The 275,499-nt window shown below is 35.5% G+C and overlaps 7 protein-coding genes and 1 long non-coding RNA gene across 61 annotated transcripts in view; 4 read left to right on the top strand and 4 right to left on the bottom strand.

Moving 5' to 3' along the window:
* The first annotated feature begins 29,956 nt into the window (after nt 1-29,956).
* Nucleotides 29,957-31,099, top strand: LOC125651190 (uncharacterized). Its single transcript, XM_048879772.1, has 2 exons — nt 29,957-30,525; nt 30,625-31,099. The coding sequence occupies exons 1-2, from the start codon at nt 29,957-29,959 to the stop codon at nt 31,097-31,099; spliced, it is 1,044 nt and encodes a 347-aa protein (XP_048735729.1).
* An 11,715-nt stretch (nt 31,100-42,814) lies between these two features.
* Nucleotides 42,815-43,957, top strand: LOC125651192 (uncharacterized). Its single transcript, XM_056166060.1, has 2 exons — nt 42,815-43,383; nt 43,483-43,957. Exons 1-2 carry the CDS (start codon nt 42,815-42,817, stop codon nt 43,955-43,957), a joined length of 1,044 nt encoding a protein of 347 aa, XP_056022035.1.
* Nucleotides 43,958-64,612: 20,655 nt separating this feature from the next.
* On the bottom strand, nt 64,613-82,201 carry LOC125651193 (uncharacterized). Its single transcript, XM_048879773.2, has 2 exons — nt 81,582-82,201; nt 64,613-65,559 (listed from the first exon to the last, which is right to left on the bottom strand). Exons 1-2 carry the CDS (start codon nt 82,199-82,201, stop codon nt 65,100-65,102), a joined length of 1,080 nt encoding a protein of 359 aa, XP_048735730.2. The 3' UTR covers nt 64,613-65,099.
* Nucleotides 82,202-90,393: 8,192 nt separating this feature from the next.
* LOC125651819 (zinc finger protein 208-like) lies at nt 90,394-105,419 on the bottom strand. 3 transcript variants are annotated; one of them, XM_056165946.1, is made up of 5 exons: nt 105,277-105,419; nt 103,696-103,878; nt 101,140-101,278; nt 100,259-100,394; nt 90,394-96,789 (listed from the first exon to the last, which is right to left on the bottom strand). In XM_056165946.1, exons 2-5 carry the CDS (start codon nt 103,857-103,859, stop codon nt 91,517-91,519), a joined length of 5,712 nt encoding a protein of 1,903 aa, XP_056021921.1. In that variant the 5' UTR covers nt 103,860-103,878; nt 105,277-105,419; the 3' UTR covers nt 90,394-91,516. The 3 variants fall into 3 exon arrangements, with proteins under 3 accessions (XP_056021921.1, XP_048736559.2, XP_048736558.2); XM_048880602.2 differs by lacking the exon at nt 105,277-105,419 and adding an exon at nt 103,322-103,435 and having other exon boundaries at nt 103,696-105,096; XM_048880601.2 differs by lacking the exon at nt 105,277-105,419 and having other exon boundaries at nt 103,696-105,097.
* LOC125652804 (uncharacterized) lies at nt 105,399-186,779 on the top strand. 50 transcript variants are annotated; one of them, XR_008803255.1, is made up of 12 exons: nt 105,433-105,590; nt 109,058-109,201; nt 114,910-115,023; nt 120,446-125,842; nt 126,135-126,292; nt 138,792-139,657; nt 144,072-144,174; nt 145,477-145,591; nt 152,105-152,263; nt 153,998-154,054; nt 169,865-170,004; nt 185,679-186,779. XR_008803255.1 is itself a non-coding variant. In XM_056165947.1 (4 exons), exons 1-4 carry the CDS (start codon nt 105,485-105,487, stop codon nt 139,374-139,376), a joined length of 426 nt encoding a protein of 141 aa, XP_056021922.1. In that variant the 5' UTR covers nt 105,436-105,484; the 3' UTR covers nt 139,377-140,977. The 50 variants fall into 50 exon arrangements, 2 of the variants coding, with proteins under 2 accessions (XP_056021923.1, XP_056021922.1); XR_008803257.1 differs by lacking the exon at nt 109,058-109,201 and having other exon boundaries at nt 105,399-105,550; XR_008803256.1 differs by lacking the exon at nt 109,058-109,201 and having other exon boundaries at nt 105,399-105,550; nt 114,910-115,044.
* Nucleotides 186,780-198,319: 11,540 nt separating this feature from the next.
* On the top strand, nt 198,320-209,375 carry LOC130054886 (uncharacterized). The gene is made up of 2 exons (XR_008803221.1): nt 198,320-198,376; nt 209,009-209,375. It is a non-coding gene; the product is annotated as an uncharacterized LOC130054886 (long non-coding RNA).
* A 3,081-nt stretch (nt 209,376-212,456) lies between these two features.
* LOC125650477 (mRNA decay activator protein ZFP36L1-like) lies at nt 212,457-217,773 on the bottom strand. Its single transcript, XM_048878826.2, has 2 exons — nt 214,632-217,773; nt 212,457-214,423 (listed from the first exon to the last, which is right to left on the bottom strand). The coding sequence occupies exons 1-2, from the start codon at nt 214,689-214,691 to the stop codon at nt 213,290-213,292; spliced, it is 1,194 nt and encodes a 397-aa protein (XP_048734783.2). The 5' UTR covers nt 214,692-217,773; the 3' UTR covers nt 212,457-213,289.
* A 30,079-nt stretch (nt 217,774-247,852) lies between these two features.
* The window catches only part of LOC125652451 (thyroid adenoma-associated protein homolog), a 42,030-nt gene continuing 14,383 nt past the window's right edge, over nt 247,853-275,499 (bottom strand). Inside the window, exons 21-41 of one of the 3 annotated variants that reach the window (XR_008803220.1) lie at nt 273,934-274,361; nt 273,493-273,635; nt 272,756-272,964; nt 272,371-272,480; nt 271,605-271,737; nt 270,235-270,354; nt 268,857-268,979; nt 268,305-268,402; nt 267,843-267,929; nt 267,609-267,740; nt 267,321-267,486; nt 267,082-267,182; nt 266,435-266,987; nt 261,535-261,615; nt 259,941-259,981; nt 259,339-259,405; nt 259,003-259,153; nt 258,727-258,840; nt 258,452-258,576; nt 249,303-255,391; nt 247,853-248,758 (exon numbers count right to left, since the gene is read on the bottom strand). Coding sequence is in view for 2 of the 3 variants with exons in the window: in XM_048881666.2 (XP_048737623.2) it covers nt 254,837-255,391; nt 258,452-258,576; nt 258,727-258,840; nt 259,003-259,153; nt 259,339-259,405; nt 259,941-259,981; nt 261,535-261,615; nt 266,435-266,987; nt 267,082-267,182; nt 267,321-267,486; nt 267,609-267,740; nt 267,843-267,929; nt 268,305-268,402; nt 268,857-268,979; nt 270,235-270,354; nt 271,605-271,737; nt 272,371-272,480; nt 272,756-272,964; nt 273,493-273,635; nt 273,934-274,361 (3,537 nt within the window). In the remaining variant the exon portion in view is untranslated. Of the gene's footprint in view, nt 255,392-258,451; nt 258,577-258,726; nt 258,841-259,002; nt 259,154-259,338; nt 259,406-259,940; nt 259,982-261,534; nt 261,616-266,434; nt 266,988-267,081; nt 267,183-267,320; nt 267,487-267,608; nt 267,741-267,842; nt 267,930-268,304; nt 268,403-268,856; nt 268,980-270,234; nt 270,355-271,604; nt 271,738-272,370; nt 272,481-272,755; nt 272,965-273,492; nt 273,636-273,933; nt 274,362-275,499 lie in introns of all 3 variants that reach the window. The other 2 variants (XM_048881666.2, XM_048881667.2) reach the window with 2 other exon arrangements.

Here is a 275,499-nt window from a genome sequence, read left to right as displayed (position 1 = left end):
TTCACGGGACGCACCAGACACACTGAAGTTCTGTAAGCCAACATGCTTCGATATGGATTTTCACCTCTTTTTGTGATTTTGTCAGAATTCTCTTTGTGATCTGTACAAAACGGTCTGCTAGTCCATTCAATTGTTGGTAATTTGGACTTGACTTTTGATGAACAAATCCCCATTCTTTTGAGAACTTCCTAAATTTCCTGATGTGTATTGCGGACCACAATCGCTATGTACGATTTTGGGAATTCCGTGTCTCGCAAAATATGATTTCATATGTGTAATCTAACATGCACATTTGATTTTGTCCAATTTGGTGATTTCAAAATATTTTGATCGATAGTCAACAATTATCAAGTAATTGCTTTCATCCCAATGGCCGCCGTAAAATGACTGAAATACTGCCCAAAACGGCGTAAAACCTCAATCAATTAATCATTCCAATGGAATATGTCTGTGCCCACTATTTCCCATGGTACATCTGGTATTCCTGATGATCTCATTGACTCTTTTGGATTAGAATTTCTATTTTCTTAACAAACACTACATAATGAATCCTTTTCTGTAATTTCAGCATTTATTCCCAGTCAAAATATAAATTCTCTTGGAAGCTGTTTTGTTCTTTCAAGGATACTTTTTCGCATTTTTAATGGTACACAGCTTCTCTCTCCTTTTAAGAATAATCATAGGGAGGGGGGTTACTACTGATAGTTCATTTCTGTGTAGCCAATATTGTTTTAGGTCTTTTTAGTAATTGTTTTTTGTCCTCACTATTGATACTGAACCTTTCGTGCAAGAAATTCAAAAGGCCATCAATCAGCTTTCCTGTGGTAAATCACCAGGTTCAGATGCTATCCCAGCCGAAATCTGCAAATGCGGTGGAGACTTACTGACACAGAAATTACTGTATTTGTTTGTGTCCTTCTGGAAAGAGCGTTTCCTACCACAGGAATACAAAGATGCTTCCATTGTGCACCTATACAAGAGACAGGGTAACATACAAGTCTGTGACAACCACAGAGGTATATATCCTCTTTGTGTGGCGGGTAAGATTCTTGAAAGAATCCTCCTGAACCGTCTGATACTGCACCTGGAGAATGGTTTGCTACCGGAGAGTCAATGTGGCTTCAGAGCTGGAAGAGGAACTGTAGGCATGGTATTTGCAGCCAGACAGCTTCAAGAAAAGTGCTTAGAGCAGAACAAGGACCTTTATACAACATTTGTGGACCTTACCAAGGCCTTTGACAATGTGAGTAGGGAAGATCTGTGGAAAATAATGGCAAAGTTTGGATTCTCAGAACTCTTCATCAGGATGGTTCGCCAGTTCCACGACGGTATGATGGCTCAGTGATGGAGAAGCATCCCAAGACTTCCCTGTAAGAAATGGAGCCAAGCAGGGCTGTGTTCTAGCCCTAACTTTGTTTAGCATGATGTTCTATGCAATGTTGATAGATGTCTTTACTACAGAAGATCCGGGTGTACGAATTAGATACCACACTGATGGCAAGCTCTTTAATCTGCGACGACTCAAGGCTGAAACCAAGGTCAAGGAAACTGTTATTCGTGACCTGCTGTTTGCTGACGACTGTGCCATAAATGCTATCACTGAGGCAGACATGCAACACAATGCAATTAAGTTCTCCAGGGCATGTAAAAACTTCTGGCTAACAATAAGCACCAAGAAGACCGAAATCCTGCATCAACCCGCAGCAGGAAAACCATATTTGGCTCCTGCCATCCAGGTCAACACAGAGAATATTGAGGCGGTGAGCAAGCTCACTTTCCTGGGAAGCACACTATCGCGCACAGTACACATCGATGACGAAGTGGACTGCAGAATTGCGAAAGCCATTACAGTATTTGGAAAGCTAAAAAGCAATGTTTGAAGTCGTCGAGGTATCAGTCTGGAAACAAAGCTATGTGTCTACAGGGCAGTTTTGATCACAACTCTACTGTATGCTTGTGAAACCTGGACAGTCTATGCCTGTCATGCCAAAAGACTGAATCACTTTCATGTGGCCTGTTTTCGTAGGCTAATGAATATCCGATGACAAGACAAAATACATGATACTGAGGTTCTTTCTCGTGCAAAATTGCCCTCGATATACGTCCTTCTTCAACGCTCTCAAGTTCGTTGGACTGGTCACGTTTTCAGACTGCCTGATGCAAGAATCCCTAAACAACTTCTGTTTGGAGAGTTATCTTACTGAACTAGGTCTGTAAGGGGGCAACACAAACGTTTCAAGGACTGCCTCAAAGCCAACTTGAAGACACTTGGCATTGGCACAGATTCCTGGGAAGATCTCACAAAAGACCGCACCGCTTGGTGAACAGCTATCTCTGCTGGGTTAAAAACGGCAGAAAACACACGTCTGGAGGAGTGTAAAAGAAAACGTGTTCTTCGGAAGATGAGGGTAGCAAGCACCTCCACAACAACCGACTTCAATTGCCCTAAATGCAGCAGATATATCCATGCAACAGTCGGCCTGACTAGTCACCTTCGGACACACCGACCACACCCGACTACATAGATGTCATGGCCATCCTCGACAACGACGGAGGAACATCATGTCTTTTTGGTAATTGTTTTTATTGTCCTCTGGCCACCCTTCATGAATGAACTTTAATATCAGTTTCATGCATTCATCTTCCTTTGTTTCATCTTTAATTTGTTGGATCTGGTTGTCAGATTCAGGCATGTTTTGTACTATCATGTTTACAAAACATTCAACGTCATCATCTGCCATCTGTGCATTATTGTTTTTAATGGTGCTTTTAACAGCATATTCGGCACTAAAACATCCTTTCCAGGCTTGTAAATAAGGCTGAAATTGTATTTCTGCAGCCGTTATAACATTCTTTGAAGTCTTGGCGGCGAGTCTCAGAATTTCAGGGTACCTGGAATCAAAAGGTATAAGTAGCTGACTTTCTTAAGCGTGATATCTGAAAATTGATGGCATAACAAGATACCTATAATATCACTCCATGTCATATGTGCAATGCTAAATTAGTCAAATATCAAATACAAACACAGAGTTCCTTAAGATATTTGCGAAACACTTGAAATTTCAGGTTACCTGCAATCAAAAGGTATAAGTAGCTGACTTCCTTAAGCGTGATATCTGAAAATTGATGGCATATCAAGATACCTAATATCACTTCTCTACACGTGGATAGTTCTAAATTAGTCACATATCTAATATACACATTGAGTTCCTTAAGATATTTGTAAAAACAAAAACAAAAAACAAAAACTAAACTTAAATGTTAAGTTACCTTGAATCAAAAGGTACATATAAGTAGCTGACTTCCTTAAGGGCGATATCTAAAAATTGATGGCATATCAAGATACCTAATATAACTCCTCTTCACGTCGATAGTTGTAAATTAGTCAGATATATAAAACACACACAGAGTTCCTTTAAGATAGTTACAAAAAAATTCAGGTTATCTGGAATCAGAAGGTAGAAGTAGCTGACTTCCTTAAGGGTTATATCTGAAAATCGATGGCACATCAAGATAGCTAATATCACTTCTCTTCACGTGGATAGTTGTAAATTAGTCACATATCTAATATACACACAGAGTTTCTTAAGATATTTAAAAAAAAACAAAAAAAAACCTGAAATTTTAAGGTTACCTGGAATCAAAAGGTATAAGTAGCTGACTTCCTTTAACGTGTTCTCTGAAAATTGATGGCATATCAAAATACCTAATAGCACTGCCCTTCATGTGGGTAATTATAAATCAATCAGATATCTAATACAAACAAAAAGTTTCTTCAGATATTTACAAAAAAAACCTTGAAATATCAGGATACCCGAAATCAAAATGTATAAGTAGCTGACTTCCTTAAGAGTGATATCTGAAAATTGATGACATATCAAGATACCTCATATCACCCCTTGTAATATGTGCAATGGTAAATTAGTCAGATATCTAATACAAACACAGAGTTCCTTAAGATATTTACGAAAAACTTTACATTTCAGGTTACCTGCAATCAAAAGGTATAAGTAGCTGACTTCCTTAAGCGTGATATCTGAAAATCGATAGCACATCACATCACTGTCACTTCTCTTCACGTGAATAGTTGTAAATTAGTTAGATATCTAATACAAAACAGAGTTCCTTAAGATATTTACGAAAATTTTGAAATTTCAAGTTACCTGAAATCAAAATGTATAAATAACTGACTTCCTTAAACGTGATATCTGAAAATCGATGACATAACAAGATACCTAATATCACTCCTTCTCATATGTGCAATGCTAAATTAGTCAGATATCTAACACAAACACAGAGTTCCTCAAGATATTTGCGGAAAAAACTTGAAATTTCAGGTTACTTGCAATCAAAAGGTATAAGAAGCTGACTTCCTTAAGCGTGATATCTGAAAATCGATGAAATATTTAGATACCTAATATCACTCCTGTTTACGTGTATAGTCAGATATCTAATACAAACACTGAGTTCTTTAAAATATTTTCAAATAATTTGAAATTTCAGGATACCTGGAATCAAAAGGTATAAGTAGCTGACTTCCTTAAGCGTGATATCTGAAAATTGATGGCTTATCAAGATACCTGATATCCCTCCTTGTCATATGAGCAATGATGAATTAAGTCAGATATCTAGTACCAACACAGCGTTTTTTAAGATATTTGCGAAAAACTTTACATTTCAGGTTACCTACAATCAAAAGGTATAAGTACACTGTACATTGTAGCTGACTTCCTTAAGGATGATATCTGAACATTGATGGTACATCAAAATACCTAATATCGCTCCTCTTCACGTGGATAGTTGTAAATTTGTCAGATATCGAACAAAAACACAGAGTTCCTTAAGATATCTACGAAAAACTTGAAATTCCAGGTTATCTGGAATCAAAAGATATAAGTAGCTGACTTCCTTAAGCGTGATATCTGAAAATCAACGACATATTAAAATAGCTAACATCACTCCTCTTCACATGGATAGTTATAAATTAGTCACATACCTAATACATGTACACACACAGAGTTCCTTAAGGTATTCATACAGATATTGAAATTTCAATGTACCGCTAATCAAAATGTATAAGTAGCTGATTTTCTAATGAGAGATATCTGAAATTTGGTGGCGTATCAAGACACCGTATATCACTTCTTGTCATATGCATAGTCGTCAATTCATCATATATCTAAAACAAAGTTCGTTACGGTATTCACACAAATGTTGAAACTTCAGGGTAACTCGAATCAAATTGTAAAAGTAGCTGATATCTCAAAATGGATGGTATGTCAAGTGAATGAAGGTCTGAATTCAATCCGTATCAATTTCAATGAAACACTCAGCTGGAGAATTTGCATTGCAGAGTTATGTAATTGGGGGAAATTGAGCATGAAATTTCATACGATTCCTCGTGATCTTTAGAAATAAAGCTTATAGATAATAATTTTCAAACTCAGTAACCTTTATCTGGTAGCAGACTATCAGTAATCATAACTATTATATTTTGTAGGAGCTGGCTACTGGCTACTAGTAACTAACTTTTCCTGGTTCAAATAGCTGGCTACTAGTAGTCAACTTTTCTCTTTTTAAGTAGCCAGTTACTAGTAGCTGGTTCCTAGTAGCTAACTGTACCGATCTAATTTAATTCTTAGTACATGCAGTGCTGTATATTGGGTAGTTTTATTGTTAGTACATGCAGTGCTGTATATTGGGTAGTTTTATTGTTAGTACATGCAGTGCTGTATATTGGGTAGTTTTATTGTTAGTACATGCAGTGCTGTATATTGGGTAGTTTTATTGTTAGTACATGCAGTGCTGTATATTGGGTAGTTTTATTGTTAGTACATGCAGTGCTGTATATTGGGTAGTTTTATTGTTAGTACATGCAGTGCTGTATATTGGGTAGTTTTATTGTTAGTACATGCAGTGCTGTATATTGGGTAGTTTTATTGTTAGTACATGCAGTGCTGTATATTGGGTAGTTTTATTGTTAGTACATGCAGTGCTGTATATTGGGTAGTTTTATTGTTAGTACATGCAGTGCTGTATATTGGGTAGTTTTATTGTTAGTACATGCAGTGCTGTATATTGGGTAGTTTTATTGTTAGTACATGCAGTGCTGTATATTGGGTAGTTTTATTGTTAGTACATGCAGTGCTGTATATTGGGTAGTTTTATTGTTAGTACACGTTGTACTGTATTTCTTGTAATTTCATTCTTAGTACATGCAGTACCGTATATCGGGTAATTCATTGTTAATAGTTGCTGTACTGAATACGTGTACAACTGTATATTAAGTAATTTCTTCGGAAATCAATTTCACATTTAGGACAACCAACTTTTAACAATAAAATTTTTAAAGAAGACATTTTTTATAGAGAAAACTTATATATATTTGCAGTACATGAAGAGTTTATCCTGGGCATCGTCAATGGTCCGAAACATTCTCTATTGTATCTAGTTTCTGTTACAAAAGCTTTGACTCAGATAAGAAATGTATACTTTTCCACTGAGTGACCTTGAGATTGTTTATTTGAGCATGGAGTAAGGTCATTACACCCTCAGGTTATAAACTTCTTGTGACATATGAGTACTGTCTTTAATTGTGTGCGTGTTAGAACTTTCAATTAACTTTAACCTGTTTTAAATGAACTTGAGTGAGGATCTTTTAAAGGGGCATGGACACGATTTGAGCTGAAAATTTTCAAATTTTATTTTTCCATTTTCAATGTCTAGAATGCTAAACTAAGATATTTCTAATAGTCAGCAACAATTTTAATGTCAGTTGTCGAGGTATATGGGAGATATAGAGCTCACAAGTCTTTGTTATATAAACAAGACTCATGCCATGTTTTTGTTTACATATGTTAAATATCCTAGTATATATTTCGTTTAAAGCAGATTTTTTTTTTCAATTTACAAGTTAATTCTGAATGCAATTAAACAGTTTCTAGTGTTTAGCACATGTCATTTTGCTTTAAACGTGCTATTTTCTATTAAACAATCTGCAAGTAAACAAAAACATGGCACGAGCCTTGTTTACATATTGAAGAATTGTGAGTGCTGTTTCTCACTTGTAACTCAACAACTGATATTAAAATTTTGGTCGATCATTAAAAATACTTTAGTAAAGCATTGTAAACAATAAAAATGGAAAAATAAAATTTTAAAATTTTCAGCTCAAATCGTGTCCATGTCCCTTTAAGTTTGAGTGTCCAAAGGTGACTGAAAGTATGAGGTATGTGATATAGGAAAAATAAAATGCTGAAATAAGCAGAGCAGTTTGATATATGCAGATACAGTAAACAAGACACTGTATACATGTAAATATATTATTAAAACATTGGATTCATACCTAAATGTACATGTATATATTTTCAAAGCTCTGTATTTTCAAAGCACTGTGTGTAAATGTATGCCAATATTACTTTATCTGCAGTTTGCATTTTTATTTATTTGGCATAAAGAAATGAAAAAACGTGAATACTCTTCTTTTGGTTGATGGATTTAATTGTAAATTGCATATAAACCTGATCTTTTTAGATGTTAACTTGGCCCAAGAGTCAGAAAATATACCAATATCAACCAAGTATATTAACTGTAGTAAAGGCCATCACTCTGTGATCTAATCTAGCAAAACATTTATGTTAGACTGTTTGGCTACCAAAAGATTTTAGGACAGTATTCAGAATTTGACTGAAGTCCAAAATGTTTCATAATCCTGGAAATTTTGTAAAGGAACTCATTTGGGACAACAGAGAAAAAACTATCAAACATGTGTGTTTACTTATCTAAATCAGACAGTGTTTTTATTTGAAAATTATTTGAGATAAATTAAAAATTTTGAGCAAAGGAGAAGTCCAACACTTTTCCGTATATCAGCTCATGGACTAAACATTGAAAGGGGACGTTACCAAATGATCCCTCGACACGAGATATTTTGTCTAAGATGCAACAACAATTCAGTGGATGACGAAAACATTTTTTATTCTTTATTTTTTGTAGTCATTTATCAGAAGAAAGGGTTATTTTATTCCAAATGATAGACAAATCATGTAAGAATTTTGTAAAGATGAACAGTGATCAAAAGCTTATCTGGCTAATTACCAATGAAGATGAAAATATCCTCATCCAAATTAGGAAGATGATTTTAAACAGTGTAATATAATACTACAAATGTTACATTTCATTGCATTATGCACATTTTCTTTCTTCTTTGTATTTTACACTTGTAAGCTGTCTTGGCTACTGGGAGTACAAGACCAACAGTCTGGTACAACAATTTATTACCAGACTGTTAACAGGCACTGTCCCTTGGTGCTCCCTGTAATCAGGTCAACATATCATGTTTTTGGGTTGTTGTTTTTCTCTCTCATATAATGCTATTATTCTCTTTTATATAAGTATTCTAACCTTCCTGCTTTAGACATAAAACATTCAGAACTGGATCCTGCATGTACATATGTATCATACTTGCATACTATATTCAGTAAGATGATTTTGAACAGCGGAATGTGATACTACAAGTGCATGTCTTTGCATTGTACACATTTCCTTTGTTTTACACTTGTAAGTTGTCTTGGTTACTGGGAGTACAAGACCAACAGTCTGGTACAATAAATTTATTACCAGAGTGTTAACAGGCACTGTCCCTTGGTGCCCCTGTAGTCAGGTCAACAATTCATACCTTCTTTAACACTTCGTACAATTGTTTTCATTTATATAATTATTCTATTCTAACCTCCCTGGATTAGCATAAAACATTCAGAACTGGATCCTGAAAGTACATGTGTTTTATACTTGCATACTGTACTTACTAAACTATAATTATACTGATTTGATTACAATTTTATATGTATTCACACAACATTATCATTATCCGTTGTCTCAGAAACTGATGTGTGAAGCAGGTGGGTTATGCTATTGTATACATCATTTTGTTAAGTTAAATCTTGTCTGCAATCAGTATTTCATATATAATTATATATATGTGCAATGCAGAAGTGTGAACTCTGTCAGCATTACAGCTTCTGAATGATTGTTATTTATTTTCAATGTTATAATTAATTGTTTGTTAACCTACAGTACATCCCCCCTCCCCCCCCCGAGGGCCCTTGATTGGTGAATAAACAATATAATATATCCGTTATAGAAGGGTATGGCATTGTACAGTACATCTGCATGTCTGTTGTTTATCAGTTTGTGGATCAGATAACAAAAGTAACGGTACATAATACAAATATCGCAAGCTTGTGTAGTGTGTTTAGTTTCATGAGTTTAGGAACTTTACAGAAGGTCGTATCAGCCATCATCAAGTTATGACATGCTTTGTTTTGCTTGGTAAGAATAAAAGGTCTTAGCTTCAAAACGGGCTGGAGGTAAATAATCAAACCAAGAACTATAAAATATTTCCGCAAAATTGACTAGTTCGACAGCCTGTAATTTTTCAAACGTCAAAGAAAATTGGGAATCAAAATCCTTGCAAAACACACATTGTCAAGTTGTTGACAAAGACCTTAGCTTGAAAAGTGTTCGAATATTTAGATCATGTATATACTCGCTGTGTAACATTTCCTCAAAACTGACTAAATTCAACAACCTGTAATTCTCTCAAACATAGACGAAAATAGAAATCCTTGCCCTATGCATATCTCCAATACCCATACAAACACTATAGAGTAAGAAGATCCTCACTTGAAAACTGTGTTTGTGCGTGTGTGTGTGTGTGGGGGGGGGGGGTTGACGGGCAATTTATGTACCTTCCACGCAATATTAGATTTCAAATAAGGGGCGAAACTCCTACAAGTGGTCGAAATGGATCAAAATTTCAATATGATTTATAATGACTTAAAGTAGCTACTTAGCAAGTGTCAGCTTGATATATATTAGATAAATGAAAATACAAACAAAACACCGGAAGGACGGGCTTGCATACATCGCTGTACCATAATGAGGCCCGTTTAAAGACGGTTATATATAAACGGCACTTGTATATAAAGGATCATCGAACTTGGTACATGTTCCCAATAATTAGTGAAAGTCTGTTGTGTTTCAAGATAAAACTTTGGGGCAGGGGTAATTCTATAGCCACAAACAAGATATAAACAGCACAAACTAAATTATGATAACATAATACACATTTAAACATCAAAGATGTATGTCTGTCAACACCTTGTGGATCAAATTTAAAAAATTCCTTAAAAGCTAGGATCATCAAACTTGGTACACATGTTTACAATAATATGAAGATGAAACCTACGGTTTTTAAGGTCAAGCCTATAAGTACAAAACAAGATAGCAACATTACTAATAAGGCTAGAACAATTAAACTTTGTCCACAGATTCATCCACAATAGGCGGGATGTATTCAATCGTATGGTGCAATGTTTCTGTCTCTCTTCATCCATCAGCACCTTGTGGAAATTATTAGAGTGCTAATAAGAGTAAGATATATCCTAATCAAATTTGGTATAGGATATGTTGTAATGGTCATACTTTCATTGGTCATCACGAAGGAAAATATTGGGCTGAAATCTAGCTTCAGTTTGATTTTTAACAATGTCTTCTTACAACTAACATTTCATTAAAACTCTTGGGTGTTAGCAAAAGTGTTGATAGAACACAGAGCCATTTTTGACCAATGAATGGATTTTCATCTTTTACTGCATTTCTGAATATATTGGACTGCAGCGTGAGCATTGCTCTTGTTCACTAGGGAAATATAACTTTCTAAAATGTAGTGCAGTTTGAATTTAATGTGAATTCCAGGCTGGATCTGCATGTCGTACTTGCAATCTACATTTTAGGATCAGCAGTATATCATATACAGTATGAGAAAACTGGACATACTCTCTTCATCAAAATGGAGATCTCTCCCAATTATGGAGCGCCAAAATTAATATAAACTTAAATAATTGAATTAATTGGAGATATCATTAATTTATTTGATGCACACAACAATTCTATTAAAGATCATTTCAAACAATTAATGATAGAGGGCGAAGCCCTCTCACGGCCCAAAGGGCCGTGAGAGCGGAGCTCTCCCTATAGGTAACACGTATATACATGTTTAAAAGGAAAATATAGGAAAATAATGAAAAATTAAACCATACCTATGGAACTTGAAAAGTTTGGTACCAATGGCGTCGGTTCGAATAATAGCGCGTGGACATGTATTTCTCCATTTTGAATCTCGTCTACCCTAGTTCACGACGTTCTGAGATGTTACACATAAATCCGTAAAAGCATGTAAATCTTATTTTCTTAATCATATATAATCACTCCACGATTAACGCCATGTTTTTTGTTGTGGTTCAAACGCTATGTTTGTAAATTTGCTAAATAACGACGCTGAATATGACGTCACAATGTACTGTTTACATCATTTGCGTTATATTTCCCGCGTTCAATATTTAGGCGGATCAAATGTCCAAAATTAGGATGCTTTGATACAGCTCCGTCCTCGTGCTAACTTCGGGTTGTTTTGTCCTGCTTTGGATAGAGATACTAATGCCAAAACTTTTTTGCTTCGCCCTCAAACACGGTCACGCCGTAAAACATAATTATTATTTTCAATTCTGAATTATTGCGCGCATTACTTGAATTGATGATAGCATTAATTAATCTGCTGAATTAATGAGCCCTATAATTGAACTGTTGCTTATTTCAAATGAATTGATTATATCAACAACTGAATTGATGCGCTCTACAATGCCTTGGAGGAGAGCATTCATCCTATTAATGCGTGCGTCAATTCAAATTATACCGAGCAAAGCTCGGACGGGCCGAAGGCTCGTCCGCGAAGCAAGGCTCTAAAGGTAACACGTATGTAAAAGAAAAAAGTCAAAATCAGCAAAAGAAAAAGAGATAATCTCTATATACGTTCACTGAAATTTTCGTGATCCATATGGGTGCCGCCATTTATTTTTTCATTACCTGCTTCAACAGTTATTCGTGTTTTATTTTGAATGCCAATAATAGAAGACTCTGACGTGCAATTCGTAATTTAAACACTCAGTTTGTTCAAAGTGAATAGTATAATTATCATTGTAACAGGTTTTAACAAATAAATACATATAAAACCGTAATACGACTAAATAGATGAACGAGTTCATGAGTTTCTTTGAATAAGAATATACGATAAAATTACGGTTACTTTTTTACAATTTTGAATTCATTGGTTAATTTTGTTTAGTTTTAACGGCCTTTTTCATTGCATACGGAATGTATTATTGTTGTTTATAATTGTTTGCTTTGAAAACGAGAAAAAAGTCAAGGCTAAATGTGACGTCACGATGCACTGTTTACGTCGCCTTGCGTTTTATTTCCCGCGTTCAATGAATAGGCGGATCCCGTAAAACCGTTGTCCCCATATAAACCCCTTTAATACTGAGATGTTACTGGGTGTTTAGCGCAAGGAAAATTGCATTCAAAATATATATTTTTAAATGATTCATAATCTACCATACTTAACGGAATTATGATTACCACTTGGGACACTCCAATGACCATTACATTCTTCGCTCGGTCCAACGGTCACACCGTATACATATTACTCGCTATGATTGAATTATTGCTCTCTTCCATTAAATTGTAGCGTGCGTCAATTCAATTAATGCGCGGAATAATTGAATTCTTGCTCTTTTCAATTAAAGTAATATCATTGATGTGTTCTACAATTCAATAGAAGAGAGCATTCATTAAATTAATGTGTGCGTCAATTCACTTTTCATTTGATGCTCGCAATAATCTTGAAATGCTGTCTGACGTGTTTCATACCGATTGTTAAGCCGTTCTTGGCACACTGATTTTGACTGCGGATAACTCCGTTTACCTGATCAGGATATAGGGCTCACGGCGGGTGTGACCGGTCAACAGGGGATATTTACTCCTCCTAGGCACCTGATCCCACCTCTGGTGTGTCCAGGGGTCCGTGTTTGCCCAACTATTTATTTTGCATTGCTTATAGGAGTTATGAGATTGATCACTGTTCGTTATCTTCACCTTGCATAGAGAGCAATTATATGAATAGAGATATCTTCAATTCCATGTCCACAATTGAATTCATGATCTTCAATTTTGAATAAAAGACTTATGGTTTGGGTAGAACATAATGATGCCATATCTGACGCACAATTCGGTTTTAGACCTTCTTTAGGAACTGTTGATGTCATTTTTGCATTGCAAACTATTGTAAATAATAAAGATATATCTGAAACTGAATTGAAGAGATCATCAAATCATTTCTATCGAGCTCCAATTAACTTTTGCGTGCAATAATTCTACCACATTGATCAACTCATTCATTGCTCTCAATTGATGAGAGCAATAATTGATTTGATGCAATAATTGAATTTATGATATCTTCAGATAATTAAAGATATCTTCAATTATTTGAGATTATGTTTTATTGGCACTCCATACCCCAATGAAGTTATTTTAAACGACCCATATTTCTTTCCATGTGTAGTCTTAATATAGATAGACGATCGACAAACTTGGTCCCTATGTACCCCATGCTTTGTGGGAAAAGGGGATAATGGGTTTTTTCCTCTGATTAGGTCACTCGCTCTCGTACTATCTCCTTTGTTACTTCGCATTATGAAGTATCGATATACGCATGCCCAAGATGGATGACTTGATTGATTTTTTTTTTTCCATTTCGGTTACACTAACACTGAAGTAAGATTATTAATGTCCATAAACAGTTTCGGAATAAAGTACAAAATTTCTTTGCCAGATTATTTCTTTCATATTTGCCTGATTTAATGCATTGGTCACATGTACATTATACACTTTTATATCTGAGAATGCATCGATTCTATACATGTTGTGACCTGTTAATTTTTTTAAAGTGAATTTTAAAAAAAAAGATATTCGCAGATGATCCTGTACTGTAGTAGTAAAGGGATCTACTATATTCCTATCGGCATCATCACACTCCTTTTTCCCGAGTTTACTAATGCCTACCGACCATATTCCGATTGCAAAGAAGCGAAGGGGCAAAGGCGAAGGGATAAAAGTGTAAAGGTGAGGAAGTGAAAATATAAAGGTGAGCCAGGCGCGTAGCTGCCTATACGCAAGTTCACAACTGCGTACACATCATGAGAGAGAGAGAGAAAAAAACAGACAGACAGACAGAGACAGAGAGACCTGTGCCTCAAAAATATATCATTTATATAATCAAATTCATAGTCCAGTTTGAATTTCAAATCATCAGCATCATGTCGAATATCACTTTAATGTACATCATATATGTACATGTAGTAGACACATTTAGGATATTCTTAGTTATCAAAAACATTTACCATATATACCCGTTGAAAACAACGAAAATAAGTGGACCACACAATTCGTAAAACAAACGTATTAAAGTCAGTCCAATTACACACAGTGCGTTGGTATTATAAACCACTTTAGAAAACAATTTTCAGCATTCTTTTTGTTTTGGAAATTGACAAGAAACACGGTTTCTCTGCAAAATAGGTTATTTCATTGGTAAAACCCAGGAGCTTCCGGGAACTTTACCCCTTGGGCCCCTACCAGGGCTTACTACTGGCCCCCTACCAGATGTCTTGCCGTACATTGCGTACTCTTCATTTTCGTTCTCACGGTTCTGAATACGCGCCGATGAGCGTAAGGGTGAAGGAGAGATGTTAAGTCTACTGCGCCGCCTTCTCGCTCCATTGCCCTCGCACTTTTGTTTCTTTACATCTTCGAATAGTTAGTGACTTGATCAAAACGTCTTCTTTTCACAACATCAGTTATGTGCAAGTTTAAAACATTAGTAAAGTATTTGATGTGAAAAAGATTCATCAGTGGTTTCTTAATTAAAACGAATTAAGTTGGGTAACACGTTTGATAAAAAAAAAATCAATACTAGATCTATTTCTTTCAAAGGCAATTGACTCTGCGAGCAAAACATCTTCTGTTTCACTTGATGGGCAGCATCAATTATCTCGCAATCAGTTACAGACCGCATCTTGTATCAAAGTTTATATGAAGATGGACTCTCAACCCCCCATAGATTTACATTCATTATTAATGCATAATGAATGTCAATAAAATGTGGCATCTAGATTTAAACCATTAAACCAATCTTGTTTGAGTTGGAAATACTCAAATAGACCGCAGGGAAAATATAGCTCTAACCTTAGCTACAAAAAATAACCCGTGCCGTGATGATTGACAGTCACCAAGTAAGTGTACTTTAAATTTGCCAGTCTGTTAAAAACCTTTCATTGTTGCAATATTCATCATGCATTCATACTTTATTTGATTGATTTAAATTGATGAAGAAAATGAGAAGTATGTCGATAAATGCTACTTTTAATTTAATTCTTAATATTTACATTCACTGAATCACTTCTCTTATATTTCTTTTGAAATTGACATTGCATTTATCATGCAATAAATACAGGTTTGTTGCAAACTAGTTCGATCCGGTTGTCAAGTACCACCTGTCTGCAAAATCTTTACGAATTATGGAATGTCATCAAGGTCAAAGGGTGCAGTGGCTGTTCCATTTAACGTAACAAAAGGGTCAACCATATGATATTTTAGATCTTAATTAATTCTAGTTTATATTTTTTAAATAATACATCAAAATATAAATATTTCATTGGGTGATGGAGGTAGCAATCACTGCAGAAAAAAATGATGATTTGAAATTTCTGCAATGCTAGCTAGCATCATCACCCGATGAAACAATAAAGAAAGCATTTTATTGTTTAAGTACATGCAGTATTGTATATCGAGTAATTTTTAAAATTGTTTGTACATGTTGTATTGTAGCTCGAGTAATTTCATTCTTAGGTAATTCCTTCCTCGGAAATTGATTTCTTATTCAGGCTTCCCCTCACCCCCCTCTCCCTTTCGAGTACTCCTCGATTGACAACCCACCCACCCCTCCCCGAAAAAAAACCCATGTTTGAGAAACTAGTAGACTTCTTATGGCTATAAAAATCATGTCATGACAATGGTGAATGCTACTGCATTCGCAAACTTTAAAAAATTAATATTAGCGGCAGTGTTTGAAACAACCGCTACCGTACGACCACCCGCCCGAGACGCATACATAACAAATTTCTTTGTATAGACGCCCGACCGGACGTGTTGAAATTTCCGGTAAATAAAAATTTAGACGAATCCGGTACCGAAGTTGTAACAACCCAAGGGGTTTTGATTGAGATCGAAGTTGTGGGAACTGAGTCCTTGTCACATAATCGTTTTTAATTGGAAGATGGATAGCAATAAAAGTATTTTTAAAAATGGCAGTTATTTTTTTAGGGCTAGTAGGTCTTTGGCAGAGCTGACTATTTTCACAAACAGTCAGCCCTGCATGTCTCACTAATTTTATAACGAGTTTCAAACACTGCTCTTAGCGATACACAAATATAAATCTGCCATTAAGCTTAATCTCTATCAACGTATTTCATAATATTTAGTCATTTTAACCCTTGTCAAGTATTTAAAAAGAATATCAATATAGTGTGGTGTTGTATAGTAGCCTTTCCCCCAAAGTAGCCCCCCCCCCGGGAAAAATGACTATATAGTACATGTAGCCCTTCCCCTAGGTGGAAAGGTCACTATATAGTAGATCTTCCCCCATAGCAGGGTTACCCCCTCACGTTTTTGGTTTTGATTTTAAAAAACAGATTATTGATATTGAATGGATCCAAGTAGCGAAAAGTGTATGTTGCGATAGTCTGAAGGTAGATACATGTATTTTCATAGAGACCAATTTTAGAGATATATGCTTTACGGTATTTCTGAGAGAGTATAAAACATACGAAATAAAAAAAAAAAAATTTATGAAATGAATTTTGAGGGAAACAAAGAGTAAGCTGATCACTTACAATATATCGAGATAAATTTTTAAGTTCAATATTCTGCAGTCTTAATTGTATCGATTTCTTGAATTGATAATAATAATAATAATGTGCGGCATTTATATAGCGCATTATATAATTTGTAATTACTCTAAGCGCTTTAACAATGTAAAATGTAAAACATGATAAGATTAATCAGAGCATAAAATATAACATCCAAATAAAATAAAACAATTTAAACATTACGAGTTCATGCGACAAACCAGCCTTTACTTTAAAAAAGAATATATTACAAAATGTGGTTATAAGATTTCCTAAAAAGATATGTTTTGAGGTTTGTCTTAAAACTTTTGACAGTGCCACACGAACGGATGTCTATCGGTAAACTGTTCCATAGTGTGGCAGCTGTTACATCAAACCTTCGATCTCCATAGGTCTTTGTACGAACGCGGGGTTTTTCTAGCAATCGTGAATTGCATGAACGCAGAGATCGTTTTGGTTCGTACACAGTGATGAGGTCGCTGATATAGGCCGGTGCCAATACGTTTAGTGCCTTGTATGTGTGTAGTAAAATCTTGTATTCAACACGGGAATCAACTGGAAGCCAGTGCAAGGACACAAACACCGGTTATATATGGTCATGCTTCCTGACCCGGGCAACAAGTCGAGCTGCTGAGTTTTGGATTGTCTGTAGCCTGCTCAGATCTATTTGGGGTAGCCCTTTAAATAATGCATTTCCATAGTCTAAGCGTGATAACACAAGAGAACATACAAGTGTCTTGCAGGCGTCATCATTGATGAAAGAACGAATCCGTGCAATATTTCATAGATGATAATAACAAGAACGAGAGATGGAACTAATATGATTTTTAAAAGAAAGTACACTGTCGAAGAAAACACCAAGGTTTCGAACACAGTCCGAGTTGGAAATAATGGTATTTCCAAAAGACAGTTGAAAAGATGGTGAAACGTTAGAATGTTTCGAAGTAAACACTATAAATTCAGTTTTTTCTTCGTTTAAGTTCAGCAGGTTGACGTTCATCCAAGATTTTATATCTGCTAAGCATTCCTGTAGCCGCGATGAGATAGCATTCCATGTATCTGTAGGTCTAAAAACTAAGTATGCCTGGGTATCGTCAGCATAGCAATGATACAATCATGATATGATGTCTGCGGCAGATTTCACCAATCGGTTTTGCAAACATTGCATAAAGTCTTGGTCCCAGAACTGACCCTTGGGGCACTCCATATGGAAGCAGAAAGTCCTTAGACTTTGCAGTGCCTACAACCACTTGCTGACTACGACCATTTAAGTAAGATTTGATCCATGTAAGTGCTGCACCAGTAATACCAAATGATACCTCCAGTCGCTTAATGAGAATTTGATGATCTATAACATCAAAAGCTGCTGAAAGATCTAGCACCACCAAGGCAACACAAGAACCTTTATCCAATGCTGTCACAATATCGTGGTGTACCCTTAGAAGAGCTGTTTCTGTTGAGTGACAAGGACGATATGCAGACTGGGCCACGTCATTTAGATTGTTTGAATCTATATGGTGCCCTATGCGAGCTGATACCACTCTTTCCAAAATTTTGGAAAGAAATGAGAGGTTTGAGACAGGTCTGTAGTTCCGTAACGAGTCTGGCTCCAATCCTGCTTTCTTTAATAACGGACGTACAATGGCTTCTTTGAAGGAAGATGGAAATATACATTCATTCAAAGATTTGTTTACTATTTCTGCAAAAACAGGTAGCACAGATTCTAAAATTGGTTTCAGAAGTGTTGTAGGGATTGGATCAATTTCACATGATTTTGATGAAGCCGATGAGATGATCATGCGAACTTCAGATTCTGTTACTAAACTGAAATTGCATAGCCGTTCTCCATCAAATTGAACATCAGCATAGAATGGATCCATTGTAATCATGCTGTTGTTATTGCACAAGTTTACCCTGATGGTTTGGATCTTATCCGAGAAAAAATCTCCAAATTTATTTGCGAGGGTTCCAGAACAATGATGTACAGGCAAAACTCTCTCAGACCCATTGCCCATTAGGCTGTTGGTAATGCGGTACAACTGCTTAGGGTCATTGCATGTTTCCTCAATCCGTGTTGAGTAATAGGATTTTTTGCACTGAAGAAGGTTGGCTGCACGTTTACATGTTTCTTGGTAAATCTGTCTGTGAACTTCGAGGTTTGATTTACGCATGAGTCTTTCAGCCTTCCTGCGATCTACTTTGGCTTCACGTAGTTCATTAGTGTACCAAGGACTCTTAGGTCGCAGCTTTATTTATTTCTTTTGTAAAGGTGCAGTCTTGTCCAAAACAGTGCGCATTTTCTTATCGTAGAACTGAACTAACTCATCGACAGGTTTGCTATTATCTAGTAATGCCAGTGAAACACTTACCTCTGTCTTAACAAGAGGCCCACAGGCTTTGACGGTCACCTGAGCTCATACATGGACCTGTCTGAAAGGCTCTTATTTGCACAATCCCCCAAAGCCTTTACAATTGAAATATTTGGTAGACTGCATTATAACCTCTTTACAAAAGCATTCATTGTTCAATATGCATGTATCAATACATTTTGGCAGATTAAATGACGGAATTTCAGACGCTCCTTCCAGAAAAGTCTTTCCCCAAAGTATTACTCGGGTAGGTAGCATCTTCATCACCTCATCTTTTTTATTCATTCAGTTTTCATCTAACATCAAAAGGTCTAAATATGATATTTTAAAAACATTAAATCTCTTTGACCATTTTACCCCTTCCCATCCTGAAATTTTGCAACCTTGTTTACAAAATAAATTATTTTGTTAAATAACTTGTGGTCTTTCTATATATGTGTTTATAAATCCATTTAGAGTAAAGAAAAATCTTGATTTTGTAAATAATACCGTAATAAAAGAACTATAAAAGCATTTTAGCCGGAAAGATTAGAGAGAAAATTAGTCAATCTCTTATATTCGCATTTAGAGGATTTCCAATTGCGTTCTACAAATGAGAATTAAAGAGTAGACTTTTTGACATCATAGACAGTTGCTTCTTCAACAAAAATGGAAAACGCAAATATTCATATATAGTGGTCAGTCATCCAAAAAATTACTTTGTTAAACACCACTCTGATTCCACGCACAAGTACTATGAAGTTGAAATAAAAAGTATGTTAGAGTTCCTCATTGACAATATCTTCGTGATCTTTGGTGATCAGGTCTTCCAACGACTGTTGGAATTCCCATGGGCACGAATTGCGCTCCTTCGTGAGTTTACCTGTTTTTATATTTATATGAAGCAGAATTTATTCAAAAACTTCGATGTGAGAAGAAAAAATCTCTTGCTTAAATATATCGACGACGTTTTATCTATTAACAATAATAACTTTCATTCAAATGTCGATTCGATATATCCCTGTGAGCTCGAAATAAAAGACACCACAGAGTCGTCCACTTCTGCTTCCTACTTAGATATTTTATTGAAAGTAGATATTAACGACAGACTAGCAACTCAACTTTATGACAAACAGGATGATTTCAGCTTCTCCATCGTCAACTTCCCATATTTATGTAGCAATATTCCATTATCACCTGCATATGGTGTTTATTTCTCTCAACTGATTTGATACACAAGAGCTTATTTTGCGTATGGTCAGTTTTTAAATCGAGGTAAGCTACTGACAAACAACTTGATGGTACAGGGGGTTTCAACAGTCTCGTTTAAAGCCAGCTTTCCGCAAGTACTATGGTCGTTATAACGATCTAGTTTAGGTTCTGGATAAGAAGTCGAAAATGTGGAAAGCTTACAGGTGGACAGACAGACGGACAACAGAAAAGCTCACTTCAGCTTACAGCTCAGGTGAACTAAAACAAGTTTTAGGAGTGCATGCTAAAAATCAAAACTTTTCCAGAATATTCTTCGTATGGGAATAAAATATGATGACGTTATCTGTCAGATTCAAAATAAAATCATCTACGGAGAAATTTTGTAAACGAGCATGTATACACCAAGGTACTGACAGTACAGTTGGAAGTTACACCTTCTTGCATTCAAAAGAGTTGTAGAATTTAAACTTTTCCCCACTATCTGTAAGAAATTTTCTATGTTAATAAAATGGAGAAACAATTTTGATTATCTGTTTAACTAAAAAAAATCTGAATTGCCGATATAGGTGCTGTTTACAAGTAAGAAATATTCTGATTGTGCATTCTAAATATATGATTGCTTTACTCATTATTACATATATACATTTAATAGCATTGGCCTGAATGAAATGATGTTTGTTGAATAATAATTATTTCCAAAAAACTTTATTAGCCCCCCCCCCCCCCGCCCCGGGAGGGGGTGGGCTAATAAATAACCATTTTTCCGGGAGGAAAAGCTATTTAGCCATTTTTCGGGGTAGAAAAGATACCATATAGTCATTTTTCCGGGGGAAAAGCTACTATATATAGTAATTTTTCCGGGGGAGGAGCTAAAATTTAGCCATTATTCCGGGAGGAATAGCTACTATATAGCCATTTTTCCTGGAGGAAAAACTACCATATTGTCATTTTTCCGGGGGAAAAGCTACTATATATAGTAATTTTTCCGGGGGAGGAGCTAAAATTTAGCCATTATTCCGGGAGGAATAGCTACTATATAGCCATTTTTCCTGGAGGAAAAACTACCATATTGTCATTTTTCCGGGAGGAAAATCTACTATATAGCCATTTTTCCGGGAGGAAAAACTACCATATTGTCATTTTTCCGGGAGGAAAATCTACTATATAGCCATTTTTCCGGGAGGAAAAGCTATTACATAGTCATTTTTCCGGGGGGAAAGCTACTATATAGTTATTTTTCCGGAAGGGGAAGTTAATATATAGCCATTTTTCCGGGGGGGGGGGGGGGGGGGGGCTACTATGTAGCCATTTTTCCGGAGGTAATGATGGCTAGAGGGAATGGCTACTATACAACAACGGTAACATTCGACTTTTGGAATACAAAGAGTTTAAAACTTTTGTAGGAATGTAATACACTATGTTCCATTCAATTTACAGAGACATGGTGTTGTTCGTTGCTGGATTAGCAAACTTAGAACAGATGAATGCATCTCTGTGCAAACACTATGGTACATTATAGTTTGCTTACGTAGTTCTTTGAGCTCATCATAGCCATACACTTGGGGTGGGTTTTTTTTTTTAATCTAAGTAGGGACACTAGTATCCACGCTTTGTTCCAAACTTGTAGTACATGTGTTGTCAATGATATTGTGTATTTCATTAACTGCTGTGTCAGCTTTTAGAATTTCTGCAGTGACGTGCAGGGTCTGTTGCTTTCACATTCTTCATGTCTCTCTTCGACCTTGATGTCGCTCCATATTTGGTAATGATTGATACTAAAAACCGGATCGTTTGGCAAGCCCTTTTACAATCTATTCGAAAAATAAGATATATCTTTAGATTAAAGAGATATCTCTTATCTTAGAGACAAATCTCTTTCACTTTGAGAGATATCTCTATCACTTAGAGAGATATCTTTTATATTTTAAGAGATATCTCTTTCATTTAGAGAGATATCTCTCACTTAGAGAGATATCTCTTTCACTTAAAGAGATATCTGTTTTACTCTGATAGATATTTCTTTTACTTTGAGAGATATTTCCTTCACTTTAAGAGATATTTCTCTAAGAATTTTTAAAGAAATGTCTCTCAAAGTATAAGATATATCTCTTTAATCGTTGAAAAAGAGATATCTCTCAAATATCTTTTTCATTAGTTTGTCCTTTTAATACCTAAGGAATTTTCCCTACACCGGAATCCCGCCAAAGCAAATCTTACCATGTGATTGGTTAAAAAATAGGGTTACATCATATTCATGGCGATGCAACAGGGAGAAGTCATTATGATCACCGGGGGGGGGGGGGGGGGGCGTTATGTTTAATTTGAAGAGATATCTCTTTAAGTTAAAGATATATCTCTTTTTGAAAATTTAAAGAAATTTATCTTTTTACATTGATTGAGATATCTCTTTTTGCTAGAGAGATATCTCTTTCTCTTTGAGAGATGTCTCTCTAGCTTTAAGAGATATCTCGCGAAGTGAAAGAAATATCTCCTTAGCGTAAAGAGATATTTCTTTTGTTTAAAGAGATATCTTTTTTAGTTAAAGAGATATCTCTTTTGTTTAAAAAGATATCTCTTTTGGTTAAAGAGATATTTTCCAAACGTAAAAAGATAATCTCTAAGTTACAGAGATATCTCTACAACCAATAACGATATCTCTCGTGTAAAGATATATCTCTCTTATTTAAAGAGATATCTTATTTTACAAATAAATTGAAAAAGGGCTTGCTGTAGGATCGAACTAGTTTGCAACAAACATGCATTCATTGTCGCAGATGAAAGCAATGTCAATTTCAAAAGAAGTATAATAGAACAGATTTATTAAGTGTAAATATAGTGTTGTGAACCGCAAGGATGATGGGATATTCTAACTGATATTAGAGAAAGATGGAAAGAATACTTTAATGATGCTCTCAACAGGCCTGAGCCAGATCAACCGCTGATCAATTCAAAGAATGCACAGAAATATTACACAGAGACACAGAACCACCAACAGGAGGTGAAATTAGAAGAAGAAAACCATTGGTGCATTGGCTGTTTCATTTAACGAAACGAATGGGTCAACCATATGATATTTCAGTTTTTAAATCTAGAAAAAGATAAATATAGACAATAAAATGTCTTCGATTCTTAATTGTTTCATCGGGAGAAGAAGATAGCAATCGTTGCATTTTTTTTTTTTTACACAACTCGCTTATGCGAGTTATGAATTTTTTTCTGCAATTCCAGCTACCTTCATCACCCGATAAAACAACAAAGAAAGTATTTTATGGTTTAAATATTCTTAGGTTTGTCTTTACACAATTTCTTAGTGACATCTTACATCTTTTTTCATATAGCCAGTTTATGCCCCCCCCCCCCGTTAACTCATCTGTCCCTACCCGTTTACCTCATTACAACTCCCCCCCCCCCCCCCCCCGCGTTAACTCATCTGTCCCTACCCGTTTACCTCATTACAACACACACACACACACACACCCGTTAACTCATCTGTCCCTACCCGTTTACCTCATTACAACACACACACCCCACCCCCACCCCGTTAACTCATATGTCCCTACCCGTTTACCTCATTACAACCACCACCACCCCCACCCCACCCCCACCCCCGTTAACTCATCTACCTCATTACAACACCCCCCCCCCCCCCCTCCGTTAACTCATCTGTCCCTACCCGTTTACCTCATTACAACATTTCGAGACCAATGATGTTATCCTGCATCATCCACAAAAAACAAGAATATGGCATGTCAAACGTTGCAATATTACACAAATCTTGTATATAATTCATAAATCAAGATTTACGCATGTAAACATCAAGATTATAGAATATAAATCAAGATTTACGCATTGAAATATCAAGATTATCAAATCTATACAAGATTTTTGCATATAGATAAAGATTTTTATAATATTGCAACATTTGACATGCCACACAAGAACTTTATTTCTATATAATCTTTTCCCTTATATTTCTTTTTAAATTGACATTGCTGTCATTTGTGATAATGAATATATATTTGTTGCAAACCAGATCGATCCAGTTTTTAGTACATTTATACCACCTGTCTGCGTATCCATGACCAAATATGGAGCGTCATCAAGGTCAAAGGGTGCATTGGCTGTTCCATTTAAAATGACGAATGGGTCAACATATGATTTAAGCACTTTATAAATCTAGTTTACATCTTTTTAAAAATTGCAATAAAATATCAATATATTAAACAATAAAATGTCTTTCTTTGTTGTTCCATCGGGTGATGAAGGTAGCAATCTTTGCAGGAAAAACATCATAACCCGCTAGCATAACCTGCTTATACGGGTCATGATTTCTTTCTGCAATGCTAGAAAGCATTTTATTGTTTAATCTACTACGGCCCAGAAATGTTTACCTATACACTAAGATTTAGGTCACCGTGACGTCATGGCAGTTTCCAAAACGGACAGGCGTACATGTTTTTTGCTGGCCAAAAAGCGAGATGGTAGGGTATATACCAGATCTATTTTGAAAAATACTTCAAGTATTTAGTTTGATGTTGATGGATTAAATATGAACTGCTTTGAATAGTCCAAGCATCGACATATTTGTTTATACATGTGTATCGCTCTCGGAATACAGACGATTGATTTATATTGAATGACAACTGTTCTTCAGTCATTTATAAGTTTGTTTTGCAACATAAACTGATTAACTTTTATGATTGTAAAATTATTGACTTTAATGTTGTATAAGCAAAACGCGAAGTGCAAGCGAGATGAGGATCAATTTTCTCACAATCAGTTATTACGTATGAAGGTAAATCGCAGAATAACAACTGCGACATTCCTTTAATCTTTGCAATAACCATGTTAAAATCAAAAGTAAGGGATCACTTGACAAGTTTTGCGTAAACAATTTCGAAAAAAGATAGGGGAAAGTGTCCAAAGTATAAGACACATTAAGATCAATTCTATGTAAAAATCAAAGAAATCAGATAGGGTCTGGCCACTCAATGTCACAGATTTCTTTGATTTTCACAGTATTAACTTTACTTGCACCATCTTACATAATTTTAACCTCACCACCAAATTTCTACCATCCGTTGCCATGGAAACCGACAGCAGTCTATGAGGGCTAATTGAGCGGCAAAATTCAGCCCGTTTTACCCATGTTTTGTCCTTGTGGTATATAAAAAATTAAAAAAGACAACTAATTTTCTCCATAAATCTCGATTCCCCATAAAATTCCCTCCTTATTTATGATATCTATATCCACCTATGGTAAAGAATGTGTCACTGACCGCTGTACCAATATTATTAGTTACACAGTTAGTTAGTGACCTGATACGGAAAAATACATGGTGTGAAAAGAAAACCCGTATCGGGCGAGGCGAAGCCGAGCCCTATACGGGTTTTCTTTTCACACCATGTATTTTTCCGTATCAGGTCACTAACTAACTGTGTAACGAATTTATCACGTCGAAGACCTCTAACTGTATATGTGGGGGTCTATATCATACAACTTAGTCAAATGTCTTTCCTTCTGACACGGCTGCAAGTCGAACCCGACGATAAATAAAATGACTCGCCCAATACGGATTTTACTCGCATGATACGGTTTTTTTCACGGCGTCATGAGACCAAGATCTGACCAATTAGATTTCAGCAATTTTGTCTGAGGCGTGATAAATTATAATCTGGCACTTTGCCAAAAAGTGATTTTTTGTTGGATTTCATTGATGAATTTAGATAATTTGGAAAATACATACAGCATAATCAACTGCCATCAAAGGATGTCCATATCAAAGACTCTTAATATATATAAAAAGATTAATGGTGAAACGCAGTGCAATAGATCTATTGTAGCACGAAAACTGTAGATTTGGGCATTTTGCCAAAACGTGATTTTAAAAACAATGAACAAAGTTTTGCAAAATGTGCCGAAAGTTTACTTTGTGTTTTTAAATGGGGAATAGGGGTAGAAATACTACATTTACATGTGTATTTTTTTTACTGACATGAATAGATACTTAAACATTTGTATCGATGGTTTTTGTTAGGCTAGCATATCTAATCCAATTTTGTTCAATTAGACCTATACTTTTAAAATTATAGAGTTATCCGTGATTGCCAAATTTCAGCCATTTCATTAATAATACATTTCATAAATCAGCCGTCTCAAGACTACAGCCTTACTGGACTCCATTAAAATTTCCTTCATGGAAAGATTTGCTATTACGTCATCATTGGAAAAGATGAATTAATCAATGTTATGTACAACGATAGAATCACACAAGCCTCGGAGAGCTAAACACATTGTAATGAGCAGAACTTTTCCTTCTTCAGATAACCTGTTTTTAAAGTTATTTAAAATATTTCGAAGACATTGTCTCCATATCGCATGAATAATGATTGAAGTATTTCAAGTGAAACAATCGACAAAGTGCACGAAGCGGTATAGGCTAATCTAAAAGTTTCTTAAAATAACGATCGAACTGGACGCTGGACGGGGTTAGGGCAGCAATAACATTGATGCATATCTAATTTCACATTACCTAATGAAAGAAACACTAACAAATCCCGAGGACTATCTTTGATACACTAGATCGATTCAGTGTATTGACAGTCCTGGTGACGTAATCGTATGCATAGCTGTAGTGTGCGTAAGTCATTTGGCATCTGTGTTCGCCCCTTTTCGCGTCATAAGAGTATGAATGTATTGATTTTAAGCTATTCAATGTATAACGAAAGGATAATGAAAATTTTTGAATTATATAAATCAACATACATGTTTATTATAATGAAAGTGAAGTTGATAAAATTTACATGACTGGAACAGGAATAGAAACCATAGACGGATCCAGGAATTTGTGAAAGGGGGGGGGGTCTAGTACTTGATCTTTTAGGTACTTTTCACAATCTCCACCCCCTCCCCATTTTACACCTTTTTGCATGTGTTCATAACATATTAGGGAGATATAAGACAGTTTTATACATGAACATTTTTGTTTATTTACTACTTGTTCCCCCAATATTCTAGTCATTGTTATCGCCATACTCAGATCTGATTTTAAAATAATAAAAATACTGATTTAAAAATTACTTCCAATAGGCAGGGGGAGGGGGGGGGGGCTTAGGTCCCCAGAAGCTCTGTGGTAAATGGTGCAAAATCCTGTATTTTGAGCATTTCTTAACGTTTCTTTTTTTACTTTTAAATTGTCTGCTTCTTATACAAAACTTTTATGTTACATATACTTTTTAAGAATTATTAACTGATTCTTGTATCTGACGAAAATATCGTAAATATATATCGGTATTTCGTCTTATTTATCCTAGAATTAAATGATATACTGGTTTTAATAAATCTGAATGATGCAATTAATTGTAAGTATCCACCTTTCATATCATTTTGACTCAGTCTCGTCAAAATTGATAATTTTTATTTTTGGTCCGCAAAAACGGGGGCCCACCCCTGGAACCCGACCTTTTTTCACGTTAAAAGATTTTTTTTAAAGTTATTTGCCCTTGGTAAAAATAAAAAAAAATCTAAATTTTCTAAAAATATGTGCGGGTAATGATTAATTTATTTCATATTTTCATAAAGAGAAAGTGTATGTAACTTTTTACCCAGAGATTTGTTATAAACCATGCTACTTTTGAAAATATTCTATGAAAACCTGCTCTTCCCATACACTTCAATGTAAAATTCTAGGTGAAATAAATCGAGCAGTAATCAAAATTCTGAAAATTACTATATGGTGGCATCTTCACAAGTCTAGGGTTATTGATTCGTTACCTCGCACGTGCGAAGTAACGAATCAATAACACTTGACTTGTGAAGATGGATTCTCATGTGCATCGAAATGACTGCAATTGGCCTAAACTTCCGTGTGATAGTACGGTATATTAGTTTCTTTCTCAAGTACATGGACCCGTGGGGATCCAGATTAGAATAGGTCCTCGGTACCCATTGTTTGTCGTAAGAGGCGACTAAATGAGGCGGCCCTTCGGATGAGACCGCAAAAACCGAGGCCCCGTGTCACAGCAGGTGTGGCACGATAAAGACCCCCTCCCTTCTCAAAGGTCGTAAGCGCCGAGCATAGGTCTAAATTTTGCGGCCCATCATTTGTGACGTCTCCATATCAGTGAAATATTCTCGAGAGGAAACAATCAAGTACATGGTAGCGTTTACTAAAACTATACTTCATCTAACAGGGGCGGATCCAGGAATAGCGGTTACGGGGGCGCCACTTTATGAGGCAGGGGGTCTGGGGGCCGCCCTGGTGGGGGCCAAGGGGTCGAAGCCCCCGGAAGCTTCTTGATTTTACAGATTTTATAGGGCTTGAAATATGTCTCCTATTTAAGTCATTTGTACTATTTTCTGTCATTTTTAATAAGGTGAAATTAGTAAAATGACGCAAATTTTAAGGGTTTTTGGAAAAAATTAAGTTCTCCCAATAAAGTAATTGAAGAAATCAAAAGATTTTGTCATTTATTTCTACGGGAGTGGAAGAAATAATTGCTTCTTTCATCATTTAGTACATTTTTCTAAACAAGATACCACGATTTACCTTAACTTTGAAAATTTTAGGGGGGGGGGGGGGCGCCCCCTTTAATCCGCCACTGTCTAAGATCATGTACTCTGAGAACTTTTAACACCTTTTCATTTATAATTTATCCCCATTGTTACGTGATATTGGTTGGCCGTCACAATATGAACGGGTATTTTGGTTTATTAAGATTTCTTCATATTTTGATGGATATGATTTCTGTACTAGAGTAGGTATTACTCTCTAAATGAAGGGTACTGCTCTCTTAATGGAGGGTATTATTGCCTTAATGGAGGGTATTAAGACTACTTTAAAATTTAAGACGTTTTCCTTAATAGATCGAAATCGATGCATCTTATCTATATCGATAACATCACTATTTTGTTAATCTGTCCATTGTTTCTGTAGTTAAATTATGGATTATGCCACATTTAAGTAAATTTGTAATAAATACAGAAAACATTGATCGACTATGCGAATATCTCTTAGCATCCTGAAAGCACCATAGTAATAATGTAGTTGCAAGACTTCATTGCTGTGCTTTTCTTGAATTACAGCGGAATTTTTCTCACAAATGAACAGAAGTCAATATGAACGAAATAATTGCGCATTAAAACACATCCCGTGCACATTTATCTTTGTTTGTGATGCGTAAATATTGAACTAAGAAAACACCAAGCGTTACAATGGCTCTTTACGAAACTTCCCCCGCAGTGACAGAGGAATAAAATGGCAATTTTCAAATTGCCCATAATGGAGAGAATTGCAGTCTCTCATGTCGAGATGTAAAGTAGCATGGTTTATAACAAGCCTTTGGGTGACTTTATCAAAGAATTGAAACAATACCAATTATCCAAGAGTGTTATGTTGATAAGGTTGGGGACTTACATGTATTTATTCACTGTCAATTGTCATTTATTTCCAGATGAATTCAGAATGATCAAGAAATTCGCCGTCATTCATCGACATACAGCTTCATGATTAGGTCTCCAATACCCGTATTCCAATGGAGCTCAATTCTACTGTGAATTTCACCTTAAACAGTTCTGTTGAAAACGTCACACATCAGACCAAGGGAAGGTTGAGGGATGGATATGATTTAGATGTTTATGGATTGGATACAGGGTGGTTTCTTTTTATCCACATACCTGCTCTATGCTGTATCTTTCTCAGTCTCATAAGTGCTTCCGCTGTGATCATCGCGTCTTTTCGAAACCAGACGCGTTCATTCTTTACATGGATGCGAAGCGAACGTTTTGTCGTTTATTTGTCTTCGTGCGACGCCCTTTTCAATGTGACACATAGTATGGACCATCTCCAAATGGCCATCACAAAAGAGCACGTGTATCCTGTACAGTTGTGCGAGTTCTATTCCTTTTTCATCGGAGAATTTGTGTCTGCACAGCTTCTAATGACCAATGTTGCAGCGATCAATGCGTTTGGACTTATTTATTTACAGAAACAGTTTAAACTTGGACGATACGACTGGAAGCTCCTTCTGTACACCTTTGGTGTTCCTTTTGTGATGTCAATGTGTGCCGTGAATTTGGGATATTATGGACCCTCGGGATCTTAGTAAGACTTCTTTAACTAATTCTGCTTGCATGTTTTGAAATATAGTTTCCTCGTAATTTAAATTGATTAATCCCTTCATCAAATTCATTAATTTTGCAGCTGCTACTTTGATGGTGTAAAAGGAGCCTTTGCCAACATTTTCTTTACAACTGTGCCGATGACAGTAATCCTAGTCATAAATGTGGTTCTCTACATTTTAACATGGTGGAAGATTTACACCGAATCCAAGCAAATTAAAACCATGCTTGGAAGCGAAGCCCAAACCCTTCGTGCGTCTCATAGTGCAGCTAAATTAATGAGTCTCTTTGTGACCGCTTTTTTCATCCAGTGGTGGGCGCTCGGGATCATCAGTGTGTGGCAGAATTTCGCTGTGGTGCCACAGGAATTCTTTACCGTTGTTGTCATGTTTACGAACCTCGGCGGGGTGTTGAATGGAGCTGTGTACATTATCATCAAGAAAAGAAGGAACCGGAACTACAGCAATAAAACTCTGAAAAGTTCCAGTCAAACATCCCAAGATTCCGGAGTAGGGAATAGTACCACTAACGTTTCAATTGTAGATACAAAAATGTAATTTCTTAATTTGAAATTATAAGGAAGATGTCTTTCGAAATTCAAGAAAATGTTTAGATGTGCTTTTGAGGCAAGAATTGGCTATTTTTAGGTCACCTGAGTTACTCAAATGACCTATTGCAATTTGTGTGCGTCCGTCACTGTTCGTTGTCCGTTGCGCGTCCTGTGTTAACAAATGAACATGTTTAACTTCTTGATAATTACCATGAAAGGTGAAAATAACGAACAAGTGAGCAATCTCATTCCGGTAACTCGTATAAGGAATACAAAATGCAGAGTTGGACAAACAAAGACCCCTGGATATACCAGAGGTGAGATCAGGTGCCTAGGAGGAGTAAACATCCCCTGTCGACCTGTCACACCCGCCGTGAACCCTATATCTTAATCAGGTAAACGAAGTAGTCCGTAGTCAAAATCAGTGTGCCAAGAACGGCCTAACAATCGGTATGAAACACGCCAGACGATATCTAACACAATGACAGGATGTTTTGGCAAACTAGATCATTATAACGACCATATAATTAGCGAAATGCTGAATTAAAACGAGTCTGTTAAAACCCCTGTAACATCAACTTGTTTTTCAGTAGCCTGCCTCGATTAAAAAATTGATTATACGCAATCAAACTCTTGCATATCGAGTCAGTTGAGAGATATAAACACCATATGCAGGTGATAATGAAAGATTGCTACATAAATATGGGATGTTGATGATGGAGAAGCTGAAATAATTCCGTTTGTCATAAAATTAAGTTGTTGGTTTGCCGTTAATATTTATTTTCAATAAAATATTTAAGTACGAAGCAGATGTGGAGGACTCTGTGGTGTCTTTTATTTCGAGTTCACAGGTAGCCTCTTTGAGACATGAGTCACATCAATATCGGTTGAGATTCGGCTTGGCTGAATATTTGGACTGACGCCTTCACCGAATCTCGGAGCAATCCTTCATAATTCACGTATCAAATATTTTGCTATGGAAGTCTTCATTTGAACAGAAAATTTAGTGACTATTTTCATTTTGGGATTTTAATAATGATACAGAGTTGGTTTCATAGTCAAATCACTTATTTGAAGCGAACAGCAGTGTCACCTAAGTGCACAGTAATTGTAAGAACCGGCGGAAACTGAAAGTAACTTTCCAAACATGAATTATGAATTACTGCTCCAATTCGGTGAAGACGTCAGTCCAAATATCCAGCCGAACCGAATCTCAGCCGAGATTAGGGTCACATTAATTGTATATTTCAGTACACCTGTACCCCTGGAGGTCTTAGTTGTGGTGCAAAATTACAAAAGGCCACCAATTTCAAACATCTTCTCCAAAACCGCACACCATGTATAGCAGGAAGGCCTGTACCAAACTGTAAATTTGATGATCTCCGGAAAATAGGTCTGGCTACATAGTGGGACCAAACTTGGTATCCATTCTTTTTTTGTGAAACATTTAAATAACATCTTCTTTGATGCTATTGATAATGAATTGAAAGTAAATAGATATTTAGAAGGAGCTGGTAGTCCTTTACTAATATTGTAAACTTCATGATCCTAAGGGTAGGGGTTTTGGAACCAGTATGGGGCCAAAATGGTCATAATGATTAATAGTTGTGTTAACATTTGAAGATTTCTAACTTCTTGATAGCCACCATCTCGATCATTTTCAAAGTTGGTATGAAGCATCTTTGGGACAAGGGTGTTATAAATTGTAAAATTTAGAACTTGTACATCCTGGGGCCTTTCAGGCAGGGCAAAATCTGCCACAATTGACCAATTTTGAAAAAAAAATCTTCCTCTCTACCATTTCATGATCACCATCGTCGGAAACTCACGGTCGGTCGCTCTATACGATTGTCTACCGTGGGTCACAAGGCCAGTGTTTTCGATGGAAGGTGTGTCTCGGCTTCTATATGCGATTGGTCGCTTTACCATTCCTTATTGCGATATTCAACCAATGAAAAAGCCCCTTATTTCCAGTCCTCGGTAGCATAGAAAAACATGCTTTCGAAGCCAAGATTTTTACTACGTTTAAGTTGGATAAGTTACAAAAATTTCAGCAAAATGCTTTATCTGCATTATTGAAGCGGGGATGTATTTGTGTCTATAAAGACAGGAGAGGAAAAAATCTGTGTTACCAAGCGTTTGTACGGGTCTACGTGTCCAGCACGAGTTCGTAGTTCCATCATAAGGGAGCAATGCGTGTTGTTGGGTTTTTTTTAACAGATTTGGTATTTCATCGGTTTCTATAGGTATGTTAAGCTTACTTACGTATTAAGTACTGCCGTGATTTGTTCTATTTTTGTTGTCGACACAATTTGAGCCAGTAATTGTGACCTTCGATCTTTACATACCTCTCTTGTGTAAACACAATTGATGTCTCACCTACGCTAATAACAAAATGACATGTGAACGGGATTGTAAGGCCATATCTTAGTTCAAATTTGCATCTAATTTTTAAATTGTATCATGCATGACTGATTTTATTCACGTGACATGAAGCAGTGATGATAATAAACATACCAGAGGCGGATCCAGGATTTCCGAAAGGGAGGGGGGCACATGTGAAAGTGAAGTATTAATTAAAATAATCAGCCATTTTGAGTGCCAAATCTGGAGTTTACATCTATATATCTTTGATAGTGGCACAACAAAACACACACACTTTCATGGACGCCGCCATTACAGCAGACACGTTGAGTACTGGGAATATTTACGGCGATTCCCATTGGTTCTCGATATGTTACGTAAGATCACGCATTTTAATGAGTTATGCGAAAATATCAGCCTTGTGACCCACTATAGGTAATCGTAGAGCGACCGACCGTGAGTTTCTGACGATGCCACCTCAAATCTGTAAGGAAAAACTTGATGCATAGTCGTGTAGAACAGGAATGTCTCTACCAACATTGTAAATTTCATGATCCCAAGGGTAGAGGTTCTGACTCCAGGGCGGGGCTAGACTTGATGTATATTGCTTTTTGTGTGAAACATTTAAATAACGTCTTCTTCAATGCTATTGATTACTATTAATACTATATTGAAAGTAAATAGATATTTAGATGGAGCAGGTAGTCCTTTACTATGATTGTTAGTTTTATTATCCCAGGGGTAAGGATTTGGTTTCAGGTTGGGCCAGAATTATTACAGTGATTATCGCCTTTATCATTTGAACCGCAGGGTTCAGACTCTAGGGAGAGTCACAAATTGTCGTACAGTGTTAATATAAGATGCAGTATACCTTGCAACGTCTTTCATCAGCATGATTTGGGGGCATTCTGTGTTTTAAGAACACATCTTGTTTTATACTGCTGCTGAATATTAGATTTTGGCTTAGATGTGCAGAACAGGAAAAATATTCTAGATTGCACAGCCTTTGTGTCTAGTGACACCGTTAACTAAGATTGACCGATAAGGCCTGCGGGCCTCTTGTTAGATATCGGTACGTAAAAGTTAGCTCTTGGTGGAAGTGAAAATCAAATTGAAAATGACAGCTTAATTTTCAGTTTCACGGGATAAAGGCTATGTAAAATAGAATCTATTTTCTTTTTAGAGTCTAGTTCATTTAAGATATACCATTTGGAGATATCTATTTGGAAAATATCATTATCGATCTTTAATATAGAAGGTTTTTATTGAAGTGTGTTTGAAATCGGACACAAAATGAATACAAAATACCGCAAAATACACAATACCGCAAAATACACAATACCGCAAAATACACAATACCGCAAAATACACGATACCGCAAAATACACGATACCGCAAAATACACAATACCGCAAAATACACGGTATTTCCGAATTTCTTTTGAATTTTTATACATTTCATTATGCACGGTGGCATTTTCACAAGTTTGATAGAAATTGTTTACTAACAAATATGGACATAAATCTTTTACACGAATATAAAGCCAACCAACGTATGAATGGGAAAGATTTCACACACTCATTACCATTTAGTGATTTCACTTAAACAAAAATGATGGTACGTGACCATGTGATGTTCGTCCTGAGTATAAAAGTCATAAAATTCGCAAAGTATACTTCTATTACGAATTAATCGGAGAGAAAATTGGTCGTTTGTTAATGTGTTTGTGTGCTCTTTGTATAATACTTTCATATGTATGACAATTCATTTCACCGTACATTACCATGCAAAGCAAGATAACTCTTGGTAATGTCCCAAAAATATATTTTATTTGCTTAGAAATCTGATGAATTAAAAGAAATATTCTAAAACAAAGAAATATCTTTCTACGTATATATTGTAAAAAGAATATCTCTTAGGATTAAAGAGATATTGCTTCTATAGAGAAATCTCCCTATCAAGGGGTATCCTCATTTTCCTTAGTTAAGGAGACACTCTATCTGATATCCATTTCTGAAATCATTTCGTCATAAATCACCAAAGTTTCATCAAACATAATTTTTTTTTGGCAAACTCAAACTTGTGGATAATTTCTCAAAATAATGAAATTAATGAAGTAAACAGTTACACATCCGATGCTGTACGATAAACAACACACTATTGTATATATGTAAATCTTCATTGTCACTGTTGTATTTGTCTATCCGATTTTCTTGATGTGACAATATAGAGTTTAGAGAAGACATTTTTATATGAAATTATTTATATTCATATTGTTTGAAGAGTTTATTCTGGGCGTCATCTATGGTCCCAAACATTTTTGAAGATCTTATATCATGTACATGTATTTTCAAATCATTGTATGTAATGTTTTCTTAAAGCATTATATTTCAATGTATTTTTAAAGCATAGTATGTAAATGTATTCTTAGAACATTGTATTTAAATTAATGTATTTTAAAGCATAACATGTAAATGTATTCTTAAAGCATTGTATTTCAATTTTATGTATTTTGCATGTCACTGTTTTCTTAAAGCATTGTATTTCAATGTATTTTTAAAGCATAGTATGTAAATGTATTCTAAAATTACTTGTTTTGCAGTTTGGAATTATATACTTTGACCCACAATATGAATGAATTGCTAGACTGTTTGACTACCTAACGAGTTTAGTACATTATACAGCTTTTGACTGAGATGTTTCATATTCCGGGGATCTGATAAACAGATCGCACGACAACAGAACCTCTGTGTATCTAATTTACTTATTTGGACATTATTTTTCATTGATGGAGGCATGAAGTTCTGAGATCCCATACAATTAGAAAACCTCCTCATATAGGACCATAGTCCGAAATATCTGACGTTTTCCTGGCTTTTTTATGATTTTGATATTTACCGTGTCAGGAAAACGTCAGAAACGGCGCCATTACGTAAGGCTGGAAATTTCGCAGCCTCCAACTGGAGGCGGCATTCTCGGACCGATTTTAAATACTTGCGAGCCGAATTCAATGTTAAATTCACAACTAATCAATAAAACGATGCTTCTTGTACGTAATAAATATCGATTTTATGGGTTCTTTCATCACATAAACAGTCTCTTGAAAGCATTTTAACAAACTGTCGAGCTTTGTTTTGAGTCACGTGACTCGTTCGCTCAAATGACAGCGAAAATTCGGTTGACTACAATTGTGTGCTTCTGTTATCGAATTTGAGAGTGATATTTTCTTTCAATCGATATTGATACGTACAAGAAGCATCGTTTTATTGATTAGTTGTGAGTTTAACGTCAAATATTTCGGACTAATAGGACCAGTATGTATTCTCTATTTGTAGCTTTTGTTGTTTAGGACATGTGCGACGTTTTTCAATACTATATTATTTTTTGTGACATTTCACGTATAATTCACTGTCTCATTTTTACAAAAAATCTTGGAGTATATTACGATGTTTGTTTTAGAGTTAGCATATTTTGATAGTTCCTGGTTGTCGTTGGGGTGATGAGTCCAAGTTTGTTACTTGTTTGAAAGGTTACTAGCTCTTGCCACGCTGTACTAGTATTGGCAAACTATTTAAGATATGTATTGAATATGAAGGTAGATAATTTTTCCTTCCTATCGGTAATCACGTAGCTAAATCAAGACCGAATTTCACGGTTCATTCAGATCTGCCAAAACATATTGTCCAACCTTCAAAATTGAAAGAACCCAGGGTTAACTAGGACAGAGGACTGTACAGGAACGTTTTGATTTGGAGTTTATGTTTTACATGCTGATGTAATATGTATATTTTTTATCCAAATATAATGGAACTTTTATAGTGGACAAGCATCAACCTACTTTTGCATTTTTTAAATAAAAGAAACCTGTCTTGATCTTTTGTTCTAACACGTTCTCGAACCTTTTATTATCAATTGGCAAAATTTTCTAATTTTGTTTCGATTTGACTGCAACATCATTTGAATACTAATTGATCATGTTCAACACAAATGAAAATAATACGATTTGATAATTTCGACAAATTACATATGGGTATTAAAGGAGTACTGGTCTACTGAATGTAAGGAGAAAATGATGATTTTCTAGTGCATATTTATTAAGGAGTCACGTTTATGGTGGTTGTGCGCAAGCGCGCGAGAAAAGTATTATTTGAAACATCGTGGGAGTATACGGTATACTATATAGTCGTACTGAATGGTGATTTCATGTTAAACTTAAAGCTCAAACTGGTTCTTTCTACCCTGTTTAATTACACCTGACTGTATGTATCGCTAAATATGCCCCGTCAACAGCCTGCAGACCGTACACGTTTTCATGTTGCCTTGCCTTTGTAGTTGTTTATACTTTCGAAATTCCGCGTGCAACGTCACGTGATCATAAATATTTCGAAATGGGGCGTTCACTATCCGACACGGAGAATACATAATTAAATAGGAAATTAGCTTGATTACTTTTTAATCCGATTGAGTTAAATTGCATAATTTGCAAAAAGTGTATAACTTATATAACTTGAAATGAAATACATGCTTTTTATTCCTTCGGTGATAGCCAAAGAATACGGCATATACGTGTTGTATAGCTTAAAATACGTCAGTTCTTGTGAGACTATGATGATTTTTAAAACCAGTTCTGTACCAATTCTCATATTTTAACTTCACAAATGAAGCACTGAATTGTCCCGCTATAAAAATAAAGTCTTGTGCATTTTAGTCTCCTTCTTCAGTATATAGGGTCTAGTCCTTATGTGGGTACACAGATAGACGGACGGACGACATATCCCTATATACCCGAAATTTGCGAGACATGCAAAGAGGATCATGTTTTCCATGTGCATATTTAAAACATTGGCAAAGTTTTTTATATAGATAGAACATCTGTGGATTCTTGATCAAAATAAAATTATGTAACACAGATTAAAGAATCAACAAAGGCAATTCACTCTACAAATAAAAATCTTCTGTTTGACTAAGTGAGCAGCAGCATTTATCTCGTACATCAGTTACAGTCTAAACCATAAAATGGTTTAGATCTTGTACCGCGACCTACCAACCTTTTATTTGGTGACGAATTCTCAACCCTCTATGGATTCAATTACTCTTTATCAATGCATAATGCATGTCAACAAAATGTATTATATAGACCAAAACTATTATGACTATCTTACTTGATCTGGAAGTACCTGCCCGCGGGGAAGAATAGCATAATCCTTCGAGAAGGTCAAAGCACTGTGCCAAAGTGATTGTACGTGTACTTTGAATTAGTAAGTTTAAGTACTACCTTTCACAGTTGCACTTTTTTCATCATGTATTCATATTTATTTATTTCAATAAATTTGATTTAATTCGATGAAGAAGATGAGAAGTATGTCGATAAATGCTAGTTTAAATTTAATTGTTTAATACATGCAATATCATATTTTGGGTTGTAACATTTCATTTTTTATTCATATTCATCTAATCGGATGAATTTATTTTATTACCATATTGTAATAGAAATAGATAAAGTATGTAAAAAGTATGCACATTTATTATCAAACTAGTTCAGCTGACTGTTGGGATTAACAAATGTACGCGAGTCCTCTGTTTTAAATAAAAACTAAGTGGGAGGAAGATTAAATTTAATTACTATTGTTCGGTGATCTTTTCTTTTCATTGTGATTTTTTTAATATAAATATTAACGTTTTGCAACTCTTTACTGGGGTGATTCTATACGTGCGTAATTCGACTTGAGAACCATGGCGAAATTTCTTTGATTTTCTTATTTGTGCGATACATTACTTCAAATGGAGACCACTACAGTGACCAACATTAAGAATCCTCCACTGGATACTTGATAATGATCGTAAAATGATGCAAATAAATAATCAATCGTTTGAAATCGTGATTATAAAATACGTGCCGATGAGGTCAACCGCCATTTTTTGATGACCATAATATTTACTACGGCCATCGGCTGTATACAGTGATCTTTGCAGGTAACATTTTAAACTAGCCGTCTCTAACAAGATTGCAGCCTTACTGGTCTGAAGTAAAATGCGCCATATTTGCAAATGTTTAATTGAGCAAGAAATCGTGTTCGAATGATACTACCAAAGGAAACCTCACGCAAGCCTTTGACCTATGAGAGCTTGATAAATTGCTCGAAGCATAAATTTTCTCAGATTTTCAGACATTCTCAGATTTTAATTCTTTTAACTTTCTAACAAGCAGAAATTAAAAAAAAAAAATCTTTTTCAAAAGATCGTTAACGTTGGGGGGGGGGGGGGGGGGGGGGAGAGAGAGAAATTGATACCATATATTTCTAAAACTTTTGACAAGCAAAAAAAAAACCCCAAAGATGTTGGGTTTTTTATTTTGCCGCCAAAACTTCCAATTTCCTAAAAGGGGAGCGTTCGTTCGGTTCTCCAATTCATCTGTTCAAACTGAAATTCTTACCATTCAGTACTACTGTCAAGGGGGGGGGGGATCAGGCAATTTATCTTATTTTGCATGTAAAAATAAATTGATAACGTAAAATGAACGTTGTGAAAACAAAGGGGTCTAGGCGCCACTCCCGTGGTTCTACGTGCTTTGTGCTTAAATACGAAGTAATACTTATCATTTCCATTAGTGGAACTCTTCAAATTAAAGGCGCGTAAAGTCGTGCTACCGGGACAACATACATAAACATTACTTAGGCATTCATAATATAAATTATGGTATCGGATACATATTATATATAACCGACTGCAAACCACAACACTGATTAAAATTCTAAAGTCAAATTTAGGAATTGATTATTCTTACAAGAAAACAGGCGAACTTATTAAACTATGTGAGGGTGTGCAGGTACTAAATTTGCCAAATCTGACCGATATAAAGCATCAATCGCAAGAAGAACTGTGAAGGGAAAATCCTATATGCACATCCAACACAGAAACTTTTCTTGTAATTAATGTGATTAATATGTTTTTAAAGTTATTCTGTCAGACTATGAAGACATTCTATTTTATCATACAATTAGGACAGGTTCATATGGCATGGACTTGGTAATCGTACACGAACACCCCCCCCCCCTCAATTTCCATATTTTAGAACAAGTTATATATATGCCAAACTGCATTTTTAAAGACGTTTATAACACTAATTAACACAACTAATGCGTTTCCAAACTGCATTTAAGCTATTTTGAAAATTACAAAATATTGATGGATTTAGGACAGAGAACATCATTGTTTGGAATTTTTAAAATAGGTGTTGTGGAGTTTAAAAACATATAACATTTTTAATACGATTGTGTTAGAATATTTGAAAAATGCAGTTTGACCAATGGTTATTTTATTTAAAAATACACTATGTATTTTAACTCTTTAAAAAAAGGGGGGGGGGGGTGGTATGACCGTTTCGTTTACGTCCCAGTAACCTCGCACTTGCTCGCGAGACTTGTGCATTTTCTTACCAATGACGCACAATAGTCATCAAAGCGCGATAACTCTAACGAGCTGGTAATGAGAAGTATTCCGAGGTATCATCTCTTTTGTGCAACGCATGAACATTTGTACCCACCACGTATTCTATATTTAGAGGTCGCGTCATCAAGCAAATGTGGGTAGCACGTGACCTGTGTGTACACAGTGCCCACCACGTGAATACGAAAACATATTTTGCACTCACCGTGCGCAAGAGTTCAAGAAAGGGAAGTAACTATTGGGCAACTCAGAAATTCAATATTCAACAAGTGGTTAGATAACCTAACTTTAGTTATTAAGCTTTTGTCCAATGGTGTTAAATAAGTTTGCCCGTGCGAAAGAGTTCAAGAAAAGGAAGTAACTATTGGGCAACTCAGAAATTCAAAATTCAACAAGTGGTTAGATAGCCTAACTTTAGTTACCAACCTTTTGTCCAATGGTATTAAATATGTTTGCAGGCAGACATTATCAATTAGGTGTCGGTATTTGAATAACCTTTTAAGACTAACAAATATTTTCCATCAGTAACTCAGTCTATAAAGTAATACACTACAGAAATACGTGTCAAAAACTGAGCATAGTGGATTCAGTAGAAATAACCATATCGTCGCCTGCATAAATAATTACAAATACATTTAACATCTGTAAATTAATACTAGGACAATTATATGATATGAAACGAGTCTCAAAATCATTCACATCTAATGAAAAAAGTATCGGTAATAATGTTTCTCCCTGCAATAGACCTGCTTCATCACAAAAATAATAAATCAGATAAACTTTGTATTTCACACAACATATTACGTTGTACAAGGAGGTAACTATTCTCAACATTTTACTTTGAATACCAAAAGCAAAAACCTTTTCTACCATCACTCAATTCTGCAAATATGTATCAAAATAGAATCAAATCAATAAACAACAGTGCAGCCTTTTCTTGTTAGCAAGACAAATATAGCGTCAATAGCTGATAGCCTTAACGAAAGCCAAATTGTGCATCGGACTTAATATTATGATTATGTTCCCATTCTAAAGGTCTATTTTATCTAGAGAAAACCGGTAGATAATTTACTAAAACAATTTACTATAGATATACCACGATAGTAATCATTGTTAAAAACTGGGGTTAAAAATTTGACCATGATTCGGTGTAAACCAGAGCTTAAGATATTATCTAAAAGTTTGTGCAACAATGGCAGATGTAAGTTACTACATTGAATGAATACTCCATTTATGATGCAATCTTTGCTACAGCTTTCATTGGTCTTTAATTTCTCAATTGCCCCGCGCATTTCTTCGGGACTGATACGTCGTTTCTGCAGTTAGTCTGGATTATGGTGTGCTTACTTTCGTTACAACTACAGAAAATATCAATCGAAGATGAAAATATTAACATCCTAAAAGCACCATAGTAATAATGTAGTTGCAAGAATTCGTTCCTGTGCTTTTCTTGAATTTCAGCGGAAATTTTCTCACAGGTGAATAGAAATCAATATGAACGAAATAATTGCGCATTAAAGCATATTCCATGCACATTTATCTTCGATTGTAATGTCTAAATATTGAGTTAAGAAAACGCCAATCGTTACAATGGCTCTTAACGAAACTTCCCCCGCAGTGACAGAGGAATAAAATGGCAATTTTCAAATTGCCCATAATGGAGAGAATTGCAGTCTCTCATGTCGAGATGTAAAGTAGCATGGTTTATAACAAGCCTTTGGATGACTTTATCAAAGAATTGAAACAATACCAATTATCCAAGAGTGTTATGTTGATAAGGATGGGGACTTACATGTATTTATTCACTGTCAATTGTCATTTATTTCCAGATGAATTCAGAACCACAATCAAAACATTGGTCGTCACTCGTTGACATACATCTTCATTAATAGTCTCCAGTGCCTGTACTTCAATGGATAACAAATCTACTGTGAATTTAACTTTAAACAGTTCTGTTGAAAATGTCACACATCAGACCAAGGGAAGGTTGAGGGATGGATATGATTTAGATGTTTATGGATTGGATACAGGGTGGTTTCTTTTTATCCACATACCTGCTCTATGCTGTATCTTTCTCAGTCTCATAAGTGCTTCCGCTGTGATCATCGCGTCTTTTCGAAACCAGACGCGTTCATTCTTTACATGGATGCGAAGCGAACGTTTTGTTGTTTACTTGTCTTCGTGCGACGCTCTTTTCAATGTGACACATAGTATGGACCATCTCCAAATGGTCATCACAAAAGAGCACGTGTATCCTGTACAGTTGTGCGAGTTTTATTCCTTTTTCATCGGAGAATTTGTGTCTGCACAGCTTCTAATGACCAATGTTGCAGCGATCAATGCGTTTGGACTTATTTATTTACAGAAACAGTTTAAACTTGGACGATACGACTGGAAGCTCCTTCTGTACACCTTCGGTGTTCCTTTTGTGATGTCAATGTGTGCCGTGAATTTGGGATATTATGGACCCTCGGGATCTTAGTAAGACTTCTTTAACTAATTCTACTTGCAAATTTTGAAATAAAGTTTCTCCGTAATTTAGATTAATTGGTCCCTTCATCTCATTTCTTCATTTTGCAGCTGCTACTTTGATGGTGTAAAAGGAGCACTAGCCAGCGTTTTCTTTATAACTGCGCCGATGACAGTCATCCTGGTCATAAATGTGGTTCTCTACATCTTAACATGGTGGAAGATTTACACCGAATCCAAGCAGATTAAAACCATGCTTGGAAGCGAAGCCCAAACCCTTCGTGCGTCTCATAGTGCAGCTAAATTAATGAGTCTCTTTGTGACCGCTTTTTTCATCCAGTGGTGGGCGCTCGGGATCATCAGTGTGTGGCAGAATTTCGCTGTGGTGCCACAGGAATTCTTTACCGTTGTTGTCATGTTTACGAACCTCGGCGGGGTGTTGAATGGAGCTGTGTACATTATCATCAAGAAAAGAAGGAACCGGAACTACAGCAATAAAACTCTGAAAAGTTCCAGTCAGACATCCCAAGATTCCGGAGTAGGGAATAGTAACACTAACGTTTCAATTGTAGATACCAGTATGTAGTTAACTTGAAATGAAAAAGACGTGTGTCATTCTAAATTCAGGAAGAAGTTTGTAACCACGTCTTTATAACACGTTTGGGTGTTCTTCTAAAGCAATAATTGACATTTTTGATATCAGTTAGTAGAATTAAGGAATGAATTTATTATTTAAAAATAATAAATTTTTAAAAGGATGAGATAGAGATAAGTCCTGTTGAGAGAAAATTGCAGAAATTTTGTTGAGTGGAACTGGAATTAAGCGCAAAGTTCGATATTGGTACTAACGGAAAGCTGGGACACGGGCATACATGTATATCAAGATGTGGGATGCCAGGTAAGGTTGTCTTGAGGATTGTCACGGCTTCCAGGTGGACAGGTGAGTGTTACGGAGGGTTTTTCGAGTTTTATCAGTGAATTCCTAAGGCGTCACAGCTGTTGTAACGTCGTACGAAAGCCTCGTTTCGGTGCCCGCTCATAAACGTATTTAGTCCGAAATATCTGACGTTTTCCTAGCTTTTTTTATGATTTTGAAGATTTACCGTGCCTGGCAGGATTATGGAAGAACATATTATGCCGGAGTTCGAAACCATAGTCGTTTTAAAGGGCTGCGATATTGCAGTATCTCTGAGGCAGTGTGCGGTGTATCTGGTATTTGGGTTCGTGACATGAAGGAAGTTGTCGCAGGGTGCAAACTGGACTATTGTCATCCCCGGTTGAATACATTTAACTCTCAGCCCGGAATTGCAGAAGCCACAGGCCTCTGAATTTCTATCAATAAGCCGTTATAAGATTGATCAGAGTGATATATATACCCCCCTGTGGCAGAAACAGATGTGTGTTATTATATTGGGGGGGGGGGGGGTCCTTAAATAGCCATGTTTGTTTCATTTTGCATAATTCATCATTATTTATATTTGATATTTGTTTGTTTTTGTTTAATAAATTTATAGAGATCGATAGAATTGTTAAGTTTTTCTTTTCAGGATTCCCTAATATATATATACATGTAAATACGAAGCATCCAGAGGAATCACCAACATTCCAATAGAAAGTAGTTCCGGCCATTTTTTTTTTTTCGTTGGATACAATAGTCCAATGATTTTTCAACCAATGAAAAAGCGTGTAACTTGTAAAATAAAATGATTTTCAAATTATTTGAAATCGGGGTTTAATTTCAAATAACAAATTCACAATACGAGACCCATGGACTTCCCTTACAAGTATTATATCCCTTCGCAATGTCAGCTTTTTCGAAATATATAATCAGTGACCTTGGCCTTTCACACGTAACCTTGAAAATCTCTTGACATTTTATATATTCGGAATCAAATTGTATGTGAGGTTTCATTCTTGCAGATAGATAGAATGTGGATTTGATTAAACAGAAGGCCAAGTAACGAACTAATGGGAAAGACTGCATGTTAATTGCCATCTCTCCAGAGTATTTATAGCAATGAAAAATGCGAAGTATCCTATTAATATGCATATGCTTCCACATTGTTTTTCCCTCCAGTAGACTTTCTGTTATGACCAGGGGGGAAAACACGCCCACTGATAAAGAACAAAACATTGAAAGTAGTGGTGTGAAATTTTTTTAGAGAATGTGAACAAGCGCGGGGCGTGTCAGAGGGTACTATAAAATCACCACAGCAAGTACCTCTGGAACAAATAGCGACATTCCCATACACATCTGCTTGAGAAAGGGTATGAGTATGGATCGATCTGCTTGAGATAGGGTATGAGTATGGATCGATCAATTCTTATATAGATATACTATCTGATGTTCCTCCAGATCATGACAGTCTTGGGGTAGGATTAACGCTCTTATAATGCAGTCGATGACAGGGGTTTTCAGGGTACTGATAGGGCCACTTTTCTCATATTTTACACAATCATTAAACAGTTGCTATGGTAGGGCATACATAACTACCAAATTTTGTATCTAATAAATAAATTATGGAATTTTTCTTACTTTCAAATAATTTATTATTAATAAGATGCGATTTTCAAATAAACATTTTGGTAAAATTCAATATTCTGCAATTGTTTCTAGTGTCATGCAGCTTTAATAAATATCACAGGTATAATGCGTAAAGAAATAAGAAAAGATAAACCAATTGGACAAAAAAATGGGATGAACAATTTAAAATGTGACACAAAGAGTGGAAAATAATTCGTAAGATAGTTTTCAAGATTACAAAAGATAGCAAATTACAATGGTTGCAATATGGAGTGAATCATAAAATTGTAACTACAAATACCTTTCTGAGAATGATTAAGAAATAAGACAACGATCTATGTACTTTTTGGTTGGAAGAGAAAGAATCATTAGAATATGTTATGCATGACAGTAAAAAAAAGTCAGTATTTTTTTTTTTTAAAGAAATGTGCACTATTTGTTCAGCGAGGCTTTTGCATTTGATATTATAACTATTAAGAAAACTTTTATCCTTGAATGTTCAGAAATTGAAATGGTAAACATTGTAAATTATCATTTGAAACATTCTTTATTCTTTACAAAATGCAAAGCAATGATAAATTTCATTGAATGAATATAAAATTATCTGGACTAAGGTATACAAAGTAGAAAAACAAATTGCTCAGAAAAAAAATTGTACAGATCAATTTGAAAAGAAATGGAAATTATTTGAAACAGTAAAAACTTGAGTATATAATGTGAAATGTTACAATAAAAATGTGCTGCAATATTTCTTCTTAGCATTCTGTTATTTTATAATAAAAATTTTGTTTAAAGAACTTAAAGTAGACAATGGGGTACATGACATGTCTAAAATATAGATCCATATCCAATCAATAGTTTGTTTACATGGTGTACCTTTTACAACAACCTTGGTATTACAATATGCATCTGATTGTTAATTAATATGCAGTATATCTATAAACTCAGACAGAGTACATTGTCCAACATTGTACTTTCTTTACATCTAACCTGTGTTTAGAATAAACGTCTGTCTGTGTGAATGTGGGAGAGAGAAGACATTATTTACCGGTAAACCCTCTATAAAATCGTCAGGTTGGGTTGTAAGGGTTCTGAAAAAAAAACTTAATAAATCGGTCTCACCAAAACAAGTTTCAGATGTCACATGTAGCTACTTAAAGTACACTTCAATTTCAAGTTTCCTTTAAAATCCCCAGAGAAGCCAGGTGTTTGTATCAGATATATGATTAATTCAGAGTTATTGCACATGACAAGGATCTCAATATGTCATCATGTTTCAGGTATCTGATTAAAGAAATCAACCCCTGTTACCATTTGAAAGAAATTACACTTCAATGTCAAGTTCCTTTTTTTTTTTTATTTAAGGAGCTTCGTGTTTGCATTAGATATATGATATCCCAATATCTGACACTAATCTTCAGATATCACTCGTAAGGAAATCAGTTACTGATGCATTTTGATAGAACGCTTATGAAAACATTATAAACTGCGTGCAGGATTAAAACAGGACTATACACATATCTAGCAGAGATTTAGATATCTCAATATGCCGTAAATTTTCAGAGAAGGAAATCAGCTATATTCATAAATCTTGATATAAACTACCCTTGAATTTCATGTTTTTCTTGAAGCTAAGTGTTTGTATTAAATGCATGTATATTAATAATCCCGGTTTATAATTAGAGAAGGTGTTATTTTGATGACTAACTATGTTATACATCTTCAGATATCACTCTTAAGTAAATGAGCCACTTACCCTATGTTTTTTTGAAAGAAAGTGACATAAAATTTTAAGGTTTGTTTGTTTGTTTGGAAATCCTTAAGGAGCTGCATTTTGTAACTGATATATAATAATTTTAAAAGGACTATTCACGTGACGAGGATTGATTTTGATATCTTAATATGTCATCAACTTTTCAGATATCGCGAACACCAGACAATATGTTAATTAAACCATTGACTCCTTGTGACGATTTTGAATCCTATTTCTGGAATTTTTATAATTCCTCGTCAAAGCTGCGCATTTCTCGATTTCATCATTTTTGTTCATATGCATTTAATAAAAATAAGCTGATTTGTGTATCATTTATTCATAAAAGCTTTCAGAATATAAATCATTAATTCATAACGGCTTTTAGAATATAAATTATCTATGTTTTTGATCAAAGAATTTAAATATCCTTTAGGATAATCTATTTGATTTAACATTTTACATTTGATCTCATTCATTTCATTCTAGACAAGGGTCGTTTTATACTTACAAGTGTGATGTCAGTTTGAATTTCTTCGAAGTTTTTCTAATTTGCATTCATTTGTGTAACTGGTGATTCCTGATTATAAAGTGCAATGAATATCACTGTTTTCATATCTGTTACCTATCTCTTGTGGTGCATTTATGCATTATAAATGTTGTAAATGCATACGGGCTAAATCAGTTCTTTTTGTTTTACATCAATGTGTATTGCCTCTGTGTGCATATCTGTGCGATGGCATGTATTCCATGCATATTTCATTTGCAATGAATTATTCTCCATCATGTCCATGCCCATTTTAGGTCACACGAGTTACCCAGATGACCTATTGCTATTGGTCTGCGTCCATCGTCTTGCATCGTCTGTCGTGCGTTAACAATTGAAAATTTTAACTTTCTTCCCTTCCAATTCTTTTTCATTCGAAAGATTTCAAAACTAAAATGCATATCTAGGAATGTACCAAAATTGTGAATTTCGCAACCCTAGGGGGGAAGTTCCAAGTCAAGTGCGGGGTCAGTATGGTCATACATGTATTTTACATGTATCCATTACATTTAATGAACTTCTTTTATAATTTTACGACATTAGATAAAAATAAAATGAATATTTAGAAGGAGCCGAAAAGGTGACGATAACGAACAGTAACCAGTCTCATATAATGAATACAAAATAAAGAGTTGGGCAAATACGGACCCCACGGTTTGGAAATCCCTCTACCTTGAATTGTAAAACTTATTGCCCTTCAGTCAGAACAATACTTTAAGGTAGGGCAAATATAATGATAATATGTAGTAAAATGTATTGAATCTTAGAAAAACATTTCTCTCTATGTCCCTATGTAATGGGAGATAACTTACATGCATTATCATAATGTACTCAAATGTGTGAAATTTTGGGGGCATTGGTTCTGACTTTAGGGAGGGTCCAAAATAGTATTATAGTGTCAATATAGCATATATCATACAAAGTCTTTCATCAGTATGGTAACTTTTGAGAGCTTTTGTGTTTTGAGAACGCATTTTATACTGCTGCTGAATATTAAAATTTAGCTTAGATATGCAGATCAGGAAAATTATCAAAGATTTCGTAGCCCTTGGTGCTATTGTACCTTTACCTAAAATGCAGGTGACCGACACTCCCTGTGGGCCTCTTGTTACTGTGAATTTTGAGGCTGCAGGATCTTTACAGCATTGATACATTGTATATGTGGTGAAGCACGCATCTGTCGGAGACGAGAGCTAGGTCAACGAAATTAACACGATATTGCACATTGTCTCCCGAAAGACCGGAAATCTTAAAGAGAGTTTGGAGTTACGGGCATGCGCGAAAACATATTGTAGAGCATTTATTACTCTTTGTCAGCTTTAAGGACGTTGGAGGGTAGACTACAAATAACAATGACTTCAGATGTGAGTTTATAGAATAATCAAATGATGATATTGCAAGTCTGAATAAAAACTTACCGACTCACACAGTCTGATAACGAACTTAACGACTCTCACACTCTGATAACGAACTTAACGACTCACACAGTCTGATAACGAACTTAACGACTCTCACACTCTGATAACGAACTTAACGACTCACACACTCTAATAACGAACTTAACGACTCTCACACTCTGATAACGAACTTAACGACTCTCACACTCTAATAACGAACTTAACGACTCTCACACTCTGATAACGAACTTAACGACTCACACACTCTGATAATGAACTTAACGACTCACACACCCCGATAACGAACTTACCGACACCGACTCACACACTCTGATAACGAACTTAACGACTCTCACACTCTGATAACGAACTTAACGACTCACACGGTCTGATAACGAACTTAACGACTCACACACCCCGATAACGAACTTAACGACTCACACACGACCATGATAACGAACTCAGAGACGCACAGAAACCTATTTTAAAGGTATATAAGTGTAAAACAAAACAACAACAAAAAAGGACGAACGCACTAAACGAATGTAATGCTTAAACTTCAAAGAAGCACAAACCCCACCCGATAAACGTATTCAGTAATATAAACTGAGCTATCGATATCACGCAAGCTATCATCTGTTCTGTATTTATTCTATTGAACTACAGAGGAATTGGTCTTCATTATGTTGTAGAAAATATTTACATTTCTATGTTAAAAGAGTCACGCAGATTTAAGATGACAATGATTAACTTGTCGACGATCGTGTTTGGATTAAATAATACCTTAAACAGTGGAATTCAGAATATTGACTCTACCTTTGTAACCATTCTATTAAACAACTGTGTTCACAATAATGATCTTTCTCTATGCAAATTGCATTGCGCTTATTTCACAAACTAAAGAGAATGTGCGAATCGTGTTAGGTAATCTTGATGCTTGGCGAAGAAAATGGCTACAGCCTACCAAGTAAAAATTTTCAAAAACCCCAAAATATTCACGTTTGAAAAAGCGGTCTCAAAAGAAGTATTTATAATTTCCATTTAGGGGGAAACAAAGCTTGATTACGAAGCTTTCTTCAAAATGTCTTGGTATCATCTTCGACGAAGAAAAATGTTGAACAAGCAAAATGAGGATCGTTCAGGAGGTAGAGGGCTTGGGTCCGTTATGTCTCGATTTCATACAATCTAATCAGTAAATTCCACACGTATGAAAAATTGATTGAAAACTGTTGCGTCCGTCCTCGACTACAGCATTAGATAATAATAAGACACGAAGCATCGTTACAGGGAAACGGTACAAAGATATCCTGTTGTTGTAAACATTTTACTCCATTATTAACCATTGAGAAAGGAGAGTGAATTCATGGCCGAATTTGTGTTGTGGCCCTAAAGTGAAGATACCGCGTCTTCGTTTGATGTACGTGGGAAGTTCAAACTACCGTATCATGAAGCGAGTGCTCGTTTGGGACTGTGATGTACGTGGGAAGTTCAAATTGCTCGTTTGGGACTGGACACTAAACAATCGCCCTCAAGTTGGAATTGGCAATTCAAGACTTTAATGGAACAATTCAAAATGTGGATACTTACATACAGGGGCGGATCCAGGAATTGCGGTTACGGGGGGCGCCACTTTATGAGGCAGGGAGTGTGGGGGTGAAGTCCTGGTGGGGCCCAGGGGACGAAGCTCCCGTAAGCTCCTGGATTTTACAGATTTTGTAGGGCTTGAAATATATCTCCAATTTAGTCTTTTGTACTCTTTTCTATCATTTTTATGAGGTGAAATTAATGAAATGACGCAAATTTTAAGGGTTTTTGGAAAAAATTAAGTTCTCCCAATAAAGTAATTCAAGAAATCAATAGATTTTGTCATTTATTTCTCCGGGAGTGGAAGAAATTATTGCTTCTTACATTGTTTTGTACATCTTTCTAAACAAGATACCACGATTTACGTTAAGTTTGAACAAAAAATTGGGGGGGGGGGGTGCCGGCTGCGCCCCCCCCCTTAAATACGCCACTGACATAGATATCACAACATGCAACTTGTAATTTGCAAGGATGAAAATTTTGAAATTTTGAAAATGCTTCGTGGAATAACCTTCATCGCTATAACGAACGCTTTGTATTCAATTCCCGTTACGTACTGGTAAAAATTAAAAAAAAAAAATGTTGCAGACAGTAGAATTACCGAAATCAGATTTACTTTCAACAACATTCAGATGCGGCGTTCTGTCTCTGTGTTTAGAAACTGGACGATACAAGGATGAAGTAGTGGGAGATAGAATATACCGTATATACTCGCACATAAATCGGAGGTTTTGTTTTTTGTTGTTGGTTTTTTTTTTTTTTTTTTTGGTTTTTTTTTTTTTTTTGAGGGGGGAGTAAAAATTCGACCCTGAAGTCTGTGTCTGACTTATATGCGCATATTAATGCCATGTTTTTTCCTACCGTACAACTCACGACATTTGACGGATTTTGAATGCATTTTAGTCAGTAGCAAATCAACAAAAGTGATAGCTTAAATATCAAGGTGAAAATAACGAACAGTGATCAATCTCGTAACTCTTAAAAGGAATATAAAATTACCGGTAACAATGAATAACAAAGAGAAAATAACGGTGATCAATCTCATAACTCCTATAGGGAATACAAACTTCCCGATGACAATAAATTGCAATTTTGAATACTTCCTGCTATGATGTTAATAATGAAAATAAATTCAACTCGTCTTCTATGTTCATAAAAGTCAATATGCGTATCATTTTACGAAGAATGAACCCGATTTGTATAATTATTGTTTATCGGTATTCTTTATTTTACGAATCAACTTCAATCTTTATGTCCAAATTGATTCACACAATTAAAATACCCTAATAATAATAAGTATAAATTCTTAAACTTGAAATGTCGCCTACTCAAAAGCGGTAAATCTAGTACTGTGTTGTAAATACAGAAACCGAAAACGGACACCGATACAGGTACGGTTAACAAACATTCAATTCAATTCAATTATTTATTGATTCACCAAGCATGTTGGCATACAATCATGTTACACAATATGAGATATATAATGACAATAAACTAATTACTAACAGTTCATTTACATGTATATGTAAATACAAATATATATCTGATATGTACCTGTGATATTAGACTATGTATGCAATTTAGTATTGCATATTATCTTATAGCTAATAAATAGTCTAATATAAAATCTTCGTAAAATCTAGAGAATGTTAGCGTTCAATATCCTGAGAATTTATTGAACGCTAACTTTGCATTGCGTAAATTGTATGCGCCCGAAACATTCCGAGTATGAGCGTTCAATATTGACGTTACCATAACGACGTAAACAAGCCAAAATGGCAGACGACGGTCCTCCGAATCTGACAGAGCCGTTATTTGATATTTACTTAGGCAAAATGTTTTACTGTACATAAATTATGATGTCCCCATTTACAAAATCAGTTTGCTTCATGCATTAATGACGGGTTAAATATTGAACAGTTAAGAAGTACATGCTGTTATTGCACACTGCCAATATTGATGAATTCTCGTCTGTTTTGGAGTAGTTTGAGTGAAAAGGGATATAATTTAACAACTAAATACTTTAGCTATATAATAAAAGGGTTATTGAACTTATATAGGTGAATATTGGCACTCGTTGGCTGTCAAAATGCACTCGCAAGCTCGTGCATTTTCACAGCCAACTCGTGCCAATATTCACCAATATAAGTTCAATAACCCTATATTACATAAATTAAATGTAGTTATAGCACTCTACTTTTGGTGCGCAATTCGAAACATTCATGTAAAAATTCACAAAACCTTCTAGCATGAACTACATTGACAGGGTTGCATAGTACTTTACAATGGTTTTTCTTTGATATATCATCGTCTGAATTGTAGATGTTCAAAGGGTAATATTTCTTTCTTATATCTTTATACATGAAGCAGTCATATAAAAAATGTAACTCATCTTCAACAGTAGTTTTACAAAACTGACAACAACGACATTTTTTTGGAATACATGGTTTTGAATATCTACCAGTTTCAATTTCTAAAGGGTGGGCAGATATTCTTAGTTTTGTTAATCTAGAGCGTACGACTTTCGCAATTGGAAATTTCAAATAGTCTTGTAATTCATAGTTCTTTCTAATTTTACTGTAAAATAGCAATTTTCCACGTTTAGAGAATTCAGTATTTTGCAATTGCATGTTAATATTATCAATATAGTAATTCTTCATGTAATTGTAAAATGTGCTTTTATCAATATCCAATGATGGAAGATTTAGCTTATTTCTTAACTTTATAGAGAAATAACACAATATGATCCAAAGAAAAATACCATTAAAATGGAAACAAATTACTTTTAAAAATTAATAAAAATTGTCATAATTAGGCATTCTTTGTGTTTCTAAATTATGGCAAAACTCTTAGCCACATAAATTATGTGTTTCCCCGATTCTACGATTTGGACGTAGTTCTACCGCAGGGCCCTCATAACAAATTAAATTTAATTTGATGAATTTCTACTCCATTTTACATATTGCCCGATTTGTTATGGTATTTTAGTCAAACGTACTAAATTATGTGTTCTGGTCTGTTTCAATATACGTTTATTTTTCGCAAAAAATAATTCTATTTAAGAGTAAAAATAAAATAAAAGATACGGTATTTAATTTTTTTTTTATAATAATAGAAAATATTCAAAATGTATGTGATTTTGTTGATATATGTTTAGCGCCGTCGAGCGGTAAACGGCGTAGAATTACTTATTAATTCTGTTAATCCAAAGTTGATAAAATCATTCCTCAATTACATAATTATGAATTAAGTCCTTCGAGGAAATACTACTTTCAGTTCAATAAAAACACGTAGTTAAAGTTTCAAGTTTATCTACAGAAATCTAATCATTACATCTATGTAACATCCATGGTCAAACAAACACGACAACAGTTAAGAAACTGACTCTCTCGATGGTCATCAAGTCCTTATATATATATATATATATATATATATATATATATATATATATATATATATATATATACAGTGGAGCCTCGGTAATCCGGACGCCATTAATCCGGACGCTTCACCTTCCGGACGATTTTTCTAGGGAACGGAATTTTTATACATTATTTTGTATCATTAATCCGGAAATTCGCGTTCCGGATCCGGACGGTCACTTTTTACTACAAAACGTTATAATGCATTGAAAATTGTACCGTTAATCCGGACGGTAATTTTGTGTAGGGAAGGTCCGTGTCGGACAATTTTAGCAAAGTGTAAATTATAAAGAAAACAAGCCAAACTGTCTAATTGAAGCGATTACCTGTACCCTGTCAACACCTCTCTCCAATTAGGTGGTGTGTCCGTTAGATAGCACGTGCCGATCGAGACATTGTATTGCCAATTTTCGCACATAAGATCTTTATTGCGTGTAGTGTTGAATTTTGTAAATAAATCTGTAGCATATTATTTTATAGTCTTGATCAATACCCTAATAGTATTAATAAATTAAACATCATGCCGTAATGATAATTTTTTTAACTGCTACACGTATCAGTTATACTGATTCGTAAATTCATATCGGCTTATTCAAATCTAAAGAGTGTAGATTATACTTCTAGATTCTGGATTTTATTCTGTTGATTGGCGTGAAATATACATGTATGTTCATGCACATGTATATATAGTATGATTTTTTAACGTTTAGAATATCGCTCATGTAGAATGCACCTGTGTACGATTGATTCTTCTTACGATGTTGTAGAGCTTTATTGCTTTCGAAATTTTAAACTCTGCGTAGAAGTGAGAAAATTACCATTTTAAGGAAAATGACAATTAAATTCTGTATGTACCTGTAATGTTAATTTCACCCGAGTTTTGTTCCGTTATTATCGCATCATGAAAATAATAGGTGCGCGTGAGTAGATCAAAGCAGTAGTAGGTCTTGATATTACGAGCTTAAATGATTTTGTTCTCCTGATATTGTCTTGGATAATTATAGAATAAGAAATATAAAGTCTGGCAGATTGAATTTTGGCTAAAGAATGTTGTCAACTGACATGATAATCACGAAATTCTTATATCAAGATTGGACGATGAAGATTGTTTTAACAGACCGCCGAACCCGTGAATCGTGACAGATGGAAATTACCGGCCTCTTTAAAAAGTAAAAGTGTGATGAAATGTGTGAAATGTAAATGATTGTTAGTTACTAATGATTTAATTACTTATAGTTACATAAAGTGCTTCATTATTTGTTTTAGTGCATACGGTACACAGTTTTGTATATTTTTTTAGGGTCATATGTATGTACAATGTAAGCACAGGCAAATACACTGAACACGTACATTAAATTTTAGTGCTTTGAAATACATGTAAATGTTAACATTATCATAATTTATTTACTAATGCAAATGGTTAAATCCAATGATAGAATGTGTTTAATTCACTATGCATCAATAAAGTAGGCACATATTGGCTACTTATGAAAAGCTAGAAAATATGCGATTCAATTATCCGGACGCTTCATTTATCCGGACGATTTTGCTGGGAACCAAAGCGTCCGGATTAACGAGGCTCCACTGTGTGTGTATATATATATATATATATATATATATATATATATATATATATATATATATAGGTAATGTGCATTGCTCGAAAGGAGCAATGCTATGTTAACAAACAAAGATTGCTCGGGACGAGCAATCCAATTGAACAAACATAGCGTAACAACATGGCTCATAAGGAGCAATCAGATATAACATATTTACATAATCTCACTACATAAGATTTTTAACAATATAACAAATTCTGAGCTTTAATATATGTAAATTTTCATCATTAGAAAATCAAGATAAATTGATTTCTTTTTGTAAAATTGGTCCTTCAAATTTCTTATTAGATATTGTTTTGCTGGGGGAAGAAAGAAAATTCAAACCCGATTTTAGAAAATATACTAAAAATATATGATTTTAGATACAAATATATAAATTTGTTTTAATTGTTAATAGATTTTGTCTTAAATAATAGAACACCCGCTTGGAATTTCGAAATGTCATTTTTTTTTTTATTGATTTGTCCCCATTAACACACACACCATCACCCCACCCACCCACCCCACCCCCACCCCCACCCCCGGGAAATTTTAATTCACACCAAGACTTTTTTTGTTCAAAATTTAAAGGCAATGCGGCTTGCCGTGCATTAGATGGTAATTAATCTAATTTGCTATGTAACGGTTTTCACTTTCATCCGAAGTGGAAAATTGGTTATAAATGACCACTTTTGAGTAGGCGACATTTCAAGTTTAAGAATTTATATATATTATTTTTTTTATTGTGTGGATCAATTTGGACGTAAAGATTGTTTCCGAAAAAAATGAAGTTGTTCTGTTCGTCGGTTTTGATATTATCTATAAATCATCGATCACAAACAAGGACCATCGTGAGTCGGCAGTACACTAATTAGGCCTACATATATATTTTGGAATCATTAAAACTATGATTAAGAAGAAATACTTCCAGTTAAACATAAAGATTTATTCAACATCGTTTTTTTTAAAAGTTTTTTTTAAAGTATCTTTATAAAATCTATGTATTGAATGAAAAGTGTCTGTTTTCGGTTTTTGTATTTACAACACAGTACTAGTACTGCTTTTGAGTAGGCGACATTTCAAGTTTAAGAATCTATACTTATTATTTTTGGGGTTTTTTTTTTCAATTGTGTGAATCGATTTGGACATAAAGATTGTTCCCGAGAAGTATGAAGTAATTCTGTTCGCCGGTTTTAATTTATCTAGAAAATCGCAATCCGGAACCATCGGGAGTCGGCAATACTAGATTTACCGCCCACCATGCAAAAATAGAAGACGCAACTGGAGGATCTTGAACGTCCAATGAAAAAAATCCAAACCATATCATCACCAGTAGCCAGTTTTAAAAGTCAGCTGATAGAGTGGGTAACAGACCAGAGGCAACGAGGTTACATAGTGACACATGGCACTCTCCGCCTTCAACCCCTACAGAGAATATGCCACAAGATCCTCGCACCAGCCGACTTCAAAGCATCTGCCGGGTGGTGTTCACGATTCATGAAACGACATGGTCTTATCGTCAGAGGACACATGAGATCATTTAAGAAATGTGGAATCAGCAACAGCTTGGATGGAGAAGACGACGCATTCTTCAATGAATTTTTACAGTCCTCCACAAATGACGCGAGAGAAAATGACAAGAGTGAAACCATTAATAGTGATAGTGATGCTAGTGATTATTGTGATGATACGATGGTATTCCTCTAGCTGAACTACAGAAATATTTCCATAAGAACGAAAACGGTGAATTATTCTTTGCTTCCATTAATCGACAATAAGAGTACTGAAGTTCTGTGTTAACTCTCTTCCATGTTTGTATTTTTGCTTTATAAATACGTAGCTAGCTTATGTCTGGAAAAAAAACAAAAACATTGAAATGTTATTTATTCATTGTATTAAAACATGAGGTTATCGTAAATAATGATCGAGACGAGATCGACGTTCACAAAATATATACAACAAAGAAACACAACTCTTGCTAGAAAGTGGATATTAAGATGGCGGACAATTTGATAACAAAAAAATCAGTCCCAACTTATATGAGGGGTAGTGTTGAATACTTATTTTAAAAAAAACACCGAAAAGGGGTTACCGACTTACGTGCGGGTCAACTTATATGCGAGTATATACGATAAGTGTGAAGCATTGTTAGTTGTATAATGATAAAAAAAATCACAATCAAATTTCTACGCCGTTAATTTTCAAATTTTTCGTGTTTTCATCTTTTACTCAGTTAAACTGATAAAGTTATTGTTAAAAATAAAATTATTGTTAGTTTCTAAATGAAATTGAAAGTATATAATAAAAAGGTTATAGACTTTGTATGGTAAATATGACGACCTCGTTTTTTGTCGCGAACGGACCTCGCAAGCTCGGTCCGTCTACGCGCCAAAAAACTCGGTCGTCATATTTTCCCATACAAAGTCTATAACCTATATTATTATTATACCTCAGTATGAGAATTCTATGCAACCCGTGATCTGATTGGTCTATACAGTCACGTGCCAGGGATGACAAAACTTCATATCTCCCTCTCAAACATCATATCTCCCCATCATATTTACCTCTTGGGCAACCTCGTTCATTTTCCATAAATTTAACGTCAAAGTAGACGAAGTGTATTATGACGTCACAATAAGTCCGAGTCATTCTACTTTCATAGTTCGTAAGGCACAAAATATGCGGGTCTCTGATATACAGTTTTAAAATCGCCTGATTTTGGTTGATACAAAAACAAGCAAGTAAATCAGCATTCAAGGAGAATGGATATACAAAAACTGGTTATATCACTGTATTTCGCTGTTTGTACCTTCTATATTTACGATGACGGCGGGGTGTTACTGTTAGGGCGATTTCAGCTACATACATGTACAATGTATAGATGAGTAAACTCCAATATCAAATACAATTTTGCGGTCTTGCTTTGTTTCGGTATAATAAACAATTTATTGCATGAATGTTCGAGATTTATGAAGATTTATTCACCCATGACGTTGCCCTCGGGGAATGTGATTTTTCTTGGGTGAATAAATCTTCATATCTCCCTCACTATCATGCAATAAATGTATATTATTTTATTGATATTTCATGAAAGGCGAAGATAACGAACAGTGATCAATCTCATAACTCCTATAAGCAATACAAAATAAATGGTTGGGCAAACACGGACCCCTGGATATACCAGAGATGAGTTCAGGTGCCTAGGAGGAGTAAGTATCCCCTGTCGACCGGTCACATCCGCCGTGAGTCCTATATCTTGATCTGGTAAACGGAGTTATCGGTAGTCAGAATCAGTGTGCCAAAAACGGCCAAACAATCGGCATGAAACACGTCAGGCAGCATTTCGCCCAATGATAGGTTGTATTGGTAAACTAGATCGTTATAACGACCATAGAATTTGCGAAATGCTGATTTTAAACGATACTATTGGAATCCCTGCACCATCAACTTGTTTGTCAGTAGCCTGCTTCGGTTTAAAAACTGACCATACGTAGAACAAGCTCTTGCGTCTTGAATCAGTTGAGAGATGTAAACACCATATGCAGGTGATAATGGAACATTGCTACATGTACATAAATATGGGATTGACGATGGAGAAGCTGAAATCATCCCGTTTGTCATGAAGTTGAGTTGTTACTTTGCCGTTAATCTCTACTTTCAATAAAGTATCTAAGTATGAAGAAGAAGTGGGTGACTCTGTGGTGCCTTTTATTTCGAGTTCACTGGGATATGTTGAATCGACAATCACATACGAATGAAAATTATTATTGTTAATCGTCGATATATCTAAATGTCGAATTGAAGGCCACAGCAAGAGATTTTTTCTTCTCACGTAGAAGTTTTTGAATAAATTCTGCTTCATGGGAATAAAAGAACAGGTCAGCTAACAAAGGAGCACAATTCGTGCCCATAGGCATTCCAACAGACTGTTAGAAGACCTGATCACCAAAGACCACGAAGATATTGTCAATGAGGAACTCTAGCATATTTTTATTTCAACTTCAGAATACTTGTGCGTGGAATCAGAGTGGCGTTTAACAAAGTAATTTTTTGGATGATTGATTGCTAGATATTTGCGTTTTCCATTTTTGTTGAAGAAGCAACTGTCTATGATGTCAAAGTCTAGTCTTTAATTTATCGTGAGGAATGGTCGAGTAAAGAGTTGGAGCCATACGTTTTGATGTTGTTGATTTCAGAAAAGTTTTGTGATTTCAAGTTTACTAAAAGTTCTTTAGAATTTTTTAGAATCCACATTTGATTTACACCACTTCTGGCATTTCATATAATATTGATATTCATTTTATTGATATTTTATATAACATTGACCGCCGCGGTGGCCGAGGGGTTAGAGCGTTCGCCCCGAATGCGGTAGGCCGGGGTTCGAATCCTGGCCGCGACAGACCCAAGTCGTTAAAACGGGTAGTGACAGTTCCATCGCCAAACGCTCGGCATCAGGTGTGAATGTCACGGGTCCTCTGAGATGACCTTAAAAACGGATGTCCCGTGTCACAGTAGGTGTGGCACGCTAAAGAACCCTCACTGCTCAATAGCCGTAAGCGCCGAGTATAGGCCTAAATTTGAAGCCCTTCACCGGTCTTGGTGACGTCTCCATATGAGTGAAAAATTCTCGAGCGAGACGTTAAGCAAGATACAATCAATCAATCATTATTTCATTAATATTTCATATAATATTGATCATTATTTTATAATATGATTACGGTGTGACCGTTGGGGCGAGCGCAGCATATCTGAATACATTTTCAAAAAATTTATATTGAAAACAAGGAAAACTGATCTGGTTCACTGTCAATACGTAGGATTACTGTCTTGCTCTTCTCGCCAATGTAGGAATCAGTTTAGCGGGAAATGCAACGAGCGTGTTGTGACGTAGCCTGGTAGTTGTGACGTGACTGTTTACATTTCTTTAGACAATATTTTAAAAAGAAAGGGGGAAGAATATGATTGTCATCCTTTCCTTTCAAATAAGAAAGGTTTGTAATACCGAGCGAAGCTCGGACGGGCCGAAGGCCCGTCCGCGAAGCAAGGCTCTAAAGGTAACACGTATGTAAAAGAAAAAAGTCAAAATCAGCAAAAGAAAAAGAGATAATCTCTATATACGTTCACTGAAATTTTCGTGATCCATATGGGCGCCGCCATTTATTTTTTCATTACCTGCTTCAACAGTTATTCGTGTTTTATTTTGAATGCCAATAATAGAAGACTCTAACGTGCAATTCGTAATTTAAACACTCAGTTTGTTCAAAGTGAATAATATAATTATCGTTGTAACAAGTTTTAGCAAATAAATACATATAAAACCGTAATACGACTAAATAGATGAACGAGTTCATGAGTTTCTTTGAATAAGAATAGACGATAAAATTACGGTTACTTTTTTACCATTTTGAATCTATTGATTAACTTTGTTTAGTTTTAACGGCCTTTTTCATTGCATACGGAATGTATTATTGTTGTTTATAATTGTTTACTTTGAAAAAGAGAAAAAAGTCGAGGCTAAATGTGACGTCACAATGCACAATTTACGTCGCCTTGCGTTTTATTTCCCACGTTCAATGAATAGGCGGATCATGTAAAACTGTTGTCCCCATATAAACTCCTTTAAGGTAGTGATTGCATGGCATCACGTGGTTTAATTCATGTATTATCTAAAAAGAGACTATTTTCGTTTCCGATTCCGGAATACGTCAAACGCTAAGCATCAGTAATAATGAGAGACAATGGAAACAAAGACTTGTCAGATATAACCAGACACAGGATAAAGTGAAAATATGTTTAGAAATATACAAGTAAAATAAAATACAAATGAAAAATCCCTTGTGTTTTGATTATTGAATTAGGCCTGTCTTATAAATAATAGTCATAGTTTACGTCTCCATGATTCATATAGCCCCCCCCCCCCTCCCCCCGGTTAATTTTCAGTCTTACAAAACGTAAATTTAATTCACAAACCACTAAGCCTATTAAATTATGATATATAATGCTATAAATTTCATAACATGAATATGGTGTTTGTGCACATAAATCTAAAATGCTGGGTGTAATATCCAAGGGAAACTGTTAGGCCAAGGAATCACGTACGGGTTATGTAAACACGTCATTTTGAGCAAAAAATATCGATAATATTAATCATATACATAGATTTAAAACACTTTATTTTGCTACAAATAATCCCATCCTCCACTTTGAGATCGTCAGCTAAGAGGCTCCGAGTCGGGGAATCGAGGAAATCTACTATGTAAATTAACGTGGATGTTAAAAGAAATCAAAAAGTGTGAATTTCGAAAACAGCACTTGCTGTTAATATGATTTTCTCAATTAGTTCAGTTATTTCTTATAATTTAAAAAATAATGAAAGTTTTGTTGTTTTTCATAATCGCCTGGTTTGAAAAAGAGAGAGAAAAAACACGTCGTAGGTAATACGACGTCACAATGCACAGCTTACACCGGCTGTGTTATATTTCCCGCGTTTTTAACATACGCTTACAAAGCATGAATATACAAGTAATTTCAAATAAAAAGTAATAAAAACATCTCCAAAGCAACAGTACTATCATTCTATGTAGAATAAATTCAATAATAAACATCAAAACATTTTCATAGTTTTAATATGAGTTGAAATAAATGCATGTAAGATGCATATCTATTGTAATTATCACCTGCAGCATTTATGTAAGGAGGGGGAGGGGGTAACTATAGTGATCATAGCGCCATAGTAAACCTGAAAACCAATATTGATACTTTCAGGAAAAATTCCTCCTAACATATGTTAAAACATATTTAAAAATTAAAAAAATTAATTGGTCATTTATTCCTCAGGGGCTGAAATTATGTCTGCTTTGGTGAATAATTGCCTTCTAAAAATTGCGAAATTGCTCATAAGCAGCCCTGCTTCTACTTCATATGAAAATAAATGGACATATTAATTAATACAAATTATATATCATTTAAGGCTTTAACTTCAATTTGATATAAAATGTGTATCCCTTACCCCTTATGTATCATTTTTAAACATCACCTCAAATACATGTACCATTTATTACGGAAAGTCAACAAGAGGGGTTACCATGACAACCGTAGCGTCACAATTTCCGTGATAACCATATATGATACTTTCATAATGAATTGCAGATACTGTCAACTACAAAATATGTAAAAATAAAAAAAATTCATAGATTCATTAATTTTCAATGACCCATGCAATCACTACCTTAATATTGAGATGTTACTAGGTGTTTAGCGCCAAGAAATTTCATTCAAAATATATATTTTTAAATGAATCATAATCTACCGTACTTAACGGAATTATGATTACCACTCGGGACACAGAGTTACGTACATGCTTAGCTCGGTCCAACGGTTACACCGTATACATATTACTTCAAAGATTTTTTTTTTATTATTATTTTACGAATCGAACCATCCACCATTTTGTACGAGGGACTTCTGGGATTGGCGTCAAAAAAAAATTCTTGTTAGAGGTTGAGATTTAGCTCGGATTATTTCCCGCGCTCTAGTCATTAAAGCTATTATACCGAGCGAAGCTCGGACGGGCCGAAGGCCCGTCCGCGAAGCAAGGCTCTAAAGGTAACACGTATGTAAAAGAAAAAAGTCAAAATCAGCAAAAGAAAAAGAGATAATCTCTATATACGTTCACTGAAATTTTCGTGATCCATATGGGTGCCGCCATTTATTTTTTCATTACCTGCTTCAACAGTTATTCGTGTTTTATTTTGAATGCCAATAATAGAAGACTCTGACGTGCAATTCGTAATTTAAACACTCAGTTTGTTCAAAGTGAATAGTACAATTATCATTGTAACAGGTTTTAGCAAATAAATACATATAAAACCGTAATACGACTAAATAGATGAACGAGTTCATGAGTTTCTTTGAATAAGAATATACGATAAAATTACGGTTACTTTTTTACCATTTTGAATTTATTGGTTAATTTTGTTTAGTTTTAACGGCCTTTTTCATTGCATACGGAATGTATTATTGTTGTTTATAATTGTTTGTTTTGAAAAAGAGAAAAAAGTCGAGGCAAAATGTGACGTCACAATGCACAGTTTACGTCGCCTTGCGTTTTATTTCCCGCGTTCAATGAATAGGCGGATCATGTAAAACTGCTGTCCCCATATAAACTCCTTTAATGAGATGTTACTGGATGTTTAGCGCAAGGAAATTTCATTCAAAATATATTTTTTAAATGAATCATAATCTAGCTACCGTACTTAACGGAATTATGATTACCACTCGGGAAACGGATTTACGTACATGCTTCGCTCGGTCCAACGGTCACACCGTATACATATTATGTAATCCTCCACGACATATTGCACATTTTGGATTCATTTCGTACAAAATAGGACAAAAACAAATGAGAAAGTCGTTCTCCTAAATTGTACTATTATACTCCATTTATTCGCAGTATTTTCATTTCTTTCTCGTGATAGATTTCTTAAGACTGTTAGGGACCGGGTGTAATGTTAATGTATTATCAAATCGCAAATTGAAAGCTCCCTGAAAGTGAACATTTTGCAGATATAGGCTGTTTACTTCCGAAAATTGATTTGAAAATCAATTCTTTTGAGCGCCTGGAAATTTGCAAGACTTGTCCAATTTGTTTTCCTCCTTTCCTTCAACAATCATTTTTATCAGGGCCATTAAGTTCTTTATGAGAATTCTTTCTCTAGATCTCAAGATGTTAAATTATTGGATTATTCGATTTTAAAGCGTAAGATCATGGACGTTCGTGTTCCAAATGTTTAATTAGTAATGTTTTTGATCGATTTTCCAATTTAACAATTAAGGCGCCTATGAAAAAAAAAATCAAAGTAAATCTATCAACATTTCTAAGTATCATCACGCACACATAAACCTTTTCAAACCCCTGAATTTTCAATTTTATCACATACAGAGTTAACGTTCTGGAATGGCTTGTCCACTGTTGCGGTTTTCTTTGTTCTTGTATTACGTCTCCGCCGTCTAATAATGATGTAAACAATACCATTCAGAATGCCTCCGATGTTTGAAAACGTGGTCACAAACTGAAACAGCGTCTGGGGCACTGTGGCCAGCATCTGCCAGATTCCGTACAGGGCCATTGCCCACCACTGCGCGAAGAAAGCCGTGACAAAAAGCGACATGGTTTTCGCTGCTTGTAAGGACGCTCGAATCGTCGCTGCTTCCTGTCCGAGCGTGTGCTGTAAGCGCTTGGATTCGCTGCTGATTCGCTTCCACGTCAGTACGTAGAAGACGATGTTCAGGAGGAGTACGGTCAGTAGAGGTACGGTAGTGAACAGGATGTTGGCCACTTCTCCCTTGATCCCATCAAAATAGCAGCTAGAATATAACAACATTCAATTACCAAAGCGACCATCTCCATTCATGTGGAAAATGTATCAAAATATGGTTATTTGTACTTATATGCCATAGATTTCAATTTGAGGAAGGGGGGGGGTTACAGTGCAAATTAAGGTATTTTGGTCCTGGGTATCCAAAACATGTTAGAACTAAATCATACTTGATTAATGAAACGTTATCTTTAAAGGCTCAGTATCATTTTCAAGGACATTATGATACAAAATGTTACACTGAGGGGGAGGGGGGGGGGGGGGGTAGGAGGATAATCCTCCACATTCAAGTTTGCTTCATTGCTTTTAAATGAAGGTTCGAAGAATAAGATGTTTTGAAGAAGAAAAGTGTAGGCGATCGTGCAGTTGTTATACGAATTAAATCATTACCTATTTTTGAATATTAGAGCGGTTTATCTGCCGATGAAAGGTTTCAGTTGGGTTGAGAGTCATTAGAAAATGTAAGCAATTCTGGGAAATCAACGATCGACCTATTGACAACTCTAGATAGTAATCAACGAGTGTAAATTATGGTTTACAAGCGAGAAATTATAATGAAAACAAAATCCTTCATTTGTATTCACAGATGCATTTGTAATCTACAGTTTACATCGTTAAATATAGTTTCACAGATGAAAAGTTTTCATCATTAATTGCAGTTTACATCGTTAATTATAGTTTGATTTGTTAATTCATGTTTTCATTGTTAATTATCGTTTACTTCGTTAATTACAATTTATTTCATGTATTACATTTTAAATCGTTAATCATAATTTACATTGTGAATTATAGTTTACATAATCAATTATAGTTTACATTATTAATTATCGTTTACATAATTAATTATAGTTTACATCATTAATTATAGTTTACATCATTGATTATAGTTTACATCATCAATTATAGTTTACATAATTAATTATAGTTTACATCGTTAATTATAGTTTACATCATTGATTATAGTTTACATCATCAATTATAGTTTACATAATTAATTATAGTTTACATTGTTAATTATAGTTTACATCATTGATTATAGTTTACATCATCAATTATAGTTTACATCATTAATTATAGTTTACATCATTGATTATAGTTTACATAATTAATCATAGTTTATATAATTAATTATAGTTTACATCATTAATTATTTTGAAATATGGGAGAAGGGTAATGAATGAATAGACATTGGCAAAATAATGTGGGACAAAAATAACAGTAAGATGCTTAACAAAATTTTATAAACTTTTCACCGTGAGGTGAGGAGACAGGGATATTATTAGTGTGTATGTTTAGAGCTTCTTTACAAGATCATAGAGAGTGAAATCAAGTTTGTCAGAGAAAACATGTAACCATCCGGGTTATAGGAGATGAGTGACCAAAGGCCAAATAGTAGTATACATTAAATAATAGTATACATTAAATAGTAGTATACATTAAATAGTAGTATACATTAGATAGTAGTATACATTAAATAATAGTATACATTAAATAGTAGTATACATTAAATAGTAGTATACATTAGATAGTAGTATACATTAAATAATAGTATACATTAGATAATAGTATACATTAAATAGTAGTATACATTAGATAGTAGTATACATTAAATAATAGTATACATTAAATAGTAGTATACATTAAATAGTAGTATACATTAGATAGTAGTATACATTAAATAATAGTATACATTAAATAGTAGTATACATTAAATAGTAGTATACATTAGATAGTAGTATACATTAAATAATAGTATACATTAAATAGTAGTATACATTAAATAGTAGTATACATTAAATAATAGTATACATTAGATAATAGTATACATTAAATAGTAGTATACATTAAATAGTAGTATACATTAAATAGTAGTATACATTAGATAGTAGTATACATTAAATAATAGTATACATTAGATAGTAGTATACATTAGATAGTAGTATACATTAAATAATAGTATACATTAGATAGTAGTATACATTAGATAGTAGTATACATTAAATAATAGTATACATTAGATAGTAGTATACATTAAATAGTAGTATACATTAGATAGTAGTATACATTAAATAATAGTATACATTAAATAGTAGTATACATTAGATAGTAGTATACATTAGATAGTAGTATACATTAGATAGTAGTATACATTAGATAGTAGTATACATTAAATAATAGTATACATTAAATAGTAGTATACATTAAATAATAGTATACATTAAATAGTAGTATACATTAAATAGTAGTATACATTAAATAATAGTATACATTAAATAGTAGTATACATTAAATAATAGTATACATTAAATAATAGTATACATTAAATAGTAGTATACATTAAATAGTAGTATACATTAAATAGTAGTATACATTAAATAATAGTATACATTAAATAGTAGTATACATTAAATAGTAGTATACATTAAATAGTAGTATACATTAAATAGTAGTATACATTAAATAATAGTATACATTAAATAGTAGTATACATTAAATAGTAGTATACATTAAATAATAGTATACATTAAATAGTAGTATACATTAAATAGTAGTATACATTAAATAGTAGTATACATTAAATAATAGTATACATTAAATAATAGTATACATTAAATAATAGTATACATTAAATAGTAGTATACATTAGATAGTGGTATACATTAAATAGTAGTATACATTAAATAGTAGTATACATTAGATAGTAGTATACATTAGATAGTAGTATACATTAAATACTAGTATACATTAAATACTAGTATACATTAAATAGTAGTATACATTAAATAGTAGTATACATTAAATAGTAGTATATATTAAATAGTAGTATACATTAAATAGTAGTATACATTAGATAGTAGTATACATTAAATAATAGTATACATTAAATAGTAGTATACATTAGATAGTAGTATACATTAAATAGTACTATACATTAAATAGTAGTATACATTAGATAGTAGTATACATTAAATAATAGTATACATTAGATAGTAGTATACATTAAATAGTAGTATACATTAGATAGTAGTATACATTAAATAATAGTATACATTAAATAGTAGTATACATTAGATAGTAGTATACATTAAATAGTACTATACATTAAATAGTAGTATACATTAGATAGTAGTATACATTAAATAATAGTATACATTAGATAGTAGTATACATTAAATAGTAGTATACATTAGATAGTAGTATACATTAAATAATAGTATACATTAGATAGTAGTATACATTAGATAGTAGTATACATTAAATAGTAGTATACATTAAATAGTAGTATACATTAAATAATAGTATACATTAAATAATAGTATACATTAAATAGTAGTATACATTAAATAATAGTATACATTAAATAGTAGTATACATCAAATAGTAGTATACATTAAATAATAGTATACATTAAATAGTAGTATACATTAAATACTAGTATACATTAAATAGTAGTATACATTAGATAGTAGTATACATTAAATAATAGTATACATTAGATAGTAGTATACATTAAATAGTAGTATACATCAAATAGTAGTATACATTAAATAATAGTATACATTAAATACTAGTATACATTAAATAGTAGTAGATATTAAATAGTAGTATACATTAAATAATAGTATACATTAAATAGTAGTATACATCAAATAATAGTATACATTAAATAATAGTATACATTAAATAGTAGTATACATTAAATAGTAGTATACATTAAATAGTAGTATACATTAGATAGTAGTATACATTAAATAATAGTATACATTAAATAGTAGTATACATTAAATAATAGTATACATTAAATAGTAGTATACATTAAATAGTAGTATATATTAAATAGTAGTATACATTAAATAGTAGTATACATTAGATAGTAGTATACATTAAATAATAGTATACATTAGATAGTAGTATACATTAAATAATAGTATACATTAAATAGTAGTATACATTAAATAGTAGTATACATTAAATAGTAGTATGCAAGGTGAAGATAACGAACAGTGATCAATCTCATAACTCCTACAAGCAATACAAAATAGATAGTTGGGCAAACACGGACCCCTGGACACACCAGAGGTGGGATCAGGTGCCTAGGAGGAGTAAGCATCCCCTGTTGACCGGTCACACCCACCGTGAGCCCTATATCCTGATCAGGTAAACGGAGTTATCCGCAGTCAAAATCAGTGTGCCAAGAACGGCTTAACAATCGGTATGAAACACGTCAGACAGCATTTGACCCAATGCGAGGTTGTATTGACGAACTAGATCGTTTTTACGACCATAGAATTAGCGAAATGCTGACTTCAATCGAGACTGTTGATATCCCTGTACCATCAACTTGTTTGTCAGTAGCTTACCTCGATTTAAAAACTGACTATACCCAGAACAAGCTCTTGCATATCGAATCAGTTGAGATATATAAACACCATATGCAGGTGATAATGGAATATTGCTACACAAATATGGGAAGTTGACGATTGAGAAGCTGAAATCATCCCGTTTGTCATACAGTTGAGTTGTCAGTTTGCCGTTAATGTCTACTTTCAATAAAATATCTAAGTATGAAGCAAAAGTGGACGACTCTGTGGTGTCCTTTATTTCGAGCTCACAGGGATATATCAAATCGACATATGAATGAAAGCTATCATTATTAATAGACAAAACGTCATCGATATATCTAAAAGTCGAATTAAAGGTCACAGCGAGAGATTTTTTCTTCTCACGTAGAAGTTTTTGAATAAATTCTGCTTCATATGAATATAAAAACAGGTCAGCTAAGAAAGGAGCACAATTCGTGCCCATGGGAATTCCAACAGACTGTTGGAAGACCTGATCACCAAAGACCACAAAGATATTGTCAATGAGAAACTTTAGCATATTTTTTATTTCAACTTCAGAGTACTTGTGCGTGGAATCGGAGTGGTGTTTAACAAAGTAAGTTTTTGAATGACTGATCACTAGATATGAATATTTCCGTTTTTGTTGAAGAAGCAACTGTCTATGATGTCAAAAAGTCTAGTCTTTAATTTATCGTGAGGAATGGTCGTGTATAGTGTTGAAAAGTCATAGGTTTTAATGCTATTGATTTGGGGAAAATTCTGTGATTTCAAGTTTACTAAAAGTTCTTTAGAATTTTTTAGAATCCACATTTGATTAACACCACTTCTGGCATATGTAGTTGCACAGTAAGTTTGAAGTTTCTCCTTCACAGCTGTTAACATTTTCGTGAGGAGCAAAGATAGGGGCTTGGTAGAGCACTTACTGGATCCAGCAATGTATCTTTGTTTGTAAGGGTTTTTATGTAGTTTAGGAATCCAGTATAGGTACAGTATAGGTACGGTAACTCATATTCATTCGACCCATTGACTGGAATATTAAATGTGTCTAAAACTGAAGCATGATTTTGAAGAATTCCATCTTTTGAAAGGGCAGTTGAAGTATAAGTATGATTACCAAAAGTGGAATTAATGCCAAGTTCGTTTAAAATACAGTTGTAATAATGAGCCTTACAAACAAAGACAATGTTGTTACTAGCTTTGTCAGCTGGAACCAAAACATATTAGTAGATGGGGGGTTCAACTGAGTGCAGTTTTAAGTGCGGGCCGATGGGCGGTTCAGCGGAGTGCAGTTTTGAGTGTAGTTTGGAGTGCGGGTTTTTATAGACGGGTCAAGCAGGTGGCCGGGAGGCCACCTGGCGCGGTCAAGCGGGGTTGGCGCGGTCAAGCTGGGGCAGGTGGGGAGAGCTGGCGATGTGCAGCAGGCGAGGTCGGGGGATAGCGTGTGAACGTTTTGTATTCCTTGTGTATTCCTTTATGTTAAATTTTCAAGTAAAAAGAATTAAAGAACAATGGTTGAAAGTTTACACATTTATTCAATGAACAAATTTACACGCACATAATTTACTGACCTCGTCTTACAGCTGCCAGAAAATAGATAGGCGTCAGGTTTCGTTTTCATTTCTCGGAAATGCGGCTATTTCTGAAAATCGCTATGACTTTGTTTTGTAAACAATGAGCTCAGCTATTCGGTAGTTCTATAAAACTGAATTCGGTTAACATGCAAAGAGTTTATGCATATGTTCACTATATTGTGTGGTTTGAGTCAGATCTTTCTGTAGGAGAGGTCATTACTGCCCGTGAAGGACTGCAAAATTTAGGCCTATGCTCGGCGCTTACGGCCTTTGAGGATCTTTATCGTGCCACACCTGCCGTGACACGGGACCTCGGTTTTTGCGATCTCATCCGAAAGACCGCCCCATTTAGTCGCATCTGACGACAAGCAAGGGAAAGTGAGGACTTATTCTAACCCGGATCCCATATAGTTTTACGCTATATATTTAAAAATAATTCATTTTACTCTAAAAGTACTTTGGACCTAAACTCTAGTATGGATATAGCAGAACAGTTTTATAGTATATAAAAACAACTATCTGTGCACTTCGCACCCTATGAGATCACAACGAAAAAGTACGTCACGACGTACATCTTACAATTCATGTCTATATGGTGTCGTTTGATAGGCGTTATCAAGTGATACTTAAGCCGTATACGTGAAAAATTTTCTTGTCAAATAATATATTATTTCAATTTCATATCAAATCACTCGAACATTTTTATATTTGCGAGGATGTCATAATTCACATTGTGACCTTGAAATCGCCCCTCTATTTTCTCCCGATCCCGATCATCACTACGTTATGTAAGAAAAATGATTGCGAGCAGAGTGTAAAGGAGTGACGATATACGGTGTATGGTGGTGTATAAAGTGTATATATATTTACATTCCTGTTACCAAAGGAAGAGTTAGGACACACTTCTGACACGTAAAGAAACCCCCCTTTCCGCATTTGATTATGTCTGGCATACTCTTGAAAATGAAAAAAGAGTATCCTGCATTAGATGCATTTTAAATTCCCCTTTATCGGAGCACTTGGTCTCTCTATAGATCTGGGGTTTTACTATATTACTATATACTTTTTTACATGTTAAAACTCTTTTTGGTTCGGCTGCCCCCCCCCCCCCCCCCCCCATCAATCCTTTCTGGCTGGCCCCCAGTTTTCCCCTTTCAAAAACGATGCCACGCGCCTGCTCGTGTCCCCTTATCACTTTCAAAAGTAGGGAGTGGGGAGAAGAGTATGTATGTGCCCCCTCCTTACACTTCTGGAACCCCAAACGAGATCCTCATCTTTATATCAAATGTTGTTTGATAACATCCTCCCCTTAATTCTAGTGCAAGAAATTTCTGTTCAAAAATTGTTATTTGCTATAAAGAAAGGTATACCATAAAATTGGTATAAAATTCGGATATACAGATTTGCGTTGAAGGCTCTGATTGGCGCATAATTGCATTATTGTCGTCCCATACAAAAATTGATTTCCTTATTGATTGTGTTATGCCCCGTTATACAGAAAATTTTCATTTAATAAACTTTTGCCCGTGGATGGGGGGTGGGAGACTTGAGGCCTACTTCAAACTTTTAAGACTGAGCAGGGTGTAGGGATTCCTACCATTTTTAGCTTGTTATTTCAGGGGTTGGGGTGATTATGTAGGTTACCGTCGCCATCTTCATGACGTTTATGTGGAAAATTTTGGAATTGAATCCCATTTTAGCATGTGCCCCAATCTAAGTTTTGTGCTCTCCTACCAACACTTTACGGTATTTGACTATGGCATTGGCGTTGCCTTATAGCTAATAACAAATTCGTCCGAAAAAATAGCTAATTCGTCCGAACGAATTACTAATTTGTCCGAACAAATAGCTAATTCGTCGGAACAAATTGCTAATTTGTCCGAACGAATGTCTATTTCGTCCGAACAAATCCATAATTCGTCCGAACGAATTACTAATTTGTCCGAACGAATTACTAATATGTCCGAACAAATAGCTAATTCGTCCGAACAAATTGCTAATTTGTCCGAACGATTTTCTATTTCGTCCGAACAAATCGGTAATTCGTCCGAACGAACTACTAATTCGTCCGAACGAATTATTAATATGTCCGAACAAATAGCTAATTCGTCCGAACGAATAATATATTTATATATGGCCTTTCTACGCCGCCGTAAGTTCACACTTGAATGATTTTGGTCAGAAATTGATTGTCTGATTTATAATCAGGCCGTGTCGATTTTGGCGGTTTCTGGTAAATTCCTTAAAATAATGCCTGACATGAATAAATTTTAACTCTATTAATTAACATTTTTGGTGATGGTCAACATGTCGGACTATCGGACCGTCGGAATATTGAACCGTCGGACTATCGAACCGTCGGACTACCGGCCCGTCGGACTATCGGACCGTCGGACTACCGGCCCGTCGGACTATCGGACCGTCGGAATACTGGGCTTGAACCGCTCGCCTACTGGACATCGCCAGCTCTGCCCACCTGCCCCAGCTTGACCGCGCCAACCCCGCTTGACCGCGCCAGGTGGCCTCCCGGCCACCTGGCCAACTGCTTGACCCGTCTATAAAAACCCGCACTCCAAACTACACTCAAAACTGCACTCCGCTGAACCGCCCATCGGCCCGCGCTTAAAACTGCACTCAGTTGAACCCCCCATCGAGCGGGGCTATACTACTCATATTCCTCATGTAACCTATCTAATTCTTTTATCACTTCTGGTTTACTAAACACAGAAGGATAGATGGTACGAAATTTTGTTTTCATGTGTCTAATGCGGGATTTTAATATCCCTCTTATGCTTTAAACCCATTCTGACAATGTATCAAGTTCTTCTTTTTCATATTTAGCCCATCGTCTGGCATAATCTTCGACAGAACTCATAATAGAGATGAAGTTCTGTCGCCAATTAAAAGACCGAGGTTCTCTGTATTTAGGACCTTTAAGAATAAGTGATTTGAGGTCCTCATTTTCAACATTAAATAGTAGTATACATTAGATAGTAGTATACATTAAATAGTAGTATACATTAGATAGTAGTATACATTAAATAGTAGTATACATTAGATAGTAGTATACATTAAATAGTAGTATACATTAGATAGTAGTATACATTAAATAGTAGTATACATTAGATAGTAGTATACATTAAATAATAGTATACATTAAATAGTAGTATACATTAAATAGTAGTATACATTAGATAGTAGTATACATTAAATAGTAGTATACATTAGATAGTAGTATACATTAAATAATAGTATACATTAGATAGTAGTATACATTATCTACAAGAAAGGGGGGGGGGGGTGAAGTTGGATGTCTGTTTTCCGTACTCGATTCTCCGTTTTAGCAACACCCCAAATAGATATCTAGCTATAGTGATCTCTAGACTTACTGCATAACAATAAGAATTTTTAATGATATCTATCTTACCGAATTGTATTCGTATAATATGGTACTGCATACTTTTTATATTATGGCCTCAGAGATAACATAAGCGGTTAAACGTCTTCCTGATTCCAACGTTCTCAGGCACCAACTTTCACAGGGACCTGAGATATCATTTTCTTATCACCATGATTACACAGTTCGGTTATATAATCTGTTTCATATTGGTAGGTTTTGTCTTGGCAGGAAGTAATACAGCACTAATAGTGATACAGCTTTGGTTTAATAGTCAACTAACTCATTTGAAGCGAACAGCAGTGTCACCTAAGTGCACATTGATTGCTAGAACCGGTGTTATATAGTATCCTTTTCCCCCTGCCACCACCCACCCCCCACCCGGGAAAATGGCTATATAGCAGTCCCCCCCCCGGAAAATGGCTATATAGTAGATCTTCCCCCACGGAAATGTGGCTATATAGTAGGATCCCCCTTTTATAGCCAGAAGATCCCCCCCTCCCCGGAAAACCTACTATATAGTAGATTTCTCCCTTCTTTTCATTCTGGTTACGTTTACGGCGGACCATTCCCATACAAATTCTTTCCATTCTGAAATTAATCCTTTTCTGGCTATTCATTTCTTTTATATCCTAAATGGAGAGTTAAATTCCGAATTCCCTTGATCGGGATTTTTGGAAATATTTATTATTCAACAAACATTTCATTCAGTCAAATGTTATGTAAAACAATCATATATTTAGAATGTAAAATCAAAATATTTCGTACTTGTAAAACAGTACCTATTTAGACAACTCGGAATAAATTGTCTCTCTCCATTTGACTAACACAAAAACTTTTCATACGGATAGTGCAGTAAAACTTAAATTCTACAACTCTGTTGATTGTCTACCCCTAATTCAAAATTGCCGCTACTAAGGTCTCACTAGACATGATTCTTAAAACCTCATTAGGAGAAAGTGATATTTTTCAATTGAATTAGAGGTTTTTGAGAGGGGCCCCACTGTTCTGGGGTCGTTGGTGGATTAATAGATGTGAACATGTTATCGATATAATCGTAACTATTCCAGGCGGTGCAACTCAGCTGTACTGTCAGTACTTTGATTTATACATATTCGTTTACAAAATTTCTCCAAAGATGAATTTATATTGAATCTGACAGATGGACAACGTCATCATACTTTATTCCCATATGATGAATATTCTGGAAAAGTTTTGATTTTTAACATGCACTCCTAAAACTTTTTAGCTCATCTGAGCTGAAAGCTTAACTATTATTCATTTTGCCATCTAAATTTATTACATACACATGTTCATACATGCATATTACATACTAGTATATCTGCTATCTTTAAAGATCCTAGATTGTTTTAAAAAATGAAAACGAAGATTCGGGGTAATATTTCGTCCATTTTGTATTAAAATCTTTTGCGCACCCCCCCCCCCCCCCAATGGAATTTTGAAATTTCAATTTTTTGCGAAATATTTGCACCCCAAAAAATATTGGACACCCCCCCCCCCCCCCCCGGGCAAATTGGGTCTATACCTAAAATATTTGGACCCCTTGATATATTGCCTGGATCCACCCCTGGCTTAGGTTGGTTTCGTTTCGTTCCTACTTAGGCCTAGGCTCGTTTCGATTTCGTTTCGTGGTTTTGCAAGGTGCCCTAATGATCCACATATATAAACAAAAAAAAAACAAAAAAACAAAAAAAATGACCAAAGTGTCAAAAGAAACCATTTGTTTCATCTAAAAATTCGAAGTAAACATGTTTTAGACAATAATAATAATGCATTGTACATTCATTATTTCAAAACATTGAAAATGAATCCTCATGAGAATATTAAAGGTACGTAAAATGGTATATACGATCTTTCTTTTTACATAATGCCTTTTGTTCCGCAGTTCAGACTTTGCGTTACCGGGGTTATCAAGAAACGTTTTATTTCTTTATTTTTGTTCTTACTTATAAGTTTTTCTTAATACATAAACAAATTCTTTGCTAAGAAACACTTCTACTTCACAAACGATGTGTTAAAATAGCGCATTTGAAACGCACAGCTACTTCAAACTTGCGTATCCATTCCGACGGCCTCGTGGAGGCCCCTAAACTTTGTCCATTCATGATCAAAAATTCTAATAATTTTATGCGCTTTTCATCAGATGTGTTCAAACATGCATATAACATTAGAAATACCAACAAATTAAATTAATATTGTACATGTACTCTCTAAATTGTACTCGGAAATACAGATATCCTACCCTTGAGCATATGTTTTCAATGAGAATGCAAATTACAATTGTGAACTAGCTAATTCTCTCTCTCTCTCTCTCTCTCTCTCTCTCTCTCTCTCTATCTATATATATATATAAAGGGGGTCGCTTATGCATGTGTACTATGGGATGAATTTAATTGTTGGTTTTTTATTATTATTTCGTATGTTTTATACTTTCTCAGTAATACCGTTAAGCATATCTCTAAAATTTGTTTCTATGAAAATGCATGTACAATGTATATGTACATGTATCAACATTCAAACTATCAGCAACATGCATTTTTCGATACTCAGATCTATGCACGACTGCCTTTCCATAGTCTGTTTTCTAAAATCAAAACCAAAAAACGTGAGGGCGGTAATCCTGCTATGGGGGAAGATCTACTATATAGTAGTCTTTCCCCCCAGAGGGAAAGTATGGAATCCGGATAGGGCCACGTAGTTCACTATTGCACCATCGCATCATCGAGGTTTGGGTCGAAGGCGCGATAATGCGATGACGATGGCGCGATGGTGCGATGACGATGACGCGATAACGCGATGACGATGGTAAGATGGCACGATAATGCGATAACGATGATGCGATAGTGCGATGGAGCGATACTACGATGACGCGATGGTACGATGGCGATGATGCGATAACGCGATACCGATGGCATAATGATATCGCGTTATCGCATCATCGCCATCGTACCATCACGTCATCGCAGTATCGCTCCATCGCACCATCGTTATCGCACTATCGTGCCATCTTACCATCGTCATCGCGCTATCGCGTCATCGCCATCGCATTATCTCGCCATCGCATTATCGCGCCATCGCACCAAACCTCGATGATGCGATGGTGCGATAGTGAACTACGTGGCCCTATCCGGATTCCATAGGAAAGGCTACTATATTGCCATTTTTCCGGGGGGGGGGGGGGGGGGGCTACTATACAACACCGGTCCAGGCATGAATTATGAAGGACTGCTCCGAGATTCGGTAAAGGTGTCAGTCCAAATATTCAGCCGAGCCGAACCTCAATCGAGATTAGATTCGCTGAAGCGATCATTTTCCTATATGATGATGTATTTATCGCTGGTCGACATGTGTTCTATCAAAAGAAAACGCATCCGATCTCATAGATTTTGAGGGCCATCTTGTTAAATCGGTCTGGAAAGTACGGAAGTTAGAATATCGCGACGGCTGGCTATTGGGAAAGTACCAAACTTTAAAACATTAAAATCGATATAAATATTCAAAATTTCCTCTGCATTCTTGAGTTAACAGATGCATGATCCGGTTAAAAATCGTGGTAACGTTAAATATATCTAGATAGAAATATAATATTTCGATTTTTGGGACTTCCCCTTTAGCCAGGCGTCGTATTTGAAAATTCTGTTCTTACAAGACCGATTTCACGAGATGGCCCTCAAATAGTTTAAATCGTGTGTCCTTTCCTTTGATGGAACGCGTGTCAACCGGCGATAGATTAATTAAAATCAGATCCTCTCTAACCGTTTCACTGGGGAAGAAGTCTGAGGTCGTGTAATTTCACCTTTCACACTTGACCAATCAAATGACGGCTTTCGCTAACATGAAAGTTTTGCTGTTATATCAGAACATACATAGTAGTCCCGTGGGGATCCGGGTTAGAATCATCTTCGCAAGCCAAGTGTTTTCGGACCGAAAACACTTGGCTTGCGAAGATGGGTTAGAATAGGTCCTCATTACCCATTGCTTGTAGTAAGAGGCGATTAAATGGAGCGGTCCTTCGGATGGGACCGCAAAATCGAGGTCCCGTATCACAGTAGGTGTGGCACAATAAAGATCTCTCCTATTCTCTTTAAAGAAGTCGAGAGGCATAACCTTCATTGACTTCTCTTCGCAAGCATTCTATTTTTTTTTTTTTTTTAGAGAAGTCGAGGGGCATAACCTTCATCGACTTCTCTTCACAAGCATTCATGTTTTGATTCTGGAAAACATGTAAATACCAGGGTCATTTACGTTAACTGGTCTTGGGAGACGCGATGTCACAATAGGGGACCAGACACGAATTGGCTGACGTAATCAGAGTTGTGATTTAAACGCGGGACAGGGGACATGTTGAAAATGGATTAAAAGCAAGTAAGTGTTGATTTCCTTGTGACAGTTTTGTGCATAACTGCATCTTCGCTAGCCAAGGGTTTACGATCCCCTCCGCTTCTCTACAAACCCTTGGCAGATTTAGTACTATTTCCGTAGCCTCAACTTTCAGCATATGATTGAACGCAGGGAAAGTCCACTGCTCAATCGGAGAACGTGTTACGTTAGATCACGTGCAAAACAAAGGAATTTAAATACCTACAACTGTCACTCGGTCGTATATCAAATACATATCCAAACCAATGATGCCACGTGCGCAGTTCAGATTCGTATCTGCGTAAAGAAGTGCATTTTATTTACTACAGTACCGTACTATAAGTTTGATATTAAACATCTCTTGTAATTCGTTGTTTTATGTTCTATCTACCCCAGATTTAAACAGTTGCGTCAGAACGATTTTCCTCAATTTGGAATCTACCTTACACACGTGGGGTTATTTTTAGACGTAGACTCAACGACTACATATATTTCATGGATTCACACATTTTATTTTCTAAGTAATATTCTCACTGATTTCTTTTTCAAGTATGCAATTAAGAGATAGTTAAATTCATTATTAATATTTTGAATGATTTGCATACCACATCGCGTTACTCTCTGAGCGCAGCCATTTCTAATCAACTTTTTTAACAGTAGCCGAAACACGCATTTTCATTGGATAATCATGATGTAATCCAAACAGGGTTGTTTTCTCCATCCGCTAGAGGGCGCCACTGAAAGCTAGGAAAATCGCACAAAATCTAACAAGGGTTTGTAGAGAAGCGGAGCGGATCGTAAACCCCAGTGGCTAGCGAAGATGGCATAACTGTTAAATGTTTGAAAATAACTTGTATATTGCGTAAATCCAGGCACATCCGAGTTGAAAGGTCGGTCGAAGCATAAACCGTCACCGACTCCGGCATTTACACGTTTTCCAGAATCAAAACATGAATGCTTGCGAAGAGAAGTCGATGAAGGATATGCCTCTCGACTTCTCTAAAGAGAATAAGACCCCTCCCTGCTCAATGGCCATAAGCGACAAAAATAGGCCTAAATTTTGTTGCCCTTCACTGGCATTGGTGACGTCTCCATATGAGTGAAATATTCTCGAGAGTGATGAACTTTATTGCAATTGAAGTATTCCATGCTTGTTTACTTAGTTGTCATTGTAATCCAAAAGTGACATATGCCCTACGCGCGATAAAAGTTAGAGTGGATCCGTATCTCGGAAGTGCACTATGTCGGCATCTTTATCAAAACGATTTCAAAGGTGGTTTTAAAGAGGATTAATTTTTCCCCCACAATCAGGAAGATAAGTCCCCGTGGTTCAAATCACATGTATAATCAAATATAATTCATTTAAAAACGTACCAAATCGGGGGGGGGGGGGGTGATTATTAATGATCCCGAAATCAAGGACGCCTGCTGTATCTAGTACTTGTAGCACCCTTCTTGTTCATTTCATTGTTTCACACAAACTTAAATCTTACATCACATAACTATTATTGCATATAATTTGAAAATATCTGATAAAAAGCTTATTGACTGAATATCAAGAAACATTCTCGCCCACTGTCGTTGCGCGGAAGCGGACCTTGCTTTTCCGCGCAACGCCGATATGTTAAGGCAGGTCATACTCCATTTATAAGTATATAAACTGCACTATTTTTAAAATCTGTCTTACACAGAAGGAGGGAGTTACTAACTTTTTAAAAACCATTTTGGGTGTGTACATGAGAATATTTTGTATCATAACAACATGACAAATATGCGCTTCAATATGACGTCATTACATAACTGTTATAGGTAGATCATGAAGTTTTAAGTAAAACTACCCCAGGATTTAAACATAGATCTAACTGGCGATAATGACGGTAAAATACTCATAGTTTATCAAAATTGCTGCTAGAATCCTACCGCGGTTATTAAACATCTAAACACAAAATCATCTATGTTTCACATTTTGCACTGATGTTCTAGTTTTCTTTTCCTGATATTCAGTCAATAATAATTAATCAGCCCGATGTCACTATCTAATGAACAACCGAATTTGGAAGCTATATATTTATTTAGATTTTGATAACACCACCATATGCCGGCATGAATTAGGACGCTAAATTATAGTTTTATAAACTTCTACTCTGATATGTAGTACATATATAAAAATGTCTACTTCTTAGATTCATTCTATATATGTTAATTTTGATATAGAATATATCAATTTGCCTATGTAAAATGTAAAACAAAAGCAACAAAAAAATAAGTTTTTATAAAAACATAGATTTATGAAAGAAATGTGACATTATAGTTGACTTACAATGTACCATTGGGTCCTAGTGTGTCAAAATATGCGGCTAGGGTTCCTCCAACACAGGGCAGACCGAACGTGTACAAAAGCAGACGCCAATCGTAAGTGCCGAAGTCCAGATCCTTCCTGAAATAGATCAGAACAAAGACGTTCAGAGCCACGATGTTAACCAAAAGGTTTTGTGCGGTGATGAACTCTGCCAACATGAACCCGTAAAATTCACATAATTCCTTTGGGTAGACATGGTTTCTAGTCAGGACAATGTGAGTGTGGTCCATGCTGTGTGCAATGTTGAAAAGTCCATCACAAAGAGCAAGATACACGACAAACCGTTCACTCTTTGTCCAGGAGAAGAATGTCTTGATGCTCTGGAGTCTGAAGGATGCTATTACTATGGCCGCGGCTGATAAGAAACTTAGGATGATGCATGTGATCGCAGGAATGTGTATAGAATAGAATTGTCCATTTTCAAGTCCATACACCGGTAAATCGTATCCACTTTTGGCAACAGAGGACGGTAAACTTGCAGACGATACCTCGGGTTTAGCTACATTTTCGGAAACGCCGACATGGGTAACAGAAACGCCGACATGGGTAACAGAAACGCCGGCATGGGTGATATTTTCCATGTCAAATCAAGGGATAGTCGTTGGAAAAATTACCAAGCAAGTTCACGTAAGGACAGCAAAACAAAACACCAAAATTGGCATTTTCTGTCATTACAAAGTAAACAAAATGATAGATTTTTGCTCCAGCGCTGAAGAAAGTATTTAAAAAGGTTTAAAACCAGTGAGTGCAGGTTTAATTGGGTGTTGCGTGAAAAAAACTCCGCGCCGGCTCTTTATTAGTCCTATAGATATGTCCCGCGAACGCTTCGAGTGTGAAATCGAGTCTCCTATTTCATAGACATCCTTGGCATCTAAGCAGTTGTGAGCTTTGACTGCAACCTTTGAAGCGAATGGTCTTCCGGTTTTATACCGTGTTTTATGGGATTCTATTAAAGCCCTGTCGTGCGTTACTCCAACATGTATTTTGAGTTGTAAGTACTCTCATCGTTAGGTCTTAATCTTGTCAACAATTCGTGAACAGTGCTACCTCGACTGTCAGTAAATGGTTACAGAACACGACTTACAGCCACAACTCCACTCACTCTGGGTAGGTTTAATTCACACGAGTGTAAATGTATCATTTTCATGCGCGCATCAGACAAGCCCAGAGTTTGGATTGCATTAATTTGAATTTTAGGGTTATATTTAAAGTTCCTAAGGTAGCCCCATCCTCATGTGATTTATCAATATGAATGGTTCAAAGTGGAAATTAATTTAATTTAGTTTGATTTAATCAATAACCAATGAAAATGTGTATGTTGTTTAAAGATGTCAGACATGTATATGTCAACATCAGAAATCGCACTTTTTCGTTAAACAGAATGATAAAAATAGATAAAGACTTATTAAAAAGACACATTTTTAATGTCAACAGTTTGAAAAAAAACTGCGAATTCATATGCAAGTGTAAATTAATTGTGGATATCAGAGAAATCGTTGTATGATAGACATACAGTAAAGGAAATAATAGCGTTTTAATTAGAAATAATTTATCAATTTTGGAAAATATGAACTTTTTCAGTATCAATAGTTTACGAAATCTTTTATTCTGTCCAGCAAAAAGATATAATTTTATCATGCGCAAAGTTTGATTAAATATAGATTTTGCAATAATTTGTGACATCACGTGAAGATGAATCAAATAACTGGTTTCCCCCGTTATTAATCACGATTATCTTAGATATTTATACTTTACTGCAAACCAGAGGTTAAATGAGAATATTATTATACCATTAAACTGCTTCATTGAGCTTGGGGGTGGGGTGATATTTATTTGTTTGGTTGCTTTTTCTAATTTGCTTAGTTTTTGCATTTTGTCATCATTCAAGGCCTTCCCTGTAAGAATTTCAACAACTCTAATTTGTGGGGGTTTTTTTGTTTTTTGGTTTTTTTTTGTTTTTTTGTTTTTTGTTTTTTTTTTTACATTTTCTTATGTCGCTTCCAGTGGCGGATTTAGAGGGGGCTGCCCCCCCCCCCCTAAAATTTTCAAATTTAAGGTAAATCGCGGGATCTTGTTTAGGAAAATGTACCGTACTAAACGATAAAAGAAGCAATAATTTCTTCCATTCCCGGAGAAATAAATGACAAAATCTTTTGATTCCTTGAATTACTAGTACTTTATAGGGAGAACTTAATTTTTTTCCAAACACCTTTAAAATTTGGGTTATTTTACTAATTTCACCTATTAAAATGATAGAAAATAGTACAAATGACTAAATAGGAGAAATATTTCAAGCCCCATAAAATCTGTAAAATCCAGGAGCTTCCGGGGGCTTCGCCTCCTGGACCCCCACGAGGACTTCGCCATTGACCCATTGCCTCATAAAGTGGCGCCCCCCGTAACCGCAATTCCTGGATCCGCCACTGGTTCCCACTGAATACCATCTTCCCAAGTCAAGGGTGGAGCGGAGCGGATCATGAACCCTTGACTTGTGTAGATGACATGTATAGTCTTTTGTTCCAAGTTTGAATAAGAATTCAATTCATGCTCAGGAGTTTAAATATATACAGGGACTAATTAGTACCATATCAAAACCTGGGGGGAATATACTACGTGTTCGTTTGTAAATTTATCAAATCAATCAACATAATTATGTCGATGATACTCTAATGAAATCAATCTGCATGCAGAGATATTCTGTACTTTTATAGTCATTTTTGTAAGTTTATTATCGGTATAAGAAATACGATTTGGCAACAAAGTAATCACGGCTGAGATTCGACTCCGCTTGAATATTTGGACTGACGCCTTCGGTGAAGCTGAGATTCGGCTCATCTCCATCTCTTGACTGTATACGTATCGAATATCTATGAATGTCTACTCACCCTCTACTATCTTATTTGTATATACATGTATTTGTAAATATTTTGTATTTATAACCGGTGAGTTGTATAGCTTAAGGAAATAAAGAATCTGAATCTGAGATAAACTTAAATGGCCAATTCATAATATCTGATTAAAATTTAACAAGTAATCGGGAGCACATTTTGTTTTCTTTTAAAATAATGTTGTCGAAATAATTTGATTACCACGCATTAGATGGTGTTATGTACACCCGATCAACGCGCCAGATGAAAGCTGGGGTCACTAAAGGTCATTTTTGATATCTGCATTTAGTACATGTATACGTTTAGGTTTACGATGCAAGGTACACATATCAGTAGTACCTATTTACTAATCTACAAATTATACAAACAAGCTCCAATTTGTTTACCCATCATAACCGGTGTCACATAGTGAGATAAAAAAAACACCAGGGTCTTCTGTGTGTGTGTGGAGAGAGAGAGAAAGAGAGAGCTCTGTTTACAGGTTTAATAGCAGATATTTGTATGCGTATAAAGCTCTGAGTAAATCAATTTATACACATTTATTATTTAACTCATGCTGTTAGGATTGATATACATGTATTGACAATATGTGACAGTCTTTAAAAACCAATGGTAAACATGACACTTTCGTGTTTATCATATACCCCAGCTGAGGACATAAGTAGTATTTTATCTATATTATCCTAACAAATGACTTTGTTTGATATCCCCTATCGAGAGCGAGATGCATACAACTGGTACAGTGATGACTTTACACGCTCCATGAAAAAACCCAAACATTTTAGTTCATTAATTCAGAACCATGCATTGAAATGTCCCAGAATTCTTTGGGCCAGCATTTATAGCACTACAGACAGAACAGTCTCTCTCTCTCTCTCTCTCTCTCAACAATTTAAGGAATTTGATGATCAGTTGCAATACTGACTGACATGTATATATCATATGCAGCTTTTAAGACTCTGCAGGTTCTTATGTATATCTTAACATTGTCATCTTTCATAGTGATGCAGTAAATGTTAACATGCTAATCTCTTTAATGCTGTATATGTCAGTCAATAAAATTCACGTAGATTTAATTAAGTAATTATGATGTAGTTAATCACAGAGTCAAAGGGGAGTATAATGTAATTGCAATTTAAGTGAAAATTTTCCCACAGTAATTGTAAGAAAATTAATCATATCTAGAAGCAGTTGGCCCCAGGTATGTTCTACAAGTATGGACTTTCCTAGTGGATAGGTGGGTAGCGACCGAGAACTAAAATGCCAGGTTCCCAAGTTCACTATTTGTTTGATCCTCTGCATTCCTATTTTTCATTAATATATTACCAGAGAGAGAGAGAGAGAGAGAGAGAGAGAGAGAGAGAGAGATGCATAACATACGTATGATGTTTCTGGATTATCTCCCCTGTAGAAGGAGCATGACCCTTCATTTGAACATATTTGAATCCTCTTCACCCAAGGATGATTTTTGCCAAGTTTAATTGAAATTGGCCGAGTGGTTCTTGAGAAGATTTTTAAAAGGTGCCACAAACTTTGTCACTTAATCGTAAATCCTTAATTAAAATATACTTCTCTTTTATTCGTCCTGTACTAGAACATGCTGATGTAGTATGGGACAACTGTACACTGAGAGAATCAAATTTATTGGAAGATGTACAGGTCTCAGCAGCACGCATCATTACTGGACTGAGAATTAACTCTTCTAGAACAGCACTCTATCATGAATTGGGTTGGGACACCGTAGTATGTCGTAGAAAAATCCATCAACTCATTTTATTTCATAAAATAGTACATGGCATTGCTCCCCAATATCTACAAGATCTATTGCTTTCAAATATACCACCTCAACATTCATATACCTTAAGAAACAATGATGATGATCTCACAAAAGTTAAGACCACATCATACATGAATAGTTGTCTACCCTCCGCAACCAGGTTATGGAATGATCTGCCAATACACATTAGAAACATTCCCTCACTTGCATCATTTAAGAATGCCTTAAATAAATTCTACTGCTTACAACCCAATAAACTTTTAATATCGGTAAACGTAAAGGTAACATTGTGCACTGTCAACTTAGAAACAATGCAAGTAATTTAAATGCAGATCTTAAATCACACTTTGTACGAGATAGTGCTACTTGTGGCCACCATACTGAAGATTCTTTTCATTTCTTCTTCAAATGTCCCGAGTTTGCTGACCATAGACACTGAATTTACTCTAATATGGTGAAAAATGTTTAAGCTTTAAATACAACGAAAAGATTTTTGAAATTGTTCAAAAGTATATCTTGGAAACTAATAGGTTCTTTTAAGTATCTCATATTTTATTTATTATACAATTTTCTATTTTTGGTATTTAGTTGGGTTTTTTTCCTTTTACCGGTACTGTCCCCCCCCCTTCTCTTTTTTCTTTTCTTTTATCTTTTGTTTGTTACATGTATATACCCTTACTTTTCTTTCTTTCTTTTTCAATTTGTATAAATATTTTTCAGTTGTCATTTTATTTGTGTGTTGTTTTTTTTTTTCTTTTCAATTTTTTCTTTTCATTTACTCATTCTATATGTGTGTATATGTGCATATGTATGTGTGTATATATCGAAACTTTTCTCAGTCTAGCTATTGCTATTTATATATATGTGCACATTCATGTGACTGTTCTCTGGTGTATCTGTTATTTATTTATGTTATTTATTTGTATATGTGTGTGCCTTGTATTTCCATTCACACTTGACCTTGTTGTAGGGAGAGGGCTTTAATAGGCTATGCCTGCTGCCCGATCCCATTCACTTTGTGAATAAAATATAGTTTAAATTTAAATTAAACAAACTTTGTGCTAATTCTTGATTACCTTTACTTCAAAAAGGGCGTGGCACTTCATTTGAACATACTTTCTTTACCCAAACATGCTTTTTACCAAGTTTGACTGAAATTAGCCCTGCATGTTTTTGGAGAAGAAGTCGAAAATGTTAAAAGTTTACGAACAGATCGACGGACTGACCCTGGACAAAAAGTTATCAAAATAGCTCACTTGAGCTTTCAGCTCATGTGAGGTAAAAACCGTAATAATTTGCATATTTTTTTAATCTAAAAAAATTAGAATATTTATATGAGTCAGTTTTTATTAGATATTCATTTCATGCATCAAATCAAAGTGAAGTTTGAATTTTAAAATCTCTAATTTGCATACAAAACACCTTTTTTATCATTCCGGGAAAAAAAATCACAAATAAATTTTATAAAATGATTGACAGCCTGTATCTTAATGGTGAAATCATGCTTCATACGAGGTGCTCAAACGAGCCATTAGATGAAATTTGTGTTATCGCAATTCACCTTTGAATTAGAACGCTTTGGCCGATATAGTATTGCGTTGTGTGACGACACAATTGAATCTGTTTGTAATAAAATTGCGAAATGCAACAGAAACTCTCATTGGTCCATATGTATAAGTCCGCCCAAATTCCCTTATACGGGAGTAGTCAGGACGGCCAGATGCTAGATGGAAAAAAACTTCAAAGGAAGAAAGAGAAAAAGTTGTATTCTTGTGTTGTTGTCTCATAAATTTAATATAAAAAAAAATTCCTAACATATTTTCCTACTATACTTGTGTCCAAACATACCTTCAAATATTTATTAAAGCCCCATACGACCCAAAAACTCGATCACAGCTTTTGATGATTTCGTTCGTAGACGTAGCCATGTTAGGTAGCCAGTCAATTCTAATCCCGGTTCATTTCCATATTGGCACAATAGCGTCTAGATGTGTACTAATTCCCCACAAATATTTTAGCTAAATTGTTTAAATAACATACCACCCCAGTCCTAAAAATGATAATTATTCAAAAAGCTAAACTCACGGCAGTGCGGCTTTCATTAGTCATGAGCGGCCGCGCCGGCCGATCTCCATCTAATGGGCTTATGTAGCATTTTCATTCATCTAGAGCTTATTTTACCTAATTACAAAAACTGGTACAAAAATGTTTTAATTTCTATTAATTATTCGTGTTGATAATAAATGAAGAGCGAATACATAACTTACAACCGAGTTTATGAATAGATACCAATAGCAGGAGTTCGAATTGACCGGCTACCTAACATGGCTACGTCAACAAACGAAATCATTTGAAGCTGCGAGTTTTCGGGTGGTGTGTGGCTTTAATGAACATTTGAAGGTATGTTTGGACGCAAGTATAGTAGGAAAATATGTTAAGATTTTTTTATATTGAGTTTATGAGACAGCAACACAAGAATACACCGATTTCAGGCCTCAACCGTCCGCAGCTTTTTGTGACCCGTAAATCGAAGGTTTTTATAAGAGGTGGATCTTTTCAGAGAGTTATGTACAGTTCGAATCCGCTCGAGAAAGTGGGCGGGCTGTAATCGGCCAATGAAAACTCTTGTTGTATTACATCAAACGTCTCATTCAATTGTGTCGTCACACAACGCAATACTATATCGAGTAAAGCGTTCTAATTCAAAGGTGAATTGCGATAATGATCCACCTTAAAGAAGTTACGGATTTTATGAGAAAGAGAGAGAGAGAGAGAAGGGGGGGGGAGAGAACCATTTCATGTTTAAATCCGTTTTCACACAATTTCAAGTTCAGGGGTTTTATATCCATTGTATATTTACAGATGACTGGATTACATTCACTTACATGTAGTTTTTAGACATTGCATTGATTGTAATGATAATGCATAACGGCGAACAGAATATGCACATCGTTGCATATTACCTGCACTCAATACACCTACATCAAATTAAAAAAAATTTGCTCCTCGACTTTATTAATCTGTAACTACGTAGTTCAATACGTGTATCACAATGGCTCGTCACGAAATTTTTGTTTTATTAAAATTTGACATCGTCTGATACGGCACGGTATGCAACAATTTGTTACATACCGTAGCACGACTGGCGAAGCTATGTAATAAAACTAAAAAAAAGATTAAAAGGAATCTACAAGACTTTGTTTGGGTTTTTTTTTCGAAATCGTCCCCAAAAAGGTGCAATATCCACAAGGTAAGTAACAATTTGTTACAAAGCGTAGCACGATTGACGACGTTATGCAACAACAACCAAAAAAAAAGTTTGGTTTTTTTGTTTGTTAAATATAGCGTCACCATTCATGCTACGGTATGTAACAAATTGTTACAAGTACATACCGTTTCGCTGCTACATAGCGTGCCGTATCGTCTATTCTATATTTACAGATTAGAGAGGGTCAATTCGTGACGAGCCCCTGTGGTCCAAATGTACTAAATATGCTATTTAACCCTATCCAGTTGAAATTGTGTCAAAAGAAAGGGTTTGGAAAGGACTATATTTTGTGGCAAAGTATTGTATACATTGTGTTTCATCCAATATATAATGTCCGTATTTATATCCTTAGGCATGCACATGTACTAGTACTTCAATTTTGTAATTTATGATGCAGATAGTCAATACTAATAAATTCACTGATTTTTTTTCCCCAACAAAACACCCATTTCAAAAAGAATAGAAGTTTGAGGAGGAGTAACACACCAGAGAAATTTAATATGGATGAAAAGTGGAGGATAAGTACAATAATAGTTTGAGATCTTTAAATTTACTTTATTTATTTAGCCAAAAAATGCACTTTTAGTAGAAAGAAATCTGTAATAAAATAAAAATAAATTGAAAGCCCTGCTGGACTCGAACCAGAACTCTACAGATCAGCAGTAGACACTTTAACCGACTGACCTACCCATCTATAGGCAATCAAATTTAAGACATTTAAATATTTTCATCCACATGCATGTTTTAAGACATTTAAATATTTTCATCCACATGCATGTTTTAAAAGGAAGTCAGCCATTATGATGATGTAGTACACCTCCTTAAAAAATTTAACCATAATTTCATATTGTCATTTATTAGAATTCAAATTTCATAAGATACAAAATCATGAATTAGTCCAATAATATCATTGTTTCAACCCTCATCAGTTCATCACACAAATGTTAGTAATTCAGTATACAAATGTACATTAAAAAATATTAGATGCAACAATCCATTTGGAAAGTAAATATATATATCCCATCATAATGACAGTTGGATTTCAAAATAGCAGTTTATTATCTCCTGTAGGAATTCTGGCCAATGCAATTAAATTCTGACTTGTGACATTTGCAATATGTACATGTAAAAAAAAAATATCTCAATTACCTTTAGAAACAAAACCCTATCCCCAACCTTCTAGAAATCATACATGTGTATGTATGTCTACTTGAAAACTGTCGAAACTAGAGTTTACATAGCTATTCAACAATTCTGAAATACCAGGTCCATACATGTAACAATGACAGTGCCTAATACAAACTACTCTACTATAGGAAATCACAGCAATGTCATGTAAAGGGATTGTAATCAAGTCCACTGCACTACAAGATTATCAGATTAGTAAATCCATATAAAGGTTAACAGCCCTTAGATGTTCTCTCTTTACATAAAAAATAACTCATCACACTGATGAGTCCTCTCACACACTCGGTATAATGTCTCTTAATAGATGTTCCCATTAACAGTCTAAATGTCTCCATTGCTTGATTGTATCAATTCAAGAAAAAACCCAGTAAAGCTTGATTTTGAAAAAATATGCATCTGTGATGTGAACTTGACAACTGAGAGTCATTGCTGATTGAGATAATATACCAAGTGTGCCAACATTTAAAATACAACTGCATGTGCATCTAAATTCCATGACAAAAAGTGATTTGAAGAAAGAAAATGGAGTGGAGTTTGTCATTTCTAGCTCTTGGTGGACATTAAATTTCATGATATTTTGATGTTCTTGAGACATAAATCCTATGTTTCACTTGCAGTAAGAGAAATATTTAGTCGTCCATGGAAGCAATGATGATGCTGCATGTCTGTGTAAAGTTTAATAAATACTCATCATACTCAGCAAGTTTATCCTCGAGCATCATTTGTACTTTAAAATAGCTTAATACTGATAGTATAATATGAGCCAGATATTCATTTATTTTCCCTCTGACACAATGATCTGATACCCATTATCTGTTTCTACTAGCATCCCTTCTGGTACCTCGAGGATGAGCTCCTCCTGTTCACTGCAGGAGAAAGACAACACCTCAGAGCCAATATTGATAGTGTGAACCTGTACAGACGAAGGTTCCTCCACCACCTCATACCGTGCACCAGAGTTGTCTGCGACTGTTTCCTCGGCCACTACCTCTAATTCGGTATTCTCATTCTCCACCAAGACATTGGCATCTTCTCCACCTGCTTGTAGAGGATGGTGAACTGGCTCACAAAACATGGCATGTCTGAGCATGCTTTGTCCATTTGCAAATTCCCTTTTGCATTTTTCACATCTGAAGCCAATCAGCGATTCATTTAAGTGTTTGAGCCTTTCATGGCGGTGAAGACTCATTTTGTGTTTGAATCTCCCAGGACAGAATGAACATTTGAAAGGTCTTATGGGGTCTTTGTAATCTTTGTGTTCTCTCATGTGGAGAAACCTCTGGTGGAAGGTGGAGAAAGTCTTCCCACAGACAACACACTTATAAGGCTTGTGTTCAGGATGATTGGAGCGAAAATGAAGTTTTAGGGAGCCGACATAGGAGTATTTCTTCCCACAGAACTGACAACTGTGGAGTCTGTCACCTTTATGAATTGCCTGGTGTTTCTGATACATTTCATGGCTGCTAAAGGTTCTGCTACAGATCTGACAGAACTTTTCTTGCTTTTGAGCGGATGCTAATAACTTTTTCTCTTTGTGAGCTTTTAAATGGCTATTCAATGCAGTTTGATTGGAGAGATTTCTTCCGCAAACATGACATATCCAATATTTCATGTGAATTCTCTTGTGGACAGCAAGTTCAATCTTATTGTCAAACTGTTTGCTACATAATGTGCATTTAATCTGACTTTTGTGCATAGAATCATGTCGCTTGAATGTGTACATGCAATTGAAGGTCCTCCCACATTTCTCACAAATAAATGTTTTATGTTCTCCTTTCAGATGTTCTCTCAAATTTCTTCGAAGATGAAAGTCTTTTTCACACACGAGACATTTCCATGGTCCATATTTTCTGTCGTAGTGAACAATTAGATGTCCAAGATAGGACTCTCCAGGAACAGATAAGTTACAAATGCCACAAATGACTGGCTTTTTGGGAAATTTTTCTGTGTGTATTTTCAAATGGGTTGACATTTTTGAATAGCTTCCAAACTTCTTGTTACAGTGTTTGCAGGAAAATTGGTTGCCATGTGTCTTAACATGTTTGGCAAGCTGAACATTGTCATCAAATTTCCCTTCACAAATGACACAAACATGTTTTTTTTCACAGAGCCTTGGACATTTAACACCATGGACATTCTGCAGATGATTCATAATGTCCTTTCTTGATTTGAAATAGGACACACATTGCATGCATTCTGTGAATCTGTTATTGTGACCAGTGATGAAATGGACCTCCTCACAATGCTTAAACAGATCCTTCCTATCTGTACACCTATGTCCACACACAAAACACAGTTTCCTCGAGTCTCTCTCATCAGTGCTTGGATCAAATTCATTAGTATTTTCATCCTCTCCAACATTTTCTTCGACTGCCTTTGAATGGTATATAGAATCAATATCTTGTTCATTTCTGCCATCAATTGGAATCTCTGCCCCATTTTCTGGTGCTATAAGAATTTCTCTTGATCGCATGAAGTTCAACACATCTGTGCCTTGAATTCCATACATCTTCTGAATATGATTCACCAAAGCACCAACAGATTTGAAGCTTTTCCTGCAATTCAGACATTCCCAAGCATTCTGATTTGGAACACAACAGGACAACAAGTGCTTGCGAAGGGCATGTTGATTGATGAATTCTCGGGGACAGTTTGGACAAGAAATATGAATAACCTCACTAACAGGAACACTCTTCTGAGATTTGGCAGGAATGGAAAATATGTAGTAAAAATCATTATATGCAAACTTCTGAAAACTCTCTGGGTTGCTCATATTTGTCAATAAGATTGCTAAGGCATCTTCCACATTCTCACACTCTCTCAGAATGTCTTTCTCATCTTCTTTCTCCATCTTAATTGCTTTTTTCTTATCCTCTTCTGAATCGGACCCATCCTCCTCTTTGATGTTGCTGACCTCCTCAGAAAATTTTACATCATTCAAAATATCTTTTGTTGTAACACTAAAAATCTTGATGAGTCCACTCAGCCTATCAAACTTTATAACACAAGTTTTCATCTTGTCTCCCTTTGGAAATAAAAACTTTGATATTTCATCATGAGGTACCATTGGGTGTTCCTTAGCAATGTGCTTGAAACCATCAATTCTGCTTCTGAATGTAACACAACAAAGCATACAAACAAAATTCATTTTGTCCTCATTTCCTAGTTTCAATACCTCCACATTTTGTGATCTACAAATCTTTTTGTGGACATTTTCTTTCTTTTCCTTGTGGTACTGGATAACATGATGCTGGCTGGACTGAAAATGAATGGCAGCCTTCATGCAAAGTGTGCAGAAGAAAACATGGCTGTTGCTCTCCCTGATTTTTCGTCGTTTAGGAGTTCTTTCCCCTGGTAATTCAGCATCTTGATCAAACACCACATCTTTGTTCTCAGTAATGTAATTCACAGCCTCTATATAGCTTATTTTGTGCTTCAAATACATGTGTCTCTGGGCCTCCTTCATTTTGTAGTATCTCAGGTTACAAAGCATGCAGATAAATCGTTTGTTTTCTATGTTGTTCTTTGGTCTGTAGGAAGTGGACTTATTGCATGTACTTTCATAGCTTGTTCCTATAATCTTTGCCCAATTTTCTTCGGAATATGGCCCTTCTCCATGTAAGGCCTTCACATCTATGTCATCTACATTAAATGAATCTTCTATTCTAGCCTCAGTGTTTTCCTCCATTATGTATGCACTCAAAAGTGACAGCGGTACATTTTGTTTTATGTTATCAGCGTCTTCAGGAGATATGCAATCCCAGTTCCTTGAATGAACTTTGCGAAAACTTAACACATGCTTTCCAAAATTTTCAGCATCAATTTTTGCATTGTGAAATTTCTGTAGATGAGTCATTAAATGTTTCTTTGAACAAAAGAGTTTTTGGCAAATCAAGCACACATATGGCTTGGAATCATCTCTCTCCTGGGCCACTAAAAAGCTTGAATCACAGTCATCAAGAAACTGTACAAAGTCTTTGGTTTTCTCCCACACAACATCATGTGTCAAATTAATGTGTCTAGAAGTATCAAAGCGGTGAAAAAATCTTTGTCCACATTTAATGCACATCCATTTTGTAATGTAGTTCTTATTCCTTTCAATAAAAAAGTCATGATCTTGGTCAGTAATGTAATGTATATCAGTCAGATGACGTTGAATATCAGGCTTCGTTTCAAACTGCTTGTGGCATTTTATACATTTCCATGGATGTTGTGTACCTTCCTCTTCTGATTTGTTACTTTTTTCCACTTTTGTGTCTAGTTTATCTTCAGACATTTCAGAAATATGCATAACCAGAAGTTTGCCTTCATCATAGGTGACGCCATGGATATTCCTGCAATGCCTAGCTCCATCAGATCGCCGATAATAACTCTTGTCACAGAGTTTGCAGAACCACTCTTTTTGGGCTTTCTCTTCTGTGTTTTGGACTTTCTCTTCTGTACTTTCAACATCAATCTCAACGTCTTCCTCTATATTCTTTTTCCATTTAATTTGTTTGCTATGCTGACTCTGAACTAAGATATTTCTTCCTTCCTCCCCGGACTCGGTCAGAGAGAGATTATGGTGTGTCCTCATATGATCCTCTGCCATGAATTTCTCTGTGAAGATCTTCTTGCAACTTTGACATCCCCAAATTGTTTTCTCTCCCTCAACTTCAGTATCAAAGACTTCCGTTTCACGAGCCTGCCCTTCAGCACTGGATTCGTCATCTCCATCATTCTCCGAGTTCTGTTTGTCTGACACAGACGCTATGATAAACTCCTCTTTGTCACACTTAATTTTATGTTGAAGCAGCAGATGACGGTAAGCATCTGACTTGTGGTTATACTCACTACCACATTTTGTGCAGTGCCATTTCTTAACTTTTTCAGAAGGAAATATGGCTTTTTTGGCAAGCGATAGAGTTTCCTTCTCCAGTTCAGGCATGTTTTCATCTGCATCAAGTTTTTTCAAGTATGTATACCGTTTTTGTTCTGACAAATAATGACGAACACGAAGATGTCTCAGAGCATCCTTCTTGTGACAAAATTCTCCTCCACATTTCATACACCCCCACTGTTTCAACTTTGTTTTCATAGAATTAGGATCATCGTTCATTACACAGTCTTCATCTAAATGCATGCCATGAGAAATATTTGGAGGTCCTGATGATTCATCATCACCACTTTCACTTTGGAGATTGTCTTCATCATCAGATAATGGAACATCCATGTAAGCTCTAGACTTGCTGATTCTCATTTCATGTACTTTAGACATGTGCTCCTCAATGGATTTCTGATCTTGAAATGATATTTGACAAATCTTACATCTCCATACCCTCTCAGCTTTCACTGTGGATTTCCTCTTCATGTTGGGGATAACAGGTGGCTGGTTTAGTCTATTTGTTTTATTTTCTTCAGGATCCGCATTTTTAATTGAAAAGAACTTTTGAGTACTTTTACTTCCAACATGATGGTAAGACTTTAAGTGGCGTACCACAGAGGACTTTAGTGCGTAAACTTTTCCACATTTCTTACACATGAACTGGCAGTTCTCTTTCCCTTTAACTATAGCTGCTGCGACTTCCTCAGAAGTTGCCTTTGCTGTGTATTGTGGAGATTCAGCCAAGGTTACATTATGTTCTTTCTTCAAATGGCATTTGACATTGCTTTTGTACATGTAAATTTTTCCACACTCCAAACATTTCCACTGCTTGCCATCATCTCCTCCTTCGCTTTCCTCTCTGTTCACATCCTCACCCATTCTGATTCTCTTTGAAGTTGATGATCCACTGGAATCATGAGCAAAATCCCGTTTTGCCACAATTTCTGCATCATCCCCCCTGAGGTTGTGTAATTTACGAATGTGGTGTAGCAATAGCTTCTTCATGCTGAATGAAGCATTACAAACACAGCAAATCCATACCAAAGTTTGCTCGCTCTCTATGCCATTAGATTCTTGCTCGCTCTCTACGTCATTAGATTCGTTGGGAAAATCTGTGTTTTCTCTGTCTTCCTCTTCTCTGGTGATTTGATCATCATCTTCAGCTGTGTCACTTTCATCTTTGTCTACAACATACATTTCAAAATTGTCTCAAAAGCTGATAGAGTGTATAGGTGAAATAAAGTGCTTCATGTTCTTAGCCTCCTTTACAATAAATGTTAGCATGATAACAGAGGCTTAATAAATCATTAAGAAAATTCAGAGATTTCGGCCATACAAGTTGTCAAAGTTTATGTCAATGGCCAATAAAAAACAGTTCACCAGGACTATATGATGGATGTTGTGCATGTTGGTAAAGGGAATAAAAAGTCTGTACTTCAATCTATACCTTCGTCATATCTGCAAGTAAGGTTTGCACCTGTGTAATATCTGTATGTAATGTCTGTACCTGTGTGATATCTGTCTATAATGTCTGTACCTGTGTGATATATGTCTATAATTCCAATGTTATTTATTACAATTGTTTTGATTGGACAAAAATAAAGCTGAACAAGAGTTTATACATCAATAAATCCGAAAACGCGATGTATTCATACATGCCTGAAAACAAATAACATAGTGCAGGGAAAGTATTAAAATTTTTGCAATTGTTAATAAAATGAATGAATTGGAATTATAAGAATCAAACATTCTTTTTGAAGAATTACTCCGGACATTTTACTCACAAACTTAACATAAAAGTGCTTTGCACTTTTATTCAGTTTGTGAGTAAAATGTTCGGAGTTTACACATTGATAAATTCTTCAAAAAGAATGTTTAATCCTATAATAATGTCTGTACCTGTGTGATATCTGTCTCTAATGTCTGTACCTGTGTGATATCTGTCTATAATGTCTGTACCTGTGTGATATCTGTCTATAATGTCTGTACCTGTGCAACATCTGTCTATAATGTCTGTACCTGTGTAATATCTGTCTATAATGTCTGTACCTGTGTGATATATCTATGTGTTCATGCTTGTGTGTATTGCCTATACCTGTGTGATTGCCTATATCTGTGTGATACCTGTGTGATTGCCTGTACCTGTGTGATACTTGTGTGATTGCCTATATCTGTTTGATACATGTGTGATTGCCTATACCTGTGTGATTGCCTATACTTGTGTGATACCTGTGTGATTTCCTATATCTGTGTGATACCTGTGTGTATTGCCTATATCTGTGTGATTGCCTATATCTGTGTGATACCTGTGTGATTGCCTATACCTGTGTGATGCCTATACCTGTGTGATACCTGTGTGATTGCCTATATCTGTATGATACCTGTGTGATTGTCTATATTTGTGTGATACTGTGTGATTGCCTATATCTGTGTGTATTGCCTATACCTGTGTGATGCCTATACCTGTGTGATGCCTATACCTGTGTGATACCTGTGTGATGCCTATACCTGTGTGATACCTGTGTGATTGTCTATATCTGTGTGATACCTGTGTGATTGCCTATACCTGTGTGATACCTGTGTGATTACCTATACCTGTGTGATTGCCTATACCTGTGTGATTGCCTATACCTGTGTGATACCTGTGTGATTGCCTATATCTGTGTGATACTGTGTGATTGCCTATATCTGTGTGATTGCCTATACCTGTGTGATACCTGTGTGATTGCCTATATCTGTGTGATTGCCTATACCTGTGTGATACCTGTGTGTATTGCCTATACCTGTGTGATTGCCTATACCTGTGTGATTGCCTATACCTGTGTGATACCTGTGTGATTTCCTATATCTGTGTGATACCTGTGTGATTGCCTATACCTGTGTGATTGCCTATATCTGTGTGATACCTGTGTGATTGCCTATACCTGTGTGATTGCCTATACCTGTGTGATTGCCTATACCTGTGTGATACCTATGTGATTGCCTATATCTGTGTGATACCTGTGTGTATTGTCTATACCTGTGTGATTGCCTATATCTGTGTGATACTGTGTGATTGCCTATATCTGTGTGATACCTGTGTGATTGCCTATACCTGTGTGATTGCCTATACCTGTGTGATTGCCTATGTCTGTGTGATACCTGTGTGATTGTCTATATCTGTGTGATACTGTGTGATTGCCTATATCTGTGTGATTGCCTATACCTGTGTGATACCTGTGTGATTGCCTATACCTGTGTGATACCTGTGTGATTGCCTATATCTGTGTGATTGCCTATACCTGTGTGATACCTGTGTGTATTGCCTATACCTGTGTGATTGCCTATACCTGTGTGATAGCCTATATCTTTGTGATACCTGTGTGATTGACTATATCTGTGTGATACTGTGTGATTGCCTATATCTGTGTGATTGCCTATACCTGTGTGATTGCCTATATCTGTGTGATTCCCTATACCTGTGTGATACCTGTGTGTATTGCCTATACCTGTGTGATTGCCTACACCTGTGTGATTGCCTATATCTGTGTGATACCTGTGTGATTGCCTATATCTGTGTGATACCTGTGTGATTTCCTATATCTGTGTGATACCTGTGTGATTGCCTATACCTGTGTGATTGCCTATATCTGTGTGATACCTGTGTGATTGCCTATACCTGTGTGATTGCCTATACCTGTGTGATACCTATGTGATTGCCTATATCTGTGTGATACCTGTGTGTATTGTCTATACCTGTGTGATTGCCTATATCTGTGTGATACCTGTGTGATTGCCTATATCTGTGTGATACTGTGTGATTGCCTATATCTGTGTGATACCTGTGTGATTGCCTATACCTGTGTGATTGCCTATGTCTGTGTGATACCTGCGTGATTGTCTATATCTGTGTGATACTGTGTGATTGCCTATATCTGTGTGATTGCCTATACCTGTGTGATACCTGTGTGATTGCCTATACCTGTGTGATTGCCTATATCTGTGTGATTGCCTATACCTGTGTGATACCTGTGTGTATTGCCTATACCTGTGTGATTGCCTATACCTGTGTGATTGCCTATACCTGTGTGATAGCCTATATCTTTGTGATACCTGTGTGATTGACTATATCTGTGTGAGACTATGTGATTGCCTATATCTGTGTGATTGCCTATATCTGTGTGATTGCCTATACCTGTGTGATTGCCTATATCTGTGTGATTCCCTATACCTGTGTGATACCTGTGTGTATTGCCTATACCTGTGTGATTGCCTACACCTGTGTGATTGCCTATATCTGTGTGATACCTGTGTGATTGCCTATATCTGTGTGATACCTGTGTGATTGCCTATACCTGTGTGATTGCCTATACCTGTGTGATACCTGTGTGATTGCCTATATCTGTGTGATACCTGTGTGATTGTCTATATTTGTGTGATACTGTGTGATTGCCTATATCTGTGTGATTGCCTATACCTGTGTGTATTGCTTATACCTGTGTGATTGCCTATACCTGTGTGATTGCCTATACCTGTGTGATTGCCTATACCTGTGTGATTGCCTATATCTGTGTGATACCTGTGTGATTGCCTATATCTGTGTGATACCTGTGTGATTGCCTATATCTGTGTGATTGCCTATACCTGTGTGATACCTTTGTGTATTGCCTATACCTGTACAGTATTGATGGAAGGAGCGGGTAGTGTAGTTATTTCTGTTAATGAACTTCTTCCCTTTCTTTGAGCCCTGCCACATCAAAGAACTTTCTCGTCTGTTGAAGCTTAGGAAAAACCATTCCTGCTCAATATCCTGTGTAAACAGAAAAATCAGTAAATAAGTTGTTGCTGAGTAATTATTTAACAGAGATGATTCTCATCTAATCCTGTACAATTGTTTGAGTTTAGTCAGCATGACACCATCATCTCTGTTAAATGCTACAACAACATTATCTAACATTACAGATTTTTATTTGCATTACTTGGTGTACATGTATATCTATCCAAAAAATATGTTATACTGGTATCTGATAACTATTGATGAAATCATTACACTAAAAACATTCATACTGAATCCAGCTAAAATCAAAAAGTTGTTAGCTTGCACTAGCACGACCAGTTGAACTAAATTTCCCTGACCTAAATTTTAATATCACAATATTTTTCACTGATTCTATACAGAATCTAAAATTGTAGATTTTTCTGTGCCTTAGTTTCTTAGACACACATTAAGTAACAAATGATTGTACAGTAGGCTAACTTCAAGAAAAGAAAAAGATTCTGCCTATCTACCCATTTCCATTGAGTCAGGCAAGGGAAAACTAATAGTTTTAAAGGCAGTCTTCTCTCCAGGAATTCATGAGCCAAACATTGGCTAAATTGGACAATTTAGAAATGTTGAAGTTGTTAGCAGAAAATCAAATTGTCAAAATTTGCATTTGATAAATCATAATTGCAAAAAATAGTGTGACAACATTTTAAAACTACTTTTTAGAGAAAAATCTGTCAAATGTTCCTGATGCAAATTACCTGGTATTTCTACCATTGACCTTTATTACCTTTATAGCAGATGACATGACATTTCGTGATAGGAGATTGGATGATGTATCTTGTGTCTTGGCTAATGCTGCTAAACTTTTTACTGCATCCATCGATGCTTGCTGCTGTTTGGAAGCATGAAGAATGGCCAGCTTGCACCTGTATTTGAAATATATTTTATTTTTCACATTTCTGTAAATCTAAATGCTGAAGTTGTGAAAGCCCTACATTACATAGCTCCTGCGATATTGCCCAGGATATGTTTTTCATAAAAGTAGGTTAAACTCAAAAGTCAAGGTCACAAGGTCAAAAACTTTGATGCAATTGAAAGAAAGGTCTTGTCTCAATAAATGAAAACATGAAATATGAGAGCCCTATCACTCACCATGCAAAAATTATGAGCAAAGGTCAAGTTTCAGAGTGACAGGACAAAAACAATATACCACCCGACTTCAGTCAAAGGGGCATAAAAAAAATTAATCAAAACAACTTAGGAACAATTGCATTTTGATATGATTTAGTGTGGTCCTGCTAATCTTGAAAAGAATGTTTTAATTTCCTGTATATTCCCATATCTGACTTTGATCTCCTACATATGTGTTATGAAGTTGTCAAATATTATAAGACATTACTTTATAAACCTATCGGTGAAAGAAAAGAAGCAGCAAAACAATGGCAAACAAAGAACTTATGCTACCTTCAAAAACAACTTTGGAAGAGACACTACCTCTCTATTGTTAATAACTTTGATCAGAAGAAGAGATAACTAAACTCCGCATTTCTGCACATCAAGTAAATATTGAAAAGAGAAGATATACAGGACTTCCCCCCTGAGTTAAGAGTATGCTTCCAATGTGATACGCAGGAGGTTGAAGATAAACATCATTTCTTGTTTGTTTGTTCAAAATATAACAATGAGAGGTTACAATTAATGGAAACCATCTCAAGAATCAACTCAAATTTCTCTGTTTTGATGTCTAATGAGAAACTAATATGGATCTTGAATAATGAAAGTATAGAACTTTTATGTTTACTTGGAAAATTTATTTTTGAAAACAGTTAAAGAACCAATGTATAAACATACGTATTTTCATGTGCATGCAGGTTTTTGGAAGTTTATCTTTTTGTTGTTAAAATCTACTTTTACACATAAGTACAATGATCATATTTCATCATGAACTCTAATTATAGAGACAATGATACCTGTTTATGATTATATACAATTATAGGTTAAATAGACTTTGTATGGGAAAATATGACGACCGACTTTTTTTGGCGCGTAGGTCTGTCCGCAACAAAAAAATTTATATACTTTCAATTTCATTTAGAACATTTATTTTTAACAATTTCTTTATTGGTTTAACTGAGTAAAAGATGAAAAACATGAAATTTTTTTAAATTAACAGCGTAGTAATTTGCTTGTGTATTGATTGTGACGTAATGTTTGTGGGCCAGAATGTTTCCAGGCATATATTGTGTGATATATGCCTGCAAACTTTTAAAGAAAAAAAGAAGAGATGAAATTGAAAGTATATAATAATAAGCTATATTGTTGAATTTCTATGTGAAATAACGTTTAAATTATACTTCTTTTTGTTAACAATGCCTTCCGGGGCCCTTGATTGATCAATAAAATATATTGCATCTTGTATCATGGCCCCTGAATACGCAAGTTCCGAGTTACCCAAAAGTTATTTCCCTTTGTCGAACTCTTTCGCATTTTATGACATATGGTGGGTACACAAGGTATACATTATATCGTAGACTGGCATTGTACATAACAATTACATACGATTAATGTAATAAAAGCATAACTTTTGTTTATATCAATCAATGGTATGCATATTTTGGCCATATCAAGCATAATTTGTTTGAATAAGATCATCAAATTGGCTATTGAATCATTATTCGTTTCCTCTTCTACATGAGTGACGCTTTTATCAAAGAAAGATGACAATTAACAATATTAGTTTGAGCCATTTTGTTATTCAATACTCATAAACTCACTAAAGTTGCCTTTTCTCTGAAATAGGATGGTCTCAGAAACTCTGGATATCATCTTTTAAGAAATAATACCACGATAGTAATTAGCAAATGTACCCATTGTCATCATATTTTACGTCATAATTTACGGAAGAGTTCGACAAAGGGAAATAACTCTTGGGGAACTCGGAACTTCCGTATTGAACAAACTTGCACTACCTGAACTCCCCTTTGGAAAAAGCATGGGCCTTCATTTGAACAAACTTGAATCCTCTTTACCCAAGCATGCTTTGTGGCAAGTTTGGCTGAAATTAGCCCTGTAGTTCTTTGGTTCTTGAGAAGAAGTAAAAAAAATTTATTAAAAGTTTACAGATGCTGGACAAAAAGTGATCAGAAAATCTCACTCGAGCATTCAGCTTATGTGAGCTATAAACTACATGTATATGCCCCCGAATCTCTGATTATGGGGGCAATAAAAAAAATAATCACTTTTTAATCACTTATCTATGAATCAATTACATTATACATTTTGTATGTATGTTTTCAAAAAAAATACTTCAAATCAACATGTAGGTCACAATGCCTAAATTTACCTGTTACAGAAGCACTCCTCATCAGCACTGTGGTAAGCTTTATCTTCTGGAAACAAGGCCAATAATACATCTGTCCATTCTGTGTCCAAGGAACCCAAGGAGACAGACTGGGATGGACTACTAGATACATGTGTGCCACAGTGGAAGCAGGTACCAGTAGACATGCTGCTAATGTAACAGCATCTGCAATGTATCAGCAAATTGAACTGAGTATAAATCATCCTACATTATTTTGTAAATTGTAGTGGTCAGCCGGGTTAGATCGCCGGTGGCCAGATAGCTCAGTTGGTAGAGCACCTGACTAGAGATTAAGGGGGCCCGGGTTCGAATCCCGGTCTGGTCCATTGCATTTTCTCCCTTCCTGTTACATTTGGTGCCGTAGACCAGGCCCTGGAACTGACAAGTGAAAATGCCTGCCAGGCGATAAAGATCCTGGGTTGATGTCTTCAGGGTGTGAAGACATTTGAGGGAGGAATGTAGCGGTCAGCCGGGTTCGATCGCCGGTAGCCAGATAGCTCAGTTGGTAGAGCACCTGACTAGAGATTCAGGGGGCCCGGGTTCGAATCCCGGTCTGGTCCGTTGCATTTTCTCCCTTCCTGTTACAAAATAATAAATGCATTTGAATACTTTTTTTTTAATTTGTAGTAAGGTTTTGTGTTGAATACCACAACTTGACAGACCACTGGTGGCACACTAGCTTGAACTCTGACCTTGGTTTACTGCAGAAGAATTGTTTGATCTATACTACTAATTATCCCATTCAAACTAAACCTGGGTTGGAAATTACAGCCTGCCCAGCTACCCAAGACAATCTATTTCTCAGGTGGGCAGAGACAAAATTTCATACCACAACCCAGTGGTTGGGCTAATTTTAGCAGCCAGTGTACAATAACAAATGTCACAAAAAGGCTTTATCAGTAAATCATTTGTGTAAAATAATAAACATGTACATGTTTCACAAAACTGAAAATCATGACTGGCACTAGATTTTGAACAGGGCTGGCAACTTTTGAGTGTATATGTAGCATAAACCCTGTGATTGGCTCATTCCAACCCTGCTAAACTGGCATTTATATTTATAAACACAGCCAATTCCCCCAAAATGAAATGCATTTTAATGATGTGATTCGAAGAAATAGGTGCTGGTTTTACACCTTTCCACATACTTGTAGTAAATATTTGCAAAAATAACTAATTCTGCAGATTCATAACCCAACAACAATTGTTCACAAGATAATGACCCAATTACAGACCGTATCAACTTTGGTGTCAAATGCAAGTCTGATCAAAACAAATTGAATTATGACTCATAACATTCTGTACTGTGACAATAATTTATCATTGTGCAATCGCATTACATGTCTGTTAAATGTGTTGTAATTATGTATTATACTAGTCAATACAAATTATATAAAAATCATTGCATCTATATTAAGGGTAGAGTATATTTTCGCTCCACTTAACCCAAAGGTCGTGCGTTGGTGGTCGGTGGCGTACACGGGTTCAAACTCCAAATACGCACGCTTCTCGTATTACAGAATAGAGCTGAAGAAAAATTAATTCAAAGCAAACTGAACTTGCCTTTTTTAGACTTCAATTATATTTCTGCTGTATCTGTGCATCACACAGCACATACTCGGCCTGGCCTTGCTTTCTATATAAATCCAACAAATTTCATGAAATGCGTTCGCATCCTTCACAGGTAAGTGCCTCTGCGCATTAGTGTAATGCGCATGACTCTCCTGGGTAGAAGGAAGAAAATGTCGTCGGAAATGGAAGGAAGAGGGAAATGGGAAATGCCGATGTAAAACGTCAAACAGCATCCATTCCCTCAAAAACAGTGGAAGTTGAATCAGTGAGTTTATTCAGTCCTGTGACGTGGGTAGTTGATGAAGGTAATGCTGGCATAATAGATGACATATACTTTTAAAGTTTAATAACAATTTAACTTGGGAGTCGGCAGGTCTACAATGTAAACAACCAACACTGAGATTCGCGAGTGTTGTTCTTTACATTGTAGACCTTTACACTGCCGACTCCTGTACAGTAACTCACCAGCAGAATTTCTTTAGAGGTAAATAGAAGACCCCATAGAACCCCAGTCCAGAAATGCCCCCAAGGCCCATAGATACCCCCACAGTAATCCGAGATTCCTCTGACTCGTACTCCCGCTTTTATATTGTGACATGTGCAGGGGAGAGTCAGAGCGGACTCCTTATTGAAAAGTGGGAATTCAGCGACACCAGCTGGTGGCATCGAATGGCGAGGCGGCGACCTAATTCAAGTGATGCTTCATTTGTCAGTGTTAGGGCCATTTAAACAGCAATAGCATCGTATTAATCATGATCTATTTGTAGAATAATTTTCCGAAACACCTTAACACTTTGCAACACAACTATAGACATTTTTAAATCCGCCTATTCATTTAACGCAGGAAACAACACAGTCGATGTAAACAGTGCGTTGTGATACATGTCATATCAGCTGCGGTGTAAGTGTTTTTCTTTCAAACCAAGCAATAACAAAATGTACGAAGGTAGGAGAAAGCTTGTCTGGAATTTAAAAACGATTGTTGTACTTTCCAAACAATTCATTTATTTTATTTACGGGGTTTTCGATGAAGTATATACCGCAGTGATGGTGACATTTTTTCGGGAAGCATTATTGGTAGTCCCCATCATTTTTCAGCTGATGAAGAGCAAATCACGTGACTCGCTTGTGTAATCATTGGATCTTCGCCCACTATAACACACCATCCCCTCCCTCAAATGAAACGTAAAGTTTGTGAACATGTGGGGGGGGGGGGGGGGATCACATGATACGCTGATGAAGAGCAAATCACGTGACTCGCATGTGTAATCATTGGAGCTTCACCCACTATAACACACCATCCCCTCCCTCAAATGAAACGTAAAGTTTGTGTGTGTGGGGGGGGGGAGGGGGGGAATCACCTGATACGCTTATGAAGAGCAAATCATGTGACTTAATGTGTGTAATCATTGGAGCAAGGCTTCGTGACGCGAGCTTTGCTAGCTATAATCGGACAACTCGAAAATCTGTAATAAAGTCATTTAACTACTGAAAAAGTGTAAATAAATATTTTGTCATTAACTTACCTGAAGCATTACAGGTAATACTAATCTTTTTTCAGCTGATGAAGAGCAAATCATGTGACTCATGACTTACTTACTTAAAGTTAATGACATGTAACTTACTGGCATAATTAGAATATAATAATATAATTATATATTATTCATTGTATCCATGACTACCTGTGATTGGAAGATCAGCCAGGAATTTTTTACCCCTTGAGTCCAGGGTCCAGGGCCTTCAAGTTTGGGAAAAATAACGATATTTGATTGAAATTGGGAAATTTGTTTCATACAAATAAATAAGAGTTAACCATTTGATATTTTATTATCAATGTGACTTAAACAAGCTTTAATTTCCAGTCTTTGGCAGAGAAAAAAACTGTCAAAAATGTTTTGCAACAGTGACACCAAGGTTGGATGGCGCCTCATGGCATATTCTCATCAAAGCATCCATCATTTGGGAATTTTTAGGCATCATTTTGGGAAAAACACCTCTTTAGCATTGGGAATGGGGCCAAATTTGGTCCTCTACAGACCCTTAAAAAATCCCTGTCAGCTGATTCCACGTGTATTTATTTATTGAGGAAAGAAGACTTTCTGTGTTGCACTGAGTTTTTAACAAATTTTTTTGATAATCTTATCTTCAATAATGATGCTTCACTTATTGAAAACTTGATTGTGAATTTGGTGAATGATAATCTAAATCCACAAATGTTCAGTATATTTATCAATGATCAATTTGTCATTGTAACAATATACAGTAGGTAACCTTCTTTGTCTTTCTGTACTTCTCAGATGATTCGAATTCCTCCAGTTATTGAAACATCCAAGTTATCCATGTTTTATGTTGTGTAGTACATGTGTACTAGATATTGTGTATTGACAGCTATTGAAACATCCACAGAGGTCAACATTTACACTTGTCCGCTTGTCCGGTATCAGTGGAAAAACATTTCGGACAAGTGAATATTGATGGGCACTTGTCCGATTGGACAAGTGCTTTTTTATGTAAAGAAGTCTCCAAACAATTTTGTGAAAAGTTTATCGGTAGTTGAGAGTCGGAAGTACATGTATAATGCATGGAAAATGAACTTCGATCGCTATGTAAACTAGCTGAGTCAAACTCAATCGGGATTGGTGTTCACTTATTGCTTACTACTTTCAATCACCCATTGCAATCTCTTACCAGAGAGTGTTACGCTACGCTCCACAACGTAGCGCGCCCTCTGGTGAGAGAATGCATCCATGGATCTTACGAAGTCATTGATTCAAGATGGGAAGTGTAGATAAAATTTTGTTTTATGCGTTTGTTGTTTTTATCAAGAGAATAAGATTAAAAAAAAATCAATCAAGCAGGTATAAAAATAGACTATATATTAAGTAAATTAAATACAGTTTTCAAGTTGACGATATTATATCCTTTTTAAAAAAAAATTCGGACAAGTGAAGTTGAAGTTCAGACAAGTAAATATCTTTGTCTCTTGTCCGAATGGACAAGTAGGAAAAAAAGTTAATGTTGAGCCCTGATCCAAGTTATCCATGTTTTATGTTGTGTAGTACATGTGTACTAGATATTGTGTATTGACACATGTTACATAGGTTTTGATAATCTGGAAAAGACATTCTATTTTACTTGTTTTAGAACAGTATTCAAACTGTGTACTTCCTAGAAACAGAATTTTCCTAGGATATTGATTAAAGATGAAGATAACGAATAGTGATCAATTTCATAACTTCTATAAGGAATACAAAATAAAGAGTTGGCTGGGCAAACACTGACCTCTGGACACACCAGAGGTGGGATCAGGTACCGAAGAGGAGTAAGCACCTTGTGTCGACCGGTCACCCACCCCCACCCCTCCCCCACCCCCTTTGAGTCCTATGTCTTAATAAGGTATACAGAGTAATCTGTAGTCAAAATCAGTGCCAAGAACGGCCAAACAATTGGTATGAACCACGTCATACAGTATTTGACCCAATGATAGGTTGTATTGGCAAACTAGATCGTACTGTTAATATAAATAAACTGTAACTTAAAACTCTGCAGAATTTAACATAATATGAGCCATCCTGAGGAAAAAGGGTCCTTAAGTAATTTAGTGCTAAATTAAAGTATGAACCATTGATAACAATCCCTCATGATATTAAAGCAATGTTGATTTTCATGAACTGAAAATAGAACAGCCAATTAAAGATGACAACTAATTGGTGATTATGATGTCTTTCTTTACAAGTCTGTGATAAAGATAAATAATTATTGCATTTTGCAGAATCTTGACTGGCTGACTGTTCAGGTTTTTGATGCTTTAACAAAGGATGAGTTGATTGCATTCGGTGGACACTTCAGGATAGATGTTACAGACCCTGAAGCGTGCTACATGGAACTGAATGGAACGAAAAGAAATGCTTTGGAGGTGTAGTAGCACACTTTAGGGTCTGTAAAACAAGGGTTGTACAAAAACCTTTATAGGAAGGAATTTTTGAGACATGATTTTTTTAGAACAAATTATTGAACCTTTAAAAATGACAGAATTGGAGTTTTAATCAGAGGTTGGTTTTTGGTGTGTGTTTTTTTTTTTAATTAGAAAGAACAAAAAATACAATTTGAGCTGGAAAAAATAAAAATTTATGATGAAATATACTGAAAATGAAGGAGCATAGAGAGAAAGAGAGAAAAAAAATAGAATCTGAATTGGAGAAATTAAGTGAAAGTGAACCTTTACATATGTCAGAACAGACATCAATGCAGCTAAAAATATTAATTCCAAAATTTCCAGAAAAACCAATAGATAAATATTTTCCTCAATTTGAGAAAGTAACAGAAAATATGTTGCAAAGTGGATGAGGTGTACTTAGACTAGTCCTGGTCATAGCTGAGGTTTCAGACCAATGAGGTCAGATCTGTGATCTTAAATGTTTATGAATTAGTACCCAAAGCGTATAGACTTAAGTTCAAAAGGTACAAAATGTTTTACAATCAAATGTATGAGAATTTAATTGCAACAGAAAAAGGAAGATTTATTTGATAAATGGTTGAGATCTAAGAGAATTGATGAAAATTTCAATATCTCTATCAACTCATCCTTGTATGTGTGTGTGTGTATTTCCCCCAAGGTTCCATAATGATGCAATGTATTGTAGTTCGATCTGCTTTTACTATCAACATGTTACAAGCAGTTGTATAGCAAACTGTCTATAGACTTAAACAGATGTGTATTTGATGCTGGAGTTATTCCTCTTTGAACAGCTTCCATATATTTGACTGATGAGTGTATTTGTGTTGATGATTCAAAGAGACACAAAAATAAATTTCAAATAAAGCTATAGTTCTACTGACCCGTTCTCAAGCATAGATGCTATCTTAGAAAGAGAAAGATTTTAAACGAATTTGGAAATTATCAATTTGGCAGATAGTGATCACTAATTCAGAAACATTTCAGGTTTTTGTTGACAGTAGAAATATACAAAGGATACTTGTAAACTGTCATGATATACAGACTTCATTTAATGAACAACCTCTCTCTCAGAAGTCTGTATGTTTCAGAAATTCCAGTTCAATTAGGGATAGTAGATTTTAAGTGAATCAGAAGAGGAAGGTGGGACACATCATGTGATCTCGTACTTTATGATTTATAGCTTTGGATAAAAAGCTGAGTTGGAGTGAGATCTGTGTTAGTGACAGTTTTTAATACATGTATTAGTTTAAAGAAAAAATATTAATTTGAAATAAGCTATACAGTCTTTACCTTTGCTAGATGTAAGGACTAAATAGTCATATGTTATAAAGATTCAATCAAGATGATGGTAAACAAGGACAGGATGGACAGTGTCCAACAAATATTTTGATGTAGGAAAGTGTTAAAAGATTTATCACTGCAACATGGAGCAAATTTGTAATATTTTGATATCAGAATCAAGTCGACAGCCGTAGCTGCTCTAACTGCCTTCTAAAAACAATGAACATGATGAGTTACTGATTTACATTTCATCACCTTGTATTGGGAATAACATTCTTTTCATGTTCTCATACACTAATTTAATAGTTTACCTCTGTCAACTGCCCATATTTATGTTGATATCAAAATCTGTTTCTGAAATATCTGTCTCTGAAACTGGCACTGTTCTTAGATGTGTGAAGCAGTTGGGTTATTTTATTGTATATTTCATTTTGTTAATTTAAATCTTGTCTGCAATCAGTATTTCATATATAATTATAGATGTGTGCAGTGCAGAAGTGTGAACAGTATTAGTACTTCTGAATGATTGTTATTTACTTCATTGTTATAATTAATTGTTCATTAACCTGTACATGCCCCATATATACATGTATATAGAAAGATTCCTTAAATATCTTCAAGGGTACAATTTTCAAGCATCTTCTTGTAGTGTAAGGTTAGCTTTGTTCACACCATGGTCCCTGCAGGGACCAGAGTGGTGTCATATTAACAGGGACCAAAAACGTTTTACATGGGGAAAATGCAAAATCTGGTCCATAGGCCTCATGATAAAAGTAGATGACTATGGGCATATATTGTAATTGTACTACATAATAATGAATCAATTTGACAATAGCTGCAGAACTGTAGCAGTGTGGGGAAAGTTTTGGAGAGACCAATTTGATCTATCCAAAATTGACAACAGATAGGATTTTGAAGAAAGGGAATAAAAACACCTTTAAGCATGATAGACTTGAACAATTATTTTCCTATACTAATTTTATTCATATAATGAGTTTGTATAGTTAGATATTCACTGAAGCTTATATATCATACACAGACTGAAGGGGTCCATAAAAGTTGGTGCTTACCCACTGAGTGCAGTGAAATGAATTTATAGTATCTAAACTGACATCTCTGTGACTGACCATAATGGGTCAATTATTCAATAAAACTACAAATATATACTCCCTTGAACTTTGTAGGAACAAATAAAATGTACAATTACTGTCATGAAGTTTTTCTTCCAGAACACAGAAACTGCTAAATGTTGGCGGATTAATGCTCACCAGGAATAGTGTGAAACTTGTACAGAGTTTAGTTTAGTCAGGTCTATTATTTTCTAATATTTAACAACAATTGCAGTGAATTGAGTGAGCAGTTAATAAGAATATATGAAGTGCATTTAAATATCTCGACAAAGAAGTAAAAAGTTAGAAGGGAAATGAAACCCACTGTTGTGTGGAAACTCTCAGTAGATGGAGGTCTAACAGAGTTGTAGCATTGTGTGCTCAGCTTGTTAAAGCCACTTTTTCTTATTTATCTTATCACAGGAAGATTGAAATCAAATAAAAATACAACACAAAGTCCTCTTGCTTCCTACATTGATGTAAATTAAAACTGATATCATTTAATACCTCTCGGTTGAATGGCTTTGTTGAAACGATTGTTGTCTGATTATGTACGAATTTATATGTCTTTTATTGAGTATTTACCACCCTTCCACCAAGGGGGGTAACTGAGTGCAGTTTACAGTCCTGTAGCCTCTGGGTATACCCCTGCATAGCTTTGATTCACACTAACCCCTGATTGGAAAGGTTCTCACTGGAGTGTGGCCTTTGTTACGTCATGTCAAATAGGGATCAGCCGGTGAGACCTAAATAACCAGCTCAGTGAGAGTTTCAACTTTATGTGGAAATTGAAGAGTGCCAAAGTGAGAAAGAGTGATGTTGCCTTGAAAACACTAAAGAGATGCCACCATGAATTTGTTTGATGTGTTAAAGTGTTAAAAACAAACTCAATACAACCTGTAATCAGAATATTGCTTATATTCCACCTTCAAATTAAGGAAAGGCATTCAAATATCCACATACTTCATCATACAGCTCGACTAAAAAATCGTGGGTCAAGATTTCTGTGTTACTTGGTAGAGACTATTGATTTCTGAAGTGTTTAAAATTTGAAATTGTAATTAGAAATTTTTTTTTTTGCTCTTGCCCTTCTTTTACTTCAATAACTGTCGGTGCTGTACTTCTGTTCTATTAGTCTGTGCTTTTGTCAGTTTCGTGTATTAATTAGTGTTCAGACGGCATAAAAAGCAGTCAGATGTGTGACATGTCTACATGGAAATGAAATACAACATAAGGTCTTTCTCAGTTATACATGGCTGCTGTGTACGTGACAAGATTTAAGACAAAAGCATGAGGATGAATAACCATGTCGTTGAAGAGTCTTGGGGCGTCCATGGCTAAGTGCTCTTTGTCAAGGTCTCAAGTACGTTTTAGTACAGTGGCAATACATTGTACGATGTGTGTATATCGTAGAGAAATGTGTCGTGTTGTAACGTACATGCTCCACTACAAATTTCACACACTTGCTGTTTAAACAATATATACTACACATTAAGTGCGAAATATTGCTGGTACCATTTGATCCCAATCTGAATTTACTACCAGAGCTAAAAATACATCAAAATTTGTCATTTATTCAGGAGATCGGTTAGATGGCCTCCATTCACACAATAATCTCATTTTATTTATATCTGCTCTGTAAGTGAAGGCGGTATGATAGGTTACAAATCTATTGCTGGAAAAAATTCAATATACAATGTCAGTCGAGAAATATTTCAAGAATGAATTTTTGTGTAGCCTAAACGACAATTATCGTTGCTATCTCTTTCCTTGCTGCTATTTAAACATAGACACAAGACGATGGTTAACACGATATTACAATTGCTAATTACATTTGTATTATAGATGTACATAATCTAATGCATTTTTAAAAAAAATGTCCTGTAGTATTATGCAATCATAGGCAAGTGCATAAGAACTTTATGTGATACATCTCCAATTCAAATGTATTTAGAAGTGTTGAATTTTTCTGCGTAATTTATTTCACGAAGCACTCTTTTGAAAGAAATCATAAGATAGTAAAAATGTAAGTTTATGTAAAATTAAATACCGCTGTTTCATAAAGACTCTCAAGATTTCATGAATTTTATTACAAGTTTCTTAGAAGCACCACCTAATAAACATTACTTAATTATAAAAAAAACTGTTTGTGCTAGACATGCTAAAGTGAGTGTAAATGTGCACGAACAGCAGTCCTCTTAGTAAGTAAGTCCTTGTTTACCACTTGACTGTTCTCTAAATTATTAAAGGACAGGCATTTACTGTATACAATCGTACAATAGTTATTTTCAAGCCACTTCAAAAAACATTTGGGTAATTAGGATTTCCAATTTCAAAAATGCAAAAGTACACGCAACAATTCATCATAAGAAAAGCAATTAAATCGCACATTAAAAATTCAAGTTCATTATAATATTTGATTAGACTATTTTACCAAGGCTGACCTCACAAAAACCATAATAAGACAATGGATGAAAGGTTTTCATTTCCGCATGGCAAAACTGATCTATTTCTGGCTGGACATTTACATATTTTGTATATTTGATTAGGTGTGGACTTCTAAGATACCGCTTTACTGAACATAAATTATTTAAAAGTGAACAGGGGTCAACATTTTCTTGAGCCTCTTTCACAGCCTGGGTTTCTGAATTCATTGTGAACTAATGGAGATGAGGACAGTTTATGTACAAACAGTAGAATCATAACAGTTTTATGGTCATATTTCCATTTTATGACCCTCTACGTCTGTTTCAAGGTTAAAGGCTGTTACCTTAATGAATTGCACTGTGCAAAGTGAATAGTTTTAGGAAAAAGATACAGACTTAAGATTGATTACCATCTTTATGTTTTAAAGTCGCACAACAATTTACTATAGTGTGTGCAGATTTTGTTTGCAAATTATATAAAAATTTTAATGCACTGTTCTCCCACACAAATTTTATTGTTGGCAGAACCGGCTAGAAATCATTACGCAATGCTGTGTTCTGTCATTTGATTTGCATTCAGAAATGTTTTGAACTCGTTTGCCCCTGTCGTATTAGACGAAAACACAGTATTGTTGAGTAAGTCCCATTCAACACTAGGCCCTATTCAGTTGAACAGTCTTATACAGTGTTAAATCCCATTGAGTTGAACAGTCCTAGGTCCCAATGAGTTGAAAAGCACTAGGTGTCATTAAGTTGAACAGCAGTTCCCATTTAGTATACTTTACTTTGTTGAGAGCTGGAAACATACATAATGATAAATGTATTAACTGCATTGGCAATTGATTTGTAGAGAGAACTCAGAAAGACCAGGATTCTAACCTAGGACCTCATGCAGCATTGCCAGTCAGGTGCTTTACCCACAACTATCTGGACACCAGGAATAAAACTTGACTGATCACTAAGGGTGATTATTAAAGCAATGAAGGTTTTATATTAACTTAATATTCTTGTTTAGTGTGCTTTCAACTTTTCCTTAGAAATTGTAATTCAGTGAGATTTAAAATCAGAAACATTGTCTGAAGCCAACCCCCAAACCCACCTGTGCAAAAAATGTTAAATGGGGGATGTATATTGTGGAGTCTATTGGTATCAGCATGACTGTCCATCCATCCATCAGAGGACTTGCTTTTGTTTAAACATTTTCTAAGAGACTATGAAGTGCATGAATTCTCTTGAAAACTTTTACACTCTTTATCACACCATGATTATTAATAAATATCAATTTCAAGGAATTTAGTTTGTTCTGTAACTTGTATTCAGTTGATTGGTTGGTTGTATATTGTTTGACGTACCTCTTAAGAATATTTTACTCATATGGAGACATCACCATTGCTGGTGAAAGGCTGCAAAATTTAGGCAATGCTCGGCGCTTACAACCTTTGAGCAGGGACACGGGGCTCGGTTTTTGCTGTCTCATCCGAACAACCGCCCCATTTAGTGACCTCTTACTACAAGCAAGGGGTACTGAGGACCTATTCTAACCCATATTCCCACTGACTTGTATTCAAATGAAAAATGAATAATAACATCTTTCAGATCTTCATCTGTACAACATTTCAAATATACCCCAATATAGATGAGCCAGGGGTGGGGCATTAGTCCCATTAAGACAGGTCTAGTAGTTATACATACATGTATTATGTAACTGTGATTATGTCAATGTGTCTGGTTAACATATTAGATATTGCATATATTCAAGTATTTCCATTCTCTACTCACTCTTTGGCCATGTGGATATGGAAAGAATGAAGAAATTTGAATGACAAATTGTAGTGCAGAAGTTAGTGTTGTTTCTCACTAATGTTAATGGATTAAGAAGGGTCATAGATGGTGGTCTGCATAGGTTTCTTCTGGTTGTCCAATAGGATGTTCTCTGGTTGTCCATGTTGATGTTGTCTGGTTGTCCAATAGGATATTCTCTAGTTGTCCATGTTGATGTTGTCTGGTTGTCCAATAGGATGTTCTCTGGTTGTCCATGTTGATGTTGTCTGGTTGTCCAATAGGATGTTCTCTGGTTGTCCATGTTGATGTTGTCTGGTTGTCCATGAGGATGTTGTCTGGTTGTTCATGTTTTTCTCTGGTTGTCCATGTTGATGTCTGATTGTCCATGTTGATGTTGTCTGATTGTCTTTGTTAATGCTGTCTGGTTGTCCATGTTGATGTTGTCTGGTTGTCCATGAGGATGTTCCCTGGTTGTTCATGTTGATGTCTGGTTGTCCATGAGGATGTTCCCTGGTTGTTCATGTTGTTCTCTGGTTGTCCTTGTTGATGTCTGATTGTCTTTGTTAATGCTGTCTGGTTGTCCATGTTGATGTTGTCTGGTTGTCTTTGTTAATGCTGTCTGGTTGTCCATGAGGATGTTCCCTGGTTGTTCATGTTGATGTTGTCTGGTTGTCCATGAGGATGTTCCCTGGTTGTTCATGTTGATGTTGTCTGGTTGTCCATGAGGATGTTCCCTGGTTGTTCATGTTGATGTTGTCTGATTGTACATGAGGATGTTCCCTGGTTGTCCTTGTTGATGTTGTCTGGTTGTCCTTGTTGATGCTGTCTGGTTGTCCATGTTGATGTTGTCTGGTTGTCCATGAGTATGTTGTCTGGTTGTTCATGTTGATGTTTTCTGGTAATGTTTTCTCATTGCAAGATAAGTTACAAAAGTTATATAAAGGAATTAAATGTAACTCAACAAAATATAAAGTTATTATTAATCTCTTTGTGCAGTGCATAACAAGTTGACAATTTTTAGTCAGACCTGAGACAGCAATTGAAATGGTGAAAGCCAGTTTCCTGATATAGTGTATAAAAACTTAGACAAATAAATTTTTGAATATTTTAAACCAATTAAACACTAAAAAAAGTGACCACTAAAAATAATACGAGTAGTTATTAATAAGATTTATAATGGAGAAAATGCAGGACTGTTTGGCATTGAAATTGTGAATGGTATCAAGCGGTATTAGACACTGAAGCTCTTAAATGATTCTAATTAATCTTAAATGTTGATAGATTTTAACCTTAATTATTTCAAAACTGTAATTACTTTACAAACTTTTCATCATGCAGTAGGTGTGTTGAGCATCATTAAGGGGTTAAGTCCTGTACATAACAGTATAAGAGCTTCCCTTAGTATTGTCAGTTTCTTATGATATAGTATTGCTTCCTTTTCAGTTCCCGGTCATGCTGCCACATTAAGATACATCTCTTGTAGAGATTTATAGAGAGAGTGTTAATAGATCACGTTACCATAAATGATTTAGAAACTATTGCAGGAGTGTACGGTTCACCATTTTGATATATTGACAAGGTTTGTGACCTGAAGAGATTAAAGGCAAATATAATCACAATGCAAGTTTTCTGAATACTTGTGGAACAATAAATTTCATGTTGTGAATATTAAAATTTCAGTTCGAATTAATGTATTTTGAATATGCAGATTGCGTTGTTTGACTTTGCAATGAAGGTTACATTTCCTTCCTCGCAGACAATTATCGTGGAATTTAAACCCAAAAAAAGTGAAGAGTCATCGTTGACACTGTCTTATTTGTCGTTATCATGTGTTTGAATTCTGATTAATGTAAATAACAAATATTACTGGTGTAATTTACAGATGAGGCAATGGAAATGAAGTTAGTCATACTATATAAACTGGTTCCCCTTCCAAATGGTCACTGCCCATATGTAGACAACCAGAATCAGTGAAAAACAGACTTAGTGACTCTTAAGGTATCCTAGAAACCAAGCCTGCACAACTAGCTCAGAAATATTGAAGCGATGATTTGAAATAGACAGGAAAATAAGCATTATCAGATCAGAGTGTTTCCAAATCATACCTCTGTTGTGTATGATAATGGAAAACTAGGGAAATTCACAATTTAGTATCACTAACTAGTAGTTTATAGTGTTCAAACTTTATTGCAAGAGGCCTGAAAATATGAACCCCACTAAAATAAGTACCTAAAGCATTTTCTCTATTCAGTTTGACAATATCAACATAACAATCTGTATGATCTTTGCCATTAACAGAATGTTTACCCGGCTGTAAGTTTGCGTAGTACTATATGTATAGTGGTTACGATTATAAAGTAGTTCAACTTTTCATGTTTCGGTACAAGGATGTCACCTTAAAAACATACTGCATTTGTTCATTTTGAAATCCATTTTCTCATTTATACTTGAGTAGAGTTATACCATAGAGCAAAGATAAAATCTGTGTCTACTTCTCTTCTGTCTGCCATTTAAGAGATAAATTTCATTTCTGAAAATACATGAGGGTATGAACTGCAGTGCTTCACGGCAGCATACTTCTTGAAGTGTGTTAGTACTTTATGAAAAGTACGCCGGTGTGAAGCATTGCAGTTCATGCTCTCATGTATTTTCAAAGTTTATTTCTTATATTTACTTTCTACTTTCATTTCTGTTGGAATTCCCGGCCATTAAAATAGATGAACTATATTTATCTGTATTCATATGTGCATTGTTTACTTTATTACAACACATTCATGAGGAAATGGCTATCATTACAATTTGCAGAGATATCAATGGCAAAAAACATTGGAAATGAAAATATTAAGCTTTTGTATGTTATAAGTCTCTTTGAACTGATTTTTTTAATGGGATATTGCCATTGGCTTGTTACAGTCAGAGAAAGTAGGAAGCTTGAAGGAACAAGAGCAGCATATTTTATGGAGGGGATTATGGAAGATTAAAATACCCAAATTTGTCACATTTCATCTGCAACCACTTTGTACATTTTTTTAAATTGTCATCAAGATCATGAATACTGGGTCAACGTCATGCCATGCTCGCTAACCAGATATGTACTATGTAACATACACCATATCCAACTACAAAAAAGAAATTAGTTTTGGTACCGCACATAAATCATAGCTCAGAATCGTGTAATGGTGCTTCTCATAAGCATGTACTCTGTGAAGGAGATTCGGCAAAGAAAAATTTAAATTTTTGTGTTTAATATTCACACTGGCATATATAGACCTGACATGAAATACCACTGTGGTTTTTCATTAATTATATGTGTGGGAAGTAGAAATTTTAGATGGAGATGCATGATTAATTATGAAACTGCAATCAACCTGACACTTATCAGTATTCAAATAACAACATTTAATGGCTCAGGAAAAGAAAATATATTCCCATGTTAATGATGCAGGAATTTCGTACCTCGAACACACAGAGAGACAAAATAACAATGCATCAGGTGTGTTGAGTTTCATCATTTTACATTCAGTTGGTAATTTTTTTGTGCAGCTATTGAATTTTGACAGATTACTTGGGGAGAGAATGCATAGAAAAGCCACTGAATAGAATCGACTTTTACATTGACCCAGGACACCATGACAATAGCACAGCCATGTTTTTTATTCAACTTGGGGTATCATCTCTAAGGAGAGATAGGATCAGATCAAGCCACTCTGGAGTTCATTTTCTCTCTGTGAGCTTTGTAATGAAAGCCAAATTTGGTCAATTATTTTCTCTCCACCCTCTGGATTGTGGGAATGCAACTTCTAAGTAAAAAATGGCCTTTGTCCCAGATTGAGAAGTGATCATTTTGTTTTTTGACATCTGTTGTCAAATCTTGTTATCACTTACTCATTAAAATACATTTTTATTTCATTTCTATGTGAAGATAAAAGAAGAGGGAATTATTTAAATACACTAACCAAATTAAGAAGTGCAGTTGACAAGTGGACTGACTCTGGCACTGAACAATTACCCACTAATTTCAGTTTACATCAATTTCAAACACAATTATATGTAATAATGGGGTTGTCTAGCTGAAAAATTTATTTAATTGCTTTGAAACTGTGAACGTGGAAATAAGGACCACACATATCAAACTTCAGTCATATTTCAACAATGTGTATTTCAGGTCAATTTCAATGGCGTTTTCTGTGATCCTGTGGTGCAGTTTGGTCTCTGTAAACAGAGAGATAGTGTTGATTGATATTAAACAGTCCATAAACTTGGTGGTAGTGTATCTTTTGACAAGACATGTACTTAGAAAGACGAGTGTGTCTTTCTGTGATAAATGCTTTTGTTTTCATAGTTGGTTAACCAAGGTTTCCAACAAAATATTTACTTCGAATTATTTTTGGTTGTTTATATTTTGGATGTGTTTTTTTTTTTTTTTTTTTTTTTTAGATTGTGGCAGTAAAAAATATTTACTTTCAAATATAATTTCTGAAATCAATCAACGACTTCCATTCGTATGATCATCAAGGCTTTGCTTTTCTTGTGATCATTACTTGCATGACCTGTCCATCTTCGTTTTCTCTTTCTATTAATTTTTTTTTTTTTTTTTACAACAGATGATGTCTAAAGATTGAGTTTTCACTGCAGACAGTTTTCTGAGTTTATAAGTTTCAATGGTTTTGTGACAAAGAAGCTTTTAATGCAGTCGATATTTACACCATAAAATTGGATAATCAGAAATTTCATCTCTTTGCATTTTGGCCGTGCGATGATAGTGTTAAGAGAGTGTGTGTGATGGTGTTTGATGGTGTTCATGTAGATCTTGAATTGTCATATGTACCTGTGTTTCATCCATTTTCTTTTGATGTGTATCAGATGTTGTAAATATGGAAAATGAAGGACCTGCAGTTATATAGGTACTTAACAACAATTGTCTTAATTCCTTCCAAGTTTGAGTTATTTTGTATGAGGTTGCGATATTTACCATTACATAACCTTGCAATGTGGGAGACCCAGATTGCTGAGAAATTGTTTCATGGCAGTGTGTCATTTCAATAATGCTTGCATGCTGTAAACAAAAAAGAATGTTCTTAAAGATATGATAACAGTCGTATTTGGCCCCTCAAAGGAAATTTCTAACCCAGATTTTTATTATCTCTGGCTTGCTCTTTTTGTCTGTATCTTGCACTGTGGTTATAATTGGTATGCTGAAGATCAAAAGTAAGTGATTGTCAAAGCTTAAGGTTTTATATCAAGATCAATGCTAAATCGTGTGAAAGTGTTGTTGCTCTATTTTTATGTTGGTCAGGTTATAAAATGATACCCCTTTCTGCCCAGTACTCTGTCATTCCATCATTCTGTCATAGTGATAGTTTTTAACTGTGTTTGTAGATAATGAGATAATAATTGGTATTTATCTCTTTATGTTGGTGACTTAATTCAGTGATAGTTTTATGTAGGTTGACCTATTTTCACCAAAGTTTAAATATTGCCTTTGAAAATTTCTGTTTATTATTCAGTTTTCTGTACTATCAGATCATAAGCAGATTTCTAACATGTTCTTAGAGAGTAGAGTAGTATTTATTACCAAATCTGGGGCCCAGCATAAACATGTAACATATTATATAATTATTGACACAAGTGAAGACAATACACAGTGAAGAGTCATTCTTCACATTAATAAACTGTCATTCCTGATATTTAAAGTTTCATATGTAGACATCAATACTCAGTTGAAATGTAAACATGTGCATTATCCCTAATGCAATATATAATGTGCCTGATACATCAACAAGAGGCAGCAAGAGTCAGTGCTAAAGGATATAAAACAGAAATCCACTTCAGCCTCATGTAGAATAAGCAGATACATAATATATAGATTAAATGTTGAATCGCATGTGTAAAATAATATATATTATAATAATTTACATATTTAGCAGATTTTTAATGTGTACCTACCTAATAATAACTCAAAGATCAAGCTTAACTTTCCTCTAGTGACCTTCTTCATCAGAGTAATTGCCCTTGGACTTAAAAAAATGTCCTAGTTATTAATGACTTTTTTCCCCACAGACATTAATTAATTAACAAATAGCATCATTAATTATGTAATTAGTATCTTAATTCATTACAAGATCCACTTTGCAGTACCAATTGCCTTAATTCTAATTTACCAATATGATATTCTATTCTTGTTTCATTTGCACCCAAATGTTATTTTCACACTGACATATCTAATTTTTATACATATTTTAAATGAAAAGCCCATTTTCCTCAGTTAGTAATTACAATAATTTGATAGGAGTGTTCATACATGTATTGAGTCTAACCACACTGTATGAAATTGATTTGAGAGTTGCCTCCCTTAGACCACAAACTTACAGCATGTTCCCCTTGTGCTGTTTTTGTAGGCAGTGTACAGAGTACAAAACATCAGATGATTTTATTCCACTTGACATGTTTAGAACACTTAGTCACATGATACTTTCTAGAATATTTAATTATTGATGTTTGTCATGGAACTTTTAAAAATAAAAATTGACAGTGCACTAGAAATCCTGGCAGAAATTTTCTGATGTTGGATCACAGTGTTTTTGTGATTAGGGATCATTGTTTGATGCTGAAAACACAGAGGTTGATTATAACAAATATCTTAACTTCTTCATCAGAATTCTAAGTTTTGTTCTAATACACTTCTTCTGGTGTAGTAAAAAAATCTCAAGGTTATCTAAAACAATGCTAACCCACTTCCTGGCCTATCAATATAAGAGTGCTTTCTTCTGAAATCATTACTGTGTGTGAAAATGATATTATGTAACTTGCACTTTCACGCAATGAAAACAAACATGGTGCAGAAAAGATACAGAGTAATAAATTGCAAGCTCCTTGATCCATGAGGAATCTTGCTATTGTGTGCGATATCTAATTTTTCTTCTAGTGAGCAAGGTTTTTGACAACCTGCTGGGAAGGTGTGTGAATGTGGAATCTGAGAAACTGAATAAAATGTCAACAAATTAATTGTCAAGTAAAACAAGATAATGGAGAGAGAGAGCCTATTGTGTCAGCTGATTGATGGGAGGCCAGGGATTCTTTTCATTTGGCAGACATTGTGGAAATGGAAATGAGGAATCTATAAGCATTCCTAATAGCTGCACACCACACAAGGAAACAGATGATGGAATTTAATAGGGATCAACACCATGTTATAAAATTTGCAATTGAATTGAAAGGAGAAGAATTTTAATTTGATTACAACAAAAGTTGTATTCTAAGTTTGATTTTTGTAAAGCTTTTATTTATGGAGGCAGGATTAATGAGGAGGGGGGTGATAAGAAATGTACAACATTGGTCGTTTTTATGTGGAAGTAGGAATGCTATTTCTAGTAGTCAGTTTCTCGTTCAAGTGATATTTCTAGTGAATGAACTTGTTTCTTCAGGCTGATTTACACTCTCTCAGTATAAATTATTAGTGAAGGTCAGGCTGTGTTTTACCCCTGACGTATACACACTTTGATAGAATCGGTAGGGTGTCGTTTAGTGTAATGGGGTGAGAATATTTGTCACTTCTTACCTTGTATGGATGATACATATTTTTGTTCTAGGTATTGCGGCTTCTTAACCCATCAAAAGGCAATTTAAAATGATAAAATCTTAGGAAAATTGACTGTTGCTTTAATAGGTGTCATAAAATATCTACCTATAGAAGATAAAATACACAGAATTAGAGAGAATTTCCCCCAGAATATAGTGTTTGTCTGACATTATAGAGGATTTTAACAATCCGTTATTCTGCAATTTTTAGCCCATCCTTCACCATGTATAGATATCTGTGTATCCCGCCATTCAAAAGGTGACATACTGCTGGTGCTTCTCGTGTAGTACTACATCAAGCTTTGTCAGTAATCCCCAATCATCTTCACATTAAAGAACATCAGATCTCCTAAGCTCTCTGTCATTAATGGAGAATGCTTTATTTGTAACAAATATACATGTAATCTTGTTATAAAATATTTCGGACTGTCACGAAGTGTATTATGTACATGTACCAGCCCATAATTCTGACACTTTTGTAATGTGAAGGTAATCCTCTGCCATTTCGTTCACCCTCAATTCCTTGTATAAATATCACACACTTGCACCTACGACAAGAAGTGAAATTCTGGTCCCCCTTTTTACTGCTGTACCCGAATTCCTGGGATAAGGAACGGTTGCCATACAGAGCATCAGCAACCCAGACATGTTGTTGTCCCCCCTGACAGTGTTTGTAGTGTGACAATGAAATCCGAACAGCTTCACATACAAGCCTGGAATGTGCTGCTCTGGTCTGATACCAGTCTTTACACTCTCTGTCTTCATATTCATCTCATTGATTTTATCCTCTTAATGAAATTCAGGTAGTTTAAAAGATTAATACTCTCTCTCTCTCTCTCTTTCTCTCTCTCTCTCTCTCTCTCTCTCTCTCTCTCTCTCTCTCTCTCTCTCCAACAAAAGGTCAGCTATGATGTTTCAGCAATGTTATTCAGAACTTTATATTGTTAGAATTAATGGGTTCACAAGAAGGGGAGTTGAAGACAAGGAGAAGCATTATTTCGAGTAAATTCCATTAGTACTGTGTATTCATTCGAACCCATACATAATTGTTGTTAAGCCATATTTTCCAATTAAACAACCATTATTGGGCAAATTACAGGCACTTTGGACTCTGTGATTGATTTTTTCTACATGATAGTAAATATCACTTTTGGACAAATTATGAAAGTTAAATACCACCTGTATTGAAATTTTGTGCCATTAAACTTTCGATTTGAACTTTTTATTAACACAGAGATGCCATGTTCTTTTTAAGAGGTGCTACCATGCATGCTTGACAGCAGTGAAGAAAATTGATAATTTGACTGCAGTAACCCTGAAAGGAAGTGATCGGAAATGAAGTTGACATAAAAAATCTTGTCATGATTGAAAATGGCACAAATATTGCAAGAAGTCAGAATGGCATTCATTTTAATGACTAGTTTAAAAAAAAAACTAAAAAATTAAGAATAAACTCGTTAATAAATGATGGGTCTGTTATCGTATTTTTACATGTTAATATTATTAAATGATTTGTCTGGGGGGATGGCCCTTTGAAAATGAAATGAAATATTAAATAGAATTGAAATGAAAGTCAGACAGTAGTTTTTTTTTTCTTTTGAGTGATGTTGTTCATGTTTAGCAAGACTTCTCCTCTCCCCTGCTGAGAAATTTTAATTTCTGTCATTTTGTTAATTTTTTCTTGAAGCATTGCCTCCTGCTGCTAACTTTACACTTCATTAGAGGGCATGCACATTTCTCTTCTTTTCCTTTCATTTTTTCGTTATCAAGCTATACCACAAAATGTTTAGATTCCAATTCCAGTTGTCATATTAGAAGAAGAAAAAAGACATTGTGTATACATGCAGGGTTAAAAAACTTAAAAGACATTGCTTTTATTGTAGTGTAAATTGATTTATGATAACAATGTTTGTTTTTCTTGATTGTTTTTTTTTCTGGTGTCAGTGGAATTCTTTTTTCATTAACTGGGGAGTGCAACACCTCTATGTAACCCAACTCGTTGGTTAAGTCAACATTTCTACCATCCAGAATTGTCTCTATAAACATGAAGAGTCAACAGAAATAAAAATCACACAGAGTTTCTTCATCTTGGAAACTGATAAATTAGGCTTTAAACAGACCATTATCAACACTGGTGCATGTCCCCCTGAACGAACACTGCCGGCAGAGCTCAAAAAACAAGCAATAAGTTGGGTGTTTGCAATCCCCTGTATTAAAGTTTCTTTGAGGTTTGGGGTGATTTTCCCAATCCTGTCAATCGAAGACAGAAATTCTATTGAATTTTTTTACACACCTGTGAGGCAACTAAGAATTATCATTCAGATATCTTCAAGAAGATTTTTATCATTTCCTACGATTTTCTGATTTTCAATTTAAATGAAATCCTCTTAGAGTTGAAAATGAAAAGAAGTACAATTTAACAGGTACATTGTCATTGTGATTGTGCAAGCTAGAATAATTACTCAGATAATGTAATTTTGGAATGGTTGATTGCTTTGTTCAAAATTGAAGTCAAAAAGATTATGTGATACAATTTATTTTATTAAAAAAAAACCACCAGTTTATAGAGAGAAAAAATAAAGATACAATCTACAAGATTGCAATTGCTTGCCAAACTTACACGTGGGATTTTTAAAAAGACTGGTAATGTGAATTATGAGTTTTCTAGCATGCCTTGTTGATATGTAATATGCATTCATACTGTCTCTGTTTCAGGCCAGGGATATGAAGTCGGATCTGTACCACATCATGCAAAGTGGCATTTTGGCAACATTGTTGGAAGGTCAACAAAGGCGACGATTACTTTAAGGCATGAAAAACTGCCAGCTGTACGCTTTTTTTACACTGACATCATCATATTCATGAAACAGAAGGTAATTTAAACCAGCAGTGGTTATTTTAATTACCGAGATACAGGTATAGGTGTATGATCATGTTTGCAAGTTGGTTAACCACTTCTAAAGCCCACTATTTACTTTTCAGCTCAATTATATTAGGTCTAAATAAAATGCACAGGATATATAACACCACAAACAAGAATATCCTCCTTTTGTTTGATCAAGAAAACTCTTGATGGTATCTGTTAGTGAATAAACACAACCAAAAGTCTTGAACAACAGATTATATTTATTTTTCATTTATGCCTAACTGCATAGAAATGTTATCCTCATTTGGACCCCTGTATGATAAATGCAGCGGGTCATAGGTTGGACAGGATGTGATTTTTTACCTGTTGATCCCCAAAGCAGTTTTATTCATAAACTTGTGCATTATCCATTTCTTTCTTTTGCTGCGCACTAACTGAAGGTCAAGGTCATCCTACCAACATAAAAGACTTCCTGTGACCCTCTGGTTTGAGATGTTGGTTAATGGGTTGCTATGACTTCTACTATTTCAGTGATAAAAAAAAAATCTGAGGAGATGCATCAGTTGAATTACAACAAAATGTAGTTCAAACCACAATGTTAGAATAATGCAACATGACATTGAGTGGGATGATGCATTCTGAACAGGGTATTCAAAGTTTGATTGAAATGACAGGGTCGCTGAAGGAAATCAAATATGGCGTTGTTATGTAATTCATTGCCTCTTAATTTGGTGCATGATTTGGACTCAATTTGCATTTCAACACCTGCAAGTCTTCACTGTTTGATAGACACTTGGATATGGTCGAGTTGTATCTGAATTATCCACTAAAGTTTTCCCCATTTCAAAATTTCAAAGCAAACAAGAACAGAAATGGTATATCTTTAAGTTCCTCACTTCCCATTATTAGCTGGGTGGTTTTGGACATCGGGTGAATGATGGTATTGATGACAACATTTCAAAAATCTCTTAAGTTCAGAGAGCATCCAGCTAAAAATAGTTGAGCCTCCAAGTGACAGAGATTTGCTGTCAGGTAGTTTGTCTTTGCATTTCAATATCGTATTCCAAGCAGGATATCAGGGTGCAATATTCATACACTTCACCTTTGAAGAGCGAACTTGAGGGGGATTTGTTTAGGAGCTGGTGAGACTCTTGATGACTCACTCATTTTTCATTTTAATTTTTTTTTTTTTTTTACCTTTTTGGCATTTTTAATTAATTACATACTCCTTATGTACATGGGGGGAACTGCTCACCTTACACGTAAGTTGATGGTCAGTCATATTGAAATAAGAGTACTAATGAAGAACCTCCCATGCAAAGGGGACAATTTTTAAAAATTTAAGACGACATCAAATAAAATTATGATCTCTAACCACACTCCTCTGGGTGACAATGACGATTGTGTGTGCCCCCCTTTAGATTATCTCCTTATTCTCAAGTGCCGGATGTTTGCGTTAAGTGGTAAATTAATTACAAAGATTTAAGTCGCAGACAGCGAAATCTTTTTCCCAAATTTGAAAAGTAAACGAGAGCTTGGTTGAGCTTATTGACTGAGCCGATATTGATTACGGTATTGATTTTTTGGTACTGTAGTTATGAATGACATGTCAATATTGTCCCTGGATGGCTGACATGACCGCTCTTTGGCTGATTCTTTATTCCCGCTTGATCCACAGAAACCACAAATGTTTGATTAAGTTATAACTGTTACCTTGCTCAAGCAGATTATTGTCTCTCCCCTACAGTAACCAGTGGATCATTTCCACAAAGCAAATAGACTTTAGCGCCATGCTTCCTTATTTTGGCATACATGCTCCCGGCTCTGATACAATAACCTTTTCCTACGATCGAGAAAAAAAAAAGTTCTTGTGTATTTGCAGACACCCCCTCATCATACTTAGCAGGAAAACTTTTAACTTGATGTGAATTATACAACTATCTCATTCTGTTTAAAATTTTAAGTAAATCAGCTATCTAGAAAATTGTCATCTCCGTAAACATATTGTGAGTGCACTTTTTACAGAATGTGTCTCCTTCGGAATTCTATAGGCTTTTGTATTCATCATATTAGGTGCAATTTTGTGTGTGAAATATGATCTGAATTGAAGAGTTTTGAAACATGATTTATTTAAATTATTTTTGATATTGATAATGAGATTCGTTTTGAATGTTGATATTGGGTTTTTACACTAGTGTTCAGTAAATCAAGTTGATGCTTTTAAGTGCACTTTATGTAAATAGATATTATATTCTCCATATGTTATTGACATTGTCATCAGATTTTATCAAGATATCTTTGAATATGAATTTTAATCACAAATTTAAATATTTGAAATGGGAACAATTAATTCTGTACAGAGAGACCTGGCAGTAAGAAAATTAGCTCCCAAATTCGTTCCTGAATATTCTTAAACCTAAGGAACTTATCCTCTTTAAGAAGACATTGGTAAAGATTTCAAGATAGATTGAGATTAGTGCAAATTGATCTCTGATATAAACAAGATTTCAAGATCACAAAATATGGCTGCATTGCTTATCGTTAAGTAGTTACTTTAGTGTCAATGATTTTCGTGGGCATCAAGTTTCGTGATTTTGACGAATAGTACAAAATTCCCTTTATACTTTTTCTCTAAATTAGAAACTAGACTACATTTATCTCTTTATTTTATAATTTTACTCGACCATGAATTATTTTTTTTTCAAATTCAACAAATAATAATGCTTATGTAAAAATGTCTGTCTATTTATGAATAAGAAATTTTATATTGCATGTTGATTATCATGAATGTACATGGGTAGGACAGTTCTTGGTATTTTGATTTTCTTTGAATTTTTACAAATTAAAGATTGCAGCTAGTGCCTCACTTGTGTAGCTCTACTGTTCAAAGATCAGAAGAGCTCACTGTACGGGGTGGTTGATTGTCCATAAGATGCCTGCCTATTTGTTTGCCTAATGTCTGTAAACATCTTCTGCAGTATTTGTCAGATTTCTGTGAATCTGTGAAAATGAAGCCATTGTCATCTGTCGGTATGTACTTTCCTATTTCTCGATGTGTCAAATTCCATGTTCTTGATTACAACAAAAATTAGCATGGTTTGGATTTATTTTGAATGATGTTATAAGCATGACTGAATTATATTGTTCATCGAGAAATGAATATAAGAATTCCATCATGTAATGGGTTTTTTCTGTAATTGGAATACGCTAGATGTACTTTTTCCAACTGTAATCTGACTGTCAGCCTCAGGCTGGATATCTATTTCAAAGCAGCTGTTTAGCAGCCGTGTAATAATACATATACATCAGTTTATGGCACAGGTACAACCTTGCTAATTACGTCATTTACGCAAACAATATGGACTTTGGTTCTACATTTTGTAAGAGAACAAATGTGGACCAGTTCAATGATTCAAAATCAATAGCTTTCAAACCAGTGTTCAGTACTTATAGAGCAGAAAGCAAAATCAAAGAGAATTGATCAGATACACTCAGATATTACAACATGTTTCAAATTTTGAGCTTTGATTTTCTGGGCATTGTTGAAGATCATACACAATAAGGGCCAGGGTTTGAGAGGATACCCAGTTCTCAATTCCTTTTCTCTAATTTGCTAGTTGTACATTATTTATACTCTCAACTGTGGTCTGGACTTCAAAGACAGTGTGAAAGATGGATAAAGTGGAGAGTAAATTTGCCCAACTTTTGCTAATGCCTGCTAATTTGTTTTTAAAAGTAAAACTTGTCCCTTTTATATTTCCGTAAGTAGCTGATAACTAGAGAAGGCCTTGATACTTAATGGTCACTTTAAATTGGTTAGAGGACTTCACCAATTATACTGATCTTAGGGATTATATTGCTCTCAGTGGGGGGATATGTATCAACTATGTACAATATGGACTGGTCATTTAGTCAAGTGCTTCATCCTGTTCCCAATCTGACCATGCACTTGACTTCCAAAAATCTAGTGATAAGTGCTTGGGTATATCTGTGACTTATTATCAGATTAACATACAAGTAGCCTCCATTATTGTGTCTCTCCCCAATACAGAAGTGGCTTGTTGGTTTAGTCCAATTTGCCTGTATATACGGATTTAGGCCTTTATCTTGGTGTGACTGTAAATTTTTTGTTATTATGCCTCCTTGAAGAGAGGGGACATTGGTTTGCACCTGTCGGTATGTTTGTCAGTGGGTAGACCATTAGTATTGTCTGATCAACATCTTTTAATTAGAACTATTTGCATTACAGTCATCATGCTTGGTACACCCTAAGCAGTAGATGACCTTTATTGATTTGATTGATTGATTGATTGTATCTTGCTTAACGTCTCGCTCGAGAATTTTTCACTCATATGGAGATGACACCAAGACCGGTGAAGGGCTTCAAATTTAGGCCTATGCTCAGCGCTTATGGCCATTGAGCAGTGAGGGTTCTTTAGCGTGCCACACCTTCTGCGACACAGGTCATCCATTTATAAGGTCATCTCTGAGGACCTGTGACATTCACACCTGATGCCAAGCGTTTGGCAATGGAACTGTCACTACCTGTTTTAACGACTTAGGTCTGTCGCGGCCGAGATTCGAACCCCGGCCTGAGGTCACAAGGTTAAAGGTCAATGGTCAATCTACTTTGGACACAGGAAGACATTATCCACTCCATATTTTGAGAACCCTTTACTTGACAGACATCAAACTTGGTACACTGGTACCCCTTAAAGAGTAGATGACCTGCATTGGTTAAAATGTCTTATGGTATTAAATATTCTTTTCATTTTGAATCAGAAGGCGATAGATCCATTCACCTTGGATTTAAAAAAGATTCTGTTTATTATCTTTAGAACCTTTTGCCTAATAAAGGTCAAACTTGGTAATGTGGTTACCTCTGACTAGTAGATAACCCATAGATTTAACTTTTATTACAGAAATTCTAAATTTAAAGCTGATGTGTTTATTATGATCAGTTTAAAATTAGTAGTGTGTTCATTATGATCAGGTTAGTGGTGTGTTATGTTTATTATGATCAGGTTAGTGGTGTGTTTATTATGATCAGGTTAGTGGTGTGTTATGTTTATTATGATCAGGTTAGTGATGTGTTTATTATGATCAGTTTAATGATGTGTTTATTATGATCAGGTTAGTGGTGTGTTTATTGTGATCTGGTTAGTGGTGTGTTATGTTTATTATGATCAGGTTAGTGGTGTGTTTATTATGATCAGGTTAGTGGTGTGTTTATTATGATCAGTTTAGTGGTGTGTTTATTGTGATCAGTTTAGTGGTGTGTTTATTTACAGTATGTATGTTTATTATGATCAGGTTAGTGGTGTGTTATGTTCATTATGATGAGGTTAGTGGTGTGTTTATTATGATCAGGTTAGTCGTGTGTTTATTATGATCAGGTTAGTGTCATGTTTATTATGATGAGGTTAGTGGTGTGTTATGTTTATTATGATCAGGTTAGTGGTGTGTTTATTATGATCAGGTTAGTGGTGTGTTATGTTTATTATGATCAGGTTAGTGGTGTGTTTATTATGATCAGGTTAGTGATGTGTTTATTATAATCAGGTTAGTGGTGTGTTTATTATAATCAGGTTAGTGGTGTGTTTATTATAATCAGGTTAGTGGTGTGTTTATTATGATCAGGTTAGTGGTGTGTTTATTATGATCAGGTTAGTGGTGTGTTATGTTTATTATGATCAGGTTAGTGGTGTGTTTATTATGATCAGGTTAGTGGTGTGTTATGTTTATTATGATCAGGTTAGTGGTGTGTTATGTTCATTATGATCAGGTTAGTGATGTGTTATGTTTATTATGATCAGGTTAGTGGTGTGTTTATTATGATCAGGTTAGTGATGTGTTTATTATGATCAGGTTAGTGGTGTGTTTATTATGATCAGGTTAGTGGTGTGTTATGTTTATTATGATCAGGTTAGTGGTGTGTTTATTATGATCAGGTTAGTGGTGTGTTTATTATGATCAGGTTAGTGGTGTGTTTATTATGATCAGGTTAGTGGTGTGTTTATTGTGATCAGGTTAGTGGTGTGTTTATTATGATCAGGTTAGTGGTGTGTATATTATGATCAGGTTAGTGGTGTGTTTATTGTGATCAGGTTAGTGGTGTGTTTATTGTGATCAGGTTAGTGGTGTGTTCATTATGATCAGGTTAGTGGTGTGTTTATTATGATCAGGTTAGTGGTGTGTTTATTTACAGTATGTATGTTTATTGTGATCAGGTTAGTGGTGTGTTTATTGTGATCAGGTTAGTGGTGTGTATATTATGATCAGGTTAGTGGTGTGTTTATTATGATGAGGTTAGTGGTATGTTTATTATGATCAGGTTAGTGATGTGTTTATTATGATCAGGTTAGTGGTGTGTTTATTATGATCAGGTTAGTGGTGTGTTATGTTTATTGTGATCAGGTTAGTGGTGTGTTTATTGTGATCAGGTTAGTGGTGTGTTTATTATGATCAGGTTAGTGGTGTGTTTATTATGATCAGGTTAGTGGTGTGTTTATTATGATCAGGTTAGTGGTGTGTTTATTATGATCAGGTTAGTGGTGTGTTATGTTTATTGTGATCAGGTTAGTGGTGTGTTTATTATGATCAGGTTAGTGATGTGTTTATTATGATCAGGTTAGTGGTGTGTTTATTATGATGAGGTTAGTGGTATGTTTATTATGATCAGGTTAGTGGTGTGTTTATTATGATCAGGTTAGTGGTGTGTTTATTTACAGTATGTATGTTTATTGTGATCAGGTTTAATAGTGGTATGGTTATCTAAAGTATCAGGTTAGCCATATGTGGACAGCATTCTTCAATATGGATAATACCCTTGTCGCCCATGACTGTTTATCCAATCAACAAAACAAATAGATTCTGAATTGCCCTAAGTCATGATCTCATTTGACCATTTAATTTGAAAATTAGAAAATCAGCAAAAGTGCATATAAATTAGTGTGTTCGCCTTTGGGTGTTTATCATTGCAAAGTAATTTTATTTGTCATTGTAGATAACTAGTCAGTTTGCCAAAGCCTAGCTGTAGTATATTGTGTTAGACAAAAGCCTAGCTGTAGTATATTGTGTTGGGCAAAAGTCTTTTAAATTTTTCTTTGTGATACTTTGTATATTAATCAAGCAACCTTGAGGTAAACACGGAAATTATTTTTGTTTACATACATAAGTATGTCTTATTTGGCTTTTTTGTTTGGTTGTAGTAGTTAAAGTGGTATTGTCTGCAGTTTGAGCCAATAAGAAAATCATGATTATATTTAAGTTGGTATTTATAATAAATATTGAGTGCCTTTCTGTGTTTCATAGATGTTGAAGAGTGTCTTCAATTGGGGCACAGAGTTTTAGCAAATAGATAATTTCCTGTTATCAAGAATCAAGTGATTAAATTGTCAATGCCATCATCTAGTTATTGACAGAGAATAATAACCTTTAGGTCACCATAAGGAATCAATAAAAACACAAACCCATAGTTTTAGTACCCCTCAAAAAATGTCTTTAATCTTCCAAACTTCACACCATTTTAAGATTTATGGCGTCAACAAAGTCCTCCAATTTCCCCCTTAAGTTACTCTCCACTGGAAACCTAAAGGAAGAAAAGGGAAACCGAATATAAATAACAAACATACATTTTACAGGGAATGGTGGGAGTATTTGGTTTTGCAGGTGTTTGTGTTAATCTTTCAGTTTCTTAATGAAAAACTTGAAATTTGTCAGGCATTGTGTGTGAGCTCAGTTCTTGGCTGGCTGTAGGTTTCTAAGGTAGGCTAATGGCCCTGCTATGGGAGTCCCCGTCGAGCTGTAAGAATAGAAAGAGGATAGCATTCAAGATGATTATTTGTGCAATAGTTCTAATTTATCACAATTTCAGCTCTCCAGAAAATCTAATCACTAGCTACTGGGAAAAGGTGACTAATTCAAAATGCCTTTGAATTCATTCTGACAAACACGATTCTAAAAGAAGTGTTTCTAAAGGGAAAAAAAGGTTTGGAACGGTGTATAAAAATAAGATTGGGAGTGGAAGTCAGAAAAAAATAGACCATGCACTCATTCAGATATCAAAGCAACAATTTTCAGAATACAAATACAAATTTCCAATTTTAGCAGAGCAACTGGTGAACTACTCAGGTTTTTGTCTAATTTTAATTCTGTACAATATGCCCACAGTCAGTGAGAAAAGAATGGCTTTCAGGGGGTCTGAATAAATTCGTTCATTAAGACACAGAAGAGTAGTTTACTATTCTTGGCAAACCTTTTTTCGTTTGATTTTGAATTCTTGATGTTCTAGAGAGTAAGTGCTAAGTGATACCATTGACAGACATAAATGTAATTTAAAAGTGCACCAGATAATATAAAGTTTTAAAAACACCCATAAACTAAGTTTTAACTGTGTAATCAAATAATGAAATCAGAAGAGGAACCGCATTGATGAGAATTACACAATGTTTATATATCCTTTATCAGTTTTACTATGCAGATATCGCCAACGTAGGCTATCTTATGATTTTCTTCATTTCAACTTCTATCAGATTTGATTACTATACACTTGGAAATTTCTGTGGTGTTGCTTGCATGAATTCATAAACAAATCCATTACACATGGTATTGTTTCCGCATTATTCCCTTATAATTTGGTAAGAGATCTGGAGAAAGGAATATGTACATACAAAAACTTCTTTCTTGTGTGTATATAATTACCACCACATGTGAAGTATCAACCATTTTCTATTTTTAAAAAGGGTTATAAACAAATTGCTATGTTAGAGGTTCGAGCTTTATAAGGAAGTTTATTTTGGTTTATAAACATGTGTATTCAAAAATCATTTTGTGAAAAAATAGTTGTAAGGATTTCTTGATTGTTGTATACATATATTCCTGTTATCAATTTAAAAAAAAATTGTAGAACACTCCGGTCACTGCTTGCTATGTTCTGACCCCATTGAATAAGGTGATCATTGTATACTAATGTATATGATAACATAATAAATGAAAAGGATTAATTTTTAGTATTGTGACAGTACTGATCCATATAAAAAATTAGAGGCTATTTATTTATTATTTTTTTAGTGTGTCTGTCACTTAATTGTTTCTGTTTGTCTGCAATTTTATCCTTGATATAAATTTTTAACTATATATATCCCTTTTATGGAAGATTTAGACTTCATACTTGGTGAACAGATGGGTCAAGGTTATTGCTATAATGACAGCTAAAGGTCAAGGTCATTTATTTAAACCAATCGTATTAAATATGTGCTGATTTAGTTTCTGATTTAACTTCCTTATATAGATAAAATTTAGCAGTCTCAGGAATTCCTTATATAAACTATTTCTTCTATATTTAATGGGGAAAACAGTGAACTTGATTGTGTATAAATTTAAATGAATACAAATGAAATATCTAAGTCTCCATTCCTGAAATTAACTTGGCAATGCGTACAAACTGATACTATGTAAAAGAAAATACCCAATAAACAGATAACTGATATGCATAAATATAACATTTGGTTGTTAAAAAATTGAAACATATCAGATAATGAAACAGGAAAGCGTGATGAAATCATGTAGAGTAAGTACTTCAAATGATGAAATATGTACATGACTCAAACTAATTAAATGTTATTTGTGTTATCAGAGCAGAAAATCAACATACTTTCACTTTGATATGAAGGATCAAAAAGTGAAAAAATGCATAGACTTGTGTACTGATCTGGTAGTGCTTCACACATTGACAACGATTTAAATGCAGATATACTGAACACATTGTGGAGTGTAGTGTATTAAAAAAACAACCATGTGATATTTATTTTACAGAGAGAGTGAAAAAATCACTCTAAAAAGTCAACTCCCTGTTAAAGAGAATTTTCTAATAGAGTATGAAACTGTATCATTGCATGGTCAAAAACTTCAAAGATGATTTAATCTACAGGAGTACTTTAAAGAAAATTTTGTAGGAACAAACTTTTAATATTCCCACCAATTGAGATGAATAAACTGGACTAGTCTGATAACCACTTCTTTCCACACATTCAGCAGTGACACCTGCTGTTTTATTGGCTGCCAGGCAGATTCACCCTCCAATCAAATCCCACAACTCATACTCACTCAATTAAATTTCTCTGTGAGAATTCTCCAAAGTAGTAACACTTCATTGTAAATGAGTGACATTTATCATTTATTCTGCCGCAGGTTATGGGGATTCTCTGATAACGGTTTCAGAGTTTCCCCAGGTGGTTCGGACATTGATGATGGAGCCAGGAAGGGAAGAGACCCAGAATGACCATTAGGGAGTAAATGAAGGGGTTTAGAATATACTTTAATTGCCCTTTCAAGGTCCTATGACCCTCCTATAGGTGATTTAGGATCAACTCTGCCTTATGCAAGAGAGGGTGAATGTTTCTATTTACATCTGGATGATCTGTGATTTGTAACAGGGTCAGAATTAATTGTCTAATAATTGATTAGCACTGCAACCTTGCTGCTGAACTGTAAACTTGATGTGTCACGAAGTTTTATTACTATAAGAAAATGTGCCATAGAAAAAGTACACAAGAGAAGTGATATAGAACAGCATCAGCCTGTAATTTGTTCGTCGTTAAACAGACCACTAATACCGCTATTGATCTTAGAATAACATTTAAGTAAATGGGTTTTTCTAATAACATTCCCATTATAATATCGACACAGATTTTTAAGCATCTCTAATGATCAGGTATTCTAAACCATGTGTATCGTTTCAGCTTCTGGTAGTTTCATTTTCCACTCCAATAAGTCGTAATTGATATTATGAACAGGTAACCATCCTTAAGTTTCAGAAGATCTTTTAACAAAGTGTATGAACTTTTAAAAAGAAAATTCCAGAATGCTTTTATAAGACTTTAAACATTGTGACCTGTTCCAGGCTTCTCATCACTGGCTTTAGGGTGCTGCGTAATAGTCAGTTTGACACAGGGCTTATAATGACACACCTGTATTTAAATTTTTAAATTGTTATGAAAAAATTGCAGGTATCAGGTGAATTCTATTTTTATCAATGGTTGTGGAGTGTTGGTGAAATGAGAGATCAGGGTTGTCAACTAAAGGAAGTAAACAACCAAACACAGGTGGAAATTTAAAATCAATTTTACATTAGTCACATAATCAGAGTCAATCGTAATCTTCTTTTTTTTCAAATCTGAAATTAGCTCCAGAAGATGTTGAAAACATTGATGATTTTTGAAATGATCAGTTTTAAAGGAAACTGATTATTTGTATAGTCAATTTAGGAAGGTTATTCCCTGAATGAATTAATTCAGTTAAGGTACATTGCATAATTATCTTCAGACTGATCAGAATCTTAAATAAACTCTCAGACATTGAAAATCAGAATAAAAAGCCAGTTTGTTGGGCATTGCATAATATTTTTCTCTTTGCATGTCATAAAAAAGCTTTTGTTTATTGTCAACATATCTGAATTTTTTTCCAACATAACTGAATGAAATATTCCGTGCTCCACATAGAAAAGTTTGGCACCAGTTCGTATGAATGAACAGTTTCTCTGTTTTTGTGCCCCATGTAAACAGGCGTCTATTGAATTAGGTTATTTCACAGGAAATTTCTGTTTGATTCCTGAAGCATTAGTTTTAATGGACCCATGTCCACAACTTTGTGGTGTATCCAAATTGCCATGACCTGTGTGTTTGTCACCTAACAAATGCTGGTTGGAAGTCAGAATAATTAAAATACCATTCACAAGATTGGATGGTCTCTTGCCTTGCCCATTTCGCACCAGGACTAAGCTGGTTACAGCATTTAGTGTCCAAGTTTTGTATACAAATAGTACTGGTTGTCATTAATGGGGTCTGCTTTATCCAGTGTACAGTATTCACCATAGCCAGACTATAATGGAAGGAAAATGGAAACAGCAGTTTGTCAAAATATACTTGATTCCATTTGTTAATCCTATTGTAATACCAGTAACAGGTTTAAAGTATGGGGAAAATTGTGATTCATTTAAGCAAATTGAGCTTATTTCATATTAGGGAGTGGTGTATAAAAAATTGTTATACCCAAATAGTCACATGCTATTCATTTTTAAATGTTATTTGATGATTGTCAAACTTTTTAGTGAACTTAATACGGACTGTAACTTCCCATCATAAATAGAATTTGACAATGACAATCGATATTAAATAGAAGATCACGGGTCGGAGTCTCTTTATTATGTATTGATGTACACTATAACAGATCACCGGATATGATCAACTGAGTTTCTGACTAATAAAATATAACATAACAGACTTTCTCGCAAGATATAAATTTTATGTGCACGAGTGTTCAAAAAAAAATATTGCTTCAGTGCAGAAAGGGTATAAATTGAATATCCTTGTCCCCCTGCCCCTTTGGTTGTTAACTAGCAATGATGAAGATTTAAAAGACAAGCCATATTTCTGACCTTGACATAAAGACCATAAAAAGTCGATGTTTCTGTTGAATTTATGATGGTTGAAGTACCTTTTTTCCAGAGAACCTGCCATGAGAAAGTTTTTCCACTGATCAGTTTTCTGTACTGGAGAAGGGAGTTGGGATTGAGGATCCTTGAGAGAGAGAGTTATTGCATCATTGAAGGAGTATGGGGTATGTCCTTTATTTGACACTGTGGCTTTTATTGTCCAGCTTCTGGGTTTAGGTGTCAAGTATCTCAACAGGATTAGCTGTATTTGAACCTTTGGGAGACAAAAAAGGAAGATGGATTTACAAAAATAGATTTTGTGGTGTAAAAACACTAAACATTGCTAGGCTTTGTTTTCTAAGAGAATTAAGTGAATCTGATTCAGATGCTTGTCTACCATTTCCTTACTTAGAAAAATGAAACTTTTTTTTATAATTACTACTACAGTATGATATTCATGTGCTTTTATTTTAAAAGTTCTGAGTAATATAGTTCCTGAGTACTATATTTTCATAAAATGAAACATCTTTGAAGTTTACCTATTTTGACTTCCTCCTCATGGGTCAGTGATCTCAACTGTGTTTGATATCTTATTTAGTTGTTTTCAGAGACAAGACAATTGTATCTGATGATGAATAATGAAAGATGTCCAAGTTGAATCCATCCAATTATTGTGGTCATTTTCTCCTGCAGGGACCAACTGATTAAAGAGATAAGCATCAAATTAGAAAAGCACAAAGTTGCTCTCTTTCATTTGGAGTATTATGGATGGGCTAATGATATTGTTTTGTGGTGAGTTGATAATAAGGCAGCAGGTGGTTGTGGTTATCTCTGTGTTGGTCCCTTACTCTGTTTCAGGTGGGATTTTCCGAGGAACAATTCAATGTTCATCAGGAAAGAGTTGGAATCAGTTGTTCCAGATGTGGAGACTTGATAAAAGTACTTGAAAATTTTTACACATTACTAATCACATATACATCTGCAATTAGAAATGTCATTCTTATGATTTTAACATCTCGACTAGATATAGAATTTGAAATGTTCTCGGAGGATAGTGAAGTGGACGAACGTTATCTCTTCCGCAGTAGAACTGCCTCACCTTCCTGTGTAAAATGACATAGTTAAGTTTCTTTGTTCTAACTCTCCACTACATATTTCTCTTGGTTATTTTGACTAAGAGGGGAAATATGTTTGTTCTGTCCCCCTCTAATGTAATATTCTGGTGACTTTTGGCTCTCAGCCTTGACAGGTCGGACCCACTATTCAAACACATTCTGGTCACAAAAGGACAAAAAAAAAATCACTGTTCCTTCTTCACAGCTTTATGGACTAAGGAGCCATAGGTGAATTTTATGTAAAGACATGTAAAATGTGCAAATGTGCTGCAGGTGGCCCAAACCCATTACCTTTTCAAATCCAATCATGCAACTCCACCCCATGACGATCTCCTTCCATATTATATTATCTTCTAGAGTGTCCATTGTCCAGTTCTTTGAAGGCAACAACACATTTCTCTGTGTGTTTATTGAAGAGTGTCTCACTCTCCCACACCAGGAAGAGCCTGGGAAAGTTCAAGGTTGGCATATGGGGGGATCAGATAATGAAGGGTCAAGATTCAATGGGCGAGAGAGAGAAAACCAGCATTGTTTGGACCTCTATTGATTTCTGACAGCTTGCCTGCAACATGATGTTTTGGTAAATTAACAGGTATTAAAACATCTGTAATGATTCCATTTTTGTTGCAGTTGTGTTTCTTAATTAGGCCTTGTGGAAACCCTCACATTCTTTGAATCCAATGCTCAACGACACAACTCCATCTTGGTGCATTATTTCACTCAGTTATCTAGACATCTACAGATAATTCATTTTAATGCACCTTTGCATTAAGAATGGAACTTGCCAATATTGTTTAGATAATGAATATACCTAGGTCTGTCTGACATGGAGGAATAGTTTCTGTCAGGGACAGTGTACGTGGGGTGTTGATTGTGGTAGAGATTTACGTTAACAAGGTGGCCAGAGAGTGTGAGACTTCAATTCAATACAATATAAGAGATCTCCCAACTCTTATAAGTGATTGCATAATGACTTAATAAGTGTTTATTCTCAGTCTTATCTGATAAAAGGTTTTTGATTTTCTCTCTTATGTGATGATTTTCTTCAATTTTGCTATGTTCATTCATGCGCAGTTGTATTAAAACTCAAGATAGAAAACAAGATTACAAACTACAAACTGCATTTTGAAATTGTACAGAAAAAGGAAAGGGGTTAATGGTAAATTGAAGTGCTATCTATTTTATATAACATGTATACAAGATGCTGTCACATGATAAAAACCGACTTGAAGCACTGATGCATTCCATATAGCTCATTGATTGAAAACTTGTTCCAAAGTGTGGTAATCTGAAAATCGGGATGCGATTATATATTTTTTTACATTTGTTTTTTGTTCATAGTTCATGCAGGTGGCATGTCACCGATTTCGATAAACACATGAAATCTGACATGATTGGGAGCGGGTTACAGGTGTGTCAGAGGGGTAGAATGTAAGTCTCGAGTCGTAATTATAAAGATTAGTATCTGACATTACAAGGAGTAAAACATTGGTACAAGATAAACAAGAAAATTACCACTCAAAAACAAATTAACATCTTTTTTTCTGGGCTAGAAAGATAAACATCTAAACCAAATAAGCTTTAACTTTTTTTATGGTAATCCTCATGAAATGATTGCTAAGCTAATTTATTGATTGCTTTGTTCAGAACTACAGTTTTGTAAAATGTGACATGTTGTGGTTCATTAATGAGTAAGCCCGTGTCAGATTCGTGGTAGAAGGGTGTTGATTGGTGGAAGGATTGTAGACTATTGTTTTGAACTCTGACTGAAAATCCACTTCTAATGTATCCAATGGACCGTCATTATCCACCATCATAGTATCCGACAGTGCACTCCGATAACCCAGCCCTACTGACAACAAACGATTTCAAAATGTCAATCTCTTTATTATGTACTATCAATATTTAGAAAATGCTGATCTAAAAGGAGCTGCGTATTCAGCTACTCATGTTCGGCTATTCGTATTTTGTGTACAATAACCGCCCAGCATCACATAAACTGCACCGGGTTTCCCTGAATGTGATGATAGGGTTTTTCTATTGATTACCAATGTCCACTTTTTAAAGTTCTTAATTTTCAAAGGCTGATGAAAGATGAGGAGTATTTATCTGATGGTAAATTCTGGTGTTTACGATAAACCCTTGTAATTTAAAAGGAAACAGTATTGTTACATTCACGTGTGTCAATAGCTGACAATAGACTTCAAAACAAATGCTACAATATCATGATTACAATACTGGGTGCAACTCTTTATCATGGGGAGTTGCTGATACCTATTTTTGGTGTAATCTTTCCAAAATGGTTTTTATTTAAATTCCAGTTCATTGAAATGTATAGGAATGGGATGAGCTTGTGATCTGTGGCGCATGACAAAGTGCTTTGTAATGAGGTCCTATGTAGCAAGTGCAATGTCGGGAACACTTCACATAGCACACATGACTAAGAAGAAAGCTTTAAGAGGGACATTAGATATAATTTTCATTATGAGCAAACTACTTGTCATAGATTTTGCTATCAGATGTAGCAATTATACGTTGAAATTAGATTCACTTCATAAATCCAATGACGGAAAAGCATATGATTTATGGTAATGTTAAAATGGTTTTATATATATAACTTGGATGTAAATAGGGAAATTAACAGAACTAGAAAGTACAGTCCGTATCTCAGCTGTCGTGATGTCAGTATAAGAGTTATGCCCCTTTCCCTGCTCTTTTTGATCTCGATTAGGGAAGTTATTGTTTGATACGCTGTTTGAAGTACTTTTTCCTGTCTAATCACACCAGTATGCCTGATTGCTACTATTTTTGGAATCCCTATTTTCTGATGACTGTCAAAGATTGAATTTTAGTCACAAGGTCTGATTGTTTCAAATCTGAAGCATTATTGAGCTTTATGGTGCTAAAATTGATGACAATATATGTGTATTATTTATTATTGTCAGGTTGCCTGAATGAAAGATTTTATTCAACAGATATAACTTTGAATTTCACCTCTTTGGTTACAAACTGTTAACTCTTATTGAATATACGGGATGGTTTCACATTAGGCTAGCAATCCATGACTATACATTTTGATGGTTGAAAGTGTACTACATTTACATGCTTTTGACTGATATCTGTAGTATTTTGTGTTTAAATTCATGTTCCTTCCAACAAACCTATTTTGTGTTCCTATTAAGGGTCTTGTCCATTTGTAAACTGACCATTATTGAAATCTCAGACAATTGTTATCAAGCCGCTAATATGGGTATTTAAATGGAATAATTATGTATCTTTTCATCATGTGTCGAATTTACCCCAACTGCATAGCAGAAAATGAATCAAATCCACGTGATTTGTAATTTCATATTTTTTACAGCCCTTTTATGATCGTTAAATGTGTTTTGTTGTTGAGCATAAGTAAAGGACTCATGAAAAATGATGTGTGTACCAGTTGACGTGGAATTGACGACTGTCCCGTGGAAGATGTCACAACAAGCAGACACGGGGACACCAATACAGCGTCATTGACCGAGATTTAGTCACAGTGCTAGTAGTCACAGAACTGGTCAATTCAGTTTCACTTCATCTGGTGACAATAGGTGTTTTATTTAGTACTTAGATCAGCTCCAGTTAGTCTGGTGTCGCAGGAAAAGACCATACAGCACAAGTACTGTGGCTGTCAGCTCACTTCTCAGCTGGGCCACCGACCATTCAAAAAATACTGACTTCATACAGCATAATTGGTCATTTTCAATGACATTTTGGTGTTTAAGTGTATAGATAACTGCGCTATGGGTTTTGCTACTTGTATGAATTAAGTCGTATGGCGTCCTTGAGTGTGAGAGCAAGACTGTAATTGTTTTAATAAATGACGTCAATAGGTATTTTCTCATGACTTTTCATATGTTGAATGATTGGTTTTCTATGGGATCTTATGCTTAAGAATGGTATAATTGGATGATTTTGTTTTTGTCTGTCGAACATTCCAGACCGTTTAAAGTGAAGGAAGTCATATGTCATTGTTATTTTATTTTTTGTTCATATTTATAATTGTACTAATTAATGCACAAATACTTTTCTCAAGGTTTATGAATGTGCATTTAGTTTAAAGGATCTGTGATTTCATTGATGGGCTACCAAAGGCATTTTGTGAAAGCACTTTCTTTCACAAAAATTAAGTACATAGTGTCAAGCATGTTTATAGAGTTTGATTAGGGAGACCCTTACATACATAGAATGTGTCCTTATTGTAGAATGCAGATTGCAGTCAACTTACTGTGAGTGAAAAAGTACACATGAATTGAATGAAATGGACCTGTCCTCTTGCATCACCTCTGCAGAATTCTCAAAGAAGAGGTCAGCTAATGTGGTTGTTGGGGGAACTGTAATGATAAAAAGAAATGAAAGAAGAGGTCAGCTGATGTGGTTGTTGGGGGAACTGTAATGATAAAAAGAAATTAGGAAAATTGTCCAGTTTGAGATATCTGTCAGAAAATCTGCAGATAAAATATTTTTGACATACAGATCTTGAATATATACCTCCCTGTCCTGAGGTCACCCAATTTTAACAACCTTTAGCTAAATGTCATAAAACCATTTATTGCTACTTCTGGTGCAGGGTTTATTCCCATGACCTTGCCCTTCCTTTATTATGCTCATTACAAAACAAAAACGTATCTATTGTGTAAACTATGTGTGTATTATATTCACTTGGAAAATAATTGAATAACAGTAGGTAATATGATGAAAGTAAGTCATTGGATACTTGATGACAGTTTTTTTATTCACTTACAAAAATACCATCTAAGGTGATAAAATCCAATACCAGTACCCTCAGAAAGTGTACCCTGTGATACTGCAGAGTCTGGCTTTGTCTGTATATAAAAGATGTTAAAAAATTATGTTGCCATCAGGAAGTTTTGGGGCATGTTAAAAATACATGAACTTGAATAAATTAAGGAAATAAATTTAATTCGTTTTTCATCTATGTATTCAGTATAATACACATGTACATGCAGTTCACAAAATTTATTGACAAATCTTTATTTAAAAATATATAATGGGTGTAGACTTCAATTTTTTTGGAAATGTGCGGTCTGATCAAAAAGTCGTTAATTAGATAAGTTAATTGCACTTGAGGTAGGATGACTTCTCCTACTCAGTATCGAGTTTCGGTCATACCATTAATCATTTCTTAATTTACTCTTCTAAATATACAAAAATAATTTTTCCTGTACTGGTAGTTAATGATCATTTGACTTGAAAGGCATAATTATTAATGTGTTTTGTGAACACTATGTCTGTGTAAACCTAACGTGCAGACAGCAGTATTTTGAAAGTATAATTGATAGTGATTGTGATATTCCATTGTGAAGTCACATTTTGACACTAAGTGTTGTACAGTACGTAAGAACTTTTCGTGGTAATTGATAATTAAGACAACAAATACAGATTTTAAATAATGCATTTTGAATTCATGAACTACGTCAAAGCACTTTTGGGGATTGTATAAATTTACTGTCATATAAATGTAAATTTGCAGAACTCCGAATTGTCATTCTTGTAACAAATTTAGATGAAATTTGATATTGGAGAAAAGTTCATGTTGAAAGGTTCCTCAATTTTAAAGACCATGCCATTCAAATCTATTTACTGTAGGTTTAAATTTGGAAATTACAAAGCTCTGCTGAATGTCAATTAGTATTCTTCAATGAGCCAAGAGGCAAGCAATTAATCATTGGATCCACTGAGACCAGAAAATGCAGCAGTTTTGGTAAGAGGTCTTAAGAATAAACCAGTAGACACTAAAGTGATATTCAGCTTAACAGTACAGTTCAACACCTTGAAATCTGTGTAGAGGTGCAGTAACTGATTATGTGTCATTTACCATCTCTTCGAGAACATTTCACATGTACCGAGAAGTATCTGAGGTGGATCAGGGCCATTCTGATGAGATTACCATGATAGTGCCTGTGAAGATCTAAAATCAGACCACTGTTCTCAGTCTAATGTTATGTCCTTTCATTACAACTTACCCAAATGGTTTTGCATTCATATGAAGCTTGTCATCCTGTAGCAAAACCAAAATAAACTCAATAATAGTATACATTCATATAGGACAAATAATCCTTAAGAAGGAAAATCTATATCTGTTCACATTGAGAGAAATGTATCTTTATATGTTCTATAAAGAGAGTCTTACTCATTGATAATTTTTAATTTATTTGATAAAATCTTGCTACTTAAATCAGCCTTTCTGTTTGCCAACCATACACTCCAGATTGCATTAGATCCCAATTCCAAGGTCTTCTGTGTATATGTTGAGCTGGGGTTTGTCTTCTCTGTTCAAACTTTTGTCAAACAACATGGTTCTTCTGAAGATTAAGTGGACATGCGAAATGCTTTTCTACTCATTTATAGTCATTTGGAGTTACCTGTAGGATTAAAAACTAAATGGTATGTTGGGCACAAACTAGGTCTAAACTCTGAATGTCATAGCACTTTACTTGAAGTAAGGGGACAAAAGCCATATCATTGAGAAACAAAGCGAAATATGAATGAGAAACCTCCAAACTTTTAGGCTTGACCTGTTAGCCAAGCTATTTGTGGTTACATCAGAAGGTGGCTGAGTACAAACTGAGTGTTTTATGCAGTGTTGGTGGCTGTAATTCTGTATACTATCCTTACAAGACTCTTCCAAAGCAACAGCAGTTGTAACAGCATGTGATGATTTAGAACTGCAGAATGCATTGTCAATGACTGAAAAATCAATAAATTGGTTAAAATATTCTAAACCCTAACTGTACTGAATATATACTGTTGATGAGAGGTCAAAGAAAATATTAAAAACACAGAAAGATTAAAGCCTGGCATCAGGTGTGCAAAGAACTATTTCGATCACATTTTTTTAAATAATTGATCTTCTAGAACTGAGTAAATGGCATTTCATTACAAGAATTAATTTGCAATAGCCCAGACTTTGGTGACATACAGGCTGGACACAGCTGGCTTTTGCATGTTTGACAACAATAATGGCTGACCAGCTCAAAGAGGTGTGTAAGTTGACCTAGTGCAATGGCAGGTCAATCCACAGGTTGTCATGATCACGAGCACCGTGTTCGGTTTTGTTTTTTAGGCTGATTTCTTTCTATGTTTAGCATAAACGGAATATTAGATAGTCACACTCGACCAACATGTCCACTTGGGGTCAGAAGGAAGAAAAGAATTGCTGAGGTGATTGACAAAGACTCTTTTTGTTAAAATCACTCTTTTTGTTGTACAGAACTATTATTTTCTTTTTTTAAAACGACACAATGGAAACCTTGTAATGGACAGGCAATGAATATGTCAAGAAGAACTAGGTTCAACTTTATGAGACTATGGACATTGGCAAACTTTCCATTTTTTAACTGACAGTGAAGAATGAAGTTAATGTGTTTGATAAAAGCCAGCTAATTGGTGGTCATCTGCCTGCTATTGCCATTACTATTGAATATCTGCTTGGTTCACTGCTTCTGGTCAAGGAGACTGGAAGTGGTGAATTCTGTATTAGAGTTGTTGAGAGTCGTAATCAAAAGAGAGGCTGGCTGAACGCAGTGACCTGCTCCCGAGTATACCTGTTGCACAGGTTCAGCAGATGGAATGCTAGGGATCAATAAATCCAGGTTATTACTGAAAAGATACCAGGGACTGTTAGGGACCTTTTTTCTATGAAGATCAGATGTTTAATGGAAAATTTTATCATGTTATAAAATTTTATTGTCTATTGTGGGTTACAATGGGATTCTTTTGTGGTGTGCATGTTTTGTAAGAAGCCATGGACTGAAGTTTATCGAAGCTTATAGAAAGTTTACAATGAGTGAATGCAATAGATTTAAAGCAAGAATATGGCTCATATCAACATATTTTTGTGTCTGCCAAAAGCAAAATAATTTTGTCACCCACACCTGAAAATAAATGTGTAATGTGCAAGTGAAAAGTACAAAATTTACCAAATATATACTGTCTAATTGCTTTTAAGAAATGTATTTGGACATGATTCTTCTACCGTTTTGCCGTTGGTTCCGGAGGTAGTTGAAGATCGTTCAGCGATGGACTCCACTGTGCAGTTGATGTACATACAAGTCTTCCTTCTATGATATGAGAATACAAGATGAATTTATGGTGTTTGATCTCTTGCATGCTTTTGTCACATCCAGCATTCTTAGGCCGAAAGGATATAGTCACATTGTGTACTGTCCGAGGGAGGCTCTCGTCACATTGTGTATTGTCTGTCAGAGAGGTCACAAAATGTGCAAATTATATCTTATTTTTTATCCAGGAAGCAAAAATTAATGAAGCAGGGGAACATTCATTCATTAAATAAGGAAAATGTGTGAACTTAAGTGTTAAACTTTGATATTATATGAGCAATTTACTATGTCTAGACCATGCAAGAATAATATTTAACAAAAATGAAAATAATTTACTTTCTTTTCATTCTTTTTTAAATCTTTGCATTCAATGATGAACATTTAACTTCAGAGTTCAGTTTTATATACTTTATTTGTTTTTACAACTGAAGAGAAATTGCTCATTCAATCTTTTTTTTTTTTTTTACTATTCAATAATGATCACAAGGCACAATCTGTCCCATGGTATTGATTACTCAGGGTCTTACTAGTAACATGCTATTAAGTGCATCTGCCAGGCAACATGTTTTTGCCATTTACTGTTCAGTTTAATTTTTAACATAAAGTGATTGGGGAGTCATGACCCCCTGAATACCCAATACTTATTGACAATCCCATCAAGGTCCTGGGTCAAGCTTTGGTCATAGGTAGCCTAACTACTGCAACAGTGGTCAGGCACATAGCCCCCCCTCAAAATTATAGTTCCTGCATCAGTGATTTCATTGTAAAATAGAATTGTATAAAGCAGAGGAGATTGGGAATTGATTTGATTTTGGGATACAGCATACCAGCATGTATAGTTAATGTGTTTTTAAATCAAGGACATTAGAGCTTTACTACAATTTCAATACAATCACGAATTTACTGACAGTAAGCGTCGTGCCTTTTCCAAACATTTCCTGCGTGTGGTTAGTTTTTACAAAGAAAAAAACCATAATAGATCCCTATATTAGTGACATCATCAGAGCTGAAAAGATTACCCCTATTTTACCAATTCTGTGAGAAATATGGATAATTGTGCTTTAAAGTACAGAATGTAGCATCATTACGGTTATATTATCTAAATTTGTCTAATAAAGGGATAATGGTCATCAAACGTGGTATTGATTATTTCATTTACAGACCGTTTTTTTTGTAAGGTCTTGGTGGGAAAGGGACTCTGTGGGCTTTATGTTCCAGTTTGTGACAGACATTACAAAGTCTAAGTCCTGTTGCATAACATGTTTTTAATTGCAGAAAGTATTTTGTCATAAATTACTGTCATCTTTTGAAAGATAGTGCATTGAAAAATTGTATAGGTATTAAAAGTGCATATTCACACTGTGTAAAGTTGTTGGTTTATTTTCTGTAGATTAACAGTTAATGTAGTCAGGGCAGTGCTTTATAGTGAAGACAATTTTTGCAAAGTGGTATTGATGCACTTGATATATATAACATTCTAATGAATACACATGTAAATTCTACCACAATGTTGAATTAGTGTGGAGACTATTGCTTCCCCATTTGAACAATTTAAGTTCACTCATATCAAAGACATGCATATTGTCTATTCAAACATTTATACCACAGGTTTATATTGATACAGATAAGTTCTATATCATCATATATATATGATATGGGACCTTGGTTCACATAAAATACCTGTATCTTTAACTTTTTATATTAGGAATCGGTAACGGAAGAATCACTACCTATATATACTAAGGTTCAATATAAGAACAGACCTAACCGAGATTAAACCCCAGAACCTGCTTCATATAAGGACAATACTTAATGCCATCCTTCAACATATATCAAAACTATCATATAATACTGTATCTGATAACAGCATATGCTGCATACCATCACCAAAGAACAGCATAACAGCATAAAAGTTTACTGAATCACTGCATACAGAGTATAAACGCCGATAAAATAACAGCATACATCATAAACCTACACAAAGGGGTGATTATCAAAAAATATAAATGCCTAGGACAATCTTATTGTTTCACCCTGGCAAGTCACAGGCAACAGATGAGACTGGGGAAGAGTCCGAGGCGGCAGAATGTTTTTATTCATTCTCTGAATTATAAAGTTATAACTGGTAAACTGTGCCAACTTACTTTATATGGTATATGAAATGCGTAGAAATTACTTTCATTCCTTAAATTGACCTTCATCAGAAATAATACCATACATGATTGTAAACTTTCACTAAATAACAAGGAAAAATCTTCTCTAACTGCTCACATGTGGTCTAAAAATTTAATACAGCTCACAGGTATGGAAATTTTCAAAGCACTTTTCCAAGAAAATCGCTGTCAAAGTCATTCACCAAAGACAGGAACTGTCGTGAAACTTAAATGAGAGACAGTTTGCATAGACTTGGTAATTAAAGGTATATGGGCGTTTGTGTCTTTAAATGTTAATTTCATTTATATTTCTCTGTAGATTTTCAATGGAAAAGATTAGTTGTAAAAATCACTACCGGGTTATGTAAATTAACAACACTGACAACCATTTCATCAAATATTTTTACGCCAAGTTAGAAAAATCAAGTATGTATAATATGATGGATTTAACTCTCTGAATCTGAAATCTCTGGGCGTTTTACCACACAGAAACGTATGTGTTTCGACTGGTAGCGCCAGCCTAGAAAAGGATTGATTATGGAGACAGAACAGAGAAAGGAACATCAAAGAGAATGCCTTTACAATGAAAAATACACTCTATTCATAGTATGTGTTGGTATGAAATGGTGAAAGTAAACCAATGCGCATTTAAATGTCAAGGACTTTATATTTTTACTATATTAGTGCTCATCTCTTGGGTCTTGTTTCGTTGAAAGATTTGGTAATGATTGGTGGAAAGGTACAATGAGATGACATGGCATTAAAACTGAGTTAATTAGTCATATATTATTCATGTCTGTTTGATATATACAGTATCATGTGCACCTGAATAAATAATAGGAGTCTCAGATTTTTAAAAAAGATTTTTAACCATTAATTTATGTATGTATATTTTATTTTGTTGAGTTATTTTTTGCATTACGACAAAGCATGTTTTGTTATTTGTATTCAAATATATTTACATATGTTGATCGGTAGCAAGATTGCCAAGATAGTAAACATGTGGAATTTAATTTGTCATATATCGTGAATTAAGAAAAATATGAATTAAACCAGTCATTAATTACAACTCGGGCAAGAAATAGTAAATTGTGTGTGAATCAAGTAAATCATAGATTGGACTGGGATTTCTTTGTGTGTGCGTGGTGTTTTTTTTTCTGTTCATTTAAGCCTAAAAGGGTATGTGGTATTCATAAAGGATTTTGTAATACAATGTATATGTAATTCAAATAACCTTTGAAAAAAGAAAGTATTTTTGTTGATTACAAATGAAGAGATGTAAACACACACACACAACTCTCTCAAAAGGCATTAGACATTGTCCAGACATTTTCATGGTCTTTGCATCGTCTGACCACACAGGACCAATTCCATTGCATACTAATAAATCCTAGTAGTGGCAACATTTATCAGATTTCACTAATTACCCAAGTATGTATGGAGTGGATTGTAACTGTCTGCTATCAGATTTATGATAGGTATAAAAGAACAGGCTTTCTTAAAGTCCCCCACTGTAAATTAATTAGTGAATTACCAAGAGAGTCATTTCAGCATCCAGATAGGATATTTATCGTGCAGTTATCGGAGTATAACAACAGACCACTTGGAAGCAATAAAGAGAGACCAGAGTGTGGAATGCTACATGCATCAGATTTCAAGCAGTTTCATTTTTGAAAAATTATGTCAAGGATCTAATTAATCAATCCTAAAATAATGAAAACAATTTTCAGAATATTTAAAATGAAATATGTTTTTTATCCAATTCAATTCAATTCAATTTTTGAAATGTTATTAAACCATTAAGAAATGTCAATTATAATCGTTTCCTTGTTCAGATGATTATCATATGCTATTTATTAGCATTGGTTGATTGCCCATGGATGCAACCAAGAGATGCTTTAAATTTCAAATTATATATTTGTATTTAAATATGTAGTTTTATGTTAAAACATCACTGAAGATAGATGCAGAGCTGACATATTTTGTATTTTTAATTGATAGATGTGTATGCAAAGAGCTGATAACTGACTTTTTTATGGAAATGAAGAGAAAAACTCAAGAGACTGCCAAACTCTTAAAGAAGCTGGAGCAAGGGTGAAGGACAACATTTCCAGCATTGCAGAATAAACACATCTTTAAAATATTTGATTGGAAGAGGAGGTTTGTACTTTTTGCACGATTCTTGCATCTTTTGACAGACTTTCTGGTTCATTGACATAAGAAAAACCCAACAGCTTACCATAATTGCAGTGTGAAAGAAAGTTGGATTCAGGATACGACTGCTTATGACTTCAAGAGAGAGGGGGGGATGTTTTTATACTCATAACATGACAGTGATGGGAATGTAAAGATAAATCACCCATGAAAAATCATATATCCCTGGAGTACAACAACTGATGTGCATCTGATTTTTCCTGGGTGAATAAAAAAGGGTATTCCCCACCCAGTCTTGCAGGGAATTGGGATCTGGAACTTGACTTTGATATACTGCTGTGAATGTCTTGACATTTACTACATCTGCTGCCACAGTGTTCAACAAAGATGGCAGGGTACCATTAAATCATGCCCTACATAAATTCTTCAGATTTTGAATCTTTTGAGTTATATAGGTTGTATTTTTGTTTTTGGAGATACTATGTAACAAGCAAGTCTTGCTATTGTGATTTTTTTATGAATTTAGTTACAAAAACAGTGTTTTTGATTTTGACTTGTTTCATTTTTGCCAACTGGTATATATGTTACAATAAAAAAAAAATTGCCCAATTTCTAATAGGACAATTTCTGTTATGCATTATAATGCATGTCATATGCACGACTCTTTAGAAAACTTCCTACTACAAGTGATTATAATTTCTCCAGATGCCAGTCATGATAGTAATATATTACACAAACTTCAATGAAAAGAATACAGGTTGTTTTTGTGAAATTGTCACGGTTGACAATATTTTTAACTCTGTCAGGAGTGTCTCTGATGTGTAGTTATTTATAGTTGTTAGATGTCTTGGATTCATGTGAAACTCAAGCATGGATGATAGGGGATGTCCTGAATTATTTTCAAAATGATGATTGAATCTTTGTCAAGGATTGAAATAGTTTCACAAAGAGAGAGAGGGGGATATCGGACATCGATCATTCACAGAAGCATATTCAAATAAAACTTGGCATTTGAAAAATTTCTGATTTTTTTTTACACAGATTAATAAAACATATTAGAATTTATCAGCATGTTAAACAAAAGATAACTATTAAATGGTAGTAGAGGAATTAGCATGTCTGTCTCGCTGTCCCTGTCTGATTCATGTATCTTCCGTCTAATCCATAACTTTCGGTGACAAAATCACACTCCAGATTGGGTTTTATGGCTGACATTAAATATTTGTTTCTGTTTTTAATAGACTAACAGTATTTGTTACACATGAGTGGTTGTTTACTGTGAATATAGTATGTACAATATGTGGTTATCAAATGACAAATCTCAATTACCTGACTTATCACTGTTAATAGTTCAAAATTGTCAGCTGTCTGCATAATGAAGGGCATCACATTACAATGGGAGTGAAAATATAGTATTAAAGTTAATAAATGCGATGAAATTCAAATGATCCAATCAGCATAATGATTTGAAATAGGCCAATCCTGAGCACTGAACTCCAACAACCAATGAAGAATATGGAATGTTTGTAGGAGAGGGAGAAATGGTGTGATTAATGAAGAAAAGCTTTCATATGCCCCCTCTCAAATTGACATTTATTAGATGCAATATTTTGAAGAAAAAAAATAAGTTACTACATATCCCAGACACTATATAACAATGACATTTGGAAATGATTTGCTTATCATATGTACATGTAGGTCAATTTTGATATTTTTTAGAGGAATGAATTAATTTTTCAGAGCAAAGATCTATGTTAAAATGTGATGCTGGTGTGGCAGCTCATTAGAAATGCTAAGGTAAGCCATGGGTGCCTTACTATATTTATAGCTTGATGTAATGTTTATTTTTGTGTAGAATTTATGATAATTGTAAATGGATGTAGAAAACATGATGTCATTTAGGAATTAATTTGATAATAAAAACACAGGTATTGTCTTGAGAAAATGTGTCATTCATTAATTAACATGCATATATTTTTAAAAATCATGGGTATAAAGAGGTTTTATGCATTTTTAAAACATGACGTCATTTGGGAATTAATTTGATAATAAGTAAGAATACAGAGATAATGTACCATTCATTAACAAACATGCACACATTTAAGTGGAGAGAAGTCATGGACAAAGGGATTTCATGCATTTATATATGACGTCTGTTTGGAATAAATTTGGTTATGAAAAACAAATGTTATGGTGTCAAATGCTATCAGATTGATGAGTACAAAGATTTGGTCACTTATGTACAGGGACTTTGTGGTTTTCTCATAGGCCAAAAGTCATTTTAAGTTTATTTCTTTAGTAAACATGTCTTCATTCTTGAGTCTTCTGATTATAATTACTAAGCAAAATTAAAATCTTTTTAAATCAGAAGCGATTGTGACACTGATGAAAGTCCACACCAAAAATACGGGGCGAACTGATAACCAAGTCAGGGAGTCAAGTCATTAAGGCAAAAATGTGGATTTTTCCAAAATGATGGAGTGTAAAATAAAATAAAAAATCCTTACTTATCAGCATTAATCTGTGAGGGGGAACCCTGCCATAACAATGGGTTAGATCAGCTCCCACTGTTTATTGGCTAGATTTCCACAGATCCTTAAGTTTGGTCCTAATTGCTGATAACTCCACACAAACATTGGGATAAGGGGGGACACTGTTCTCTCTATCTAATCTGTGCTAGGGAGAAATAATATTAAACATTGAAGAAACATATATTGGGTGACTCAGAGCCCAAAGTTGTTTTCAGCAACTCGACCCATGGTATAGCTAAGCACAGATACCAGATTACCAAGCACACCTGAAATTAAAATTCCTCTTTGATAAAAATTGCACAAATTTCATCTAATGGAATCTTACAAATAGTCACCCAGCACAAAAGTTGTTGGGCAGTTTTTTGATATGAGTAAGCAGTTTGCCTGTTTGCGGAATTTTTTTCATAGTCTGCAAATGGTCAAAACAGAGGGAAATAGATGTGTATTGATAATCTACATGGTATGTATGGAAGGAGAAGGCTGTGCTTGTTGATTCCTAGTTATTAAGTTGACATTAAATAATATCAATATATAACCTTCACTTTATCATAGATCTTTGTTTGAACAGGTGAATAGGGTCAACAGATGTCTTTTGTTTTATGTGTGTGTTCACAGTTATATCTTTCCAGTTTGGCATGAAAAAGCAATCCATTACATGAAATGGGGATTGTGTAAAATGTTTAAATCATCTATATATTACTTATCCAAGTGGACATAAAATAAGGATGTATTTCACATAATACAGGCAGCCAGTAGAATTAATCCATGTGAATGCAATTTACTCTCTGTGTATAAATCACTTCCTAAGACATAGGGTCTCTCACGTTATTCATTAAACACGACCTTCAATAAAGAAACCCCTTTTCACTGTGGCTCATTCCTGCACATCCATGTCATAACAAGAGAGATTCTCTTTTTTCAATTAAACACTGGCAAAATATCTTGTTGCTTATAAATGTTCAAATTATAAAACATTTAAGTCTCGTATATCATAACACAGTATAATTCCTTTATTGTTAGGACAGAGCATTCATTTCCTTATCAGGGTAATTTAAGTTTGACGAGGTACCAAGCAGTCTGCCATGCTGATCCCGTATGGAACATTAGTAGTTTAAGTGTTTGTGTATTGTGCTATACAGATATACTTACCAAATTGTACAATGGCAGTCCAACTGAAGTGACAAGTAGGTTGTTAGGATATTATAAGATTTTATTCTGTATTTTTTTTCATCAGTTAGACCTTTTGACTCCATGTTTTTGAGAAATGATACTGATCTTGCAAAGGTGAAGGCTATTGTTTATAGTGCCCACTCAGTGACGTAGCATGATGATAAAAAAAATCATTCTAGAACATTAATGAGAGAGAGGGTTTTACATACCACACAGTGACATTCATTTGTTGAATCAAGGCAGATTAGCTCATTGAGGACAGTTGCTGAAGATACATTTTTGAATCTCTGCACACATCATATACCTCCATACAGCACCCTCAAATCAGTAGGGTCACCCAGTTTTACCCCCTTTGAATTAAATTGCTTATTCTCAATCTTATTTTTTTTATAATAAGTGTGACTCAGAGATCAAATGATAATAAAATTCTATTTTGATAATTTATTTTCCTGCAAAGAAATGATTATATCACTTTTTTTTTTTAATTTGATGATAACAAAAAACAGCCTGGCCAAGAGAACAATATACTAGAGATTTTTTTGATGAAAAAAATAAAATGCCTCCAATTAGCATGTGAAGTCATTTAATAGATAATATCAGAAAATGGGTGAAATTAGAACTATTACAATATCAGTAATTTTTTGTTGAAAAGAACAGTGTTGGCATTGCGGTGGCATTGGAATGGGAAACTCCTGGGATCTGACAATGTATAAATGATCTCCTTTATCTTCTAATCATTCTCATGCTAACTGGAAGACATTTTCCAGCATTTTCAAAACCAGTGATGAATTTACTTCATTAATAAATGATGTTCCTGACTTCTTTCTAAGACAGAAGATCACTTGTTATTGGGTGCTGATCAAGTTTCCGTGATGACAAATTAAAGATGGTAAACATTTAGCACTGCTAGCAGAAATGAGGAAAATTTACAACTTGAGATAAAGCAATTATTTGCCTTCATACATGCCATAATTTGTAACTGAAAATAAAGGCAATAAAAGGCCAATTTCATAGGCTAGTCTGAGTGATTGATTATACATTGGGCTTTCTATATCTTATACTAGGGCTATGAATAAATACTTCGTGGGGGTAAAGAGTTTGTGCCATTTTTGTGAAGTGGAGAACTTGTAAAATCCAGGGTAGTTGACTCTCTGATACAATTTTAGTATCTGTGTTGATTGTTTGCACTGCAATTTGGGCATGAAGTGTTTTGCTTTGTACCGTGTCATACTTAGGATAGTAGCTTTTCTTATGACTCTCAAATCAATGATATATATCCAAAAGGCTTATTCATTGCATGTGCTTCTTCATTGCATGTCTAAAGCAGCTAGGTCTCCAATAGTATGTAGGTGTATGATATGCATTTAACTATTATCTTTTATTATTTTTCTTAGTTTCTATGTTTTGATGGCATGGTGGCCACCTAGAAGCTTTTTATCTTTGTTCCAGGTCTTTAAAAGTTTATTATATTGAGAGGAATATTAATCTTGGAATTGTTTGATAGTTAACGCTGCATATTGTAATTAAATCTCCTAGCATGATATCTTGATGATGGTGTGGGAACTAACACTTAATAAAATGATGTAATTACCTAGTTTGACTTCCTTTGAATCGGTTTTGTTTTAGATATTTTGGTGACTCTTGGTGTTATTTACCTGTGCAAATAGAATGCACCCACTCTTGGGTGTATGCTGTTATTATTCAGATGTATCATTTTATTAGCTCACCTGAGCCTCAAAGCTTTGATAAAAATTGTCAGTTCTTTTATTACTTCTTATCCAGAAACACTGAACCAATTTTAACCAATCTTGGTATAAATCAGCCTGAGACAAAGACTGTTCAAGTTTAGTCAAGGGAGATAATTATGAAATAATGTGATTAGGGTGCAATATTCTTCTCTAGCACCACCAGGCCAGCAATAACAAAATGTATTTGAGCTTCATAACATAATGTAGATTTAAAAATTTACAATCTACTTCCCTGTAAACAAAATGGATAAGAATTCAAAGTTTATCTACATATATTTTAAATTATACATTATGATATATTATATGCACACAGCAAACATCCTTTTTTTTTAAGGAGTAGCAAGGTTTCAATTTGTGAAGATTTTAAGTTTGTTACAAGAAATGGGCCTGTGGCCACAGTAGGGGTTATACATGCAGTCTATGCGAAAGACATCAGACCGTTGGACCTGACCGATGTGCAGTGCCTAAGGTCCGATGCGTCATTTTTTACACCGGACCGGTATGTCCGATATCTCAGTGTCCGGTTTTGAGCTTTACTATTTTGACGCGGAGTCATTTAAATGTTTGTTATAAGTAAAAAATATTACACAAATCCAAATACGTAAATGAATATGATTAAAACCGCATGGACTGTCTAAAGTATTATGGGGGAGGGATCCCTGGTATAGTATTACTAGTATAATAAATAAGATTTCCTTGGTTTTACATTTTCACGTGTTTCACTTTTTTACATTAGGTTTTTCGGTCTGACAAAATTTGGTTCGGTCCGGTGTGTTCATTAATTACACAGGACCGAATGTTCTGTGTGGTCAAAAAAACTTATGCACAGACTGTACATGCATTGAAAGTCTAGGAATATGTAGGAATCCTTAATCTAAACCGGACACTAGTACAATATTTTGACTCCATTATGCAGTGTTCATTCAAAATTTGCTCAAACTATCCTCTCCATGGTGTTTTTATCTTGTTTTGTGTACCATTCGACAATTCTTCACTCATTTGGAGACATCATCAGTTGTAGTTGAAATGCAGCAAGTATTAAACTATACATGGTGCTCAGGGCCACAGCAGTGAGGTTTGCTTATCATGCCAACACCTTTCATCTGATAGTCAGGACCTCCAGTTTTAAAGTCTTATCCAAAACACTCATGACTTCCACTTCTGTTAATGCCGGATGTTTGCTGAAGGAACAGTCACTAACCTATGTTAAACGTCGTCTTAGGTTTGATGTAGTGCTTAAGACAAGAATTGAACTTGAGACATCCTGATAGCAGTGTGCTAACCACTACACCAGTTACATTGGATTGAATAAGACAATTCTTTAAACATCCTTTTGTACTTTTTATTCAAATTTGTTCAAACCATGCCTGATAATGACAGAGTAAGCGATACCAGTACATTCTATGTGAGAGTAAGTAGTGGCTCAGGTGAATGATACAGCCCATGGGTCTCTGGTATTGGCAGCTTTGACTTTAGTTTAATAATTTATGATGAATTGTTGGGACTTCAAACAAATACATAATTTTTCACATTCGTATGATTCTATACTGTAAAGGAAATCTGAACTTATCTTAATTTTACTTCAAAGCTTTTTATGAAGATTGGTACACACTTTTCAATGTACAAATACTTTTTTTATTATCATTATAAGAATGGAAATTAGTGCATACGGTACATACTGGTGCTGTGTAAATTCTGTACAGCAGTCCAGATGGCTTTGTAAACAGAGAAAAAGTTGAGGAATGTTTTAAGAACATGGTCTTTACATTGATCAGGAGAGAAGTGATGAATAGGTGTGCTGAGTCTGGTAGTTTGTTTAACACAGTCTGCTTTGTTCAAGTGTTATAAGGGGACTTCTGTGTTGTATTTTAAGAGTCATTTGAAGTAGAAGTTTGACTAATGTCCAAAACCCACAAGTGGCTATCTTCCAAGTTATTTCTTAAAATTTCCAGCCAGAGAAAAATATCAGTCAAATGCAGAACAAAGGCAAAGTCCTATTATAGCCCATTACTCGGGGAACTTTGTGGAGATATCTGTATTGTTACCATATACATCAGCTGGCAAATAAATACGCCTCCACCTATGAATGGAAAAATATATATATAGTAATGGTAATCATCATGAGTGTTTTAAAATGCCAGCTGTGAAATTTACATTGGAAGCAAAAAACTTTGTACCTGGTCTATCTATTAGTGGGTTGTTTGTAATGTAGATGTACAGTGGACCATAATCACCCCCTGCCTCAGCTTTGATCACCCAATAATCAAACACACTATTGTTGTAAGCTTTAATATATACTCTCCGTGTCAAACAAAAAGATAGCACTTTTCAGAGTTCAAAAGGGATAAACTGATTATTTGTAAAGACTATCTTATCATTATGACTGCAAATTTGTAAAAAAGTGTGGAAGTTGCTATGTTATGTCAACTGGTGTTGGCACTTGCTCTGAACAGAGGGGTAATATGTCAATATGGGGTTAGAATACAGTGAAATACCAGGAAAGGCCCTCTTTGATCTTCTGCCATACAGGATCAGGTGAGGTCACTGTTGGATTAATTTGTCTTGGAACTGTGTTCTCTGATGATGACATCACGGATTCAGCAAGGAGACCTCTGTTAATCCCACTTTGAGACCCAGCCACCTGTTTCCCCTTTCCTTGATGCAGTAATGAGCAATTGTGAAAGAATTTTTTGACATTAGATAATGGGCTAGGTGGCATGGAATTTAGATTTTGCAACTGAATCTGGCTTAACTGCAATTTTAAGAGCAATAATTGGCACCATGATTACAAGATTGGATGATTTACTTTAATAGGACACATTATGACAGAGAGGTCTGAAAACTTCAATACAATATAGATTTTGATGATAAATTGTATAATGTATTTTGTATTTCACTATGGTGCATTGTGTTATTTATGTCGTATAAATAAATCTCCCTTGCACTCACGATCCATTTTTAGTCCAACAATGCCATAGACTCAGATGAGCTATTCTGATTAAAATTTGTTGTGTGTCATCCTTGTTTTCATCAACATGTAAATCTACTTGTACTTCTTCTCTAGAACCAATGGTTTTGATGGCTCAGTTGTTGGTTATTTTAAGTCTATCAAGAATTTTTCAATCATATTGAGACATCACCAGCTGTAGGTGGTGAGAGTGCTCACTCTGTGACTGGTAGGTCATGAGTTTGAGCCCTGCTCATACCATGACTGTGTCCAACTTAAGATGTAAAATACACATATGTAGTAACTGCTCCTTCAGTTTTCTTATATAAGGAAGATCCAAATTTGTTGAAACCCGGACCCCAAGGCCAAAGCAGGGCCAAAAATAGGAGTTTAAAGTTGAAATTAGTAATGTATAAGAAATGATATTTCAAGTTCTTCTCTAAAACTTAAGTCATACTTAGAATTTCTGAAATTGATAAAAACAATTAAGTATCTCACAAGAAGTTTTAGATGCAAGCTTCTTCAGACCATGAACACAGGATCAGGGTAGTACATACATGGTGTTCAAATTTTTATGCCCCTGTGATTGAAGATCAGGGGGGGGGGGGGGGGGGGGGGCATATTGTTTTTGTTCTTTCTTCTGTCATTCTGTCTGAAACTTTAACCTTGCTATTAACTTTTGAACAGTAAGTGATAGAGCTTTCATATTTCACATGAGTATTCCTTGTGACAAGACCTTTCCGCGGGTACCAACATTTTTGACCCCTTGACCTTGGAGTTTGACCTACTTTTTGAAAACTTTAACCTTGCTAATACCTTTTGAACAGTAGGTGATAGAGCTTTGATATTTCACATGAGTATTCCTTGTGACAAGGCCTTTCCTTGGGTACCAATAATTTTGACCCTGTGACCTTGACCTTGGAATTTGACCTACTTTTTGAAAACTTTACCTTGCTAATAACTTTTGAACAGTAAGAGATAGAGCTTTGATATTTCACATGAGTATTCCTTGTTACAAGATCTTTCCGTTGGTATTGAACCTTTTGATCTTGACATTTGACCTACTTTAATTTTTTTTTACATTGGTCATAACTTCTAAATGGTAAATATTAGAGCTTTCATATTGTACATGAGCATTTCTTTTGACAAGATCTTTCTACTGGTACCAAGATATTTGCCCTTGTGACCTTTGTCATCTTCAGAATGGGCCATTATCGAGGGCATTTGTATTTCACAAACACATCTTGTTATGAATGTAGGAATATAAAATATATATGAATTTTGTTAACAAGAATCATAAGGGTACACTTTGTCAAATTGGTGTATACAAGCATCCTCATGTAGTGGCGATTTGTGTTGGTTCACACCACAGGCAATTGTATCGTTTAGATTCAAATTTAATTACTATTAAAGAGTACTTGTTAATAGTAAATTCGAACCCAAGCGATACAATTGCCTGTATTTCACATCACGACAGCAGGCCCATGGAGAAGCTTTATGATAAAAGATGTGCAAAGTATATATGATATGATTTATTCCAATTAAGGCCCAAATGGGCAACATATATGATTCAATTCACAAATACAATACAAGACTGAGTTCCAGTACACAAAGATAATGTTATGTACACATAATATAATGTTCATATATTCAATGGGCATACTCAATACTCATCATGAATATGGGGGTGTCATATGTGGATAAAAGTGTCAGTCAACAAACAAAGTGATTCATGTGAGCATTTAGGCCCATGGGTGTTTTATAACTATACAACATGTCACATAAAATTTTAATTCATTAGCCGCCTCTGCAAATTAAATGTCAAATTTGATACAGTGAACTTCCAGTGAACAGGGAGGATTGAAATTTCAGGACTTGTTTTTCACAGGTTGTTATTTGTAACATGCTGAAAGAGTAGGAGACATCTGACTCCTCTGTCTAGAAACTTTGGAATTTTGTACAACTGTGATTCAATTATTTTATTATGAACTGATGACAACAAACTGTCATTAACCTATCCATTGTAAGTTCTTCAACCCCAAAGTTTCACCTAAGGAAATTCGAAAATACACTCCCACCCCTATTAACGCTTTAAGTACACTTCCCTTTTATTCAGGAGCAAAATATTTTTCTTTCCATGTATGAAAGTCCCCCCTCAAAGGAAGAAGTACTGGTGTTTACGCGAGACGGTGTTTACTGTACAAAGTGTCAAAACCTCCAGTTAACAAGACAATCTCTGAATGGCTTAGCAAATATTTTTTCATATTGGTGTTACTAACATACGCAATCCTGTCAAGGATGTTGGCCCTGATCTGCAGTTGCTTCCCTTGGCATTGAAATGTGAAAACTGAATTACTGTCTGTAGTTTTAAATGAGTTGAGGGGGGTTTAAATTTTGTATCTTGTTTTGTGAAATGAGTGATGTATTTTGGTAGTGTAATTGCAGTGAATTAACAATTTAATGTGATTAAATGAAGGCAATTTTAGATTTCCAGTATGATTGTGAATGCCAGCCCTGTTCTCTTGCAAATAAATGCAGTTCTGGACAATTATATGAAAACTTTTTGAACAATGGAAGGAATAACCTTAAACTCAGATAAATGGAAAAGGGGGATTGTGTGAAATTTCACAACTCTTTTTAGAAGGTAGGGGACCCAAAGTCAATAGAAATTGATTCTTTGGAATTGAATACTTTGTTGCTAGATTTACCAGTTAAATAAGTATTTAACTTCAGAATGATTACTTCGTAAATAAAACATAAAGGGTGCGCAAATTAGCATGTCTATTTTGTATCTTTTTCAAGTGCTAGAAATTGGAGTCAATAGATATGAGATTTGTACAGATTATTTGACGTGACACTGGTGTTGTATGCCTGGACTACAAGTTAATTTGCTGTCAGAGACAGCACCAGTCGCCAGCACAAAGGGGGGACAGAAGAATCCTTTGTTGGGGGGGTAGACAGTCATTTTACTGGATTCACTGTAAACCTGCCAAGAAGGATTAATTTAGAACTAAGCCATGAAACTGTGTATTCCCTGCTAATTTCAGTTTTATTTGTTGCACTGATTGAATTGTGTGACAGGAGTGTGGTTTTTTGTCACTGTCATGAGTACCATCTCATATTGCATCATGAGTTGCACTCTGTCTGTTCCATGTAGTACAATGCTTATTCAGCTTATATACCCTCCTGGAAGACCACTTATTATGATGGGGAAATGACATTAGGTTTAAGGTGTCTTGAAACCTGGGTTACATCCTGGAATCAATCTTTGGCCATATCTTATAAGTTTCTGTTTTACCAGGATTACATGCAATTTTGGGTGGAGAATTTGGAGAGAACATTGGTAAACATTTCTAATATATATGTTGAATTCGTTAAAATGGGGTCAAGATGGTCTGATCCTGTTGTATAAAAACAATACAAGGAGTCAAGTCTAGAGCGTCTCTATGGTGGGACTTCATCAGTGAATGACTTAGAAAACAAGAATGTCATGAACAAATCTCACAAGTGTTACAACTCACCTACTTCCACTCCAAAGTAATCCCCACCATCAAGGGCTACTATAAAAAGATTCTTTGCCAAGATCTTTCTGGGATGATGCAAGTTTAAAAGCTGTTTTCCTTGATAAGACATTTTAGTGTGTTTGGATAACTTCGGGTAAACCAAAGCTCAATATAAACTACATGTAGTTAATTCACTAGTTTAAATAAATAAAGGCACACACAACTATAGTGATCAGTGTTCTTAATGTACAAGTAAGCAATGAGAATGCACATATTGCATAATGCTGATTTGGACTAAAAGCCCCAGTCCTAAAAAAGATTTAATATAGCAGTGACAGCTCTAGACTAGGAAGAACATAATGTTAAACAATCACTATGTGTATGATATTACTTTCTTCTTCAGTCAATTAGATGAGTGTTATTTATAATAGTCTTATTGAAAGACAGCTTTTAAAAAAAAATGTTTTGCTGTAATCAGAGTACAATATTGAATTCAAGGATTTTAAACTCTCATATAAACCAATGCAATGAACCCTAATTTTCTTTAAAATTACAACTTGCAGAAACGTGCATGCAAGTGATCAATTGTCCTCAGGTCTATATTATTCCATGTCTAGTGTTAATTATTTTCAAAAATGGAAAGAAGAAAGCCAACAATTTTCTAGTTGCATTAATTATCTTAAAAAATGGAAATAAAGCCAACAATTTTTTGTTGCATTATTATGTTCATCACACAGAGTTCAATACCCCTCCTACATTTGTCAGCGTTGGGATAGACTCCGGTTTGGGTATGTCAATTGTCACAATGGTTGTCTAGTGGAACATTGTATCTACATTGACTTCTGCCTGCTTAAGTCTTTGGAATGTAGTGTCATCGAGTTCTTCCGTTTTTAATTACAGGAATTTCAGGGGGTCACTCTTGAAAGTCTTGTCACAAAATAAATACTTCAAGAACTCGATAAATTTCATATTATTCTGAATTATATTATATCATATTATTTATCATATATATCATACTGATATTATGAATTCTGAATTATATTATTTATCATATATATCATATTGATATTATGAATTCTGAATATCAAATAAACAAGAGATCCTAAATAAGGTACTCTATTCTTAGACTAATTATGACTTCTAATTCCCTATAGCCTCACATAAATCTACTTGGTTGTATAACTTCCATATTCTTTTCTATCTTCAATCAACTGCATAGGGATTACCCAAAATGAATAATTGTTTACTCAGTTAATGGTTTTCCTTTACAGTTGAAAAGTCTTTGCTGTTCAGAGTGTAATCTCCGAGCATAAATTAAATGGATTCCTTATTTGGTATGAAACAGACAAAAATAGTAGATTTCTATTTGTTTGGATGTACTCATTTTGTTTTACTCAACCTTACGCAATAAGGTGAGACTTGACAGCACAGGATTAGACATATAGGTACCCCCAGTACATTTGTATGTTGGCCCGCTAGACGGCTCCAAATTACAACATTACGCGGTGGAGTATATCCTTCAACTTTGATAAGCCATCAAATTTTTGCACATTGACAACATTTTATCACCATATAGACACAAGTCTTATCCCACAAACATATTTTATGGCCTCCGATGGCATCACCAAATTTTACTAAACATTTATGCTATCTCGTGTTGTATTTGCTCTACCCACCAGTTTTATTTGTGCAAGAATGGAACTGTACCAACAAGCCCTGTAATTAGTTTAAATTATGTAAATAAAAATGGGACATTATCTATCCAGAAGTCATCATTTCTACGGAGATCCTGGTTGGAGTGTTTGGATAGTAGATAAATTAAGTAACACCCCAAGCTCTCCTATACTCATGGGCTTCCTTCATATATTCACCCAGATTTGGACAAGTGGCCAAAGTTTGTTACATCTGAGAGATACTTATGTGTCAATATCAAAGTGAATTTTCACACTTTTATGTCCCTTCTTCACAACATAAAAGTCTAGTCTTATCATACAGATGATAAAACATGCTCTGTGTGGCTACTGTCTTCCCTGCTACTGGTGGTTCATTATGGTATCAGCTGGGCATGATATCTCAGATATCCCAAATGTCCAGCCAGGCCCGAGGAATGCCTTTGTAATTATGTCACTGAGATAATGAAAAAACTCGTGGCATTCTCAGCATAGACATGGAATTCAACTCTGGCATTTCATTGTTCGAAATTGTCAAGACAAATTGGAAAAATGTGTAAAGCAAATTTGTTTTACTATTCTACATTGTCTTTTGAAGTTTTATCTCATTAATCAAAACACCGTAACTCTAGGAAAATCCTGAACATTTAGACAAAATGCAGCGAAATTGTCAAGAACCAGCTGTGGCCCCGTGATGCACCACTGTAATACTGCTTTTGCTAAATGAATTGGGAAGTGAAATGTTCCCGAGGCCTTTGGCAGTTTTTCAGTGCCATTGTGATCAACACTCACCTGCGTCACCTGTATATTGTTTTTCTGATATACTGATGTAAAAGAGGATTTTTCACTTACGAACACTTATCCTTATTACAAACAAAAAAATTTAATGCATTGATTAACACAAGTTTTGCTGTGTTTTGATTCCATACAATGCAAATAAAACAATTTTCTACGTAAAAAGAATCGCTTAATTTTTTAGTGATTTTGAATGAAATTGAAAATATTTGCCATGCATTATTCGTCATATGATATGAAAATATTTTCACAGTGTTCCAAGGCTTTAACATGGTATTATACTGTGGGGTTATTAATTTGATATAGATAAGAAGAAATATATTTATCATTCTTTCAAACATTTTGGGGAAAGTGTATTATAAGTATTTGTGATATGTTACATGTATTAAATTACCAGCTACTCATTTAACTCTATAATAGTCTTGTGAAAACATTCATAAAAAGCAATTACATTTTAATATTCGATGATAATCCATATTAGAATGTGAAAATATTTTGAATAAAAAATTATTACAGGTCAGTATTGTTTAGTAAAAGGTTACACCTGTGATAATTGTAGGGAACTGCCCCCTACCATGACTTCAGGAGACGTTGCTGAATTATCAGATTTGTTCTTGAGTATCAAGCCTTTGAATCTGCAGAGGGTATTAATCAGAGAATTAATAATGAATATGTCTGTAAGTAGGTGTATTTATGATATGTGTGATAGGAATAAAATCAATTTGAGAATCCATGTGAAGTGGCCAATCATTCAAACTGTTAACAATCTAACTGGAGCCTTAACATTAGGTTTTATTTTAAGAATACAAAATATTGTTGTAGTGATTTCTTTCAATATATGTGTGTATTTGATTTATAAGAGATGCCTATGCAGTATATGTTTTAAAAAACCTTTGCATCGAAGGCCGAACTAAAGAATCGCATGGGTCTTTAATGCTCACCTTTCAAATAGTTAAAAGAAAGTTTGGCAAATTTGTATGAAAGTAGTTGCAAAGAATTTTATATGTTGGCTGGTGTTTTATTTTAATAACTATATATAGATTTATCTTAATTATGTTTTATTGCATATTGATGTTTAAGTCATAGCGAAATATTAGGAAGGGGAGTATCATAATGGTGGTTTTGTGGTTTAAAGATTATTCACATCACCACATACCCCCACCACACACTCCAAAAATTACTTAGTTTGCCATAGCTTCCTCCTATATTGCTAAGTCCTGAAGCTGATTTTGTCATTTATTTTGCCCAGACTTACTGAACCAGAAGTGATGAAACCATTTGCGGATCGGTCAGGTCACCTAGTTTGAATGTAATCAGCCAAGTTATTGTCATATCGACCAACTGAAATTACAGAGGTTGTGAAGGATGTATTTCACAAGCTTAGTAAAAAGGGATTATTGGTTAAGGCAAATTGAGTCATATGATTGGGAAAAACTTTCAGGTGAATGACTGTAAGTTAGAAGCACAGAGAAAACTAGGTGAACGTTCTACCACGCTAACCGCAGATCTAAGAGCATCTTTTGTTGTTGCAGGTACCAGGTTACTCTTTGGTGTTGTGCCTCAGGGGTATGTGACAGGGAATTAAATTAAGACCATAAAACAATGGGTGGGTGGGGATTATTGTTCACTGGGTAATGGAAAGTGCATGGGTTTTGTGCTGGACAGATTTATGAGCCTTTTAATCTTTATTTGGTTTGACTTCCAGTACATTTGATTTTTTGATACTGGATTATGTTAGGAGTCACATATGACTCCTAGAATTATTTGCTCTGTTGGTTTACCTGAAGTCGTACAAATAGATGGCAACCAGACTCTGTTAGATTAAAGCGTTTTTATCCAAAATCAGGATGCTTTAGTAAGTTAAGTCCTTAAGTGCGTGCCTCAGGAAATTTAACACTGGTTTTCAATGATTTGGTCTTTAATCAACAAATAAACACATGTTTACTAACTTTCTACATCACTATGTTTTGTTCAGAGATCTTCATGACCACAGTGCCCATTATGTGCTTTGCAGAAAGCCTGTAATATCTTGAACAAATAATTATTTGTCTTTCAAAAAATTTCCTGTGTTGATTTTCCACATTATGGACGTTTCTTTACATGAGAACGGAACTTTATATAACTTTTCTGCTCACGGAAAATAAATATGAATCAATGGTGAATGTATTGAGCTTTAAAGTTGACATTTTCACTTATTATTTTTTTCAATATCCTGTGTATGCCACATTAGACAAATCAAATAAAGTTGACCAGCCAAGGTTAAGTGTATAGTATTTATAATGAATGGTAACAATATAATTAACACTTCTCTTTTATTGGGGAATAAGCTCAATGAGGGAGTTCCTGATCATCCTTTCTTCAGAGGTGATTATAATTAATAAACTCCTGTGTGATTTAGTACAAGAACCCCAGAAGTAAGCAGAAGGGACAATGAATTTATCTAAACATTTACCTATTGGTTTTGTGCAGTCTGACAAATGATATTACCACTTGGTCGTGTAAGTACAATGGAAATACTAGGACCTTTGCTACTCTCCTGATAATTATCTCATTATTACCTATAGTAGTCATTTAAAAAAGAAAAACACCAATTTTTGACTGGGTTATTGACACTGCTTGTTATTATTTTCTTTGGTGTATTTAAAGTAAAATTAGGGCCAAGCACTCTCCCACTTGATGCACCATAATAAGCAGTTGTAGCGTGGTTTGACCTTGGAAATTTGCACCAAGGGGGGTACTGTTGACACAGGCAGACGTCATATATTCACATTTGTTCGTGGTCATAATCCTGATTCTATGTAGAGGTAAACATATGAACAGCTTTATAATAACACATCTCGGTATGGATGTTTTGATTACAAAATGTACTCCTTGTGTAAAATCCAATTCTTGATCACCTTGGAGTGTTTGGTTACTGATTAAGTGCAAGAGGTTGAATTTACCTGAAATCAAATGGGAAAGTACATCTAATCTTTACATGTATATTTTCTGGCTTTGCTATTTGACACTCTGAAAAACAATTTGCCTGAGATCTGTAAAGTTCATTGCTTTATACAATGTATGTGTTTTGTAAGGCCAGAAATATGTCATGGAATCTCTTGCTCAGCTTTACACAATTCGTAGATATTATTAAAAGGGAGAGATTCAAGTCAGAACCTCAGCTTGAGGACTGTGAGGACTAAATATATTATTCTGTTAGTGCACAGTTAACCATTATTAATTATGTAACATTTGATTTTACAGAAAGCCAGGCGAAGTCTGGACAGTGTTTATAGTACAGATCTGTCTCTCCTGAAGTGTGTCATCACAGTATATAACATAAAAATAGATAGGCATGGATACAGGGGGTACCAAGGATCTGACATGCCACTCCCTGGAGACTGGTAAAAATACATATATTTGCCTATTTTTATTCAATTTCAGTTGTATATTACTAAGTGCCAGTTCCTAGTATTGGTTCCCCCCCCCCCCCCAGGAAAAATTACATAGGGTGGACCCCCTGCAAAGAATTACTTGGGGTGGACCCCTGTGAAGAATTACATGGAGTGGATCCCCTGCGAAGAATTACTTGGGGTGGACCCCCTGGAAAATTTTCTGGGTCCTTGCATATACTTGTGTTGCCCTATGTGATATGGTCATCTCCTCCATCTTGAATCTGAATGTGTCAGATCAAAATAATCAAAATCCTATACCTTTATCTGTTTAAATTAATTACAGCTGTATTAAATCATTAAATGTTTCTCACTAATATTGAAAATCATAAAGCATGTGTTTTATGATGTAGGTGACAACTGTAGGTAGTTGATTGCCAATTAAAAGTTTTAATTGGTTCATTGTACATGATTAGTGAACACATGTTCAATAAAGTTGAATGATCTACGCATAGATGATATATATAGATCTCGGTAATTTTCTCCATTTGGGTGTCAATGAAATTGTTATCAATACATGCATGCTTTTAAATGGTAAATAGGAACATAAAAACTGCCTTGCTTCTCTATTTTTATATCTTTATAATGGCTCTCATCCAATTTTCAACACTAATATGTCATCAAAGTTCTTTTTAAACCTTGGGATGCTGCAAAGTATATAATATACATTTAATTAGAATTTAATTGGGGGTCTCTTTTTAACATGCTTTTAAGAAATACACAAATATTTATGATGTTAATGTATATTTTAGTTATTCTTAAATAAATGATATGTTGGTATTTAACTGTCTCCTGGACATGGTGTTCATTCATCTAATGAATTATACAGGAATGATAAAATATGTTTTAATACCATAAACTTCCCCTTTTAGTATCATTTTATTGTTGTGTTTGAATTGTGTCAATATACCGCAAGATCAAAAAGTTTAACAGGTGAATAAAAAGCTTTACAAGCTAAGCACAGAATGTCCTTGACATGAAGATGACGCCTGACTAAGATGTTTTTCATGTTTGAGAGCACCTGTCCCCTGTACCTACGTCAGACCATTTGTTACTCATCTTGATCACCAAGGTGTTTGTAAGACTTCTCCGTATTTATGCATCAGATTTGGGCCCTATCTCTTTGACTGATCATCTCTCTGTGATTATATGTACGTGAAGAGGACCATCCTGTTTTGACTCTGATTCTTGATTTATTGTCACTCGCTACCTGAAGGGTCAGTGTGGTCTGATTGTATCAGATTTGATGAAACCTCCATTTTGGCCTCTTCAGTATATACATTTGAACGTTCAATATCTGTTCCAGAATATGACTCTGTGATCAATATAGTGTGTACATTTGTAAATCTCTTAACAATTTTATCAGAAAGGTAAAAGTTCAAATTGAAGTTTCATAAAATAAATTTCATGTAAATTTATCTAAAAAATGTTTACACTTTAATGACTTTGAATAATTCAAAGCACTGGTTATGCAGTCTAGCTTAACAAATACAGAAACTTGATCAATATAGAATTCTGATTCTGGATATTAACAATATTGTTATTATAAACACTAAATACTACTACACTGTAATATAGTCATCTCTTAAAGTGACTTATTAGATTTGATTGATCATTTCATGGCATACCATAGTACTACTGGTCATCTCTTAAAGTGACCTATTGAATAAGGTTTCAATAAGGTTTCATGGCATACCAAAGTACTACTGGTCATCTTGAATGAGGTTTCATTGCATACCAAAAATGTCAATGGTGGTGAATGAAGACTTATTTAGACCCCCCCCCCCACCCCCAATCATCTTGATTTACAGAGCTGTGTACTTTTGCTACTGTACATTAGAGACCATCGTCTCCTAGTGTTCTACCCCATTAGTAAGGCTCTTGCTAAGTGGTCAGTTTTCCTGTAACTTTCAAGTGTGGGAAGTTGATAAATTGGAATTTACCCCCTCCTTTTACATGCACTTCTATATCAGGTCAAAATGATTCATTGATTCCTTATAATCTCTGTGAACTTCTCAAAACTGATTGGCACACAGTTCCCAGTTACGATCCCCGTTTTTATATTGACATAAACATCGACAATGATTTTCGAGTGCCTTTTCTAGCTTTTGATGTATTTACCAATATTCTTTAAGTATATTTCCTGGACCAATGTTATTGCAAGGATTTCTTAATATTCGATATTTGATGGAAGTTTTTTAGTCGATAGGCAAAACTGGATCATTTGACCACCAACTAATGTGAAGATTGTGTAGGGGATACTGACATTAAGCTGTTAGTTTTTCAATATTCCCTCACACACCTCATTACTGACAAGCCGGATTGGGACTGAACCTCTGTTAATACCCCTTAAATCTGTTTTGAAGTATATTTTTCAGTCCTGCATTAAGTAAGAGAAGCCCAGTGGGTCTTCTCTGCAAGACAATAGGCTTACTGTCAAGAAGGGCCTATCTTATCTCCAGATTTGAATGTTTAAGCTGGATGGATTAGCCATTTTGATGTGCACCCCACCTTTTGTTTTAAGTCGGCTTTACCTTGATTGGGTATTGGACACCTTGAACAAATACATTATCTCTTTTTGTAATAAAGTCTGTGAGATATAAACATTTATTAATCCCCAGTTTAGAATACATCAAAAGTGATAATTATTGCCATGTAAATCCCTAATAACTAATTGTGTTCCACTGCTTTACTAGCCTTCAAAAACTAGGAAATGCTTGGAAATGGTGTAGCTAGGTAGCCTGCCTTCTGTACAATGCACTAGCAGGTTTTGGTCGTCAATTACATCAAAGGCATCAGAAGATTTGTATGGTGTAATTAGCACTTCAAATTTGAACATGAAACATAAAACACAATGTTTACTTATTTACACAAGTGTTCTCTATTCAAGATAGTAATGTAATGGTGATTTGTAGGATAAAATCATTTATTATGTAAGTTACATACATATATCATAACTTTGTTGGACCACAAAGCATTAAAATCTAATGGCTTCCCGCTGTGCCATCATCACTTATCTGCACCAAGTCTCCAGTACTGTGGGTTTTTGGCATGATGCCACTTTTTAAAAATTGGATGTTTAATTTTTCAACATCCTAATCTGTCATATTCCACAACCAAACATTGTTTGGCAGAAAGCCATACTGTCAAGTTCTAGCAACAAAAGGATGCATTTTATAACAATATATATGAATACAACATGCAGTGTCACCACTATAAATTGAATCATAAAGCTTGACAGGGATTTCATGTAATCACTTTTTATAAATAAATTTTCCATTCTTTTAGATACCTATTAAATTTTATATTATCACTTTATAAAATCCCTGGCTTTTGACAGAGCTGGTGTAGATGTACCAGACCGCCAATGTAATTATTGAGGATTAAAGGAAATCCACCGAGAGGAATCAAATGTCCGTTTTAAATTTCGTGTGATTCCCAGTTTTAACAATGTGTAATGATGAAATGACAGAATTGCAAGGGTCAGGGCCAATTACATATTGAAATGTGGGGATCAAGTTTTTATTTTCCTCAGCCCTATAGTTTAAGCTATTTTGAAGGAAATCAGATCCTCTTGGCAATAATGTATCAGAGGACTAGAAAGAAGACCAGTTTGTTATTAAATTTAGGAAGAAATGAGAATTCCTAGGTGCTGGTTATACACCTACAACTTATTACTTGGATCTAAATTAGTTTAGTTTATTTGATAAGATTTGAGTCATACTGCTGTCCTCTTTCAATGCATAGAGGATTTGTAACATGTTTAAAAAGTCTGTGTATATGCGACTACACAATCTGTGAAATGTTCTTGGTGTCTTAGCGGTTATAAATGTATTTTCTTGTCAAATGGATTCAAGCGTGATTTTTTCCACAACAGTGCATCAATGTATTTTCTTGAATTAATCATTTGTCTTGGTGGCGTTTCTAGAAGTCTACCTGTGCATGTTTTCTGTAGGATTTGCTGGAGTTCTTGTCAGCTGCACAGGTGTAAATGTCACATTATTGTACAGGACAGTATCTCTGATTTAGAGCAGATTTGAGCAACAGATAGCAAATATCTGCAGGGGAATTCACAATGGCACCTAAAAGATAATGCCCTATCTCCTAAACAAGTCCTTGAGTTTTAAAGATTAAACAGGCTCTGTGTTAATTCTGTTAAACAGCTATTGTCAGTCTATAATTTTCTTTTTTCAGTGCAGGTAACAATTTGGATTTTCTCTTGCTTTTTGAAAGCTAAAACCACCCAAATTAAAAGAATTGAGCTAGCGACTCTCCTTTTTTGATTGTGTAAACACTGTTAAGAATTCGAAAGTAGTATTGACTCAATATCTTCAATGATGAAATCTCCACTTTTTTAAGGAAAATTTCACAGGAAATGAGCCATTGAAATGGATTTGTCAAATTTACTTGCATATCAAGTGTATGGTAAAAATCGATAAAAGATTTCATGACGCTACGCTATTGTCAAGAGGGAAGAGTTGCCTCGATGGTCAACAAGTGTCACACTCAGAGTACATAATTGTATTTGTGGCTATGATTTAAACAGGCATCTTATTTGTATGCTTTTTCATTCATTTGCATATGCAAATTCCACACTTTCAAGATAGATGATAAATTACCAGTATTCCTGTGGTAGTATGACAAGATCTGAGCATAATTTTTAAATCCTACAACCTTAATTAACACAGTTACTTAAGAATTTTTGGTTCTTTTTTTTTTTTTTTTTTAATATTTGAGCAAACAGAAACTTTTCTTCCTTTTTTCCCCAGAACTCCAAAAACCATGTGATGATTAAAGAATGTTTGTGAAATACAACAAGTGTTTTGAGTCATCACACATAAAAAAAATCTAAATGCAGGTTGGTTTGGGATAAGTTATTCAAAAATAACCATGAAGTGAATTAAAATGACAAAGGAAGAATTTTTTTTTTATCTGTGACATGATAAAGAACTTCTTTTTGATATTGTATTGTTTTGTAATAGGAAGTAATTTTCGAAGTGAAACTGTGTATCATCACTTCTGTTTTTTGATTGATTTGAACATGCTAAAAAATATGAATATTTAACACATCAGAAACAATAAGCACATCCAAATGGGTTTTGTGGTTTCAACCAAACTTTTATTTAATCGTACAAAAAACTCTTGTTTGCAATCTCCAATTTGATGGATTTTTGATTGTGAAATATGAATATTTATTAATCCTGTGACACCTGATTTTTAAATGTTTTGTGGTGTACATAGTGCCATTACCCCGCCCCAAGTTCTTTATTTCTGTGTATGATAATGTCCTTGTAAACATTTTAATTAAATAAATGTAATCTGACTCATATTTCTCTCCACTGTTTAATGCCAAGCCTTTAAAAAGATTTCTATTATTTGGAGAACGCAATTCATTTCATCATTCTCATATTTTACTCAATTATATTTACAAATACCATTTCCATTTCATTTTGATATAACACCAAGTGACATTTTCAATTTCAAGAACAAGACATGCTTAATTCCCCTGGAAGAACAAAAAGAAATTGAAAGTTTTAGATAAGTTGGAATTTCCCAGGTAAATTTTTCTTTTAGAAATAGCCTTTTTTTATTAATGTAATGTGTTTCTCAAGCATGAGAGCTTAATTTGTCAAGCATGAAATAGTGTGCTCATCACTATTCACATCAGGATGTTCCAGTGCGAGGCTGCCCTGAGGTTATTTTCCCTTCCATAGACCATAGAGAAAATGTTAATGTTCATCAAATTCTACCAGGGCTGAATTCATTAAATGGATACCTGTAAAACACCAGGAGAAAAATCATATTAGAGAGGGACAGATTAGATGTGGTGGACCAATAAAGAATTCAGGTGTTCTCTTCAGTTGAGTGTAAGCCATGATTGTACATAAAGCATCACACTCAGATCTGAAATTAGTACCGCTGTGTAATGTGTCAGTTATCAGTATGTCTCCTCCATTTCATTGAGTTTTGAGAATCATCAGCAAACACAAAAATTACTTATTGCATTGTTCGTGCGTGAGAGAGTTTTGTTCCTACTATTCTGTGTATATATTCATACACCAAGATATATGGTGGAAGAGTTCTAGACAAAATTCATTAGACAACAGTATTAAAAGTTGAGTAAAATGTTACAGTGATTTTTTCTTTCGATGACAATTTAGCTGTCTATAATTAAACTTCTCCCGCTAAGTGAATGAGAGGCTCTTACCAACACTTGATAAAATTTTATGAAGATGTTTGTCCATGATAGCCAGCAACACATTTATTTCTATCATACAATTATAGAAAGTTTATTTTCAACCCAAGAATATATCGGCATATCGGGGATCTCTTCCGTTTGAACAGACATAGCTGTAGATCAGTCACATTTGTTGATATTGAATCATTAAGAACATTGAACTTCCACCCATTCTCTCAGATAGTTGCGCCTAAAGGACTGGTTTGTGTCTAGTAAGAAGAAAGCTTTAACAGGACAATAAGGACAGACTATAGAGATAGCCTATCGGTGGTCTGGTTATATTAACTGTCGAATTAAAATTTTAATGAAACCTGGACCTATAAAATGTTACCCTCTTCCATTTCAACAAAATCTTGAATAAACATTCTCTTTTCAAGGGATGCAATACTGCCACACAAAGGGCCTCAGAGATAGGGGTATACCATTATCAGGTCGGCCTACACTGGACATCGCAATCCACGATGCCGCCGCGTATCAATACGTGTCTTATTTGTTTGATAAAAAAATTTTGAAGTTTAAAGTAAAGATTGACAACGTTTGGTATCTGTATAGCAGGGTATTAAGATGCCGTTTCCGGTCTTTTTACGTCGAGTATCATTGATAAAATCTAAGGACTTTTTTCATCCAATGCAAGCGTTAAAGTTGGCCTGACGTATCTGGTTGTCTTTTAAATGTGAATAACTGGCATGGTTACTAAAACCACAATTTTCGTCTTCTTTTTAAATAAGGTGATTCCGCTCTCCCATCAAGTATGTCTTAGTATATGCTCAATTTTTTGAATTGAGTTGAAACAGTATATATCTACTACAACCACCCAGAAAAAAATGTGGGACATAGCTTTGAGAATAAAAGTATTTTATTTTTATAATAATACTGGGTTTTCATCTATAATAGATATCCATCCGTCACAATGAATAATGAAGCACTCGTAAGTTTTTTTTTCCCTTTGACGAAAGTGTGGTTGCGGTGTTGGAAACTCTAATATTGCGAGTCAAGGCCTTGCTCTCGTTCATTGCAATATTCAAGGATCACTTGCTGTATATCATTAACTGAAAATCGGCCAAAAAGGGGGATTTTAATCTTTTTCTTTCACGTCGAAGATCGGTTTTGTTTGTTTAAAAAAAAATCGGTGATCGTAAGCTGAAGGAAACAAATAGAAACCACTGGAGTTATTGATTTCTACAAAGACATGATTCTAATTCACAGATAACATCGCTCAAAGATACTTAATTTACCTGGGGGATAAATTTTCTTTCAAAATCTGGTTGGGATCCAATATTTGTCAAATGGGACCTCGAAGAAGCTAATAGAAAACCATGCAATGAACTACTTTATAACACTGACAATATTGTGCGATTTAAGTGATTTTCTTACTGTAATAAAATCACAAATGTAAAAGGTCACCCTTTTGTGCTGATGTATTCGATTTTTATAACTGTAAAATTAGGTTACTATACATAGGCAATATATAGAGGATAAATTCTGCGCTTATTGATGATTGTAATGATTATGACCGATTCCGCAATTTGAACAGTTCTTATCTTCATATGAGAGTATGGAAGGTCTTTTCCCCTGTTTTTTAAATAGATTTTGTTATCTTTTTTCATTTGAATTGCGGTAGACTTATATTTTTCTCTTCCTCTTCGTCACATATGGCACTAATTTTTCCGATCGTATTTTTGGTTACAATATTGTAGACAAATTACATGCATGTAGCTTGAATTTGTATTTCATTTTTTTGATGTGTGAAACTCGTGCATACATGTACGTAATTTTGCGTCTTATACAATGTTCAATATTTTTCTCTTGATACATTTTTTACACTAAATATTATTTCAAACATCAAAAATATACAGTTACATGTTCTGTAAACCTTGATTGATATGATATATTGATATGTCCTTCTGGGGGGAAAAACCCGGAAAGAAGTGTAAATATCAAAATTTTAGAAATGAATAGGCAAGAGAACAAAAACTAAATCTTTTCTGTCTCCTCTCTTCTCCCTCTCTCAATATAAATGCAGGAATCTTATCCATTTTATATTCAAATTTATTCAAATCTGCACATATCATCCTAACCAAGCTCAACCGGAAATTTTAAACCTTTCAGTGTCATTATTCTCTTATTTAAAACTACGCCTTGGCCTGTGAAGATAAAATGCATGCAAGGCTCCTTGGAATAACCGTCCCTTTAAGTAAACACTACTGGGTACCACGACACCGTATTTTTCGAGAAGGGTACTGCTCAGTATTTTATTTTATTTTTAATGTTGAAGAAATATGTTTATCGGTGATTGCGCCTTTCTCACGTACATGTTTATTAGTCTATTCAAACAGAGGTGTGCATAATAGAAATAGACACAACTAAACATAAATATAACTTCAAAAGGATACTCTTTTAGTCGGTTCAACAGTCTTACTCATTCGGTGCAGCGAGAACTATAAATATTTCATCTCGTTTTGAAGGTCGTATTTCTCTGAGTAGAAACTAGTTACGGAACGTGCTCAACGTCTGTTAATCCATACCCTGAAAAAAAAAAATGGCCATTACATAACGACCCATCCGCGGTAACTGCATTTTAAGCGCTCATTGTTTCTTGGATGTTTTGTGAGGACCCATGATTTGTGGCCGACAAAAATTTGATATTGAAAATCACGAAGGGTTACAGTTTCAATTTAATGTGACGAGCCATTTCCTGTCCTGTGTTATCGGTATTTTTTATCGGGTGACCTATTACATCGATAGTGCTACAGCAAATTTTTATTCTGACCGAAGTCATTATACTTCCATTATCTGGGTCATTGCAAAGCTGGAAAAGAGTAATTACATTTTATGAATTGATTGCCATTCATTCATGAGAAATACCACGACCTTGGTAAAAATCTATATTTAGATAACGGGTACGGAAACAATATTACGCAATTGGCGTTGAAAGTGCGTAGGGGACGAGTCGCGTAGGTGATAGATTAGCCTTACAATCTCCTTAACCATAAGAAATAAGGATCCGTATACTATGTGTTATTGCCCAATTTATTGGGTCGAAATGTTGGTTTCCAGACATTCTTTTGAGTATTTGGATGATAGACATGCCTGGTTAACAATACCATGAAAGCCTGCTAGTGTCACATTTTATCTGTCTCTCTATTTGACAGGGATTTTTTTTAAATGGAAGAGATTTGAAAATACGACTGCAATTGAATTTTTAGCCGATTTAAAACAAATAGATCTCTAATCCCCTCTGAAGTGCTGGAGGGGAGACCATACAGTGGGTGGAACCCACTGAGAAAGAGGATTAACATCATCTTTAGGTTGATATCGGTAGTGTTTCCCAGAAGGATGCATTAAACGACGTCAACAAGGCCTCCATTCTTCACACACTTTCTATTTATTCCTTACATTTAACACCAAAGGCGCGCTTTTTTTTAAAATTTAATTGGAAGCGTTTTGGGGGAAATTAATTTCTGAGAGTTATCATTGATTATATAGAATAATAGTCTTCATGGTATCTATCGAGGTGATGCTTAAGAACTTTACACTTTAAAAAAAGTATCAGAATTAGCTAATGTAAATTGACTAACAGATTAAGATGTCAATATTTATCATCAATTAGCAAACTGGTGAATACTGAAGTACCAAAGGTCTTTGATGGTGTCACCATTGTTTGTATGTCGTGGTTTTTGTATGTACAAACCAAACAAACGTCTGTGAGGCAATGAGAAGTGGCTTTGTGGCCAGTCCATGTCCTTGTCAGCTTTCTCTCAGACCGACAAACACTGTATCATACAAATAACGAGAAACAGCCAAAAAGGACTTAAACACACAAAAGTCAACCATCCATTTGATGCTTTTTGCCGCTGTATAGAATAGATATGGAAAATGTATATGGAATAGTTTTACCCCGGGCATATAGCCCGTCGGTCTATCATTATTTATCCATCACGAAGATGTGATAAAATTTTAACCTGATATTATCAGTATTTAGTGTTCATTATTACAGCTATTCTATACCTCTAACACACTGACATGTCCGTACTATGCAATGACCCATGGCCTCTGTCTGACAAAGTCTGTCATTAAAGTTTTACACAGCGAAAATTACCTTTCTTACGGCTTCTCTTTGGTATATCTAAAGATGTGTAATATGTGTTAATGTTGACGGAGAAATTTGGTCGCGGTGCGTGATGAGAACGTAACTATAAGTTCACCGTTCCTACACTCGAAAGACAACACCTCGACTGGATGCCGTACCTGTCATCTCAGCCCTTACCTTTATTCCAGTAAAAATTACTCTTTATCATGACACGATATGTATAGAGAAAATATTTATATTTTTCTCCGCAGGTCTCTAGTGCTTTTGTGGTCCGTGCCGTAAGTTAGTGACGCAAGAAAGTCTATGAAGTTATTTATTTTTGTGTTTACCATAATTTCGCAAGAGTAATCCAGGTCTCATGTGATTTCGTCACATGTTATCTCTATCTAGCATTCTTTAACCTGCCATGGATGCCCACTAGATAAATGTTTGGGATATGAGTTAATATTACACCGATGCGACTCTTCACAGCCACCAAGTCTTTTGTCAAATTTCAACGGAAGAAATTTAAAGTAGATTGTTATGTAATTGTTTAATCAGCATGGCTTTAAAAGTCTGATTAACCATTTGTTTTGGCTCTTTGTGTAAATTTTATTTCTTGCCACATACACGATCTTTTCTCTTTAAATGACTCCGTTGGATAATTAACTGGGTGTCGCAGACATATATTAATCCGCATTAATTCACTGATACAAGGGAAACGGACACTAGTTTTGAATTTCAAATATCATGGCAATTGTATAAAATTTCCTATAGTTTTGAATGGGAGTACCTTCTGGGCCAAAGTTTTGAAATCGAGACATGCTTCAATTTATATATAAATGTCAGTTTAAAGTGATGATTATTTGACAAAAAACGAAAAAAGATTGCTATTTTTGGAATTGAATATTGATGGTGTCAATACTTTGATTTGTGGACGACGTTTATTAATGTTCTTCACCAGAGAGTACTTTTGAACAGCTCTGGGTTGTTGTATCTGCGTTAATATTTTTAAAATATCTTGTGTATACTCGCTAAGACAAATAACAGGGATAATGCTAGCACCTCCGCAGTCGTGGTTTTATTGACTTAGTAAACAGAAAAGTTAATTTTATAACCACTACCTAAACTCACACCCGGTGCTTCCCTACAGGATTTGTTTTTCTGTGAATGGAGTGCACTACACACTACGCCGCTCAGGTCTATATACCTGTGGGTGTCACTCGGGAAATATATTTACCAAGTTGTTGAGCAGTACATGCTTTTCCATTGGTTTCAGGGTATACTTCCGGTCTGGTTGTACGTACGGTATATACCTTATTTCTTCAAATCATGGAGTGCTTTTGAGTTATTCGTTAAAAAGCTGGATATTCGCACACACGTCAGAAATGAATTTACAATTGTCGAATTGTCGTATATGCCTATTTACACACACCTTTCTATTTGCCCATTTTATCAAAGAAAGGTGGCTCATTAAGAAGAGATCCGGCGTACTTAATCATGTACTATTAGAGCTTACAATGAGTACCCAGCACAGTTTTCAGAAACTGTTTACTTTTCATTTCCAGTCCTAATGACGTCCAAACTCATTTAAACTCCTTTTATTTCCAGTGATATGTCCACTGGGAGCGAGAAATCGCATGCCTTGGCTATTTTGACATATCGGATAGCTTTTCGACACTAACTTGTTAAATTGAAGAAGTATGTCGCTTGACAAACTGGATTAGGAATGTAAGAATGGACAAATTCGTACATTTTGATGCACTTCGTTACTTGAATTTCTGTAATCAATTTTTATTTTGCTTTTGATCCTCACATGCATCAAAATTCCAACAAATTTTATCAATCTATATACAGAAAACACAAAACATATGTCATATGGAATCTGATAGTGGTTCGAGAAAAGGGTCCGATTAAGACGGAACACCCGCGGCAAATACATAAAAGAAACTCGGCTGAAGATTGCGAGTGATTTTATGTAATATGGTTCGATTAGTAACTTTATATTTTCTTGTAGTTGGGGGTGCGATAAGGCCACGTCTGACTTATTTTCCTTTACCGTCTTTACGCAATGATTGCCAATTTTACATAAAGGCTGTCAACACAAGGTTTGTCACTGGGGCACATCAGATACCAGCAATGTTAAAGAACCAGCAACCCGTAAATATTGACCATCTAACCGAGACATCAAACACGAAAATATACAGTGTAGTTCTCGCTTTGTCAGGAATGCATTTCTCCGAGTTGCCTCTCTGACCGTATCAAATTTCTAACATGCTTTTATTTTAAACCCACCCGAATTTCTGATATTGTAAAGACGTCATTTTTTCTCCTTATTGACAGATCGGGTATTTTTCATGTTCGATTGTTTTTTGTGGTTTTGTTATCTTGAACGTAGTTGTTATCACGCAGGAGTGTCTACGGAAATTATTCCAGGAACTGAAAACACTGTCTGAACTGTTGAAAACACTCACTGGTAGGTTCTATCCCCGCCAATCACAAAATGAATTTAGAACGAATGTGTTCGTATACAATTTGTTTGGGGTTTTTTAGAAGTTTAATGACGACACCCTTTCTTCACATTTGATACCCATTTCTATCTTCTTACCCATTTCCATTCAGCGAACACCTACCAAGCCTAAGGGTGCTTCAATATCATTTCTATCACTGTATAGTTTGCCGTTTTGTATAACTGTCTGAGGGTGTCAGTTTTGTATGTACCACGGGAAGGAGACATTCATTTCTTACAGACAATCATTGTGAGCGCTTAAACAATCCGAGCGTTATTTGATAGCTTAAAACTTGATCTTGATGTCATCGTACACGCTGACTTTCAGATGCTGACAATGGCCTCCTGCTAGTGTGTCGCTTGGAGACAGGGACGCACGACCTTTGTGTTTTGGGTTACTCAAGATGCCATCTATACCCCTAATGATCCGTGATTAATCACTACTGTTGTTTATTGTTATTAGGTGTTTTTCTTTCTCGATTTTTCATACACATGATTCTTGATTAAAAATTGTGTCTTAGATTCTCGATTGATAGTCTATATGTCGTTTTCGCTGTCACTTGAAAGAAAATTCATCAATAATTCATACCGATGTATTCGAAAGATAAAGTCAATTTATTCAGTATCATCATGGAGGGGATGTATATAGAATATATAAAGAAAACGCGCTGGTAATTCGTAAGACTTGGAGTGTGTTGCTGTTCTACCTGAAGTTTCTATGGATTTTGAGAAAATTTTGTAGATTATATTCACAAAATTAATTCTCCGGATGTGTATAGTGTACAGTGTCGTTAATTTTAAGGTGGTTTCCCGATATTTGTCCCTTGGGACATTAATCTTATTCGACATGCACCGTATTTCCTTTTGTTCTTGACAGTAATGAAATCAGCTGGAAATATTTCACAAAGTGCAGTGATACCAATAGTAATTATATATATATATATAATATATAATGACAAGCATGTTTTACTGATAACGCGAGTTTCACTTGGAACTATTTAAAGATGTAAATATTTTTACATTTACAGATATCTGAGGGACCCAATGCCCCACTTTTTGGTGCGTGTTATGGAGGTCATTTCGAACATCTCGTCAATAGACACCCCTCTATCAGTCACAATCGAATTCAGATTGTTCAATTGATGAACGATGCGACCTCTTTTTAATCCCCGTGTCTAATCCTATGATGAAACCCACATTAAATCCAGGCACATTTAAACTGCAATTGAAATCTTGTTTTTCTAAATTCAATTTTAATTTCACGATATTTGGGGGTATTTAGATAAGCTGATGGCTAAGGCACTACTTGTTGTCCCTCACTTTTATCGGCAGATGATCTCTTTTGAAATTTTTACAATCTAATTCAAATTTAATTCTTTCCGCTTCAATGGATTTCTAAAATAAAATCAGTTATCCTGAATGTCATCGGTGTGAAGTAGAGAAACGAAGCATAACGTATTATCTGATCATTTGTCATCGATACTGTCTATATTTAGGTTTGACAAAGTCTACATTTGATTGAGTGAATCATTTATTAACTTTAACAATATCCTTATTTCCTATTTCTGCCATTGTTAACACCGAGAGGAACGTGAAGAATATGACGCATGATGACGACACTGTAACGTCATTCTTCGTCTCTACCGAAACCATATTGTTATTTTCCACCTCCTCATACGTATTTTAAAATGTTGGCTTAAGCGTATTTCAGATGTTTTAGACCTGAAAATGATAAGAAGCTTTTTTTTTATTCCCAAAATGAGTATTTGATGTGCATGATCTGCAAAGCGTAACGTACAAATTATCACTAATGATGAAGAATTGCACATATATTTAGCAGGCAATCGTTTTTCTTTACCATCCTTGCTTAATTTGCATTTTAAAAAATGTCTCACGATTCTTGTTCACCACGAAAGAAATAAGAATTGCGCAAGAAAAGATTTATGAAAGCTGTATGATACCAGAAAAATACTGCTTTCTTTCCGTTGTTCGCTCCAACAGATTTTAACAAAAAAGATGTAAATAGCGATACCCCGAGGTCTGAAATATTAGCCTGTTTGCAACATCGTGCAGGTTTTTCTTCTCTTTATCTTGGTAAACACCTCTTGCGTGATACAGAGCATGTATTTGTTGATTTTGTTAGTTTCTTAATGTATGCATACCTATATATACCTATCCATTCCCTTTGCGTTGTCGGAGAACGACTGAACTTTACCTTTCTGTTAGGCGGTTTCTTATTTATATAGACTACTGATAAACAGCCGCTTTGTATGAAGGTACTTCAGAACTGCAAGGAGGATGAAATATGAAACATTTCTAATCTGGAATGCATAACCAAGTGATTAATTTGCGTGAATATGATATTTCTGAGAACTTTTATATAATTGGTAGAATGTAAACATTCGGCGTGTCGGGAAAATTCAAACTTCATGTTATTTTGCATATAGAGAGTCAACAAGCACTTCGGGTATTTGCAGTTGGAAATTGTATGCACCAAAACTTTCTCTAAAGAATAACCACTCTCATCCCTTTTAGCTCTTTGACGTTGAAAATGCGAATTTCCTTTTTTGGATTTTTTTTTTTTTTTTTTTTTTTTTTTTGCCCAAGACTTAGGGCGCTATCGAACAGATCACCCATCAATATCGGGTTCTAGTTAAACAAGACGATAGATACTACATACGATGCTATGGTAGACAGGTTTGGTTGTTTGGGGCACTCGGTTCATTATATCTCCACATGTCAACGTAATAAAGGTAATTGTGCCATGTTGTTTACATTTTTTAATTAATGATTCATCGTTTATTTTTAAGATGTCACTGGAGAACGGACACCTATTGCCATAATGGAAAATGTCAGCTTTTCCGACATGGAGGTTCTAAACTGAATGCCTTTTAAACAGAATCCTAAGAATACATGTGTGTAGTAGATTTTTTCCACAGATAGATCTTGAGATTGAACGTTTTGTACTGAGATAGAGCGATAAAAGGAGTTAAATTTAGGATCTAGTCTTAAAACAGAGAACCAAGGCACGCTAAACGTCAGACGTCAGAGGTGCAAGCAGAAACAAAGGCTTTCAATGAGCACACCAACAACACCGCGCTTTGTCGCAGCCTTCCGATGACTCCAAATCGTGGGTACTTATCTTCATGGCGATCACTTCGATAAACTACAAAGACGAATATAAACTTCCATCGTTTGATTATCGAATAAGTAGAAACAATTACGACTTAATTTATTCTCGTTACGGAACCACTGGATACGGCAAAGTGCCCGGATAAGGATCAGGCACGCCTCCATTGTGACGTAGCAACAATTGCAAAGATGAGCAGCGCTCTTGCATTTATCGAATCTGAAAATCTTTCAAATGGAGTAATTTCAAAGAATGTTGCCAAATATTGAACAATTCATTATGATGACTTATTTAACTTGGGTATGTGATTGCACTTGATAACACCAAGTATCTCCGCGGCGACGTGAAGCGTCGTGATTCTAATATCAATGTGTATCAGAGGATTCGCACCTGATGCGCTCTCTTTAGATCGATATAGAGATCATTTGATCAGCTCCTTACATGAACGGTATTCTATAACACAAACAGGTGGCTATTTCAAGGCGATTGTTGACTTGTTTCGATGATTCTGTATTCTTAATACATCACCTTCGCGTTGACGTCATTCCAATATATGCAGTTGAGATTCCTCTCAGTGATAATCTGTTGCTCACCTATTTAGGTTTGACCTTTGTTGTGACGTCCAAAAACAACTACTTGTATTTACAAATTTCTAATAAAAAGTGTGAAGAATCATGAAGGACATCTGCAATTAACGTGTCGCTGAATTAAATATGTTCACATTATAGATATATACATATAATTATTATATAACTTAAAATGAATACAAAAGTAACACATACATATTGGTTAGTAGTTTTGTGGCGTATAACGACAGATCGTCAGGAAAGGGCGTCTTTAAGAAATAAATGCTTCACGGTGTGAGTAGTAGGCACGTGGTCCAGTTTCTGTGTTTGCTTCCGTAAAAGGTAAACGAATTACACATGCATTATTAAAATACATGTATTAGTGTCGATCAACATACTCCAGAAATCATGCCCGGTCGTTCACATTTATATAATTGTCCAAAACCGTCAAGTTTATAGTCAACATGCTGGATCGAAATTGACAAGTGGAAAAAATTGACAATATCAAATAGTTAAACAGTACTATCCAATCAGAACTTGGGTAAATATGGCTGTTAACAATGCAGCAAAAACTGAGATACTTGGCCTTGGTAGATTGGTCTTCTCGATGGGTTCATCACTGGTTCATTCTGGCTTTAGGACAAAACGACGCATGACGTCATGCAGATTCCCCTACTGATATTCTAGTTTCAGCCCGAGTAATGTTAAGATCTCTGTTGAATTCAAAATGGCTCATATATGTACATGTATAGGTGCCGGAGGAAAGAATTGCGATAGATAGAATGAAAATAACACGGAGTTTGTTTTAAAACGTTAATAGATATTTTGTGTCGCACGAACATAGTTTATTAGCTCCAGTTTTCAAAATGATTTCAATGTAAACTTAGTGAATTATTGTGTCTATAATGCGGAAACATCGGGTGAAATCCGACTACGTTTATATCATTCAAGATGATAATGAATTATCACAGGGAACCCATATTCCTATCATTGAAGATATTAAAGAAATTTTATACGCGTGTTTTATTAATCATAGAATTCGGGATGCAGACCTAAACTCACACCTAGCAACTTACAGGTTTTGTCAGTCCTTCACATCTATCAACCGTGGGTTTTCTAATAACAATAGGAAAGGGTTGTTTCACGTTAATTAAGTTTTCTAATAATTATAGGAAAGGGTTGTTTCACGTTAATTAAGTTTCTTTTTCTTTAGAAAACGACAGTTACTTGTGACCATCGCTCCTCTCGAAGCATAGACCGTCGACGACAGTCCACCAGAGTCCTCGGTCCTGGGCTGCCCTCTCTGGCTGTCTCTAGGCGCGCCCCATCTCCTTGCTGTCTGTCTCAAGGTCGCGTCGCTAGGTGTTTCTTAACCGTTCTCTCATCCATGTTAAAAATCTTCTCTAGAACTGTACATGTATAAGATATACTAAATGCATAGTGATGTAGAGCAGGGTAGATTCTACCAAAATTGTAAATTTCATGATCCCTGGGGTAGAGGTTCTGACTACAGGGCGTAGTCAAACTTGGTATATATAGTTTTTATATGTGAAACATTTCAAAAAATAATTATATCTTCTTTAAATACTATTGATACTAAATTGCAACTAAATAGATATTTAGAAGACGTAGGTAGTCTTTTACCAAAATTATAAAAATTTTGATCCCATGGGTAAGGGTTTAGATTCCAAGGTGAGGCCAAAATCATTGTTAGTGATTATTGTCTATCATTTGAAAGACTTTTTGATATTTGGTATGTGGGTACAGTGTGTCGAGTACCATTTTTGATGACCCTTGACCTTTGATATAAAGTCAAATAATAGGAAAATAGAATGGGGCATTATTTTTTTGTCCGGACCGTAACTTGTTTTGTGTTTTGACTTAAGTATTTGGTATGTTAGTATGATAAGACAGTGTCTTTTTAATGGCCTTGACCTTTCATGTAAAGGTCAAATAATAGATTTGGGGGAGTTGTCCGGACCATAATTTTTTCGTCTTTTGACATAGACATTTGGTATGTGGGTATACTATGTTAAGACAGTTTGTCGCGTTACCTTTGATTACCTTTAACCTTGACCTCTTGTGTAGAGGTCAGATAATCGAATGGGGGGGGGGGCATTTTTTTGTACGGACCATAACTTCTTTGTCTTTTGACATAGGCCTTTGATATTTGGTATATTGGTAAGTTTGATTTACTATCATATGTTCACAACACTGTTCCTTGGTTGATGCACATATACATGCACGTGTAGGTGCCTGTCATGTACCGTAACTCTTAACTTTCCACTTTAAGGATGATTCATAAAGGAAAATTGAAGATAACGAACAATCTCATAACTCCTATAAGCAATACAAAATAGATAGTCGGGCAAACACGGACCCCTGGACACACCAGAGGTGGGATCAGGTGCTTGGGAGGAGTAAACATCCCCTGTCGACCGGTCACACCCGCCTTGAGCCCTATATCCTGATCAGGTAAACGGAGTTATCCGTAATCAAAATCAGTGTACCAAGAACGGCCTAACAATCGGTATGATACACGTCAGACAGCATTTGACCCAATGATAGGTTGTATTAACGAACTAGATCGTTATAACGAAAATGTTTTTAAAACTGGAAAATGGAAGGGGAGACATCAGGTGCTAAAACAATTCTTCCTAGTTTAATTTGAACTCGTTTACGGTTATTTCTGAAGAGTGTTATTTCACACCATGCTTGAAGGTGAAGTCGACCCAGAAACGTTAGCGGTTTTGAAATTGATGTATCATGGCAAATGTCATACCGGAGACTTTGATAGATAATGTTTGTAAGCAGTGTCATGTCTACGACTTCAGTTTCCTCTTTGTTCCATGTTTTATCGTGTTTGTTGTCAAGAAATCGTACAAGGATGCAAGATTTATAGAAGATGAATTATTGTAATACCATGCGCGCTCACATCCATACAGTATAGTGTGTACATGTACATTAACGATGTGAGTATTTGGCATGTTTATTACTTTTTACTGAATTGATTGGGTTGTTTTGGTGTTGTTGTTTTTTTGTATTTTGTTTCTTTGCTTCTCCAAGAAACATAAAAGAACCGGCTATAGGAAGCTGGGTATCTAGTTCTAGATGAGCACACCCTTCTTAAATCTACAATGATTGTAAGACTGGTAAACAGCGACTATTTCTTCCAGTAACTATGAATACGTCTCGGATTCCCCATTAGGCTATGGTGAGACGGGTGTACCTGTACATGTATGATTTTGATTATATGGGACCTTAATGAAGAACCATAAAACAGTGTATATATAGCAAAGTTTATGACTTCCATTTTATATCGGATATCTTGTTCCATCGAAGTGATTGTTTTTGTGCAATGTCAAATTGATTAGACAAGAATTGGCGAACGCAGAACATCAACACTCCCTTATGCTTCTTTAAACCTCCAAACAGAAATCCAACACTTCTGCTTGAGTCAAGGTACGGTCAATCGCTCGTCTGTATTGTTATAAAACTGAGAATTTTGTGAGAGTTTAATCCCAGGTGACCAAATATACATACTGAAGGTCTTCTTTGTAACACAATACGTATCTAATCTGAAACAAACGAGTGGAAACCATGAGGTTAACACACAAAAAGAACAGGATGAAACTAATGCTTCTTTGGGCCATTCAATTTGACGTCCACATTTCATTAACGGTCCATTTGCCTGAATGCGTGAAAATGATAGCGGCTTTTGCCGGCCGTCCACCCAGGGGCATCAAAGGAAGTCAGGTATTTAAAACTCCGTTATTAGACGTGCTGAGACCCCTGGACTGCTTTCAATTCTATCTTGAAGACAACAATGACCATTTTTTAGGTTACTAAATACTTGTAAAGGTGCGTTTGATGTGCTGTGTAATTATGTAGAAGGCGTATGTTGCCCGCTGACCATCATAATTGGTCAAGTTTCTTGTGCTGATACACCGTACACCTTATGCAATGTCAAGATTTTTTTTCGCAAAATTTTGTCCAGCGTGAGAGTCGATCAGGCATCGCAACCTAGGCCCTTTCTATTCATCTTCAATCCAATTACTGTAACAAGTCTTAGAAGCGTGAACTTTTCGCTTCATTCAACTTTCATTACAGAGATCTGGACAATGCCGACTTTTAATGGTGACAAGAGTTTTTATTAATTTCAACATTCGTATCAGATGATATAAGGCACAATCAACTTAGTCTGGCTTGCCACCCAATTAAGTGATTTCCAACGTGTAACCTGTTGCTTTTATCGCGCTAAGGGGACTTTCTCATGGGAGTACAGTTTTAGAAGAGTTGCACTAATGTTATAACAAGTGTAAATCTTCAAAATTTATATGTAATTTAAATTGAGCTTCCCCCGCATAAAAAGTAAACAATGACAGCATTGAATTATAGAAAGTGAAAGTTACAGAAAATATGCGCATACAAATTGTGGTATGGGAACAAAGACGATTTTGTTGTGGGGACAATTAAAATAATTAGTGCTTCGACAGCATCATAATATTTACGTTATTTTACTTTTAGTTGTGGTCTGTATAAGTGGTGAACTTATTTCCTATTTCAGAGACTTCACATACTCCTGGGGGCTGACTTGAGACGATCGTCACTTTTGGTGAAATCTGAGGACTTGGATAGTGGAAACACCGGAAGTGATGGTGCTATAACGTCCCAAACTACCTGAACGTTAGTCAGCGAAATTGCGATTTACATGGCTTTCTTTCGAAGTTGCCAATACTTATCGATACCTTTTGTGTGAATTTGTATCAAAACAAGCAAAATCGTTGTGAACGTCAGTCGATTGTAATTTATTCTACTGCATCGACAAAATATATGCCACTTGTACCGTCAAAACTTGTTTTAAAAATAAACACAAAAACGTGACTTGTAGACTCTTTAGTCTTGTGATATTGACGTTTTCGTAATAAGTCTTTTTGTTGTGTACTTATATAACAAAGAAAATGACCCGTAAATTCTGAAACAATTCTCGGTGTACCTAGTTGTTAAAATTAATTCATTTACATAAATTCTTCAAAGTATTTTAAAATAGAATAATTCGTACAGAGTTGAAGTTAAATTGGATCGCAGAGCGCCGCCTTGCACCGACTTCACCACAGTACTCTCAAATTAAGTTTTTGTTCCATTTTGACCGCGACTTTGTAGGTGAAAGGTGGCATATAGTTACCCTCTCACTTTCTTATCAATTTATTAATTATATCACTCCAGATCGCATACACTGGTAATAAAGAGATCAGGTAAAATAATAAATTTCAAGGACCATTACCTGCCAGAGAAGGCACAGGTGTTGAGGGTAGTCATCTTGCTACATGATTCGACACCCTTGTGTAGTGTTGTTCGGTACCCGAAAAGCGAGGGACCAAAACATCCCCACATTGCCGCAAAGAGAGCTTACATGCAATGATTTCCCATACTACATTTAGAAGCATCTTAGTGCAAAAACTCTCTTGAGGTCCTTCAGTAAATACAGGAATTCAAAATTAAAACTCAAAAGGAAAAAATACCGACACCTGTCAATGAAGAACGCACTAGCTAATAAGTAATTTACAGTGCACACAGTCTTGGTGTCAATCGAATTTTAAGAAATTAGAAAAAGCAATATGTAATCAACATAACCTACTTTTAGTGATTTATCTCTTAATTATTTATTTGATCCTAACTGGATTTATTCCATCATTATCATTCGTTGTGTGGAATAATTTAAAGGGACCATTTGGCAAATCATTTAATAACCAATTGTGTTATTTAGATGTTCGTGAGCGTCATTCCGTAGGAACACAAAAAAACCGTCAGCATTCATCTCCATGACGTAACATCACCAAAGGCTTCTGAAACATTTATTTCCACGTCAGAGTGTGGGGGAAAAAACATCGTATCCGATTATTATTCTTTCATGGTGTGTGATTCGTTTTTCTTATTATTCCACAAGACAAAGCCAATGTTATAGAAAATGATGTATCCATTGCCTTGAGCGCTTCATTTACATACAACATGCCGCAAAGTTTTTGTTACTTTGAATTTAAGTTAATTAATCCCAAAAAATCTAGATTTTTTCAGTCTTTGTTTGGTTTTTTTTTTTTTTTTTTTTTTTTTTTTTTTATATACTTTTTACAATATTTGAATTCATTTTGTAGAATGTTTAAAACATGAGCGGTTTCTGATTTGTCGGACGTCAAACTAACGGTATGACTTGAATATCTTCGACCAATTGCGTAAATACAACATCGTCTATTCAAGATAACAACTTTGAATTATGGTATATTTTTGAATGATTTACAGTCTCTTTGGCATGAGATATTGCTTCGTATAAACCAGCAATTCACATCGTTATACCGGACGTAAATATTATTGAATGAACAGTCATTATATCCCAGTTACTATGTAGGAGAACCATTACATAATATTGTATTGTTGCGGTTAAATATTGACGGATGATTTTATTAATAGTGTTATAATTCTGCATTGTATACATTCTGGAGACCATATTGTTACTCGATTCCCATTTAGTAATGCGTTCAACGTCATCAGCTTCGGAAGCAACCGTTATGACTGACCGGAAGCTCACATCATGACCATTGGAGGATTATTTATCAACCCATTAATCGTCAGATTTTTTTTAAATTCGGTCACCTTGTTGAAATTAGAGTGTTTCGTTAGATCCCTGTTGAAGCATATTTTTGTTTCCCACTATTTGCCGCTCACTATAGCACGTGTCTCCGACATCTTGACCAATGTCATAAGACAGTGCGCTGACTCTCAGATGTGTTTGATCAAGTCCTCTTTTACCAAATTAAACATATTGTTCTCAAAAGCCCAGTTACACACAGGTTGTTGACAGCAGCGAGGAAGATAAAAGTCGGGGTGCATCGAGCCACGAGTAATCGGTGTGCGATTGCTCGATTTTAGGAAAATGTCCTACATGAACTCATTGTCGAACACCAAATCAAGAAACACAGTACGCAACCTTGAATTACGGTTAAAAAGACAAATATTACGCATGCACGAACTTTCAAAATGAGTGTCATTAGAAAATTATCCTCTTCAGTGAGACTCAAAAGAACCATTTTATTTCCGGATGCACGACTTCTTTTTTTATCATTTGGTATGTATGTACTTGTACCTCGTGTTTACTACCAACAGCCGCACAAAGACGGGGCGTTGTTCAGGGCTTGGTCGAGGACAATACGTTGTACTGACTGACTCACAGCCCCGTATACACGAGATTCGAATTCCGGGATCACCCACTGGAATGACAATATGGAACATGGGCGCCTTCTATGCATATTTCATACCGTGACCGTAAGCATTATTGATGAGATCCGTCGATTGAGTTTTATTTCAGATTTCAATTGTGATCTGCCGACGACATATGATGGGCACATTTATATACCTCGTTGAATGCTTTTCCGGCAAATTCGAGTTGAACCATGTGGTCTTTATCGTTTGAAGTTATTATGTTATTGATTCTTCGCACAACAGATGACAAAACATGTAATCATATTCCAAGACTATAACATGGAATGAAAGATAAAAATTAACGAGATACATTGTATCGGGCAACATTTGATTACCGCGACGTATAGCAAATTCAATTGATCATATCTATAAAAGGTGTATGTGATAGAATTGTTATTATTTATATTAGATTTAATGTGGATAAAGAATTGTCAACTATGCTAAACGTTTGTAGAGAACCTGGTCTTTCTTACAATTATATCTTTATAATCAGTTGTAAACTTAATGATCTCGGGTTTAGAACCAGCAGTTGTGAATATAGACACATGCACAAAATTCAGCAGAAACGTACCTACATTTACCAATTATGTTGAGCAGGTGCGTTAAGTGAAGACTTGGGGTATTGGCATGAAAATTTACATAATTGGGTGAAAACGCCTTGAAATAGACTGAGCACTAGAGAAAAGCTTAGATCTTTGTATGATTGCGGGGGTCTGGCTGTATTGAGTATTTACATGGTACTATAAACAATAGAAATGCCTGGATATCTACGACCTTATGCATTCGGCATGAGCAATTCAGTGTAAGTGTTTACACACCAATAAATGCCGTCCAGGGGTAATGCAAACTCAAACTTTTAAAGATTGGTCTATATATAATGCTGCTTTTCTTGTGTAAAGATGTACCAAATATATGATAATGATTTTGTTTCTATAAAGGAAGTCGTTGAAGTACAAATTCTCTTCAGCAAGTCACAGGGTACCATGAGAAACTGCGAGTATATTGAAAACCATCTCAATCTGACGACTGTTCAGAAACAACGAGTACAAGTACAGAATCATAGCTGCACTTGACAACAGAGGACTTGATTAATTTTGGCTTCCATCCAGTTTTAATCATATTTGTAGGGACCATGATAAGATGTCGATTTCCCTTTCTAATTAAGTTCTCATTAAAACTAGCTCAACGTGTCAGTAAAGAGAGAACAAGCATTGTTTTGTGAAGAGTCGTTCCGCACAAGTTCAAAGTTCTCAAGTGCTTTAGTCAGAGGAAATTCCCGCTTTGCATCACGGAATAAACTCGAGCACTTTCCCTATGTATGCGTTTATCAACAATGATATCATTAACATGTAGGGAAAAGCAAGACTCTCCTTAATACTGAATTCGAATACCCGATCACGTGATTACCACGTCATACAAAATGGAAAACTTTTTTTTCTGCTGGAGGTGGTCAAAATATGATTATCACGTGTTTTTTCGTCACAAGCCATGGGTTATGCGTCCAATCTAATTCTGAATGCATGTTGTGGCTATTTGTGATGATGTTTGGTTTGCGGCGGTGTATTGCATTGTACGATTAACAACGATTCGAATACGTATTAAATATTTACTATTTTGCGGTTGAAATGCTTTTCGTGTCAGAAAGTAAAATTAGAAAATAGTCTTTGAAATTATGGATCTAACACTTGATTAATTCTTTGATTGCACGTGGGAACCAATTACATAATCATATTGTTCGAAGATGATAAACGTAAATGTTTCTCATCCATGCATATTGCTTTCATCGATATAAGTCAGTTAATGAGTTTTCCTACCGATTTTATAAAATGCCTTTGATAACGTTAACAATAACCCAATTTTCTAGCACTAAATGTAAAAACACGTGTTCGGTGCCTTGTCGCCTACATCCAAGTTCCTTGTTGTCCGGGGAAAAACAAGAATGACATGAAATTTACAAGACAGAATGATGTAGGTAAAGCTTAATAGTCACACATTCGGGTTTCCTAAAAGACGTTTACATGCATGCTTAATCGTGTAGATTTGGCGGAGAGGGTTTCAAATGGAGAGGGTTTCAAATCTTTATTTTTCGATACCTTTAACTTGAAATCCTTTAGAGTCACGGAAATGCAACTATTGACAGAGACGGTTCATGACACCAAAAACATAATTGGGGTATACCACGCGGATGGCAAAAAAGAGATTTAAATCATTGCATAGTTCAATATTCTATATTGACCGTTACATGCAATGTGTATGGTTTTTTTCTCAGACAAAATTAAAGTAGGTGAAAAGTTTAATAACTTTTTCTGACGTATGTATTAGTGTCTGGAAGCCAATCGGGGTATTTAGCTAGTACTAGACAATAGAATCTCTATAATTGGTTGTTTACTATAATATTTTTCTTCAAAATAATAACTGAATCCTATGCCCTGATCCCCGAAATCTTGAAATACCACAAGTGTAACAAAGAAACAACATAATAAGATCCAAAGGAAGTACAATGGACAGAGAAGTAAAGATAATCTTTTTGTTCAGGAGGCAGTTGTGGGTCTTTCAATGTGAAATTGGACTTAGTTCTAAGTAAGCCCGCAACCCGCAGGGAAGCATTTGGATGACGATGCAATATAATTCTTTGAATACTTATGTACCAATTATTTCAGGATTGTACAGTGGGTGACTAGGCCTATATCTACCGTGATACACTGGCTACGTCAGGGTTTCATTGTGATATTTTTGGGTCCATTGCTATTTTGTTGCCGACTCAAAACGTTTAAACCCATCTCTTTATGTTATAGTGTCTGTAAGTACGGCTTATAAACATATATCCTGTTCTTATACATATTGTTGAAAGAAGACCCAAAAAATCGAGTACAGTAGATGAACCTCATCGTTCAGCAAGCAAACACCTGGGCCCCAAACTATTGCATGATCATAACTAATTAAGAAAACGTAACGTTGCAGTCTCGAGTGTTTGATAACATATTCTGCGATATTTCATGTACCGATCGAGTTTACAAGGTAAAACGACATAGCTGCTCTGGTGTCACGGTTCACTGTGCTTGCCAAGTTCAATTTCGTCTTTATTCCGGACTGATTGCCTTGTTTTTATGATGTTAACAGTGTACACACGTTTTGGAACCACACTGTAATTACTTTCACGTCATGAACGTTCAGACAAATACTTCTTTCCCCAGTGTCCTGATTGCGCAACCAGCGTTACTTATGAACCACGCAACTGTGTGACCAAGATTGAGGGTCGATGTGACTTTCCTCATGTAAATGGTACTTGAATATGCAGTTGTTTGCGTGGTACTAAAGGTGCTCTGTGGGATTTGTACGTAGATAAAATGTACTTAAAAACCTGTAACCATTGCACCATACATGGTTGATAGAAAGGATATGACGGTTCGTCCGCGGCGGAAGTCGGGAGTCCACATCGTTATGGAATGTTACAACATGTACGCAAATATGTGTATCAAATCAGAATAAACGATACAAGTATTTGATATAATAAATCAATTTCTTCCTGGTAGGAGGAAAGTATACTCCACTGTCACTCTATGTGTCATAATATTATCTTGTTTATGCTGATGACAGAAATCGGTGAATTTCCGAAAAACCAAAGCTGTGTTATGAAAACAATGAAGGAGTGTTGTTTACAAACACTCTTCCTCAATGAAATATTTTTGTTGACGCAGGTAAACCAATATATTGGCAAGGTCGCTAGAACTCCGCGACCTATTCTCCAGAAGTGATGAGTTCGCGTCAGATCGCCTATATGTCGTCTGCTTCTCCATTCTTGCCATTGTACTCTTATATCCTTTAATTGATTTGTAATCCGTGTTACTTGTCTCTGTTTTCTTTCACATTCTATTTTTCGTAGAAGAGGTTAATACCCCCCGATTGACAAGAACAGAAGAGTCAATATTGAAATTTAGAAACAAATAATACTACCCAAGCAAAGTCCTTTTGCACATGTCTTTGACATGTGTTATTTTGCACATGCCTATGACATGTGATCGCTACACCAACATTTTATCTAATGGCTCGTTACTTAAAGCACATACGAAGTATGATTTCACATGGAAGTGAGACATGTATACAAGCTATCAATCGTTTTATGTTATGTTACTGTGTGTGTATATATAAAGAATTATATATATATATATATATATATACATACACACACATATATATATATATTTATATATATATAAGACACACACTAATACTGTGATGTGATGCATGAATATCTAATAAAACATGCCCAGAAAAGGATAAAATCTTCAAGTAACATATACATTAGTAGCGAAAATGTATCGGACAAACATATTGTTAAGAATTTGAATCAAACCTGATGAAAAAGTTCCCATCCCGATTAAAATTGATAGAAAATACAAGAATAATGAAATCCCAACATCAAGGTCAAAATGGAAGTGGAACACAAAATACATGTAATTATATGTGTAAACATATCAAATTTTTGACCTTGATGTTGGGATTTCATTATTCTTGTATTATCTATCAATTTTGATCGGGATGGGAACTTTTTCATCAGGTTTGATTCAAATTCTTAACAATATGTTTGTCCGATACATTTTCGCTACTAATGTATATGTTACTTGAAGATTTTATCCTTCTCTTGGCATGTTTTATTAGATATTCATGTGTGTGTGTGTGTGTATATATATATATATGTGTGTGTATATATATATATATATATATATATATATATATATATATATATATATGCATACATACATATACACACATGCTTATTTGATACATTTGTCATTTTCTGTATACATTCATTTAGTTTTGAAACCATTTCACAAAAAGGGGATGTAGTTTTCTGATTTTAATGTATATCACCGCATTCTACAATTCCGATCGGGTTTGAAAAATTGTCATATTTCTAGAGTTTGGTCATTTCATTACAATTTCCTTTAAACAAGTGTTTGTCTAGTATATCTTTTTGCTACATGACATGTTTCTCAAGGATTGACAAACTTTGTTGTATATGATTATTAGATATGATTATGATGTGACCGTTGAACAGGGACTATACACCTGTTCCCACCTCTGGTGTGTCCAGGGGTCCAGGTTTACCCTACTCTCAATTTTATATTCTTTATAGGATATATTAGATTGATCACTGTTCGTTATCTTTACCTTTCACGTGTATTTTGTTATTTCAAAAAGGGGTTAACCCTGCTTAAATATTGTATGATCTCTGGTATTGCGAGTAAGTTGATACGATGGAAATCGTTTTTCATTTCTTTGAAATGTTTCGATTTAAACTTCTGGGGGTTTAGAATAGACCCTGAGGTTGGAAGCTGCTGTTTGATTTCAATTAGTTTGTTGTCGAATGTTTACTTTTAACATGTCCTGGTACACAAAACTTCACTCCAAAATCCGATGAAGAAGATAAATATTTCTATCTGAATGGACTTGAGAACTTTTCATTGTCTTCTGTTGAGCTTTGGTCACGCGTGTTAATAACAAAAAACGAAGAAAAGAAAACTGTAGAAAATTTCTGTATGCTGTTCCGAAATCCCTCCTAAAATGAAACTGTTAGGTTATTGTGTACACAGTTAGGACTACAATTAAACACTAGATTTCTAAGCAAAACGAAATCAATAAGGCAAATGTTTTCTCGGGCAGATGTGATTAACAGGATATCTATACAAATATGAACGGTTCCCGGGAAGCCTTATGCACCTTTAATTAACTTAAAATGAGCATGGTTATGCGAGTATTCAGGTCCTTATCAACGCTAATTCTGTATTTCGTTAATCCACTCTGATCCGCCTTAACTTATAACACCTAAACTTGCTATAAGTATGACAGGTCTCTTTAGAGGTTATTAGCTTCTGTGGATACAATAATATTTATGTTGTATCTGTAATTCATAGACAAATCAAAAATCTATCCCTTAACGAAATGCGGTCCCCATTTGTATGTATATACATGTATAGGGGAAATGTAACCCCCCTCTCCTTTAAAAAAAAAGTGTCAACTATTCTGGCTTGATCATATTCTGATTTTGTTTCTTTTTTAAGTACCTTTTCAAAGGTAATTCTTGCTATCTGTATACCAAAGTGTGAAGCTATGACATTCGTACTTCAACTTAAATATTAAGTAAACTTAGATAAATCTGAGATAAAGATTTTCTGATGTTGGCCAAATGGAACACTTGAACCCTGGAGTGACTAAAACGTGGGGGGAAATATCATGTCTTTTTTACTTATCAATCGACCTAGCCCAAAGTCGGATGTACGATTACAAGAGATTGAACTCTAGGGTTCTTGAAATTTACCAAAAACTCTGTCTTAATCTGGACAAAATTGTCAAATTTGAAATCCATTTCGTATACTTAATTGGATTACAAACAAGATCTGTATATACTTTGTTTTCAAAGCTTCCATATATTCATCTTTTGGAGTGGATTAAAGGTCTGGAGAGTCATAAAACAAACTGAAAACTACTATTCTGCGTTTAAGTTAGATAATTGCATAAAGTATGTTCGGCAGTTTCCGTTTATTGACCCCCAGATAATGTCGATCAACCCGGGTAGTAATCACATAAAAATGTCAAAAATACATGTTTGGTTGTTGAATTGGGAGTCTTTATCTCTTCGTTACCAAGTACAATCTTAACAAGAGATTGTAAAAATTGAAAGCATCGTAAAACTCTCTAAAATACATATGGAAAGCATGTCTGAATTCAGATATGAGAACGGGAGTGTAGTAAGAGAAACAGATTTACTGCATGTGACTTCCTCTGAGAATCGTTAACCTTGACACAAAGTGTCTATCAAAGTAGAAAGGTCCTCCACAACAAAAAGTGTCCGTTGCAGGGGGTCGCTCTAACTGCCTATGTAACGTCCGGTTACTTGATAGAACTGTTAAATACCGGTGCCAATGCGCAAAAACTGGTCGACGAATCAACTGACAATGTTACAATATTCACAACCAATCGTGATTTTTTTTTTCTATTACCATTAATGAATAGATGACATATCATGTAGATTTCTTCATATGTGGGCCACCGCCTTCCGTATGTCACGGAGCCCTCGGTCGATTCTGAGTTCATGTGGCCATGTACGGTAACGAGTCGATGGCGTGCTATCATACTTGATTTCAAGTCATAAGATCCGACGTGATTCTCGTTCCCTGATTAAGATTATAAATATTTCATCAAAAAATCCAAAAAAAAAAGATGATACATTAACTGCTTCATGGATTACTGAACCGCAAAACCACAAAACTAGCCTGGTTATGTTTATGGGTAGGCATTGTAGTTCTTCTCAAGTGCGAAAATTATCTCATGCATGGGGAAAAGGTAGCGAATAGAAAACTTTAATATCAGAATATCAGGTGCATGTAAAGAAAAATATAAAAGATGAAATCGCGCATCGTATTATAATTAAAGAAAATAGGCAATATGAGACGCGTATCACGTGATTTCTATTCATCGCATTGCTCCGCAGTGAAGGAAAGATGAGGTCGTGGCACCCGGATTCAGCTTATTGTAATACGGGTGTTATTTGTGAGAGAGATGGTGAAACAGAATACAGAAAAACGCTATTCTGTATTCTAGACACGGCGAGGAGTGGAAAGAAAAGAATTCAAGCGAAAATACATCATGAAGAGCTGGGGTCGATGTTATCTGTCCTCCAAGTCACGATAAAATCAAATAATACCGCCATTTATCGTCTTTTTTGTCGAGGTAATTGTCACTTTGAATGGCGATGAAAACTAGAAGGAAATTTCGAAGCGCTTCGACCATGAAATGTATACTCTTCATTTACATATACATTTTGCAAAGATTATTGTGACTGGATTTTTATTAAATGTAGAGCCTACTGCGTTTAACCTTCAGAAAAATATACACGATTTGTATTTACCAATATTTTAAAAAGATTATATCGATATGTATACAGCCGCAATGCATGTGTTTAGTAATTAAGGCCTTCTCGTGTCTGTATTCCCCGGGGCTTTGGCCGTCTCTCTAATTCTTTACTTTCTTATCTTAACAAGTTGAGTATTATGGACCTGCTATTTAAAACTTTGGAAGAGATTACGAACTGTATTCCTTCAGACAAAGGCTGAATGCTCAGAGTAGTTTTCATAGATCTGACAAGCTGACTGTCACCAAGGTTTTATCTCGGAATCGGATCCGTTGGGTCCCAGCTTATCCTTTAACTTGCAGGTTTCTTCCACTTCTTGGTCGAGAGACCGTGAAAAGGCATATCGCGAGAGTCAAATCCAAAAGTAGAAACTATTTCAACATCTTTTGAAAATCACGTAAAAGAACGTCTCGATCCTATCAGCTTGCCGGGTGAAACTGAAAACTCACTGGAACACCCGGGTGTAAATTATTGTAAACTCACTGGAACACCCGGGTGTAAATTATTGTAAACTCACGGGAACACCCGGGGAGTGATTGTATAACACCCGGCTAGCTATTCTAACATACAACATAACAAAAAACTCACTGGCACATTCGGAGAGCGATTCTAACATGCATGTATAAAATGCTGAAACATCCAAGGAGCGATCGAATATATAAAATACGAAAACTCACTGTCCACAACACTTGGGGAGCGATTCTAACATACATGTATACAATACTGAAAACTCACTGGAATACCGGGTAACCGGGAGATCTTGAGTTCGATTCCCGCGTTTACCATGAATGCGTCCAAACCTATGACGTGAACACAGAGTGTGATTGCTCCGTCAAACGCTCGACATTGTAGAAGTGAGAATCACGGGTCTGTCGGATATGACCCTGAAAACGGAGGTCGCGGTAAACGTTGGCACGTTAAAGACCCCACTGCTGCGGCCCTGAGCGCCAAGCATAGGTCTAACCTACAGTTGGTGAAGTCCCGTTATGAGTGAAAAATTCTCGAAGGGACGTAAAACAAACATACCCGTACATACTAAAACTCACGGGTACACCTGGAGAGTGATTCTAACAGCCGGCTAGCGATTCCAACATGCAATAACTCACTGGAACACAGCGAGTCTAACATATCGTCGACTGACCAGTTTCGGTGACCTTAGTGATAAACCGCGATTTTCTCATTAATCACTTGGATTAAATAAATAAATAATACACCTACCTTTAAAGTAATTAAATTCCTTTACTTTCATCCAAAAAATTCAAACTCCATTGGTACGTTAATTGAATATATTTTCGTAACAAAAAACATGTCACTTTGTGCTCCTAAAACGGTGACGTCACATATTTCGGTGACCATTATTGATATATAGGTTTGCCAAAAGTTTGTAACTGTTGAAACGTATGTACAGGAGGAATGTGCAATTAAACGTCGATGAATAATATAACATAGTGTAGAATTCAAGACTTTTGGTATACTTTATATCAATTTGAAGGTTTGCTTGAAAAGGAAATAAGTAAATGGGCTTATTTTTGGGGTGCTCGTGTTCATTTTTTGCATACTCTCCTTCTATAGTAGTTCATTTTCGGGGGGAGGGGGGGGGGGGGTGAAGGCGTACTCTATATATGTTTGTAAACACTACGGCGAAATTGATGACGCAATCTACACCCGGAAACCACAACACGCATACGTAAATAAAAGGTCACCGATTCTGGTCAGTCACCGAAATAGGGCAGTCATCGATACATATTTAATCACTGGGGCACACAGGGAACGATTTCAACATGCATGTATAAAATCCTGAAAAACCACTGGAACACCCGCGGAGTGATATTAACATGTAAAATACTGAAAACTCACTGAAACATCCGAATAGCGATTCTAACATACACTGAAAACTCGCTGGGACATCCGGATAACGATTCTAACATACTTAAATACAAAATACTGAAATCTCACTGAAACATCCGTATAACGATTCTATCATACTTACATATAAAATACTGAAACAGTCGGATAGCGATTCTATCATCTTATATATAAAATACTGAAACACCCGGATAGCGATTCTAACATACTTATATATGAAATACTGAAAACTCACTGAAACATCCGGATATCGATTCTAACATGCTAATAAAATACTAAAAACTTGCTGAAACATTCGGATAGCGATTCTATCATACTTACATGTATATATATGAAATACTGAAACATCCGGATAGCGATTCTATCATACTTATATGTAAAATACTGAAAACTCACTGAAACATCCGGATAGCGATTCTAACATACTTATATATAAAATACTGAAACATCCGGATAGTGATTCTATCATACTTATATATAAAATACTGAAACACCCGGATAGCGATTCTATCATACTTATCTATGAAATACTGAAAACTCACTGAAACATCCGGATAGCGATTCTATCATACTTATTTTTAAAATACTGAAACATCCGAATAGCGATTCTAACATACTTATATATAAAATACTGAAACTCGCTGAAACATCCGGATAACGATTCTAACATACTTAAATACAAAATACTAAAAACTCACTGAAACATCCGAACAGCTATTCTAGCATACTTATATATAAAATACTGAAACATCCGAATAGCGATTCTAACATACTTATATATAAAATACTGAAACTCGCTGAAACATCCGGATAGCGATTCTATCATACTTATATGTAAAATACTGAAACTCACTGAAACATCCGGATAACGATTCTATCATACTTACATATAAAATACTGAAATATTCGGATAGCGATTCTAACATACTTATATATGAAATGCTGAAAACTCACTGAAACATCCGGATAACGATTCTAACATACTTATATATATAAGATACTAAAACATCCAGATAGCAATTCTAACATACAAGTTTATATATATATATATATATATATATATATATATATATATATATATATATATATATAATACTGAAATATCTGGATAACGATTCTAAAATACTTAAATATGAAATACTGAAAATTTACTGAAACATCCGGATAGCGATTCTAACATACTTATATATAAAACACTGAAACATCCGGATTACGATTCTATCATATTTATATATAAAAATACTGAAACACCCGGATAGCGATTCTATCATACTTATGTATAAAATACTGAAAATTCACTGAAACATCCGGATAACGATTCTAACATACTTATATATATAAGATACTAAAACATCCAGATAGCGATTCTAACATACAAGTTTATATATATATATAATACTGAAATATCTGGATAACGATTCTAAAATACTTATATATGAAATACTGAAAATTTACTGAAACATCCGGATAGCGATTCTAACATACTTATATATAAAACACTGGAACATCCGGATAGCGATTCTATCATACTTATATATAAAATACTGAAAACTCACTGAAATATCCGGATAGCGATTCTAACATACTTATATGTAAAATACTGAAAATTCACTGAAATATCCGGATAGCGATTCTAACATACATATAAGATACTGAAACATCCGGATAGCGATTCTAACATGTCACATATTGAAAACTCAATACTTGGGGAGTGATTTTAACGTAAGATATTGAAAACTCACTGGAAAAATCTGGGAAGTGATTCTAACATGTAATTTAATTAATGCTGTTTTTGCTGTACGCATTTTTATTTTTCGTGGTATCATATGTGGGAAGCTTTTTGTTGGGGGCGGGGAGGGGGTCTTCTTTGATGATACTCTCCCCTTTGTTTAAATTTACTCAAAAGTGGATACAATATAATCAATATTTGTATTTTGTTCATTGATTTACAGGTAGACAGTTTGTTGGCGATAACGACATATGAATTACAATCTTGACTAAGAGAAAACACGAGAACAATCCCTTCTCATGTTTATCAGCAATATAAAGAATATTTATCGAACACAAGGATAAAAACCTCGCAAAGTGTAAATGAACGTGGGTGTATCAAAATATATTGTTTCTATTTAATGTTAAAAGTTCAAAATCGCGATTATTATCCACTGATATTAATTAGCACGTTGGTGTTGTATTTGAGTTCTGATTCCAAGTTTGCTGTGTAGGTACCATAAGTAGACAGTAACCAGCGGACACTGTGGGGTCTATGTATAAGTTGTGCATTGACTATAGAAAATCTTATGATTTAATCTTAAAGGTCTTCTTTGTCGATTCTGGTTAACTCGGTCTGTATCAACTTGGCTATATACATCGACCTTATTGGCAATCCTTCAATGACACCACTAGAAAAGTAATGTATCTCATGTCATAAATTACACCGATAAAATTAATTTTAGTCTTTTATTCTGAAACTGTTGATAAAAATATTTCTGTATCGGCGTAAGGATTCACGATCCCGCTTTCTCCAATATATACCTGTATAAAACCTATTAATATTAACATATCTGTTTTCAAAGTATTGAAATTCGATAAGTTTAAGAGGACATCAATATTTCTTAAAATAATATTGAATGTACTTTCTTCATTATCTTATCTACGTCTTTACTCGGGATCAATATCCCAGTGTCGGCGAATTGTATAGGGATCCCGGCACAGAGAGGGACATGCAATACTCTCGTCTCTAGAAAGACAACCTCTATCGAAAACATTTAAGATCGATGTCGGTGACTCTCAAACTGATAATAAAAGACACTACCTTAGTAACCAATTCATGTATTTCCTCCCGAGAACAAGAATCAGAAAATCACTAAAACAGATTTATTTTTAACCGTATATGACCTTCGTCTCTCGATCGAGGCTTTTGGAGACCACTTTGCTTCAATTGGTTTTGATGGGAGCTTACTAGGGTTTATCGTCATAATGTTTGCAGCAATTTGCATTATCGTTATCACAATGAAGAAAATTCTGAACCTGAAAAGTCGCGGGTTTAGGTGTCAGGTTCTTAACTTCAGAGAATACTTTGTAAGGCAGTGAAAAACGAGCGTTTTCGTATTTCACGATAAAGTATAACGAACTGGGTTGATGTATAGGTTGTTTGCTTTTTTCCACAAACTTTTTAGCATAATTAGCATGATTTCGTTGTAGAGAAGAAAATAATAAAATGGTACATAAATTTCTGGTGTCGCAAGCGCACAGCGTTCTCGCCCTTTGAACTTGTTTAATGGACCTGTTGCAAATAAGTAGGGAGTACATATATTATTTTTACCTTGTGGCACTCGTGTGTGTATATAGCGAGAAATCAAGTCCTCGCTTATGTCCAGATAATGAACGCAGATGACCAAAAAAAAAAGAATAGTTCATGCAGTTTTAAAATTAAGCGCTGGGAGCTGGCGGGCGCTCAGACCTATCTAATCTAGCGCAAGTTTCCGCTCCTAGGGGTCAATAATCAGTGGTAGTGGGTCTACTAATCGAAATATTGACTCTTTGGGAAGAGATCAGATTGAAGCGGCTGATAGGAACTAAATTATTTTCATGTTACATTTTAAAGTAACCTTTATCATTGTTAATGAGACCGTTATGAATGTCCCCCCGGGGGCTAGAAAGGCGGTACATTTATAAACTATCAAGTTTTAATTACTAAGCCCAGGGGTCTTAATTTTTCACAAAACATGCTTTTAACAAATCCATTCGTTTGTCATATTACGTGAAGAAATCTCCTAACCGTTATTAAGATGTTAAAAAATACTAGATAGTCGGGATGTTCAAACACATATTCTAGATTACTAATCAGTTATTGATTAACCCACGAAGTGTTCTTTACACTTCGTTAATTAGGAGCAGTTTATGATTAACTTCCTGGATTATTTTATTTTCATATTCTTTTCACGAAATATAGAACTGCGCATATCTTCTCTCGCAAGCACACCTACTATTATCGGTAGGTGATTTAATATCTTTATTTAAATCCATTCCTCTATCTGAACAGCATATTTTCTTAATTACTTTTGTTTCATTTTAGCGTGAACATCGGGTAAAATACAGAAATTGTAAGCGTGTAAAATGTTCTGAAGGTAGGAGGGGGAGGGGTCCTTTAATTAAACGGCAGAACTCCTGGAAAACTGTGTATTTTACCAATTCTGCATTCAAAGTAGTTTCCTAATACCTCCTTATAGATAAGTAATTAATTAAATATTTTTATTAGTGACAGTCTGCACTTAGTAGTGTCAAAGATATTTCTGTCAATTCAATAATGAATATATAAGTATATACAAATATAGAACATTCAATCCCATTTACAAAATATTAGCACTGAAGTGATTCTAAATCAGTTTTATATATGATAATCTATTCAAAAGTATTGTATGCACTCGATTTGTAAAACAGATTTAAAATTAAAAAAATTTACACTGTTCCGATGTCGTTGAGCCTTTATGATGATCTTAATGACACGGAGTACAGAGAGAGAGAGAGAGAGGAAGGGAGAGAGAGATAACACATTGTTTGTATACTTAGTACATCAAACATTGTCTATATGTATACAGCCTGTCTCGAGGTAACGTAAACATGCGGTTGACGGTCCATGATACGATAGACCGAAGACCCAGCACAATATTTACTGTCCAGAGTGCCCCGCAGTACAGACTAGCGGATCGGGGGCCCTGTCAGCTTTATGAATTTTCGGACGTCGGTTTGGGCTGACATTCATTAACGATTTTCTTGGTGTACATTGCGTTTTCAAGCGTGTATAGGTTTCTTTTTCATGGTTCCCGACTTTCTCCTAATGTTCTTCCCGTATTTTACGAACGAAAGGAGGTTGTGTTTCACAATTGTCAGACTCGCTGAAATTTTACGAGCAAAAGAATGTCGTGTCAGGCTCGCTGAAAATATTTGCATATTTTATCTTTAATATTTGAAACAGGAGGTAGGTTTTATTGGTCGCCATGTGACACGATTCACCTGGTTATTAATACGAGTTGGAAAGAAACGTGTGTTTGTGGAGATGGAATAGTATGTGAGGAGAATAAATTGATTTAGAGGCCACATCCGCCTCGTGAAGTGATAAATGTGGGGATCGCCGAGAAAAATGGCCACAAAACCTATTAAACTTATATTAAAATTAAATTACGAGGTAATCCACTGTGTGTTAAACGACCTTAAGAATGTTATATTCTTATAACAGTATTGACATACACAGAATACCGGTTAGGGAGGATGAACAGGACACATATTGTACTTTTAAAAACCATTGTTTTAGTATAGATTGTATTTCATTGTGAAGTGCCCTTAATTAGGATGCACATATTGCGTAATGATATGAAATAATTAACAATATTTATTGTTTTGTCGGATATTTAGGAAATGGGTGACATGGAAGTTGGTGATTAATCTCCAGATCGATATTCATGAATCATATCACAGAAATGGAATTTCACAACAACAGGTGTTAGTCAAGATAAATGTCATCGTTATCAACGACATCAATTCAGACACATATACCTACAATTGAAATGGCTAACTTAGTTACAGTTAATGTATGTCTGTCGCTGTCTGTCTGTCAGTCTGTATGTATATATATGTGTGTGTGTGTGGTGCAATTTTCAATCAGCACCGTCCACATCCACTAACGACCTTATTAAAGATCAAACATTCGCAGTGTTTCTTGTGTAGTAGATAAAATTACACTATTTGTTCTCGCTTGTCAGAGAATATAAGTGTTAATAAATGAAACTTTTACATGTGGGTAGCTGAAAAGTAAGTGCTAATGACTGCATGACGCATCTTTTTATTTTGATAAATCTCAGATTTTTTTTAAATGAGAGAGAGAGATAAAGAGAGATAGAGAGAGGGGAGAGAGACTAGCAATAGTTCGTTTGCTGTGGCAATCAGTCATACAGTACATCACATCACATAACACAGGGATGTGTAGGTACCTGTGGCAGAATTTACGAGTCCAAGTGGTTACTTTCTAGACAGTTTATGCTTACGTAGCCTTACTGGGCCAAATAGCCGCCTTTATTGGGTATTTATTGAAATCGCCAACACAAAATGGTTTACATATCCAACAAAAAGGTGCCAACTGATGGGATCCCTTGTCGTGTATAGATATGCACGCTGCTATCTCAATAAGGATGACCACCGTACTAATTACTCCCAATAATTAATTATATAAATTGGTTATTGTTCGTACAAGAATGCTACACAGCCTCGGCGGATGGAAGTATTTATAAGTACACTGCGCACTTGATGGTCGATTAGATGATATACATGGTGCATATATCCGTTTATGATAATGCAGAAGTAGAGAAAATATGTAGACAATATTTATCTATATAGCTTCTATATTTACACACTGTGTTAGTTAGACGTCATGTGTGTGTTACATAAATAAGCCTGTGACTGTATGGGATCTTATGTAGTATGGTGTACAATCGCACTTAATGTGATATGATTTATAGAAAATCAGGTCGTTTATTGGGATTTCATGGTTCATAACACTGGTTTATACACATACAGATATACTGCCAAGCGTGGATTGTGTACTTAATACTAGGCACATGTCAATCAGACAGAACGCCGGTAGACTGGAGGTGCTTGGTCATTGTACAACTCCTCACCCACGAGACTGCGGTGGCGGAGGTTCAGAGATCGACAGTTTCTCGTGACAAAAAGGAAGTTAAAATCCACGATTTGTAAATATTTGCGATGGGATATGTAATGATAATTTTTTTTTACTCTTCACAATGAATCCAACGTGGTGAAAAAAATGTGGTGAAGGTCGGCAAATAAACAGGCGAGAAGTGCCGTGCTCACAAATGTCACAGCATAACGTGCAGATATATATATATATATATATATATATATATTACATATAGGCCCTATCGCACGACATACAATACGAAACAAGTAGTTTATGGTGAAGCACATTCAAAGGAAACATGTGCCCGATCGAGTGGTAGAAATGAATTGTATTAATAATTATTCGGTTACGGAAAACAATGTGAAAAATTGAAGGAATTTGTCTTATATTTATAAAGCAATGTATCTAAGGGACGCCTAGCCTATACTCCCTCTCATAAGGTTTCTAGGGTCCGTCACATTCGTTTTAGCCTGAGAAATTAACTTTTGTCGCATCTCATTTCCTTTCCGAGTCCCGGGAGTCGATTCGACGAACAACTGGCTGTTCCCGAGTGCATTTCATCTCCTCATCATTTCAATGGAGACAAGATCGGGAGAAGATCTTTTGTTGAATAGCATGTCAGCGTGGCCACCAGTACACCATATATACTTACGTGTGTGGGCTCAGTTTTTGTTCTAAACTGCAAAGTAACTGTCTCCATTCATCAAAGGCCATTTAAAGTTTCTTTATCTAGCACAAAACGTCAGATAATCATGGGAAACAAATAAGACATTTGTTTTGTGCGTAGCATACAAAGTTCCGATATCAACGGGGTATATTCTTATAATTCATTTTTATTTGGGTTATTTGTTCATTTTTATTTTTTTTAATTCGACCCTTATTCTTAACTCTTTTAAAGAAAAAGAAGGGGGGGGGGGGGTAACAAAATTTGTATCGTGTCCCCCACAATTTAAACGATGTGTTAGTGTGACTTGACTTGATCCCAAGTCATTGAATCTACTTGTATTCTTCTTCACCATTCGTTTGAAGTCCTAAACATTTTATTATTTAAAGTCGGTTAGGAGTAACATCCAAAGCCCCGGCGAAGTTTATTCTGCGACTATTGTGCAATACGATGAATAGTCATTTAAACTATGAACAATATTTAATAATTGTAAATAGGTAAATCATATCTTTGGAATTCGAGCTTTATTGTTTCTTATTGTTCAGAAAGACATGCATTACATGGGAATCTCGTAGATTGTGGTCGATTTTCCCCCGCACGTGTCACCGAGGACACGTGCTCTCTGAAATACACAGACACACGCACCGCACTTAATATGTTAATACTAGTAAATCCAGGCAGCTCCTATACAAGTACATAATGGTTCGTCCCAACAATTTCCCAGAGAACTGCTACACAGCTCTGCATGAATTTATGGTTCTAGTATAACGGGGGGCAAATCTGTTTAGGAAATACAAAATACACCCTTTTAAAGTGTTTCCAGAGTATATCTGCTATTGGGATAATCAGTGACGTACATTTTGTAATTCTCAGCAGAATTTCTCCATTTAGTGTGTGCTCTAGATAACTCAAATCGGCTTGTCCAAAGGTTTCTTAGATAAGCAAGTATTTCATCTCCGCTCTAAACACAGTATGGCTAGAACATCTCGCTGCTCTAAAGATTAGATCTAATGTAAGAAAATGGCTATCGTATGACTTAATTTTTCATGTTTTCAGTAATTAATCGATGTGCCAAGGCCATTTCATTCATGACGTCAAAACGTCAATAGACACAAACACTTGAATGAAATGTGACGTCACTTTCATCAGCATGTGTATAAACTTTAAGTTTCCCACGATTCATTTTTAAGATTCGGTGCATACAAGTTACACGAGTACCCTTTTTAAATACTTTTGAAGTCCAGACTATATCTCTTCCTTAATCCTAACCGTTTTGTACTCATGTTTTCAACACCCTTTCATTACATAACGTTTTTCATCCGTCGTTCAATGCGACACGAAATTCCCATGCAGTATCACGCCACTGACAGAATTTAATCAATTCCGAGTCACTAGACCGTGAAAGTGAGGATATAACTGATCCAAGTCCCGCCTCAAAATGAGTCCAATACCTTTACCCAACAGGTGGTCAAACACCCAACATTAAAATAAAACTGAGATAATTAAAGCTTTCATTAAATTTAATTGGCATTCAAATGAAAAATAGACCTTCTTGGGCCATAAATACACAATGAATTATACACAATATGGATTTTATGAACATTCGAATGAAAAGTGCATATAAACCATATCTTTGGCGACTTTTGTATCATAATTTAACGAAATAAAAAAACAATATATATAGATATAAAACTTTCTTCTCTCAATCCATATAACTCCCGTAGAACCTCTCATACATTGTGAACTTAAATAACTGTGACGATGCATCAATAAATAATAGTCACTGTCTGAAATAGTACAAAGTTTGAATTAAATAAGTTGATAAGTTAAACGGAGAGTGATGATTCGATATAATGCAAATGCCATAGAATGTAGCACAAATTGTCCAAATCTGTGCGAAAAATAAATAGACATGCAAAAGGTACAATGGATTCCCGTTTACATAACACAACGATATTGATTTAGAATGAAATTGGAGGGAAAAAATGAAAATTGGATCCCACAAAAATCACAGATCACATGCGTGACCTAGTTATAGTAATTCGGACAACAACAATTTGCATAGTTTAAACAATTTCAACTACTTTGTCAAAAACATTCAAACATTCACAAACTTTCCGTACAAATCCTGAAAAATACAAGAATTGTGTATCATATTCAAACAAAAAAATTCAACAGAAATTTTTTTAACAAGGCTTTCTCCCTTGAGTCTTGCAACAGAAAGACAGACATAAAACCTGCAATTACTTAAGTCAAGCATTTGAGTCGGTAAACCGTCTATTTGGCAAATTTGATTTCTTTATGTGAAGTTCAGTCTATCAATGTTTCAATCTCTTTAATCATCATGAGAAAGTTTGTTGAAGATGGGAAGACGCAACGACTTGCTTACGTCCAGCGGAGAGCCACAAGTGTTTATGCTTCCACAGCTCCCACTGGAGCTAGACGCACTGCCGAGACTGTCCCCCGAAATGCTGTCGGGAGGGGAATGAGGCGCAGGGCGCGCGAGATCCCACGTGGTGGCTGTATCGAACACATTAGGGTTATTATTGCATTGGTTAGAAAGATTCATAATAACATTGATCTGCTGTTGAAGAATGTTAATTTCCGAGGCGAGATTTTGATTGGCGGTGGCGGCGGTTTGCACATTCAACGGAGTAAGGAGACTAGCCGCCAACGAAGAAGCAGGATCCGCCGAATAATCGAACACCGGGCTGCTAGATCCACTACTGGAATACTGCGAGGATGAAGAAATATCCCTGAAAATGTCATCGTTGCCCCAGAAAATGGGACTAAGGCTCGGAGAGTCACTTGCACTGGATGAAAGCGATTCGGAACTAGAACCTAGAGATCCATTGAAACTAGAACTGAAATTCGTTGGGCGCTTAACCTGAGATAACTGGTCCATGTGAGACGGGATATTTTGTTGCTGAACTGTTGTGGATGCGGTCATCATTGCGGGGTGATTCTTGTTGACATTCTGATTTCTCTCCTCGTCGTTGTGAATGAAGTGACATCTAGGTCCATATGGACAAAATCCAATAGTGTGGAATGTACGGCACAGTTCCGTTTTGTATTTGGGATGGCGATTCAAGTTTCGAAGTTCGTGAGCACCATGGGCAAACTGACATTTGTCACCGTATTTACAGTGGCCACTCTCTTCGAATGGACGGCATAATTCCGTTTTGTAACGACTTGAATTCACATTTTGAGTTTGTCTAGCTGTGGTTGAATTTAATGTAGCACCTGGTTCACTCATACTTCTGTCCAGTTTACGATGGAGGGATTCCTGGTTGTTTACGAGACACGACTCGCTACCCGGAGAGGATACAGACAAGGGAACCTGACCCCCGATCGGAATGAAGGAATTCGTTGACATGGTCCTAGCTTTGACAACAGTAGCCGACATGGTGGCTGCCGTGACCGTAGCGCGTCTCTCGTTCATCTGGTTCTTCATCAAATTCTTTTTATTCTGCAAAGTGAAGATTGACATTAAATACTAGAAGGATATTTCAGTACAACTTAGTCAAATCCATTATTACATGCAATGATACTATATACCGGCTTTCCCCAATAAAGTGAAAGTCGCATGACCGTGTCAAAACTTCCTAAACTTACACCATCAATCCACACAAGGTTTTTAACATAAAATCAATATGAGTACATATCGTAATAATTACCTGTTTATAAATTAAATCCCCAACATCATAGAAAGCTGATGGATACAGCTCTGTCGACATGTTGAAGTCGTTTTACTAAATTAACAATCCAAAGTTTTGCGTCTTTCCTTGTAGTTGTTTAAATGTTGTATGTTGCTCAAATCGCGCAAACGAAGTATTTATGTATATCTAGGCTAGTGGGCGGAGCTTAATTACACGAGGCGACGTCACTCAACAAGTTAAATCAGTCAGTGACGCGTAGATTGCCGACGATTGGTCGATGAATAACAATTCATTGGTAAAGTACCCCTCACTTATATTTAGTAAAATAGGTAAAAATACCTTATGAAACACAGAATTAACAAGTTTTGTATTTAAATCAAATTAAATATTTTGATCATTTACATATTATAGTTAGCAGTACTTAGATTTATAATGACATAAAAAAATTATGAGGGGTCTCTCGATAATTCGCGGGAAAATTCCCTACACCACGGTACACTTCCCGCCAAATTGTCATGGCGTTATACCTATATAGATATTGCAGTGAGACGATCCGTACGATTTTCATTCTAGACGTTCAAAGGTTCATATGTATTATGGTGTGACTTTATGTGTTTATCATATTGATAAAATTTGTACACACACACACAGGTATGCAAATGTGATGATGTGTCTTGTATTGTTTTCAGACCTAATATAGATTCAGTAATAAAAACACGTTGTTTTGAGGGTTATTTTTTTAACAACAAACTCATATATTAAATAAATAATGACATTAAGCACCGGGTGTTTCACTCAAAAGAAGTTTTTATGTAAACAAACCCGCGTTTACCTGTTAGTTGGGTTTCGGAGGTACGGTAATATAGCACTCAAAAGTCCCTGTTCGTATTGGAAGTCAATTATCATCAACTTATGGTCGGCGCTTATGATAGTAAATGCATTTTGATTGAGACAATATATACCCGAAGGATGTCCCCTAAAGGCCTATTATGTAATTACTATGACCCTTCATAGTTACTCAAATATAATTACAGTTTCCACAGTTCTGCATTATTTAGGGAGACAATGAAAATGAGTTTTACTGGGTTCGTAGACAAGAAGCATGTAAACACTGCGAATTAAATAGAAAATCCTTTTCTTGATAAGAGAAGCAACTTAAGAATTATAAGCTTCATCCGCATGTCAGCTGTTTGTGAATTCTACCGTTAGTTGTTACGATGACACCGGTGTATATTTTCTAGGTACAAATTCTGCCAATTCATTATCAAAATCCCAGGTAAGTGTCATGAAACCAGGTGATTATGAATTATCACTGAATCCCATTGTCGCTTGATCCACCACTGAGATTTGCCGGTATATGATAATAAACAAACTAAATCCCCTTTCATATGTCAAGTTTAACATCCACCCTTCTCACTGTCCTCTATTATCTGCTGGGAGCCCTGTAGTATTTAGTGAAGTTATTTCATTTATCTATCTCTCCAGGAAAACAGTATTTTGGTGTGATTCCGCTAAAGGGTACTTGCCAAAGTAGCTATGAATACAATGTTTTGTCATAACTTCAGGACGAGAAACGTAATAGATTTCAGTTGTCAAAAGTGGGGTTTCAATTCTCCACAAAGAAAATGAATGCAGAGAACTCGGCGTGGTGTAAATTCACCGCTAACGTGATTAATTATAAATATTCATGAAATTATCCTTTTTTGAATACCATGCACATGACACGCATAAAAACTCATTAGCTGTGCTCTCCTAGTTTTTCGTTGGCTATATCAGCTAATTGACCTGTTATGCTATGAGTAACCTGAAATCTTTTTTAAAACTTGTCAATAGTAATGAAGATTAATGGCGTTCATTTAGTCACATGTACATGTGTTAATCTATATCAATGGCCCTACGGGTGTGCTAGCCTGTGGTGCAAAAAAAAAATGTTGACCATATTTACATCGTTCAACTTGAATCCTCGTCATCGGTGACATTACGTCTAATAAAATTAAAAAATTTGGCCAAAGGGTGATAACTCTAAAATAAAACTAAACACTAGACAGTGAAGTAATTTATGATCGATACGTTAATATCCGTATACCACACCTTCAAATAAAAGACGAGGAAAAACTGTTAAGAATGCATATTAGAAGAATGGCTTCAAAGCTCACGTTAAATGTTGATGCCGCATCTTTCCATTAACACGCACGGCGGTGGCAGACGCGGCAAGTGCTTGATGTAAATGCTTAAAAAGAACCACATAACTAAACCGTTTTCCGCGGCGCTCTACAAACACAAATAAAATATTTTCATGTTAGTGAGAATCAGCTAGAATGATAATTATCAAGTAAAGCCGGATTATATGTTAATCGATGTCTCACAATTATTTCGTTTAACTTTTTTTCCCTCTCCCTCTTTCGCTGATTATTCCATAATTGGGGATGTAATTCCCAAAGTAACATGATTTTTGCTAATGAATGTAATTGTTTTAGTTAATTTTGATGATGAAATGCTATTTGGAAAATAGAGCAAACAAAAAAAAAACTTCCGCTGAAGTAACACGTGGAAAGCGAGGAAAAATTGAGTACTGTTGTCTAATTGTGAATATATTTTTTACTGTTATTCAATAAGAAATGTTACATGAAATATTCCCACGTTGTGAATGCAATTGATGACCAGGAACCTGTTCATTTCTTTCTATTTAACATGCACATGTTAAAGGAATTACACCAAGGAAACACGATAAAGCAGGTTAAACTAATCCTGGCGAAATGAGCCCCATGAATTTCCAGCAGTTGCCGGCAAGCGGAGTAATTGATGCAATATACACTTAATTGATAGATAATTGGACATGCCTGGCAGTTGGATAATTGTATAGGTGTAGGGAAATTGACACCAGCATATACAACGTCCATAGCATAATAACAAGTACTTGTCAATTTTTTTTCAAATAAGCAAATGAACTGCAAAAAGACTTACTAAATTTCCTAGCCTTGGGCCGAATCGTCTCGGTAAATTATCACATTTTGGAGGAAAAACTACATAGAAATTTAAAATCTGAATTATTCGAAAACTAGGAAGCGAAAGATTTCACATCGCTGAGTGCAATATAACTAATTTAGTATTTCTCCAAGAAAAGGACAAACTGTCAAATTAGCAAAATATTTGTGTTTCTGTTAAAGAAAATGTGCGAATGTTTTAATGAAACATGACACCCATGTGTTGCTATTGCGTATCTAGAAGCCTTCCAGGTTATTGTTATTTTTTTCAATAAAAATGTCCTTCAATATTATGCTAAAAGCTAGATAAGAATGGCCGATTAGTGCCACCTCCGATAATCTACAACAAAGCTATAATGACAAGATGTTTTGGGATAGAATGAAATTGTTATCCTTTAGTGTGAAAACATGGAGTATGTATTTATCGACCATCAGTCATCGTTAAGTATGTCAATATTTACATCACCCTATAGATGTCAGATGTTGCGTAATGTACAATTTTCAGTGAAATATGACAACCCTAAAAATATATTCTACAAGTTGATAGATTATCATGCAGATCGTTTTGATAGTCTTAAATTTCGAGAACACAAATTTTCAATGCAATTAATTACGCCTGCCATGACGGAGACAGACAATTCGGCAATTGATATGGGGAGAAATCCTTCATTGTAATCTCCTGTGCGATATTTTAATTCATTTTATTACTAAGACTTTACTATTTAATGTATATGCCCTACAAGATTTTCCAACCTTATCTATCTGGCAAAAATTAATGTTAGATTTATGTGTTTTACGATGGAAATTTACAGGATTGTGACGCGATCGACACATAACATTTTCTGTGGTTTTATATGGAAGATAACATATGACTCTTATTATTACAACTTAGAATACCTTTAGAAGAAATTAGTAGTTTAGAGTGTTGAAATATTTACAGTGTCATCTATAGAGTCTTATGATTCATAGTTGTATTTTATGCAAGAACCACTCCCTATATTTCTTTCTTCCTTTTCTTTTCGCTCTCTTTCTCATTGAAATTCTATGTCACTAAAATATCACCCCTCACTAACAATCTCAATGTTTTTAAAATTCTTTAAAACGTTTCAGCTATGAAAGCATAATTGATATTATTGACTTCTGTATGGAGAAGGTATGTATAGGCACTGTCTGCTACAACCGCCCTCTACGATAAATATTATGTAAAAACAACAACAACAAAAACATTTACCATGTCATATCAAATATAGGTGATGCCAGTGGCAGGTTTAGAGAGGGAGTAGGGGGTTGCACCCCTTCCTTATTTGCAAAATGTTAACAAAACAGTTATTTTCTGTCATTTTGGAGTCTGAAACGTCCCTTTTAGATTGGGAAAGCTGCCATCTTGGGTTGCATACTCGCTAGACTCCCCTTCGGAGGCGGATCCTCTTTAGACTCCCCTTTGGAGACGGATCCTCTTTAGACTCCCCTTTGGAGACAGATCCCCTTTAGGGGCGGAAAAGGTATTATCCTGGATCGCAACCACCAACCCCTTTGAACATTTTTTGGATCCGTCAGAAGATACATGTTGCTTGATATTTTCTTATGACAAAACCTGTTGATGATACCTAGAATTTCTTACTCGCTACCATAATATACTTATAGTACCATAGTTCTATGAACAGCATTGTTTTTAAAATTTGATATACAGGTTAAAAAAAAACCAGAGGGTGAGAAAGAATATGTGCTGTCTTATCAAGCATGCATATTTATTTATAAGTACTCTTGCATATTCGTTCGTTGCCTATTGAAACATTTTCATTGTAAAGAATCATGAAGAAATTACATGCAACGTTTTTAAAAAATTTGATGATAGTTGGGAGTGTTTTATGCCCTCCGTGATCTGTACACATGATAAACTTTATTTCATTATTCATAGTATATAAAATTTGACAAAGTGTGGTTAAATTTGAAACAATAACGGGGCAAATGAAAATGTTCATTCAGTACAAATTAAAAATGTATTCCCACTATCTACTTATGAAAAGGAAGGAGTATGTTGACGGGGATCTCTTAACAATGGTTACGTACACTGTGTGGTGGAGCAGTACCCCTAGCGTCCATAACAAGTCCTTATCACTTAATCTACATTTTACAACACAACAGGTACTGAACAGGTCACAACTGCTTCATGACAATGCCAAAAGGAAAGAAATGCAGATAGATAGTACTGTCGTAAGTGGCATATGGCCATGTGGTCTCCGTGACATGCGCGATGATCATTGTTCCTAAGATAACAAGGGGAGATAATACTGCTGTGATAATCCAACCTAAGAGATGATTACCTTAAATCTGATACTTGTGGAGGAGAAATTAAAAAGAGCATGCCAAGAACTATTTCTCTTGTTGGATTTTTTTAAACGATGGACTCAATTTCTCAGAAAATGTACAGAGATATTTGAACGCCATTAAGAAAATATATCGGAATAAGCATCACATAAACACAACTGCTATTGCCGTCTGTGCACATCCTGCATGCAGTTTGTTTTTGTGTTTCAAAGTCTGCAGAACTTCGTCTCAGTGGTCTGATTGGTTAACGGGCGTGGGAAAACGTTTGGGGGCTCTTGTACACACAAAACACGATACGACGTTTTGGTCGCGATTCTTGATTGTTTCCAGATTGTTTTATTTTACGCGATCCTCCCTCCAGCATGCTCGATGTGGCGTAATTTGTTTGTACTCGCGTTATTGCCGAACTTCTTGAAGAAAGTCTTAGGGGTTATCGCGACAAAAGAGAAGATCGATGTCGCTTCATTGGATTCAAATGCTTTCGCACTTAGAGAGCGTGATCAAAACTATATAAAACGCATCTTCCTAAAGTACACAAACCCAATACACAACGAATTGTATCCGTGCAATCTCGTACAGCTGAGTTGTGATTTAATTATTTATTATTTTTACCTATAAACCCATTTTGCCGAAGAAAAATGGGTGAATTAAATAATGAATTTTGAATAAGTGTTTCTTTATTGCCTGGAAACACCAGATGTGTTGCGTTATGACATATATAAATAATCTTGGAACAGAATATAAAGTACAGCCGTCCTTGTCCGAATTTGTCAACACCCATGTTACTGAACTGGTCGGAACCAAGATCCTTATAAAATATTGAAGAACTCCTAGTTTCATTAACCAACTTATAGATTAGCTGTCCTGTACGAACAATTAAACATCTAATGGTTATACTATTAATTGAAATAACAGTCTTTTATCGGAGAGAAATACCAAGTGGTAACAATGATGACGTATTTTCATTGACAATGCGTACAAAGAGTATGAAATTTCAACATGAGTGTATGGTATGTATTACTGATCATGTCTAGTCAATGAAACGCAGTCTTATTCTCTATCAACTTTCTTTGTCAGCATTACCGAGGACGAGGAAAGGCTTTCCGAGAGAGTGATATTATACTGTATTTTTGTCTTGACTATTCAGAGTACTAGACCCCCAGTCTCATTGACTGACACTATGATCAATTATCATATACGTTGTAATTATTATTATGTGGTCACTACTTGTATCTTAAGATAGGCTCTGCCTGTCACTACTTGTATCTTAAGATAGGCTCTGCCTGCTGTCTAATCCTATTATGTTATACATAATAAAATACTGTAATTAAATAGACTGTACACAGGCACCATCCCTCGATACTCTCAGTATGCCAGCCACCTTTTTATACTGGATTATAATTTTTCTTCCCATATTGAATCTTTCAAGTATCGTTCATCTTCAATGATTTCCATAATCCAATTTCAGACCAATGTGGAAACTCATTCATAACACATATTATATTTTATTAGTACGTCCCCCCTGATTGCTGAATAAACACACCCATATATATCATAGTATAGGGCGTCATATAGTATAATGCAGCATGTAGTGTAATTACACGTCTGACATGTTATGGCGGCAGTGTCCACCACTATATCCCTACAGTCAGAGCGCTGCCAGTTTACGTGCCAGCGAGAATGTTTCGCTCTTATCGGCGACACTGACTATATAGATAGAGTGCTAAATTTAGAACGTGGGGGATCTATCATGGATACAGTTTTTGGTTTGTTTTTTTTATCAAAAATTATTTACCGGTAAAGGGTTCATCATTTCAATACCGAGTGTTTGACGAAGGAATAGTAAGTACATATATTTAAAAGAAAAAGCTCAGATCTTAATCGAGATGCGAACCTACGACCGGAATCTAGGATTCTACTTTTGAGAAGTACGATGATAAAACTTAAAGTAGGATCATTAGTTCATAGTACTTGTAAACAATAAATAAGTAAAATGTACATAACAAATACATACTTAAAAGACACGTAAATGTACATAACAAATATACACTTTTTATTTAATTAGAAAAATTGTAGATATGTAAACCAGGAACCATTTCTGAAATATGCTAAGTGAAAACAAACCTATGTGTATATCAAAATGACACTATTCACCAAATGATGCATGTCGTTCTATCTTAGGAGTACAAGTAATCAAGTTCAATTCAAATCTATGTAAATAGAATAAAACATCTTCAGTATGTATTTCCAATTTTCACACCGTCTTAATTTGGTCCCTTTCGCGGTAATATGGTAAAAAAAAAAAGGGGGGGGGGTCAAATTAAGTATTGTAAAACTAAAACATATCCTAGGCAAAATCATATCCGAGAAACTTGTGACACGACCTGGTGTAAAACAGCACGGTTAAGTTGAATCCACACTTCAGGTTAATGCATATTTCCATCCAGTAAGAGCGATTTAATCAAACCACCCTTGTGTGGTGAGCTAGGCGAGTGGATCAAAGGATATAATTCTAATTAGATTGTAAGAGCGCAAGACCCAACTACTCTTCAAAATGCTGATATGTTTTAGATTTTATATATCTTCTGGTCGCATACATTTGTTTTATAACGTAGATTTTAAATTTAAACACTAATTATTCAAAAGAATAGGATCGGGCAACAGGCAATGCCTATTTATACTCTCTTCACACAAAGGCTGAAACACCTTTTAATAATATATGAATGAAATGATATAATATGAAGTCATTTGAAAACATAGAGATGATATATTGAGCTATGATGTAACATGACAATGTCTAACTGCATTCACCTATGGTATGTTAAACGTTGCAATATTTAATATTTTCTATTTCTATTGTATAATATTTTATTTGTATTCTATATTTTCCATTTGTGTTGTCCCGTGGGGATCCGGGTTAGAATAGGTCCTCAGTAGCCCCCTTGATTGTCGTAGAAGGCGACTAAATGGGGCGGTCCTTCGGATGAGACCGATAAAACCGCGGTCCCGTGTCACAGCAGGTGTGACACGATAAAGATCCCTCCCTGCTCAAAGTCCATAAGCGCCGAGCATAGGCCTAAATTTTGAAGCCCTTCACCGGCAGTGGTGACGTCTCCATATGAGTGAAATATTCTCGAGAGGGACGTTAAACTATATTCAATCAATCAACCCATTTGTGTTGTTTAATTTTTCATTTGTATTGTATACCCTCCATCTGTATTGTATAATGTATCATCTGTATTTTATAATGTATCATCTGTATTGTATAATGTATCATCTGTTTTGTATAATGTATCATCTGTATTGTATAATGTATCATCTGTATTGTATAATGTATCATCTGTATTGTATAATGTATCATCTGTTTTGTATAATGTATCATCTGTATTGTATAACGTATCATCTGTATTGTGTAATGTATCATCTGTTTTGTATAATGTATCATCTGTATTGTGTAATGTATCTTCTGTATTGTATAATGTATCATCTGTATTGTATAATGTATCATGTTTTGTATAATGTATCATCTGTATTTTATAATGTATCATCTGTATTGTATAATGTATCATCTGTTTTGTATAATGTATCTTCTGTATTGTATAATATATCATCTGTGTTGTGTACTGTATCATCTGTATTGTATAATGTATCATCTGTATTGTGTAATGTATCTTCTGTATTGTATAATGTATCATCTGTATTGTATAATGTATCATCTGTTTTGTATAATGTATCATATGTATTGTATAATGTATCATGTTTTGTATAATGTATCATTTGTATTGTATACCCTCCATCTGTATCTGTATTGTATAATGTATCATCTGTATTGTGTAATGTATCATCTGTATTGTATAATGTATCATCTGTATTGTATAATATATCATCTGTATTGTATAATGTATCATCTGTATTGTGTAATGTATCATCTGTATTGTATAATGTATCATCTGTATTGTATAATGTATCATCTGTTTTGTATAATGTATCATCTGTTTTGTATAATGTATCATCTGTATTGTGTAATGTATCATCTGTATTGTATAATGTATCATCTGTATTGTATAATGTATCATCTGTATTGTAAAATGTTTTTCTTTTGTAATGTATAAATTTCATCTCTATTGTAAAAGTTTTTGTATTGTATAATTTTTCATTTGTATTGTATCCGAGGGATTGTTTATTTTGATTTGTTACATAGGATTTCATTGGTTTGAACCCTGGTTTAATTATCATGTCATAGACTACATCTTTTTCATAACCACTGTTTACCTTCATGTTGATTTTACTATACATTCCCTCGCTTATCAACCTTGTGTTATAACTATAGTCCTGAACGGAAATAGGGGGTCAGTTCATTTTGTGGTTGAGCTTCCGGAACATCTTGCTCGTTTTCAACACAATACAAGCTAAAACTTGACTAATGAAATCCCTCATAATAAATCAAAATAATCAAGCCCTCGGGTACACGTCTTCGCTAGCCAAGGGTGACGCTCCACGGTGGTTCTCTGTTCAAAAAGAGAAACACCGTGGAGCGTCACCCTTGGCTAACGAAGATGTCGGGTACAATATAAATGAAAAAAAATGAAACATTTCACAATACAAATGGAAAATGTACAATACGAATGAAAAGTTAAACAACACACATGGAAAATAAACAAGACACAAATGGGAAATTAGAAAGTACAAATGAAAAAAATTCATAAAATCAAATGGTGAAGATTGAATATTGCAAGGTTTGATGTGCCATATGCATCACCATAATATTAGGATGAAAGAGAGAACCTTAACGAATGGCGTATAGTCAGTAAGATTTGTAATGAATACCACACAACTTCCGTCATGTTGACCATGTAACATTTTGATTTAAAATAAAAACCTGCTATTCACACCAATCTCCCTCCAATGAACAAGTCCATGTAAACAAACTACGGAATTGGGTTAATGTGTGTAACTCGAGTTATAACTGACAAATGCAAGTCCTCTACCAGTGACATCACTGCTCTGTTAGTGACGGGTATCGCTGTACAAGACCGTGGAATGCAACAGGATACAAGAATGGCGGAATTCGTCATCGCCCGTAGTAAGATACTTTTCCATGGGAATTTCGTTTAATGGAAAATAATATTTATCTAATAACAAACATATGACCGGCCATATGGACAACTAATCACGTATGACATAATTTGAAGTGAACAGTGTGTCTTACGTGGGTGCGTGCGACGGTTTCCCGCCATCATCTCTCCAAATAGTAAGACTCGTAGTAAAAACATCTTGGTGTGACTCGTGAGAAAGATTGGAAGAAGCATACGTTTTTCATTTTCGACATGCTTTCGATGCTAATCTCGCTGCTGCTAGCTGTTTCTGGCGTTCACAAAAAACACATATCTTTCATTGTTCGGGTGTGCTTTTCCAACTAACGACATTTCTCTGACAATTATTCTCCACAAGAGGGCGTGTCGATCGCGCTGAGACCTTTTGGGCTTTGAAGTAACATTATGAGAAAGAGGAAGCAGATTGACCTTGCCTTGGCATCTGAAGCACTTGACACATAATACAAGAGAGAGACAATGCTTATTGGATAGCTCTTTGATGTGAAATATTTTGTCGAGTGGTTGCCCCTTGTTGTGTACATCTTAACTCCTTACAAGATAATACCCTCTCAGAATTGCATCATATCCGTCACAAAGCAGATTATCATGGACGAAAATGCTACTACTTATATCGTGAGATATTTTTTTTCCATAACATTACACTGTCGATCACAGCAAGATGTTCTTTTACAAGCGGCGTGTAAATCACATGCAGTTTTATCTACACAAACGATATTTTATCTATTTTCATTCTATATACAACCCAAGCGTGTATTTCATCGGGACATCTTTTTCATGCACTTGGACAAATGTGCCAAAAATTGTACATGACAAATGTCTTCAGTATCTCATTCAAAAATAATGGATGCATTATAATTAGTCACCCAATCTGCCTCGCTGCAAGTTTTTGGATAACGATGATATTGAATTATACAATTAAAGATAAGAAGAAAGATTTATACTTGGAAATATATACTTTGTTTATTGGTAACACATGCAGGGGTGATAAGGTGAAACGCTGCCGTTTTAAACATATGCAGCATTTCAGAAAGTCGTGAGAAAATATTACGCCATATAATGTGTAACGAATGGCATTCATTTCAAATCCCATGACATTCGTACAAAGCCATTTTTCCTCACTTCTATTATTTTGTAAACAAAGCATCCCATTAAATACATAAAAAAGGAAAGCTACGAGGAAATTCAGACTGTTTTTTCTCTCGGTGAGCACGTTTTGTTTATCTGTCATCCAATCACATTTTTTCATAACAAGCGATAAACCAATGCATAACGCCAGTTTCTGCTGCGCAGAAAAAAGTTCTCACGCTTTTATCGCACAACACGAGATTCCAGTTTAATTGCAAAAGAAAGTAACCATATGTCACACTGGTTTCCATTTGATTGAAAGCTGAAGATATATGACCTACGTACATTGTCAGCATGTTAAATGTTCATTGGTTTTCGGGAAAATTCATTCGAACACGTTATGCCATAACTTGCATTAATCGCGATTGTTGACTGGAATTCAATGACCACGAAAAGAACAGTGATTTAGATAACAACAAAACTTTGAGTGGACAAAGTAAGATTATTTTATTGGTCGCAGTTTATGACTTGACGAAGCAGATTTATTTACATCTAAACTACGAGTTTAGAAAAGAGTTCTTTTCTTCACTAAGTAGATGTGGCTGTCTGTGTAATTGGGGCGATAGATATCAAAGAATTCATATGGGGGTGTTAATCAAATCATATTCCGGGTTAAAAATGTGATAATGGATTGGTCACCTTTTGTCCGAATCCCGTTATTTCTCGTGTATGCGAGAATTAGTATATAATCGATTTGCACATTCCACGGCAATACTTCCGGTCTTTGATGGAGGCCGATAGATAACTAATCCGGCCACTCCGAAGATGTTTTTGCTTTGTGCGAAATGTTTGTTTTGTCTACCTCTTAAGTGACAAATATTGCAAACAGCCGTATCTCCTCTTCTCGGATTCGTTTGATCGTCGACAAAGACCGATTATAATTATTTGTTTTGCAGTGATTCTATGGATGCTGAAAACCGGAAGTGGAAAATACTTACGATAAATAAATCTTTGAAGTGTGATATATATGATTTATATTCATTAATGCCCATGATGATAATTAGCATCCTCTTCAACAAATTATATAATGACAATGTCAATAGATAAGTAAATGTTAGGAGAAATTTACAAAACACGACAATATGTTGTATTTTCTTTGTGATGTGTCCTACTCCACTTTACTGTATAGACAATATATGCAGAGTAATGTGTTCGCCATTACACATCTAGTAATCATAAAGAATAAACTTAAAACCAGCATGGTATACCTTTACAGTATAATGACGTCTCGAAATGCGACTCTGACTTCAAACCTCGAAGCCTTTTTTTTCCCTTTGCAAACACAATCTTGATTACATACTATATATATTTCAAAACTTTTCAATCTACGCAGGTGTTTCACAACTTCATGTAATGCAAGAGTATCAATTTAAAAAGGAGAAGGAATGGCTGAGCAATACCGTGGTACATGTTTCCTTTCAACGTAGCCAATCATACTCAACAAATTCGTATAACACTTACAATGCATTGAAACTCATTTTTGGAGCACTATTTGCATTGCAAACTCAATATTTGACCATCATAGCGGAAGTTAATTATCGTAAACCACTTTACAACATATCATTTGTTTTTTTAGATATGGTTTATCTTATGATTGTTTGATACATGTATACAGTTATAATAGTTCTTTCATTTTCCGATCATCCTGACCAAATGTTTATGCCTATAATTGATTAGACCTAGTCTGTTTTGCTTTCTTTGAAGATTTTCCCACTTGATATCATTTTGTTTATTTTCCCCTCTTTCCTTTCCCACACATACTCTTACATATTTCTATCACTGAAACTCTGCATGTTTAATTGTGAAACAACGGTAAAATCTTATCGTTGATCTTAATTTATCCATTTCTCTGAATTTAGTACACTTGGGGGTTGCCTCCTAGAGGCGTGACGGATCCAGCTAACTTGTTGCACGTGGTCGCCGTGTGGTGGCACGTCCCGCTAATATTCGTTCTTTATTTACAACCACTTATATCGCAATCAAACGCGGAAGTCAAGTCTATAAAAGCCATTCGGTCTTTTGATCATTTCCTTATACCAAAATATCAAAGTTTCTTGTTACAAAAATACACAGTTTCGAAAAAGATCGAAATGGTTTCACCATATACAACTTTTAAAAATGTTTCGTTGTCTACAGCGCAAGCAAAACATTTGTTATATCATCCACGATTGTCCCCCATCAATAAAATCTGAAAAGTAAAAAAAGTATGTTAAATAAAACTTCAAAATACACGAACGCTTCGTTGTCAAGGAATGTTTACGCGTTTTAGTCTGTATCCATGAGCATAGCGTAAATGTGTCGCCCAGATATGACGTAAACCACCCACAGACTGCCAAGCCAGCGGGTCCGTAATGCCAATTTCTTCTCTTTACGATTCTTACATTTTTACAATCTGATTAAAATAAGATCTTTGATCCGCTCCGTTATTGTTATGTCGCTAGCGACATAACAATAACGGAGCGGATCAAAGATCTTATTTTAATCAGATTGACATTTTTAGGACTTGTAATTAAGGTGAAGATGATCGTAGAATCAAGCCCGGATGAAGGGTTCTTTTCCCTAACGGATTGCATGAATCTTTGTAATGATGATGTCCAGGGATCGTGAGTTCAGGCCATACAGGAAGTACACAATTTTCTACAAAAATTTGCAGGTGCAATACAAGAACTCCACATGTTTTTAAGGACGCTTTAACAAGACTTGTCAAGGTCTACAATACATGTATTCGTAGCTCTTTATTAAAGTTTGATACAGGGTTAAGAACGGCACAATCAACAGCATCGCGTCGATTTAAAAAGAGGAAATGGCGATTGATACTTGCTACATCCAGTGTAGAACACAGCTTTTACAGAGAAGTGAAACAAAAAACCGGAGGCATGTCGAAGCTATCAAGGGTCAGATAGGTCACTGCAGGTCAGCTGATTCTGAACGTCTTTTATCGCTAAGGAACGAGTTTTTTTTATTCAATTACCAAGTCTCGCAGGTACGACTCTACACACCGATCTGTATGTAAGCAGTGGTGCCAAAGATAGACATCCCAGGTGCCAGTACGATACACCTTGTTTTTGCACTTGGTACATAAAGAAAACGAATTCCCAGTAACACCTTTGTCCGCCATCTTTTAATTTAGGAGTAAAAAGTTTAAACATAAAGTAATGTATTGGAGAGAACATGACCATCCAACATTCAATTAATAAATAGTGGACCATGCCTTCTTGAAAGGGACTATGTAAGAAATGTTTGAGATATGGTTGCTAAATTTGGGTGAAATATTCCATTTTTTATGGCCACTTCATTTCACAGTTTGAGTCATTCTGATATCCACAATTAGCAATCGTTAAGGCGACATATGCAACACATTCAATCGTATTTCTGTTGCTTTGCACATTTTTCCATACCTTTCAATGATGAAAAAAAATGCAAGTCGCGCGCCTAGATCTCGATCAGGATTGAAAGCCCCTCTGTTCACATATTCAGTGAATTCTTTTTCAAGAAAAACTTTTTTCTAAAAACAAATTGATTAGGAGATCTCTTAGGTTGAAGATCTGATGAGAGGAGACAGCGTTCTATCGCTCAGAATTACGTCATATCACCTAGGATAATTTTGGAATCCGAACAGAACTGCTAGTGTGTTTCAATCTTTCTGGTACATTGAATTTTGATAAAACTGTCATTTGGGATTCGGATTGAAAATTGGCACCTACTGCAGTTAGCCATTAGAGGCGAATCCCCTACGTTTTCTGACGTAGATCGAGACGTGCTGAATGCACGCTTAGTGTTGGCATGTGAATCAAAGAAATCGACAGATACGTGAGTGCAGGGAAGAAGGAAAACATCCCGTCTTCTCTAAGTGAACCGAAAAACGAATGTTTTTATCAATCAGGGTTTCGGTGATCCCAAAGAAAGCTGAACCGTTAATGGAGGGTCACAATGGATGTGCAAATGAGATTTACGGAACCAAACATGTGGCCGTGACCCATTCGTGTACCTGGTTCTCATCTTTTCCCGACCTCATTCTCATCGCGAGATCCTATCGTTCTATCTTAATAATGATATTGTCATTTCTTATAAATATTTGATGTAAAGTTATTTTAAAATCCCCCTTTTCCTGTGGAGTATAAAACAAAATCTTTTGGGAAAACAGATCCTATAATTACGATCGGAGAACTTTCCATGGTGCTCTTCCTGAACACAAGAAAACAGGCGGATATTTGCACAGATCGTCATTGTTTACTACAGAGATTGATCATTGTGTTCAATGTTAGCACTGTTTGTTTTTATTTTCGCGGTTTGTAGCGATGCAACGCTATCTATCGGATGACATATTATCAATTTTATCGGATACTATTTCTTGTTTATTCCTCAGCTCGTCATTTCAATACATTATTCAGAATTTGTTTCACCGCAGTCGAGTGACGGAGCAATTTATAAATCGCAATATAAATATTAAATAAGGATTTTGATAGCGGTAATTACCCATATCGATAAAATAAAAACCCTTTCCTACGTCTAACGGGGGTTATTTGAGTATATTTTTCGTCAAAATTCTTGAGTTCATGAAAGCAAATTGGAGTAGCCCGCGTCGTGGAAAGTCTTGATGCATGTTACGTCCAAAAAATTTCTAAATTAAAAAAAACCCCATTAATTAGAAATATTGACAGAGATTATTAACTGTGATAGGGTATACTGACTTATTTAAGAGAATGACTTACTTTTTTCGCATGAAAGAAACTCGAATTTGAACTTAGAGGTGTATCATATTAATTAAAACACATGCGTGCGGCTGTCATTCCAATGTCTTGATCTGAAAGACTGTATTGTTCTTTCTCAGGTAAGCGATATTTGTTTCAAAGGTAGCAAGGACAACAGGTGTCGGCGCTAACAATAGAGACAGCTTCACCCGTTTTTGGTTTTACCTTTGCTGAATGAGGCACCCACGAAAAAAATATATGTAACAATAGGAAGAAAAGCGTGGATCACTGACCGTTACGTCAAAGCTGGCAGATACCTCCCGAGATTCTTCCAAAAAGTGAAAAACATGCCAAACCTAGCAAAACTGATCCCTACACATGTGTACTTAATGAGCACTTTCTGTGGTAAACAGGTAATTTGATAAGCACCTAGACTTGTTATTTTAATAACTTGGAAACAGACAAAAGTGCGATTTCAGTTTACCTTTGGTGTTTAGCTTACTTGAACCGAATTCTCAGATCAAAACTCGCGTCTGTAACGTACCGGTAACAGGGGATAGTTTTCAACTTTCTTAAAAAATGGAAATACCCCATATTTGAAGTGAATTACATGTGTCAAAATGTGTTTGATAATAGGTTGTATATTGTTTAACATCCCGCTCGAGAATTTTTCACTCATATGGAGACGTCACTATTGCCGGTGAAATAATTTTGAGTTGGTTGGTTGTATATTGTTTAATGTCCCTCTCGAGAATTTTTCACTCTTATGGAGACGTTATCATTGCAGGTGAAGGGCTGCAAAATTTAGGCCTATGCTCTGCGCTTACGGCCCATGAGCAGGGAGGGGTCTTTATCGTGCCACACCTGCTGTGACTTTTTGGTGTCTCATTCGAAGGACCGCCCCATGTAGCCGCCTTTTACGACAAGTAAGGGGTACTGAAGGCCTATTCTAACCTGGATCCCCAAGGAACAAAATATTTTTAGGATACATGTCAAGTGTAACCGAGTGTTTAATGAAAAACTTGATATGCAACATGTAGGTGTCACCATGATTCCTAGCCACAGGCACTTGTTTCTCTAAATAACTTGCGACCTCTGTATACTAATAATAACACTGTTATCCTAGCATATAGATTGGTGCAAATACGAAACTAAGACACGTGGTCAGTTCACAGGCACTTGTTTCTGTAAATGACTTATGACCTCTGTATACTAATAATAACTATTATTAGTATTAACTATTATTAGTATACAGAGGTCATAAGTCATTTACAGAAACAAGTGCCTGTGGGTCAGTTCCTGAAGAAATTCTGATGAAAACATGCATGGTCCAGCAAAAGGTTTGTAGCTGAAAGGAAAGGTGGATAGCCCCATATGAAAAGTAGGTTTTTAAGAAGGGCAGACTGTGCACAGTGTCTAAAGCCCCTTGCACGGTACTCTGATGGGGTTTGGGTGGTGCGGATATAGCCCAAATGAGAGGAAATCAAAGCAAGAAAGGGGGTTCCCAAGCAGAGCATGTTTTGTGCACTAGCACAAGTTACATGTATGGATTGCATGTAATTTAGGGTAATAATTTATTAACTAAACCAATATGAAATACAAATATTGACACAATAGGGAAAAATGGTTTTATTAGTTTGTCATAATCTGACTTTCATGTATATCCCCCTACCCACATGTTTCAGACCCCTCCCCCCCCCAAAAAAAACTGCCCTCTGCCACCTAAATTCTTCACATTTGATTAAGTATGGACCGCACCCCTTCCAATGGAATATAGTTTGGAAATATTAAAGAGCTCTTGTTGTGTTTTATTTATTTCGACCGGAAATGACAAAACCACAAACATGGTAATTTGAATGTCTTTTAACAGGGTAGATTGAAATTTGTTCAGACCATGTTCCCTGTGGGTCACTATGGCGCCTCAAGTTGGGGTACTCGGTTTTTTCCCCCACGTGATTTGACTTAGTTTGTATATAACATCTTCATGTCAAATATACTAAACGTAGAACTATAAAGAACTATAGGTTTATTTTGTATAATCTGGTGTTTATGTGACTTATTATAGCATATATTCATCATACTGGTGATACTGGTATTTGGAGCCAGAATTATAAATAGGTTTTATATGGTTTTATCGCAAAATAAAAGACACTATGAGTCTGACTTATCAAAAAAGCGCGCGATGCGTTATCTTCATTAAAAAACCTGTTCTTACTCTATCTGAAAAATATATAAAAATGATAAATTTTAAAACTAAAACATGAATAATCATTATTAACAGATTTACAATTCAAAATTATTTATTTGAAACTGTATATTTACATCCACCTCTAGAACATTGCAAAGTCAGACAAGCACGGCGAGTGCTATAAAATCCTATATATACCTTTATCATTTTGCAACAAAACCGCATACAACTTATATAATTTTGGTTCCAAAGGTCGTCTAGAGGATGAATATGATAAAATTATTCATATGAATACCATATTATACAAATTAAACCTATAGTTCTTCATTTAGTATCGCTGACTTACAACTGAGTTTAAGATATACTTTTTGTAGTATCCAAGCGAAAGGGGTGGTACTAGAGTAGTTCACATAGGAAAAAGAACGAAGGTAAAACATAACAGCTTGTATCGAATGGCTAACAATGGTAACAGGTGACCCATTAAGAGAGAAATTGCCATACACTTATATATATGACTATAAATAAAGTATTCATATCACTGCATATCTTCTTCTTTTTTTTAAATGTTAACGTGAAAATCGTTAGAAGTTGTCTATATACAACTATAATATTGATTAGGTAATACGGCGTTGTCGCATTCATGAATACCCGGAAATTACACCCCGTCCAGAATAAGTGTTATTGTTGCTATAGCAAAGGACTTCTAACGTTTTGACACAGGTGCTAAGCCCGTTTTGGTGCCGAACTCCATAAATGGTATTACAGAGTTCGGGCACAAAACGGGCTTAGCCCCTTTGCGTTTTGAATAGCTTTTCAATCACAACGATTCATTTGCGTCGGTAACAAGAGCTTTGTATATCAGCGACAAAATACGAAAGTCCCGTGCGGATCCGGGTTAGAATAGGTCCTCAGTAGCCATTGCTTGTCGTAAGAGGCGACTAAATGGGGCGGTCCATCGTATGAGACCGCAAAAACCGAGGTCCCGTGTCACAGCAGGTGTGGCACGATAAAGATCCCTCCCTGCTCAAAGTCCATAAGCGCCGAGCATAGGCCGAAATTTTGCAGCCCTTCACCGGCAGTGGTGACATCTCCATATGAGTGAAATACTCTCGATAGGGACGTTAAACAATATTCAATCAATCAATATACGAAAGCCCATTAAGCTTATTTTCGTAGCTGAAATTTTTTTCGCGTTATAACGCGAAACTTTCGCGAATAACACGAATATTTTTGGCGTTATAAGCGAATAAACGCGTATTTTTGGCGTTATAACGAGAAATATTCTATATAAATCTAGTTATGTAAATAACAGGAACCCGTGATTAGTACAATGAACGAAGACTGATGCTTATGCATTTAAAAGTATCCTTTAAGTAAAGAACTACATGCACACGCTAACACGCCTACATTTTACACACGCATATTTCAGAATTTTTGGTATATACGCTATTATAGTTTCATTGAATGCAAATTAAGTAGAATTCATATTCATAATTGATTAATACCAGCGAGTGTTGCTTATCTAACAACAGCTTTTAATACGAGGGTATAAAATTTCGCCCATTGAAATGTATATATAGAAAATACATATATAAATAGGATTAGGCAGCAGGTACGATGCCGATATAAGCCCTCTCCATAGGTCAAAGGTCAGTTATGACAGAATATAATTAAAGATTATGACCCTTGGCTGTCATCTTTTGGAAAAACCCATAGAATTCTCACAGCAACAGTTGTAACAAACCTTTGTATAATTTTCGTTTGGTTTTAACATAATTTATTGTCTAGAAAGACCTCTCCTATGTAACAACTAATAACACAAAATATGTACAACAGAATTAAAGGTCAATTAAGATGATCTTCTTAAAGCAGTCAGATTATATCAAGAGATATGCATATACAACATTACAAAGTACAGGTGGACAAGTCTATCGTTATTTCCTTCATTGCAATGAACAAATTAGTTCATGCTACTTTATTATATTGAGCGCATTCAATCCATAAATTCGTGTTTATAAGCAAAATCTACACTTTCTATTGTAAAATTGTCGCGTTATAACGCGAAAGTTACGCATTTATTCGCAATTTTTTTTTTCAGCTACGAAAAGGAACTCAATGCTTTCGTATGAATACACCTTTCTATGATAAAGATATAAGGGAACCGGATTTTTTCTATATAGGAACTCCCCTCCTCATTGTTTATGAAAGCCATTTTGAATACAGGGTGATAAGAGAATTTTCAACCACATATCACACTGTGGTGGCAGTTTTTATTTCTTTATTTTACCTTTTTGTAGTTGTTCTAGTTTGTTTTTATTATCATTATTGCTTTTTTAGAATTGTAAATAGATGAATATGATCATGATTTGTACGATTTTGGAAGTGTGTCAGTAGAAAATCGTGTTTTAGCAAACAGAAAAAGAAATATATTGAAAATTACAGTAGAACAACGCACCCTGAATATTACCAAAAACGTTCTTATTTTGTTATAAAATATTTAATTAGAGTAATCCAATGGCTAAACTCTATGAATTTCATCTATCAATTAAAGGGTGTAATCAAATTTTCATTTTAGTAATTAACATTGGATTTCCTTAAGATTACACTTTAAAATCAATATATATTTGATATTTGAAAGAAATAAAAAAAAATTGTCGAAAAGTGGACCAGGGCTACGACGGAAGTCAATTGAATCGAACGGAAGTGAAAGCGGCGTTTAACTTTCTTGATCCCTACATGCAGCAATGTAAATTTCAATAACTTCAAAGTGCACCAAATAGAGACAGGCAGTATCTAGAATCCCAGCAGCCACCTGCTGTTAGCTATATCTATATTCCTCCATAATTGAGCAATATTGCATAATTTGAAGTATTGCACCAGGTGAACTAAGATATCACATACGACAAGATACAATCCGTTTGTCATTATTAGCGATATTACTACTGTCTATCTACGTAATCACTGACCCACCACAACGCGCGTGGAAACTCAACAGCTCCATGTGTGAAGTCACTCGAGGAGGGACATTGTGTCTGATTGGCAAGGATTACAACACAAAGTTAATTGTTAGATTTCCTACAAAGATAGTCATTTTTATATACTCTACATAAAAGAGATCGGTACTGGGCCTAGAATGTTGTGTTTTCCGCCGAGCACAGCAGTGTCGTAAAACTACTTGTTATCGTAAAGAAGTACTTTACAATTAATTCTGTTTTGGTGTGTATATTGTGGCCCTTTATTTAAAATTATAAATTGTATTGTATTGTAAGTCACAGCTTGCGCTGGGAACTATTTAAAGGCTTTATCTATGTGCAATCTCCGTCATTGCGCACTCCCGTACATTTGATCACGTTGTTTCTTACTAACATAATAAATATTTGATCGATAATGATATTTTGTACTGCTCTCTCTGTTTGATGTCACTAATAGGGACAGAAGCCTAATACTCAATTTTACTTGAATTTTTTATGTAACCATTAACGTGTCGGACCGATATTCGAGAAGCTGTTAACTTTGGTCCTCCATCTTGTATTTGTAAAGCACGCCCTGTTTCTTATCCTCCCTTTTACGTCCCGCGAATAGCGGCGACATGATTAAAATATAAGTATATCAGATTTTCAATAAATCCTCCGTTTAGTATATTAGTATATCCATATTATGTATCAATTTGACGCAGTATACATTTCATCGACATCTATTGTTGTCTTTTATGCACACGCTTTCAATGGAAATTTTATGAAAACTTTTTCAAGGACATGACATACAAACTTACGAATAACGGTATCATTTCATGTTTATGAGTTACGAGAACATTCCCAAACGCAGAAAGAGCGGTGTCTAAATGTTGTACTCCATATTTTGGTTTCAAAAGATTTATATATATTATATATATTTTCAAATGCGCCCTACTTAGATTTTAAATATATATATATAAAAAAAAAATTGTGAAAAAAACGTTCCCAGTGTTATTTCTTGGTGGACAGAAAATTGACCACAGATAAAAATTCGTTGTTTTGTCATACTGCAGGAATTTCTATCCCTCATTTTTTGTATACCAGATATCCTCACCATCCCTACTGGAGGAGTAGATCGAATTCAAGGGTCATCACGTGCTCTCCTAGTTTCTCGCGGAATTGACGTTGGACGTTGTTTATTTTATCAACAACAAAAACAAATATATATATATATATAAAACACACACAAAACCCAAACAAACAACAACAACAAATAATAAATAAATTAAAAAAAAAAACAACAAAAAACCCCACCCAAACTAGATATTGAGAACCTAAAACATTGAAATCATTTACGGCAATAAGTTTAAATGATCATGGCTTGAATCTTTCACCGCACACAAACTATCCTAAGATATTATTCTCGTCCAATGAACCCCAAAAAACCAGACGAACGTGTATGCACATGGATGAGTAGAAACTAATTTTTCCTTTGTTGTTTTAAGGATGGAATATTCCCTCAGTATTTCCCTGGTTTTGGGGTTATGAGATTTAGCGACAGATTGGGGCCAAAAGTTTTACTTATCAATACTGCTCGGCTCCATGTATTTTAGATATGCTGTTAGCACCCATACTTTCAAATTAACGTATCACGAAATTTCTAAATTATGAAATACACATGGAACTTTATAAATTAATGAAAGTGCATGTAGAAATATTACACCAGTCCCAAATTTTAACATGCAGATGATGTTGATTTTGTATTCGGTGCACATTATACAAAACAGAAGACGTTACATCTAATTTGAAAATTGCCTAATTTCATTATAGAAGAAGTTGCAAAAATCATTCTGATCACGTGTTATTTCCCCAGAAGAAACAAGCATTTGTAACGCCACTAATAGTACATGCGTTAAACTCGACACATATCCCAAGCTTCAGATTCTTTACCACGAAATACATGTCATACAAATTTCATAAGAAATTCTATCGTTTTATCATGCAGTTGTGGTATTGGGTCTCACTTGACGCGATATGGATTCGGTTTTCGAAATATCGTGTCCGGGAACGCGGTTCAGGAAATGAACTCAGGTAGACTTGGTGATCCTTCCTCGGTGGTTTTACCTGTGGAGTCTGTGGCAGATCCAATTGCGTTTTCTGATACCGTGTCAGCAGACACGCCTTGGACAGTACACGGAGTACTGTAGTACTTCCATCTGGTATGTTTTGTGGTTACAAGGCACGGGTGTGCATGTTCATTGAAAAATCTGTGAATTGAAAACTTGATTACGGCCAACTCAAATAGAGGATGGTTTAGTTAAAAGTTGCCATGTTCTGGTATGTGAATATGGATACAGGCAGGTGCCCGATCAGTTTTATAATCTAAAAACTTCTCTCATGTTACTTTGTATGGAAAAGGTCGGTTTTCAGTACCAATGGTCGTCTTGTGTCTCATTGCAGTCAAACCAACAATTGTACATTACAATCTGCATAATGTGATCAGAACGTATATATATTGCTCCGATTTGTGGGCGATGATAATATACCAATATATGTACATACCCATATAATACGCTCTGGAATTTTATAAAAGGGATAATGTGCTGGGGAATACGGAAGACTGCCGGATTAAAATTGGCAGCAGCTGATGTTGTGCGGTGAAGCGTAAAAGAAGGGGGAGCTATTTTTTATAACTATAATATGGTCAAGTCAACACGACCACGGTGTGTGTTTTGTGCTTATGCAGTAGACTTTGTAATTATGATAGAAGTGAACTTTCCATGACCCTCTCCACACGAAAAATTGAATAATGCATTAGAGAGCATCTACAATTCTAGGCGCTGGCTTGAGCGACCTCTCAATCTCAGAATCTGATACACAAAGGAGAGGATATTTGTGTTATTTATATTTTGAAATTGAAGTCGTTTTAACAAAAGCCCGAAAGTTTTTTTTGACGCCATGCGATCGAAAATGATAAAATTTTCAATCGACTCAGGTCAGTGCTTGTCAACATTTGGTCAAGCGTGAGAAGGTTTCGGGTATCGATGTTGGGCGACCTTGCGCTAGTGACACTCATCTGATTTGCCCATCTTCGTGTCTTTAAGTACTAAGCTCTAAGTGTGACTGAAGTCAGAACATTGTCTTTGTACCGTGAAAATGATGTCTTAAACGGACGACCGTAGAAGCCGTATAGTATCTTTGACATTGAACCTTGGCATGTATTCTGTTTAATAGGAGATGATCATCTGCCCAAAGACCGGAAATGGCTATCGCTACAGACTATAATGTATATCACTTCTATTTCACGGGACTTTATTTCCGCGATGTTTCGCGAACACTCAATTTATTCAACACTACTAGTTATAACTTTGTTTACGAAAAGCTTATTCTCGAGTCAAGATGGCCCCGTAAACTTTCTGCAATAGTGAAGTTCTCGCAAATAAAGCGATTTACAGTATGTGCATTTTACAGAAATGTTCAGTTTGTATTTATTCGTGCACAAAACACTTTCTCCTCATAAACAAGTAGTTATATCGAGATCATGAGCTCACGTGAGGCGAAGAATCCGGAATAGATTTACATTGTATATTGGATCGATGTAAACGTGTCTCTTGTATGCAACAGGCAACAGTGTAAGGGCAAAAAAATTCAGAAAGGCGATCATTATTATTAATGCATGTTCTTGTTCTCTATATACAGGTAAAACGCACGGCATGTAGAAAAGATCAAATCCCTCTCATTGATCTCGGACTGCGTTTGTAAGGCCAGGCAACTGAAGCGGCAAAGCCTAGAGCGCGATACTATCGGATCGCCACAAAAAAGTGCAAATCTATATCCGTTTTCCATTCATATACATTTTTCAAAGAAATATTAAATTTTCCAGGGTTCAAGGGAAGGCCATTTTAACGTATCGGACATCAACAATTGCCCGTCACCACAAAAGGTCGTCTAAATTTTCAGGTTTATATGTCAACATTGAAGACCAATTTTTGCATTTCTTGATCGATGACTTATGATTTATTAAACTGCCTTTGAATTTTCCCCGCCACATATACCAAACGCACATAGAACGTGTCTGATAAAGATTGAAATTTTGTTACAATTAATTATTCTTAGAAAAAAAGATCAAGGCTGTTGTTTTATTTTGTATGAAGGATATATTGCCTTACAGCGCTGAAAATATATAAATAAAACAAACTCGAACTCCTGAAGACGCCAACCATGCCGTATCTCTAATGTCATACGTGGTATTTATTGTTAGGGTTTAAATCAACCTAATATCATATTGTAAAATTTCATTTCAGTGAATAATTCTCGAATGGGAGGTAAAACTATACACAAACAAAGCATGCAAATTCAAAACATGTATACAAAAAACGACAAATCTGGGATATTACAAATCCAATATTGTAACAGCCATAATGAATTTAAAATTTAGACTTTAATATAGATCTTAGTAATTTCTTGCATACCCAAGTATACTGTTTGAATGTTTTCTGAATGATGGACACAAAAATAGCGATTTTTGTTGTCATTCGTTCGTAAGAAAATACACCAAGAAATAAAGCAATCAACAGTCAGAAGTTCAAGGCTGTGATTGATTCTTTTATATTTTTTACTGAAAAGAAAAATTGATAAAGAATAACGACACCGGCGGGGAAGCAAGCCTGACAGCAGTTTTGTCAATACTTCAATAAAATAATTGTGTTTTCATAGATTCACATAATGTAACTTGAGATTGTTCAAGGCTGTGATATATACTTTTCTAGTTTTTTTTTTCAACCTTTCAACAGAAATCCCTGTATAAATATGTTATTGTCTCTATATAATACTGCTCAACATGACGGGTTCAGAAGTTCAAGCGATTCGCGTTTGAACCTGCGTTATAATTAACGCCGAAACTACTCGGGCTGACACCGTATGTCCGCCAATTTTACTTGATTGCCTTAATTATAACTGTTGAAATTCGGTTTCGCCCCAAAAAATGCCGGAAAAAATACCAAATCTCTATTTTATGTAAAAGAAGAGAAGAAAAGATTATTCGTTGTGGTCAGAGTGTTATCAGCTGATCGAAATGATCAATAATGAAGTCGTTAATCAACGATTTGCATACACAGTTTCTGATTTCCTTTAAAATGATTTATTTTAATTACCTGCGACTGAACATACATAATTCTTCGCTGCCAATTTTTTGATTTCTAACATTCGAATAGATCATAAGATCATGATAGAGTTGTTTTTTCTGTGTTACGTCAGGTAAAAAAAAAGTGAAAATGAAAATCTGCCAACCAGCCAAAAGAAATACGCCAAGAGAGAGAGAGAGAGAGAGAGAGAGAGAGAGAGAGAGAGAGAGAGAGAGAGAAGTGATAAGTGTTATTGATTGCAATACTTAGAATTTGAAATGGTAGATTTTCCTCTCATATACGGAAGACATACGTACATGTACCCAGACAGAAAAAATAACTATGACATTATGGCACACATGAATGTATATAGTATGGGCCTTATTATTCTTCGTAACATTTTCCCCAAAAATGCATGCGTATTTCTTTTTCTTTTTCAATTGAAACGTGTCTGCATGCGAAACGATTTCGTGGAAATTTGTTAAAATAAATTATACACGACAGCCGACTTGCATGGCGCTTTTGTTTTTGTCTTTCGGTTTTGTTTGTTTTGTTTTGTTTTAAGAATGTATAGTTGGGGGGATTTGGGCATTTTAAGGGGATTTTCAAAGACTGTGTCCTTCTTGGGGAGCAATTTTCCCCCTTTGTGAGTAAAGATTTATTTTGTTATCAAGCGATTATAGTCATCCTTCTATGTTTGTCTATCAGCGCAGGCGCGCATTCTTCATCCGATTTCATTGTCACTTCAAGCGGTCTATTGCTTCTATAAATCTTCAATTTGTAAATATACAATGTTAAATTGATATCCGCGGATTTCAGTGGTATCTAATATTTGAGATAAATATTTATATGAATAAAAGTATCCCAAATACATGATGAGTTATAGCATGGGGGTTGAACGGGTGGCCCGCTAGTAAAATTAATTGGGTAAAACACTCTGGCCATCCTTAGTGATAAGGCCTCTCATCCAGTTGATAACATTCGAAATTTTTAGACAATTCCCATTTATTTTTACACCATTTGCCGTGTAACAGCGCAAATCTCAAAAACCAAGACACACACGTAGATAAAATAAAACTACGAAATTCGTAAATTTTATTTAGCAACAAAAATGCGACGGATATAAAAACGGAAGTTTTTGATATTTTCTATATTAAATTTTTGAAAATAGAAAATACGTAATAATGAACATAAAACTTCAAGTTTAGATGATCAAACGATAGATCAAATACAGGGGGATGTCTGCAGAGGTAATAGACAATGGAACTCTCTCTCTCTCTCTCTCTCTCTCTCTCTCTCCAATGTTGTAAAGATAGATTATTTATCTGAAGAAATAGGAGGGACCAAATTGTTTTGACAAAAAGTGAAGCAGACTAGATTTCCCTGTATATAGAACAACTTGTTTGGCTGATGGTGTTCTTTGTTTGAATGTGGTATCTCATTGCATATATACAACTTATCATCAGGATTACCGACTTCAGTGGTTTTGTGGGGAACCTAATCAAAGAAATCGCAAACTTTTTCTCAAGGGTTTCCAAAAAAGAAACCGTAACCTGTAATAGCAGAATATTGAACGGTTGTTGACCAACGTATTGTTTATTGATGTGAAGATAATTTTTATCCTGAGAAAATTAACGAGGATAAGCCTGCTTAGACTCACGGTGTATCTGGAGATTGTCTTTTCTGACTTTCAGAGCCGAGGAAGAGGTGTCAAGCATGTAAACTCTGGCCATGAAATTCACATCTTAAACTGACATGGACTTCGTTCCTTTCCGAAAGAAGTAGTTCCACATGTCTTAATGTATTGAAACGCTAGTTACACGGGAATATCTATATCGATAATTCCAGTGATCTGGACAGAAATTCTATACCCACTTGAAAATAATAATCCGTCGAGTCTGATTGATACAAGATTAAGATTTAGGGGGGTGATAAAATATTTCCAGTCATTCAAAAAAATCATAAATGAGAAAGTTAAACTCATGGTTCATTTCCAAGATATTGTAGAACGTTCATTTTCTCGTGCGAAAGTAGATCGTAAATTGCTTCTCGCCATTATTCCAAGACTACATGCGGACAATTTAAAGGGTCTGAAATATCAAATTATTGGTCATTAAACCATTTTTTGTATTTGGCTTTAATTTATAGCATTCCTTATTCAAAGGTCAAGTATGGCAGCTTGATTCGGGTCGATATGTCATGGTATGTTGCTCATCAGATCAGAGGTCGATGTCAAAAATATGTTGACCATTTGATGGCAAATTTTGGGCTATCACATGCCATGACACTTACCATGCTAAACGCTGTCGGTACTGTGGTCGTTCTCTATGTGGTCATATACCAGGTGACCTTTAAATTCACTCTGTATCTCTTGGTAACCATAATTTGGTCTGACTGGAAGATTTCATTTGAAAAAGACATTTTTCAAACGTAAGAAATATTCATATGATAAATATCATCTCCTTACTCCATTCATATTCAAGTACGTTAATTAATTATACCTGTCTGCAGAATAAAAATGATGTGTTAAATAATTTCATTCTCATGATCATTCTGAGAAATATGCAAATTAGAGTCACAAGATGGCAGACGTCTCTTGGAGGACAATGAGGTGACATAATGAACCCGTCTCAGTGGATTATCGTTTGGGGTGACTGGATACCTTGTATATTGGTAAAAAAAAAAATGACAACCACCCTTTCGTTTCAATTTTAAAAATACATGTACATAAGAGTATGAATTGCGACGCTTTACGCCGGGATATTTGTGTACTTAAAAAAAAAAAAATGAAGTTTGTTTCTTATATTTACATTCTACGTTCATTTTTGTCGAAATATAGATGCACTGTATTTGTCAAGATTCATACGCGCATTGTTTAAAACTGGAACGCGTTTATGAGGTTAAAGTCAAAAACATTGGAAATGTAAATATTTTTTTTTAAATATCAGGAACTACAAAATCCTATTTAAGCTGCTCTTCGTATAGGAGAAAAAGGGGTTTTGTGTAATAAAACAAAGTGTTCTATTTCTAGTGTACTAAATGAAATGTCAGTTCAAGCCAGACCTTTCAAATATTGAAATTTTAAGCTTTTTTATTATTGCTGATGAAATTATTATTAATAAATCAACATAGAATCGTTAGAACACTGGAGGCGGAGGCAGTAACCTCCCTCAATTACACAACTTAGCATTTAGTTTATAAATATGTCATTCACTATAGAAAGGGATTGGGCAGCAGGTTATAAGCCTATAAAATGTCTTCTCCATAAATCAAAATTTACTGCTAGCTACGGGTCTGTATAGTGTGTTTGAAACACCAATTTACACTCACTTTCATAGGTTGTAAAGTTAAATAATAATCAAAAGTTGGGGGTGGAGAAATAAACTAGTTTGAGATTGTTAAATTAGTTTTGTGGACGTAGGGGCGATACACAACTTACATTTACTCGGCTGACGACACAGACCAGTACTCTCAGTTTTGTTTGTATGCAAGATCAGACGAAGTTAAGACTATCGTGATTAGATTCTAAAGAGGTGTAGAAATAGGAATAAATTCATACTAAATATGATTGCGCGGGTATTCTATATCTAGCTAACATTTTGATGCACGTATATAAATGACATGTCATGAACACATAATTTCGCTGAAACGATTTTCTTGATGATATCGAAGATGAAAAAAAAAAAATCTTTGTTTTATATCACAAAAAACAATTTACAAAGGAGTTTGATGATAAGGTTGAGCTATAGATCTACAAACAATGCAGTAAACGACCGGCGTATCATGAAACGTCCAGGCTTTCAAAATCGTAAAAAGAAGAAGAAGATATTGACGAATAAATCGTAGGAGGCATGCACTTATCAAAAAAGAGTCAAGAAACTTGATAGTGGTCTCGCCATTAACATTGCTTTTATAATAATTTCCGTGTTAATATGCGAAAGTTTCGCATCAATATTCCGCGAAAACTATTTTTTCCCTGCGAAAATAAGCTCAATAGGCTTCACAAAGAGCACGATTTGTAATTCAACATACCGCATGTGTTTAGAAAAGGAGTTGTATAAATCCTAACAGTTACCTAAGTACAAGTATCACACAACACTCGCCATATTCAAAGAGGAGTTGCATATTGATGGTACAATGAATGCATCTTGTTGGATTCAGTGACCTTGATCTTGGCAGAATGATAAGAACACACTGTTTGGTCAAAAGCATATATTTTTGTTCCCAAAATGAGTTTTATTAGGCTCCATTAAGTTATAGCCCGAAACAAATATTTTCTGCATATTTATTACACATCTTGACATTGGCCAGTTGGCCTTAACTCAAGGTCATGATATACTGATTTGTAATTATCAAACTTTGTTATTTTAATATCCCTGCACTACAAAGTTTTAGTGCAGGGAAATGTTTCTACTCCCTACCCCCCGGAACAAAGACTTGGCTAATGGACCTTTGATTCAGGGTCAAGGCACTGAAATATCTCTTAGTTAATTGTGAGATTCAAATGCCACTTCATTACAAAGTTGTAGATCAGACAGATATCAATAACTTTTATTTTACAGGTGACGTTGTCCAAATTATTTTGATTCTGGGATATAACACATTGTTGATCAGAAGCAACCTTTGCGCAAAGAATGAGCTTTTAATGTATCACCGTTATAAATCTGTGCACCAGACACAAAGTAGGATAAAAGACTGAGACATACAGACGGACGGACGGACGGATAGACAACATATACATTTTGTGATTTCTAAGTAGGAACTTTGTTCGTGGAATTATAACAATGTACTTAATTTGTTTCCTAGATATTCAGTACTATACGCAGTCCACATCATCAAACATGGAGACCTGAACACACAGACATAGGAGGTTTTTTAAGCCTTCCTGCTAATTATTGATATGCTCTCAGTTACTTGTCTGACGCCCAGAACATGAGAAGAATTCTAAATAAACGATACATATTTACTACATGTATACGACTCGTAAATCCTACACTGTACCCTGATGCCAAAGTCATTAAACCAGCTGGGACCATGCATGCATTTCATAATTTTAACTATGTACATGTACTCAATTTAGGTTTTCTATAGGAACAATAACTTTGCACTACAAGCACCACACAAAGCCTCGTCCCAGCACACGAATCCATCACCTAGGGATCCTTTGTTCATTGTGACATTTTGGATGGTGTCATCGAAAAAACTGCAATGATATCATCGTGGTTTTTTTCTTTTTAACTTTTGGCCCCACCCCTCAGTCACATGTGACCAAGAAATTTTGCTTTCCTTATCCCAAAGATCTATGCTGCATACTGAATAGGCAAAACATTGGTCCATTAGTATTTGAGAAGTAGAAAATTTTCAAGTGTTGACGCACGTCGGACGACGAACAAAAGGTAGATTGCAAAAGGTCACTTTTGACGTCATAACATCACATCGATTCCAACCTGCTAACCACTCAACAATATAAAAAATTAGAAACTGAACTTCTAAATTTCAGTAAATATACGAATATTGTGTAACAAATTGAATCTGTTAAATATATAATGGACATATCACTCCCTCCGTGTGTTTGTTCATTGCAGTTGGTATGGTTTGAATAGATACGAACTAATTTGTCGACTTTTGTGTGCACGTCGCTTTTAATAAGGCTTACATACATTATTTAGCAAATTAGTTGTAGCATTCTAAATAGATTTAGTTGCTTGCCAATAAAATGTAAAAGAACATTTGTAATTTGACCTTAGCATTTTTTCATTTCTTTTCACAGCATATTCAGCCATTCTCTTTGAATCATATAATCCCCTTTAACTCTGATATACTGCACTCTCTGGGGTATTGCTATAACGTGGAACGACATGTACCCCCTAAAATGTTTATTATTCTATAATTTCACTCACAGAAGTAACAAATGAACCGCCCAATGATCAGAAGACTATTGGTACTAGATATAAACTACAGTCGTCTGATGCTGCCATTACATTGATATAATGACAAACATTGTAACAAGGGCGCCGTCAAGCGGGGTAACCCCTCGCAACATTGCATTATTCAAAGGGTACCATACTCAAATCTCAATTTCAGAATAGGCTCTGGACCCATTAGCACGTATCTTCTCCTTCCCACCAACAATGTATGGAGCAAATTACTTAATTGTATCAAAAATATTACTGCCTGCGACCTTGACCAATGACCCAGTAATAAACTTTTCCTCCTTTTGTCATTTCTGTAGCAATCATGAGTAGAAAAACTACGATGGTACTCTTTACATTGTGCAAGCAACACTTGTATGCAATCAATATTTATAATCCATGACCTCACCCAGTAATTCATAGGGAGATTTATCTGCTATTTCTTTAGCAAGTATTAATCATAAGTCCTGAAAGTACAAAATAGCGCTATGGCGTGTGGATTCTGGCGTACAGAATAGCACTATAGCGTGTGGATTCACACGTACAGAATAGCGCTATATAGTGTGTGGATTCTGGCGTATAGAGTAGCGCTATAGCGTGTGGATTCTGGTGTACAGAATAGCGCTATAGCGTGTGGATTCACGCGTACAGAATAGCGCTATATAGCGTGTGGATTCTGGCGTACAGAATAGTGCTATAGCGTGTGGATTCTGGCGTACAGAATAGCGCTATGGCGTGTGGATTCTGACGTACAGAATAGCGCTGTAGCGTGTGGATTCTGGCGTTTACATGAAGAATGGCTAATATTTTTCACAAGCAGTTCCGAATGAACATAGAACGTATTTTATTTCCAATCAAAGGCACTCGAGGGGCAGCATGAAAATACACACAAATGTATACATAACGCTGTACATCAGCACACAAAAAAAATGAGTTTGAACACAATGTCACTGTTGTTAGTTGCATATATTGTTCAAAATAAATTTCCCAAAATGGATTTAGAATAGATGACTCTTCGGAACATAATATGTACATGAATTTTTTCATCATTAAGTATAGTAAAATTCGGTACATTTTTTTTTATCACATCACAAAAAGTTATATTTCATCAACAAACTTTTCACATTTTTAAAATCAAAAAATAAATATCATCTCTTAATGAACTGGAGTTACATTTGTTACAGACTCATTCATTCCCATCAATACTAGAATATCTAGCAACTTCAATCATTATTTATGAGCAGATATCTTTAATTTACAGATAGATCTTCTAAACATATAAATATCAAAACCAAAGTGTGCAATCCATCACAAAAGAAATGGATACAAAGTCATAATCAGACACAGGGTTTTCTTTGAGTCCGCTTTCTGTAAGGTTAGTCCTGGTCGGTTCTACAGATAAACACATATCGGCCAGCTAAATGGTTAACGGCATTGACTGCAAGTCAACCCCGTAAGGCATCACGCAAGACTGGTCCCCAATCTGATAGCTTATCGGTAGATAGCAGACAGGTAGATTTGTTTTCCAAGCCAACGGTCATTGGGAAACACGAAAAAGAAAGTAGAAATCCAATTGAGGACAAAAAAAGCGCTACAGGTATGCACAGCCCTATAAAATTATGTAGCATTCTTCATATGGTGTCCAAAACATTTGTTGAATTCAATGGTTGAAATTTTGACCGTGACTTTTTGACGCAGACGTCGATAGGGATCTTCCTTTCTCTACCTGTTGTAAGTACGAGATAGAAAAAAAATGTGTTATTTCACACCATGCCAAGATATTACATACCGGCGTCAGAAACTCGGTACCAAGTGCTCCGCCGCGGCGTCAGAAACTCGGTACAAAGTGTCCCGCCGCGGTGTCAGAAACTCGGTACTAAGTGTCCGCCGCGGCGTCAGAAACTCGGTACTAAGCTGTCCGATTCCTACAGACCCGCCGCGGCGTCAGAAACTCGGTACCAAGTGTCCCGCCGCGGCGTCAGAAACTCGGTACCAAGTGTCTGAATCTACAGACCCGTTGGAAGCAATATCGAATGAGACTTCTTCGAACAAACATCCCCCCCCCCCTTCTTGGAAGTAAACACACACACACAAAGCAGAGTCTTTTTTTTGTTGCTAAGTATGGGTTGTTTAGAGGCATACGAATGACAGTTTCTTTTCTCAAATTGCAGAGATGAAAAAAAAAAATTACCGCCCCTTACAAAAACACTCCAAAAACAACCCTTTCCGAATTCGAAAAAATTACATTGTAATTAGTATAGAGTTCCTACCGCTAACCAGAGCAATTGTCATCGGTCAGTAACTCTTGAGAAAAGGAGGGAGAAAGCAGCGACAAGTTGCTACATGTACCTCAACTAAGATCAGTTTTCAGAGTCTTCCCCTAATCATGTCATGGTTGGATTTCCCAAATTCCACGTGTCAATTCAAAAGGCTACTCACCTCAAAAGTTATCAACAAACAAAATAATTTTATTTTGATTCTTAGTAGTCAATATTGCAAAAGAATGACGCGTTTCATTTATTTTTGTTTGTTTGTTAATTAGCCTAGACGATAAGTAAAACAACATGACGATCACTTATGTTTCATTATTCAAACATGTATGAAAAAGGCCTCTCTACCGTACCGTCATTTAATCTTCGAAAAAAATCAACAAAAACTATAATGGCATATTTTGCAATATTATGCACGGCATTAAAAATTCCTGAAACAATTCTTTATCTTTGTGTTACATTAGCAGAAGTGTTTTTGTCGTTTACGATCAAATCATAAGGCGCATACACTGTAAACAATGAGCACACAGATGTTTAAAATACTGTTCAATCTTAACCATTTCGCACGTTTTTACTTCTTTTCTAATCACTTTCGTCTGGTAGGTAGTTAATTAAAAAAAAATTACGACAGTTTCAACTGTTCTCACAAAAGTAGGGAATCGAATTTCAGTTATAAAAAATATCTCTTAAAAATTTCGATTTTCACCAAAGTAACCAGATGTTTAGCTTATCAAAGAAGTCTAAACATCATATAATTATTGAATTGTTAGGGGAAAGCCAGCGTGTTTCTTCACGCAGTCAGAGAAAATAAACACGGAATGCGAAATGTGCAAGACCCCAGCAAACAAATGTAAAATCTGTCAAAAAACTATAATTACTGGTAATTAGAGAGAGGGGGAATTCCTAAATCGACTACAGCAGGGTTCTATCTAGTAAGCTTGTTTTTGATTGTCTTCATCACTGGAAGACGGTGTGATTCATCCACCTTCAGTGTGAACCGTGAAATATCCGAGTTCACACCGAAATATACAAACTGCAATATACAAATGTATATGGGTATGTCTAAAACAAAAACAGAAATCGATTGATTAGATTTTTTTTGTTGCTGTATCATTCGATATGTGGGAACTGTCACGAGGATTTCTTAAAAACCTCTAGATTTTTTTTGCCGGACTTTCAACGTTGCATCACAAAGTCCTTTTGCTGAACAACTGAAAACTTATATCCCATTCTCGATCAATCCTTAATCGATGAGAGATTTATATTTACAATATAGATTTGCTTTTTCGTCATTTTGTGTGCATTTATTTTTTACTTACAAATTTTATGCCATACACTCTATGATACTTTAACATTGAAATTATTTTTAAGAAAGAAAAAAAACAACAACCCAAAACATTTGGCGCACGACACGTTAAAAATAAACATGATTTACATCACTGCTACAATCGGTGCGTGTTTCAGGAAGATAAAATAAATTACCTGAATGCAACATTCACTGTAATATAAAAGAAAAAAAAACATTTTTACAAATCAAGCTGTTCTACATCGTATATCGGTCGGGCGGACACAAAATTGCGCAAGAATTTCTTTTTTGAACAAACACTTTACGTTGAAAGATACACTGACGATGATCGAATGTAATTTTTGCGTTACTGTATAAAAAGGAACAAATGTCATCAAGCGCAAGGGTCTGTTTATAATCAGTAATCATATTTCATCCTCTATGGAATACGGCCATCGAAAAAAATGAAAACATATATCTCTGGTTTCAGAACAATATGGGGGACGAAACAGTACTGTTTGTTTTTAAAAGAGAACCTTGCCTTGAACCCTTGCTCAAACGCTGTTATGAAATTTGATACTTAAAAATCTGCTACGCATTACGAAATGTGATATCTATAAATTTAATCGATGTGTAGAAGCACCTGGAAGGCACAAGTAACAAGGTCCCACGAGAGGTAACTCCAACAACAGGGTCCCGTCCGAGACAAGACCTTACGCGTTCTCCGGGTTAACACGAGTTCATGCCCCTCACTTGTCTGCTTTAACCGAATTAAGGAAATAGTACTCCACAGTCAAATTTATACAATGGAACAATCTCTTGATTAAAGAATTTATCCTCGAGGAAATTAAGTGTCTAATGAGTCATTCAAAGAGGGGAAACTTTTTGTCGGATCTACATATGTATTTTAAATGAGAAAAATACCAGAAATTTCTAATTGAACGTGACATTATGTCCCTTTTCACAAAATACCTTACTTTTATAACTTTTAAGATATGTATCTGCCTTTCAAATCAACACACCTCACAAGATGATAAGTATGTAAGGTTTAATACTTATGGGAAATACTACCAAATCAGAAAATCTACAGGACTGGATATAAAGATAAATTTCCATTCATGTAAATGCAAGAATTGAAAAAAAAATATTAAACATTTTTTTTGGTGTGAAAAGGGCAACAGCTCAGTAGACCTTGAATATATACACACAAAATTCTCTGACATGTAGAAACAGGTTGGTATAATTAGTTATCTAATATAAATAACACATACATGTAGTATGCAGATATTGTACAAGGATGAAGAACATCTTATCATTTAAAGGCTAATCTAAAACAGTCCAAGATGAATTGCTGAGTTTAATGTCATCAAAATTACAACATTACACAATTATAAATTTCCTAACAAGCAAAAGCGATTTAAAATATTGAGGATCGAACTATTTCAGAGTTTGTAAATAAAATTAAATTCTTCAAATAAATAAAAAATAAACAAGACGTTCATAGGCCACATTACTCACTTGGGCCCATATTTAAAGATTTTCCTTTTATATTCCCATGTAAAACTTTGATCCCTATTGTGGCCCGGGAGCCATTATTTTTACAAACTTGAATCTGCACCATGTCAGGAAGCTTTTATGTAAATGTAAACCTTTCTCGCCCAGTGATTCTTCATCAGAAGATTTTTAATAATTTTCCCTATATATTTGTATGCAGTCTGATTAAAACCAGACCTTCAATCTTGCTCCCCCCTTTTTTCTATGTCCGCTTGTTGAATGAGTGGACATAGAAACAAGAGACCCATGGGCCACATCGCTCACCTGAGTCACCTTGGCTCATATCTAGAGATTTTCCCTATATATATCTGCTTATAAAACTTTGGTCCCTATTGGGCCCCAACCTACTTGGGGTGGGGGGGGGGGGGGGGGGTGGGTGGGGTTATTTTACCAAACTTGAATCTGCACTATGTTAGGAAGCTTTCATGTAAATGTAAACTTTTCTGACTCAGTGGTTCTCGAGAAGATTTTTAATGATTTTCCATATATATTTGTATGTAAAAACTTTGATCCCCTACTGTGGCCCCATCTTACCCCCAAGGACCATGATTTTTACAAACTTGAATCTGCACTAAGCCAGGAAAGAAGCTTTTGTGCAAATGTAAACTTCTTTGGCCCAATGGTTCTTAAGAAGATTTTTAAAAAAAATCTATTTATTGGTATGTAAAACTTCAATCCCCTATTGTGGCCTCATCTTAGCCTCAGGGGTCATGAGTTTAACAAACTTGAATCTGCACTGTGTCAGCAAGCTTCCAGGTAAATCTCAGCTTTTCTGGCTCAGTGGTACTTGTTGAGAAGATTTTTCCGATATATTTGTATGTATAACTTTGAACCCCTATTGTGGCCCCATCTTACCCCCAGGGGTCATGATTTTAACAAACTTGAATCTATCTGCACTATGTCAAGAAGCTTTCATGTAAATATCAGCTTTTCTGGCTCAGTGGTTCTTGAGAAGAAGATTTTTAAAGATTTTCCATATATATTTGTATGTAAAACTTTGATCCCCTATTGTGGCCCAATACTACCCCCAGAGGCCATGATTTTAACAAACTTGAATATGTACTATGTCAAGAAGCTTTCATGTAAATATCAGCTATTCTGGCTCAGTGGTTCTTGAGAAGAATTTTTTTTAAAGATTTTCCATATATATTTGTATGTTAAACTTTGATCCCCTATTGTGGCCCGATACTACCCCCAGGGGCAACAAACTTGAATCTGAATTATGTCAGGAAACCTTCATGTAAATATCAGCTTTTCTGGCTCAGATGTTCTTCAGAAGATTTTTAAAGATTGTTCCTATATATTTGTATGTACAACTTTGATCCCTTATTGTGGCCCCATCCTACCCCCAGGGGCCACGATTTTAACAAACATGAATCTGCATTATGAAAGGAAGCTTTCATGTAAATTTCAGCTCTTCTGGCCTAGTGGTTCTTGAGAAGAAGATTTTATAACATTTTTCCTATATATTTGTATGTAAAATTTTAATCCCCTATTGTGGCCCCATCCTACCCCTGGAGGCCATAATTTTAACAAATTTGAATTTGCACTATGTCAGGAAGCGTTCATGTAAATTTGTACATTCCTGGCATAGTGGTTATTGAGAAGATTTTTAAAAGATTTTCCTATATATTTGTATGTCAAGTTTGATCCCCTCTTGTGGCCCCATCCTACCCCTAGAGGCCATGATTTTAACAAACTTGAATCTGCACTATGTCAGGAAGCTTTCATGTAAATTTTTACTTTCTTGGCCCAGTGGTTCTTGAGAAAAAGATTTTCAAAGATTTCACCTATATATTTGCATGTAAAATGTTGATCCCCTGTTGTGGCCCCAACCTACCCCTGGGAGTCATGGTTTTCATGAATCTACACTATGTCAGAAAGCTTTCATGTGAATTCCAGGTCTTCTGGACCAGTGGTTCTTGAGAAGAAGATTTTTAAATGACCCCACCCTATTTTTATGATTATCTCCCCTTTGAAGATGGCATGACCCATCATTTGAATTAACTTGTATTCCCTACACCCAAGCATGCTTGTGCCATGTTTGGTTGAAATTGGCCCAGTGGTTCTGGAAAAGATTTTTAAAAAATCATCAATGTATTTTCACTATTATCTCCCCTTGAAAAGGGCGTGGCCCTTCATTTGAGCAAACTTGAATCCCCTTCGCTTAAGGAGGCTTTGTATTAAGTTTGGTTGAAATTGGCCCAGTGGTTCTGGAGAAGATGAAAATGTGAAAAGTTTATGACAACGACGACGGACAACGGACATATTTCGATCAGAAAAGCTCACTTGAGATTTTGGTTCAGGTGAGCTAAGAAAGCCCTTGAAACATAATGCATTGTTATTTTATTGTCTTTAAAATTGAAGCATTTCTCCCCTTGAATAGGATACTTTATCTGATAAGAGATTGTTGTGACTTTGTTAATGTTTTTGTAGCTCCTATTCTTCCACTCTATTAACTTTGGGATACTAGTGCCTGTAATTAAACTTCTCACAATCAATACTCATCATTGTTTCATCGATATATACTCAGTCACAAAGGTTTTAGCTCATTCTAAATTAGTTCATTTCAAAATGGGAAGACTTCTATATATATCAATACAGATATTGCAATCACACATACCCACATGTACACACAAACTAGATAGATAAACCATGTTTTTTGCATCATTATTATTTGGCGGTTGCATATATATCAATTTGATACAAAACAATTTGGATGAGTAAAATTTGCTGTTTCACTCTTTGATTCCATTGACATGACACACACTTCCTGATCACTAAATGAATGTTCAGTTATATCACAAAGGATTTTATATATAAAGCCTAGCACTTTACACTTATACTGTTCCAAAAGGCTATCCTGAAATGCATTAGTTTTTAGAAATGGTTTTGCTTTCTCACTTCCTGCTGAACATGAAAACTTCTTGAGAAACGATCCAATCATCTCTAAAACTTCAGACATATTGGTTTTTGTGACTGGCAACACTGTGTTGGACAAAGAAAAGTTCTCATCTACTACTAGATGAAGCTGTGATAAAACTTTCTCAACACCAGAGGTTCCTTTTACATCAGAAGATCCCTCTACATTTGGTGTCAATGGTGTGACATCTTCATCCTCTGTGTTGCTATCTCTGAGCTGTGTTGACAGAATCAGAGTAAGGCAGTACTTCAAAATGACCTGGTAAAACAACACATCCTCTCTGAACACATTCATTTCACTTTTGTCAAACAGTCGCTCTGCACCCTCCTGTAAAGAAACGCAAACTTGATTAAAAGTTTAAACAAACTTAAATTTGCACTAATGATATCATGAGGACATTTGGCATTATTTGCACATATACATTTGATAGAAGATTGAAAAAGATATTCCTGTAGACAAAACCTCTTCATGTGGCCACATCATAGTCTTCAGATCATGGTTAGCAAGAACTTTAAACTCATTTTTTTAAAAAGGGAAATACATTTAGAAGACACTTATTGCAAATTTTCTTTGCTTAATCACAAACAAGAGGCCCACAGGCCTTATAGGTCACCTGAGTACTAGTTAAAAGTATCACTACTCCCAAGGGCTATGAAATCTAGAAAAAATCCCTGTTCTGAATATCAAAGCTAAATTCTGATATTCAGCAACAGTATAAAACAAGCTGTGTTCTTAAAACTTCAATGCCCTCAAAAATGCAAACGCTGATGAAAGGCTTTACATAATATATGTATTAGCATTAAATGATATGACTAATTTGGATCCACCCTAGAGTCAAAACCCTGGGGTTGCAAAGTTCACCATTTTTTGGGGGGTACATCCTTTTCTGCTTTTCCTAAATATACATCAAGATTTTATACAGTATCAGGAAACTTAATGAAGTCCTTCAAATCATTATAATAATTTGACACCACCCTGAAACCAAATCCTTACCCCCTAGGATTTACAATTTTGGTAAAGGACTACCTACTCCTTCTAAATATCCATTTAGTTTCAATTTAGTATTTATAGCATTAAAGCGATATCATCTATATGTTTTGCACATATACACTATAGATACCAAGTTTGACACACCCTGGAGTCAGTGGTTCTCCTTAATCAAGTCATAGAGACCCCCAATAGTGGTCATCCTTAATCAAGTCACAGGGACTCCTGAAGGGAAGTTTCACTGCCAAAATTCAAATGGTATTTGAAAGATTTGAAAATTCTTACAATATAAAACCAAGTGACTTTAACAGAAAAGAAGATTTAACATATGCATTTCAGTATATAGATTCCATATAGTCCTGCCCTGGAGTCTGAACCCCTGACCCAAGAGTATTGAATTTCACAAATTTGGTAGAGATTGCTATGCTCATAAGAACAATGTACCCATTTTTTATGCTTACATGTTTGGGAAAAGGATGATATTTTGAAAATTAAGCATTTTTTTTTTTTTTTCCCCCCCCCCATAAAAATACATTTTAAATGAATATTCTTCATAAAAGTCTGAATTCCTGACTTCCAAAGTTTTGGTACAAGCCTCCATGCTCATTAGAACTACTTATACAGTCTATTTGTAAGATGCCTAGAAATAGAATAGATAGGAAGACTATTTTTATAAGATTCAGTCCCATCCCTAATGCCAGTGGCAGATCCAGAAATTTCTGAATGGGGGAAGGGGTTGTTAAACAGGTAGATATCTGGGGACTGTTTTGAGGACCCCAGTGGGGTCTAGAGTGAAGCTTGTTTAATATTTAATCTATTGGCTCAAAAATATTACATTTCCGTCACTCAACCTTATCCAGTTGAAATCTTTTATGCCACTTCAAATTCAACAAAAGTACCGCAAACGGTACAACATACACTCTTCGGACAGTGAAATTCAATCTGTAAGCACATTATGCACTCTGAATTGATATCACACATTCTGAATAGAAAAGCCTTACAGTAGCTCATGGTGCACCAATCCATCTGACAGGTGTGCTGGAGGGAGGTTGTGACGAAATGTCAGTGCAATATCTGTATCTTTGATGAGAAAAAATCCAGGAAACTATTTGACCTACTTTTAGCTCTAATGTAGGTCATGGTGCACCAATTATAAAAGTTGTTTCTGTTAGACCTACTTTTATCCTTAATGTAGGTCATGGACTGATGTTTCAATCCAGCTGAATTGCAAATTGAACTTGTATTCCTCCGAGAGGAAGCTTATGACTAAATTTCAGGGCAATATCTGTATCTGTAACGAAAAAAGTCCAGAAAACTGTTTGACCTATATATAGTCCTAAAGTAGGTTAAGGTGCACCAATCTAGCTCAAGAGCAAACTCATTCTTATGCTTCTTGAGGGAGAAATTGTGACCAAATTTCAAAGCTGTACATGCACCTGTTATGGGGGGAAAATCTGAAAAACATCACCTTGGACAACCAGCCACCCAGACACACGGATAGCGCCATAACATAATACGTCCCATGTGATGACGGGCATATAAGAAGAGGCCTAGGGGCTTTTCTGTTTCTGTAGTTCTTGAGATTCCCCTCCCTTTTCACTATTTCTTGATTATCTCCTCTTAGAAAGGGACATGGCCCTTCATTTGAACAAATTTAAATTCCATTGACCCAAGGGTGCTTTGTGGCAGGCATGGTGGTTCTAGAGAAGAAGTTGCAAAAAGTGAAAAGCTTACAAGAACAATGTTCGGGTGAGCTAAAAAGGGTTTGGAAAGGACTGTATTTGGGGCAGAAGGATTTTTTATAAATTAAAAAACTATGAAACTGCATAATTTTACCATTTCTATTTCATAACTAATTGAAAATTTTATTTCTAAGCCAAAACTTCTTAAACTTTGAGGCAAGACATTGTAACTTATCTACAATTTAAAAAACTGATAATACTTTGAGACATTCTTTTAACAACTAGATTTCTGTATTAAGCAATTTTGCATATTTCAGGTGCAGAAGGGTCATTATTCATTTCTAATCTACTAGTATTAAACTATGTAATGAATGATTTATGTTGTGTTATCAACAACATACAAAAGTATTATACAAAGAAATCAAAAGTATATTCTAAGTGCAAGAGTTTAAAACACTGTAGCTCATTAACAAATACTATAATCCCCTATTTTTCTTTGTGTATTTATAATTATCCATCAAAGTAGCAACTTAAAGAAATGACAATACAATACAACCTATCTACAAACCTCACTAGCATTAGCCATGCAGTTTTTGAGAAGAAGCTCAAAACATTTTAATGAATGAGGAATGAAGGCTGACGACAGGCGCTGATCACAATAAGTCACCTGAGTGACTCGGTGACCTAAAAAATTAATTATACTCTCAATTGTACATACGCTTGAGGAATCATTGTCAATCATCCATGATATCAGAGTCAGCAGACAGTTAGCTCCCTTTGTTACAGCATGTGTACCAACAAAGGACCTCACCAAGTAATCCAAGGTCAAGGACGGCTGGACAGCTGGAATGTCATAAAGGAAGCCCTTGTACAGTCTCTCATCATGATGAAAACATTGTCTATCACATGGAAATATATTATTTTGTGACTCTAGAATTCACTAGACCTGGCTAGTCTAATGATAGACAGGCTTTAATAAAGCTGTTTTCAAACCTCTATCATTTCCAAGCACCAGCAATGTCATGGTGATGACCTCTCTGACCTCTGGGTCATCCTCCTGTTGTAATTTAGTTAACATCTCCCAGAATTCAAACATCTTCTTAATTCCTGATAATAGTATAGTATAACCTTTCTATATAAATACATACACACACAGACATATATTTACCCTTCTTTTAATTAAAACCCTTTTATAGATGACCTTCAAAATTCATTTTAGTCATTCTGAAAGTACACAGGAATCATGACAATGTCTGAGATAATACATACCTAATGTAGACTGACAATTTTTGAGAAGACAGTTGGCATTGTGCTGGATCACCATGGCAACACTGAGTTGAAGGTCAGTGATTTTTTCTGTCTCCACACTGTCCCTGAGAATCATCATCCAGGAATGCACCATTTCCACACAATCATCAGTCTGGAAACAAACCAAGAAAATAATGTATTGATCTGGAAACAAAGCAAGGAAATAATGTGTGGCTCAAAAAAGATTAAATCTTGTGTATGTGCATTCTGACTCTTGTTTGACTTTAATAGGAATAGCTGAGAGTTGAGTATAAATTCTGGGTATTTTTTCATCACTTGAAATGAAATATCTATTACCCAGTGGTCTAGAACATCAGATATCAGCCATCGAGTGAATCGTATTACAGCAGCTTTAACTTCATCCCTGGAAACAGAAATACAATACAATCATTCGTCTTCATATTGTAAATTCAGTCAAATCTCTGCAGAAATCTGGAAGGTCTTGTCTAAGTCCCATTCAAGTAATTTTTAATTTCCTCTTTTTTTGTCCATCGTATATCAATGTCCAGGCTGTGTTATACTCACTACAGTTTTAATTTGACACTTTATCCAACAGTGAAAATTAACCAGTACTAAAAATGAGGCTGTATCAAGGAATAAATGAGAGTTTGTTTGTATTATGGAGGTATAAAAACAGTTGAATAATTAGCTTTGCCTATAATACTAACAAACAACCAAGGCATTTATTCTTTATATTATGTTTTTAATTTAACTTCTATAATGTCATATTGAAAGATAAGTAAGTGCTTATATCGAAAAATATAATGCTTTGAAACTGTATCAGATTGTCACTAGCATAGCATTAGTAAATGTAAATAAACCATTTTATTAATACATATAATTAACAAATTCTCTTTTATTTTAAATAGGAAAAGTGAGCATAAAATAAATCAGTATACCTCCAAGACGATTCTATCACAGCCAAGCATTGTTTTAAAACCTGATGAAATAAGATTATAAAGAAATTTTACTAAAAGTTGGAATTTCATTTATTTCAGAACATTAAATGCTGCAACAACAAAACAAAGTCTATCACATATACTGCATCAGAATTGGTGTTCCAAAGAACATGTGTGTCACCTGTACCTTATTATTGTATGAGTGTGACTCAACCTAGCTGCTAATCTGTAGTTCTCTGGTCTGTCCCAATACTTCCCCCAGAGAGCTACAGATCTGCAGCTATACTCAAACCTCACACTGTCTGCAATACTTGGGATGCAATAGCAAAAAATGTTATTAATAAAAATGGATACATGACTGGTCAAGTGAGAAAATGTGTAGTCAAGTGAGGTGATGTGTAGTCAAGTGAGATGATGTGTAGTCAAGTGTGGTGATGTGTAGTCAAGTGAGGTGAGGTGTAGTAAAGTGAGGTGATGTGTAGTCAAGTGAAATGTGTAGTCATGTGAGGGGGATGTGTAGTCAAGTGAGATGATGTGTAGTCATGTGAGGGGGATGTGTAGTCATGTGAGGGGGATGTGTAGTCATGTGAGGGGGATGTGTAGTCAAGTGAGATGATGTGTAGTCAAGTGAAATGTGTAGTCATGTGAGGGGGATGTGTAGTCATGTGAGGTGATGTGTAGTCATGTGAGGTGATGTGTAGTCAAGTGAGATGATGTGTAGTCAAGTGAAATGTGTAGTCATGTGAGGGGGATGTGTAGTCAAGTGAGATGATTTGTAGTCAAGTGGGGGAATGTGTAGTCATGTGAGGTGATGTGTAGTCAAGTGAGGTGATGTGTAGTCAAGTGAGGTGATGTGTAGTCAAGTGAGATAATGTGTAGTCAAGTGAAATGTGTAGTCAAGAGAGGTGATGTGTAGTCAAGTGAGTGAGGGAATGTGTAGTCATGTGAGATGATGTGTAGTCAAGTGAGATGATGTGTAGTCAAGTGAAATGTGTAGTCATGTGAGGGGGATGTGTAGTCAAGTGAGATGATTTGTAGTCAAGTGGGGGAATGTGTAGTCATGTGAGGTGATGTGTAGTCAAGTGAGGTGATGTGTAGTCAAGTGAGGTGATGTGTAGTCAAGTGAGGTGATGTGTAGTCAAGTGAAATGTGTAGTCATGTGAGGGGGATGTGTAGTCAAGTGAGATGATTTGTAGTCAAGTGGGGGAATGTGTAGTCATGTGAGGTGATGTGTAGTCAAGTGAGGTGATGTGTAGTCAAGTGAGGTGATGTGTAGTCAAGTGAGATAATGTGTAGTCAAGTGAAATGTGTAGTCAAGAGAGGTAATGTGTAGTCAAGTGAGTGAGGAAATGTGTAGTCATGTGAGATGATGTGTAGTCAAGTGAGGGAATGTGTAGTCAAGTGAGGGAATGTGTAGTCATGTGAGGTGATGTGTAGTCATGTGAGGTGATGTGTAGTCAAGTGAGGTGATGTGTAGTCAAGTGAAATGTGTAGTCATGTGAGGGAGATGTGTAGTCAAGTGAAATGTGTAGTCATGTGAGGGGGATGTGTAGTCATGTGAGGTGATGTGTAGTCATGTGAGGGGGATGTGTACCTGTGTGGAGTTCTGTTGAACACCCAGGTCTTTCCAATCTTTCTTCAGCAACAAGGGATGAAGATCCAGTGCCTTAAACAACTAAAAAGACAACAATGAACATTGACAGTAGAACAATGGAGAACTAACTTCTTGCCTTCATTATGTAGTATATAGGAGAGAGGAGAAAATTTGTGGCTGGATCAGGGATTGAACCCGGGAGCCCTGCAATACTAGTCAGGTGCTCAAACCACTGAGCTACCCAGGCCGATATCCAAGGTCTGTGTAGCCCTTACGACTACAATTACAAGCCATGGTCAGTGTCACACAGTAGTTTAATTTCATTACATAAAGTAGCTCATGTTCATACAGGATGCACTGGGTCAGTACAGTTCACCTTAAAAGTCTGTAACTAGGTGTATAACAATATATCTATGTCATCCATGCATTGCAATATACAGGTGGTCTTTGTAATGTATTGATATATGAAATGAAATATCAATGTTTTGGGATACTTTCTAGAAAAATGAGATACACGTATATAAGTTCTGAATTCAGATTGTTAATGCCCATTTAGCCAAGATCATGAAACACAGCAATCCATAGATATTGGTGTTGTTATTAATATTAATACACAGTCAGAACTACATGAATTTGTTTTTTTCTTCTGATGGATAAAAAATACGAGAAAAAACCCACTGAATACCACATACAGTGAAAACTGCCTCATCCAACACCTGTGTAATCCATTTCACTGGACATTCTGACCCTTGTTTTCATTCACATTCTCATTGTTTTTACACTGTTTATTCCAACACACTGCATATTCTGACAAAAAATTTAGTCTCCCAGTGCATGTTGGATTAGACAGGTTTCAGGAGTATCAAGAATTAGACACACGGATGTCACAATGGTGAAGATTTATAGTACAGACTGCCCAGTAAGGGGCCCTGCTACACTAAGGATGTGATGATGGTGAAGATTTATAGTACAGACTGCCCAGTAGGGGCCCTGCTACACTAAGGATGTGACGATGGTGAAGATTTATAGTACAGACTGCCCAGTAGGGGCCCTGCTACACTAAGGATGTGACGATGGTGAAGATTTATAGTGCACACTGCCCAGTAGGGGCCCTGCTACACTAAGGATGTGACGATGGTGAAGATTTATAGTACAGACTGCCCAGTAGGGGCCCTGCTACACTAAGGATGTGACGATGGTGAAGATTTATAGTGCACACTGCCCAGTAGGGGCCCTGCTACACTAAGGATGTGATGATGGTGAAGATTTATAGTGCACACTGCCCAGTAGGGGCCCTGCTACACTAAGGATGTGACGATGGTGAAGATTTATAGTGCACACTGCCCAGTAGGGGCCCTGCTACACTAAGGATGTGACGATGGTGAAGATTTATAGTGCACACTGCCCAGTAGGGGCCCTGCTACACTAAGGATGTGATGATGGTGAAGATTTATAGTGCAGACTGCCCAGTAGGGGCCCTGCTACACTAAGGATGTGATGATGGTGAAGATTTATAGTGCACACTGCCCAGTAGGGGCCCTGCTACACTAAGGATGTGATGATGGTGAAGATTTATAGTGCAGACTGCCCAGTAGGGGCCCTGCTACACTAAGGATGTGATGATGGTGAATATTTATAGTGCACACTGCCCAGTAGGGGCCCTGCTACACTAAGGATGTGACGATGGTGAAGATTTATAGTGCACACTGCCCAGTAGGGGCCCTGCTACACTAAGGATGTGATGATGGTGAATATTTATAGTGCACACTGCCCAGTAGGGGCCCTGCTACACTAAGGATGTGACGATGGTGAAGATTTATAGTGCAGACTGCCCAGTAGGGGCCCTGCTACACTAAGGATGTGACGATGGTGAAGATTTATAGTGCACACTGCCCAGTAGGGGCCCTGCTACACTAAGGATGTGACGATGGTGAAGATTTATAGTGCACACTGCCCAGTAGGGGCCCTGCTACACTAAGGATGTGACGATGGTGAAGATTTATAGTACAGACTGCCCAGTAGGGGCCCTGCTACACTAAGGATGTGACGATGGTGAAGATTTATAGTGCACACTGCCCAGTAAGGGGCCCTGTTACACTAAGGATGTGATGATGGTGAAGATTTATAGTGCACACTGCCCAGTAGGGGCCCTGCTACACTAAGGATGTGATGATGGTGAAGATTTATAGTGCAGACTGCCCAGTAGGGGCCCTGCTACACTAAGGATGTGATGATGGTGAATATTTATAGTGCACACTGCCCAGTAGGGGCCCTGCTACACTAAGGATGTGACGATGGTGAAGATTTATAGTGCACACTGCCCAGTAGGGGCCCTGCTACACTAAGGATGTGATGATGGTGAATATTTATAGTGCACACTGCCCAGTAGGGGCCCTGCTACACTAAGGATGTGACGATGGTGAAGATTTATAGTGCAGACTGCCCAGTAGGGGCCCTGCTACACTAAGGATGTGACGATGGTGAAGATTTATAGTGCACACTGCCCAGTAGGGGCCCTGCTACACTAAGGATGTGACGATGGTGAAGATTTATAGTGCACACTGCCCAGTAGGGGCCCTGCTACACTAAGGATGTGACGATGGTGAAGATTTATAGTACAGACTGCCCAGTAGGGGCCCTGCTACACTAAGGATGTGACGATGGTGAAGATTTATAGTGCACACTGCCCAGTAAGGGGCCCTGTTACACTAAGGATGTGATGATGGTGAAGATTTATAGTGCACACTGCCCAGTAAGGGGCCCTGTTACACTAAGGATGTGATGATGGTGAAGATTTATAGTGCACACTGCCCAGTAGGGGCCCTGCTACACTAAGGATGTGATGATGGTGAAGATTTATAGTGCACACTGCCCAGTAAGGGGCCCTGCTACACTAAGGATGTGATGATGGTGTAGATTTATAGTACAGACTGCCCAGTAAGGGGCCCTGCTACACTAAGGATGTGATGATGGTGTAGATTTATAGTACAGACTGCCCAGTAGGGGCCCTGCTACACTAAGGATGTGATGATGGTGTAGATTTATAGTACAGACTGCCCAGTAAGGGGCCCTGCTACACTAAGGATGTGATGATGGTGTAGATTTATAGTACAGACTGCCCAGTAAGGGGCCCTGCTACACTAAGGATGTGACGATGGTGAAGATTTATAGTGCACACTGCCCAGTAAGGGGCCCTGCTACACTAAGGATGTGACGATGGTGAAGATTTATAGTGCAGACTGCCCAGTAAGGGGCCCTGCTACACTAAGGATGTGACGATGGTGAAGATTTATAGTGCAGACTGCCCAGTAGGGGCCCTGCTACACTAAGGATGTGATGATGGTGAATATTTATAGTGCACACTGCCCAGTAGGGGCCCTGCTACACTAAGGATGTGACGATGGTGAAGATTTATAGTACAGACTGCCCAGTAGGGGCCCTGCTACACTAAGGATGTGACGATGGTGAAGATTTATAGTGCAGACTGCCCAGTAGGGGCCCTGCTACACTAAGGATGTGATGATGGTGAATATTTATAGTGCACACTGCCCAGTAGGGGCCCTGCTACACTAAGGATGTGACGATGGTGAAGATTTATAGTGCACACTGCCCAGTAAGGGGCCCTGTTACACTAAGGATGTGATGATGGTGAAGATTTATAGTGCACACTGCCCAGTAAGGGGCCCTGTTACACTAAGGATGTGATGATGGTGAAGATTTATAGTGCACACTGCCCAGTAGGGGCCCTGCTACACTAAGGATGTGATGATGGTGAAGATTTATAGTGCACACTGCCCAGTAAGGGGCCCTGCTACACTAAGGATGTGATGATGGTGTAGATTTATAGTACAGACTGCCCAGTAAGGGGCCCTGCTACACTAAGGATGTGATGATGGTGTAGATTTATAGTACAGACTGCCCAGTAGGGGCCCTGCTACACTAAGGATGTGATGATGGTGTAGATTTATAGTACAGACTGCCCAGTAAGGGGCCCTGCTACACTAAGGATGTGATGATGGTGTAGATTTATAGTACAGACTGCCCAGTAAGGGGCCCTGCTACACTAAGGATGTGACGATGGTGAAGATTTATAGTGCACACTGCCCAGTAAGGGGCCCTGCTACACTAAGGATGTGACGATGGTGAAGATTTATAGTGCAGACTGCCCAGTAAGGGGCCCTGCTACACTAAGGATGTGACGATGGTGAAGATTTATAGTGCAGACTGCCCAGTAGGGGCCCTGCTACACTAAGGATGTGATGATGGTGAATATTTATAGTGCACACTGCCCAGTAGGGGCCCTGCTACACTAAGGATGTGACGATGGTGAAGATTTATAGTACAGACTGCCCAGTAGGGGCCCTGCTACACTAAGGATGTGACGATGGTGAAGATTTATAGTGCAGACTGCCCAGTAGGGGCCCTGCTACACTAAGGATGTGAAGGTTGACCTGTACCTTACATGCATGAAACCACTAGGTGTGAAATGGTTGAATAAAAGTTACTACTACTTTCGTTGAAAACCATGGATTTAATGAAGCTGGTATCACTTTTACTTTTGGATGTGGTTAAACAAATATCAAAACAGTTGTGTAAATGAATAACTTTTAACTAGTATGTTGTATATATATTTAAGATTAAATTTACAACAGTAAAAAAGGAGATGTTTCATACTTTTTCCTGCAAAATTATTGTCATGGAAAGAATTTTTTTTGCTGATAATCTGACACACTTTATACCATTATACACAGAAAAAGCATGATATACACTATCAAAATGACACATGTATATCATAATGTATTTACAATATTTTCCATAAAATATCATAAGGATCTACATTATATACGATACAGCTTTTCCTGCAATTGTCAGCCCCATCTGTAATTAATGAATATTCTACCTGTATTTGACATTCAAAGTGTTGTTCCTTATAAAGAGCCATGTTCAACAGATAAGGCAGCAATGACATCACAAATTCCGTGGCAGCAGACGACATCACACGTTCTGTGGCAGCAGACGACGTCACCTGTTCCATGTTAGCTATATCTGTAGAATTATTCTCTGGTTGAGGCGATGCCTTCATGTAAGTCTTATTTTCATTATACAGTGTTATCAGTGTATCCAAAATCACTAATCTAACTTCATATATCTCTGATGCCAGCAGTGCTTGCACTTTTGTTTGCATGTCAGAAGATGAAGTGGAGTGTCTGAGTGAAAGCTGTAGGTCCATTTTGGCAATACGTGTGATATACTCAACAAATACTGGAACAGAACACAAATCCTTTCTGTTGTATGTTCCAGATAAAAACTCTTCATTCAAAGCTCCCTGCAACTTTTTGCTAATTACTGTGGAGATATCAGAAATCTGCTCATTTGGAAACTGTCTCATCACTTTCAGGACTTTCTCTGAGACCTCAAAGGCTGCTTCTTTTGTCATGTAACATGGATTCTTTCTGAAAAGAGCATCAGCTGTTAAAATCTCTCTATAAGATAAACTGATAGTTCTTTCTAACGTCTTACTTCTTTGTTCGGAATCAATCATCCTACCTGGTGAGTAACCACATCTTATCTTTCCACATCGACAGTCCACACTCGGAACAATTAATTCCCTCCGGCAGGGCGAGAATCATGTCCATCATATTCAAAATCTGTAAAATAATAAACTAAAAATTGAGAAATCAGGCCAAAAGTTTCTGCTGATAGAAGCATCAGTCTTGAGCTAACAATGGATGAAAGAAATAAAGTTAACCCATACTGGTCTATATCACAAACATGTTCCCACTCACCTGTACCAGAGCACCGTGTACATGGCTGTGTTTGGCTGCTTCCTGGGAAGCCGGGACCAAGTTTATCAATTGGGACATTACTGAAGTCAGCTGACCCTTTTGCACCAATGGGTGAAGTGCCTTGGTTGCCATGAGTCTGGTTTTTAGTACTGGACTGGAACTGCATCTGCAAATCACAACAGTTCAGAGTAAGTCTGCTGAGTCATGTAAATAGTCTTACTACTGATGTTCCTTGTAGAAAATTAAAAAAATAGAGCATCTTCACTGTTAACACAAGTTTCCACTGACTTGATAACATAAGGTATAAATGCTGCCAGGTTTAGTGAGGTATCAGCGCCCTCTAGCGGAGACTGGAAGAGTCGTCCTAGAATCATTAGCACAGGGTACAGTCCAGGATGTAGATGGAGCTGCGCTGTGTCACTGAAACATTGGAGTTTGTCATCAGGGAAAGGAAAACCAACCAATCACTGATATTTACAATCGCTGCCACATCATTCAGTTTTATAGAATGTAGTACCATACCTTATATTTCTAGTGGCTACTTCCAGCAGGTTCAGAAGAAAAGGATAAAGAGATGGATATTGGTTGAAGAATTGTCTTCCCGTCTGGCTGTATAAATAGCATAGATAAATAACAGCTAATGTCCTTCAAGTGTTTAAAATGATCTCATTCTCATAAACAATCATACAGTGTGGAATTTATTGGTCACATGCTTAGAATGGATAACACCAAGCACTGTGCAGTAGCACTAACCTGGAAGTCAGAAGGGAGGAGAAAAGTAGGAAGGCCGAAAACAAAAACTACCAAAAAAGAAAGAGACCAACTGGGATGGAAGCTGGAGTGCAGTTAGGGTGATTGCAAAGGACAAGGATAAATGGAGAAGTGACACTAGGGCCTTTTGTGCCAGTGGGCATGATGAGGATAGATGAGGCGAGGTGGAATTTATACCTCGTGACAATATACTCGAGTAAATCCTTCACTTACCAATTTTTCTTGGAGAGATTTGATTCATCTTTGCTTCTTTTAACTCCAAATATTCTGGTCATCATGGTGCTGAGCAGGAGAGTAGATGAATTTCTCACCTATACAACAAAGTCTATGTATAAATGTTCAAGTCAGTTCAAAACAGGATGTTCTGCAGGTAAGAAGTGAGAAAACTGCAGCAACTGAATTTAATTAACACTGATATATTTACATTTCCAATATTTTTGCCTTTGATATCTTTACCAATTGTAATATCAGCCATTCCCTCATGAATGTGATGACGATGTGAGCATATAAATTTTGATAAATATGGTGCATCTATTTTTACAGCTGGGAATTAAAAAATAAAATTTGATTTTGAAAAATACATAAGGTTCTGAATTGGAATGCTTCATGCCGTCATACTTTTCATGAAACGTTAACACATTTCATGAAGCATTTTGCAGTTCCTCATGCATTTTCAAAAATGAAATTTATTTCTTAAATAACAGTCAGCAGCTGCTTCAACAATCAAATTGAAATTAAGGTTAAAGAACAACAATGAACACATACTGCCCAGAATGGCGACTGAAATCCTAAAATGGCTGCCCTCAATCCATCTGCTACAAAGGAAGTAACCACTTCACCTAGCCTAGAATCCTTGTACAATGCTCTCAGTATGTTCAAGGCGTGGACCTGCAATCAAATAGAATAAAAACATTTCAATTCAATAAAGAACATTAAATAACAGAACTAATACAGTTTATTTTATCCCAGAATTATCTGATCTATGATGAAAAAAAAGTTTGTCCTATGCATCTGTATATTATAATCGTTTTCTGATTTTCTTCCTGGAAATGAATCCATTTATTGCTTATACCTTATCCCTCTGCATGACATACCTTGGAGTTTGACAGAGTTCCAGACAGCCCATGTGTGACATACCTTGGAGTTTGACAGAGTTCCAGACAGCCCATGCGTGACATACCTTGGAGTTTGACAGAGTTTCAGACAGCCCATGCGTGACATACCTTGGAGTTTGACAGAGTTCCAGACAGCCCATGCGTGACATACCTTGGAGTTTGACAGAGTTCCAGACAGCCCATGCATGACATACCTTGGAGTTTGACAGAGTTCCAGACAGCCCATGCGTGACATACCTTGGAGTATGACAGAGTTCCAGACAGCCCATGTGTGACATACCTTGGAGTATGACATACCTTGGAGTTTGACAGAGTTCCAGACAGCCCATGTGTGACATACCTTGGAGTATGACAGAGTTCCAGACAGCCCATGTGTGACATACCTTGGAGTTTGACAGAGTTCCAGACAGCTCATGCGTGACATACCTTGGAGTTTGACAGAGTTCCAGACAGCCCATGCGTGACATACCTTGGAGTATGACAGAGTTCCAGACAGCCCATGTGTGACATACCTTGGAGTATGACAGAGTTCCAGACAGCCCATGTGTGACATACCTTGGAGTTTGACAGAGTTCCAGACAGCCCATGTGTGACATACCTTGGAGTTTGACAGAGTTCCAGAAAGCCCATGTGTGACATACCTTGGAGTTTGACAGAGTTCCAGACAGCCCATGTGTGACATACCTTGGAGTTTGACAGAGTTCCAGACAGCCCATGTGTGACATACCTTGGAGTTTGACTGAGTTCCAGACAGCCCATGTGTGACATACCTTGGAGTATGACAGAGTTCCAGACAGCCCATGTGTGACATACCTTGGAGTTTGACAGAGTTACAGACAGCCCATGTGTGACATACCTTGGAGTTTGACAGAGTTCCAGACAGCCCATGTGTGACATACCTTGGAGTTTGACTGAGTTCCAGACAGCCCATGTGTGACATACCTTGGAGTTTGACAGAGTTCCAGACAGCCCATGTGTGACATACCTTGGAGTTTGACAGAGTTCTAGACAGCCCATGTGTGACATACCTTGGAGTTTGACAGAGTTCCACATAGCCGATCCTCCTTGAGAGCCAGTAGTAGCAATTCAGTCATGGTCCACTTAAAACAAGGCCGGCCTGTACTTTGGGGCTCCGTACAAACCAAAGTCTGCAGAAAACATAAAAACTGTGCATTTAAAATTAACACTATTGTCCTCACTTTTTGAATTACAAAAACTTCATTTTTGTGTAAAATCTTGAGTTTGCCGTGATGCAAATATTATGGTCTCACAAACAACTGTCACAGTGTTTGTATATACATGTACATTGTATATGCATTAATGAGCACATAATTTCTTCATGAAGATTATGTCTTACTGATAACTCTGACAAGATTGCTAAATAAAATCTCATTACATACAATTCATTTACATTCGAAAACAACTCTCCTAATCAAAGTCACTATCAAAACTGTTGAAATGTCCTAATCACAGTTACTATGGAAACTGTTGAAGTGTCCTAATCACAGTTACTATGGAAACTGTTGAAGTGTCCTAATCACAGTTACTATGGAAACTGTTGAAATGTCCTAATCACAGTTACTATGGAAACTGTTGAAGTGTCCTAATCACAGTTACTATGGAAACTGTTGAAATGTCCTAATCACAGTTACTATGGAAACTGTTGAAGAGTCCTAATCAGAGTTACTATGGAAACTGTTGAAGAGTCCTAATCAGAGTTACTGTGGAAACTATTGAAGAGTCCTAATCAGAGTTACTATGGAAACTGCTGAAGTGTCCTAATCAGAGTTACTATGGAAACTGTTGAACGGTCCTAATCAGATAATCAGAGTCACTGTCGAACCTGCAGACAGCCTCTGTCCACTCGACACATGGACATGACACATCTTTTGATCACAGATAACTTGTGCATTAATTAAGAATAAGCTTCTAGTGCATCTCCATTAAATTAAAGCCTGGATATGAAGTTGGAAAAACAAGTAGACATAGTGACTCTTTATCTCCCCCAATCCAGGGTGGTGGGGGTGGGGTATTAAAAGCAATGCTATTTAAAATAAATCCACAGTTTTTAGATTCTGCACATGAAAAAGTTGTCAGCTAACCTACCATCTGTTAGTATAATGTAGTAAAGCCTAGCATAGTACAATATAGCAATATAGTACATAGAAAAGTATAGTGCAGTTTCCTATAGTAAAGCATAGCATAATATAATATAGTAATATAGTATATAGAAAAGAATAGTGCAGTTTCCTATAGTAAAGCATAGCATAGTAAAGTAATATAGTATATAGAAAAGTATAGCGCAGTTTCCTATAGTAAAGCATAGTCTAGTACAATATAACACAGTATAGTATAGTAATATAGAATAGTATAGTGTGAGACATGATCGATTCCAAACCTGTACAAAGAATGGGATGCCAGCACTTCTTCTTGTGGCACACAGCTTATTGGTCTCATCATCGTTTTTTATGTCAGCCATTACTTGTTCCAGCCACAGCTTGGGTAGTTGATGGAGGGCCTTGATGTTACACCTAGCAACATGAAACAAAGATAATGTTACACCTAGCAACATGTAACGAAGATAATGTTACACTTAGCAACATGAAACAAAGAAAATGTTACACCTAGCAACATAAAACAAAGATAAAATTACAACTAGCAACATGAAACAAAGATAATGTTACACTTAGCAACATGAAACAAAGATAATGTTACACCTAGCAACATGAAACAATGATAATATAGATGTAATATTACACCTAGCAACATGAAACAATGATAATATAGATGTGATATTACACCTAGCAACATGAAACAAAGATAATATTACAACTAACAACATGAAACAAAGATAATGTTACACCTAGCAACATGAAACAATGATAATATAGATGTAATATTACACCTAGCAACATGAAACAATGATAATATAGATGTGATATTACACCTAGCAACATGAAACAAAGATAATATTACAACTAGCAACATGAAACAAAGATAATGTTACACCTAGCAACATGAAACAATGATAATATAGATGTAATATTACACCTAGCAACATAAAACAAAGCTATAATGGTTGTTAGAAATATTTTCACAATGCAAATAAAGTGAACAAAAATGTCTTCAGAGCAATCTGTCTCAGCAGAGAAAACTTTGCTTACCTCCACAACATTTCACACTGTTTGACAAAACCAGCACATGCCAGCTCGAATGCTCCCCTGTGTATTGATTCCATCAACTGCTTCTTGAAATACTCTCCTATGATCTCATTCTAGAAAACACAGAAAGGATCTATTATTTAAACAGAATAATACAGCATACTTTTGACAATTGATCAAGAGAGTTCATGATTATTTGTTGTACAATGATTAAAGAATTATGAGAAATAAATATAATCGTTAGTCACTTAATTTGTTATTTCAGACAGAATCTTATTAAAGCTTACAGTAATCATACAGATCTATGAACTACAATATCTTCTTGATATTGCAAACACAGAACATGACCAATTCTCCACATGGAAAACTTCTCTATCATTAACAGTACCTGCTGCACAGTGAGTAGTCCAATGACTGATGTGTCGGGTGTTGTGATTGGTGCTTCAAATGTAAGCTGCCCCAATAACAAGGATACTTCCTTAACATTCCGCCAACAGCAGACGACAAGATACTCTGGCATCAGTGTAACTGTTTCCACCAAACGTTCCGCCTCGGAAGTGTTCATTTTACCCTCCGATGCAAAGATTGACTCTACACCTAAATATACAGACACAATGGATATAGTAAAAGTCTCATCTGCATCTCTACAATGACAGAGAATGCTAACAAAATTCCATAAAAAGAGATCAACTCCACTTAAATACAATGCATGCACTAAAGATCACAATGACAGGGTATCAAAAATATCTTGATAAGAGTATAATTATTTGTTCAAATTTGATCCTTAATTAATTTTGAGGTACACATCTTGTAATTCAAGGTATTTCAAATACAATGACTTAATACATTTAATACAATAATGATATGGATATGTACAGGTAAAATTGATAATAATGCATGTCTAGAATTTATATATTCAAGGAACACAACTGTTTGTGCAAATCTTTTCTTAGATTTAGAATAAATATTTGTAGTTGAACTTATGTCTGCTGGTAATAACAGTCTGCAGATCTTACAAGTTCATGGAAATTTGTACCACCCAGAAAAAAATATCTGTCTACAGTAACTTTAGAACACTTCACTGTGAGAATTTACATTATAGTGATAATGTTTCTGAATTCTGACCTTTGATAGCCTCCTCTGGGACATTTCCTTCAGGAGAGCTGTTTTGTACAACAGGGGACACAATGTCTGATATCACCAGGCAACATTCTAAGAGTTTACCCATCACTGGTTGCCATAGCAGCATCTCTTCTTTAGAGAGCTTTCTGAAACAGAATGAAAACAAGATGTGTTTGTAAAACACTGATGCCCATGTATAACCAAGGTCAAGGTCATGAGGTCAAAAAATTTTGTATGAAAAGAAATGTCTTGTTACATGTAATAAAATATGTTAAATGTGAAAATCTTATCACCATCCATTCAAAAGGTATGGTCAAGATAAAAGTTCTTGCAGATAAACAGAGAGACTGACCAAAAATGATATGCCACAAAATTGACGATGATACATGTGTAAGATACATACTGGGAAGAAATATAGACAAAAAATTGAATTCAAATGCGTACCTTAGGTTAACACCAAACAGGATGTATCTGATGCAGTGCAATGTGGGATACATTGGTTTAGTGGCTGCTGCGATAAACAACCCATTTTTAGCAATCTTTAGTTGATCCTCTAGATACAATAGCAAAATCCAGACCAACAGAAGAGTTCCCCTAGAAGAGTCGTTACTGGAAGCCTGCTGGGAAATTTTCTGGAGAGCAGCCTTCAAGTTTTGTGTCCCATTCAATAAATCCTCCCACTGTGTGAGAGCAGAAGGTGTGAGGTATTTTGGGAGAGTTTCTTCGGGATTTAGGAGGAAGTCCTGAATGTTAGGCTGGAGGAGCAGAATTCGAAGGAGGAAGGCCCCTGTGGTGCAGTCCTGTGGTCGATTACTGCCCGCTAACTCCATACTGATGTCCAGCAACTCATCATTACTCATACGAATCATATTCTTCGAAATAAAGTAAAATCTCACTGATTCATATAAAAATACAAATGCTTATCATAAACAAGTCTGTTAGAAAATAAAAGACCTTAGTGGTCACCTCATAAATACCCCCTTTCTCCCTAGAACTGTTGCTTATTGCCCATACATTAATTGTTGTGACTTTTGTAAACAGTTGTCAGGAAACTTGGTAGTTAAAAAATGACCAATTTTGGTTATTTTTGTTACTAATTCACTCAGTAACATATCTCAACACACACCCCTCCCATCCCCAGAGTAACCAATTTTGAAATCAACTCTAGACCTTTCTAATGATACACTACATTTCTACCCAAAGTGACACTATCCCACCCAAATCCCATCTCTAGGGTGACCATATTCAAATGCTATTCCTAAGGCCTGTCAAGGATGTGTCACATGACTGCCTTCTCTACATTTTTATTTTCTAATTTCTAAAAGACTACCCCACCCAGGGTAACAATTTTTAAATCTGCTCAACTTTCTAAATATTTTTGGTATCAGTGAAAAAGATTTTGTAATCTTATCAAAACAATTTCAGTACATGATCCAAATAGTCCTACCTCTGACCTACATTTAATCACAGGCAATTGTATCGCTTGGGGTCGAATTTACTATATAAAGAGTACTCTTTATACAGTAAATTCGACCCCAAGCGATGCAATTGCCTGTGCATTTAATTTAACAATTTTGGCTTTCATGGATGCACCCAATAAGATTTAATGCATTTTAACTAAATGAATTCCTTATAACCTGTCCTAGAGCTTGAACCAGTGGTCCTGGTACATGTAGGAGCCTCCTCTGTTGATCTGTTCAACAGTAAAGAAAATATTCCAAAGATTTTAGAAGCTGCTCCATCATTAAGGCCCAAAGAGGACAGGAATCATGAATATTCACTTTTTTTTTTATTACAACCAGACCCCCCCCCCCCCTCCAAGATGATACACACCAATGACTGGTGACATTATTTGGCCATATAGTTTCTTAGGTACAACAAAAAGTAAAACTGTAAAACAAAAAGTCACTCATGTGACAGAGATTTCAAGGTATTACTAAAGTAATGATTACTTAAAAAGTTTTTATATAGGATCAGATAGATACAGTGAGATGAAGTTTTTTTTAATAC

The sequence above is a fragment of the Ostrea edulis genome, chromosome 5 (assembly GCF_947568905.1).
Source record: "Ostrea edulis chromosome 5, xbOstEdul1.1, whole genome shotgun sequence".
NCBI classification, from domain to species: Eukaryota; Metazoa; Mollusca; class Bivalvia; order Ostreida; family Ostreidae; genus Ostrea; species Ostrea edulis.
Note: the sequence above shows the minus strand (reverse complement) of the source record. Positions and strands in the feature narration are given on the sequence as shown.

Coding starts and splice junctions, on each gene's coding strand:
- LOC125651190 (XM_048879772.1), top strand. CDS start 29,957: ATGGAGCTCAATTCTACTGTGAATTTCACCTTAAACAGTTCTGTTGAA. Junction 30,526..30,624: donor TATGGACCCTCGGGATCTTA/GTAAGACTTCTT, acceptor TTAATTTTGCAG/CTGCTACTTTGATGGTGTAA.
- LOC125651192 (XM_056166060.1), top strand. CDS start 42,815: ATGGATAACAAATCTACTGTGAATTTAACTTTAAACAGTTCTGTTGAA. Junction 43,384..43,482: donor TATGGACCCTCGGGATCTTA/GTAAGACTTCTT, acceptor TTCATTTTGCAG/CTGCTACTTTGATGGTGTAA.
- LOC125651193 (XM_048879773.2), bottom strand. CDS start 82,201: ATGGAAAATATCACCCATGCCGGCGTTTCTGTTACCCATGTCGGCGTT. Junction 65,560..81,581: donor CTAGGACCCAATGGTACATT/GTAAGTCAACTA, acceptor GTTATATTCTAG/CTGCTATTTTGATGGGATCA.
- LOC125651819 (XM_048880601.2), bottom strand. CDS start 103,916: ATGATTTATACTCAGTTCAATTTGCTGATACATTGCAGATGCTGTTAC. Junction 101,279..103,695: donor GAGGAGTGCTTCTGTAACAG/GTAAATTTAGGC, acceptor TTTCAAATACAG/GTGCAAGCTGGCCATTCTTC. Junction 100,395..101,139: donor TCATGTCATCTGCTATAAAG/GTAATAAAGGTC, acceptor CTGTTTACACAG/GATATTGAGCAGGAATGGTT.
- LOC125652804 (XM_056165947.1), top strand. CDS start 105,485: ATGGGAAATGCCGATGTAAAACGTCAAACAGCATCCATTCCCTCAAAA. Junction 126,293..138,791: donor TCATATTCATGAAACAGAAG/GTAATTTAAACC, acceptor CCTTTTTTCCAG/AGAACCTGCCATGAGAAAGT. Junction 138,904..139,326: donor CATCATTGAAGGAGTATGGG/GTATGTCCTTTA, acceptor AGTTGTTTTCAG/AGACAAGACAATTGTATCTG.
- LOC125650477 (XM_048878826.2), bottom strand. CDS start 214,691: ATGTCGACAGAGCTGTATCCATCAGCTTTCTATGATGTTGGGGATTTA. Junction 214,424..214,631: donor GGGATTTAATTTATAAACAG/GTAATTATTACG, acceptor TTCACTTTGCAG/AATAAAAAGAATTTGATGAA.